Source organism: Oryzias latipes, chromosome 19 (assembly GCF_002234675.1).
Source record: "Oryzias latipes chromosome 19, ASM223467v1".
Classification (NCBI taxonomy): Eukaryota; Metazoa; Chordata; class Actinopteri; order Beloniformes; family Adrianichthyidae; genus Oryzias; species Oryzias latipes.
Genome location: NC_019877.2, coordinates 284,287 through 564,201, shown reverse-complemented (window position 1 = coordinate 564,201; position 279,915 = coordinate 284,287). Strand labels below are relative to the sequence as shown.

Sequence of the window (279,915 nt, the reverse complement as noted above, 5' to 3'; positions counted from 1 at the left end):
AACAGGTCTGGATCTGCAACATCCTCCTGGAACTAACAGGTCTGGATCTGCAACATCCACCTGGAACTAACAAGTCTGGACCTGCAACATCCACCTGGAAATAACAGGTCTGGATCTGCAACATCCTCCTGGAACTAACAGGTCTGGATCTGCAACATCCTCCTGGAACTAACAAGTCTGGACCTGCAACATCCACCTGGAAATAACAGGTCTGGATCTGCAACATCCTCCTGGAACTAACAGGTCTGGACCTGCCTTTCATTCTGAGGTCTGTACTCTTCACTTCTGATAAGTGTTTTCGTTTGTGAATGATGGCATTACTTATTTCATTTATAGGCCTATTGGTCTTTTGGGATCTTGGGATGAGCCGTTTTTTCTGGGCCTATAGCAGGGGAACTGAAAATCCCCCTGATCTATTTGCTACCAGTTCACATGCTCTGTAGCTTTTCTGAGTTCAGAACAGTCACTGACTCTGTTGGATTCTGGTATAAACTTGATGCCAGCTTTGCACAGAGACCTGACAAACTTCAGTGCATCCTTGCTCTGTATAATGATGTCACTTGTTCACTCAGTGGAGGACTCTGTCTTACTCCTCCATGTCAAAGAACTGATTCAAAACTGATTTTTCCACTGATTGGTCTGTTTTTGAACAGCTCAGGAATAAGTGTCCTTCTGTTATAAAAAAGGCCAAATCAGAATAATCTTTAGTCCGTCACTAATGAGAACCTTAACTACCCACAGAAATTCTGGAAAGTGATCAAGTCTATCTCTGGGTCTGAAATGACTCAACCCCTTCCTCAAGCATTTTTTATCATCAGGTTCCTGGTTTGGTTCTGCAGGAATGTCCTCAACAAACTCTTGCACAGAATCCCCCATGTTTTCTGGGAACCCATTTAACTTTGTATCTTTTACTGTGCATGAAGTGCATGATGCTTTAAAGGCATTGGATCACAGAAAACCTCCTGCCAGACTCAATGGAGCCTTACTTTTTGAAACTGGCAGCAGATTTTATTGCAGAACCACTTACAATTCTTTTTAGTCTTTCAATCAAAACTAAGGAAATTCCATCGTTTTGGAAATCAGCTTTTGTTTTGCCTTTATTAAAAATGAGATGATCCATCCGTGCTGATATCAAATGTATGTGTTTATCCAAAATTCTGGAATCTATAGTCTGTGACCAGTTGAAAGAGTTCTTTTACTCTAACAAGATTGTTTCTAAATTTCGATTGGGTTTTAGAAAAAAGCCCAGTACCAACAACCACTACTATAAAGGTGATAAATGACATCATTATGACACTTGATCATAATCTGTACTGTGCATCACTTATAATAGATTTGTCTAAAGTTTATGACACCATTGACCTTGCTGTTTTAAAAAGCAGATTACCCAGCTTTAGATTGTCAGAGCGTGCAGTTACAGGGTTCTTAGTTTCAACATTTTTTATTGTTATTTTGAGAAAAACAAACAGAAACAGTAGAAGAAAAAATAAAATAAATAAAAAACATTTCCAGCACAACAAATTCACAGCACGGAGGCAACACATCAGCTAGTTACATAGAATTAGTACATTACATAGTTTATGTCATGGGGAACCTAGTCATCATTAGTTCAATCAGAGGACAACATTTGGACTGCCTTTATAAAGAATGTTGACTAGATCACCAGGAAGATGATCAAGCAGAGGCCTCCATAATTTATAAAAAGCATCAGAGTTGCCCTTTAAGAGGGCACTGAGGCGTTCCATAGGAAGAACTTTGAATGCCTCTCTGTACCACTGTGTGACAGAAGGAGGTTGTCCCTGAATCCACTGCAGCAGTATGCATCGTCTCACCAGGTGTAAAAGCTTCTGTAATAAAACCATCTCCTGACCAGATAGAGGTGGTCTCTCCACTGACACGCCAAGAAGAAATAACGCTGGGTTCAGAGGGATTGTTTTGTGAAAAATACAACTGACTTCTGTTACAATCTTTTTCCAGAATCTGTTAAAGGGTTCTTAAATTACCTGAATAACAGGACCCAATGCTTTAAACATGAAGGTCTCTGTTCTATAATTGTTACTGTCCACAGGGGGGTGCCACAGGGCTCAGTTCTGGGCTCTATATATTTTGTACATGGTAAATGGTGTATACTTGTATAGCACTTTCTGCCCTCTTTCAAAGGCCCAAAGCGCTTTACAGTCACAAACCCATTCACCCATCTACACACACATTCACACACTGATGGCGGCTGTGCTGCCAAACACTGGCACCAACCTCCCACCAGAGGCAAGGTGGGGTTCAGTGTCTTGGCCAAGGACACTTCGAGACATGGGCGCGAAAGGCAGGAATCAAACCTGCAATCTTGCAATCATGGGTCTACCGCCCTACCGCTGCACCATGGCCGCCCACATCAATGCCATGGGTCAAAACGTCTCTGATGCTAATCTGCATTTTTATGCTGTTGACACAGTTATTTACTGTTATGGATGAACTCTTGCTCAGGCGATTGAAACCCAGCAGAAAGCTGTTGTTGCTGTCCAGCATTCACTTATTTGGGTAAAATTAGTTCTCAATGCTGACAAGACTAAGCAAATGTTGTTTTCAAACTAAAAGAAGGTCCCTGGAACATTTCCAATGGTGTCCACCTTAGATGAAAAAGTCATAGAGTTGGTTCATGTGATGTGAACGGCCTCCCTGCTCTGAACCGGAGCTGCGTTCTCTTGTTGGACCTCGTCATGGTTTGTCCGTGAACAGACACCATGTTTGACCCCAAAGGTGTTCAGGTCATTACACGTGGCTCCAGGAGTCATGGTCTACTTTGGAACTGATGAAAGAGGAACCTCTGGATTTGTTATTGCACAACATAAGACAGTGAGGAGTGTGAACAAGATTTTGTTTAGGTCCCTCTGTGTGGGGGGGGTGGAAGTCTCAAAGTGGGTGTAGAATGCATTTAGGTCATGCTACTGATGGTACTGGAGCTGCTGCTGTAGTCCGTGATGTGCTGCAAAACACAGGATTTACTATCAGACAAGTTGAAGAGAACATCACAATGTCACACTGGTCTGCAGTTGGTCCAGAACGCAGCAGCATGACTGGTAACTGAAACATCCAGAATGCATCACTCCAGGACTCATTTTACTAACTTCCTGTTCATTTCAGAATTCAATAGAAACTTTTTCTGTTTTTTTAAGCTCTTCATGGTGTCACCCCAGTTCATTTGTAACTGTCTGCAGCAATTCTAGAGTTTGAAGGTCTGCTAATCAAGATCTGCTGCATGTGCTGAGGTCACGACAGAAAGACTGGGATGACCTGCATTTCCATCACCGACCTTCAGTTCTGGAATAACATTCCTGCAGAACTCTGCCTGATATCTGACCTTACCAGCTTAAATGTCAATTTAAAACTTTCCTTTTTAGAATGGCTTTCAGTATTCAGTAGTTGGTGATTTTTTTACTTTTTAGTATTTGTTATATTGTGTTTTTATCTGTCTTTTTTTGCTGACAGCTTTTTGTCATTTCCATATTTTAATTTTGTTTTAATTTGCCTATTTTTAAAATTTCTTCTCCCTTTTATTGTGAAGCACTTTGGTGCATCTAAAGCAGTTTTAGAGTGCTAGAAAAATTAATCTATATTCATTCAAAAGATTAAATGATATTTGGTTACAACACAAGTATCTTTCAGGTTCAATCCATCCATCCATCCATCCATCCATCCATCCATCCATCCATCCATCCATCCATCCATCCATCTTCCTCCACTCATCCAGGACAGGGTCGTGGGAGCAGACTTTCCTCGCCTCGGCCATTTCCTCCATCCCTTCTAGGGGCTTCCTCCGGTGACGGCAGTGGGGGCCGTGTAACAGAATCTTGATGACACGTACATACAGATAAGTTTGTGAGACATACATGAAGTCATCTGTGTTTGAGATTCACATGTTTCTTTGGTTTTTGCTCTCACACAACCCTCTGCATGTATCCAGACTTGGGACCGGCACAAGAGAGCACTGGGTGGTGCCCCCTTGTGGTTGCATTACTCATTCATTCTCTCATTCATCCATTATTTAAAGCTTAAATGGCGTAAACTGATATAGCGCATTACAGTCACAGACCCATTCACTCATTCACACTCTGATGGCGCTGCTGAACACTGGCGCCAACCGTCCACCAGAGGCGAGGTGTCTTCAGTGTCTCGCCCAAGGACACTTCAACATATGGGAATGGAACCTGCAATTTTCCAATCAGTGGTCGACATAAAAGTAAAAACAAAATTTTGTTTTTTTAAAGGTGAACCTGAGCACCTGGAGAAAACCTAAACAGATTCAACATAAAAATAAAAAAGTTCATTTAATTTTTTTTTTATTGAAATTACTTAAACATTTATTTAAAAAAGTATTTTTTTGAAAAGGGCGAACCTGAGCACCAGGAGAAAACCCCACCAGAAAAAAACTAAATTCTCTCATTCATTCATTCATTCTTTGATTTATGTATTCCATCCCCTGGATTTTATAGCTGCAGCGTTTTTGTCATAGATTTTCAATGAACCTTTTGTCCTTTCCAGGTTTAGGGATGAGAGATATATGGCTTCTTTCATTCTTGGTGTTAAGGCTTCATTGAGAATAATTTTTGAGCTAAGTCTTCCAAAGATATATCAGAATCGCAGGTTTCTTTGAACTGAAAGTCCATTTTAGGGATACGTGTTTTCATCTGATGAATAAATTGTGTTGAATTAGTTGGTAGATAATCTGAGGAAAAAATTTTAAATAGTTTGTGATTTCTTCTCCATTTACAAGTAATTCGTTAGTGGATTTCTTTTCTTGTCTTATTTCTCCAAAATGAAGAAAGATTAGGTACTTTTTTCGCCCTCATCTATCTGAATTGCGCTCTTATATAAGCTCCATGGGTTTTTTTCTTGTATACATTCTCTGAATGAGTTTGTGAGGACAAAAGGGATTCTTTATCAGCATCAGACATAGACTGATTACCCTAATAATCATTTCATTTATAAAGTAAATTACTTTCAAAATACTGCTGTGTTTTCTTCTTTTGGTTTTACTAAACACAATGGAAAATTTTCTAACTTTAAATGTAAAATATTCCCATCTGCTCGTGTAAATGCCAACTGTTCGTCACTGCGGCCATCCAGCCGCCAGGAGGCGCTGTGTCCCTTTCCGCTTCCGATTTAGACCACCACTTCCGGTGTCGGTGCAGCCAGCACGCGTGCGCCACCGATCTGCACCTTTTATCGTTTTGCCGAAACCGGACCGGATTTGGAACCACCTGGAGGACCGGACCTGCAGCAGCCATGGGGCCGGTGAGTGTTGGGTCGAGTCGGAACCAAATCTCGGTGTGGACTGCTGTGTTGTCGGTCCCGGAGTCTTCCCGGTTCCGGCGCCGCCGCGTAACGGTTCGAAATAAAACCAAATTCAAAACGGCACGAGCGCCCTGATTCAACGCAGCGGATCAATACCGACAAGTTTGATCTCCGAATGATCGGTTATTGCAGAAAAATCAATTTATTATTTATGGAAATGCTTTATTGATCCACGGCAGTGGGGAAAACATAATAATGAACCTGTATTTGTTTTTGTTTTTTAAATAGTAAATAAACGTTTGCTTAATTAGTATTATAAGAATTATAATAAGCCTTATTGAGTTCCAAGAAGTGATTTAAACGCAAAGTGTATATTAAAAATATGAAAAATTATTGTTTTGAAAAAAAAAAAAAAATCAAGTCCGTTTGTGAATCAGATCCGTACTTCCGGGATATTTTGGTTCCGGGGCTCTTCCTACATCCAGCAGGTGTTCAGCAGATACCTGAGCTACTAAACCTTTAAAAATAAAAATAAAATTTTTCTTGTTTTTGTAAATATGTGCTCCTTTATTCAATTTAGCTGCAGCTTTAACTGGAATGTTAAAAGAGAAAATATCCTGAAATGATCATTAAAAGAAACAAAGACAAAGTCTGGCCCTGAATGGAACAAATTATTATTTCATATGTCTGTTTGGGATTTTTACTGAAGCTCTTCGGATCTGAAACATTCAGTTGTATTGTCCCCCCCCCCAAAGCCTCGCTCAAAGAAACGCCGCCCGACATTTCGGCGCCTGTTGAAGACGAGCGGTGTGAAGCTGGAGAACAAGATGAAGAACCGGGAAATGAAGCAGCAGAACGTCGCCAAGAAGCAGCGCAAAGAGCAGAAGAGGCTGCGGCAGGCGGTGAAGGGCGTGTCCATCCAGACGCCCCGCCCCTTGGAGACGTACAGGAAGAGACCTGGTGAGTCTGCCGGCCGAGGGCATCAGCTTTTTGTCAATATGTTACTACGAGTGTTTAGTAGATATTGATGTACAATCAATAAAACATGACAACAAAGAAACGATTTTTATGTCTTTAACGTCACACTCAAACGCTTTTCTGTTAACTCCTGGTTGACTCCAGGGGGGTATTCCAGAAAGCAGGTTATGCTAGCTCCCACGATAAGTTTGAGGCTAAGGAAGTTGATAACCTCAGCTTTTGGTTCCAGAAATGGAGGTATGTTTTATGGTAGGTCAAGTTACCATGGCAACTCATGCTCTGAACATAACCTGGTCTGGAGCAGGTTTAGTTGAAGCTTAGTTTGTTTTCAGAGAGGTGAAGCAGCATGGCGTGTCCATTTGAAGATGATTTAGTGGATGAAAAAGCTCAGATAATACTTTTTCCACCATGAGAGGGTGATAAGACCACATATGGATGTTGGAAAGAGAAACTTTATACTTTGATCTAACTTAATTATTTGCTTCAGTTAAGATAAATCATTTTTTTGTTAGGTCACCTTAAAAATAACACGTAGTTTTCAGACAATTATTTTCCTTTCGTTCAAATTAATTCAATTAAGTAGGTGTAACTTTGGTGCTGCCGTTAGATCGGCACCGCAAGGGATTGTGGGATACCATTCCCTTTGCCTGTCTGGATGGATTTGGGTTTAAGTGTGGGTTTTTTACAAAATGTGTTTAGTTGTATAACTGTTTTACTGTGTTTCACCGTGTTTGGCCGAGCTATTTTGTCCTACTATGCTTACGTCTCTGCACCATGAGTGAGAGTAAAGGAGAGGATGATGAGTTTATATAGCACCCCTACCGCCTAAACATGTTATGACAGTTGCGGAAAGTTCTTTAATGAATTTTTGCACTCCATGTATTTTTTTCCGTTCTTTTTATTGTTATAAAAATGAGCATATCTGCCGGCTCAAACTTAGACATATGAAAGTTCAAGAAATATAAGTAATTAAGATGGAAAAAAGATTATTTTTCAGCCGTGTTACTTTTTTGATGGACTTGTAATTTTTTCCGCCGTCATTAAAATCTCAGACTCCGTCTCATTTAAGTACAGCGCTTTCTTTTTTTTTCTCCACGCGTTTCCATGGTGACTCCAGAAATCGGCGATCTATTGAGAATGTCTTTATGTACTTGACATGCACGTGCATTAACCCAGGGTTACCAAGTCGAGCGTAATTACGCCAACTCATATCCGGTCTTTGGGAACCGACATACCCAGAGTAAGCAAGTTCAGGCGGATTTCAGCCAGAGTTCAGGCTTAAAGTCACGCTAGTTTAAACATGCTTCCTGGAATACCCCCCAGCTGTTCACAAAACATAAACATCAATGTTGTTTTGGATCAACAACAAATCCTGAAAATATTCTGCAGAGATCGATGACGGTAAATTAAGACACAGCAAAACCTGGATAGAAATATTATTGTTAGGAACTGCAAGACTTTTTTACAAACCGTATTACAAAGTAACACTTAGTCTTTAGAGTATTTTTCTAAAATGTCTGTGAATTACCACATACCTGGGGTCCTACGTGAGGATCTGCACATTCGTCATTGCTGAGCTCCATAATATTAGAATTGATGAAGAACTCTTATTGATGTCAGAAAAATGTCAAGTTAATTTATCTGAAAACAATTCTCAGAGAAACGAATAATCATTGGAAACTAACGGCAATCAGCGCAAAAAGGAGAAACAGGTTGACCTTATTGGAAGACAAAACTTCTTATTTATTATATATATATATATAACAGAATATATATATATATATATATATATATATATATATATATATATATATATAACAGAATATATTATATATATATATATAACAGAATATATTATATATATATATATATATATATATATATTCTGTTTTCAAATAGACAAAATGACAGAAAAACAAAACAAACAGTTCAGGTGACCTTTTGACCCTTACAAAACAGAATGAGATAAGAAAAGTAAATATTTCATTTCCAGTTACATTCTATTCATTATGTATTAACAGGCCGTCCAAATATGGCATAAAGAAACAAAAAACCACAAAGTTTCCTTTTGGACACATTGAACAGAAGACAAACACGTCATTCTCCATCTATCCTCATTTAGCTAAATAACTGTGACTTTCTGGAAGTGAAACCTTCTCATTGTAGTCAGAGGCTGACCCCAGTTTCATCTCCATTCATCAGATCCACAACCGTCAGAACACTTCACTTCCACACATCCACACGGCGCCCGTCCTGTCTCGGTCACGTTACTTTTTCTTAAAGTGACACACGCTCCGACGCGGGTGGAAACACGCATGCGTCCCGTCAGCATCACAAGAATTTGACCTCAAAGATCCTAAATATGAGTCAACAGTCCAACTTCCACTTTTGGATTTCCTAAACATGAGATCAGGATTCTTCAGGATATGAAGGTCGTTCCAATAAATAAGCTCTTCAAGGGTCAAAGGTCACTCAGGGTCAGCTGGATTTGGAAAATCTGACGTCATCAGAGCTTTAACTTCTGCATCAAACCTTTATTTAATGAAATCTCCTGATCGCTGCTGATCAATACCTGCTGCACGCCCAAGACTCACCTGTTCTCACCTGTCTATCAGAGGAGGAAGAGGAGGATGAGGAGTTCCTGGAGAGCCTTCCCACTGACATGATGGAGGAAGACGACCTGCAGCAGATGACCGTCATGGCTCGCCAAGCGTCCTTCGTCACCAGAGACCTGTCGTCAAGGTAACGGCGAAACGCAACACGCCCCCACGAGGCCCGAGCGCTGACTGCGACTCACCTACGTTTGTTCTGTTGGTCGGGCGCCACCAGCGAGCCGGTGCACGGCGCCAAGAAGAGGAAGTCCGACGTGGTGCGTGGCTACGAGAAGGTTCCCAGGAAGATGGCGAGGACGGAGGAGAAGGAGGTCATCCACCTCCTGCCCATCAAAGACCGCAGCGGCGTGATCCCTCAGAGCGTGGAGAAAGGTGCCGCCCACATTCTGAGCCTCCGCCCCTCGTGGGGAACCAGCATGACCTTCTGATCTGTTCTGACTGCAGTTAGAAACCAGCCAGAGGAGGAAGAGGAGGAGGAAGAGGAGGCTGCAGACCAGCAACCGGAGCAGGAGGAGGAGGAAGAGGAGGAGGCTGGTAGGAACAGAGGAGGTGCAGGACGGAGCAGCTTTCCCCAGAATCCAGTTCTGACGTGCCGTCATGTGCTCTGCTGTCCAGAGGGGGCGGCGGTGAGCTGCATCTCACTGACGGCGGAAGAGAGGCGGCGGCTCCGAGAGCAGAAGCTGAACCAGAAGAAGAAGATCATCGCCGGTCTGGGAGCCGCCATCATCTCAGACCCTTTCTCCAACGTAAGTCAGCCGCCGCCCCAGAACCCACGCCCTGCTGCTGCGTGAAGGGGCAGGGCCTAACAGGGCGTCCTCTGTGGCAGATGAAGCGCGTGAAAGAGCTGCGGGGGATGATGATGGAGGTCGACCCCAGCGTGGCGGTGTCGGTCAGGAAGCTGGTCATGGTTTCTCTCATGGAGATATTCAAGGACATCACGCCGTCGTACCGGATCCGGCCCCTGACCGCCGCGGAGAAGGCCGTCAAGGTACCGGACCCGCCCCCACAGACTGTCCAGGCAGCTTTTCATTTCTCAGGTGTCCTTCCTGTCGGGACGCCAAAGGTTTTCCCTGTATGTTTGTTTGCAGGTGAAGAGGGAGACGCAGCTCCTGCGGGAGTTTGAGGAGGGTTTGGTGAGTCAGTACAAGTTCTACCTGGAGGATCTGGAGCAGATCATCAAAGGTGATCACCACACACACACACACACACACAACACAACCACACGCTCATGCACCACCACCCGACCAACCACCGCGCTCCTCCTCACCCCCCTCTGCCTCAGACTGGAAGCAGAAGAGGAGGAAGCGCAGCGGCGCCGTGGGCCTGCACTCCTACCGCGGCCTGGCTCAGGTGGCCGTGCGCTGCCTGTGCGAGCTGCTGGTCGCTCTGCCGCACTTCAACTTCCACAACAACATCATCGTGGTCATCGTGCCGCTTATGAACGAGCCGGCGAGGAAGGTGAGAGCGCCGCGCCTGATCTGCCGCCGCGCGGCTCAGCTGGCGTCCTGACGCGGTGCGCTCTGCCGCAGGTGTCGGAGCTGTGCTGCGACGCCATCGGGAGGCTTTTCCAGCAGGACAAAGTGGGCGGGGCCTCGTTGGCCACCGTACGAGTGATCTCCGGCCTCGTGAAGAGTCTCAACTACAACGTCAGACCCGAGGTAACGAGCCAGACGCGCGTCCACGCCCGCCGCCGCCGCCTTGTCGGCCAGCCTTAGACTCCTTCGTCTTCCTCACTCCAGGTGCTGCGGACCCTGCTGAGTCTGAGGATCAAGGAGGTGGAGGTGAAGAAGGACCTGGAGTCCACGGCGCCCAAGAAGAAGTTCATGACAAACAAAGAGAGGAAGAAGAACCTCTCCAGGATGCAGAGGAAGGTGAGCAAACGCAGAAGCAGTCGGACCGAAACCACGAGACAGGAGGAGGCAGATCTCACTGCTGCAGGAAGAAAATGTTTTTAGCTCTTATCGATCTAAACAAGCTAACAGAAGCTACAGCTTCATAGAATCTGTCTACAAAGCTGTTTGTTCATCACGTGACCAGCAGGGGGCAGTAAAAAACTCTGTGTTAACAGTGGAAGAAGGCGGAGGAGAAGCTGGAGAAGGAGCTGCTGGAGGCTGAAGCCACGGAGAGCAAACAGCAGAAGATCAAACTGGTGAGTTTGTCCATCAGAAGGTGATGATGAAACAGGAGAATAACCTTCCTCCTCCTCCTCCTCCTCCTCAGCACACGGAGACCCTGAACATCGTCTTCCTGGTTTACTTCCGGATTCTGAAGAAAGCTCAGAAATCTGTTCTCCTTCCTGCAGTCCTGGAGGGCCTGGCAAAGTACGGTTCACACAAACATAAACATGTAAACGCACAAACATGCAAACGCACACACACACACAAAAACACGCAAACATGAAAACGTACAAACACGCAAAATCACGGAGAGAAAAAAACATAAAACCACACAAACACGTGTCTACAAAAACGCACAGAAACACAAAACCTGGAATCACAAAAACACACAATCCCACAGGCAGAACTGTTAGAACTGGGATACTCACTGATGTTTCTCTATCAGCTTTGCTCACCTGATCAACATGGAGTTCTTCGATGACTTGCTGAATGTGCTGCAGACTCTCATCCAATCAGGGGTGAGTATAGATCAACTCCCCCTCCCTTCAGGATAACCTGCTGGAGTGATTAGGTGACTGGTGACTGGTGTCTGCAGGATCTGACCAATCGGGAGAGTCTCCACTGCATCCAGACCGTCTTCACCATCCTGTCAGGACAGGGTCAGTATGTGTGCCGGTCCAGGACCTCAGGTTTGACGCATGGAGACATCCTCTTCAGACCTCCATGTTGGATTGGAGGCGGTTCTGGTTCAGAGGATTGTCCTGACAATGAGGAAGATTGGAGTGGTCCTCTCGTGGTCACATGGCGTCTACTTCTCGCTTATTTCAGGCCAATTTATTTAAAGGTTGTACTACATTTTATTGTGAAAGGAGATGGTAGTCAGCTGGTTTCCTGTTGTAATTTGGTCACACAGAACCATAAAGTGGTGCCAGCACCAGGGCGCCTTTGCGTCTCGCTGCTGCCCTCTAGGTGGAGGTTGGTGGTACTGAGCTCACAAACAGACTGGGTCTACGTCACTGAAAGGTGTTTGTTTTTGTCAGGTGACGTCCTGAACATCGACCCGCTCAAGTTTTACTCTCAGGTGTACAAGATGCTCCCGCAGCTCAACGCAGGTCTGTCCACGCCTCCCCAACAAACCCGCCAATCAAAGCCCGTCGAGCTCATGCGGATTCTCTGCTGTGACTTAGGGGCGCACAACGATGATGTCATCATCGTGCTGCGGTGCCTGGACTCCATGCTGATTCGCCGCAGGAAGGCGGTGACCCTGCAGAGGGCCATGGCTTTCGTCAAGCGACTGAGCATGCTCAGTCTGCACGTCCTTCCCAACGCCAGCGTGGGAATCCTCGCCATGAACAGAGCTGTCATGCAGGTGCGTGTGCGTGTTTTTAACATGTCCGCCGTTTCCTGTGTTTCTGATCTTTTCGTTTGCGTCAGGCGTTCCCGAAGTGCGACTTCCTGTTGGACAACGAGGTTCAGGGCAGCGGCTTTTACCTGCCGGAGGTGGGCGAGCCGGAACACTGCAACGCCCAGAACACGGCGCTGTGGGAGCTGCACCTGGTGCAGGTACGCACATGTGCCACATACGTGCACACTTTGGCCGTCGGCCGTGTTCAGGAACCCTCTTCCATGTCTCTTCCATGTCTGCAGAGACATTACCACTCGGTGGTTCGGCGCTTCGCCGCCCATCTGACTCGTGGAGCGCCCAGCGACGGCTCAGCGGCGCTCAGCCCAGACCTGAGCCGCAGGTAGGACACGCCTCCTCCTTAAAAACGGAAAACAGTGAGAAGTCTGTGTCAGGAAGTCGGTGTCTCCTTTTTACTCACCTGTGCAGGTCTCCACCTGAGCTCTTTGAGGACTACAGCATAAAAGACATGACCTTTAACCCCCCGGTTTCTGCTCCCAACCCTAAGAAGAAGGTGGGGAAATGAAACGGACCCTTTCCGTCATGTTTCTGCTGCGGGATGTGACCGTGTGTTGTGTGTACGCGTGTTGTTGTGTGTTCTAAAGTGTTGCGCTGAAACGTTTCTCCTTCAGGACTCGTTTGTGGTCGGCGCGGCGCTGATGGATGACGAACTGCAGCGCCGGGTGGACGCTGCCCTGGCGGCTCCTGACGACGTACAGCTGGACTTTGCTGCCGCTTTAACGGACGCTCAGACACACTGACACACACCTCCACCTTCACACCCCCCCCCCTCCTCCAGCTGAAAACCATCAAGACATCAAAGGAACTTTCAAAATAAAAGCCTGGCTTCACATTTGTACAGCAGTGTTCCTGTAAAATATGCATTTTTAAAGACTTTTCCATCAGAACTTAAGTGTTTCTTTATGTTGTCTGTGTTTTAAACTAAATAAACCAAAAGCGGTGATTGTAATTTAAAAAAAGGTTTGTGTAAAGAGAGGTTTTGTGTGAAGTTGAAGGTTTTTCAATCTGGTTCCTGGGTGGAAACAAGTCAGAACTTCTTGAAGTGAAGTTTTTCCTCATCCTGCAGATCTGCTGAGTCTGTTAGACGGGAATCTGAAGGTCTGATCGGGTCCAACCGTTGATACTTTTACTGGTGGAGCTTTCGAAGAGCGTGTCTGTGCATGAGCAGCTGGAGCTTTTTTCTGAGGCCTCTCTACTGCTGGATCTACCCATAAGATAGGTCAAAGGTCATGAACGCTCCCAACAAGCCCCACCAGGTCATCTATGGTTTGAGGTAAACGTCAAATCTAGAAAGTTTCAGTGAGTCATGAACTAAATGCAGAAGAGCTCGTATGTTTATTTCCAATCAAATTTTATGACTAATTATCCTTTATGTCCTTGAACAGATAAAATGTCTGTTTTTCTGGTTTTTGTATCATTTCTGCTTTGATGGCTTGACGTCTCCTCTGGAGTCTTTCATCTCAAATGTGCTTCTTGAAGTTTTCCTGCTGCTTTTGTGTCTCTGATGAAGTTTAAAGTCGTTCCTGTCGGTTTCCTTCAGTTCTGAGGAACAAGCTCCCTCCTCAGATTCGTGGGGTTTAGCTGCTGTTCCTGCACGAGCCACACGATGGCGGTGTCGGCTGTGTTGAGAGTCCTGAGGTGAGGGGCAGAACCTCTTAGCCTTACAGAGCCCAAATGAGTGGTTCTGATTCTGATATGGCAGTTTTCTGTGGAAAAAACTGCAACACAGTAAAGAAAAAATGCACTACAAACACTTGCAGCTTAATGTGGTTTAAAGGCTTTCATTCAAACCTCCAGAAAAGCGAAGAATCAGCGGGAGTTCATCAACCGTCTCGCTGGAGCGTTTGACCTTCTGGTCATGACAGCACCGAGTCCAAAACAGACTTTTTACACGGTTGGAAAAGGCGCCATGGTGGACTGTGGTCAGAATGTGGCGCTCCATAATGAACGACAGGCCATCAAAGTCAGGATGCAAAACAATCTTTTCCTGTTTCACTAATTTGTTTCGTCTTTCTTCAGAATAACGGAGCTGACAGGTTTGTCTAGCCGCCCACACCTATGAGAGGGGAATCAAACCTTCTGAGGCCGGCGGGGATCTCGGAGAGTAACTTTCTAAAATTAACCCATTAAGTCATTTTTTTACTATTATTCTCAATGCTTTAGGGCAGTAAAACTCCTCATTACAGAGTTTATAGGCTTTTCTCAGACAGACATGAACATTTTCACACTTTTTCTCTCAAAGTTCAAGCATTCATAGAAAAATAAGGCAGGGATTATAAAATGACAACATTCTGTATAGACATGGCACGGAGGAGGTCAACAGCCAATCAGGACACAGAACACGAGAAAAGAACAAAAACATGAAAATTGCTGGTAAAAAGAATCTGCATGACAGTGAAAGGTGAACCACAACATAGCGAGGGACCACTTAAAAGTCGTTATACTAACGATGAAACTCCTGTCTTACTTTTATCCAATAGACAGTTAAATAATAACTAAAATTAATCTAATAAAGTCATAATTTAAAATAATAATAAAAAAATGATTGAATCGTTGAGAGACCAATTTTGACTCTTTACACCACTTTGTAAAGTCATTGATAATAATCTTTCTTATTTTGAAGGAACCTAATAAAGATGGAGTCATCTGCATAAAAATGATCATTTTATCCTCGTATCACGGCTTTACGAAAACAAGTGACTCCTTATGGAATAATGGGAGGGATTTAGCATCTATATTTAGGTTCCTAAAGCGCAACAACATCCCAAAATAATCTAAGTTAACAATGACGTCACATTAACGGCTCCCCTTTTTTCCTGTTGGTTCACTTTTTCAGAACCTCATTAACGTGCCGATCCACTGGTTCGACTGGAAATTTAGGAGTAATCGAGTGTAATCTGATTACTCTTGCAGGGACCAAAATCTTGCGGTGGTTTTGTGACTGCACCTTTTATCGTTTTATTGTTACTCCCAAAAGGTCTAGGAATTTAGAGGTGTGTGTGTGTGAATCTCTCAAATCCTATCAACAACCCTGTGTGGCTACTACGGTAACTCTATGACTAAATAAACGTTATTTTCAATCCTGCTAAGCTTCTACTTCAATAATAATAAACTTTCCATGATTATAATAAACTTTAATAAACTGTTGTTCTTTTTGTTTTTGCACTTATTCGTTGATTTACTTGTGTTATTGTGCTGAAAGGACAGTTTTAATGAAAGACGATGCTGCAGATGTAAATAAGAGCAGATGGTAGAATCCGGCGTAAACGGGTTATTATTATTAATATTAATATTATTATTATTTTGGGCTTGAGGGTTTTTCCGTTTGGTTCCATGAAGCGGCTCCATGGCAGCGGGAGAGGAAACCTTCCTGCTGCTGCAGCTGTGATGACAGCTGGAGACGTTTCTGCAGCTTCAGGGGTCTGGATCAGCCGACCTGGTGGTCCTCAGACACCCACCCCCCACCCCCCACCCCCCACCCCACCCCAGCTGAATGCTGAGGGTCTCGGTGGTTGAAATCAGCTGCAGTTTTGGGACTAATTTTCTAGTCTTTGAGGGGAGACAAAAGCAGGAAGTAGTTATCTCACAACTGTTTGGACTTGCCAGAGACTTTCCATTTTGCAGCATTGTGGAAAAGCCTTATTTGGGTGTGGGCGTGGCTTCAGACTGTATATAAGCAGTGCCGGCGCCGGAGCAGGCAGCATTTACAGAGAGCAGAGCGCCGGCTCAGAAACACTGACAGAGAAATCATGTTGCTGCAACCCATCTGGGATTTGATGCTGAGCCAAAGCAGCGTGATGCACTCGCCCTTCTTCCCCCTCATCTTCTCCCTGCTGGTCTACCTGACCTTCTGCCTGCCCTTCCTGCTGCTGGACCTGCTGGCCTCCAGGTGCGCCTTGGTGCGGAGCTTCAAGCTGCAGCCGCAGAGCTCCGTCAGCTGGACCGCTGTGCGGAGCTGCCTCGCTCTGACGCTCTACAACCACCTGGTCTTCATCTTCCCGCTCACCGTGCTGCACTGGTACCTGAGGCCGGAGCACCTGCCGGAGGAGGCCCCCCCCCTGCCCCGCCTGCTGGCTCAGGTGCTGGTCTGCCTTCTCCTCTTTGACTTCCAGAGCTTCGTGTGGCATCTGCTGCACCACAAAGTGCCCTGGCTGTACCGCAACTTCCACAAGGTGTGTACTCCGATGATGATGATGAAGATGATGATGATACGTCTCTGGTATTTGCTCCGTGTCCTAACCTCTCATCCTCCTCCTACAGGTGCATCACACCTACACATCCACCTCCGCCCTCACCGCCGAGTACTCCAGTGCCTGGGAGACCCTCAGCCTCGGCCTCTTCGCCGCCGTCAGCCCGGAGCTCCTGGGCTGCCACCCACTCACCAAGCTGACCTTCTTCACGCTCAACATCTGGCTGTCGGTGGAGGACCACTGCGGCTACGACCTGCCCTGGTCCACCCACCGCCTGGTGCCGTTCGGCCTGTACGGCGGCGCGCCCCACCACGACCTCCATCACCTCAAGTCCAAGTTCAACTTCGCCCCCTACTTCACCCACTGGGACCGGCTGGCCGGGACGCTGTACCTCCAGGACTGATGCTGAGCGCACGTTCATGGACTTCTTCATAACTTATTCACATCTTTTATATTAAAAGGGCAACACAGTTGTAGCTGCAGGCAGAGAATTTATTTATTTTTTTATTTATTTTTTAAGAGTCAAGGCCTTTAAACGTTTGCTACTGTTCACATTTGCACTGAAGTCAGAACCACTGACACGACGACCTGTAGAACCTCAAGGGAGCAGAACGTGTGATGAAGTTTTCAATGTGGGAGGAGCTTCAGGACGGGGGAGGCTGAGCTGCTGAGGATGGAAGAGGAAAGTGATCAGGGATTAAAACGCTGGAGAGGAAGAGGAGGAGGGCTGAGATTTTCCGTTTAAATGCAAGACATTTGTCGATCCGAGTGTTGTTGAGTGGGATTTTTGGAGTTTTATAAGCATGAGCTTCTTCCGTTCCCCTTTCAAATCCCATTTTCAAAGTGGTGTTAATTTTGATTTGAAATAAATCTTGTACTACTACTACAGAAAATGTGAAAGCTTGTTTGTACTGTGAAAAACGGCTGAATAAACAGAACAAAAACGTATCTTCAGTGGTTTTTATTTGATGATGACTTTTCCTGACAAATCCGAACGCGTCTCCATGGAGTCCCAAACTGTTCATAATTAAATAAAAAAAAATGACCTCATGCAATCACACAATCAACCAATAAATCTCTCATACATATATAAAAAGACCAGGAACTGAGCCCTGTGGAACTCCACTTAAGAGTGGATGAAAAAAAGGACCAGATCCTCTTCACAGCTGAACCTGCTGAGTGATGAAGATTAAGAAGTAGTCAAGATGTTTAACAGTCTTTACATGCTGACATAATCCAAAGGACCTGGAGGCCCTTTTGATGAACATGAAGGTCCTGTGTGGGGTTTTCTGCTTTTGGACTCCAGTTCTTGTTGTTCTTAACTTTGTGACTGTCTGGAAAATGATGATGGGGTCAGAAAGATCACCTGGCCTCACCTGTCTGGGAGACGGTTCCTTGTTAGGATGAGACTCCGCCTCTTCCACACAGGAAAAAAGAAAACACACTTTAAGTCAAATTTGTTTTCTAACACAAAATAAACAAGAACCACATGGACAATATTCTTTCCCTGTTATTCTACTGGCAGATATGAATTCTTCTGAGGTTTTTCTTTTCTTCACGGCTCTCTGTGCACACAGAGATGGAAAAAAGGCTTTTAGATTTGCTGCAGGTCAAAAATGAACTCCAGGAAGAGTTTAACTTGAAAGAGTTGATCTCCCTCTTTCAAAAAACTTTTAAATGATTGTGAGACAAAGCTTTCAAACTGTAAATGCTTTATTTAAGACTGTCTTTTATGATGGAGTGTGAGTGTAAATGAGGGTTGTGTGTTATTGTTGTGCTGCTGCCTCTTGAACAAGACGCTCTTGAGTATTTTATCCTGGTTAAATAATAGCTGAATAGAAATATTTTTAAAGTCATACATTCCCTTCTTGATAAGATTCGGCCGGGTTGCTGCCCCGTCTGCCCCCAGCTCTGGGGGGGGGGGGGGGGGGGTTGCCGGGGGTCCTGCCTTTGCTGGAGCATTTATTGTGATGAAAATACACACTAAGAAGCACTCATTCATTCAACCCACCTGCTTGTTCACTTTTGCATAAATATGGGCATGGATGCTGTTTATATACCTGTCTTCAAGAATGCTGGTTATGCAGATCTAGTGTGTTGTTGTCTTTCTGCAGAAGTTTATTTCAGTCGCTGAGAAACGCCTTCTACCCATGAATATCCTTCAAACCTGTAATTATCTGAGTGCAGACTATTAGTTGGAATGTGTTTGTGAAAACTAAGTCATGCCATGTACTTAAAATAACTATGACTTTGTAGTATCGATACCCCCCCGTCTCCCTCCCCCGTCTCCCTCCCCATCTCTCACATCCCACTCTCCCTCTTCTTTCTTTCGTCCGGCTGAACAAGGAATGCATGTAAACATGATTCTAATAAATGAGGAATGAAGATCCACAAACCGCTGTCGTAACAGGAAAGTCTGTCCAACACAAGAGGCCTTCAGCTCTGACGGGACAAGTTAAAATAAGAAACAATTATCTACTGACAATAAAAAGACATTTTATTTTTAGCGACCTTAAAGAAACGCATTTGACACTTTTAATCATAAAATTCATTTAAAAACTAAGTAAAAAGGGCATCTGAGGGATTTCTCTTCAACACATAGGAAGTTATGTCTATAATAGACACCAGTATAAATGACACTAAATAACAATGATGTAATATTATATGTGGGGTTCCTCAGGGGTCAGTTCTTGGTCCAAAATGATTCAGTCTCTACATAAATGATAGTCAGCATGTCTAAAAGACGAAAATGTCTCATATTTGCAGATGACACCATTTTTTTCTGTTCAGGTGATCATTTCCAACAAAAGATACTCCAGAGATGAAAAAAATATCTAAATAAACGATCAATAATCTCCTATTTCATTATATTTAGCAACAGAGATACAAAAACGAATATGTCATTTTGAAGTGATGGTATTACTATCAAAATAGTAACAGAAAGTAACTTTGGGGTATTATTATTGAACAAATATTTTAGTATTTAAGAAAAAGAAAGAAACAAAGAAATTTGTGGGGAAAGTGACAAAATTATTGAAGCAAATGAAAAGATTAGATTTCATGAAAGGATTAATAATCGACAGGATCTGAACGAGTATTAGAAGTTTATTTAAGTTTATGCTGTTTTTAATTTAAATGCTTTATCTTCATTGAAAAACATTTTAAATTCATTTGTTTAGATCATTTTCAGTTTCTCAGTCCTACTAAATGTAAAGCCTGTTAATTAACCAAACATCAGTTTTATCTTCATATTTTGGTCTTGAATAAAACTTTTTTTTTCCATGGTTTACAGCAGGATCCATCTCTCTTTTTTTATCGTTTTTGGTTTTTTTAAGAAAAACTAATCGGTCTGGGGAGACAAACAAACTTCAGAAAACAGAATCAAGTTAAAAATTGTAAAATAAAATGTGGAGAGTTAATAATGTGGGCTTGCTGTGCAACCATTTACAAAAACCTTTAATCTCATCAATTTACTTCCAAACCTCAGAAATCCACATTTAGGACCGGATATTCAGACATTTAAGAAGTTTAGCTCGCTCTGTCTTTGGCTTTTGGTCAAACAACCAAATCTGAACAAAAAGGATCTTAATTGCACAGATTATAATAATCCAGGTGAGTCCAATAACACGTCAGGATGAGTTGAAGAAAGAATGTGAAAGTCAAAGAACAAAAACAAATGTAAACTAGATCACCGCAGTAAATAAATAGATGCTTCTCTTCAAGAACAGGTTTGATTTTTATTCAGCTTTAAGTTCCCACAGCGGCGCTCACGTTTCTGCATGAAGATCAACAATAATAATAATGGAGGAAATGAAGTGAATAGGAAACCTGTTAACACGCCTTTCATATGAAAAGCTCTCATTTCATGCATCAAATAACTATTATGAATGAACTCAGCAGGGGTGGGATTATATAAGCTTGCTTCTTCCCACTCCTTTTCAAGTAAGAAATCAAACTCTACTTATACCTCAGTTAATGATCACTGTATTTAATGAGCATATATGATTTAAGTGACATTTTTGTTTTGTTTTCTGTCTTTTTAATCTATGCATTTCATCATTGCTGTAATGAGTTTGATAAATATGTGTAAATTCTTTATTGCTTTGACTACAATGCTTGAAATAAATCAATAAAATCAAAAAATCAAATCAAAAATTATTGTTGCTCTGCAGTGACAGGAGCCGCAGAGCCGTCTGACCTGAAAGTCCAAACTTAAAATAAAATCTTTCCTAATTGCTTGAACTGAAACTACAGCAGACGGTGTCAGGAGCTGGAGGTTTGGGCCCCGAAATGCAGGAGACCCGGCCTGGTGACGGGAAATAAAACATTTAATGACCAAACTGAAACATGACAAAACTATGGGGAGAAACAAAAAGGTGATACAGAAACCAAGACTATTCAAGGGGCTGAGGGTTATGAACTGAACTGAAGACAGATGTGGATCATGAACCTGAATGGTGTAGCCAAATTACAGTTAGACAAAAGATGTGCAGTCCTGACTTGGAAATGCTGTGCATCTCGTTACACCCTTTTTATTTACCAAGGGAGTTCAGCAATATTATAGTGTGTGCGGTCTACATCCCCCCGAGTGCGAACACATCAGTGGCACCAGTCAGTTGGCAGACTGTGTGTATAGACGTCTTCAGCACACTCCAGGGGCCCCAGTGTTCTTAATGGGGGACTTTAACCAAGCGAGGCTCGAGCATCCTTTACCGGGGTTTCATCAGTATGTTAAATGTGCCACACGTAATGAGAAGGTCCTTGACGAATGCTATGGGAACATTAAAAATGCCTTCAAAGCCAAATCCCTCCCTCCCCTGGCGAACTCTGACCACACAACCATTCATCTTCTACCCACCTACAAAACTGTTCTAAAATCTTCAAAACCTGTCAAGAAATCTGTGACCACATGGACAGAAGATAGTGTACAGACTCTGAGAGGTTGTTCTTCCTGCACTGACTGGAGTGTTTTTCATGACCTGGAATTGAATGAATCAACTGAAACCATCACTGATTATATTCATTTCTGCATTGATGGTTTTGTTCCAAAAAAAGTTGTCAAACATTTCCCTAACAACAAACCTTATGTAACAAAGGAAGTAAAAAGCTGCATAAATCTAAAAAAGATTGCTTTTAATAACAACAATAAAATTGGATTAAAGACAGCTCAAAAGGATTTGGACATTGCTATAAAAAAAGCTAAAAACAAACATCGTCTTGACATTGAGAACAGCTTCAATGCCAAAAACACTAAACACCTATGGGACACAATGAAAAAAGAGACAAACATGTATTCTGTCAAATCACAACCAACAACTACGAATAGTGCAGACAAAGCAAATGAATTAAACAAATTCTTTTTGTGGTTTGATTCACATAACGCGGGCCACATGGCTGACTTTGATATTCTTAATCCGGGTGAATGCAGTCCAATACTGAGCTTATAAATCGTGACTTGGTAATCAATACTTTTAGAAAAGTGCCAAATAAAAAATCAGCAGGTCCAGACGGTTTAACATCATTCCTGTATAGGAACAGTTCTGAAGAGCTGTCAGAAGCTTGGGCTCCAGTGTTCCAAAAGTCAATTCAGAGCTGTGAGGTTCCTGCTCTGTGGAAACACTCCGTCATAATTCCAAAAATCAGCAGTCCACAGTCTGGAAATGACTTTAGAACTATCGCATTGACATGTATAGCAATGAAGTGTTTTGAAAAATCATGGTGTCAATGGTGTCACCATTCTTGGATAACTTGCAATTTGCATACAAACAGGGCAGCAGCACTGCTGACGCTGTGATCAGTGCATCTCACCTCATCCTAAAGCACTTAGAGGCACCTGACACTTATGCTAGAGTCTTATTTGCAGACTTTAGTTCTGCCTTTGACACTGCTCAACCAGCGATGCTGGTCGCTGGTTGGTCTGGCTGGTTGGTCGCTGTTGGAAATGAAGGTAAATCCAAACATGGTTAAATGTTTTTTTCACTCCTGACTGACAGAACACAACAAGTAAAGCTCAATGGCACATTTTCAAAAAGGTTAAGTTGTAATACTGGGATACCACAGGGGGCAGTGAGTTCACCTTTGCTCTTTACACTAACAGCTGCCAAAGCAGCCACACCCAAAACAAAATTATAAAGTTCTCTGACGACACAATTATTATCAGTCTCCTTTCCGTTGCAGATAACCCTCCAATTTACTTTGATGAGGTCAAACACTTTAATAAATGGTGCGAGGATCATAGTTTGCTCTTGAACACAACAAAAACCAAAGAAATCATATTTGACCCAAACGGTGTCACCTCACATAGACCTTTGGCCATTGGAAGCAGTCAGATTGAAGCAGTAAACTCCATAAAATATTTGGGTGTCTGGATTGATAACCAACTGAAATGGACTGTTCATGTAGATTATCTTTGTGGAAAACTCGCCCAAAGGCTCCACTTTTTGAGAAGGCTGAGGCTGTTTGGTGTCAGCTCTAAGATACTGGTCACATTTTACAATGCAGTCCTGGAAAGTCTGGCTAGGTACGCAATGGCAGCATGGTTTGGGGCACTTAGTGTCAAAGATAAAAATAAACTTTGCAAGCAACTAAACGTGGCCCTCAAGATCTGTGGCTGTAGGGATCATCAAACATTGCAAGTCACATATGAGGAAACAACACTTAAGCTTGCTAGGAAAATAATAAATGACCCCGGTCACTTTCTGTTCCCAGAATTTGAGCTTTTACCTTTAGGCAGATGTTTTAGAGCATTCAAATACAAAACAGTTGGATTCAGATCTTCATTTATTCCAGCAGCAGTTACCCTGCTGTACAAGAACTGATTAGCTGAATTTGCAGAGGGAAATCTTTGTAGAGCAGCCGCCTTAGAAATAACTAAATTATTCTTCCCACTTGTTGTAAGGAGCTTAAGTATTAATTATGTTGGACTCCAGTCCTAGTTTTAATAGTTGTTGTCTTTTATGGAGAGTTTTGTGTGAGAATAGTTACTGGATTTTACAAAAAATAACTTTTAGCAATGTGGTTTTAAGGGATCGTATTGAACATTTTACAAATTTTTTACTTTTTTCTATTTGTGTTCCTGACTGTGGGGGTCGGGCCTGGGTCGTAAATCTGTATACTCTGTTTTTATCTATTTAGCATGTAATCGCTTCATGCTCTTTAATCATGTATGTGATGTGTGAATGTTGAAGTATGTGGTAACAGTTTGCAGCTCTGTGGCCTAGAACAAATTTCCTCTTTGAGGACAATAAAGTTTACCTTTGAGTGAGTGACAAAAGAAAACCACTGAATCTTTACAGACGGATGGAGGAACCACCGTTCCAACAGGTGGAGCTGCTTGAGGGCGAGAAGAAGAAACCAAGACACAGAAACCATTTCTGTTAGGTTTCCTTTACGAGTGAAAGTCTGACTTGTGCCAGCAGGGAACCCCTTTCTCCTTTGGGAAACCCCTCAGAGCTAAAAATAAACCCGTTCAAGCTAAAAAAGCTTCAAACTCCCACCAACTCAACCCGCCGCGTGCGAACGCCTCTCCTGCTGGAACCTGTTTCTACGTCAGACGAGTTAGTGACGTGGCTGTGGATCAGTTCAGGCACGAGCCGCTGGGTAAACGTGGCAGAGGTATGCGGAGGAAGCCGGTGACATCATACAGGGAAGCCTTCCAAAGAAAAGTCATTTAAATCCGGAACATCTGGAGCAGAAATGTTCACTGAACGGATTTGTACAAACAAACCAACTGCACTGCGGTTCTGCTGCAAACTTTATTTGTGAAGCACTTTTCCTCCACGTGCAACACAAGCGAAGAAAGCTTTTGAATTTAAAAACAAAACACCAACAAAACATATATTTATTACCATTTTTGCTTTAATCACAAAAAACAATCAAATAATCACATGTTAATAATTGATGAACCCATCAGCTGTCTTTTCCACTCAGCCTTTGTGATGCTTGGGAGGCTAAAAACACAAAAGATCCTCACAGCATCAGACATTCATGATGAAGATCCTCTTTTGCTTTCTGAGGATGAGTCAGGACTTCACCTTCACATCTCTGATGCTGATGAAGCAACTAGGATGAACAGCGCAACATTTCAAGAAGAAAAGAGAAATCCAGATGACTCAAGACTTTCCTAATGTTTCTAACGAAGGTTCTCCATTTTGTCCCAGAAGCTGCTGTGATGCTGCAGCTCGGGCTGTGGGGGGGGATTTGGATTTCCTCACGTTCCTCACAGATGTTGCAGCGTTTGTCCCCCCCCCCCCCCCCCACCGTCCTCTCTGACCCTCAGAGGTCACAGCAGCAGACGTTCCTTGTTCTTCCACTCAGACGGACCTTTTTCTCCTTTCCATTCGTTTGTTCTTTGTTTGTGTAAATGTCGGAGAAGCCGAACCGGATCAGATGATTGGCTGCAGAGCCTCAGGTTTGTGTTTGTGGACACTCCCTCTCCCGCTGGCATCCGCTCTCTCCTGCTGTGCTGACAGCTCCTTGGCAGACGTCCTGCTCCTCATGACGCCGTCACAGAGTGATTCAGCTTTTTGGGGAGGTGAACAAACTCCTCCGATGTTCTTTGGGCGCACACCTTTTTCGGTGCAGACGTGTTGTTGTGCACTCACCGCACGATTGGCCAATAAAGCCTCAACGCCGTTTGCTCCGACCACTCTATCTCTCCAGACTGATGCTTTTGTCCCGCCCACATGTTAGTCAAAGACTGAAGAGAATTATGGGAAATGTAGCAGCATTGTCACCCGGACCAAACACTACACGTTGTCTCTTTCTGCATTTCAAATGGAAGCAGACCTGAAGTTGGAGGTCAACCCTAAAGGTCATCCCAACCCAGAGGTCAGGGGAGGTCACAGTCTTTCCCTTTGGATGCAAAACCTAAAGGAGCATCCAGGATCTTGATTCTGTAGATGCAGCAAACAGAGGAGATGTCCTGCTGGACGCCACGTTAGAGAAAAGCCACAAACCCCCAAAACCCCAGAATCTTTTTTCTGAGTGAGTTTGATTCCAGCTTTCAGGAAACGTCATCAGCTTTGGCTCCAGAACTTATTTGCCAGCATCCCCGGCTGAAACCTTTGATAGACACAGAGTATGTGCCACGCTTGGCCCAGAAGCCCCCCCCCCCGTTACTGTGGATACGGATCCAGACGGTGAGATAAATCCAAGCGGGGACGGCTGATGGAGACACTGATAGAAGTCCCAAACATGTCACTGTCTCAGTTCCAAATGTGAACCGTTGGGAACCGCATACAGGCCCAAAACAAACAAACAATGATTGACAATCAGTTCATCTGACTTCTCTAGAAAACAGACATCCATGAGTTTATCTGTGGCAAAAGGTTGATGAGTTCTAAAGTCCAATGGAGTACGGTGAGAATGACCTCCTGTAGAGTTTGGTAATGCTGGTTTGGATGCCAGCAGCTGGATGACTGACAGCTGATGATCCCTGAGACGTGGGAGGACTTTGAGTCACACGGTCCAGCTTTCAGTTTCCCTTTTTTTTGTCAGCTTTTCTTCTAAAGCAGATTTTACTTTTTAAATATCGGCAGGAGGAAACGTCAGAGTTACTTTAATTAAGAAAGACTGTTTTCATTGATGGTTCAGTGATCCCAGCAGGGTCCCAGCAGGACGAGCGTTTCATGACGCCACCTGTCCAATCAGGAGTTCATACGGGTCTCCAGGCAGAAGGTTCTACCCAGCGGCTTCTGGGAAACTCTCAGCAGGAGCTCAGCCTCAGTTGAGCGAGCAGATTGAATGAATTATCTTTATTTATGTAAACCGCCATGCGGGTACCACAGAGCGTGGCAACCATTCTCTGTTTGGTTGCATGGTGGTGATGATCAGGAATGGAATTTTCACATGAAACTGCAAACGTACGTTTTTGGATTTCCTTGGTAATGGAGGTTTTTCGTTAACCCCGCCCACATTTCTAAAAGGTTCGTATCACTTTTGCGAGCTCACCTCGCTAACGCCAGTCAAAATCTACAAACTTTAAAACCGGTTTTATTTCCAGAGCGGCTTCGCAGTGATGCTCAAGGAGCTATGAGGCGATGGATCGGGGGTGTCCTTAATATTCCCAAAATTTGTTTTACCGGGTACAAGGTGCGGGAAACTCTGGTGACTTTATATGTAGCGGGGGGTCAAATCATAGCCCTACAAGGGGCAGGAGGAAATAATTGTTCACTGTTGTTTAAATTTTTATGTCATCGCAGAGCAGACGACCCCTGATGACCCCTGAAAACACGCCCACAGGAAGCACCCCCACATGTCTGCACAAGTGCAAACGCGTCTGCAGGTTCATGCAGACGTGTAGCTTTGCTACTATTTGCTGCTTGACGGTACAAAATTACTGAAAAACCAGAAGAAAAGCGCTAAAGCAGAGCTGGCTAACGGCAGGATGCAGCTCGGCTCTGCAGCGTTGGAATGTGTGGAATTCTTTCCCCCCGGGGGGCTAAATGAGTGAGCGGGGGACTGGAGTCTGAACAAAGATGGAGACTTCTGCTAAACAGTTGTTGTGCAACGTCTGCATGGCAGTGGCTTCTGTTCACACCCAGTTCCCAGCAGGCATGTTCTGATGATCAGGTCATTGTGCAACCACCTTCATCCTGCAGCCTCACATCTTCTCACCGCTGGATCACACATGTGGAATCCAGAGGTTAGGAAAGATCCAGCAGAGTTCTGTTCCAACCTGCTGCAGGTCCAAAGCTGGGAACTCTGCCTGAAGGAAGAGGAACAAGGCTTTCAGATTTAAAACCAAAAAAGCCTGATCTAATCTGATCCACTATTTTGAACTGATCAGATCCGATCTGAAATACGTTTTGTTTGATCTAATCTAGTCTAATCTGATCTGATCTGATCTGATCTGATCTAGACTTTTTTTAACCAATTAGTTCAGATCAGATCTGATTTGATTTAGGTCTGATTACATGTAGACTAAACTGATCTGATCTAATCTAATTTGATTTTATCTATTTGAATCTAGAAAAGTTTATCTGATTTGAGTTTTTTAGACTAATTTGATTTAGTTTGATCTATTCAAGACTGATCTGATCTGATCTGATCCGGTTCAAAAACGGATCTAATCTGATCCAATCTGGTCTGGTTTGATTTGATCTGGTCTGGTATGGTCTGGTCTGGTCAGGTCTGGTCAGGTCTGGTTTGATCTGATCTGGTTTGATCTGGTCTGGTCTGGTCTGGTCTGGTCTGATCTGGTTTGATCTGATCTGATCTGATCTGATCTGATCTGATCTGGTCAGGCCTGGTTTGATCTGATCTGATCAGGCCTGGTTTGATCTGATCTGATCTGATCTGGTTTGCCTCAAAGGTAAAAAGCTTGAGGGATCTAAAGCTGAAGTCGGATCACGCCGACACCTGTTTTAAATGTTTGGTTCCTGCTGTTAGAACGCAGTCTTGGTTCTTCTGTGAGGTCACAACGGTTGAGTTTTAAGGGTCTGTTTGCAAATCCATTTTTTCAGCTTTTAAGTGTTTTATAATGTTTAGTCCTCAGTAAAAAAAACGACGTGGTATTTTGATCCGTTTTTACGCATTCCTTCCTCTTCCTCTAAAATCCTGCTCTCTGAGCACCAGCCCCTCCCAACACACATGCGGGTTCTCATATTGTGACATCACAAATGGAAGAACAGCCCCTTCCAGGAAGAGTCTGCACTGCCAGCCCCGCCCCCAGGCTAACAGACACGCCCACTTTCTCAGTGGAGCTAGCGGTGATCTGCTAAACGCTGCATTTTATATGAACAATATTAACGTCCATCTCTGCAAAAGTTCTGATGTTGTTTGTTTTCTTGGGCGAGACGCCGATACGTCGTCCAGGCCGACTCTAGGATGATGTCATGAAATGGGCGACGCCCACAAGAAAAGAAATTCGTTAAAAATCAGATAAATGTGATTTTCTGGATTTTTTTTCTCATTCTGTCTCTCCCAGCTGAGATTTACCAATGATGAAAATCAAAGGCCTCCTTCGTCTTTTTAAGGGGGAAACTTGCACAACGGTTGGCTGACTGAATACTTTTCGCCCCACTGTACACAGATATTGTTTACTCTAAAAGGAATATCATGGTGAACAGACCCTTCAGACTCGTGCAGGTTTCAGATGAGATCACGGTTCTGTGGATCCAAACACGGCAGCAGCCTGGTGGATCCACCAGAAGTTCAGTTGAGTTAGAGTGTTAAGAAAAGCTCCTGCAGAACCTCCAGAGCGGTTCCGGGACAATCAGCTGACATGAAAACTCGGACAGGAAGCTGTGAGTCAGCCCTGTTTACAGGCAGGGGAAGGGAAAGTCTGAGGAAAGTCCAAGAGTCCGTCACAGGAAGCCAACCTCCACTACCCACAACCACCTCCTCAGCGGGACCCATCAGAGACTGGACCTGGTCCAAGCTGAGCTCCGGACCAGAACTTCCCGGGCTCCGTCTGGGAAATGAAAAGGTTCAGGATCTTTACCGCGAGGTCAGTGCTGAAACTACAGCGCCTCTGAGTGTGGGGAGTTCATTGGACCTGCAGCGCTGACCCATGTCCACCTGCGTGGTCATGACTCGCCCTGGTCACATGGTCCCCTAAACGCCTGGATTACCCCCCCCCCCTCAGCAGGACCTCAGGCTCGGCTGGTTGCACCTGATTTCCTGAACTTTCCATCCATCCATTTTCTCAGCCTGTGGTCCCAAGTCTTCCGGTTGCTGGGGCCTATCCCAGTTGCTGTGGGTGAAGGCAGCGTATGACCTGGAAGGTTCTTCAGTCTACCACAAGGACAGAAAACCAGTTTTTGGACTGTTACTGGAAACTGGAGTTAACCTGCACAAGAATGAGGAGAACATGCAACGTCATTGGGATTTGAACCAGAGCCCTCTCACTGTGAGGCTAACCACTACACCACCATGCAGCTCCAGAACTGTGCTGGAGTTCTTCACCAAAATGCTGAGGGATGTGAATGTTGGAAGGGCCGACAGAGTGGCATGAGGGTGTAGTGGTCAGCACTCTCACCTCATAGTGAGTAGGTCCTTGTTGGAATCCTGGCTGGGTTCTGTCTGTGTGGGTTTCCTCCAAGTCCAGAAGAAAAGCTGGAATTTCAGAGGAGTGGCTGATTGAGGGGTTGTTTGCATGTGTGTGTGTGTGCGTGTACAACATGTGTGTGTGTGTGTGTGTGTGTGTGTGGGTGTGTGTGGGAGCTTCACACTGGGAGAAACATCCTGCTTGACTCGTGTCCAGATTCTGCACAATAGCCAAAAAAGATTTCTTGGAAACTCCAGAAACTTTCGTTTCTTTCTTAGTCATCTCAGGAAGACGACGTTCTGACCGAGTCTTTGATCTCTGATTAGACCTAAATCGGTACGTTAATAGAAAAACATTCATAAAAATACAGACATTTTATGTTTTTTTAAATTTTATTTACTTGCACTTATTTACCTCTGCAGAATTCTTTACAAATATAATCTCTTAAAAATGTTTTCTGTTCAGATTCTAGATTTTGGACAAAAACGGAGCCGATTTCTTTTTAAACTTTGATAAAAAAAAATCTCCCGATAACATTCAGTAAATGCAGATTTTCCTGAAAAGCTGCTGTGATGATCAGAGAATCCTCACAAACAGACGGGTAAATGTTCTCAAAAGTGCTCTGCATTCCTAGATTTATCGGACTGTTTTATTTGCAGGCCAGCTGTTTGTCTAGTTTTTCATCACGAGTTAAACTTTAAACCCAAAAGGGGACGGGCTCTGACTCTGCTGGATTCTGTCAGGGAGAAAACACTCTGATGAAACATCCTAATGATTCCCATCCGTCTTTAATGACTTCAGGGAAATTCCCGAGGATCTTCATGACTGCCGCATGGTCTGCAAAGATCACGACTTTCATCAGGATTCACATCCAGTTTGGTAAAATCTTGGCTTTTAGTGAAAAAAGGTTGAAGACTATAGAAATCCATGCTTTGGCATTTTAATATAACCTGAAGGTATATTTGTTTACTTGTTGGCAGAAAATTCAGAGATTTTAGAGAAAAGGATTACTTTGGCAGGTTTTGGTTGTAAGAACTTGTTAAAATGTTGTTTCTCTTCTTGTAGACAAAAGACAAATGGGGCAAAATGCAAGAAATTATGTCATCTTACACAAAAAAACATTTTGAGCTGCCAAACAATAATTTTTTTGCTCTTATTTTTCAGATTTAAGAAAAGTGATTATGTGAATCTCCTTTTTGGGTTGACATTAATATCTCTGGGGACAGAATATCCTAACACGTTCAGGCGATGCTTCACACGCAGAGTGCTCTCTGCTGCCACAAACCATTGACTTTCACGTAGTGGTCAGTCTGTGTAACTACAATCACATCCCATTGAATTTCAGCGGAGACATCTCAGACCAGCGCATCCTTCTGAGGGACAGAAGAAGAGAAGATGAAATGATGATTGAAGTTCAGAACATTTTCCTTCAACTAAAGCAAAGTTTAAACAAAAATGCAAATATTTTTTAAAATGTTGATGAAGTATAACATGTGTGTGGTACCTGAAAACCTATTTTTCCTGGAAAAAATGTCTGTACATGTCATAACCAAGACTTTACAGCTACCATAGTAACCAGGAAGGTCTTGATAAAACAGGAAAAATCAGTTTTTAAGTCATACGGGTGAAACCAAACAGAAACCGAAAGGTCTTTGAATAATAAAATGAGAAAATTTGAGTGGAAATATGTTCAAAGCTTTGAAATCTGATGTCAGTGTAATGACGTCACTTTCTTTACATGATGTTGATGTGATCTACAGTAATGTGTGTGTAACTTCACGAAAGAGCTTGTGTTTTAAAACCATATGTATTTTTTTCTGTTTCGTTACTTCATGTCTTTGTTCTATAAAAACTCTTTTGATGTCTGTATAAAAAGAAAATGGAAGTAAATTTTGGTTTGAACTAGTGGAGAATCGTATTAGTTCTGACGTTTCTTTGAGAAGATCTCAGCAGATCTCTGGCAGCATCAAACCATCAAACTGAGGAGAATCTGATCCTGCAGGGATGCAGCACCACCTTCAGGCAGGAGTGCACAACAGCAGCCTCTGCATGGTCTTCTAAATAAAGAAGTTAATAGTTAGAGTGAGGGAGCCGTGATCGAAGCTTTTAGTTTTATTATTTCAAGTTTCATGATGAAAGAATGAACTGAAAGCAGCTGAGCTCCACGTTCAGTTGATGGACAAACGGTTTGGTGGCCGGATTCTTTGGCTGGTTTCTGAGCTCCTGCATCTGCTGAACTTTCTTGTTGTTTGTGGTTGCTTTTCTGAGGCTGAAATTGTTATTTTTTTTCTGTGTTCAACATCATTCAAAGATTGAGAAGTTTGAGTTATTGAACCCTCAGGTGAAAGACAGCAGAGCACCCATCCAACACATTGGTGGTGGTAGTGTAATGGTATGGGGCTGCTTTTCTGCTTCAGGGTAATCTCAGTCCTTTGATTCCTGTTGCACAATCAGTTTCAATCTGCCAGCTCCAACTATATGAAATGAACTCATTTGCCATTTTTTCGGAATGCCGCCATGTTTGAACCAGAGGTTACCAGTCGTCAGCTGTGATTGGTCTGAGTCGGTCTGGGGGCCATCAGGCTCCACCTACTTTCATTGAGGCTTCTGGTTGGTTAATTTAAAACTCGAACTCAGAAAAAATATCATGAAAAAATTAGGATTATATCAAGAACGCGTCAAAAAAGATATTATAGCAAGAATTTGAGTTTCTTGGAGCCGGGCTTCCTGTTTGGAACGCCAGGGTGGAGGGGCCACTCAGTCCAGTTCTCAGGTACAGTCAATGGGTTAAAAAGTGATTAATGATTTTTTTTAAACTCAAACTATTCTGTAAAGAAAGCACAACAAAGAAAGATCACAAACATGGAGGCAACTGTTGGAGTTTTTAGGTTTTCTGACTGTTTCTTTAGTGCAGGTTGTTGTTGATCATGATGTTTAAGTCGCAAATCAGGATTTAAACTCAAAGAAAGACATTTTCATCCTGAGAAAATTCCTGTTTTCATTATCTCTCTGTTATTTGTTTTTATTTAAATAAAAGTGGGAGGAGTTTATTTAAGGAGAAACATGTGATTCTCTTCATAGGAACAATTAATGCAAAAAACAAATAGACACTTAAGATGTAGTATGTGACGGAGTAGGGCCACCATAAAAGAAAATGAATAAGTAAATCAGAATAAAGTCATACAATTATTAGATCATTTTACAAGGAAAAAGTCCAGATTTTTTAAAAGGTGCTTTTTTAATGAAAATAAAGTTGTACATTTACAAAGTAAGTAAACGAGATTCCTGAGCAGTTTGACGTCCATATGATTTCTCTGCTACATAAATTGAAGAGGAAATGTTCGATTGTCTTTGTTGATGATTATTGACTTTAGTAGGAAGTCCTCCCACCAGCCAGTGATCATTGATGGAGGGGGAATCGAGGTGGTTGACTCCTACAAATACTTGGGTGTGCACCTTGACCACAAACTGGACTGGTCGGAGCAGGCTCATGCTCTGTATAAGAAAGGGCAGAGTAGACTGTTCTTTCTGAGAAAGCTGAGGTCCTTTGATGTATGTACTGACATGTTGCTCCTCTTTTATCAGTCGGTTGTGGCGAGTGCTGTCTTCCATGGGGTTGTCTGCTGGGGTGGCAGTATGACCACGAGGGATTGCACTCGATTGGACAAACTGATTAAGAGATGTGCATCTGTGATCGGGAGGAGGGTGGACTCTCTGGGATCTGTGCTGCAGAAGAGAATGAGGGCTTTGACTCAGAGCATCCTGGACAATCCCAGACATCCTTTGCACAACACGATGTCAGGTCAGAGGAGCACACGGAGTAATAGACTCCTTTCACTGCGCTGCAGGACAGAGCGCTTTAAGAACTCATTTGTCCCTACAGCTATCAGGCTGTTTAATGAACCTGCCTGATATGAACTGATATTATTTTGTGAACTGTCTTTTTACTGTTGTTTGTTGTGTGTGGTTGTGTGTTTTTCTACCGGACACCTGAATTTCTCCTTTGGGAGATTAATAAAGTTTATATCTATCTATCTTGAAACATTTTAAAAGCTAAAAAGGACATTTTATTTTAAAAAAACAGATTTCCTCGTAAAATTGCTATTTTTTGAATTATTAATTTACAATTTTGTCTCTTTCTTTTTCGTTGATACTCCATCGTAGTAACGTGTAAAAGAATGTTTTCAAATAAATATAATATAAAACATAAAAAAACAAAATGAAAGTTTAAATGAAATTCCTACACCTGACAGTTCTTCAAGTGTCCAGCAGGGGGAGCAAGAGGCCTCAGGCCAGACCTGTTTGCCAAATCACAGCAGAACCTCCTGTTTCTCCCGCTGTTTACATAAAAATCTCTCTCTCCCACACACATACACACATGCATACACACTCACAAACACAGTCACATTCCTGGACTTACTGTGTGTTGACGTTAAACAGCCAGTCAGACTTAAAGTCAGGCTTTGTAAAGAGTCCAGAGGTTTGCCCATTTTCGGTCAAAGTCAAGACCAAGTATGTGTGTGTGCGTCTGTGTGTGTATGTGTGTGTCTGTGGATGTGTGTGTGTCTGTGCACTTGTGTTTCTGTGCACGTGTGTCTGTGTGTGTGTGTGTCTGTGCACGTGTGTGTCTGTTCATGTCCATGTGTGTGTAACAGAAAAGCAGGTGGGCTGACTTGTCTCCCCCAGGTTTTTGTGCGTCCTTTAAAAGCAACAGTAACACAATAAGAAGCAAAAGGATCTCCAGAATGTTCTGGATCAGCAGAAGTTCTGGTTCCGGCGTCTGAGGCGCTGTCGGACGTCTGCAGCCGGCCTTGGTGTGGCGCCGCCACGGCTTTGACCTGACTGATGTTGAACTCATGTGTGTTCTTCTGTCTGTTGTGAGTCGGGTTGTGCATCACTGACAGCTTGTTGGATCATCCCAACCACCCTCCACGATTCAACGTAGAACTATTTCTACAGGAAATACAGACCGGACCTGCTCCCAGGGTTCTGCTGTCTTTAAAAGGATCAACAGTTTTTCAGGAAACGTTGTCTCCGCCCGTTTATCTGAGTTTCTGCCCTCATGATGCTCTTTGGGGATTTCTAAAGATGTTCCGTTTCACGTTCTGGTAAATAAAAGTTAATATTTTGTATTAGTGGATGCTGGCTGAACATCCCAGAGTGAATTTTAAATCCTTATTTGGAGAAAAAACAGGAATTCTGTGCAGAAATGTCCTTTTTGTAGAGTCCTGCTATAATCAGTGTATGAAATTCCCAGAGAAGCTCCTGTTTTCCTGATCTGTTGGCTTTGATTCTACAACCGTTGAGCTTCAGTTTGTTCTCTTGAACTCACGTGGTCATCAGGTGATCGGCTCCTCGCCGCTCTGTAATCGGATCAATGAAAAACACTCAGAACCAGAACCTGACCTCCTCAGGAATCAGAGGGGGAGGGGGCTTTCAGTCTTGCGGTTTGATTGGTTCTCACCTGCAGATGTCTGTGACATCACAGACCCAGGTGAGAACAGACCAATGAAGGCGGGGGTGTTTGGATCAAAGCGGTTTTTGACGTTTCATCAAGAACGCGTCTGGAAGTGGGCGTGTCGGGTCAAAGCGTCGACCTGTTACAGGTGTGAGCTGATTGCAGACAGCTGGTGGACCCCCTACTGAAGGAGACGAGAGGAGGGTCAGAACCGGGTCAGGTTCTGGTCCAGACCGTCGTGTGTACAGATGGGCTCTTTCTGTGGTGTTGAATGTGATGAAGGATGTGGTGGAAGACGAGGCAATCGATGTATAACTAAACAAGGAGAAGCACTTCAGGCCACGCCCAAGAGGAAGAGGAGGAAGGAGGAGGAAGATGCCAAGCCTGCCTCAGTTTACCAACCAGCTGCCTTATTAGGAGCCACAGATGGAGATCTCACTGCTGTCGTTGTTTTCTATTTATCACTTCAGACCGGCCGTTTTCTGTCGTGGCTCCTCTGCAGAGGAGCAGCGAGGGGGCGGAGCCTGTACGGCAGGAAGTGTGCCTTTCGCTGTAGTGGAGCTTCCTTTAAAGGACAGGCTCTGACTCAGTGACCCTGCGGGGAGACATTTGTCCACATTCCTGCTGCAGGAGTTCTACGGTACTACGTTTCCCAGAATCCCCAGCACATGAGGGGAAGCAGGTGATGTCTGATCCCTGACTGGTTTAACCTCTTTGCTCATGTTCAGACCCACTTTGCTGCATGAGACTGACAGACAGTAGTGGTCACATGATCTCTGCAGGTCACATGACCTCAAAACACCAGAGGTTAGAATCCCGCTCAGAACTGACCTGTTCTGACCTGAACTGAAGTTCTGAGGATCTTCAACGTCCGGTTAGACGACTCTGCAGACTTCCTTCACAGCGATCTTCATCCAGGCTCCTTTCTTTCAGTTCACTACATTACCCAGAATTCCTGTTTAACAGCCGGCTTCTCTGTCCACTTTAAAGATCAGATGTGATCAGATATCCAGCAAACGTTAGTCAGGGGCCTTCCTTTTCCTCCTTCCTTTTCCTCCTTCCTCTTCCTTTTCCTCCTTCCTTCCTTTTCCTTTGTGTTTTTTTGGAATTTAGGAGGAAGTGCTAACAGGAAAATAAACCTTTCAAATATTACTCACACCTAAGATTAGCACAAGTTAACTGTGAATATCACTGAAGTAGGCATTTTCCAAAAGTTTGTATGCTCTTTCTGTAAGTGGGCGGAGTCAACTCTGACAGAAGTAATGATGGATTGGTTTATAAGTATCGTTTTTTTTTGTTTTTCTTTGATCTTATTTGAGTTTTTTTTAATCATTTTTCTAAGAGGTTTAGCTAGGTGTGTCAGGAGATGTGTGTTTGTGTGGGTGTGCGTGTGTGTGTGTTCAGAACGGTCTGGAAATGTCCTCAGATGGGAATTGCCGTGTGCATCGTGTAAACAGATGGAGTCACGGTTCTGGTGGATCCAGTGTTTATCTGTGCTGCACATCCATATCAGGGAGTGAGAGGAACCGCTTGAGGGGGCGGGTCTCCACGGTTGTTGATAAATGGCGGCGAGGAGGTTCTGCCCTTTTAGAACAAGCAGCAGGAAATGAAATAAAACCGACAGCAGACGAGTCCTCAGACATAAACACGCAGGCGCTCTTCAGGTCTTCAGAGAACTTCAGCAGAACTTTAGTTCAAAGAGCCAAAGCACGACAGAGGAATCTGATGCTGTGTGATGCATCTGAAACAACAGCAGCCAATCAGAAACCTCCCTCTGTTTGGGGTCCTAAAGTTGATCTAAAGGACTGAAGAAGAAGACGTTGAGCTCCAGCAAATGCTGTGAAACAATTGCAGACATAAAAAACACATTTGAACACGTTTTACTCAGTTTAAGCTCTTTCTACGTTCATCTCAGCACCGTTTCTCAGAGAAAAGCGCCGACACGACCACACTGGAGAGAAAGTCCTGAAAGCTAAGATTCTCCTGGTTCTCACATGTAGAAACGACCACTTTCTGTTCAAAAAGAACATGCTAACTGTTCAGTTCTTCAATAAAGCTGGTTTGAAACCAACAAGGTGGAGCCAACACACTTCCACGTGTTACCACTAGGTGAAAGTTACATATTCCATCACATCCTGATTATAACTGTACAACATGAACAGGGTTACACTCTAACTCCACCCTCTGGATTCATTTGTATTAAATAAATAATTGTTTGATTTTATTTGTTAAATAAAAATAAAAAAGGGGCCTTGGCTGTCAGGTTAATAGATAACATGTTAAAAAGGGACGGGATATCAGCATTAAAGTGACTGTATATGAGAACTGGACTTAGTGACTCCTCCCCCTGGCGTTCCAAACAGGAAGTGGTTCCAAGAAGCCAAACCCCCACAGACTTCCACAGAGAAACAAACAGCTGTTAGTCATTCTATTGGTAAGAAGAACCGTTCTGGATCTGTTACCTTTTTTTAACACGATCTTAATAATCCTCTTTTTTCAACTTATTCTAGTTATAAACTGACCAATTAAATGCCTCAATAAAAAAAAGGGGAAGCCTGCCCCCCCCCTTTGTGTAGCCTCCTTCAAAGTGGTCGTGTGTTTCCTTCCAACAAGTTCACTCCTGATGAGTGAGAGTGGTCGCCATAGAAACCCAGACCGACTCGGATCAAGCACTGTTCCTGACGACATCTGGCGCCACCTTGGCGGCGTCCGTATTCCTAAAAAACGGCGACTCAATTGACGTAATTTGGTTGGAAGAAAACGATTTTTTTAAGGATGAAGTCACATTCACTCAGTCCAGGTCTCTGATACAGTCGATCCCTCGTAGCTAAATTTGTCTTTAAATGGGCCTCAAACAAACCAACAGATCACATGACCACGGTGGTCTTAGCGTTCAGTCTTTGGTAGAAACGTCCCTGCAGCTCACAACAAAAGATGAGCAGAGAGACGTTTCATTCGAATTAAACGTTTTATCACAAATAGAAGTTTGGATCAAATTAAACTTCAATAAACTTTCTTCTGTGTCTGAATTCTGCTCAGCTCAACCCGTTGTGATCGTTAATGAGATTTTTTCCAGCTGCATGAATCTAAACCTGAACTTTTTCAAGTTGAAAATAAAATCTTCAGCTATATTTTTTAAATCTGTTCTTTAATTGAACACATTCACCTCAGATTTAAGTGAGACAAAGAAGACAGAAATCTTGTTGTTCAAAGTGGATTTTAAAAAAATGTCTTTGACTTGTTTCAACGGTCTGAGCGCTTGCTGGGGCTCAAAAAGAGCGTCTGACCTTCAGAAGCTCCAGAAATAAAGCGACAGATCTGAAAGCAGGGCGGTCAGCGCTGCTGAGGGCCTCAGAAAGGATCTGAGCGTGATCCCATCGGAGCTGTGACTCGTTTGGCTCGTTCGATGGGCGTAAATCAGTCAGCAACAGCACAGCTGAGAATGGTGACATCGTCTGTGCCTCCAGAACCACTGATCCAGATGATCTACTGCAGAGCAGGACCGTTAGACCCGTCTGCAGGTCCAAACAGCTTTAGACCTCAAACCTACAACCAGGTTTGTGAATGTGATGATTCCAAAAGCGGGGAGGTTTCCTCAGAACACACAGCTGTAAAGCACGGCGGCAGAGGATTGATGATGTGGGCTTGTTCTGCTGAGGACTAAGAGTCAAAGTGCACGTCAGGATGACGTGAAGACAAAGTCGACGTGACTCTCCATCAAAGGCTGACTCCAGGTCAGAAGCAGCAGCATCTCATCTCCATGGAAACCCAAATCCTGGTGATTTTTTTTCTTTTTTCTGCTTTTTCCAGAAAATGTTCCATCGGTTTGATGAAAAAATAGGAATTTTTAGAAGCTTCAACACACAAAACTTAGATGTACTTGGATACTTTTCCGAGTAACTAAGTACTCCTCTTGCATTGTTGTCTCCCTCACTGGAATGCAGTGAATGATGGGAGAAAGGGCAGCGGCGCCTCGGACTCCCTGATTGGCTGCGTTCCTCCGGGCCAGCCCTATAAGGAATGAAGCTGAGGAGACGGAGGGGAGGAAGAGGACGGCCTGGCCATGTTTGGATGGAGGGACGGATGGAGGGGTGGAGGCCTGATAAAGTCGCCTGCAGCTCCACATCCCCTCACTTCTGTCCTGCCCCCCCCACATCACCCATCAGACCCCGCACTGCCACGGTAAGAGCCCCTCCACCTCCCTCTGCACCTCCTTCTGTCATCTCTGGTCTTTTCAGAGGTGAAGTTCTCCTCTGCACCTCCTCCCTGCTTCTTTGACAGTCCACAGCATCTCTGTTATCTCTCTACGTCCATCCTCTTCCATCTTTAATCCTTTTTTTCCCTTCTGAACCACCATCATCTCCCTTCTTTTACCTCCCAAGTCCTCCTTCATCTCACATCCGAGGTGGACTCGTGTTTTCAAACTTTGACGGTGAATTTTCTCCTGTTTCTGCTGGGATCCTCCAGCAGCTGCTGCCCTGAGCTGTGACTGACAGGCTCAGGACCTCAGGTGACTTTTGCTCAGCAGGAATTTAAAAAGTTTTAACTTAATTTATTTATGGTAACGCAGGGTTTGAAAATGTTGTTTGTGTGTCATCATTATTGACAAATTTCACATTTTCATAGGAACAAATGACTTTATTCCTGCAAGGAAAAGCAAACGTATGATTTGTTTTGTTCAAGTATTATTAATCTCAGTTATAAATCAGATCTACTCACCACAATATAAAATCACACCAAATTACATGAAACCATATTTTTATTTGAATGTTTCACTTCAGATTGAAAAGTTTCTGAGAAGATGGAAATGCAGAGCAGAAATAGATGATCTATGATTACATTTTTATCTTCTGGAAACGATTGAATCTGCATTTTTTAATTTCCTTATTTTGGGTTTTTACATTTTTCCCATATTTGATCATGTTAAAGGAACAAATCCAGAAGTCTGCTGGTTAAATCATGATAGTGCAGGCATCGGATGTGTTGAAATGTGAGTGGAAGTAAAGCGCTGTGCTGACTAGCGCCTCCTGTTGTTAGAAGCTTTTGGGACTTCAGCCTCTCAGCTTCCTTCTGCTTCTAATGACCTCCATGTGACCTTTAGGAGGACAGGACGATGAATCTGCTTTATCAATAAAAACAGCTTAAAAGAACAGACAGTTGCTCTGTTTGGGAGATGAAGGAGCTTTTTGGAGCAGAACCAGACCCGCTCCAAGTTCAGGTTAGGTTTTCAGCTGCAGCAGAAACGGAGCAGATGGGCCAGACTCAACCCAAAGCACATCAGAAACATCCCAGTCCAAACGCTCATGACTAAATATGGAGTGAAGTCATTGGCAGGGGGAGGAAGATGAGGAGAGACGAGGAAGGACAGATGGAGGGGGCGAAGGAGGTAGAGTAACCAGAGGGGGAGAGAGCACGCCAAACACAGGCAGGAGTCGGCTTCATGTCCTAAATAGGAAGTTTTCCCACAGGTCATTTAAAGCTGGGCCGTGCACACGAGTGTGCACGGCCCAGCTTCATGCTTCTCCTCCTTTCGCTCTTTATTGTCTCTGATGCTCTGCTGCTTCTGTCTCCGAGGGGATTTTCAGAATAAAGCTCACCTTTCCTCTGATTGACATCATTCCGTTCATCACGACATCGGGAAAACCAGTTTGATTCCCATGGTGGTCTTCTGGACGTCTCAAAAGCGCGTCACATCTCTGAAGACCTGTGGCTGCCGCCCCAAAATCCTGACACTCACCTGTAGAGTCACAGCTTCCCACCTGAACTTCCTCCACCAGGCCTACACTGCTGTCCAGATATTATGGTCTGTGGAGCAAACTCTTTAGCTCTGCGATGCTGGAATGAAACATTGATCTCTGAACAGAGAGTTTCAACAGGAAACACTAACCTCCTCAAAGAATCCTCAAAGTACCCTATGACGTTTCTTCTTCTACTTCTGTTCCCACTTTTGGGATTTTTTGGGGGGGGGGTGAAAATGGAACTTTTTCTCTGGAAACGTCCTGCTAAAAGAACAATTTTTATTAAATATTCACAAAAGATTATTATTCCCTTATTTTCAAAGAGAAAACTTGGACACAGTCGGAAGGTTTTTGTCAAATTTTTGAAACAGTTTCCCTGACCGGACCCGTTTTATATCCAGAAGGACTTTACATTTAACTCAATGTTTGTAGAAAAAAGAAAAAAGCTCAAAGACATTTATGCAGTAAACCAAAACTGATCGATTCTGAGGATTTTACTTAGAATCACTTTTGATACCCAGAGCCTCTAGCAGGGAGCAATGCCTACCTAGAACAGTGTATAATTGTATTTGAAAACATTTAATTGTGATCAAATGTGCCCCCTGCAGTGTGATTTGCTGCCGTAGGTCGTTGCTCATCCACAGCGCCCCCTGCAGTCATGTGTGACGATGAGGAAAGCACTGCCCTGGTCTGCGATAATGGGTCTGGACTCTGTAAGGCGGGGTTTGCCGGAGACGACGCCCCCAGGGCTGTGTTCCCCTCAATCGTGGGCCGTCCCAGGCACCAGGTGATGACCGACTAGTCCACACTGTGGATGTTTGTCCCCCACTGCCAGCATTGAGTTGACAGGCGTTTTTGTGTGTCAGGGAGTGATGGTGGGCATGGGGCAGAAGGACAGCTACGTCGGGGATGAGGCTCAGAGCAAAAGAGGAATCCTCACTCTGAAGTACCCCATTGAGCATGGCATCATAACCAACTGGGACGACATGGAAAAGGTCAGGGTCCCCTCCCATCCCTGTACTCATTTACACACACTTGTGTGACTGATGACCATGTGCTTTGACCAGATTTGGCATCACTCCTTCTATAATGAGCTGAGAGTGGCTCCAGAAGAACACCCCACCCTGCTGACAGAGGCACCACTCAACCCAAAAGCCAACAGGGAGAAGATGACCCAGGTAACCAAGACACCCAACCGGCTGTCAAACCTGAATAGAATATTTACCAATAATTCGAAATAATAATTGATTTGTCCTGATCATAGATAAAGAATGTTGAATGTATAGAACAGAAAATTTTTCAATTAAGTTCATAGTGTCTACAAGTTTAAGAACACAGTATAGAACAGAAAGTCTAGCAGAACTCAGAGGAAATTCACTGGTTCATAGTTTGTAGATGATGAACCGAATCATCGTCCAACCAGATCCTCTTTTAGTTCAATGCAAACCATCAAATCAATGACAGCCAGCATCAGTGAGCTGCATTAATGGTTTAATTTCCTGCACTTGTGTTCAGATCATGTTTGAGACCTTCAATGTTCCTGCCATGTATGTGGCCATCCAGGCCGTTCTGTCGCTGTACGCCTCTGGACGGACTACAGGTTGGTCACCAAAACGGCATCTTTATGACCTGGACAGCTGCTGAGACCTAGAAAAGTGGGTCAGAAAGTTCTAACAAGGTCACAGGGTCCACAATATATTAACAACTGTGTTTGAAACACCCCCACTACCTCTAGACATGGTTTAACGAACTGTTTAGTGTACTGATGTGATGTGTTGTTGCATTACCATTGGAACAACACATCATCAGTAGGGTAAAACTAACCTGTCTTACGACGGTCTAATCCCAGGTCACATTCCTTATTACTGGCATACTGGCGAACTGTAAAATGTCCTGTGATTGTTCCAGAACTATAGAGGGGCAGCATTGAGATTTGGCAAACATTAATCCAGTTTGAGGGATTATAGTGCTTAAAGATTTGTGAAAGCACTTATGAGCTTGATGAAGAAGAGTTCTACAGGTCTACCTCACAGTGCACTTCAAGAACCGTTAGTTAAAAGTTAAAAACATGCATTGATCCATCTATCCTTCAGGTATCGTCCTGGACTCAGGTGATGGTGTTACACACAATGTGCCAATCTATGAAGGGTACGCTCTGCCTCATGCCATCATGAGGTTGGACCTGGCAGGCCGCGACCTCACCGACTACCTCATGAAGATCCTGACTGAGCGAGGATACAGCTTTGTCACTACAGGTCCGACGCAAGTAGGGCTGGGTACACCTCCTGGTACATTCAGGGACCATGTCTGTGACCTTGTTTGCAAATGTTTACAGCTGAGAGGGAGATTGTCCGTGACATCAAGGAAAAGCTGTGCTACGTGGCCCTTGACTTTGAGAACGAGATGGGCACGGCAGCCACTTCGTCCTCCCTTGAGAAAAGCTATGAGCTTCCTGACGGACAGGTCATTACCATTGGCAACGAGAGATTTCGCTGTCCCGAGACGCTCTTCCAACCTTCCTTCATCGGTTTGTTAAACTATCTATCAGTCCATCTGTTCATGTGTTCATATGTTTCCGTTTACTTGTCACTTATATATCCAATTTTCTACATTTGCCTGCAACATTTGTCTACAACAGTTCTAGTTTTGTTCAGTCAAAAACTTGGTTGCAATTCAACTTCCAGGTTTAAGGGTCATTGGGTTAAGCAAAACATCAAACCAACATTAACCCAAAAATTTTTAAGAAACATATAAGTTTTGAATGCTCTGTAAAATAACTTCACAGTAAACGTCTTAGTCAGGAAATCTAATCCATCTGTTGAACAGAAGAACAGTCATAATGGGCACATAAGGAAGGCTTACCTTCAGACTGGAATGATGGTTCTGCCTGCAGGTATGGAGTCCGCTGGAATCCATGAGACGACCTACAACAGTATCATGAAATGTGACATTGACATCCGCAAAGATCTATACGCCAACAACGTCCTGTCAGGAGGAACCACCATGTACCCAGGAATCGCCGACCGCATGCAAAAGGAGATCACTGCGCTAGCGCCCAGCACCATGAAGATCAAGGTAGCCCAATCCTCAAGAATTGGTAGTTTTCCCAATAAATAAAGAAGATCTGTAAAGGTCTGTTTCATTTAAGGTTTCATTTGAAGAGGAAAAATAATCATTTGGTTTTTGTAGTGAGGATCAAGTACATTCTTGAATTTATCCCAAAATCTCCAAAGTAAATGTTTAAACCCCATCCCCCAGATCATCGCACCTCCAGAGAGGAAGTATTCCGTTTGGATCGGCGGCTCCATCTTGGCGTCTCTCTCCACCTTCCAGCAGATGTGGATCAGCAAGCAGGAGTATGATGAAGCTGGACCCTCCATTGTCCATCGCAAGTGCTTCTAAAGGACCTTTGGATCTGCAGCACCCCCTTCAGTTTGCACCGCATAAAAATGATTTTAACCTGCATTGGTCCCTAATAAGAAATCCCCAAAAACTAGCCACAGGGTTAACATCATCAGGAAGTTTAAGGTGTTAGATGCCCCCTCCTGGCTAAATGTTGAATACCTTCAAGTGTTTTTGGTGGACTGAACCTGCAAATGTCCAGAACCTAATTGGTGATTTCCCAAACATCATCCCTCTAAGCTCACCTCAAAACTGTGAATGTGCTGCTTGTCCTCCACCTCTTTGCCTACCCTCTGCTCCACCTGTGCCCCTCCCCCACCCTGTTGAAAGAGTCTCCTGTCAAAAAGTGTGTCTTTATTTTTGACAAATAAAGCTTGAATATCCCCCCCCCCCCCCCCCCATCATTCTTCGCTCTGCATGAAGAGGATATCACAGCGCACACGCAGGTGTCCCTGAGTTTGGACTGTAGGCAGGCAGGTGAGCTGGAGGCGTGGCCTGGAGATCTAGCAGAATGCTGTGTGATGTCGACAACGTGGATTTGACAGAATAAAGAGCTCTTGTCCCAAATGAAGAGTTGTACTTTTCCTCAGTTGTCAAACCTTCTGGTGCAACCTTTTAGTTTTACCTTTTTTCCTTTACAATTTTCAGTCTTGCATTTAGGTTCAAAAACAGAAAGGATTGTGGGAGAATAGCTAGACTAGGCAGCTGACAGATGAATACGAACATGAAGAAATCTGAAATTCTGGAGATCCACAGGATCTCCTGAAGTCTTAGCTCCAAATGTCCTTACAGGTGGATGCAGGCTGTCTCCTGGTGATAAGTGGTCGAACCTGTTTGGGACACACAGGTGACCCAAAGGAAATTCAAGGTTCTAGGCCACTCGGAAAACCCATAGAGAGAAAATGTTCATGTGGATTTTTGTTCTACAAGCAAGCTGCTACAGGTTGTTGTGAACACTTCTGTTCACGTGATACGTGCGCGCTCCTGGCGTGCAGCCTGAAGTCTGATTTCCACCAGCCCATCCGCGGTGCGTCTCCATTGCGTTGAAACAAAAATATTACATTATTACATCGTCTTTGTCACATCTGCGTCTGACATCCGCCAGTTCTATTTTTCTGTTGGTCGATTTTGCAGCAAAAGGCTGGACAACCGGAACCATGTCCGCGTTTCAAAATAACAATTTCCGTTGTTTTTCAAAATATAACGTATTATATTTAATGTAACATTACCAGCATTGCACTGTTGTTCATTTTCACCATGGATGATGAAAGCCTCATTTATGACGCAGAACACACATTTTACAAGGACTCAAGGAGAGGGTTTAGGCCTGATTTCTTACTTTTTGGATGTTGATGACACTGAGGTGGCGGGACAAACCACTCCTTCAGCAGCCTGGGGGAAGGGGTGACGGACCAGAGATGCAACAGAGAGAATGTAAACTAACTGACAGTCGTGTTGTGTGAGGAGCTCGTCTCACAAGGGTACGTACCGCAGATAGACCAGTCTAAATCAGGCCTGACCATAAGAAATGAGGAAAATCAGTAAGGAGCCAGTACGACACTGAACGACAGCATCACCCATTCATCATCAGTGAGTGTAACTTCCATTAACCTTTTGAATACTTCACAAGAAAATGGCACATTCTAAAAAAGAACAAAGTATAATCTAAAACATATAAATATGTACAATTAAGGTACAAAGTGAACAATGGATGTGTGCAAATATGCAAAATATGAAATGTGCAAATCTAAAGATGGCCGTAATTGTGTGCAGAGTGATGTGTACACTACAGGTTAAAACTTGTCCAAACACGCAAACGTTCTTAGCAGGTTCCCTCCAGAAATTAGCAAACCCGAGTTAAAACAGAGCCAGTAAAGAAGAACCTGAAGTTTGCAGCAACAGTTGGGTTTTATTTCAAAAACAGCAGCTTAGATGCAAACAGCTGAACACAAGAACATCAAACCAAGATCGCTGGCATCCATCAAAAAAAACTCAACCTTCACATCAAGCATCTGGTCTGACAATAGAGGCAGCAGTCGGATGAAAACCTGGTCAGAGCAGGCTCCGCCCCCTGCTGACCAGCAGGCTTTACGTTTATGTAAACAGAATATAAATAAAAGCCAACGCAGTTTAACATACACACACATTTTATGAATAAAAACGTCTGCAGAGTATTTCACTGTTAGTAAACCAAACACATGAAAAGACTTCATCATAATGGAATTCAACAAAATCACTTTTTATTCACAAATCAGAGAAACACAATCTGTTCGGAAACCCAAAACCCTGAACTTGGGTACTCTGGGAAATCTGCTCATGGATGTCACAGAGTTTGAAGATCCAAAGTCAACAGGAATCTTCTGATCTGTTCAGCAGCTTCAACAAGTTTCACAGCAAAGAAAACTGACTTCAAAGTAAACGGATGCAAAGTACCTCATGTTTCACAGCAAACAAAACTGAGCTTCACAGAATATCTGATCACGTTCCACTGGAAATGAAAGCAGTTTGACTGTACATTAACCTGAGCTTTGGTGTGTACATTAAATGAAATGTTCCTGCAATTAAACTGAGCTTCACTGAGGAAAATTTTTCACCTAAAATTTAGCAATTTTACATTGAAATAAACATTTTTACAGTAATTAAAAACAAGTTCACTGCAAAATTGAGCTCAAAATCACCCAAAATGTTCAACTGCATAATAATTAGATTTTTTTTAAACTGTTTTGTCTGTAAAACAACAAAACTGAGATTTTTTTTTAAAATTCAGCTGGAACTTTTTTTCAGCAGAACAACCCTTTCACAGTAAAAGCTTCTGTCCCACACAATCAGAGGCGGACGGGTTGTTCTTCAAAAGCCCTCTGAGCAAACGTTTCCTCACCTTTGAGTGTCGGGTGCTAAACAAACACAGCATCACCCGATCATCAAAAATCCCAAACTGCTTTCTTTCTTTTTTATAAATGGTCAATTCAACAGTTTATTCTGTGCGAAGCGGTACGGAGTGTTTTAACTGAGACGGTTGTTTACACAGAATGATTCAGCGTTTCTGCAGATGTTGCTGGATGAGGCATATGACATTTTAAACCCTCTTTTCATTGAAGACACTTCAGAAAAGTTACTGCTTTTGATCAGTTTAAAAAAGTTTCAAGTTTTCTTCAAAGGAATGTAATAAAACGCGACGCCAGGTCAAAGTTCACTGGGCTCAGAAACATTCATCTAAGAAGGCACTCTGTCTCTTCTAGGTCCATGAACACAGCGTGAACAGGAGGAAACACTCAACACTGACACTTCCTGTAAACATTAGAAACACAGACGCACACTCAGACAGGCAGCAGCTTCACAGTTTTCTCTGAAGAGAAGAGCCCAGATGTCCTGCAGCCTGTCACCTGAGGTCCAGCAGGCTGAGTTTGGAGTCTCTGAGAACCACGTGTTTACACACCTGGGGAGGAAAGGGGGTGGAGTTACAGGTGAGGCAGACTAAGTGGGACAATGTACGGTGGCCCAAAGGGTCACAACACAACACATTAACTTTACACACAACACATTAACTTTACACACAACACATTAACTTTAAACACAACACATTAACTCACAACACAACACAATAACTCACAACACAACACATTAACCCACAACACAATAACTCACAACACAACACATTAACTCACAACACAACACAATAACTCACAACACAACACATTAACTCACAACACAACACAATAACTCACAACACAACACATTAACTCACAACACAACACAATAACTCACAACACAATAACTCACCTCACAACACTTTAACTCACAACGGAAGTAAAGCAGCAATGGAAGTGCCTTGTATTTTTTTTTTTTTTTCATTTCCACTGGGCTGAGTGGCTAACTGCCTAACAGAAAGTAACGTCACAGTGAGCTGTTTTGTATGTTGCAATTTTTCAATTAAAAAAAAAAACTATTACATCAACATTTTTTTTTTGGTTGTTTGTTTTGATAAAACATGAAGAACAAATAAAAATTTAGCAAAAAAATAAAAAAAAATTCTACAAGAGAAGCTAGCAGCAGCGTTGCCAGATTGGGCGGTTTTGGGTGTAAATTTGTGGTCAAAAATGCATAATTTGGGCGGTTTTAAGGTCGGTTCAGCTGGTTCTTTCCCACTCATGAATATATAATAGCGGCCTACGTTAGGCCGTGTGGCTTTTGGAGTTCTACTGAAGCTCCGTGAACGGCAGAGCTTAATGGACCGGGCTCTGTCATCTAACCTGTTGTTGGGGGAGTGCAACGCCCCGCCTCTTAGAAATTGTGTTCATTAAAGCCTGACAATGCGATCTCTCCACATTTGTCGTGTCAAGTGTTGGGGACCGCGTGCGTGTGTGGGTGGGTGGGGGGTGTTGGGGACCAAGTGAGTGTGAGAGGAGCGGAGCACGTGCAGCGACAGAGAGGGGTGTGGTGCAGCGCGGAGGAGTGTGCGTTAACATTGTGTAGCTTCTCTTGTAGAAGAAACATGCTCCCTCCACAGCTCACTGTGACGTTGATTTCAGAATAAAAGCAATTCCATTGCAGCTTTACTTCCGTTGTGAGTTATTGTGTTGTGTTGTGAGTTATTGTGTTGTGTTGTGAGTTAATGTGTTGTGTTGTGAGTTATTGTGTTGTGTTGTGAGTTATTGTGTTGTGTTGTGAGTTAATGTGTTGTGTTGTGAGTTAATGTGTTGTGTTGTGAGTTATTGTGTTGTGTTGTGAGTTAATGTGTTGTGTTGTGAGTTATTGTGTTGTGTTGTGAGTTAATGTGTTGTGTTGTGAGTTAATGTGTTGTGAGTTATTGTGTTGTGTTGTGAGTTAATGTGTTGTGTTGTGAGTTAATGTGTTGTGTGTAAAGTTAATGTGTTGTGTGTAAAGTTAATGTGTTGTGTGTTAAGTTAATGTGTTGTGTGTAAAGTTAATGTGTTGTGTTGTGACCCTTCTGGGCCACCGTAACAATGGGAACATAGAGAGATCAACATCAGGATATATTAAATCTCATCTCCAATCATCTTTAGATCTCACTTCAAAGTGTTTCCAGTGGTCTTTTCAATATGGTGATGCCGTTTTTAACCTAAATCTAAAAACCTGTCTTGCTTTCTAGGACATAGTTTCTGCAGAGCCGCAGGAGTTCATCATCGGCGCAGAGTAACCCCTGCTAACCACTGCCAACAGAATTATAATGTTTAGCAATGAGCTGAAGTCCATGCTTGTGTTTTTTCTAGACAGTAGGACGTTTCTGCTTGGGAATTTTCAGCAAATCATTCCAAAAAAGCCTGAGAACATTCTGTAGGGAAAATGCCTCAATTGTAGAAATATAGTTAGGAGAACCATCAGGTGCAGCTCAGTGTTTGGACAGGTGAGTGCAGACCCTGACGTCAGCCGGAGGGACAACAGAATGAAGTAACTTCGATTGGAGTCACAGGTAACGTAGCATCATCAGCTCTTCTGTAACATTCTGACAGCACTATTGCAGTTTTATGACCACTGGATTACAAGCTGCACCAGAAAAAGCCAGATCCTCTATATGGCGGATGACAGAGACAGTTGGAGAATGATAGCTGATCTATAGGGTCTTCATCGCCTTAAAGAAAATGAGGAACGGTTTGGCTGAAATAAATGCATCCATCCATTTTCTGAACCTGCTGAAGCCCCTTTTGGGGTCATAGGGTTGCTGGAGCCTATCCCCATCTGTTGGGGGAAGGTGGGGTATATCCTGGGACACACATTCACACCTAGTAATTCAAAATCTTCAATTAACCTACACAGCATGTTTTTAGACTTTAGACTCTTGGAGTAAACCAGACGCCTGGAGAAAACATATACATTATAAGGCCATTATAAGGCCAAAGTGCTCACCACAGCGCCACCGTGCAGCCCTGACTAGAATAATTCAATCTCTGTTCTTACCGTGAAGAGAGGAGGCTCCTTGGAGTGAGGATGAAAACCTTTGAGTCTGCAGCCGGAAACCTCAGACATGCCGGCGCTGGTCAGCCTGAACATGCCCACACTGCGACAGAAGCAAAGCATCAGGGCAGAAGGCATGATGGGAAAGAAAGTCTGTAGAGTGTGTGCTGGACGCACTCGTTGTGCTTCGGGGCGCAGACAATGGCAATGGCCTCTGGCAGCATCAGCTGATACGAGCAGTGAGTGTGGAGGTCGACGCTGGAGAGGAAGGCCGTCTGTGTGGGATGGGTCTGAAAGCATACAGGTCATAGGTCATGTGACACAGATGGGTCAGGGTTGAGAGCTAGCTGTGGTTGGATGGCATAACGCCTGACATCGCTGATGCAGCTAAATGTTGCTGGAGAGTGAGACCTCTGTTTACTTCTCCTATCTGTTGCTAGACCACAAACTCTGTTGCCATGGTAAAATAGGCTCATGTAAATAAGGCTGGGGGGTAATGAGAACAGGGGAGGTCATTTTTGTGTCTCTGTGAATCCCGTGTGTTGAAGAGGGTGAAGGGACATACACATTCTCGCCTATGTGTGTTCAGGTGCGGCATCGTGGGGACACCGCAGTTTCATCGAGATTTTTTATTTTACTAAAATTTAAATAAAGTGAGCAAACAACATGACACTGTTTCGATATCTGGATTTGATCTTGTAAACGCCTTTGTAAACTACAGGAATGAAATGATGTCATTTTCATGCAATAAAGCAGAAAAAAATTGCTTAAATACTTAAATATAAAAGAATTATGTTCTATTGACTTAAATTTAAGGCTAAAATGAACAGCAAACAAACTTTTGGATAAGAAATATGAAATTATTTTAATTAAAAATTAGAGGTTTTGTTAAAACATTTCTATAAACCCCAAAAATACTTTAATAGGTTATTTTTCTATAATCTTCGCTGTTTTTCTAAACATGAAAATGAGTAGCCCAGTAATTTATACTGTCTTAATAGTTTAATGAGTTTATGGGTCAGTCTCAGCGCTGAACAGACCAGACAATGAAGCTCTGTCTATTTCCGCACAACTTGTTTTAGAAATCATGAAATCCACTAAACCTTGTTCCCCCCCAAAAATAATTAAACTAAACCTAAAATGTTCAGTTGGAGCATAGTGTAAATATGTGAACACACTTGTTTAAAACATTAAGATAATGCTTTATACATACATGGATCCAACCCAGAGTCAGCAGTTTCTGTTGGTCCTGGAAGCTGAAAAGCTCCTCCACGTTCTCCATGTCGCAAAAATCTGGACCGGCCGACTGTTTTGGAACCACAACATGAGTCAGCACAAACTCATTGTGGGTCTGAGAGCCAGGGATGATCACAGTGGGGAAAATAAAGAGAGAAGGCCAGTTTGTCATCAATAGCACTAGAAAATTCAGATGACAGTCCTAATGCTTTGGGTCATCCTCTCACCAGCCGCCCACAGAGGACGCCGCAGGTCTCTATTCCCCTGGCTGTGTTGGAGTCGGCAAGCTGGAGGAAACGGAACGTCAAATCTCTGGGAATCACCACCCGCCTCAGACCCTCCACCCTCTGACCTGCACACATGAACCAAACATACCCAGAAACATGAATGAAGACAGAAAAAAGAGGTTGGACTGTTATGCTGTTTTTCAAAAGTTCATATTCCAGTTGGAACCTGTGGTAACAGCAGTGGTAACATCTGTGGAAATTGCAGTGGTGACGCCCGTGGTAACGCTCATGGTAACGCCTGTGGTAAATGGAGTGGTAACGCCTGTGGTAACGCTCGTGGTAATGCCCGTGTTAACACCTGTGGTAACTGCAGTGGTAACTCTTGTGGTAATGGCAGTGGTAACGCCTGTGGTAATGGCTGTGGTAATGGCAGTGGTAACGCTCGTGGTAATGCCCGTGTTAACACCTGTGGTAACTGCAGTGGTAACTCTTGTGGTAATGGCAGTGGTAACGCCTGTGGTAACGCTCGTGGTAACGCCTGTGGTAATGGCAGTGGTAACACCTTTGGTAACATCTGTGCAAACGGCAGTGGTGACTCCCGAGGTAACGTAAGTGGTAATGCCTGTTGTACCAGCAGAGGTAATGCCTGTGGTTATTATCATAATTTTCGCAGAACATCAGAGTTGGAGTTGGACCTTCAGTGAAGAACCTTTACTGGTGCTTTGTTTGATGGAGGATTGTAAACACTACTGCAAGATTCCCCAGATTTGCACCCCTTTAACATTTTACGCCAAGACTGTTTGAGCTGTAAGAACATCCGCTAGTATTGGTTAGCGACGGCACAGTGTGAACACTGTATGCTAAAAGCACATTCTTGAATGGGCATCACATGTCCAGTGTGAACGTAACAAAACAGTTGTCTATCATGAGGTGTTCTTCTGCCTCACCATGAATGCTCGCCAGTGTGGCGGCTGGTTGACTGACAGGAGCAGGGTGTCTGTTCCTATTTAGGTCTGCCCCCTGTGGTTTTAGGCGCCTCTTGATTGGTTGATGGGACAGACAGGATCCGTCTGTGACTTCAGGCACTTTGGCTGCCATCTGCAGGGGAGACGTGTCACTGTCACAGCTCAGAGACCACGCAGCTCACTGAAAGCTGAATAGACGTACCTTTTGCTCCGCCTCCTCTTCTTTCTTATTGGCCAGCTCCTGGCGCTTCAGCTGGTCCTCAAAGTATCGAAACTGTTCCGACTCAATCTGCATGCGTCGGAGGGCGGCAACTCGCTGTTTCTCCTCCTCCAGCATAAGGACACGCCTCCTGTCCTCATCCAGCAGGGAGAGCTGCTGCAACTGCTGGCCACATCCATCCACCACCACCGATGGGCTCTAAGGACAAAACAGAGCTCTGCGAAAACAGACTCTGCCACCAGCCTCTGATCTGGAGGGCAGATCCCTCCAAAAGGTCCCCTGAGGGCCCACAGCTTCCAAAGTGTTACAAAAAAGAACTAAGACATTGGAGGATCCAATATGATCCAACATGATCCAACGATGTTCTCACTGACATGAAGACATGCCCATGTACTCACCACATGAAGGCCGTTCCATTGGATGATGCCCATGCCGTACCCTCAATTAATATGTGGTAATCTATGCTGACTGATCAATATTTAGTGCTGCAGCTTGTGCTCTACAGTCGCAGCTATGAGAACTCAGATAAAACCTTCAATAGATCTGATGCTTAATCTGATTAACAGATAAACTCTCTGCCAATCAAAAACAGGAAGCCTTCACGTGCACACTCACATACACACCAGTGCACAGAGACTCACACACTCACCTGCGCTCTGAGATACTCGCCATGTTCCCAGCTGTATTTCTCCTGCAGACGTTTCTTCAGTTCATCTTTACGAGGAAACGCTTCCTCCTGGAGTTTCTGTAGACAAATAAATTAGCATGAAAAACCAGAACGATCTGCTCAGAACCAGACCTGCACCTGATTGGAAGGATAAGAAAACACCTATCCCCCCCCCCCCCCCTCTCTAATATCCCTCTCTAATATCCCTCTCTCTTCCTCCCTACTTTCCTTTTCCGTCCGGTCCAACACAAAAGATTTTCAAATATGATTAAAATGAATAAAGTCTGGTCTCGATTACAAAAGGGGTTTATTCAGACGTACCTCTGATTTTCTCAGAAGATTTATAACCTCTGTTTTTAAAATAAAATATATCCAACACAAGAGGCCTTCAGTTCTCATCTGTTTGCCCAGCTGTTGGACAGGACAAGATAAAGAAAAAAAAAAAGAAAAAAAAAGCTGAGGGTCCAAAAAGGTTTTTCTTTTTAACTTGAATCTTCTTCTAATAAAGGAAACATCAAAAATGTTCCTTTTTTGCTTCTAAGATTCTAATCTGACAACGAATCCAGAATCATAAACAACTCAAAAGAGGTAATTTCTGCCCTGAAAGATGATTTCTGTTATTTTGATCTTTGTGGGGATTCAAATCTTTAAAGAATAAATAAGGGTAGCGGTAACTTGTCCATCTCTTAATATTTGCTAGTTTTCAAATAAAGAATAAATGAAAATCATTGGGCCAAGAGGTCTTAGCAAAAACTGTATCAGAGAACTGGACCAAAAAAATAGTGGACTGAAAATAGTTTCCTGCCGGCTCCAACCAAATGAAATCAATTCAGTTGCCATTTTTTTGCGATACAGACGCCGCCATGTTGGAGCCAGACATTGTCAAGTCGGTCTGACTTAATGTTTCTATGGTAATCAGTTTTGCCAATCAGGGGTGTTGGAAGGCCACATCCCTACAACTTGAAAGTAGGCTACTAAAAATCTGTCAAACATTTTGAACATTGGAAGTGGGGACCAGCAGCCTCCACCTACTTTTATTGAGGCATCTGATTGTCCTCCAGAGAAAATATGAAAAAAAGAGGATTATCAAGAAGCTTTTAAAAAAATGGTATCAGAACAAGAATGGTTCTTCTGACCTAAAGAATGACTGATTAATAGCTATTTATTTCTCTATAGAAGTCTATGTTTTTTTAATATATATTGATTTTGGCTTCTTGGAGGCAGCGGGTACTTCCTGTGTGGAATGCCAAGGGGAGGGGCCACTCAGTCAAGTTCTCAGATACAGTTCATGGTTTTGCAGACAGAAAACAGGTTGGGGAGGGGGCTTTCACCTTCATGATGAACTGCTTTTCAGGGATGGCTGAACACTGCTGGTAGTCTTTGTGGCTGGGCAGCTTCTCTACAAAAAGTCTGACACAAAAAGTCATGAACCTACAGTGATGGAGTTAAAAGCATAAAGCAGAACCCTCCCCTTCCGCCTCAGTGATGCTGAAACCCTTACGTGATGAACTTGTTGTAAAGAACATATGCGTTCTCCAGGCTGCCCTCCTCCAAGTAAACCGCCGCCATTTGCTCCATTTCCATCCCTGAGCGGAAGTATCGCCGGGGCGCTATGTCCTCGTTTATCTCTACACAGCGTCCCATCTTTGTTAGCGCTCGAACGCGCTCCACCGCAGTCAGCGACACGTCAGTGTAGTCTGGCTCAGCTGCCAGCTTCTTCTGAGAAGAGGAAACCGGTTTAATTTGTTCACAAGACGACAGGGAAGACGAAGATGGTCACAGACAAGGTTGTTTGTGTTTCAAATGAAATGTGATTGAAAAACTTCAACTTCAATTTGCTCTCCAACTTAACCCTCTAACACCAGAATGTACCCTCAAATATTGACGTTCTTTGTTCTACCGTAATTCTTCAACCCCCTGCACAATTAACATGATTGCAGCGTACTCTGACAAAGAGAAAAGCATGCTTTACACTGACTTACAACACTTTACTTTTTCTCTGCAGCAGTCTCAGCTGATTTATGCTGATTGTGTAAACGGTCGAAAAGTTCCGGTGGGTCAAGGAGCGTATGTCATTTAGGTACGATATCTCCGGTGTGGCCCTTTGATGATTGGTTAATCAAAAAATTACCAGCTCTAGAACATCGTCACAGGACATGTTCCAACATCTGACAGTTGGCACAAGGATCAAAACAGAACACACAGTATGTGATGTACAGCAGTTAAATTACATGGTTAAAAACAAGACATGGAGAGAAAAAAAACATTTTTCTCAACAATCAAGTTTTGTTCACCCAGGGTGATGTGCGGAAATTTACAAGCAAGAAAATCCCAAGGAACAAATCAAATATAATGAGGAGAAGAAAAGTAAAACATCCAATATGGGTTAAATCAAACCATAGAGAAGGTGAGTCCTGATTGCTTTGGATGTCAGCTTTAACTGTACGTGTGCTGGCCACCGTTCTATTAAGAGAAACAGCACATTTGGCTTTTTGACCATTTTTGGAGAAACAGGGGTTCAGTTATGTCAATATGGCAATGACCCCACAGTTGAAAACTGTATTTGAAACTAAATCTAAAAACAAAATCAAGAACCACCAAGCCTTTTGTTAGTGAGTTGGTTTCAAAATCATTATTTAATAATCTCAGCATAATCTGAAACTAAGATAAAGCAGATGTTGATGTTTACCTGCTGATTCTGTTTCTTCAGATTTTGAGGAGGTCCCCAAATATGACCAAAAAACAACATGACCTCATAAGTGCAACAACGCCAGAACACACTAACACACACACACGGGGAACACTTACCAGAGTGTTTAAGCTGAATCCTTGATCCATGGTGTGTGCATGAGTGTGCATGTGTGTGTCACTGGCCAGCCCACAGCTCTCTTGTCCATCTGCTAACTCCCATGATGCTTCACTGCTGGGTAGACAAGAAAAACAAGCTGTGAACTCAGAAACAGGCGGCACATAGGTGCAATCCTTGTTTAACAGCCAGTTTGGGTGTTTCATCATCATCATCATCATCGTCGTTATGCCTGCTCGTCCTTCAGCTGGGTTCACAGTTACCACGGCGACCAGAAGCTAACAGTCCAGTGAGTCATCCAGTTTATACCGAGACGAGAAGAAACACAGAAGAGGAGCGGGGCGAGCTCCCACTCCCACCCAGATTCAGAGGCCAAAAAAACCCAGATTAAAAACAAAAGCAGCTGATTCATTCCGTCACCAGCCGTCTGCTGTGCCCGGCTGGGATGGAGTCACCATGGCAACAGGTGTCCAAGGGCGGGAAAGCAGAAGATCCTGCAGCATCCAGCAAAATCCTCCTGTCCCCGTGATGCCAAAGGTTGATGAGTTTTATCATATTTATTATTTCCCTTTATGCACTTTTAAGTTATGTAAAAAGTTAATATAAACAGATGTAATTGAAACTTGTGCTTATTTTAACACATGAAAGTGCTGCAGAAATGGGGAAACTGCAGGTAAAAATGAGCAGATGGGCTCAGGACTTGTTCTGAGTGAGTCGTCCAGGTTCCTCCGGTTCTGAGTTCCGGTTAGTCCAGTTGAGAATGACTGAAGCACAATTTACAACCACGGGTCCCAGGCGTGGCTTCAACCACTGTGAGAGGTCCTGCTGCTGACGGAGAACAGTTGTACTCATTCTGAAGAAGGACAAGACTTTTGTTTATTTATGCAAACTCTGGATTTAAGATATTTATATAAATACAAACAAACATCTTTGTGGAGCAGAAACTGATGGGATCTGAAGAACCACCTCAGCCTGAACATCTGCAGGCACCTCTGAGGAGGTCAGCATGAAGAGCCCGAGCACATCTCCTCAGAACTCAGAGTCCTATGTACCTGAGAGCAGCCGGGGTTCTGCTCACTCATGAACAGAACCCGAAGAACCTTGACAGTTCTGCTGAGTGGAGTGCAGAGATTCATCAGACTGACTGAGGGAGTCACTGGTCCAAACGGGTCCAATGTCCAAACGGACAACAACCGGGGAGGTTCTCCTTTAACGATCCATGAAAGGTTCGGTTCTTCACTCCGTTCATTTATCATCAGAACCGACGGTCCCCTTCCCATCCGGGTTATTCCGGACTCACATCATGCGCCGGCAGACTCGACACTCACCTGCTGTTTGTCCCGGTTCGGTTCGGAGGCTGCTGGCATCCTGCGTCCTCACGTGCAGCCCCCGCGGGTCGTGATCTCGGTCCCGGACCCGGTCACGCGGGTCGCGTTCAGGTGGAAAATGGCTGAAAGCGGCTTCAAACTGCTGATGGTGGCTGCAAAGATCGTCTCCGTGTGCAGACATATGGCTCTGACTGAAACCGCGGAACTTTAGCGCACATGCGCACTCGGGCTTTAACAAAGCTCGTATATTTCAAAGAAGAATCACTCTGACTGAAATATGTTTCCTGTTCGTTTTTTAGGTTTCTACCTTTGCGTGTTTTTTTTTTTTTTTTGGAAAATATTTTTTCGTCGTTCGTTGTATTTTCGTCTAATAGTTATGGATGTGTCATAATGGTTAAACACCAGCAACCTTCAGGTTCAGGTTTTCCAGGAAGCAGATTTTCTTCGTGTTCTGGTTCAGATCAGACTGGACTCATCAGAACTGACAGTCTGTCAGGACCTTCAGATGTGAACCGATTCCCTGATAGAATCATAGACAAACCTTCACCGAGGCTTTCAGCAGTCTGCAGAACAGAATCCAGCTGTTTATGCAGCTGATGATGTGATGCTGCAGACAAAAATGTCACGTGACAACCCTCGCTTTTAAACCACCTTTATTCAAAACCTGAAATAACTCTGAACAAAGTGAATTATTCACTTTTTATTGTTGCTTATGATGAATTTTTTGGGTTCTATTTTAGATTTCAGGAGATTTGATTGCTAATAAAACCTTCATTAAACCTACGCAATTTTCAAAAAAAAATTTTTCTTTTCTTTTAAAGTAAATTTTACGTTGATTATTTCTATGATGTATTGCGATTTTAATGCATTTTTCTGTTTTGTGAAGCACTTTGAATTACTTTGTGTACGAATTGTGCTATACAAATAAACTTGCCTTGCCTACGTTTTTTTTATCTTCATGTGACTCTACTAAATGTTTGGACGTTTGACTCACCTGTGCAGATGTGCACGTAAATGCCTCGAGCGCTTCCGGTTAAAGCAGCTCGGTTACATTACTCACATGAAGTAAAATGAAAGATTAAAATGATTGAAGGCAGACGCCTTGAGACGCAGTGCGTCACTGTGTTGTGAGTGAGATGACACACACACACACACAGGTGTGTCTACAAAATAAAAGTTCTTGTTAATGTACACATAAAACTGAAAGTCCCGTGGTTACATTTTGTATACTTATATATCTATATGAATTATGGATTTGTTTACATACATACACGTTATTCATTTATTAGACTAAATAAACAAGATAAAAAAATATTTGGTTTTAAGGGGGGGAGGCGGCTTTTATTTTAAGAGGCGTCACCGGAAGTTTCCCTCCTGATGACTGCAGTGTTGAGGTATCCAGGTGTGTTCTCGCCGTCATGGGTCTGGTCTACTCGGAGGTAAGAGATTTTTGGGGTTTTAAACGTAGAGAGTTTTTATTCTGAAAGGAACTTCCGTTCCACGCTGGGACACCTGTTGCTCCGCTTTAAGTCAATGAGGAACCGCGGGAAAATGCGGCATCATTTCCTCTCAAAATTGCCGCAAAACCTCCGCAGGAAGGTCACGGTTCCGTTAAGCTCCTCTCCCACAGTCGGATCCTCTGAAGATCCTCTGTGGGTTCGGAACCAGGAGTCCAATTGAGGTCCGGTCCAGACCTTTCCTCTTAGAATAAAGGACCCATTGAAGGCAGCCGGGTTCGTCTCGGTTCTGTTCCGGTCTAAGGGCGTCTGGGTCCACGGACTGGACTGGCCTTTTTTCTGGTTGGAGGTTTGACCGGAACTCTGAGTTCTGCAGAACATTCGTCTTTGTGCGGTTCCGTAGAAGAACCAAGCAGCTGCTGATCAGATGGATCTGCTGGTTTTGGACTCGTAACTATGGAAGCATTTCTGTAGCATAATTCAAAATAAAAGTCAAAAGCAGAAATGCTTTTTCATTTTCAAAATAAAGCTGCAAAACTAAAATGAAACATCATCCTGTGACTTAAGATGATAATGGAATCTGACATTTCCTCTTCAAAAAGTTCTCTAGTAAATGTGAAGCAACGTTCAACTAGAAATGTCTAATTTGACAATTAAATGGATGAAGAGAAATGATTTTTCATTTTCACAATAACTGCATTAAAAGACACAAAACAAAAGTAGAAATCCATCCTTCAAAATGCTTTTTCCTTTTCTTCTTCAGCATCGCTCATTTTCACGATTCTGTTTGTCATCATTCCACACACAGAGTTTGCAGAAACGTCCACAGCTGAGACCAGATGTTGTTTCTCACTGACATGACAGAGAAAAGAAGCAGCAACAATAAAAAAAGATGAGTGGAATAGAATAAAATAAAATGCATTCAGTGTGAAAGTGACTATGTACGTTTTACAGTAGTCTTGTTTGGGGGGGGTTGTTAGAGTCTGTCTCCATGTATTGTTTCTTCGGGTAGTGGTGGTGGTGGTGGGGGGGGGGGGGGGTTGGGGGGTAATCCTTGGATCTTATAGCAGAGTGGAGTTTGTCAGAGCATGAATCCATGAGGAGGACAGACCGTTTTAGCATCCTGCTGGATCTGCAGCTGATGCTCCTGAACCTGAACAGATGAGGGAGGACAGTCCATGAGGGGGGGGGCTGGGGGTCCCTGATGGAGGCAGGACTGCTCGTATGACTCCTCCAGGATCAGGAGAGGCACCAACCATCCTGCTGAGCCGTTGTTTGTCCTTATCCCTGCAGCTACAAACCAGGATGTGAAGCGCTGAGTCAGGTTGTTCTCCATGGTAGAAGGTGATGAGGTGTTGGAACTCCAGCCTTCCTGAGTCTCCGGAGGGGATGGAGACGCTTTCCTGATGACCATTGTGGAGCTGGTGGAGGAGGACAGGTCGTTAGTGAGGTGCCCCCCCAGGAACCTGCCGACCTTCTCCACAGCAGCACCGTTTATGGTCAGATGAGTGTTTTGGTGATTGGCAGATGTCCTGAAGTCTCTTTAGTTTTCTCCACGTTGATCTGGAGGTTATGGGATGTCCACCACCCTGCTAGCTGCTCCACCTCCATTCTGTAAGCAGACACGTCATTGTTGCTTATGAGACCGATCACTGTCGTGTCGTCTGCAAACTTGACAATGTGGTTGGTGCTGTATTGAGCTGTGCAGTCATGAGCAGACTGAACAGCAGTGGGCTCAGGACGCACCCCTGTGGTGTCCCGTGCTCACTGAGATGGGCCTGGATGTGTGTCTGCCGATCTGGACTGTCTGCAGCCGGTCTGTCAGGAAGCTGAGTGTCCAGTTGCAGGTTGCCGTGTTGCCTAGTAGCCTCAGCTTCTCCACCAGCTGCTGTGGGATGATGGTGTAAACAGCCGAGCTGAAGGCGATGAAGAGGACTCTAGCGTAGGAGTTCCTCCTCTCCAGATGTGACAGTGTGAGGTGGAGAGTGGTGGAGATGGCATCTTCTGTGGTCCGATTTGCTCTGCATGCAAACTGTAAAGGGTCCATAGTTATTGGAAGACTGTTCTTAATGTGCTTTAGGACCAAGCGCTCCAGACATTTGGTCACAATGGGTGTGAGGGCCACGGGGCGAAAGCCTGGGTGGAGTTGTTACCTTCAAACCGGGCGTAGAAGTGGTTCAGCTGTGGTTGAGGGGGAACGTGCAGGTCTGCAGACGTCAGTGGGTGAAGGGGCGGGGCATCACGTGCTTGACCAATCACAGTGTGAGGGGTCAGGTTGGTTCTGATGAACCCAGATAGAGATCATCTCAGAACCAAGCGGCTGACTGTGTGTGTTCTTGGTGGTTGAACATCTTCCTCCTGAAGGTCTTCTGGATCCACAGCTGCACGCTCAAAAAGGTTCTGTTCAGTTCATCCAAATTCTATAAAACTGTCCCAAAAACCAGAACCTCAGATGGAAATGAAGGACTTGGAATGCTTCCTGAGGTCTTCTGATCTGAACCTGGTCCAGGTGAAGAGCAGAGTGTCATCAGCATAACGGCGGTATTGTTTGTCCTCCTCCTCAGCCGGCGTGTCAGGCGGCTTACGATGGAGATCTTCATCGGCTCTATAACGTCCTGAAAACGGACCCGACCAAGCTGAACGTGCAGGACCCGGAGTCTGGAGAAACGCCACTCGTGGCCGCCTGTCGGGGCCGGAGGATTAAGGTGGTCCAATACCTGCTGGACCTCAAAGCCGACGTTCACCTGACCAGCAAGGTGGGTTTTCCTGATGATGTCAGAGCGTCGACGCGGTTTAACGGCGTGCGTCCGTCTGCTCCTCAGAAACGGAGAACGTGTCTCCACTACACGTCCAGGATAACCTTCACTCTGCTGGACTACCTGATGATCGCCATCCTGATGCCCATCCTGCTGGGATACCTCATCATGGTACGGCGAGCAGTCGGACCGCAGACGCGCCCGGACGGTTCTGGAGATGTTCTGCTCAGCCGCTCCTGTTCTGTTCTGTGTTGCAGAAGCAGAAGCAGAAGCAGAGCGTGGAGCTGATGCAGGCCGTGCTGAGCAGCGGCGTGAGCGTCAACGCCACCGACTACGTGAGTACAACGGAGGAGAGGCGGCGCAGAGCTGCTCCCGGCCCGCCGTGAAGAACGTTTCTGCATCTCGGTGTGTTGCAGAAGGGAAACACGGCGCTGCACTACGCCTGTCAGAGGAAGAGCCACCACCTGGTTCCTCTGCTGCTGCAGCAGAACGCCAAGACCAACATCAGAAATGCGGTGCGTACGTCTGCAGCTCCGCCACGCCGCTCTTCTTAATTCTTAATTTAAAATTAGTGGTTAAGAAAAATGAAATAAAAATAAAAATGACAAGAAATTACCTCTAAGATGCTCTGCCAGAGAGTTGATTTGCCTGATGGAACGAGGAAGAAAGATGTCTTCAGTCTTTCTGTGGAGCAGCGCTGGGACAGCAGTCTGTAGCTGAATGTCCTCCTGCTGCTGGTGAAGGCCTCATGTGGGGATGTGAGGGATTCCTCCTCATGATGGAACTGAACCTGCTCAGAGTTTCTGCTCTGCCACCTCCTCCACCAGATCCAGCTTCAGTCCCTCCACAGAGCTTCACCTCTTGATGATCCTGTAGAGCTGCAGATGTTCCTCTTTCTGGTATTGGACCAGCAGCACAGCAGCATAGAGGAGACACTCTCCACCAGCCACTGATCAAACATCTGCAGCAGTTTTGTGCAGATGTTAAAGGAGCGCAGCCTCCAGAGAAAGTACAGCCTGGACTGGCTCTGGAAGATACTAGAATAAAGAAAGAGAAACAGGAAAACAATGGGTTGAAGGATGTATTCCATTCAACCCATTAATAAATAGAAATACAAAACAGTTGGAAAAATGAAATAAAGTCAAACATTAAACGTTAAATTGTCAGAATAAAATCAAACTTCTAAAAGTGGAGCTCAGCGTCGTGTCTTCTGGAACTTTAAAGGTTTGCAGCTTTTAATCCCGAAGAGTCGAAGTTTTTTACTTAATACTCTAAAAGTGGAAAAAGTACTGACAGGAAACCCTGCAGAAGATCAGAAACGGTGGACAAATGTTGGGAGAACATCTCCAGAATCTGGATGTCCCTCAGAAGAAATGACAGAACAGGAAGACAGGGCAGGTTTGACACAGATCCAGATGTTTCTCCGTGTGGAGGGTGGAGCTGACGTTTGGGCAGAAGGTGGAGGAGAACCTTCCTGAAAGAGGAAGAGCTGTGGACTTCTGATGAAGATCTGCCACCACTGTGAAACCAGCGGAGAAGGTTTGGAACTTTAGAGGCTGAGATCTTCTGTCTCTGATCCAAACAGGATGGAGAAACTCCGCTGGACATCGCCCTGCGGCTCAAGTTCACCAAGATCTCCAACATGCTGAGGAAGGCGGCGTGACGAAGGCGGCTGGCGATGAAGATGAGGATGCTTGATGTGCGAGGGGCGGAAACATCTGCCCGTCTGTCGTCTTCAGCTGCCTGGAGCTCCAGCTTCAGGAGCAGAAACGACCTTCTGGACCTTCACAAACCCGGAACGATCAGGTTCTGCTGGTACCAGCTCCTGGCAGGTCTCTCCTCGGATCATCTGATTGGCTAAAGTCAGATTTTAATTGACAAATGGTTTCAACCAATCAGATGATCTTAAGTGTCTGTTACTCTGAACCTCCAGATGGTTCTGTTTGTGTTTGGGTCAGAACCAGTTACATGGAGACTCCACCCTCCCTCTGGTTGTGGAACCAGTAGTCCGGTTCTTTGGTCGACCCAGGTTCCTAAACGAATTCATACTCTGATCCAAAAGCTGCCCGCTCCACCACAGCAAGAACAGAGCTCTGGTTCCGGACAGACAGGTGGATCCAAACCCCTGCAGGTCACATGACTCCATGGTTCAGTCGCTAATCTGGACTTTCAAACTAAAACTAAACGTTACCGACTCTGTTCGAAGATTTGATCAGATGTTTCTGTCTTCTAGAGTCTCCATCTTGTTGGATCGACTTCTGTTCTTCTGCTTTTATTCACTGCTGTAGGATCGGACCTTTAAAGTCCAGAACCTCACACTGAACAGGAAGTGTTCTTTAAATAAATGTTGGTTGTTTTTGACATTTTTGGTTCTTGTGGTGGTTTTTCTGAAGGTGCTGCAGAAAAGCTGCAGGTCTCTGCTGGTTCATCGGCTGGTTTCACCTGTGAGGAAAGACCTGCTGAAGGTGGCTTCGTGTCTGAGCTCCACATGAGAAGGACGGCAGATGAACGAAGCTTCTCCTAAACAAAGCTTTGTTTTTAAACTGAAAAGTCGGGAGAATCTGAAGCAAAGAACAGCTTCACTGGTGCTCTTATTGTGAAATGCAGCACGGGTTAAGAATGGATTTGAAGATTCTTTTAATGGTTTATAAATGTTTTAATGGGCCTTCTTATTTACCTGATCTACTTTCACGTATGAGCCCTCGTGGACCCTGAGGTCCTCCGGTTCTGGCCTCTCAGTCGTCCCTAAGGTGAGGACCAAAACCTCTGGTGAGGTTTCGTTCTGCCGTCACGGTCCTCGCCTGTGGAACGGTCTGCTGGAGAACCTCAGGGCTGTAGAGACTCAAGAACCACCTTTATAATCTGTCTTTTAGTTGATCTTATCTGCTTATTTATTCTAATAGTTTCATGTATTTAATCTTATTCTCAATTTGATGTTTTTATATACATTTTATGTCTTTAATTTTAGCACCTTATCATAATTTTAGCTCCAGTGTTTCTTGTGGGGATCTTTTCCTCCAGGGCTTGCCGGCTCGGTCGGTGGTTGTTGCCGCGGTTGTTGCCCCTGCTGGGGCAGCTGGAGTTTAACTCTGCAGCCTCACGGCTGTGAAGTGGACCCCTCTGCCGTCCCGGTCTGGGTGGGCGCCGTGGCGATGCTCCTACAGCTGGTATGAATGGATCCCCAAATACTGTTTCCTCACAGCAGAGCCACGCCTTAAATAGACTTTAGTAGGAACTATCACAAGTGTTCATTGAGTGTGGGGTCATGGGTCACATCAGGAGGGGAGTGGTCCGGGGGATGGGTGGGTTTTTATTGTAATATTGTGTTTTTTTTGTTGTTTTACACTTCCAGTTGCATAATCTACGAGAAGCGCTTCACTTCCTCTTAACGCTTTCATGGACGACCCGATTTCTCAGCATCATGACTTTAAAACTCTGAAGCTTCCACGAGGACAGGAAGCAGAACTCTAGGAGGTCATCTGGATCCCAATCATCTAGGAGGTCATCTGGTCATAAAACCGCCGTTTATTCACCAAAAGGAGCAAAACTGAAGACTTTTCCAGAAGATTCCCAACATGAGACCTTCTGACAAACCTCTGACTGAGGCGAAGACCAACAAACCAAACGGAAGACAGGAACTCTTTTTTAGACCCTCAACAGTCCTTAAAGTGACGCACGCAACAGGTTTGCTGATGATGATGATAATGATGTTTCCCAGGAGGATGAAGAATCTCTGGAACATAAACTGAAGAGTGTGACCGCCAACAGTCTGGACCAGAACCCAGCAGAACATTTATGGTCAAATAGAACAAAATGTCTCAGGACCAGAGTCCAGCCTGCAGAGACCGTCCATGAAGACGATTGATCTTCATCACTGAGGTGATCCAACCTTCTGGAATGAAATCCCCAAAAGTGTTTGGTTCTTCAACAGATATTCAGAATGTCTGTGATTAGATTTAGGCACAGCGGTTAAAAACGTGTCGTCCAGCTGCAGAAACATCTGAAGGAAGGAGGCGGAGACTGAATATGGGGGATTCCAGAGTCTTCCTCCTGCTGGACTCTGCAGGGCCTGGAAAGAAACAGCAGCTCGTCTCTACAGATGCTTCTGAAGCAGCTTCAGGATGGACGGGAACATCTGCTCCGGAGCATCCAGACCCCAGATAAAGTCCAGATGTTCCCAGTGTTGGATGTGCTGATGGTAGACCAGGTTGGAGACCTGCAGCAGGACAAAACCAGGACTTTGTTTTCACACAACACGACAGTTTGCGTCCAACTATAAAGAGGGTATCATCTGAGGCTTTTATTGTGAAGGGTAGAGATAAGGGGTGCGTCACTCCGACTGACCTGAGTAAGAAGAACCGCGACGTCTTTGGGATCTGCGAGGGTGTCTTGTCCACCGGAGAACAGAGCGGTGGGAACCTTCATGTCCTTGACGTGGTACTCAGGGGGGGTGGACTGAAGGATGGACATGGAAGAAAGAGGGGGGGTGTCCATGAACACCAGATCTGTGACCTGATGCCCTTAAAACCCTGATGTGAACTGGATCCTTTTACATCCTGATGTAAACCGGATCCTATGAGACCCTGATCTGAACTGGATCCTTTTAGATCCTGATGTGAACTGGATCCTATTAGATCCTGGTGTAAACCGAATCCTATAAGATCCTGGTGTAAACTGGATCCTATAAGACCCTGATGTGAACCGGATCCTATTAGATCCTGATGTGAACTGGATCCTATTACATCCTGATGTGAACTGGATCCTTTTAGATCCTGATGTAAACCGGATCCTATGAGACCCTGATGTGAACTGGATCATTTTAGATCCTGATGTGAACTGTATCCTATTAGATCCTGGTGTAAACCGGATCCTATAAGATCCTGGTGTAAACCGGATCCTATAAGACCCTGATGTGAACCGGATCCTATTAGATCCTGATGTGAACTGGATCCTATTACATCCTGATGTGAACTGGATCCTTTTAGATCCTGATGTAAACCGGATCCTATGAGACCCTGATGTGAACTGGATCATTTTAGATCCTGATGTGAACTGTATCCTATTAGATCCTGGTGTAAACCGGATCCTATAAGATCCTGGTGTAAACCGGATCCTATAAGACCCTGATGTGAACCGGATCCTATTAGATCCTGATGTGAACTGGATCCTATTACATCCTGATGTGAACTGGATCCTTTTAGATCCTGATGTAAACCGGATCCTATGAGACCCTGATGTGAACTGGATCATTTTAGATCCTTATGTGAACTGGATCATTTTAGATCCTGATGTGAACTGTATCCTATTAGATCCTGGTATAAACCAGATCCTATAAGATCCTGATGTGAACTGGATCCTATAAGATCCTGATGTGAACCGGATCCTATTAGATCCTGATGTGAACTGTATCCTATTAGATCCTGGTGTAAACCGGATCCTATAAGACCCTGATGTGAACCGGATCCTATTAGATCCTGATGTGAACTGGATCCTATTACATCCTGATGTGAACTGGATCCTTTTAGATCCTGATGTAAACCGGATCCTATGAGACCCTGATGTGAACTGGATCTTTTTAGATCCTGATGTGAACTGGATCCTATTAGATCCTGGTGTAAACCGGATCCTATAAGATCCTGGTGTAAACCGGATCCTATAAGACCCTGATGTGAACCGGATCCTATTAGATCCTGATGTGAACTGGATCCTATTACATCCTGATGTGAACTGGATCCTTTTAGATCCTGATGTAAACCGGATCCTATGAGACCCTGATGTGAACTGGATCATTTTAGATCTTGATGTGAACTGTATCCTATTAGATCCTGGTGTAAACCGGATCCTATAAGATCCTGGTGTAAACCGGATCCTATAAGACCCTGATGTGAACCGGATCCTATTAGATCCTGATGTGAACTGGATCCTATTACATCCTGATGTGAACTGGATCCTTTTAGATCCTGATGTAAACCGGATCCTATGAGACCCTGATGTGAACTGGATCATTTTAGATCCTTATGTGAACTGGATCATTTTAGATCCTGATGTGAACTGTATCCTATTAGATCCTGGTATAAACCAGATCCTATAAGATCCTGATGTGAACTGGATCCTATAAGATCCTGATGTGAACCGGATCCTATTAGATCCTGATGTGAACTGTATCCTATTAGATCCTGGTGTAAACCGGATCCTATAAGACCCTGATGTGAACCGGATCCTATTAGATCCTGATGTGAACTGGATCCTATTACATCCTGATGTGAACTGGATCCTTTTAGATCCTGATGTAAACCGGATCCTATGAGACCCTGATGTGAACTGGATCTTTTTAGATCCTGATGTGAACTGGATCCTATTAGATCCTGGTATAAACCGGATCCTATAAGATCCTGATGTGAACTGGATCCTATAAGATCCTGATGTGAACCGGATCCTTTTAGATCTTGATGTGAACTGGATCATATAAGATCCTGGTGTGAACTGGACCTTGTTGGGTTCAGACCTACCTGGTTGTAATGCTTCATATTTCCAGCAGGTCCAAAGTCAAAGCCCATCAGCTTCCCTCCATGAACCGCCTGTAAACCAAAGACGGTAAACGGTTTAAGCGTCGCATCTGTATGCAGTAGAATTCAGTATTATGCAATAATATCCAGTATTATGCAATAATATCCAGTATTATGCGATAATATCCAGTATTATGCAGTATTAGAGTTAATATTCTAGCATTATGAAGTAATACTATTATATCTGTAGCAAAAGCCGGTCTCGTACCTGGGCCCAGTGGACCATGTTCTGGACCGATGTCCCGGCAGGGCAGTGGGTCGTGTAGACCGGAGTCCGAGTCTGAAACGCCAGAATTCAGAGATTTGATTGCAGAAATGCAGCTTTGTGGATTTGATAGAAACCCAGAACCAGAACAGAACCAAACTCTGATCCTGGATCAGGCCCACAAACCATGTTCAGGTTTTTCTCGTCAAAGCCGCAGAGAACAAAGAAGATGTTCCCGCAGAGCTCGCTGAGTAGACGCTTGCCACAGATGTGCTCCGCCATCCACTTGATGTAGTCGCTCTGAGGCAGGAAGTCCCGCTTACCAAACAGGTCCTGCAGGGGGCGACAGTCGTATTACCTCTATAGGCCTACAGGGGGTTCAGTCTGATCCTTGTTAAAACAGAGAGCTGCAGGCGGTCATGTGACTCTTACCCAGATGAGGGCGTCAGGCAGGACGGACAGTTTGGTCATCGGACTGTTGGTGAACGCCACAGTCGCTACGGGAGCCAAACCGAAGAAAAGCTTGACCTTACTGGCCAGTTCTGGCAGCGCCGAGAATGCCATGAATGCTGGGAAACAAGCAATAAAATGTACGGAGGCCTGTTGGTGCCAAGAAACAAGGGACTGTTTCAAAAATGAAAGCACAGAAGATTTACCGATGGTTGTTCCCTGAGAGTGTCCGATGTAGAAGATCTGGTCCTGGGCCGTCACATTCAGGACGTGGTTTATGACGGCGGGAAGATCCTTCAGAGCCATCTCATCATAACTGAAGAGAAGGGTCGACACCTGAGAGGTCACCTGAAACTCTTCTCAGAGAGGATGTCACGGATCGTACCTGAACTTCCAGAAGTCCTCCTGGTCTGGTGTGAGGGTCCGGTGCCTCTTGGACCAGGTGTTTCCCCGGCTGTTTCCGATCCACACATCGTAACCGGCGTCGGCCAGAACGAAGCCCAGACTGGAGCTCGGAGGGTTGGTGACCCAGTTACTGCCCGCCGCCAGAAGGCCGTGCTGCAGGAGGACCGCCGGCTTCGGACCTGCCAGGAACCAGGAAAATGTCAGACCTGTTAGAACCAGGTCTTCCTAGATCAGTGAGAACCTGATCTAGTGGAAAGAACCACTTCAGCAAACCGGGTCAGTAAAGGAAGTGAAAGTTTAGGAAATGTTCTCTTTGGGGAAGTGCAGTCAGATGTCAGGACTGAACTTCCTGTTTCTGTTGTGACACTGACCTGCGGTGCGTTTAAGTCCACTCGGGATCCTGTTGACGCTCAAAATGTACCCGTCCTCCGTCACGACCTCGTGCTCCTCTGCCGGATAACCCCACCTCCTGATGATCTCTGACTGGACCACACAAACACATGGCAGCAAACGGTAAAGCCCAAGACGAACACAGGCAGGAAGTACCCCAACTCCAGCTCACCCCCCACCCCGGAGACCTGCCAGCTCACTGAAACAGAAACATCCCATAATTTCAGCAGGGTCCCAACTCTGTGATGACCTTTCACCTGCAGCGTCACCGAACAAACAGCTCTTCAGGTCAGAGTCCGCTTTTAATGTGAAAGGGTGCAGGAAGTGCAGGTGTGTGGACCTGTTCAGGTCGTGGTGTGTCCCACAAACCCAAAGTGTGTGTGTGTGTGGGTGTGTGTGTGGGTGGGTGTGTGTGTGTGTGTGTGAACTCACAATGTTCATGTTCACTTCAGGGTCCAGTTTCTGCGTCCGTTCATCAGAGCATCGTTGAGTGGACGCACATGATGAGCTCCTGTGGACCAGAGCACAGAGAAGCAGCACACACGCCAACACACACGCCATGGTCTGACACACGCACGCACACACACCAACACACACATTAAGATGCTGCCTTCAAGGCTCCCCATCATAACTGGTTCTTCAAGTCAAGACTGAGCAGCTGACGATGATGATGATGATGATGAAGAGGAACCCCCGCGGCGCGCTGAAGACGTTTGCGTCACCGACAGTTCAACGACTTTTACCGGTTTTCATAGATCAGGCAGCTGATCTCTTCCTGCGGCTTCTCGGCCTGATTTGATCGGAAAATGTGGTCACGTGACTGTTTTTTTAACATCATTGATCTCTCCAAGCTCCCTTTACTGCCTGATTCTTTTTGCAGACTGTTTCCCTGTTTTCCCTTCACGCCTGTTGGTTTATAATCAGTCGTCGGCAGAAATGTTTCTGTCTTTCTGTTTGCAGACTGTTACAATAATCTAAAGTATTTCCACTTCTTGCCCCCCCTCCCTTCTCCAGTCCGCTTCCAGACTGTCTTCCAAGTTTGCAGCCTGTTTTTCTTCCCAAACTCTCTCCGTCCTGTCGGTTCCGACCCAAACGCGGTAATTACGCGCTAACAAAGCAGCTTCCGTTCAGGTAAAGTTCGCCTCTCACCTGCTCTCCTGCGAGTCCCCTGCTGGACTGTGATCACGTGACCCCCGGGTCTCCCGCAGCGGCGGGGGCGGTTACGTCAGGGAGCTCTGATTGGTTGGATAAGCGATCTGTGATTAAGGTGGAGGGTTTTACTTTCTACTTCCTGTTTGGCCGGAAGTATGATGATGGATTTTCATCAAAAAAGAGTACGAACTTTTTATTATTATTATTATTATTATTTTTATTATTATTATTATTGGGGACACAGTAACAACAGTCAAAAGGACGCATGAGTTGGAAAATAAAGTCATGTATTCAAAATAAAACAAAAATAAAGCAATATGTACAAATCAAATTAGTCATTATTTGTGAAGTACTTTTCATTTATTGTAACAATAATTTCTACTCTAACAGATTTCTGAAAAAGAATGGAAACATATTTTTCTTTCTTAAATCCCCTTCCCCTGAAGCTACAACATAGGAAGTTTGCAAAACTCCTTTTTGGATCAGAAACACGTCTTTGTGATCCAACTTATGGCATTAAAATGATTTCAGCCGGATTTATTGAATTACAAAATAAAAAAATGAGAAAATAACAACTCATAACAGGTTAGGTTTCATTCCTTTAGCTCATCACAGCTCTATATTTCCTCTTCGGCACATCTGTACATTTGACAAACTGTAGAAACCGGAAAACTGAACTTTTTTGTTTCAATTAACATTGTGAGGCGTGTGTGTGTTTTTACCCTGCAGCAAATACCACGTTTCTTTCAAAAAAATAAAGCATATTAATATTGTAATCAATGTTTATGTATGCTTAAAAAGAACAAAAAAAACGTGTTTTTAATCATTGAGTTGACCTTAAAAATACATAGACAAACATTTTTCCTTATAATCTTTATTTAGGTAGGAAATGTGAGAAGCACATTCATTTGAACAACTTTAATAAGTTCCATTAAGTGAAGTTAATAAGCACTTCAACTTTGAATTTACATAATTTCTACCTTGCAGCTTTTATTGTGAAATTTTAGAGCGGAAGTGGCACGGCAAGTCCGCAGGTTTTAACGCAGGAATAGTTTTTGTGTGTCCGTCTGTGGTTTTCTATTTTATAACCCGGATCCACCGTTAACTCCTGCAATTCTGGACCCGAACAACCAGCGGACCGGAGCCGCTTCGGTTCCGAAAATGGCCCGCGTGCTAATAGTTGGCGCGGGTCTGACTGGCAGCTTGTGCGCATGTCTGTTACGGAGAGAGCTGCAGAACAAGGTCCGGGTCGTGGTTTGGGACAAGGCTAGAGGCGCAGGTAAACTAAACCTCATTCAAAAATGGTCCAATTTAAGATTCTCCAGGTTCCAGCAGGAACGGGTCGAAGGTTTGAACAGAAACTTAAGCGGCTTTCAGGAGAGACGACTTTTCTCTGAAATTCGGCTTCATAATTAAATAAATTAAGTCAATCTGAACTGAGATTTACAACAAAAACCAGAACTGCTTCAGCTGGACAGGTTTGTGTCTTCAGGTGTAAAAATAGTCCAAATAAAACAATGAAAGACACTAAAAACACTTTAAAAACAGTAGTCTAACAGCTCGAATTCTGCTTAAACATATATTTTGTTTCTTATTCTCCTTTTCTGATTGTTAAATTAAGTTTAATTTGATCTACCAGACTGGAGGTCATCGCTTCTTTGGTGAACCAGAATGTATTTTGGGTGTCAGGCCATTTTAGAATAAGCATTTATTCTGAAATTTTGTTTAGTTTTAGTCAAACTTTCGGCCTTTTCTAAATTTTTTTGACTGAAATGTGTCTCACAAATAAATCTAATGTATTAGCATCAGAAACAGTTTATTCTTTATTTTCATGTCTTATTTTTACACAATAACTTCAATTTTTTTTTTGGACAGCAGTTCTGCACACATTTTAAGTGTGTATACAAATATTTGTATTGTAAGGAAAACCCTTTTCCTGCTTTAATTTCTTCTCTTGCGTGTTTTCTGCTGACGTCACACGGTCCAGCATGGAGAATCCTTCCAGCTGAACATGGGTCGATCAGGATCCATGAGTTTATTTTTACATGTTTTAACTTCTAAAGTCTTGGTTTAGAAAAACTGTTTTCATTTGATTTGAACAAACAGAAAACTTGTTTTGTGTCAAAATGGACAGAAAAGCTGTTTTAAAGGTATTTTACTGAGGCCTTATATGGATTTTTAAAGCTACAAACAGAAGTAAATCTGCAGCTGAGCTTCCTCGTCCTCACCTCAGTGTAGAAGAAGCTCCTAGAACGTCTTTCATGCTCAGATTTGTGTCTGAGGTTCCTCTCTGCTTCCTGCCTGATTCCCGTTCTAGTGTTCAGGTGAGTTCTGCACCTGTTTGTCTTCAGGCGGCAGGATGTCCACCAGTCGTCCTCCCCCTGACGCCTCGTCTCACTCGGCTGACCTGGGAGCTCAGTACATCACTGCCACGCCGGCCTACGCTCAGTCCCACCACAGGTGTGCCTCACCTGTCTCATCTTTTTCACACTGACGGATGGGCTTTTGTTGTGAAACTCAGACTTGTGTGTTCAGTTTCTACACAGAGCTGCTGTCTGCAGGCGTCCTGCAGCCTCTCGACTGTCCCATCGAAGGTCTGCGGCAGAGAGATGGCAGTCAGGACTACGTGCCGCCGCGCGGCATGAGCAGCCTGGTCAAGCACTTTCTGTCTCAGTCAGGTAGCCACGCCCACCTGTCCTCCACCTGCGTTAACGCAGACTTGTTCCATCTGCTGCTCTCTCTCTCTCTCTCTCTCTCTCTCTCTCGTCAGGAGCCGAGGTGTTCCTGGAGCATCACGTGACGGCTCTGCACCGCCGTGGTGCATCATGGGAGGTGGAGAGAAAAGCGGGAGGCAGTGAAACGTTTGACGCCGTCGTCCTGACGATGCCTGTGCCGCAGATCCTGCAGCTGCAGGGAGACCTGGGAAACCGTGAGTCAGAACAGAATGAGGGTGGAGCCAACCGGAGGTCATGTGACCTCTGAAGGCCGTAAACACATGACCTCTGTGAGAGGACAGGCGTCTCACAGAGGTCATGTGACTTCTGAGGACTGTCCTCTCACAGACTTCATACAGACAGTTTCCATAGTTGATTTCCACAACCTGGAATGTTTTTCTTATCCTAAAAAATAATCCTACTTTTATTTTGAAGTGCCTTTCAGATCATTCAGACACAGCATGGATAAAAATAAATCACAAAATAAAAGCAATGTTTGTTTTGAGTTTAGAGAAAGTGGCGGGTAGGAGAAGCAGACAGATGAAGGGAGGATGAGGAGTGAATGATGCTCCTCCTGGGGGAGGATGAAGAGCGGGGGGGGGGGGGGGGGTCAGTGAGTGTGTTCCGCCACAGGGTGGCAGCAGCTGTGAAGTCCTCACCTGCACAAATGTGTTTAAGCGATGACATCATCAAGACAGCTTGGTGCTGATACAAACCCAAGGAGAACAGAAGATCAGACAGACTGTGGGGCTTTTATTTTGGCAAGCACTTCCTGCTGAGAGATTTCAAACAAAGAAGCCTGTGATGTCACCTCCCTGAGTTCTGATTGGCTGGTTTCTTCTCCTTGAAGGAGCAGTGTGCAAGTCTGCATGTGTGTGTCTCTGGATCGCGATGATGTCACCGTGGTTTCGTTTGATTGGCTGGTGAAGGACAGCGCCCACTTCCTGTGGCGCACGCAGACACACAGCATCTGTCTGCCTGGCTCCAGTTTTATTAGCAGAAGGTGTGCACGTGTGTGAGAGTGCACGCTTATTCAAATAAAAAAAATAAAAAAACAGTGAAATTCATTTGAAGATGCTTTTCAAAGAGGATAGCGGACATTTTTCACCTGTTCAGAGTTCAGGTGTGTTGGGCTCAGCTGTGGTTAACTGTTAACCAGTTACCTTGTTCATCACTAGTTAGGCTTTAAAGATCCACCAGGCCGCAGCTGATATGATGAGTGTAAGATCCTCCATTTCCCATAATGCAGCAGGGCAGCGCCTCACATCCTGACCTGTGTCTCAGTGCTCTCCGTCCAGCAGAGGCAGCAGCTGGACGGCGTCAGGTTCTCGTCCCGGTTCGCGCTGGCGCTCTTCTTCTCCCCGGGCGCCGTCTTTAGCTTCGGCTGGGCCGCCAAGTACGTCTCGGATAACGCCTGCATCCGCTACATCGCCGTGGACAACCGGAAACGCGGCGCAGGTCAGTCTGCGCACCTGGCACCCTCACCTGTCCGTCTCTGGCTGACCTTCCTGATCCCGTTCAGATAACTCGGGTTGTGGCCCCTCCCTCGTCGTCCACACCAGCGTTCCATTTGGCGAGAAGCACCTGGAGCGAGACAAAGAGGACGTCCAGCCAATCATCTTGCAGGAGCTCCACAGGCTCCTCCCTGATTTGCCTCAGCCAGTCAGCATCAAGTGTCAGAAGTGGCGGTACTCCCAGGTGAGTCTTGCACCTGCGCACCTGCGTTCTGAGGGCGATTGGCGTCACATCTGTCCGCCCCCCCTGCAGGTGCTGACCTCGGTCCCCGACTGTCCGGGTCACATGACTGTCCTGGAGCAGCCGCTGCTCGTCTGCGGCGGCGACGCCTTCTGTCACTCCAACTTTGACGGCTGTGTGGACTCGGCACTGAGCGTGCTCAGTGTGCTGAAGGGCTCGCTGGCTAACAGCTGAGCCCCGCCCCCATCTGCCAGCAGCCAATCAGACTGTTGTCTGAGAGTGGCTCTGATGTTTGTTTCCTCTAAATAAAAGCCGTGTTTTCTGTCTTTAAGCTTTCCTGGTCTTTAAGGCACACCTGGACAGGTGAACCTGCCACATGGCTAACAAGCCCCAAAACACGCAGCCTGGTTCCTGGTTCAGTTCCTCCCTGTAGTTTCCTTCCTCTCACCTGTCCAGGTAGAATTTCCTGCATCCTCACCGCATTCCCCTTCTGTTTTTGTTGACTTCCTGTCCAACCCCTCCTCGCCGTTGTTGGCGTATGGCGCGTTTGGTTTCCTTCCATGTCTTCTGGGTTTGATGGTTTTTGGCCCGCCCCCTCTCCGGCCCCTGAGCACGGTGGTCCGGTCTTTGGTCCGTCCCGTCTCCCTGCAGGTTCTGACCCGCCCGGTTCCCGTCTGCAGACGGAGCACGTCCGCCATCCGTCCGGCGGGCTGGTTGAAGATGCGGCAGGGCGCCGTCCGCGGCTTTCTGATCTTTTTTTAGCAGCAGATGAAGCAGAACAGGTTCTGGCCGCCGCCCACGAGTCTCCGAGCGTGACCTCGTTTCTGCTCGCCGTTCTCCAGGCGTTTGCTGCGACAAAGCCAACTCCTCTTCCTCAGACTCTTCTTCACCTTCGCCGCTGGTGTCGGTTAGGATTAAGCTGGTGTCCTCAGACTTCGGGGGAACAGGAAGGTGGTTTACTACAGTCGTTTACAAAATAAAAGCTCAAACGTTTGGCTAGTGAAAGCCGGTTTCCTTCTTCCCACCTGATCCAGGTGTTCAGAGACTTTTGGTCAGTTCAGCTTTGAAAACATTTCCACGACAATCAGCAGTTTATAAATAGTTTATTCACCTTTACAGTGTTTTTATTTCATTATAAAACAAGAATAGGCAGAATAAAAGAATGTGGGAGGGGTCAGTTTAACATGTTTCCATGGCGACAGGTAGTCAAGTATCAGGACGTTTCTGTTTGCAGAGTTTAAAACCAAAACCAGGTTAAATAGACTAAGAACCACATCGGTGCCAGTCTGGATTCAGAACCAAGTGGTGCGTTTTTAACCAGGTTCTGTTGGACTGGAGCAGAACCAGCAGAGGAACGTCTGTGGACTAGCTGGAAGAAGGTTGTAAAGGGGTGGGGCTCACAGCAGGGGGCGTGGCTAGCACGGTTCTGCATTCTGACCGACGTTGACGTACCAACAAGAAGAAGGTTCTGTTAGACCCTGAACCACTGATCCAGTTTGAGTCCGTTTGTCAGCTGACTTTTCTGAGGAGTGAAGGAACCGGGCCCAAAGAACAGAACCAAATTAAAAAAAGAAGCTAATAAAAATCTAACTGAACTTTGGGTCAGGTGGTTCAGTGGCAAGATGGACATAGAACCTGCTTGACCCAGAACAGAACCAGAGCTAACATCAGATGTTCTGTGTCCACACCTGACATGTTCAGAAGAACCAGAACGGGTCATCTAAACCGTTTGGATCCATGGAAAACCCAAATGCTGTTCAGCCCAACAGGAGGAACCAGAACTGTCCGGCTCCTTAAAGTTCTGACCCACTTCTAAAGAGATGCTTGTTTTTTTTCAGGTCGAACGCCGTCAAAGCTCAGAATTTTTGGTTCTGCTCACTTGTTCTGATCCGATCAAACCGAGGTTCACTCAAGTCTCAGACTGATCCAATCACAACTGGGTCCTGGGAGTACTTTTGTGATCGGCTCTGGTCCAAATCCTGCGTTGGGTGGAACAGAACCAACAGGACTCGGGCCGGGCCGACAATGAAGCTACAGAGAAGAACTGGACAAGCAGAGAGAGCACCACGGGTGGACGACAGCTCCAGAACCAGATAACTAAGCACCTACGGGTCAGCGCCACAGGCCCAGAACCAGACAGAACCCCTTCCTCCACTTGAGTCTGTGCTCGCAATGGCTGGGATGACCGCAGTTAGTTTAGCACCAGATGAGGAGGAAAATGGGTCATCAGAACCATAAGACCCAAAGGCAAATGGTCAAAGAAGCTCTGGTTATAAAGGCGGGTCAGAACCATCTTAGTTGGAGTCGGACTTATTGGTTTGGTTCAGAACATCGACTCTGTAATCATCAGAGCTCAGACCCAGAACCGGACCAGAGTATCTAATGAAAATAAGCTTCAGTGACTTGGTTCTGGTTCTGACAAACTTGGGCGGGATGGTCAGTTTGCAGACAGAATTAGCGAGGTTCTGCCCAGAGCTGATTGAGAGGCAGCTTAAGTCCGCCTAAAGCGTGACCCAAACGGGCCTGATAATCATCTTAGCTTATGGATCCACCAGAGTGATTGGGAGCACTGGGCCGGGTTCTGGCCCGGCGCGTTAACACGGCACCAGGACTCTGAGCCGACTGGCCATCAGAGCGCTCCGTCTGGGAGGGAGTCTTGGCTCAAGTGTGGACCCGCGGGTCCGTCGTGTAGCTTAATGATCTGAGAAAGTCCAACGGAACCAGCTCTGCTTTCTGCGAGCTGATTGGATGTTTGTGTGCAGAAGAAGACCAGAACAAACTCAACCAATATCCAGAACCTAAAATCTGGATTAAAGGCTCGGGCTGCGGTCCAGGCTGAGACGTAACCCGAATCCAGAGTCCAGAACTCTTGGTCAGAACTGGACTTTAACCCTCAGCTTCTTCTCTGGAGACTAAGATGATCAAACTACGATTGGCTGACGCTGAAGAGATGTGGGTCAGCAGAACCAAACCCGGGCCAGTGCAGGTCAAAGGGAAACTGACGTGGATCTGAGCGGGCAAGAGTCCAGACGGATCAGGGGGAGGGGCCGGGTTCCGTCACAAGTCCTCGTCCTCTAAGTTTGATTCAGCTTTGGCTCCGCCCCCTGATGAAATCTGTCACCTGTCACTTCTGCCCTGCCCCGCCCACTCGCCTCCCTATTGCCCATCATGATTGTCCAGCTGTGGTCATGGGAGGTGGGTGCAGGTGGGGGTAAGTTCTGACCCAGTCCAGGTTCTTGACTGCCAGAACATCCTGGTATTTACACGCTGTAGGAGTCTGGCGCCGTCACACTTTGGTGATCTGTTCGTGGTCGTCCTCCTCGGGGTCGTTCTCAGTGTCCGAGTCCGTGGTGTCGGAGTAGCGGTAGTGGTCGGGCTCGTTGTCGCTGACGTCCGGCGTCCCCGACGAGCTGCTGGCGTCACAGTTGGTCCCGTCCTTCACCGTCCTGCTGAAGAACAGCCTCACCTGCAGGAGACGCGATGGATCAAGACCTGAGAACTGCTGGAAGCAGAACCTGTGAGCTACAAGCGACCCCCAACCGGTTACCGGATCTCAGCGGCGACCCGGTTCTCTGGGAGGAGACGGGAGAGCCTACCTTGAAGTTTGGAGAGAAGTTCTTGTTGGCCTTGTCCTTGTTGGCCTTGTCCAGCTCGTTCTTGGTCAGAGTGAGGACCAGGAAGTCCTTGTCGTTGGCGTCTCCCGGGTTCTGGTAGGTTCTGTCAGACACGTCCGAATTGGGCGCCGCGCTGCCGTTCTCCAGCTTGTAGGAGGCCTCCTCTGGGCCCGGGATGAAGAAGGTGTTGATCCAGAAGTGGAACATCTTTTCCTGAAAGAAGGACAGAGACAGACGTCGGTTCTCACTTCTGGATCCATTTCCGCTCGGTGGAACCGCCTGTTCTCCTCAAGAACCCCGTGTGGTTCTGCAGAAGCCCAGTCCACAGAGGTGGAACACGGCCTCAGAGATGGTTCCTTTTCAAAGCCTCATCAGCGGTGAGCTTCATCCAGGATCATGGTGGAAGATAAAATACCCACAATGCCTCACGGGGGCGGAGTTATGACCAGATCAGGAAGTGTTCTGTCACATGGGAACCCTCACCTTCTTCATGACTTTGTTCTGCTTGTGGAAGAACTCCACCTTGATGTCTCCGCAGACGGGGAGCGGCTGGGGGAACTCGAACAGCAGGAGCTTGTCTTCTCGCCGGGTGTGGGCGGGGTTAGAGGTGTGGATCTTCACCTTCAGCTGGTACACCACGAACTGAGGATCTGCACACAGAACAGGGAGACGGTGGATCCTCGGCCCGCAGCGGCACGGGCGTGGAGCGGCGGGCCGGACCCGGACTCACTGCAGGTTCCCACGGTGAACATGGGGACGGTCTCGAACATCATCTTGTGGAAGAGCAGAGCCACGGGTTTGTACTGCAGCCGGTTCTTCAGCAGGTAGTTGTAGTACACAACGTAGCGGCGCTGGCTGGGGATGGTCACGCCCTGAACACACAGACCGGGTCAGACGAGAGCCACAACGGGTCCGGCTCAGCGGTTCTGACATTTGTGGGAAACTACCAAACCACAGCATGTTCCCAGGGCATTCTGGGTAAAGGAGTTCATCTAAAAGCTAAGCATCAGCCGATCCCTCTGATCACATGATCAGCGGCTGCAGGAAATGCAGTTTAGGAAAACGAGGAGCAGAAACTTCAGTTCATTTCCAGTCAAATTCACTTTTTCCTCTCATTCTGAGACAAAAACTTCACGTTATTTTAAAAGAAGAATTCATCGTTTTCAGGAAAAAGTTCAATTTGTGAATAAAAGTCGTCATTTATTTGTCTAAAGCAGGAATCGATCTGCAGCCGTGAGACGGTAAATCCAGACGCTGCTGCATGCAGACGGCAGGAGGCGAGGAAGAGGAACAGCTTCAGAACCACCAGTGGAAAACACCGGAACCACAGTCTGGACCTCGGACCGGAGAGGATACGTATGCTGGTTTTAAGAACCGCACCGCCAGCGCCGCACGAGCCACCCTCACCTTCTTGTCGCGGGTTCGGACCTCTCCGTAGAAGTCCAGCGCCTCCTGCGCCTCCCGGAACTTGCCCCGGTGCAGCAGGTAGGCGCAGATCATGACGCCGGTGCGACCCTTCCCCGCCTTGCAGTGGATGGCGGCCACGTGATGCTCGTTCTCGCTCAGCCACTGGTCCAGGTCCTCGCAGAAAGGCTTGATGAGCTCCAGCTGGGGCGGGTTGTGGTCCTCAAAGGGGTACTGGGCCACTGAAAGAGACGCAGTTGCCCCGTTAGAGTCCAGGGGGAGGCGGGGTAAGGGCGAAAGGCTGGGGGGGGGGCTTACCTCGACAGTTGAACTTTGTGGTGTCGTAGTGTCGCTCCGCACATCTGTGAGCAGAAAGACAGGAGGAGTAAACGGAGGAGCTTTGCTCCTTTCTCCTGTGCAGATTTAGAGGCGGAGCTTAAAAATGACAAAATAAACTCCCCTAAAAAAAATAAAAAAACCTCTTTTAGTTTGTTAAATCTGTGAATTTCTGCTCTTTAAGGTCATATCTTCTGTTCCACAAATTGGTTTTGGGATGAAGACTTGAAAAAGAAACATTCCACCAAAACACATTTCTGACATCCTGTTCTTCATCATCCTCATCCTCTGGACCTCTAGCTGACCATGAAACCACCTGACAGGTGAGCTGCAGGACTTACAGGTTGTAGATCTTGTAGTGATTTTTGTGCTTCGAGTCCAAAAACCTGAAAACAAGAAATCAGGTTTGAGATGAAGACCTGTAGAACCTCCTCCTCCTCATCATCATCATCATCGTCATGACCGCAGCTGAAAGTTCTGCACTGCTGTCGTCTCAGTGCGGACGACCTGCATCACATGACGCCATCTGCATGTGTGAAGCAGCAGCTGCTGCTGCAAAACAGCAGGTCATGTGACGTGTCATCTTACCGAACCACGTCGTCGATGTTGTTCCTGTAGACGCCCTCCAGGCGCTCGGCGGGGAAGCCCATGGCGATGATGTTGGGGTAAATGTCTGACAGGCAAAGTTCAGGATCTGTAGGAAACGCCTTCAACGCCACACGGACTGAGCGGGCCGCTGAAGCGCCGCCCCGCTGCCCCGTGTTGGAGGCACCGACTCTCAGAACCGTCGATGGTCATCTTAACGGCCATCAGGCCCAGAAATGACTAAACCGGACACAGAAGCCCGGAGGAGCCCGTTCTGGCTCCAAAGAAACCTCACGGCGAGCCTCAACGGCGAGAAGAACAAACCAACAACAGAGTCCAGAGAAGCAGAAACTGCACGTCTCCCACTCTCCACCAGCTTTCAAAGGTCTGTGCTCCGCTGTTTGGGTCGGGTCGGGCCGAGCAGCTTTCTGCAGACCAGAACCCGACACCATCTTCCGCTGCAGCAAGAAAAAACCTCAACAATCAGCTGAGAACTCTTCTAGAACCTTCTAAGATCCTCAGATGAATACAGAGAACCCAGGATGACGGTCCAGAACATCACCCCACAGAAACTGGAGTTTCTACCAGAACCAGTGTGATGGAACCGGTCCAAAATGAAACCACACTGGACTGGACCTCCACACCACCTGAACTGAATCCTCCTTAAACTCGGAACCACTGCAGAGTTGAGCTAAAAAAACAGTAAATGTTAATTCCTGTATGCAAATAAGCACAGAAAAGTATTTCACAGTCAGAAACGGATAAACGTGCATTAAAACACAGGACTCGGACCCTCGGACACCTGCCCCGCTGATGATGTGGCCTCCCGCTGAGCACCTGGACCGGAGCATCAGCAGCCGGGAAAACTCCCGGTTCTCTGACGCGGGCTCTCACGCACCGCGGAGCGGCCGCAGAGACCCTCGTTTCGGCCCAAACATCCCCGCGGAAACGTCCGGCTGCAGCGGCCCCGCGGCCCGCCGGAGCTCAGGCTCGGTCCGACGCAGCGGCGGAACCAGACGTCTAAAAACGCAGCTTTCCCGAACGGCGCTTTGTGCTAAACAGCAGCGAAAAGGATACAAGTGAGGTCCAGGTCGAAGCCGTCCTCCTGGAACCGCCTCTTATTTCTGCTCACGATCTCCTTGATTAGATTGGCGGCCATTGTTGGTCCCGAACTCCCGGTGGGTCCGTCGGCTGAGCACTAGGAGGCCGTGAGCTCCTCCGGATCCTCCGCCGTCTGCTCGCCGGGGGGAAACGCTAACGGAGCAGCTAGCTTACAACTAGCGAGTCGACAGCCTTTCGAGCCCCAGACGTTTATAAAAAAATACGGGGGGAAATCATTCTGATGGGCGGTTCGAAGAACCGAACTGAGTCCAAAAGCAGAAGGGGGAGGGGGGGTCCCCGCTGCCCGTCCACCGCGGGCGCCTCCCTCCGTTCTCGGCTTCGGCCAGATGCTAGCCGGCCTGCAATTTCTCGCCGAGCCTGCTTTTCTGGGTCAGAAGAAAATCTCGGGGCTTTCTACGTGCTTCTACCGCGGGCCCGGACATCCAGGTCCATCGCCTGGAAGCAAAACCATCCGCTGGTCGATTTCCGATCCAAAAAGCCAGAGCTCCTGACGTCGGACGGTCAGACTGTTCCTGGTGTAGAAGCCGTGATTGGACACTGCATCTCGGAGGGACAAGAAAAAACTCCCCGAGCGGAGCGACTGAGAGAGACAGTGCGCATGCGTCACAGCGCACATCCGGTATCCTTAAAAAATAATAGTCCTACCTTTAAATGAGAGGAAACCGACTATCTCAAAAAAGATTTTTAGGACCGGGGGGGGACCTTTTACGCAGGGAAATAGCACATATGCGTCGTAATAAATACAAGAAAGAAAGTAAGAAAAGAAAAGTACTCCCTTAGAGTAATTTTACTGGACCAATCGTTTCACTTCAATTGAATTATAATGATATTAAAACAATACTAAATGGGTAGCATCTATTTAAAATCGCATAATAATTTATTGTGACACGGAATAAGTAAAAGTAGACAACTATTAAAGGTAAAAAAACAGATTTATGTTTCTACTTTTAAAAAAAAGACAGCAGGTGAAGTCGCTATTTGAAATAACAGCACACTTTTCTGCAAAAATTTGCGAAAATAAGTCTTTACTCTTCATCATTTTCTCCACTAATGAGTTTCCTTTACTCCTCTGGTCACAGCAGCTCCTCTCACAGGCCTGAGGGGAGCTGACAAACGGGAGGTGAAGAGGAAAACCCAGAGCTGCAGCGACACCCGCAGGGAGACTGTGGTACTGCAGGAACACGTTGAACACATTCTTGGCTTGTGACACCTGATCACACGTGTTCAACTCCGCTCGTCTTTGTGACGTCACACAAGTGGCATGTCACAAGTGTCATTCAGTGTCCTTTGTTGAAAACATAATGTTGACTTTTCAAATGTAATCCTAATCATTTAGGATATCGGTAACAGGACCGGATGAAATGGCGATGAACAATGAATGATGTAAAACTGAAGTCTAACCCGGTTTCTGGTTTTTGGAGTCTTGTTGGATTGAGGTGCTTCAGGATGTCAGAAAGCGACAGATAAATGGATGTGAAAGAGGAAGAGGATGGTCTGCAGCGAGGAAGGTGAGCCAGTTTACATTTCATCCATTAGAGGTTGATATCTGCAGCCGCAGACTGAGAGAAGGAGAATATCCAACAAGCTCTTTAAGATAAGATTGATCTAAAATTGCTCTAAAAAGCTTTTTTGGCAGTAAAATTGTTTTCTAAAGTCCTTTTCATTCAGCAAACAGCCAACAAAGAGGACTTTACCGTGCAAAATAAAACACGTTAAGAACAAAAATAATATTTTAATTAATTTAAAGAATTTAGGGACCATAAGGAATCATAGTCTTCAAATCTTAAATGATCAATTTTACAGTTTTGCATCTCTAAAACATTTTTTTATTATTTCACCGTAATCCGCCACGCCGCCAGGTGGCGCTCAGCGCCGCGAGCGTTTTCTGAACGAGGAGAAGAAGTAGACCGGCCGGTTACGACAGAAGCTGAACAGACGTACAGGTGAGCTCCGCGTTTCCGAACCGAAACCACCCTTCCACTCTCATTCTCAGCAGACTGGACCGGAACCTGTCACTAGAATGTTCCCCGTGGAATATTTGCCACGTTTGTCCTAATTATGACGCCCAAAAATCACCAGAACCCGAAGGTCAAGCTAAGCTAATGCTAAAGAAGCTAGTAATACCGGGTTCCTTCCGGTTTCATCATTGAAGGACTGAGAGGTTCCCGGGCTGCGCACGAGCTCTCAAAGGGTGAAAACAAGCTGTGAGAAGCGATGAATAATCTTATTATTAATTCACTAAAATGTCTGTCAAACTAAAAGAGATGGTCCACAGATCTGACATCAAGCATGCCGGGAAACATCCATGTTTGCTCCTTTTTCATGGTCATCCCGACCAGCAGCTTTTATTTTGAAGAATCGAGGACATTAGCACATTGAAATTAATAGTTTTTTTCTCATCAGTGGAACAGCTGATATGCTCTGGTTCTGACCGGAAGGTCAACCTCAGAACTGGACTCAGACGCGTCTGTGCCTCTGTCTCCTCACCTGAAGGTTCTCCTCCACATCTGAAGATGGTGCTGAGGGAGGTCCCCACTGAGAACATCACCCGTCCGCTGGGCAGGAACGAGGTCATCGGCCTGCTCTTCCGCCTCACCATATTTGGAGCCGTCACCTACTTCACCATCAAGTGGATGGTGGACGCCATCGACCCCACCAGGAAGCAGAAGGTGGAGGCCAAGAAACAGGTAGAGGGGCGGAGCTTTGGCGTGACCGTCTTCCGGCGCAGATGCAGAACCTCTAGAACTGATGTGTGTCCGACAGGCAGAGAAACTGATGGACAAGATCGGCGTGAAGAACGTGAAACTGTCGGAGTACGAGATGAGCATCGCCGCTCACCTGGTGGACCCGCTCAGCATGCAGGTAAGTTCTCGTCACGTCACGCTGCAGGTGAGCTGGCGCCTGCTCTGACCTTTGACCCGCCAGCAGATCACCTGGAGGGACATCGCCGGTCTGGACGAGGTGATCACAGAACTGAAGGAGACGGTGATCTTACCTGTTCAAAAGAGACACCTGTTCCAGGGGTCCAGGCTCCTGCAGCCCCCCAAAGGTCAGAGGTCACCTTCCTGGTCTGTGTGTCCAGTCTTGACCCTAACCACCTGGTCTTCGCGGTCGCAGGCGTGCTCCTCTACGGGCCGCCCGGATGTGGCAAAACGCTGATTGCCAAGGCAACGGCCAAGGAGGCGGGGTTTCGCTTCATCAACCTGCAGCCGAGCACGCTGACGGACAAGTGGTACGGCGAGTCACAGAAGCTGGCGGCTGCCGTCTTCTCATTGGCTGTCAAGCTGCAGCCGTCCATCATCTTCATCGACGAGATCGGTGAGGAAGACGAGCAGAACATCATCCATGGGTTTTTTAGCTGCAAGCCTGAGAATCCCCCCAAACTGTCCCACACACTCACGTGCACACTCACGTGCACACACCCACTCCTTCCATCAATCATGAATAAAACCCCAGGATGTTTTAACTCCTCCCCCTGGGGCAAGAGCTCTCCTCGTACCCGCGGAGAGAAAGGCATCATCCAATAACCGGACCGCCTCCGGCCACTGGATGCACCTGGAAGTTCTGTCCGTTAAGGTTAAGAACAGAACCAGGACCGGCTCTGACCTACTGGCGGTAAAACAAACCAAACTGGGTTCTGGTGGTGCAGAGACAGAATGCCTCCACATCCTGGAGCTCCGTCTCCTTCAGTCGACCCTGACTGTGTGAAGCGGATCAGTTTCTGTTTTTCACCTTTTAAACGCGTCACAAACACGTTCAGTGGAGGAAAGGGTTCGATTCCGTCCCCTCAGAGCGTTCAGCCTGCAGGCGTCACTGTGGGAATGTTTGTGTTTGAACAGACTCCTTCCTGAGGAGCCGCTCCAGCTCGGACCACGAGGCCACGGCCATGATGAAGGCCCAGTTCATGAGTCTGTGGGACGGGCTGGACACGGACCACTACTGCCAGGTACGCGCCCGCCATGGGTTTGTGCGCCTGTGGCGGCAGCTTTGTGAGCTCTGTGTGTGTGTGTGTGTGTCAGGTGATCATCATGGGGGCCACCAACCGTCCCCAGGACCTGGACTCGGCCATCCTGCGGCGGATGCCGACCCGCTTTCACATCAACCAGCCCGTACGTATCCCCCGCCTGCGGCGCGTCCGCTGGACCGGTACCGGTTCTGACTGCGTTTGTTCCTGCAGAGCGCGAAGCAGCGGGAGAAGATCCTGGAGCTGATCCTGCAGGACGAGGGCGTGAGTTCACCTGCACACACACAAACCACCAGCCCGGTCCAGGACGCCACCTTTTGGCTTTTTCCCATCATGCACAGCATTTGTTCTTCATCCTGATGAAGTTTCTGATGAGGAACCGCTTTTGTTTACGCCGTTTTATGTCATATTACTCCTCCACCCCACCCCCGCTCTCAGGTGGACTCTCAGGTCAACCTTCTGGATGTCGCCAAGGAGACGGACGGTTTCTCAGGAAGTGACCTCAGAGAAATGTGTCGCGACGCCGCGCTGCTGTGCGTCCGAGACTTCGTCCACAACCAGAGCGAGAGGTCAGGCCAAGCACGCACGTGCACTCACCCACGTGCACACTCACCCACACACACATTCAGAGGTTTCTGTGTCTACATTGAAATTGTTAGCAGGTGCACAGCAGACACAAATACCCCCCAGTTGATTTTTGTCATAGAACAGCCCCTCCCTCAGCGGTTCCTGTCGAACAGTTCTGCAGAACCCCCTCCCTCAGTGGTCCCTGACTCTCATTGGCTGCTGTCGTCCCGCAGTGAGGACTACATCCGACCCATCCAGCAGAGCGACCTGCAGAAGGCCATCGAGAAGATGAAGAGGTCCAAGTCTGCGGGGGTTCAGGGCATGCTGCTGCACGCCGCTCTGGACTGAGGTCACATGACCAGCTCCGCCCACCGCCGCCTCCACGATGTAAATAAGTCAAGCATGTGCCACTGCTTCCTGTTTGTGCAAAGACGACTTCCTGTGAAGTCGTTTCACCCCAGGGGAACAAACTGACCGTCCTGCTGCTGAGACCTCCGTTACCCATGATCCTCCGCTGCAGTAGGGACACCCCAGCCCTGAAGATCACCTTAAACTGTCGGCCTCATCAATAAATTGATGGATTGACCAGAGGTGGACTGGATGAACATCAGAACTCTGGATTAGTCCTGATCCAAACAGGTCAACGTTAAAAACTGTAGAATTGATCCAAATCCAGCTGAAGGCAGAAACCCTGGAAGGAGAAAAGCTCCACCTTTGAAGAGTTGGTCCTATTTAAGTTTGGTTTTCTGTAAAAAGTGTAAATCTTTTACTCAGTGTTTACACTGTAAATAAACATGTAAACAAGTTTGCCAGCCGCTGATTCTGCAAAGATCATCAGTTATTGACGGAGGAAACAAACCAATGTTTGTTTTAATGTGAAACTTGACAAAACGGAAAGAATCAAGTAAAGCTTTAATTTGAAAATGATTTTGGCACAAAGTTACCCTGATGAGAGAAGCCGGCGGTTCCATCGAATCCTGGATAAAGAATAAACCAACAATAAAAGAATAAATTACCCTTAAAGCTCTAAGAATGAACCCAGAAATCAAACCCGCGGTGTGAAGGTCGGTCAGCAGAACACAGGACCACGGCGCCGTTTGGCTCGTCGGTTCCTTCACACCAAACATTGATCCCTGCGATAAAGGCTTTTACTTTGAAAGTGTTCTTCCTGTCCTGCCCGGTTCAGGACGGAGCAGCATGACACCCTGAGAGTCGCCGCTGAACTCAGATGTTGGCGTTGCTTCAGCGTGGGGGGCGGAGCCTGATCAGAGCTGAACACCTGGTCAGCAGGTTCTTTGGCGTCAGAGCTCGGTGCTGGGCCCGCGCCCGCCGGCTCTCCCCTCGCACTCCGTGTGAAAGTCGCAGCCGTCCAGCAGGTGGCGGTAGGCGGCCCGGACGTCGCGGTACAGCGGCGCGTCCTCCGGCAGGTCGGGGAACCTCAGCGGCGTCTCGTTCAGCAGCATCTGCAGGCGCGGCCCGCGCTGGCAGTCGTAAAGAACGAAGAGCAGGTTGGCGGCGTACGGGACGATGCGGCTGGTCCGGAAGGTTCTGCCTGTGAAAACAGGGCGGGTCAGTGAGGATTCCCAGGTTCTGATCCAGAAAGCTCCAGCAGATTCTGCTGAGCCTGGATCAGATTTCAATTCTTCATCACGGACACTCCTGTAACCGTCGTTCCGCTTACCATGCTGTGATTGGTAGTTGCTGGCAGTGGGCGGAGTCTCGTCCTTATACAACCCCAGCAGAGAAAGAAGGGGAAGCAGCGTCTCGGCGTGTCCCACCAGGATGGAGGCCGGTTCTGGAGCCGCTTCTGTGGACCTGAGAACACCAACAGAGACTCATTCTGACCTCAGACCCACCTGGAGGGACTCGGACCCACCTGGAGGACCTCAGGCCCACCTGGAGGACCTCAGGCCCACCTGGAGGACCTCAGGCCCACCTGCGAGGACGGCCCGCCTTGTCCAGCGTCCTGAAGACATGGTGGAAGAGAGGACAGCTGGCCAGGCTGCTGATGGCGTGACCGTGAGAGCGCTTCCAGTACTGCTTCAGGTCCGACTTGTACTCCAGAACCTGCAGGAGGACCAGAACCGCTGACGTCTCACTTTTCTGCGACTGATGATGTCGAGATGAACCAATTCCTCTTATTCGATCAAATGTTTCCAGAGATTATGTTTTAGCTTTTTCTTTTCATTTGCAAAAATTTCTAGGCTGATTTTTAAAAAGGAGAAAGGTCGCGACCTCCCCAGCAGGGCCAGAGAAGGTGAACGCACCTTGGCGTCAGTCTCGCTGAACAGGAAGCACCACGGCGAGTGGAGGGACTTGATGGACAGCTCGTACGAGCACAAGAAGAAGGCCGCCTCCAGCAGGTCTGCAGACGCCACAATGACAAAAACTCAGTACCAGAGGTAAAAGCACCACGCTCTGACACGCCTGCGTCTGCTCAGAAATGCATGCTGGGAGTTGTAGTCTGACCTGGTGTGAGTCGATGGAACGGGAGTCCCAACATCTCGGCAATCCTCCTCCTCACGGCCTCCATCTGCTCCCCGTGTTTGAACTTCTCCACCTCCAGCAGCGCCGTCCGGTTGTTCTCCACACCCTCCACGAAACCACGGCAACGCTCAAAGAAGCGCATCAGCTCGTCCTCCACCCGGTGGCTGTAGGCCGGAGTCTCACCTACCAACACGTCAAACGTCAGAGGAACGGCCCGACACGCTAACTGCATCTCCCAGAATGCCCCTCGGCCTCACCGCTGGGACCCCAGTGCTGCCACAGCCCCTCCTGAAACGCCTCCACGCTGCTCACACAGCGATGCTTGGAGCTGCTCACGAAGCTCACCCTCCTCTTCCTCACGTTCTCCTCCGACAGCAGAGACGGAAACAAGGAGGCCAGACGCCGCGCCAGCTGCTGGAGCTCCTCCCTGCCCTTCGTCACCAGCTGACCTGGGGAGTAGGAGGAGTCAGCCATCATCATCACATCATCACCTGAGGCAGACCTGATCATCCGCGTGAACATCCGGAGACCATAAACGGTTTCCTATCAGAAGTAAAACGTTAAATAGGAACAACATTGAAAATTAAAAGGATTTGATTCAGAAATATAACTCGGTTAAAATGTATAAATGTTCCGTTTTTGTAAACGTTTCTCTGGTTTAGTAAAAGAATCATTTGAGTTTCAATAGAAACCTCTGACCTGAGGGACTAGATTCACCACTGCGGAGTCTCACCATCCATGTCCTCGGTGTACCACGTCTCCCAGCGGCTCTGGAGGTCCAGCAGCCAGCCGCCCGGGGCTCGGGAAGCCTCGGTCCGGACCAGTTCGCTCAGCCTGTTGATCCTGCGGACGTTCTTCACGGTCGGGTACCGGCTGCCGTGCCGTATGACGGCGGTCAGATGGACCGGAGAGCAGCGCTCGGTCGGCGGGGGCTTCAGGACGGACGCGTTTACCGCCAGAACGTCGCGCAGGAGGTGCCGGTTCACCTCCTCGTAGCGGGTCTTGGTTCCGAAGTAGACGGCGATGTTCGGGACGTTGGCAGCCGCCGCAGAGCAGCAGCACAGACGGGCCAGGACCAGGCTCAGACCCGCCAACAGACGCCGCTGCCCAGGCGCAGACACGCGGAACATGCCGGCTGCTACAACGAAGAGCCGGGAGTGATTTACGTGCCGGAGTTCCGGGTTCAGGTGAACTCCGAGCTTCCCGCCCTTCAGCAGCCGAACAGAACCGGTCCAGGAGACCTCACCTCCGCCATCGTTTACGTCAATAAATCAAAAGAATTATAGCAAAAGACGCCCGGTGGTCCAGCAGGTTCCGGTTTGGATCGTCTGAAGATATCCCTCCGCGCTTTCACCTTTATTACCTTCACAATAAAAGCCTCACCTGTTAGTTTCCTGTAAAATAAAAGCTTTGGTTATAGTGAAGGTTTTGGACAAACTAAAGATGAATAAATCACATCTGTTGCATGAATTCTGAGCAGTAAAGATCCAGAAGATGTAAACAAGGATGAAGAAGATGAAGGTGAAGCCTTCCTCCTGAACCCCTACAGAACAAAGCAGGAGTGGAAGCTGGAGCAGCCCCAAAAACATCTCAAGTACCCCTAATGCCAACACACCGGCCATTGTGATTATTTAAAGACTGTAGTTGATAGAAGTAGATAAAAAAAGTTCAAGTCACGCCTCAACAAAAAGTAGTACTACAAGTATACTTTGTCCATGCTGAAAGTGAGACAGATTACTTTTTATTCACTATATTGTAAACCTTAAATCTTCCAATTTAGTATAAAGAAGTATTCAGTTAGTATTCGTCCTACACGACACATACATGGAGGTGTACTATACTTATACTCAAGTATACGTAATAAATAAACTTTTAGTGTAGCACTTTTTGCTAAGTGATCTGTTTGAAGATGAAGATGAAGATCATCAGGCTGTTTTTCTGTGGTTTAGGAAGAACAGACGTCTCACTCTGTTGTTTTTCTCTTCACTTTATTCATGCAACTCTCACCACAGGAACAACGGTTACCATGGAAACCCACCCCATGCTCCTCCACGTGGGTGAGTGCGTGGTCACCGTGCACGCAGGACTTTTTTTTTTCTTTTTCTTCAGTTCAAGGTTTCAATGCATCTGAGAGGACGGAGACACGACCAGAAACGGATCAGAACGCAGCCGCCATGTTGGTGAACCCGCCAGCTAACTCCACCATCAAGAGATGTCGGTTCCATTCCGATGCAGTGGACAAGCTAACTGGAAACTGAGTTGGGCTAAACTCTAATAGATAACCTGAGTTAATTCTACCAATGCTAACACAGTTAACCCGCGCTAAGCCGAGCTAACCCGCTAGAGTGGAATTAGTCTAGATGTGAGAAAAAGACGACGTGACCTTCAGTGACCTTTTCCTCCTCTGTTATTCGGCCTTCGTCTTCAGAGTTAGACACTAACATGGCTGCTGTGAGCTGCACAAACACCAAAAACCACAATCTATGAACGACAACACCCGCTGACGGTACCAAAGATGGACGTTGTCACGGCGACCAAAGAACTGAGGACCAATCCGCCGTTTCAGTTCAGAGTCTTTTGACTCTTCAGAGGCTCATTTTTGCTGGGGAGGCCAAAGGGTTAATACTAGTGTGTGTGTGTGTGTGGGGGGGGTCACAGCTTAGTGAAGCCGACTGTAAAGAGATTCAAAACAGAAACAGATGCCGAATGTGTTGCTTTGGTTTAAACAACACCCAGCTCAACAATTATACATTTAAAACCATAATTTTTATCAAAATGTTTAAAAAAAATCTACAACATTTTAGTTTAGAGAGATTCTAAATTATTTCTGCAAAGCGGAGTGCAAAGAGAAACTCCATGAGCTCCACACAATAGTGGGTGTTACGCATTTGCAAACGTGAAAGTTAGCCGCTTCTCTTTTCTCTTTAAATTTCAGTTGAAATTTACATTTAAGGCAAATCAAAAGTCATCCGCTAACATTTATCCATATCTGCCGCATTATGAATTTACATAGGAAGCCACGCCCCCTCCTTAACCTTTAGACACGCTAGTTCAGCTTAAACACGCCACAGTCAAATGGTCACGCCACTGTTTTCAGTAACTACATGGTGCAACTAGTGGTCATGTGGGGAACTGCACCTCCAGGCGGCGTCTTCTTCGCCACACCCATCTTTGATACAGTGACGCTAACGACGACGCTAACACTGTTTCTTTATACAAGCAGGATACAAAAAGTGTAAAAAATACAAAATGATCATGAATACTTTACAAATCATTGAAAAACTAAAAGTCTCGGCCTGGCGGTGGGATGGTGCTGTGACATCACAGGGCGGATCCCGTCGCTGGAGGCTGTGTTGGTGGTTACCGCCTGATTTCAGTCATAGACGGTTAAGGATGCCAAACAGCGCCCCCAGTGTGTCGGAATCAGTTAGTGCACTTTAAACCGAATCACCGTGTCAGTAAAAGTGAAAGCCCTTCACCGCGTTGGCCAGCACACCACTGAGGATGTGCAGTGACCCGCAGCATGTTAGCATGATAAGAGCAGACGGCAGCTTGATGTAGCACACCTCTGGGGGCGGAGTCAAACCGCTGCATAAGAGGCTTTGATAGGTCCGTCTATCTGTTAGCACCATTCACCGTCAGAGGACATAAGGTCTAAGGACGATCGAATCGGAGTGAAATTCAGCAGAATTCTGGAACTAAGAGCACATTTGATCTAAAAACAGCTGAAAATATCCAGAAAAAAAACAGCAGCAGTTCAAAAGTACCCAGTAAAGCCAGTATGGGGGGTGTACTGGTGCTACACGACCGGCCTACAGCTCTGCTACTGTTAGAGAATCTAAGGAAGTGAAGACTATGGTCTGTAGAGATTAGCAGGTGAAGAAGGATGAAGCTTCAGGGTCAGACGTTGATGCATTCCAGAAAACATTCATAACATTCAGAGTCAACCTTTAAAAGAAAGGGTTCTACCATGAACACCAACAGAACCTTCGGATCAGCACATCTCCGTTCAGAAGCTGAGTTTGTGCTTGTCTGCTATGAAACGACATGATGGGAGCGTATCAAAGGCAAATGGTTGACGTGGCAACAACGGGAGGGAGGAGGGTGAAAGTCGTGGAATTCTGGTCCGGCACAAACCGCAGTTACTCATCAATTGATCAATTTTCAAACGGTACGTCACTGTCCAATCCGAGTTTTCTGCCATGTCCATGGCCATGCGTTTTGTAGGAGGAGCCTGAAAACGCTCTTAAAGACCTGCGCAGCGACACGTGAGTTTTAAATATACGCGCGTTTACTTCGGTATTTCAATGGAAGTGGAACGCGCCTTGCAGAGCTCGGCGTGAACATCGCGTGATGACATTAGAATAAAAGAACCAGACGCAAGAACACTAGAATTGCTGTGTTCGTGGGTTTGAATCTGTACGGATGTTCCTACAGCCGGACATCGTAAATCTCTAAGGGGTTCTTCTGGTTCTGTATGTTTGGCTCCACACAGTTGTAGATGTTAGTGACCGATGCTGTCCGACTGCAGAACACGTTATCGTTTGGGATTAGAAGCGGGTTTTGAGGGCTCCTTCCCTTCAGATGAGCTGCCGCTTCAGAGAGGGAGCCAGAACTCTCCTGTTAGGAGGTGTCAGCTGGAGGACAGAAACGAGTACAGACCTCTGAAGGATGATGGGAAATTAAGACTAAAGTGAATGAAGGACCAGGATGAAGAACTCGTCGATCAGAAAGTGGTCGTCGGACTGAGACGATTTCGTTTTTCCCATTTTAAGATAATGATGTAATGTTGGATCGTCCTCCAGGGGGCGCCACGATCCTCTGAGCGGAGCGGCGCGGTATGTGGTCGTCAATCTGAGATCCTGGGCATAATCAGAAGAGGAGAACGTGGACGATCAAAGGCAAACGTCACGGCGATGGGTGGATCTAAACCGGCAGACGCCGTACCTGCCAGGGTGAATCCGGACTGGTGGAGGTTTCGGAGGCCTGCCTGGGTCTTAGGACAGGGAGGCCCCCTGCTGGTTGGAGTTGGGGGTACAGATTTCATCATGCTGGTGACATCATGGACTGGACCATCGTAGCTTCCGCGGGGGACGCCGCGGGTCTCCGCCATCTGATGAGGAGGAGAGTGATCACGGAGAAACAGAAGCACCAGCGGATGGGAGGACCCAGCCTGAGGGTTGTCAGCCGTTCTGCCTACAGCGTACCTTACTGCGGGCCTTGATCCTCTTGTAGACGGCGTCAGGGAAAGCCTTTCTTGGAACAAAGCGTCCAGAACCTTCAGTCACGTTCAGCTGACCGTTTTCCAGAACCACGCGTCCGCCGCTGATCACCACTGCCGGAACTCCTCGAAACTCCAAACCCTCCAGGATGTTGACCTCCAGAGTCTGTGGACAGAGATCAGACCAGGAGCAGCTGGAAGGGGACCTCAGATCCGCTCTGCTCTTTAATCAACTGCTGAGATTCTCCACCACTCGGATGTAGAAGACCGTGTGAAACTTTAGTCAAATACACTTGATGTGTGGTCCAAACTGACACACGGAAGCACCAAATGTTGCCCTTTCAACAATTAATGCCCCATGGAGGACGAGGGATGGTTGGAGAGGACCACTTTGTTACCCATGATGAACCGGATCCCAGTGATTATTTTCTCCTAAATGTATTGAATTTCTATTGTCTAACACAAAATAGCGAAAAAAATTCCAAGTGTCTTTTGCTTTAGCTAAGAAAAGTTCGTTGAGGTTTTAAACGTCGGTCCTCACTATTCTTTTGTGCAGCAGACGTCTTACCAGGTTGTGAGTCTTTGCAGAAACGGTTCGCGTCTCCTTCGGGTTCCAGACGACGATATCGGCATCGGATCCTACAGCGATGCGTCCTAAAGGCACAGGACAGACGTCTGAGGACGGCGTTCCACCAAACCCTCACAAGCACGAGTTCACAGAAGTAAAAGCAGAGGCTGCTTCAGTCCACCGGGACCCCCAGCCGGTACCTTTGCGAGGGTACATGTTGAAGAGCTTTGCAGCATTGGTGCTCGTCACGGCCACAAACTCGTTCTCGTCCATTTTCCCAGAAAACTGAAAAGACAAACAGACAGAATGAATGTTCCGTTGTTTTTGTGGCTCTGTCACTGCAGCCTGAAGGCGCTCCGTTCACACCGTCAATGAGGACCTACCACCGCTCTGTCCCAAACCACCGCCATCCTCTCCTCAATGCCGTTGGTTCCTTCAGGGATCAGGGTGAAGTCGTCCTTGCCGACGGCCTTCTGCGCCGTGGAGAAGCTGGCCTGAGCGCTGGAGGTCACCTGGAGGTCTCCGCTGCAAGGCGGACAGCCAGCAGTCAGACTCTGCTGGGAGCGGCTGAAGGAGGCGCAAAGACTCACCAGGCCAGCAGGGAGGTCAGATACTGCGGGGTTGAAGGGTCCGGATTAAGGGGCGGGCTCATGACGAGGGCGGCCGCCGTGGCCCAGTCCTTGGACCAATAATGGGAGCCGTCTGTAGCAAGACTGGCCGTGATTGGCTCCCCGTACACAACCATACCTGTGGACAGGAACCATCATCTTCAGGGGCCTTCTCATTGGGGTAGAAGACGAGGAAGAGAGGGGTGTCACCTTTTTTCCTGGCCTTGGCGATCACGTCGGCGGCGGATTTGCTCATCACCTTGGTGATGTAGAGCGGACAGTTGGCCTGTTTGGCGACAGTGATGGCGCGGTACACGGCCTCAGTCTCCACCTGAAACACACATCAAACACAGCTTTGGCAACGTGAAGACCGCTCCACAACAAGACCGCCCTTCAGGTCTGTACCTCTTCAGGATGAGACAAGGCGTGTCCTTCCGGACCGGTGATACCAAGACTGAGGACTTTCCTCTGCTCCTGAAACATGAGAGGAGCAGATGGAGGAACCAGAGAACGCAAGTCCGCCACCAAAACCGGAGTCCTTGCGTGTCCAAGCCTCTGTTGGATTGGTCAGTCTGCATTACCTCATCAATGATGTCACCGTTTTCCGCATGGACCTGTGCAATGGCACCAAGATCCCGAAGGACCCCGAACGCCTCATAGAGCTGCAAAACAGGAACCAGACGAGATGAAACTCCAGCTACAGCTACAACAAACAGCATGAACACAACCAACCTGAGAGTCGGAGCTCTGGTATTTGTCCTTGTAGGCCATGAAGAAGAGGAAGGAGTTCACACCTGGAACGAAGAGCAGCAGTCAGTACGCTCACCCGGAGCTTCCCGCGGGTTTGAATCCGTTTTTCTGGAGCTGAAGCAGCTTCAAACGTCATGACTCCTCATGACAGACAGTGACAGCAATCAGACGTTTGCTTTGGCGGGAAACTCAATAAAAACAAGGATAAACTCGTCTCTTTGATCTCTGTGTGCACGTCCAGAAAACGAAGTGTGATTTAAAACTGAGTAATCTACCCGGCAACCAGGTCATCAGAGTTAGATGTTCAGAGCTTTTATTTCTCTGTTGATTTCAGGTTTCTTTAAGATTTCTGGACGTTTGACATCAAACTAGAGGTTCTGGACTTTTCCAGTTCAGTTTTCATACTTTCATTTCTACAGGAAATGCAATTTTTCTACTTTTATGGGATGCTGGTGGTATGTAAGGCCTGCGTCCCGTGCATGTGTGTGGCGGGTCGCCCTGCACGGGTTCTGGGTGTTTTTGGGTTGTCTGGGTCTGCAGAGGAGACCGGAGCGGCTGCATCTTCAGGGGGGCACAGCTGCACGTGACCACCTTAAGGGACGTCATGGAGATGGATCGTACCATTGTCGTGTGTGTTTTAAGCGCATCATTAGGTGTGCATAATGATTATGGTAGTTCCACATGTATGACGTACAGGTGATGCTGTGCTACGGCGTCCTTACGCCACGCTGTAGTCGTTTGGGAGGACCGGCTCCCTACTGACCGCATAATGCTGCACGTATAGGGTGTGCAGGTAAGTGGACGTCCACACAAACTACACACTGATTGGCTGCAGCGAGGAGCGTGCACGTGTCACGTGAACAGGACTGACGGCTCCTCGTGCAGTGTGCAGGATTTGAAGGGGTTACATCATGTCAAATCCGTGCGACACGCCTGCGCTTTGACCTGAAGGTGAGAAAGTCGGTTGGGAGGTGATTTTTGGACGGCAGCATTTCTGAGCAGCAGATCCTCGTCTCGTCTGTCATCTTCCTAAAATCAGTGAAACTCTGACTGCAGGCCGTCTGAGCTGGAGTCCGGTTCTGTGCGACAGGAGGGAACCTTTGTCTTTGACCAGCGTCTCCAGCTCCTCGGAGAGCCCGTCGTGCCAGCGGGCGATGTCCAGGTGCAGGGAGAAGTCGCAGCACGCCGTCTGCTCCGCCGTCTCCTTCATCTGATCGAACACAGCCAGTAAGCTGCTTCCCGGCTCCACCAGCACGTGGTCCACTGCGGAGACGAGCGCTGGTCAGCGATCCCGCCGTCACGCGGACGCGTGGCGACGGGCGGATGACCACTCACTGATGGTGGTGGTTCCTCCGGAGAGCGCCGCCCTGGTTCCCTGGTAGAAGCCGTCCACCGGGCTCATCCCCTTCTGCGGGGTGTGCAGGTTGGTGTTGGCGTCGATTCCTCCGGGGATGACCAGCTGACCGTAGGCGTCCACCGTCTTCACGCCAGGCGGGACGATCAGATTCTCCCCGATCTGCCTGCGAGGCACAAAGAGAAGCTCAGACACTCCAGCCGACGCCCCGATGACGGCAGGAGGCCACGCCTACTTGATGGTCCCGTCCTCCACGAAGACGTCGGCGTAGAACGACTGGTCGTCGTTGACGATCTTCCCTCCCTTGATGATCAGACGGTCGCCCTGGAAACAGACGGAGGATTCTGGGTCAATCAGGAGCAGAACCCGCTCAAAGGCTGTGGAGGTGGAGGAGAACCCTGCAGGGTTCTGGTTCTCTGCATCAGCTGCTCTGATGAATGCAGTAGAGGTCCAGTTCAGTGGACCAGAACCAGATGCTCCAAAAACCCAGTTCACGTGAAGTCAAAGAGCTTCTGACCTGCTGAGCAGCAAATGTTTCAACTATAGTCACTTTATCCTGATTTTTTCCCCTGTATCGTGTTTAAGCTCTCGGTACCGCAGTCAGAACCAGGCCTGGTTCTGGTGTTGCTACAGGAGCAGAGGATGCTAGGTTCCTCCAAACTGACACGCCCCAGGACCAGTCTGCAGTTCTGACAGCAGCGGATCCGGATCAGCTGATCCAGAATTATGGTTGCAGGTTTAAAATCAAACACATTGATTATTATCACTGATTAAACTTCAGACCAGTTCTGGAGCGGTTCTGGACGGGTATGTATGAGAACCTCTGAATAAAGTTGGATTCTGTTTTTATTGAATCGGTTTAACCTCCATCTTTGGAACTGGACTAAAACGGGATTCGGTTCGACACCGAAGTCTGACTCAGACACTGAGGTGAAGGTTCGGTTCGGGTACTCTGAAGTTCTGCCGGCTCCACCTGATCCGCGGCTGACCCAGATTCCGCTGACTGAGCGTCCCTGAACGCAGCACGCAGTGGACCGGATCACCCCTGCAGAACCTTCTTTCCCCCTCAGACCCGCGCAGCTGCCGCCCTGCACGGATCGGTTCGGCCCGTTTCCGGCGAGGCGGCAGACGGACGGGCGGAGCTGCAGCATCCCGGCACGCGGCCGCTCCTCCCAGTCCCGGTCCGGTTCGACTTACCGCGGGGCGGGAGCTGCTCTTCTTGGGCGGGAAGGACATCCTGATCGATCTGTATCAGTGGATTGATGCGGTCACGCGCGCGCGATCAGCTATTGTTCCTGTCACCTTTCCACGTCACGCAGCTGAAAACGCGCACGCACTCCACTTCCGGGGTGGAGCTTCAGAATAAAGCTGAGGATGCTGATCCGTGGATGCTGAGGAGGAGAAGCGGAACCTCCCAGGCTGAGGATGAGATGAAGCTCTCGATTCACCGAGCTCCTCCTCTTCCTCCTCCAGAAAAGATCAAATCATGGATTTTATTTTCAAAGGATCCAGGAAATGACCTTTTCCTCCCTATGTGGGAGGAGCTAAGCTCCAGCCCCTCCTTCTCACCTGTGACCTGATGCTTTGGGAGTTCTGAAGCGATCCGGATCAGACCCTCACACCCACCAAACCCCTCCCACCTGCAACCGGACCCGCACCCCCTGAGAGGCCAAGCAGCCAAAACGCTCAGAACCAGAATGTCTCTGGAGGGGGCCTTCCTCACTTCCTCCCCGGAGACCCCTCCTCCTCCTCTTCTTCTCATCCACAGCTGCAGCCGGAGGCGTCGTCCGGACCGAGCCTCTGGTTCTGTTGGTGGTCTCAACCTGTTCCTTCCTTCAGAGGAGGAGTCAACGTTTCTGAAGACCCCCCACCACCCTGAAGGCCCCCACGGCCCCAAAGGCCCCGCCTCCTCCAAACACTCTGCATCGCATGTCACCGAATAAGGGATGAGACAGAGCCGCCCCTCATGGTTCTGATCCATGTTTCATTTCCTCTACCGGTCCACCGGTTCAGTCTGGAGCTTCCGGATCTTCTCTGACCTCCTCTGCTCCTCACAGCTCCCCTCCTCTTCCTCCTGCTGACGTCTAACGACGGTTCTTCCAGATTTTGGAAAGAATCAGGTTGAAGCGAGAAGATCGATGAAGATGTGAGGAGTAAAAAGGGGAGGTGGACAGAGAGGAGGAGTTGAAACGACATGAGGGAGAGGACAAAGACGAGGAGGATCCAGCTCCACTCTGGAGATGAAGAGGAGGTGAGGCAGGAGGTGGGAGCTTCTCCTGCCTCACCTGCATGGAGACACACAGTTAGAAAAGCCTCTTACTCCTGCGTCTCTCCTGCCGTGGTTTTCTCGGGCGTGTCCGGAGGGAAACACCACTGTGCCTCCTCCTCCTCCCCCCCCTGCTCCTCGCCCCGCGTCTCCTCCATCGGGGACCTCCGTCCGGCTCCGGGTGGCTCGGCGGCGCTGCGTTTGAGGACTGAACGACTCAAAGTTCAGCGTCTTGTTCTCGAACGCCCCCTCCACGTTGCAGAACATCCCTCCATACTTGATCCGAGGCCGGGGGGAGTCGGAACCGAGCCGGGACAGGAGGGAGGAGCAGTCGTCCTCCTGGCAGAACCTTTTCTCAGACATCCTGAAATGATGGGAGCAGACCAGAAATGATGGCTGGAGACCTCAGGCGGCGAATGAAGGAGGAGGAGGAGGGAAACAAGGACATACAGGGGGGGGTTTAAATGAAGCTGGAGAGGAGGAAGAGGGAGGACCAAACAACCAGAGGAAGAGGCCAGGAGCTGTCACATCCCATCTCTGCTGGAGGCCTCAGACCTCGTTAGAGCTCAGAGGAGGCGACTCCACGGCGTCCAGACATGAAGGATGCCCCGCCCTCCCCGAAAAACAGCTGAGCGGGGGAGTCTACTGCCGCTGACACGGAAAAAAACAGGAGGAACGCGATCCGGAACCGCAGAAACCAACAAGCGTCCCAGAAATGAGACTCACAGGTCAGTGAACATCCCTCCACTCCTGTCAGACCTCCTCAGCGTGAAGAAGGAGAAACCATCTTCACCTTCCTCCCTCCATGCAGGAGGTTCTGGACCGAGGTTCCTGCAGCGTCAACGTTTTTGGGTCAGAGCCCGACTTAGTCTCAGTTCAGAACTTTGAATTTTTTGGTTTACTGTAACCAGGAAGGATTTTCCTGAAGATCCAAGCTTCCTTTTTCTGGAAGTTCTGCTGGTGTCATAAGGTTCTGCTCATGTCAGGAAGTTCTGCTCATGTCAGGAAGTTCTGCTGGTGTCAGAAGGTTCTGCTGGTGTCATAAGGTTCTGCTCATGTCAGAAGGTTCTGCTCATGTCAGGAAGTTCTGCTCATGTCAGAAGGTTCTGCTGGTGTCAGAAGGTTCTGCTGGTGCTGCATTGACTGACTTGACTTCAGCTTCGCTCCCCTGTAGCCTCTATGGCAGGGGTCGGGAACCTTTTTGGCCAAGAGAGCCATAAACGCCACATATTTTGAAATGTAATTTCGAAAGAGCCATACAATAATGTAGTGTCCCTTTCCCACACTGAGGCACGGAGACTTAACCTCTTTTAAGGTTCTTTATTCGGGTTACTGCAGACCGCGACAAACGCCGAACAATTAATTCAGCAACTCCTGAATCTCTCCCGCCGAGACGAGAGCGCGTCTCCCAACTTTATATTCCCCTGCTCCCGCTGCAGCCCTCCCCTTTCCCTTATTCGGCCCATAGCTGAACCCCATTGGTCCAAACTACCTAACAACAGGCTGAGCGACAGAACTGAGAGCCAATCAGCTCTCTGCTTGATGCGGTCAATGAACTCCAGAACTTTTAACGCGGCCCAACAGCCACCCAACTCAGTCCGCGACAATATGTTTAAAACTAAAATACAAGTGAATGTGTGCATTTGATGTAATTTCAACCTTTTTAAAGTACAATAAGTCTGTGGATTCTTTTTAATAACATTGTTATGCTGTTTCTAATAAATGATGAGTATTTCTCGTGGTAGTTTTGCTGATGGTCTAGTCTGGTTTACGTGGTGAGTTTCTGCTTCATGCAGGCGTTGAGACTTTAAACGTGATCTTAGGTTGGTATGAATGTTTTGTAGATGTGAGACAGACTGCTCACATGCGGACCTGGAGCCAAACACACACTCACACGCTGCAGTGAGTGACAGGCAGTGGGTTTTACCTATTTACAATCCCTGCGCGATTCACCTGCTGCCTGTCCCCACAACACCTCAGCCCCACCCTCTGCTTTCTCCCTCACACATCCCGTCCCCGCATCTGCGCGCTCTTTCTCAGAGACGGGAGCGCGCAGTTTTAGGCACGGCAATTCACAGGTTTCCGGGTGGTACAAACTCTGTGAATTAATAGACAATTTTAAACTTATACTAGTGCTGGCGCAGATTTGTCTCTCTAAGCACCGCTACTACTGCGCGCCTCTGCCATCGCATCGCGCACGAGAAGGACTGGTCTAATGAAGAAAAAAAATTTGAATTAAAGATTTGTCTGCGAGCCACATGTGACCATCAAAAGAGCCATATATGGCTCGCGAGCCTTAGGTTCCCGACCCCTGCTCTATGGAGACAAACCTATAAGATCCTCCGTTTCCAGGGGAACCTGAAGGCACCGTGAGCCCAGGTGAAGCTCGTTGGTCTGATGTCAGACTTTAAATTCAGCTGCAGACAGACAGGAAGTTCTGCTCAAAGCTCCTTCACTCAGGCTGCTCTGAAGATGCTGCTCCACGGGGCTTTCAGGTGACTAGTTGGCTTTTATTTTGGTAGGATGTGCTTTTATTTTAGTGTTTGATGTTTCTTTGTGGAACCAGGATCTTGGTCGTCTTCGTGCTCTTCAGCTGTGCTGGGAGTTCTCTGAGGAAAGGTGAGTTTTGTTTTTTCCTGCAGCGTTTCTCTCTTGCTGCTTAAATGTGCTTCAGTATCAGAAGGTCATTCCAGGTCAGCGCGGTTCAGCTCCACTCTACGACCCGCGGCCCGGCTACTCTGGCGGGGATCCTGGTTCTGTTGGGTCCAGCTCCATGAGTGCTGGTGGAAAGTCTCCTGATGGCAGCGGGCGGGACGCTGAGGCCGGCCGCATCATCGCCAACGCGTGGCGTCTCCGTCCCGGCCGCCCCTTCCCACGCTTGGCCTGGACCTCTGCCCACGTGCCTCTGGGCATGGTGGGGGAGCGCCCCCTCTACCCTTCGTCCTATGTGGCCAAGTCCAACAACGGCTACCAGCGTGCGAGGGACTCCAGCTCCGACGCCAAATACTCCCAGGATACCTTTGGGCACATTCCTCTGCCTGCGCCTCATGAGCGTCCTGGATTCAAGGACCGCAAGATTTAAGGTCAAAGGTCAAAGGACCCGGAGGAGCAAACGAGCGCTGCAGGATCGGGATTTGGGGATCAGTGAATCTGAGACAAGTTTCAGTTGTGTCCTGCTGCGGTTCATCTCAGGTAGACTCTGGAGTGCGTTCAGCTGTTTCTCCTTCAACTCCTTTTGCTGCTCTGTGATTTGTCAGCCCGGTGGATCAATAAAGTTTGATTCAAACATCGTTGGTGTGAATCCTGTGTTTCTATCATGTAAATGCGGTTTGTGCCTCTGAGCAGAAACCAGATGCTGAAGCAGTGGAATTCTAACCATCAACCACTTTGACAGCAGAGGAAAGTTTCACCTTCAGTTATCTGAGGTGAACATCTAAACCTACATAACCTCACCTTGGTGGGGGTCATCAGCATGGTGGGGGTCTTCAACGCTAAAGGAAACCTTTTGTTCAGTTTCTTAAATGCAGTGAGCTGCGAACGACTCCTGTCTTTGTAGCCTCTAATGTATTAGATTTCAAATGTTTACAGTAATTTAGTGTTATCCATATAGACTCATTTCATTTTACAGCAGCACTTCAAAGTTCCTTTAAAAATAAAATACATACTGTATTGAGTAAAATCATCCAGCTGCAGCAGATTTACTCACATTAACCCCTAGTGCTATCTTAGATGACCCCCCCCCCTTACATTGCCGTGTTCTCCCTATGATAAAGGTGGAAAGATTTCATGTAATCCATGGACACCAGTGAAGATCACAAATCATTGAAGAAAAAAGGTTCAGAGCTCTGTCTAGTGGGTCTGGATGACCCAACTCCCAATGTCAAAGTGCCTAGGATAGCACAAGGGATACAAAGCAAAAGAAACCTGACTTTTCTATTTTTAGTACGCCATCTTTTTTTAAAATCTAAATACTTGACTTTTCCCTCTGAACAGCAACTACACACTGTTGTGCAGCAAAACCTGAGAATATATATATTAAGCTTTGACTGTAAATGAAGACTTTTACCATAAGTTTCTGTTATCTAAATGAGAACTTTACAACTAACCAAACACAAAGCCGTCTTTCCCTGAACATTTTCCTCAAAGCCAAAGGGCCACAATGGAGGACGAGGAGCCACCAGCGGCCCCGGAGCCTCAGGTTGATGCTCCACTCTTTATGTTTTGGTTTTCTTCATTTTAAAGCTGCTGGAACTGAAGAACGTTTGCATTGTTCAGCTTAGTGTTCAGGAACAAATCAGACGGCTGCATCCTCTTTCCTCTGGGATTTCTGAACATTCCTGATGAAAACTCAAACCTCAGATGTGTTTTAGTTCGATTCCTCGTCTCTTAGCGACAGAATCCTTTTGACCGTAAACAGACTCTGGTAACAGTTGAACTTTCGAGCTGAAGCTGAGAAAAAACCTGATAGTCTTTATCCGGCATGACGGAAACCCGCTTTGACGCCTCCTACCCCATGGACGACCACGCCTTAGAGCGCTTCTACCAGCTTTTTGTGGAAAACGTGAGAACGGAGCGCCTGCACTTCCTGTGGCTGCCGGCTGACATGACTGTGTCTTTTGGACCCAGACGGTTCTGTGGGTTTGGTGGTCGGACATCCAAACTGAGGCCTGTAGAGTCTGAGATGCTCCCACTGAGGAGCCCAGAAGGTCCTTTGTGGTTGGAGTGTTGCTGGTTGTGAGTCTGCGTGAGCAGGGGGAGGCTCTGACGGGCTTGTGCTTCTGGTTCTGATCCGTCTTCTGGACTCAGAGGTTCTGTGGAGGCTGCAGACAGAAGCTCTGGAGAGGATGTTGCTAAAGAGTCCGTGGAGCGGTCTCACTCACAGATCTGTGTCTGCAGGCCGGTCCAAAGGTGAAGGAGGAAGAGGAGAAAGAGGAGGAGCGCCGCGAAGGTCAGCCGCAGGTCCCGGGTCAGAACAAAACGGGTGAGCATCAGTGAAGCCGGTTCCTCAAAGATCCAGAACATCTGGTTCTGTAGCTGAACGTTCCTGCTTGATGAAGCAAATCTCAGATATAAAGATCATGGAGCAAACGCTAAATTCACTTCTGTTAATTATACATTTAAATGTTTGGAATAATTTCCCTTTAATGGAGGAAACTTTGGAAAAATCTGACTCTATAAGGCATTTAAGGAGATATTTGAGTGAGAAAACGTCATTTCAGAAACAGACTCTGAGGATTTGAAAGAAAAAGGTTGTGATAAATGTGTTGCTGTTAGTTTCTACACAGATGGAAAAAATCTGCTGCATGTGCGTCTGTTTTGAATGGTTTTAATATTTCCTGTCCGTTTTCTTCATGAAGACACGCTCTTACTTTGAAAGGACGCTGCTTTGAAAACCACCTGGTGAAAAAGTCATGTGACCGTCTGCGTGACATGAAGGCAGTATTTTGGTGGATGTCTTTATGATTCTTCCTCCTGGGGGGGTCAGTGGGACGTTTCCTGTCTCTGTGTGTTGGGGGGGGGGGGGGGGGGGGTGATGAAGACATTTCTTCATCTTTCATTGATGGTTGCATGAAGGCGTCAGCAGTCAAACCCAACCTGCGTCTTCACTTCTTTGTGTTTTTAAGGAGGCTGCAACCCCCACCGCCCACCCAATCCTGAAAGGGGGCCGCGCCCGGCCGGGATGACCTCTGATTCGCCTGGAAACAACAGCTCCGACGAGCTGCCCCCCCTCCAGATAAAGTGGGTCAGCATGTCCTGCAGCTCGGCTGCCACTCTGCCCTGACGCGGTTCTGTTCTGCAGGAACGTGGTGTCGGTGGTGGATCTGGGCTGCAGACTGGACCTGGGAGCCATTGGTAAAGCCTTGTGGAACACCCAGTACAACCCTAAGGTACCAGAACCCACCGCCGGCCTGCTGGCCCGCCCTCCAGGCCCCGCCCTCCAGGCCCCGCCCTCAACTCGTTGTTGTGCTTCAGACCTACACAGGCCTCATCATGCGGATCCGGAAACCCAGAACCACCGCCAACATTTACAGTACGGGGAAGATGATCTGCACCGCAGCCTGCAGGTGTGTGCCGGTCCAGTTCCAGAACTGTGGACATCACCGCAGGAAGTCTCATCTTTTTCCCCCCACACAGCATCGAGGAGTCCCGCCAAGCGGCGAGGAGACACGCCCGGATCCTGCAGAAGGCCGGGTTCCCCGTCCGCTTCCTGAACTTCCGTGTCATCAACTGCGTCTGCATGGTCAAAACTTTCTGCCTGAACCTGGAAGGGCTGACCCGGTCCAACCCGCAGGGCTTCAGGTCTGACTTCACCCCCTCCAGCGGCGCCACAGCTTTCAAAGAACCCGGCTCCTCACACCCTCAGGTTCTGCAGAACCTGAGGGTGTGAGGAGGTTCTTTTCTCATAGCAACAAAATAATGTATCAGATAGGCACCAGTTTGTTCATGGACCGTCCTCTCACTGCACTCCAGTTAGCTACGGAGTCCCACAGGGCCCAGTTCCAGGACCCATGCTGTTTATAATTGACATGCTGCCCCGGCTGAGGTGAGCTCTGATTCACCTGGAAACACACCATCCCATAGTAAGGTGGGTCCGCATGCCCTGCAGCGCGGCTGCCTCTTCTGGAGGTCAAAGGTCAACAAAACGTCGTTGTGGAGTTAAGCTGGTGGAACGTTTGTGAAATTTAGTGAAAGTCGCTCAAATTTTGTTCTCACAAACTTTTGTGTGAAAACGTAAAAATCAACACGTTTCACACTTTGACTTGCCGTAGGTCATCCCATAATAGTTTCAAAACTTCCTCTGGACACGCGTGTTTTGGCGTCTTAGTGGATTTACGCTGTGATGTCATCACGGTTTGTGTGGATGTTGGCGTGTTTGTTACGCTCCACAGGTCCGTGGGTCCAGCAGGGCTGCGGGTCAGAACTGTTCTGGACTCCGCCCCTCTTCAAACATCTGCCCTCACTGTCGCTCGTTCCTCTGCTTCCTCTCTGATTCGTCTTCTTCTTCCTCAGTTTTGAACCCGAGTTGAATCCTGCGGTTTTCCTCAGGAAGAGTCCTGGCGGCTTTGCCTCCATCCATCGGAATGGGACCGTCATCATAATGGGTAACGGAGCGACGCTCGTCTGCACTGTGGGAATCAAACCTGCAGCCCCTCCACCTAAACACAATTCTAATATTTACACATTTTAGTCAAAGTTTCATCTATTTTTTCCAGTTGTTTTTACCAGAAGTGTAACGATTAATCCATGAATGGATTGATTTTCATCGATCCAACCGGGTGGATCTGTCTGCTAACGGGATCCTATTTACTCTCTAAATAAAATGTATTAATATTATTATTACTTACTAAACAGATAGTTTTAAAGAATATTCTGCTTCTTCAGTGATATAAACCCATCAATCCCATTCATCTGGATGTTCTGAACTTTTCATTGGGATTTCTGAGGGATTGTTCAGTTTTGAAGCTTTCAGCTGCTTTTCTGGATTCATCTCAGATCTTATTGTCCTGACTTTAACAAATCTATGAAAGTCTAACCGCTGTTTTTGTTTCTCTGTTCAGGATTGTCTTCTCCTAAAGCATGCAAAGAACTTCTACAGCTGATGTACCCAGTCCTGAAAGTCTTCCGGCAGGACAAATGGGATCTTTTGAGTCCCACTTAATAAAGTTTTTAGATAAATCATTGACCTTTATTGTTCCAAAGCGGCGTAAACATCGGCCTCATCAAGTAAGAGTTCACCAAAATCTTCTTGAAAGTAAATTCATGCATTTTTGTAATTGTTTTATTTTTATAACTTTAAAATCCATTTAATCGTTTAGGATGAAATTCTTTTTTCTATCTTAAATGTCCTAAATATGAGTTTGACTAAACATAACCTTGTGAAATAACCAGAAACAAAATCATTCTTTGATATTTTGTCAGCAGAAACGACGGATCCGTCAGTAAATGTAAGCATTAAAAAAAAACATATTTATCCAGTAGATATCAAATAATATTAGGTCTAAAAATGTAAACGTTTGAGTTATGGTTCTGGATGGTGTGAGACCATCAACAGACCACTAGAGGGCAGCAGGCGGTTGATCAGAACCTAACAATGTGCATTAGGTTCAATTCAGATCCCATTATGGATCCAGATCATCCAGTCTTCCCACGTGACACACATCACATCAACATGAAGGGACTCCAGTTAAAACCAAACATAAACCAAACATTTACAAAGTAAAGTTTGTATTGAAAGAAACACAAGAAGTGTGTTTATCCGGGGATATTAGGACCACTCTGGAAAAGCAACCCATCCATCCGTCATCCATCCATCCATCCATCCATCCATCCATCCATCCATCATACATCCATCCATCCGTCATCCATCCATCCGTCATCCATCCATCTTTCCATCCATTCATCTGAACATCCATCCATCCATCCGTCATCCATCCATCCATCCATCCATCCATCCATCCATCCATCCATCATACATCCATCCATCCGTCATCCATCCATCCGTCATCCATCCATCTTTCCATCCATTCATCTGAACATCCATCCATCCATCCGTCATCCATCCATCCATCTTTCCATCCGTCATCCATCCATCCATCCGTCATCCATCCATCCATCCATCCATCCATCCGTCATCCATCCATCCATCCGTCATCCATCCATCCATCCGTCCATCCATCCATCCATGCTTCCATCCATCCATCCATCCATCCATCATCCATCCATCCATCCGTCATCCATCCATCCACCCATCCATCCATTCATCTGAACATCCATCCATCATCCATCCATAATCCATCCATCCATCTTTCATCCATCCATCCATCCATCCATCCGTCATCCATCCATCCATCCGTCATCCATCCATCCATCCGTCCATCCATCCATCCATGCTTCCATCCATCCATCCATCCATCCATCATCCATCCATCCATCCATCCGTCATCCATCCATCCATCCATCCATCCGTCATCCATCATCCATCCATCCATCCATCCGTCATCCATCCATCCATCCATCCATCCATCCATCCATCATACATCCATCCATCCGTCATCCATCCATCCGTCATCCATCCATCCATCTTTCCATCCATTCATCTGAACATCCATCCATCCATCCGTCATCCATCCATCCATCCATCCATCTTTCCATCCGTCATCCATCCATCCATCCGTCATCCATCCATCCATCCATCCATCCGTCCATCCATCCATCCATGCTTCCATCCATCCATCCATCATCCATCCATCCATCCGTCATCCATCCATCCACCCATCCATCTATTCATCTGAACATCCATCCATCATCCATCCATAATCCATCCATCCATCTTTCATCCATCCATCCATCCATCCATCCGTCATCCATCCATCCATCCGTCCATCCATCCATCCATGCTTCCATCCATCCATCCATCCATCCATCATCCATCCATCCATCCGTCATCCATCCATCCATCCATCCATCCGTCATCCATCCATCCATCCGTCATCCATCCATCCATCCGTCCATCCATCCATCCATGCTTCCATCCATCCATCCATCCATCCATCATCCATCCATCCATCCGTCATCCATCCATCCATCCATCCATCCATCATACATCCATCCATCCGTCATCCATCCATCCGTCATCCATCCATCCATCTTTCCATCCATTCATCTGAACATCCATCCATCCATCCGTCATCCATCCATCCATCCATCCATCTTTCCATCCGTCATCCATCCATCCATCCGTCATCCATCCATCCATCCATCCATCCGTCATCCATCCATCCATCCGTCATCCATCCATCCATCCGTCCATCCATCCATCCATGCTTCCATCCATCCATCCATCCATCCGTCATCCATCCATCCACCCATCCATCCATTCATCTGAACATCCATCCATCATCCATCCATAATCCATCCATCCATCTTTCATCCATCCATCCATCCATCCATCCGTCATCCATCCATCCATCCGTCCATCCATCCATCCATGCTTCCATCCATCCATCCATCCATCCATCATCCATCCATCCATCCGTCATCCATCCATCCATCCATCCATCCATCCATCATACATCCATCCATCCGTCATCCATCCATCCGTCATCCATCCATCCATCCATCCGTCATCCATCCATCCACCCATCCATCCATTCATCTGAACATCCATCCATCCATCCAGGAGCCAACATAAAAGCATGAATAAAACCCTTATTTAAAAGTTAGATTAAACAAAACTCTCATTCCTAGAATTAAATCATTTAAGATTAGAAGAAAACAGATCAGCAATCATTGTTATTTTCTATCATGTTTTTGTTTGAAAGGAACAACCGGAAATAACACCGGAAGTAACTGCAATAGCAATGATTTGATCAATTTGGTTCGGCCGTTTTGACCACTAGATGGCCAATATTATGAAAGGTTCCGTGAAGTTTGCATCACAAATAAACAACTAACGGAATATGAGCTAAATCTGATGATTAGAAAGCAAACACATCGTTTCGCGCAGACGGGTTTGTTCGCTCCGGGCCACCGTCCTTCCTGCTGTGGGTGTGGACGATGACAAAGTACCCGGAGGATGAAGGCTGAGCAGCTGGAAATAGTTTCATGTTGACCGGGTTTCGGGTTCCTCCGCGGCTGGGAGCTGGAATGCTGTGTCAGGATGGGAAATCTGTTCGGAAAGAAGAAGCAGTCCCGCGTGACGGAGCAGGACAAAGCCATTTTGGTAGGAGCTAGCTAGCAGGTCCGGCTAATGCTAGCAGCCGAACCCAAACGGAAATCTGAGCCGGAACAGAACTGCGCTGAATTCTGTTAGTCATACTGGGTGCAGACAAAAACAAACATCACAGTTTCAGGAATCAGGATTTATTAAATGAGATAAATAACGTATTTTTTTTTATCATAAACCCAGATTAGAGGCGTCCAGATTCGGACTGTCTGCTTTCTTTACGTGTTCGCGGTTCGGTGGAGTTTCCGGCCGCTGAAGCTGGTCCCTGAGGGGGACAGTGGAGGCGGGGGGTGTCGGTCTGATCCAGGTCCGGGCTGGCACCGAACTCGGTCCTTGTAGTGACATCTCGGATTTGCTTTCACCCTTGAACCTTCACTTACTAGTCACTGCGTTGCGGGGACTTCTGGGAAATGAAGTAATTTCGAAAATAAACTGTTTCCATTCGTTTCAGCACAACTGCGTTTATTTGGACAGTTTAAACCATGTTTTTCATAAATTTACTAATAGATCTCAGATTTTGGTGCGTTTTTTTTGTAGTTCTAATGTAAACATCATTGATTTGATCTGTAAACTTGTCTTGTTGGTTATTTCTGGGGGGGTGGGGTGTTTTTTCTTGGCGGGAGGGTCCGCCGGTCCTCCAGCTTCTCACACTTCCACGTTTCTCCTCAGCAACTGAAGCAGCAGCGAGATAAGCTGAGGCAGTACCAGAAGAAGATCCGCCTGCATCTGGACAGGGAGCGGCGGCTGGCCAAGACGCTGCTCCAGGACGGCAAGAAGGAGTAAGAACCGGTTCTGCGGCATGGCTGAACACGGACAAACCGGTGTGGGAGCAGATTTCAGCTGTTTTCCTTCTCTTGACCTCAACAGGAAAGCTCTCCTCCTGCTGAAGAAGAAGCGGTACCAGGACCAGCTCCTGGAAAAGACGGAGAACCAGATCAGCAACCTGGAGCGGATGGTGAGTACCGGCGGCGGCGTGGCGCCGTTGTTTGAAGAGGAATGCTGACCCGCCTCCTTCCTGCTGCCTTACAGGTCCAGGATCTGGAGTTCGCTCAGATAGAGAAGAAGGTTCTGGAAGGGTTGAAGGTCGGAAACGAGTGTCTGAAGAAGATGCACGAGGTGAGCGGCGCCACGCGGCGGCCAGGTGAGCTGCAGGTTCTGACGCAGAGCGCTGATCAGCTGTTCCTCGCTGCAGGTGATGTCCATCGAAGAGGTGGAGCGGATCATGGATGAAACCCAGGACGCTGTGGAGTACCAGCGGGTAAGGCCTCCGGGTTTGGACCTGAGGGTCGGGTCCGAGTGTCCCGCCTTTTAACCTCTGTGGTCTGTGCAGCAAATCGACGAGATGCTCGCCGGCGCGCTGACTCAGGAGGACGAGGACGCCGTTCTGGCTGAGCTGGAGGCCATCACTCAGGTGGGTTCTGGAGGAAACGCTCCAGCCAGACCCGCAGGTGGCGCTCTGGTCTTCACATGGGTTCTGATCCGTTCCTCTCAGGGAGACGTGGAGCTTCCAGACGTTCCTGCGGAGCAGCTGCCTGAAGCTCCCGAGCGGAAAGGAGGTCAGCGATTCTCTGAGAAACTTTTCTGGGAACTTCCTGTCGGAACCAGCTGGAAGGTTTTTGGTTCTGGACGGGAACAGAACCAGCAAATGGACTTCATGGAGAAAAACTCACCAACATTTAGACGCAGCGAAAATGAAATTTGGGCAAAGTCGGCCATCCCGAAAAAATCAACGGGGCCAAAATCTCAAAAGAAGTTTGAAAATCCCCTCAGAATTTAAAACACACACATCAAGGACATCCAGAGGAAGGTTTGACATTATTATGGGATGGCCACAGGTCCCGAAGGTCTTTTGTGGGCAAATTTGTAGATTTTTCACATTTTCCCTCAATAGGGTAAAAGAAAATGTTTCTTTCAGGAAGATTGACAGGTGTGTGTACAACCACTACCATGGTTTTGACCTTTGACCTTTTCCACTGAGCATCACCTTTAGTACAACCTACAGATTACCGTCTATCGCCTCCCAGAGCAGCTTCAAGATGTTGGAAATGAGGTTTTGTGGGTTTTGAACGGCGTTTGCGTGCCAAGCTCGCTCGTGTAAGTGGCGTGCAGATTTTTTAGTGTTTTATAAATGTTTATAAAAATCAGCAATTGTTTCTTTTTAATCTCAATTAAAAAGAAACAATTTTAAAAACAAAAAAAGTCTAGATTGGACGGTAAACGGACCAAATCTTGACGGAAATCGTTTTCTGTAACAATAAAAACGTGAGCGGTAAAGACCTGCGGCCCACATCGCTCCACCTCCACCGCCGTGCTTGACCACTGACAGGACTCCCGTCCTCACGTGACACGTCTGTCTGTTTCAGAGCGGGAGCGTCCGAGGAAGAAGGCGGAGCCAGAGATGCTGGCCATGTAGGAGCGCCGCCGACCTCCTCCTCTGCTCTGCCGGTGACCCTCACAGGAGCTCCTGGGTCTCCTCTGACGACCCCAGGGAGGTCAAAGGGTCACCTCACTCAAACGTACACAGTTTCCTCTGATAGATGATTGGTGACCTGAAATGGATGCTTTGAATTCCACGTTGGAGGACAAAGTGAGGAAAGTTTTCTGCAGCTCCTCCTCCTGAAACTTTCCCGTAACCACGACACATCTGGTGACCTCCTTTCCTCCAGATTCTCTAATCCCGTCTCTGCTGGATTAGCTAAGAGTGTGAGCTCAGCTCCGATGCTCAGACAGCAGCGGGTAATCTTCTAAAGGTGTTAACGCCCATCAGAACACCTCACCTGTCTGCTGCAGAGGCCCCGCCCCCTCCACAGACTCCATCAAACTGACCTGAACATCCAAACACTCCACACATCTGTTTGCTTTTTACAATAAAACTATTTTTTAGTTCTTGGCTGTTGCTGTTCGTCACTCCAACACTAGGTGGCAGCAAAGCCTCAGCTTGGGTTCCACTTCCACCCCGAAGAGATTTTCTGCAGCAGAGGATCCATGTTTCCTGCAGGAACGGCCGTGAAGATGAAAAGGTTTGATCCTCTGGATGTGAAAAGATGTGAGAGGAGCCCGGTAATAAAAGCTCCATTCAGGAGGAACCGTTTAAGCGTCGACCGGTTCATTCATGCTGACGAAGCTGAAAGATGAATAAACCTGTCAGAAGATCATGGAACAGATTACAGCTCATCACTGAGGAGATGTTTCTGTTATTTCTCCAAAACAAGAGGCTGGTTTCTCCCACGCTTTTGATGGAGTCAAAGTGAGAAAAGACATTCTCTGCTTTGAAAATATTAGTTTATCGTTTAAAACATGAAAGTCCGAAAGATCCAGAGATGTTTGATCCTTGCTGCAGCTGAGTTGGGCGCCTCCTGCTGGCTCCTGGAGGCGCTGCAGCCTCCATCGGTGCGGCTCTGTAGATGAATCACGGCGGCCCCTGAGCTGCTGTGTGGGAGTGGGCAGACAACAACCTGCTGCCATATGAATCACACGCAGAACGCGAGTGGGCCCAACACAAAGGGCAGATCTGAAGCTGCTGGAGGCTCGCGGCAGGTATGTAGGTGTGTGTTTGTGTGCCTGAAGATTCACTCAACGTGAAACCCAAACGAGGCCCAGAGAGGCAACAACAGCCTCTGGATCAGAACCAATGCCTGGAAAAAACACGGAACGTTTTCAGTTTGAGGCGGGAACAAAGACAGTGGGGGGTGGAGGGGGGGTCAGCACAAAGCCTGCATGTTTCACTGAAACCGGTTCCAGAGATTCAGATTCAACCCAAGGGAAATTCTGAACCAAAACAAGAAAGTGAAATCAGAGAAACCAGTTCAAGACCCTTGTAAGTGAGGACTGGACTGAGTAACTCCGCCCCCCTGGCGTTCCAGAGAGGAAGTCCCCACAAAATGCTACAAACGTCTATGGAGAACTCAACAGCTGTTAGTCAGTCGTATCGGTCAGAAGAACCGTTCTGGATGTGACACTTGTTTTAAAACATCTTGATAATCCTCATTTTTCTGTCATTCCAGTTATAAACTGACCAATCAGATTCCTCAATAAAGGTGGGCGGAGCCAGCCGGCCCCCATGTCGACGTTCAAGAGGTTTGACAGATTTTGCGTAGCCCGCTTTCAGTGGTAGGGGTGTGGCCTTCCAACAAGCTCCCTCCTGATTGGTGAGAGTGGTTGCCATAGAAACGTCTACCAATCATTGGCTGTGTCCAAATTGGAGGGTGGCGTTCTTCCTGGGTCGCTTACGTCACAGCGCCGCGACAATCGCCGTCCAAATTCAATGACTCCTTTAAATGCGGCCTTCTGCATTTGTCTGGTGCTTCCTTCTTTGCTCTCCATATCCCAAGATGCATTGCGAACGAACCTGGAGATTTGCTGACAGCAACGGCGGACTGTGAAGCGGGACCCGGAGTCTGAAATAATTGCACCTTTTTATAACTGTTGGATCTGATAAGCCAGGAACATTTGTAGCTCCATGCCGGGTTCACTTCTCCTCTCTGTTGGGGACTCATGGTTGCTAAGCAACAGGACATTCGCCGATGTAGCGGCTGGAATTATCTAAAGGCTAGACTCGTCCAAACTCACAGCCGTTGACATCTGACCTACCTGCTCAACTAAGGACTTGGCCAAAGTTGCCCGGGAAGGCCGTCGTGGCCACTGAAGGACGCCGCCCTTGAATTTGGACACACCCACTGCTTACTGACGCCGTCTGGCTCCAACATGGCGGCGTCTGTACGCCGGAAAACATGTCAACTAATCTGACTTCATTGGGTTAGAGCCGGAATCACCGCCGCCTCCTTCTCGGCCTTTAACCAGGTGTTTCCGTTTGGCTCAGACGCGATGAGCTGATCCATCCGGAAATCTGACGGTGATTCATAGAAGATCTGAAGAGAAAACTCACCAAACTAGATCCAGGATCCAGGCCTGGAGGGCCGCTGTCACCGAAGCTCCTCGTTGGCTAAACACACCCCATCCCAGTGGAAGTTCTGGAAAAGGAGGCCGGCCCTCGAGGCTAAAGGAAGGCTGAGGACGTTCCTGCAGCCTCCAGAGAAGCGCAGACCAGGAAGAGTCCAGGAACACCAGGAGGATCGTCCAGGAGGTCCTGAAAGCAGAAAATGATGGAGAGAAGGTCAGAGGTCATGATCCAACGGTCAGAACCACATGGAGAAGTTCATAAACTAACGGAAAGACGTTTTCTGTTTCCCCCTGAACTAAATGAAGAGACTTGAATGGATGAAACATTTAAAACGTCTTTTTCTAATTTATGAGGAATTTAGATTCTAGTTTCAGTGAACGAACAAACGTTTCCACATCATAGATCTGCTGGAAGAGCAGAATGTTTGTAGAATAGAGGAGACTAGAATGTTTCTAGATTAGGATAGAGTAGAACAGACATCTGATAGCGACCACATCAGAGCAAAAACTCCACATATTCAGCATCAACATGTCTGTTTCTTCACATGTGGTTGAAGTAACAAATGCAAATTCAACAAATAGGAGAATAAAAGCCATTATTGTCAATAGGAAGGAAAAAGAACGATATGAAAGTAACCAAAACATAAACGCATAAATAAAACACGCTGCTGTGGAACGTCCTCCTCCTCGCCGTGACCTTCTGCTCGCCGCTGCAGGATCATCCAGAAATTCCTGTTCTGTTCATGTTTGGGCCTCACAGAACCGGTTTTGATGGATCAGAACCATCATTTGGATCATTTTAAAGCTTTCTGCATCTAACGAGGATCTGACGGCGTTCTGTACGTTTCCTGATGTTTTCTGCTTTTTTTAAATATTTCTCTCAGACTTTCCCAAATTCTTTTCCAGTAAAAGACCGTTAAGGCTGTAACCCTTGTGTTATCCTATGACCCCCCCCCCCCTTCCATTGACGTGTCCCCCCCACCATGACAAAGGTGGACAAAGGTGGAAAGATTTCATGTCATCCATGGACACCAGTGAAGATCACAAATCATTGAAGAAAAAAAGGTTCAGAGCTCTGTCTAGTGGGTCTAGATGACCCACCTCCCACCGTTAAAGTGCCTAGGATAGAACAAGGGTCACCTTGTCTCCAGAAGCAGACACAGATGTTTCCACAGCTGGATCTCTGCTGGCCTTCCACTGCCTCTGCTGTTTCATTCAGAGGCTTTCAGATCGTGACGCGTGGGATAACTCCGCCCACCACCCGGCTCTCAAATCCAACTCCATCCCACTCATCCCAACCGGAGCCCACTCAGCCGCTCCGGCGCCACGCTAAATGTGGAAGCAGAACTGCTGAGGTCATCAAACCCACCAGCTCGGACCGGCCGCCCATGACTCAGAGGAGAGCAGATCTTCTGATGTTTGAAGACGGTGCTGCGTTTATGGACACTCTGTCAGGAGCAGAAATATCAACGTCCCAAATTCAGGTTGAAAGCAGAAGATCACCTGGATATTTTTAGAAACTGTGAAGCAAAATGTTCCAAAAAAAGTCTGAAAACTTTGGCCTCATTTGTTTTTTTTTTTCATGTTGAATCGTTTTTCATTTGAAGTTGAAGTGAAAAAGAGAAATCTTTTTTTTCTTAATGTCTCCAGAATTCAATCTGGGGGTTTTAATGACAGACGCTCCACATTAAGATGGAATAAATCAACATTTTCAACCATTAATTAACCATTAGTTAAATGCTAAACAGTCATAGTTTAGTTGTTTTCCTTTAAACCTCTGGGCTGTAACTGAACACAACTATAAAAATAGGAAAAAAAGTCAAATAAGAAACAACTTTAGATTCAAATGGGATTAAACCTGTTTTTTATTTTCGTTTACAAAAACTCCTGATTCTGCGTTTTTGTCTCCAATCATTAGCAACTGAAGTTTAAGAGATTTTGGAGACATGCTTTTATTTTGAAAAACCAACTGTCCTGGACTTCCTAAATATTCTGACCCCTCAAAAGTACCTTTTCAGAAAAGTTTGAGACACTTATTTAAATAAAGAAGCTCAAAGGTTTTTAGGCGAGCAGAGGAACTTCAAATGTTTTTTGTTCTGCAGGAGGAAAACGTCTGACTCTGGTCGAACTCAGACGTTTGGAGATTAAACGGCGGGAAAGTTAGAGAATCCTTCAGACGCCTGAACTTCCTTTTTGTTTGCTAAATGAGTTTCATTCATTCTGATGTGGGAGCGTCTGGCTCCTCCAGGAGGCCCCTGTTCACCTTTTCTTTTATAAATGTTCAAATCTTCAGGGTTCTTCTCAGTAATGAGGTTTATTCTCACAAATTCATTCTACAATTAAAATGAAAACGTTTACGTTTGTCTTGAAAATGTGGATTTAGTGCGACTCTCACAATCTGGAGTTTGAGAGGATTTGATGGTGACAAACATTAAAAACATTAAACTCTTTAAAAACTAAAAACAAGAAGCTTTAGCTAAAAAAACACTTCAAGTTTTACCACTCCAGTATAGGATTATTATTTAGAGACATGTTTTAGACCAGACAACCATCATTTGAACACATCAGTACCTCTTTCAGGAAGTGCACTAGAAAGAGCCTTCGCCGTTTTGTATCGCTGTCTGAATCTGTGTCTGAATTCCCGCCATAACCCCCACCTACTAAAATCTATACGGTGTGCTACTATGTGGAGCCCTGAATGTTAAAAGTCATTCAGACTTGACGCTCACTCCTGTTTTTTATTAACGGTGGATATGACGTCATTTCACAAAGTTAAAATCTAATAGATATGAGCGTTTTACTACAGTTATTTATGATCCACTGTTTTCTGAGGATAAAAACATTGGTTTATTATAAAAATACATTTAAATACTTTTTGCTTTTGGCAAAAACTGTTCCGACGCAATGCATTGTGGTCCATATTCGCCGTTCTAGTGAGCATTGATGCACACTGGTTTTCACAGAGACTTCTGGGAAATTTCCAGCGCTCTGGATTTTGGATTTGTAGATTTGAAGAGCACTAAATGTTGAGTAGAGAAGGAATTCAGACACAGTTTTAAAGTTAAAGTTCAGGACACGACAACGTATGGAGTCCTATACTGTTCATAATTAAATAAATAAATATGGCCTCATACAAATACACAATAAACCAATAAATCTCTCAAATACATAAAAAGATCATGAAATTGTGAAAAACCTGCACACAGATTTTAAATTAGCCATTATATTATTCAATATATTTCATTTTGCTTTAAAAACCTGTTCATTGTTTTAAAACAGCATTTCAAAATATTCATTTTTAATCATGTGGAATATTATTATAATTCTGTCTTTTTTCAGAAGCTCGTATTTCAAAATCAATATTTTCCAAAGTAGCTTTGTTTTATTTCATGTTGCTGTTTTTCACAATGGCTGATTTATTTCATGAAGAGCTTTTTCAGCAGAATGGGTCTATCTGTCAATCAGTGAAAGTGGGCGGGGTCTAAACGCTCATTGGCTGATCCATGTAAATCGACTCTTATTCCTCGATACCCGCTCAGCGGTGTGCCAGTCAGAGAGATGACATGTTTTAGTGATATCCGTGCGGCTTTGCTGACATTAGAGATCAAATAGAGACAAACAATCTGTCTGCTGCAGAAGATGCAAACATGGACGACTCTGTTTTTGTAGTTTGAGGGTTTGTGTGGACCAAACCACAGAGGAGCTCCGGTCGTTGAAACACTCCTCATTCTTACGCCATTCACTCAGAGCTCACATCGTGCCTGATGTCGGCTCACAGGAGGTGAGCTGGCGGACCAACAGTCAGACCAGGAGCTGCGCAAAGCGGAAGAAGCCTGCTGAGGCCTCCTGAACCTTATGATATTTTTCTATTGTCATTGAGACAATGATTATAATCAGGTCCTCTGATTTTATTTTTCCCTCCCGGGAATATGTTGAACCTTTCCTGCGATGACGTTTCTGACCGTGGTCGGAAAACGCAGCGGAGATCCGGGATTGATTGAGCAATTCTGCAGCCAGGGCTTACTCCAAGAATCAGACTCTGCACTTTGGAGGAAACCTTTTTTTATTATTACTTTTCCGGGCGACAGGGCAACAGACCCTTAACTTGAGCTCACACATACACTCTCGCGCTGCCTGGGCGCTCTGATTTACACGTAATTTAAGACGTAGTTTGACTGCGCTGAGCTGAAGCAGAAACTCTCTGGGCTGATCTCATGAACTCAAACTTGGAAACATTGTTATCATGTGAAACTATTCAAAATAAATAAACCTGATCTTTTAACACTCCATGTACATTGTGCATCCATGCATTGTTACTGAGATAATCACAGACAACCGCTCCATGTGGCTATCAGGCTAAAAACATTAGCTGGTAGCTCCTCCCACACGCGGCATGGTGCATTCATGGAACTCCAGTTCATAGAAATTTTGTGGAACTCCAACAGCCACCCAGCCTAACTTAGACCACTACTAGAAGATGATAACCGCTTAACCGACCACAAAATCACCTGAATTATACACACTCGCCCAAAGCCACTTTTATCCGCAAATTTAGAACAAAAACTGCCCAATTTCGTGTAACACTGTGGATGTGTTGAGGTGCAGACTCCCCCTAGTGTTGAGGAGTGTGCATTGCGCCGTCACGTTTGCTGAAGCATCTTCGATCGATGTAGTCAGGGTGCTGCTGCTCATGTCTGAGTAAAGGAGTAGCCAATCACAAAAGTGTCTCCGCCTTGTCTAGTTTGATTGACAGACAGACTCATTCTCCTGAAAAAGCTCTTCATGAAATAAATACGCCATTGTGAAAAACAGCAACATGAAATAAAAACAAAGCTACTTTGGAAAATATTGATTTTGAAATCCAAGGTTCTGAAAAAAGACGTAGAATTATAATAATATTCCACATGAATAAAATTAATATTTTAAAATGCTGTTTTAAAATAATGAACAGGTTTTTAAAGCAAAATGAAATATATTGAATAATATAATGGCTAATTTAACATCGGTGTTATAAGAGATTTATTGGTTGATTGTGTATTTGCATAAGGTCATATTTATTTATTTAATTAAACATTTATTTATTTAATTATGAACAGTATAGGACTCCATAACAACGTGCCGCACTACACTGTTTTCCTGCAATTAGCGTTAGAATTGGAATTCAGACACAACCTAATTAGTTTTACTTTCACCGAATTTGCTTGCTTCTGTTATTAAAAAAATGTTGTTTTTTTTGCAAAAAAATAATTGTAAAAAAATACTTGAACCATACATTTTATTACTTTTTTTTATTTAAATTTTTTTTTCACTCCAGATAATTCCTCTTCAGGTTAGTAACTTTACTGTTTTCAGATCCTAAAGTTGAATCATCTTTGGTGACTGTTTGTTTTCCAGAAATGTGTTTTCATCCGTTCAGCCGCTGCTGCCGCCAGTGGCGCTTTCTCCCACCGTCCGTGAAGGCGGCGCCGCCCCTCTCCCGTGAGTCCGCCTCTCAGCCTCCACGGCGGGGCTGGCGGACCGGCTGACTGGCTGGCTGGCGGGCTGCGTGGGGATCCGGTGTGGGCGCAGCGGAGGAGCCTCCTATATAAGCCGGGATCCCGCGAACGGAGCGTCTCTGCACGCGGCGCCGGAAGCGGCTTCTCTCCTCCCGCCTCACTTTGGAGAAACCCGTCCGAACCTCATCCAGAGGAAACCTCCGTCTATGGTTCTGAGCAGCGAAACGGCAAAGATGTCCCGAACCGACGAGGTGCACCGTATAACGGAGAACGTGTACAAGGTGAGCGGGAAACACCTGCCGATTCCCGGGAGGCAACGGGACCGGTTCTGGACGCTGTTAGACAGCGGTTCTGGAGCAGGTGTAGCAGCTGCTTTGGGTCACGTGTCCTGCCGGTTCTGTTTGAGCGGAGACGGCCCTTCATCATGTCCAAAGTCCGAACCGAACGGCAGCTGCTCAGAGAAGTTTCCCTCCGTGACTGACCGGGGGAGACCCGCGCGCACGCGGGCTCCACAGATGGAGGAGAGCCCGCACGCACGCACGCGGGCTCCGCGGAGGAGACCCGCACGCACGCGGGCTCCGCGGAGGAGACCCGCACGCGCGCGGGCAGACGCGCACGCGGGTCTGCAGACAGAGGGGCTCCGTGGAGCAGACCTGCCGAGCCTCCGCGGAACCTCCTGCATTCAGAGGTTCTCCTCCTGGATGGAGGAGGTTCTGGTCGGTTCGGCGGGGGGTTTGACTCCAGGAGGAACTGGTTTGGTTTCTGAGACCGTTTCACTCAGAAAATCCAGCATGAATTCAGTTCCTGTTCTGTTGGAGCTCAATCTTTATTTTCTGTCTGTGGATTCGTTAGAATCCATTTGTTTGGCTCCTCTGCTCCTCTGGACCTCACGGGTCAGAATTTTCCTGCTCCGGGTTTGGGTTTTACGTCAGAATCCTCCCTAAAATTCAAATGTCCTGCAGCGACAAGAACACGTAAACCCAACAATTCTGACTTAAACCAACATGGCTGCCATAGCGGCGGGAAAACTTTTGGGCTACTTTTAATGTCTTTAAAATTCTTTGGTTCCTGTTGATGTTTTTTTTTATCATCTTTAATTTATTCTGTTTTATTTCTTCACTTTGAACAATTATCAGAGGATTTAAAGTCATTTAGCATCGTTAGCATAGTTAGTCTCACAGCTATTTCATTCTTTTATTTTTGGATTTCATGACACTGTTCTAATTTTAGGGAGGGAGGGGTGAGGCACAAATATGGGGGGGGTCTTAGTGACAGCTTGGAAATGGGGCTTGAAACCGCCGCCATGCAGGGATGCGCCGCCGCGCTGACTTCCTGTCATCTGCAGGCTGCTTCATTATGGCTCCAACCCCCGCCTGGCTGCTGGAGGCGGGAGACCGCCGCTCACCGGCGTGGCGTTTACCGCCGCAGTGGTGTGAAGGCGCTCACAGATCGCTTTAGTCACTGAAGCATGGAGGATGAGGAGGGAGGAAGAGGAGGGAGGAAGAGGCGTCTGTCTGTTCTCTGCAGTCAGGAGGTTGACGCAGCAAATATCAGCTGTTAAACGGAGACGCATCATAGATGAAGGACCGACCCACTCAATACAGCCAACCATCTGTGCCTTATTCTACAGATGTGGCGTCCACCACAGTGGACGACCGATAAGTGTCGCTCCTTCGTCTGGTCCGGTTAGCTTTCACACGCGCCACTTTCAGAACCGAACCAGACTGGACCGAACCAGTCAAGTGATGTACAGTAGCTCTGATGTGAGCAGAGCCTTCAGAGGGTGTAGATGGAGCGCACACCTGTAGCTGCACGCCCGTAGCCGCGCGCCTGTAGCCGCACGCCCGTAGCCGTACACCTTTAACCCAGTTTAACGGATTCTGACGCAGAGAAAAGCAGCTCTGCTCAGTCAAACTTTGGACTGAGGAGTTTACGCCGTAAACGCAGAGATCAGACGCTTTCCTTTGCTTCAGAATCCAAATGACGCCTAATTCAGTAAACGGTCTAACCGCTATGGTGGCTCAAAGGTCACGTGTCGGTTTGCCGTTGCTGGCGACATCTCAGGTGTTAAAACTGATTTAGCTGCATTCTCAAACGTGGCCACTAGATGTCAGTAAGTTTTGGCAGATTTGACTTTGCTTGTGCTCAGAAATATAAAGCGGAGAGTGAATCTTGGATGAGGTTCAGGATGCGACGACGTCGACACGAGCGTTGTTGGGAAAGCTGGCGGGGATGGAGGGCAGAGCATCTGGTGGACTCTGAAGCTTCAGTTCAGCCGTCGTTCAAAATGAGGCTCTGAAACACTTTTGTCCAGACTTTCCCTGAAGCAGCCTGAATGCATCACGATACGTTTATAGCGTCAGAATTTTGGTTTTTAATTTTGATAAAAAAAAGTTTTTTAAATTGAACAGACAGAGCTTAAAATTGAAGAAGTGGGGTTCTGGTTCTGACCGGACTTGAACTGATTTGCTCCGGGTTGGTTGATGGTTCTGTTGGGTTGTAACGCTTCTGTGTTTGGGTTTGAGCGTCGCAGCAGAAACATCTCAGATCTTCTCTGCTTCTGCTGCAGTCTCAAGCTCCAAACTTTCACTGGAACCGGACCGGCCTTCAGAACCGGCGGACTGGTTCTGGTTTTGAGCGGTTATGTTTCCTTTGGAGCTGCGTGTTATGATTGATTATTAACGTATTTCTGGATCCGATTACGGAGCTGGGGCCCCTCTCCTCAGCCGTCTGAACTGGAACCGGAACTGGACCGGCATTCTCCGGCAGCCGGAACCCTCACTCAGACTTGGGTCCACATGGATCTCCTCTGCTGGTTTTTGTTCTCTGAGAGCAGCTGGATGGTTCTGGTTGGATCTGTGGCTGTGGAGGGATTTGTGTGCTGTGAGTAATACTGCTGAACACTTTATCCCCACACGAGGACAGTCTGTCTCTCCCCCCCCCCCCTCATTATGTGGAGCTGAGAAGCGCGGCGTCTTCAAGCAGACCGCCACATCCCTCCGCCCCGCGGCTGGAGGACAGATGTAGGAGGGGGAGCCCTGCGGGTGGACGGGGAGGTTCCAGCAGCTGACGAGGCCCGATCAGCTGGGAGCTGCTGCAGGAGCCCGTCAGCTGCTGCAGGAGCCGACAGCTGCTGCAGGAGCCCGTCAGCTGCTGCAGGAGCCGTCAGCTGCTGCAGGAGCCCGTCAGCTGCTGCAGGAGCCCGTCAGCTGCTGCAGGAGCCGACAGCTGCTGCAGGAGCCGTCAGCTGCTGCAGGAGCCCCTCAGCTGCTGCAGGAGCCCGTCAGCTGCTGCAGGAGCCCCTCAGCTGCTGCAGGAGCCCCTCAGCTGCTGCAGGAGCCCGTCAGCTGCTGCAGGAGCCCGTCAGCTGCTGCAGGAGCCCCTCAGCTCCTGCAGGAGCCCGTCAGCTGCTGCAGGAGCCCCTCAGCTCCTGCAGGAGCCCCTCAGCTGCTGCAGGAGCCCCTCAGCTGCTGCAGGAGCCCCTCAGCTCCTGCAGGAGCCCGTCAGCTCCTGCAGGAGCCCCTCAGCTGCTGCAGGAGCCCCTCAGCTGCTGCAGGAGCCCCTCAGCTCCTGCAGGAGCCCCTCAGCTGCTGCAGGAGCCCCTCAGCTGCTGCAGGAGCCCCTCAGCTCCTGCAGGAGCCCCTCAGCTGCTGCAGGAGCCGTCAGCTGCTGCAGGAGCCCGTCAGCTGCTGCAGGAGCCGACAGCTGCTGCAGGAGCCGTCAGCTGCTGCAGGAGCCCGTCAGCTGCTGCAGGAGCCGTCAGCTGCTGCAGCAGCTGTCGGCTCCTGCAGGAGCCGTCAGCTGCTGCAGGAGCCCGTCAGCTGCTGCAGGAGCCGACAGCTGCTGCAGCAGCTGACGGCTCCTGATGCAGCTGACGGGCTCCTGCAGGAGCCGTCAGCTGCTGCAGGAGCCGTCAGCTGCTGCAGCAGCTCGCCCCTGATCTCGGGGCCTCAGCAGCGTCACTCTGTCGCTCTGGCTGTTATGTGAGGGGAGGCAGTGATGCCCATGATGCAATGCTCCCTCAAACGGGGAACATTTATCTGGATCTTCGTGCTGAAAAAGCTGGTCCTCCTGCAGCTCGTTTGCATGTTTTGCATAACCGCTGCTCGCCGCATGGATGGACTCTAACATGAAACCAACGGTGCAGGAGACGTTCAGGTGCTGGAGGTTTAAACCGGAAAGTTCCACGACGCAATGGAAAAACCCCAATATTTGAACATTTCTGTCCTATGAAGGAACAGAATTGACGCTGGCAGTGTGCAAACATTTGATTGTTTTTATCCAGCGATTAGTGAATTGACCAACGGTAATCCCCCCCCTCGTGCTGCGCCTGAACGGCTTTAATCCGGCAGATGAAAGGCGTCAGTGTTCAAGACTTTTATGTTTCTCCTCAAACTTTCTGCACACGTGACTTTTTTCAGACAAAAGAAAAGCATCCCTGCACTTCTCCAAATGACCACTATGGGCCGGATTCAAAAGTTCATGTTGGTATTTTTGCTAATATTTGAATCTGACATTTATAATATAGATTCTACAGGAACATTAGGGTGTCTTCATATAACTTGACTGCTTGTAAACGTGTTTAAAAGCATTTTTTAAACGGCTAACGTTTATAAACAGAAGGAAAACCACAAAAGCTTAATTTTTATTCCTAAAAATTATGAATCCATTTAAAACCAGTGCTTTTATTTTGAAAGAAAAAACTTTTTTTAGGAATTCATCATCATTATAATGGTGCTCTTTGGTTTAAAACTAAAACAAAAATGTTTGCTTCATATTATATTAGTATATATTGTACTATTTAGCATTTACATGAATTAATCTGGAAACGAAGCCTCTGAAGCCTCTGAAGCCTCTGAAGCCGGAACAAATGAGTTTAGAATAAAAGGTTTTTCAAACGTTTTCGCAAATCTATGTTTAAATTTTAGTCGACCGTTCAATCTTAGCTTGAAGGTGTCGCTCTCCTCGCCTTTTTAGGAAATTTTATTCTGAAAAGCATTGAAAGGATGGAGGCACCGTCAGCGGGACGCGTTGGAGCCGTGGTGCTGCATGACTGCCGCCATCTGCATGTGCAGATATCAGATGGGGGGTTCAACTGGCAGCAAACGTTCGGCTGCGTCTTCGCATCGCTCAGATTTAGATGGGGGGGGGGGGGGGGGGGGGGGCGCGCTGTGGTGACGTTCTCTCCAGCATCGCCGTGCTGTCGGCCAAACATGAAATGGAAGTGGGCTGCCCTGTCATGATAGAGGGAGGGGGGGGGATTCCAGTACACCCATATATGGTGCCGGAAGGCCCCCCCCCTCTATCTGGCTCTTAATGCTGCGTCTGACAAATGGGGGGGGGGGCTGCCTCTCACAAAGGCGCATGTACAGGAAAGAGCAGACAGAGAAAATGGAGGCTGCGGCGTTCCCGGACAGAACAGGGAGAACCAGAACAATGAGCCACGGCAGCTTCTGCACATGCTCAGAACACTGATGCTCTCCACACTCGGCTCCGGTTCTGCAGGTTCTTCTGGATGCTGGGGAGTCTGCGGTGTCAGCCGGACTGCAGGCGTCTGCCGAACTGCAGGCGTCTGCCGGACTGCAGGCGTCTGCCGGACTGCAGGCGTCTGCCGGACTGCAGGCGTCTGCCGGACTGTGTCATAAACTCTCGACAGGAGCAGAAGCAACGATTCTCTTTGCTAGAAGCTCCAGAATCAGACCGATCTAAAACCCAAACCCAAAGCCTGCAGACCTATTAAATGAAAAATGTGTTTTTAAATAAAAAAAGAGTTTTTAGCTGAACTTTTTCAAATCTGTTTCTGTTCATAAATCACAGAAGATAAAAACCCAAACTTCCGACTGTTTTAGGGTTTATACAGAAATAGCTTCTGGAGAAAACAGCAGGAACCTCCAGCAGGTCCAGACTGTGTCAACCGTCTGTTCCAACGGTTTGGGTCGGAGAGAACCAGAACAAACAAACATAGGAACATCTGCTGTTGATACTGTGAGACAACAGTTCTGTTTATCATTAGCTGATGGGAATCTTTGAGTCTCAGTCAGAGAAAAGGTCTCCGTTACTTCTAGGCTCAGACACATGGACCCGTATGGGGGTTGAACCGTAAGGTGCTGCAGGTTTCTGGTTGTCCGGGTCCCAACAGTCTCTACAGAGGACGGGTACGTCATTTGTGCTTGTGGTCAGACTTCACATGCCTGACGCTGTCTAGAAGTTGGACCAGTGCTGAGGGTCCAGGAACCGCAGGTCTGAACGTTCCCTCACATGCCGTTAATTGAACGAGCGCTAAGATAAGTTACTGAGCGTAAAGCTCTGACTGCGCCGCTCGCTGGGTTTACGATCAGGGTTCAGGGGTGTGTTTGTCACTTGGGGGCAGTAACCTTTCTGGTTGTGTGGCTTTAATGGAAAAAAAAGCAGCGGATGCAACGTGGATTAAAACATTAACAAACGTCCCAAGACCAAGGTACAAAGTGCAGCAGGTTTTGTTTGGCTGCAAGTTTTTCTCATGACTCTCTTAGGTAAAAATACATGTATACTTTAGTTAGCCTGGGACAGAACTACTACTATACTCAAAATACTGGTGTTAGCATGTGGTTAACACATGCTAGCAATGGTTGCGTCCCTAACCCATCAGTTTCCAGACCGTCATGTCGGACACACCACAGACCGGGTGGAACACAGAACACGCGTGTGTTTTAGTACACAGATGTCACCAGGGGTTCCTCTGGATTCACACGGTCTTTGGTTGAACAGACAGTCCGGAGTCAGCAGCTAGCTGGGTTGAATGGAGGCTCTATTACAGGAACATGTTGGCTCTGCTTTGCCTCTAAATGAGTTTTTGTTTGTTACTTTTAGAACCAAGCTGGCGTCACGTAAATGAAAAACCACTTTATGTCTGGAGAGCGTTCAGCACAAAATAGAACCTCAAAGTCTGGCGTCCTCTGCCTGCTTCTCTGAGTTGAGGTTATTTTAGAGACATAACAGAAAGGACTTTGTTTTTCTTGGCGCGGTCCCGCCCCTCTTGACGGGTGGGCGGACCTCCTTTCGCTGGTTAATCTGCTTGGCAGCGAGGGGCGCAGCACGTCCTAATGGTTCCACGCGGCCGCCTGGCGTTCCAGTAATTTACGCCCCGACATGAGGTGCGCCTGCTGCAGCCTGGGCGGGTTCTGAGTCACCTCCAAACGGCGTGCGCTCTCACACACGTGAGGCGTCATCTGCACGCCTGACGCAGAGCCAGCTGGGTCACAATGTTCTGAAAGCTGCTTGTTCTTTATTTGGTGCCTGAAGTGTTTGTCTTCTGGTCGACAATGGTTCTGTTGGTGACGGCTGGTCTTCCAGGGTTTCTTCTTCATTTGCCTCCTCTCTACCTGTCCTCTCTTTCTCTTTGGTTAGATTTGGGTAAGAAGAACTTCTTCTTCTTCTTTTCTTCTCCATAAACCCATCAGCACATTTCAAACCCCACTTTAGGGGATTCAAAGGTTGAATTTCTTAAGTTTGAGCTTTTCTGTTATTAAAAACGCTGGCGTTTCAGAGCCTGATGAGGCGTGACGGCTCGATAACCTTTGTCCCGTGGCGGGACGCGGTGTCCGTGTGCCGCCATGTTCTGATGGGATGTTTAGTTCAGTCCCCTTTGGACCCACAGGTTCTCCGTGTGAAGACAGGCGTCAAACGTCTCTGTGGTTTGATGCTGCATGGAAACCATCAGTATCACGAAGACGGAATGGGATTTATTCCATTCCTGGAGTTTCTAACGGCGGGAAACGCGTCCATCAGAGTTTCCATCTGATTGCTTTGATGCATTAAAAATGCGTCCCTGAAACAATGAGAGGCGGAGACGTCGATCTTTAAATCCTCTTAGCTTCTCAAACTCAAACGGGCCTTTCACTCAGTGGAATGCTAATCAGCATCCGACCTCCATAATGATCCGATTGGGATTTTAATTCACGTGAGAGAAAACTCCTGACTTTGGCTCCTTCTCAGATGACCACGGTTTGGACCAGAGGAACCTCACTCCGGACCCCCAGAAGACGACGCTGAGACTTTAACCCTGATTAAAGAAGGAAACTCTATTTGTTGTACATGGAGGTCTAAGGAGGAGCCTTCATCATTGACAACTCAGTCTGATTGATTAAAGGTTGATTCATTTGTTAATTTTTCATTCAAAATCAGTGTTTAAAAAAAATATAGACAACAAACCTGAACTCAAAGATGAAGCAGGGTGGTGACGGTGGGACAAGCAGGTGACCCAAAACCCCTAAAACATCTGCTCCAAAAACCCGTTTTCTGCTTTACATCCGCGTCTAAAACTAGACGGTTCAGTCAAAGCTTTGGGTTAAAGTCTGCTCTGAGTTAACAGGAAGTCATAACTTCCTTTGGGTCCACATAGATTCCTCTCCAGCTAATGGTTCATAACCACGTTTAGTCAAAGAAAAGTCAAAGACCAACATGGAAACTCTGAAGATTGTTGTTTCTTCTTCTTGTACTAAATATCTGCTCTGGAGGATGACGGTCAGGCCTCAGTCACATGCACCTGTGCGGGCGTGGCAGGTTTCTGGGTTGTCCGGGTCCGTGGAGGGTGGTAGAGAGGAGCGGCAGGTTTGGACTGAGATTCTTTTGGTCAGACTCAGAAATCTGGACCTCGGGACAGTTGGGCTGTGCTCTAGCTCGCCGTCGCCTGTTGGATCACCTAAACCGCCGAACCAGCGCCGCCCAGAAACTCGTCTGACAGAAAAACCTGCACCAACAGTTTTTTGTGTCGTCAGGCTCTCGCTGTTTGTTGTCTGTCATCTTGATGCCAAGCGGTGCAGCGCCAGGATCCAGAGTTGGACCACGTCCACAGACGTGTTTGAATTCCTCGCCACATGGAGTTAGACGAGCCCGGAGCGAGTTCTGGGTATAAATAGTGAGCCGATGCAGATGAAGGGTTTTCATTCAGAAGCTCATTGTGTCGTGACTGCAGATCTGCCCTCAAAGACCGTCACTGAGCAGCATATGTAGCTTGGCGCCGCCGCCTCAGTCAGCGTGCAGCCCGTTACCCCCCCCCCCCCCCCCCCCCCCCGGGTCGATCCGTCCTGATTCTAGCGTTTTTTCGCTGGACATTAGCCGGCATCCTGCACAGCGTCTGTCGGACTTGGACGCCCTCGCTCCACCTTTCCTCCATCCCTTCTTCTTCCTCCTTTTAGTTGATCCTAAAGCTTCATTTGGGTTTGAATATGAAGACTGTCTTCAGTCATGTGACGTGGAGGTCAGACGTGGCGGCTCACCCCTGACCTTCTGCTACAGAGCGGTCAAAGTCGGTCAGTTTCTGAGTGAAGTGCTCAGAGCTGGACTTCAGTGATACTAGTCACTAAGATGTAGTGAAGGTGGATCCTGTGGAGCAGGGCTGATCATTCCTGGTCCTGGAGATCTACCACCCTGCCTGTTTTCCAGCTCTCCCTGCACTGCTTACTGAGGATTACCTGGACCAGGTGTGTTCATTCAGTCAGAATCTGGAAACATCTGATTGAGCCAATCAGCAGCTAGCAGGGCTTGGAGATCTGGAAAACAGGCAGGTTGGTAGATCTCCAGGACCAGGATAGAGCAGCCCTGCTGTAGAGGATCTGTTAGAGAAACCCGTCTCAGATGTCTGGTTAGAACCTTCTGATGGTTTCTGTGTTGCTGCAGAGCTGAACCTGAATCGTAGAGCGTCTACAGTTGCTGTGGTTTCATTTTCAGCTCGTTAGGAATCTGCAAACCTTGTGGAACTTGGACGACTGAAAACAAAGTTCTGATCCAACTCTGTGTCTCACCGCACAACCGTCATGGATTTGAACGAAGACAGGCGGTTTCAACTTGTTCAGACACTGCAGCTTTCTGCCCTCAGGGGGGCGCTCTACTCTGAATGTCCTGAGTAGTAATTGAAGCCGTTTGGTCTTTTGAAGTGGGTTTATGACGGTCCGGTCTTTAGAAAATGGGGATCAAACCCTCAGATTTTATCTGCTGCTCCTTTCTGGATGCTGTGGCTGACTGTGTGTGTGTGTGTGTGTGTGGGCGTGCATGTGAGTGAGTGTGCTCGTGCCCCAGTAAAGAGTGGTGGTGATCAGCGGAGCTCCCGTTCAGTCTCCTTCCTCCTGGTGGATTAACCACATCTGCGGTTCTCCTCCTTCCAGTCCATCATGGAGCAGTTCAACCCGTGTCTGAGGAACTTCATCGCCATGGCCAAGAGCTACGAGAAGGCGCTCAACAGTGAGTACAGCCGCCGCCGCCGCCTCTTTGTCCTCCTGACACACAGATGTCTGTGCTTCAGACTAAAGTGACGACCATGAAGATCAGATTTTTTACTGCCGTTGTTTGGTGTGTGATTGTGTGTCATCACCCTCCCCCCCCCCCAAAAAAAAAGTCTGATGTTGACCCGTGTTGTGATCCTGTTCACGTGAAACAGAAGCTCAAGGTTAAACTCTGAACCGGTTTGGTCTGAAGTGGATCAGGAGACGAAGGGAAGTGGAGCATCGGGAAAATCCGATTAGGCCCGGCCCCCCCTGGGGCTGAGGAAAGGGGGTCGGTATCCAGGACAAGACGGAGTGAGATGAAAACAGGAACAGCTGTGTGCAGAGATGATCTGCAGCTGCAGTGCTGCTCCTGCCTGGAGCTGCTCCTGCCTGGAGCTGCTCCTCCCTGGAGCTGCTCCTCCCTGGAGCTGCTCCTCCCTGGAGCTGCTCCTCCCTGGAGCTGCTCCTGCCTGGAGCTGCTCCTGCCTGGAGCTGCTCCTGCCTGGAGCTGCTCCTCCCTGGAGCTGCTCCTGCCTGGAGCTGCTCCTCCCCTTCAGCTCCTTCATGGAGGCCTCGCCGCTCCGCTTCCTGCTCAGAACCGGCCTCTCCTCTGCCGGTTCCAGGGGAGATTCAGCAGGACTTCAAAGCAGGTAGCCCCCCCCCTCTGTGGGAAAGGTGAGGCTAAAAATAGGCCTGTGAGTGCAGAATGAGGATTACACTCCATCAGTGTCGGGTCGCAGAGCAAACACATTACAGTTGGTAAAAACATCTGAGCCGCCTCGGTTCTGGAACCAGCAGATGGGGGATGGGGGGGGGGGGGAACCAAAGATTAGTGGGTTTGATCAGTGTCCCCTGGGCTGTGTTTACACGTCTACTCCAGGTTTAAATCAGCAGTTTTCTGTCTCAAAACCTAAAATGTCACATTTTTTTAACATTTGAAGCGTTGGACCTGTCCGATGGTAAAGAACGCCACATTTCCAGATTCACCTCTTTATTGATGGAGGTGGAAAACAAGCTAGCATTAGCTTAGCCTGGTTCCTCTGTAACCAAATGTCAAATGGGTACAAAGCCAAACGTCCTTTAGAAGAGTCCAGATCATCTTCCATACCTCTTCGTTTCTTCATAGTCGCAGTTTTTCAAAAGTCCAGACTTTGACGTCAAAAGTCCCTCTCCGATCATCCTTTGATCTATTCCAAAGTGTTCCCGGTGGTCTTTAAATGACGATTTAGCTGTTTTGAGGCCAAATGTAGGAGTAAGTCTTCCCCCACGTCCTGTCATCTGTTGTTAACTCTCTCCCGCTAGCTTACAGCCCCTCACACACCCAACCTAACATTAGCGGTGCAATATAAATGGCAGCAATATCTGAGCTATCCAGCCGTCCAGTTCTGATCCAGATTCCAGCTCAGAGGAGGAAAACAAAGACGTTCATGGATCTGTTTGTCTGCATCAGAATGGGGCGGAGCTTATGGCTCGCCCAGCGTACGATCTTCATCATTTTTTCATCTGCTCCTGATTCACAAGCATTTGAATACAGAAATATTTAGAAAGGAAACTCTATAAACTGCATCAGAAGATGATAAAAAGCATTTTCATCAGACACATGAACACCATTGCATGTAGAGCTGCACAACATCCAGGTGAGGAACTCACCAAGGACCTACACAACATAAAGGGATGTTTGCCGCCATCACAACAGTCTGTGTGTGTCTGAAGGACTGAGACCATTCAGAACTCCAAGTCTTCATCCTGAAGCTCAGGAGCTCTGATGGCGTCCACAGTCCTGTATCTCTGCTTGGTAATCTGTACTCATGCTAATGTTAGCACTAGCACGGGTCTTTCAGCTGTCGTTTTAAGGCTAGCTGTGGTTAGCATGTGTGTTAGCATCTTTGAGCTCCTTTAATTTAGTCTTTTTATGCTTTTGAGAATGTTTAACCTAACCACAAAAACAAACATGGATTGATTTAATCATGATTGATCTAATCACGGATCACGTTTTGTCGGGTGTTTCCGTTGATTTTATTTAGGCTTTCTTCATGTTTCCTGTTGATGTTCAGGTTGACATTTGCTTCTCTTTATTCTTCTGGGGCTATTTTTAGTCAGGCCTTCTCTTCTCTGCCTTTTTCTTGCTCCTCCCCTTCCATCTGGCAGACTGTCTTGCTCTTCCTCACCTGGACCTGCTCTTCTTCCTCCATCTCCTCTCGTCTTCAGCCGCTGCTTCACCTTCTGCCTCACCCACGTCTTAATATCTCAGAAGGCTCCTCCGGGGCTTTGAAGGAATCTGAGCGTTTTTCATTTCCAGAACAATAGGTTGTGTAGCGGCAGTGTTGGCGTGAAGGGACTCGGAATGGATTTCCATTGTTCCCCGCGTGGGCAGATGAAAGCTTCGTCATGTTGGTACTCGGCTTCCTGTGACAGCCTGGCGCTCATCGGCCTGACAGCTCTGTTATGCGCTCGCCGCTCATCCATATGTATCTGTCGGACGGACAAGTGTCCGCCGCCGGACTTGGCGCCGCTTTGTTTCTGCTGCTCGGTCTCAGACGCTGCTTTGGGGTCTCCGTCAGGAGACTGTAACTGCTGAAGGGATCACAGGTAGAGGGGAACCAGCAGAACATCTTCAGAACCTCTCCATGGGACGTTGCTCCTGATAGTCTCACAGATTATTTATTATTATATTGTATTTATCACACAATGGGATAAATACAATATGTCAATGCTCGCCATTGATATTGCCAGTACCATTGTTTATTCGAACCCTGGATTCCTGCGTGGCGGCTCTCTGCCTTACCAACCGAGCTACCCAGCTGCTATAACAGATTAGCTTTGACTGAAGGGGGAGAGTGATGTTCAGGTGTTCTGCGTCCTTTCCCCCCTTAAAGAGTCCCCACAAACGCAGAACCTTGCAGAACATTGGTGGTTGGTTGACCAGCAGATAGAAAGTTATCTCTGGCTGTCAGAAGTACTCCTTGAAAATCTGCCGCTTCCCGCTTCCTGCTGTCGCCCCCATAGAGCTTTTTCTTTCCCGCTTGGCCGCCATCGCCGCCTTTTGCCTCCTCCCTCCCTCACCTGACCTCGCTTCTGAAGGGACTGCTGGGGGCTGTCGGGGGGGATGGTTGCAGAGCTGAAGAAGACCTGATCTGACGCCCAATGCTTCCATGTTTCCAGGTGTCACATTCGCGGCAAAGGGCTACTTCGACGCTCTGGTGCGGATGGGCGAGATGGCCAGCGAAAGCCAAGGCTCTAAGGATCTTGGTGAGTCCTTGTAGTGGCAGTAGCCCCCGTTGGGGTGGTGGGGGGTTCGATGAGCGTTTGAGCAGAAGCAGCTGATCGTCTGGATCTGTGTAGGTCTTTGACGTTTGACAGATAAAAAGGTGATGAAGACTCGTCGGCGAGTCTGTTGTTTGGTTTTCGGTTTGAACGGCTCCGGTTTGGATGATTCAGTGACGGCAGGTTTTCATGCAGGAAATGGTGTGAAGCCCAGCGCCGGGGAGGGGGCGGGGCTGCATTTGTTCTGGATCGCTGCAGTTTCTCCTGAAAAGATGGCAGGACCCAGAGAGGAAGAGGAGGGAGGCGAGTGAGAGGATGCTGAAGGGACATTCATTATTCACACGGCCGTCTCCATCTGAAGCTTCAACGTTTTAGCAGAAGCCCCCCCCCGTCCGTCCGTCTTTCGGGGTCGTTTATTTCCATCGTTTGGTCTCTTTGCGCTCTCGTTTCCTCTTCTGCACGAGTTCTCCTCCATCTCTCGGACAGTTTAACCATGACTCAGCAGATCTCCGTCCGCCCGGGGTCCGCCGTCTGTCGGCTACCAGCAGCTCTGAAGAGGATCTCAGTTTGTGTGGTTGGGACTCCGAAAGTTTTTCGGGGAACGTGTTGCATAATTAAGATTTTGTGCGTTTCCAATGAAATGTAGGAAAGAGGCGGATTCCCACAATGCATCTGCAGAAAACGAAAGCCCGTAAGAAGCTCCATAGAGGAAACGGACAGAAGTGTGGCCTAAAAACTCCAGACCGGATTAGTTCATAGCGTGAAGTTGAGTTAATTTCAGTGGGGGAGCGGCGGGGGCAGGTTTTCTGCTCTGCTGGACTTCCTTCGACCTTGGACTGTCTGAGTCCGGCTCCATGCTGGAGCTGTAAATGGGTCATCTGCACCGAAGCGTTTGTTGGTCTGCAGGGATGAAGGTGTTTGCCTCCCTTCTGCACTAAGAGGTTTATCCGGCCTCGTGCACGCTCAGCACGGCGACCAGCTCAGCCGCTGTTTTACACGCCGTTACGCACGCAGACAGCTGAACAATGAGACGGTCGTCCAAAACTCAGTTCCTCATATGATCCAAAATGCTAAATCTCTGCTAAAACCAAATGAATTTTTAACCAAACCGAAACTAAACACCGGAAAAATTCTGAAAATGATTAAAGCAGCTCCAGAAACTGTTTTATGATATTTGAAGAGAACCAGAAAAAAAAGAGTTCTAAGTTCAAAGAAATAAACAGAATCAAAGTACCAAAAATGACAATAAAAACAGGAAAACGTGTGAAACAGAATTAACCGCTTGATGCCAGCAAACCACGTCTGCTCCAAACACCCTCAGAGTCCAACACCCATCTTCATCTGATCCATTTTTGAAAGCGTTCCCAGTGGTCTTCTTACAGACCCTCACACCCCAACCTCTAACAAAAACAGCAGCAACATCAGAGCTGTACAGTTCTGATCCAGATTCCAGCCCAGACCAGGAAAACAAAGACGTTCATGGATCTGTCTGAGAGCGGATGATCAGAACTGGAAATCCTCTGGCACGGCTGAATCCTCTCCCTAAAAGCAAAAGTCAGACTCACTCGTACTCGTATACGTTTGTAAGTTATGGACCCTCAAGGACACCCGGAGACTGAGGCTCATGAAATAAGATGCTGCCAACACAAGGACCACATCACCACCTCCATCCACAAGACAAAGGGAACGACACACGACTAGATCAAACAGCAGGAGAAGAGGCAGGAAGACAGCATCCAAGAACGGACGGGTTTTACCGACTGGCAGCTCAATGCAGAAGGTAGGAAACCGTCAGAAACCATAAATGGAGAAATGGATGCATCAGAATGGAGCGGAGCAGGGAGACTCATTTCAGTTGCTGCGTCACAAGAAAGGACATTTTTTCATCTGCTCCCTTTTTGAAGAAAGAAATACTCAAATGGTTTTAATCTGAAATTATTGTTTATCATCAGAAAACTGCTTTAAGAGCATGTTAAAAACACCAAAACACCTTTTTCCTCAGAATGGGTTTTTAATTTAACCCCTACATAAAACAAAATTATGAATAAACTTTCTTTTTTTTTCTTAAGATGGAAATAAATGTTGGCATCAAGAGTCCAAATGGCTGCAGAGTTCTCATCATCATGTCACAGTTTTATTTGTAAATGTATTTGAACACAGTAGGTTTATGTATTTAGTACAATCAACAAAGAAACTGCTGACAGAAAATTCTCTCTCTGATTGAAAGAAAAACAATTTTCTCTAACGTGCAAATCACAAAAGTGAAAAATTAAATAAAAAATAGTAACAACAGAACTTAAATAACAAAGTTAGTCCTGAAAAAGCAGCTTTAAGCTTAAGCCGGGTCAGTTTAAAGAAAAGGAGAAATTGTGCTTTAAAGGTTTATTTGAAACCTGTGACATCTGGAAAAGATGAAGGAAAAACAGGAAAAATAGTTTTCACTGGGAGTCACTGAAGGTTTATCAGAAAATGTCAACGACCCAGAGAACAGAAACATTAAGAATAAAAGAATGATTGCAGAAATGGTTTTCAGGAGCCAAACATTGTTCTGCTCAAAGAGAAACCAGGAAGAGCCTGATTCTGCAGAACCACTTAAACTGCACCTCCTGAGGGGGGCGCTGTGGAGGAGGCCAGGACAATCCAGCACAGGAGGAGGAGTGGATGCCTCCACGTGTCATCGTCTTTTGTTGCTGTGGGTGTTGGACCAGCGGCTCTGCAGCAGCACCGCCTGTGTCGAGACGCTGCAGCATCTCCTACTCCCCCCACCCACACACACTGCAGCTTCATGCGTGTCTGCGGACGCCCCCACGCTGATGTGGGAGCGCAGGCAGCCCTGGGAGAGCACGCCGACTCTGCTCCGGTTGCTAAAAATAGCCCGAGCGCATCGCCTCGACTGGAGTCGCTCTGGAGGAGACGGCGCTCGATCCGCAGCCCAAACATGGAGTGTCGGTGACGTCACGATGGCAGACGAGGACTCTGCCTCCCCAGCTCCATATTTGGAAATCAGGAAGCTCCTGCAGTTCCGGTTCCCCTCAGCCCGTAAAAGGACTCAGCGTTCAGGAGCAGCTTTGAATCACAGAACCGCGAAGAGATGAATCGGGCCGAATGAGATCACCAAAAACCTCAAACTGAAAGCTTAACGAAGCACAGAAGCAGCTCAAATGTCTCTGAGGGCTCCTGTTCTTTAAATGGGACTCTGGCAGGATCATTCAGATCCATTTGGACTCGGTTCTGATCATCAGACTCCATGGATGTGGTGTCAGCTCTGCTGCAAAACATCTCAATGCAGATCAAAGGCAGGGCTGATTCTCTGCCTCCTTATTTAAGGTGGAATGTTGGTTCTGCTGTTACTGCCGGTTCTGACCGTCTCAGGAATCTGGATCAAGCAGTGATGAGGGGGGGTCTTCTCATCTTCCTCATGCCTGCTGCTGTCATCCTGCTCCAGGTTGGACCTCCACCTGACTCTGACTCCTCCCCTGAGCTTCGACCTGATCTGAATTCATGGCGAGACGGTTCTGCGTGCGGCGGAACCTGCAGACCTTTCTCATGCAGAGGCCCCCTTCCCCACAGATCTTGTTGTGGATGGGAGGGGCTCACTTTGAAAAGGCTTGATCTGACAGTCGTCTGCTGGGTCACAGAGGCTAAAGACGTAGCTCCTCCCTCCTCCGGGGTTCAGGCACAGGAGCGTTAAGGTTATGAACTCCTTTTTAGAAAAACGTTGAGCAGTTTGTGACACAGCATCAGAGCTGAGCTGCTGGGTTAGTTTTCCTTTGAGTAACTAGAGTAACTAAAGTAACTAAAGTAAGTGTATCTGCTGCTCGTCAGCTTCGGTCCGTACTCCACCGTCTTTGTCCTTGCGTCTGCTCCGGCGCCGGCCTGGACAAACAGACAGTTATGAGGGCCCCCCCCCCCCGCCAAATGGGCCTGAAGGCCCGCCAACCTCCAGCCGATCGGTGACACTAACGGGTTTGGGATGGAGCTGCAGGGAGGAGCTGAGTGGGAGACGTCCCCCCGACGGAGGGTCAGGAGGCACAGCCTGAAAATCCCTCCACGTTTGAACGCATCACTTCCTGCTTTGTGGCCTCAACACTGTGGCAGCTCTGACGCGGGTCTGCCGCTTCTGTGTTCAGGACACGATGGCGGCTGGCCCGTTCCCTCTGGCTCCAGGTGGAACCACAGAGCTGCGTTCGTTGACATGAAAAAATGGGATGTTTCGGCTCAAAGCTGTCAGTCAGGAGGCTTTGAGGAGGCCGGGTCTCCTCCTGCTCCCTCCAGCGCAGCTTTCCTGGGATTGGACGGTTCTCTCTGCAGAGAAACCAGAGGCGCTCCATCACAGGGACATCAGCTGCAGCTCCCCCCTCCCATGAAGCCAGATGTTTGGGCCGTCCTTGTCCCGCTGAATAATGAGCTTGTTCTCCCCCCGAAAGTCGGATCTGCTCAAACTTTTTCTTTATCCTCTTTTCTGCTCACGTTTGTAATCCTGTGAGCCGCAGTTTCAGGCTTCATGGATGTGACCCTCTGAGGTGTGGAACGTTTAACCACAGCGCCACATTGACAGTCAGAGAGCTGCAGGGAAAACCCTTTTCCTGATCAGTTTGATCGTTAAACCTGGAAAAATCCGTGACAGTCCTGAAGGTCTCAAACATCCTTCAACCCAGATCTGAACCTGAACACGAGTGGAGCCGACCGAAAACTGGACCAAGATGATCCTCCATCGGTCCGTTTCAGAAACACACCTGCAGTTCTGTCCTGATTCTGAGGCTCAAACTGGAAGTTTATTGTATTTAGAAACGATCATCTCTCTAAGCAGGGGTCTCCAAATCCAGGCCTGGAGGGCCGCTGTCCTGCTGCTTCCGCCTTATTTCCTGCTGATTACCTGGACCAGGTGTTTAGCCAATAAGGAGCTTCAATGGCAGGTTGGTTGGAGGACATGTTGGGAACTGGCCCACGAGGCCTGGATTTGGTCTAAATTCTTCTTTCTTCAGAACATGCGGACCATTCTGAGTAAAACCCGCTAATGAGAGGTATTCTTCTCTGTGGCTCCCCCTGCTGGTCTCCTCTGAATTACAGCAGCAGGAATTGGGTCAACGTGGAGCTCCTCGTTCACAAAGCAGTGATTGTTCCTTTCTGGTTTATGTGTGCCCCCCCCCCCGTCCAGGTATTTTAAAACCTCATTTCAGGGTTTGGCTGCTGCTGGATGTGGAGGGGGGGACGTTAAACCTTATGGGAGGGGGGGGCTTAGTTCAGGAGAAACTCTGAACACAGACTTCACCTCCTTTATCCGTCCTCCCACTTCAGAGGAGCGTTTCTCCTGCTGTCCTCCTCGGTCTCGTTCGGATCCTTAGAAGTGTCTGATGCGTTCACCATCACCAGAACCGTACGGTCAAAGCAAAGTTCTGCAGAACTCCGCATATCTGCTGATCAATTCCTCATTCCGATCAACTCGATCCGGTTCTGACAAACAGAATAAAACTGTTTTGGATCTGAGGTCAACGTGAAATAAGGTCTTCTGGTTGTCTGGTGTTTTTTTTTATATGGGGGGGGGGGGGGGGGGGTTGTATGTTCTCCGTGGTGTCAACCATCACGCCTCACATATGTATCTGTGACATCCGTGTTCCTGTGGCGGGTTCAGAGTCCAGCTCCTCCAAAGTGCAGCACTGCCACCTCTCCTAAATCCCCTCCTCGCCGTCTGCATGACCACAGCGTTTCTTTAAGCTTGCTAATCTCGTCCCAGCGGTGGCTCCGCCCCCTTCAGGCCAAGTCAGCAGATATTTGGGGGCAGACGAGGTTTTGAGGCAGGTTAGTGGAGCAGCAGACTCACCTGCAGGTTCCTTCAGTCAGTGTTGGGTCTGATGTTCTGGTCTGGTCTCCATGACTCCATCCTTAAAGCGTAGAAGAAGTGAAGCTTCATGGAAATAATTTGTCAGGATTGTTTAAGTTCTGAAGTTGAAGCTGAAAATAGAATTAAATATGAAACCAGTTTGAAAAATGTTCAGCTTCACCTGTTTCTCCAGATTTTTGAGACATTTTCTGCTTTTTCACTTTTTTTTAGATCCGTTATCAAAGTTTGTTTGTCCTCGGGGGATCCGGCCGCGGTTCCTCTTTGGGGGGATCCGGCCGCGGTTCCTCTTTGGGGGGGATCCGGCCGCGGTTCCTCTTTGGGGGGATCCGGCCGCGGTTCCTCTTTGGGGGGGATCCGGCCGCGGTTCCTCTTTGGGGGGGATCCGGCCGCGGTTCCTCTTTGGGGGGATCCGGCCGCGGTTCCTCTTTGGGGGGGATCCGGCCGCGGTTCCTCTTTGGGGGATCCGGCCGCGGTTCCTCTTTGGGGGGGATCCGGCCGCGGTTCCTCTTTGGGGGGATCCGGCCGCGGTTCCTCTTTGGGGGGATCCGGCCGCGGTTCCTCTTTGGGGGGGATCCGGCCGCGGTTCCTCTTTGGGGGGATCCGGCCGCGGTTCCTCTTTGGGGGGATCCGGCCGCGGTTCCTCTTTGGGGGGATCCGGCCGCGGTTCCTCTTTGGGGGGATGCGGCCGCGGTTCCTCTTTGGGGGGATCCGGCCGCGGTTCCTCTTTGGGGGCTCCGGCCGCGGTTCCGCTTTGGGGGGGCTCCGGCCGCGGTTCCTCTTTGGGGGGATCCGGCCGCGGTTCCTCTTTGGGGGGGATCCGGCCGCGGTTCCTCTTTGGGGGGGATCCGGCCGCGGTTCCTCTTTGGGGGGGATCCGGCCGCGGTTCCTCTTTGGGGGGGATCCGGCCGCGGTTCCTCTTTGGGGGGGGTCCGGCCGCGGTTCCTCTTTGGGGGATCCGGCCGCGGTTCCTCTTTGGGGGGGGTCCGGCCGCGGTTCCTCTTTGGGGGATCCGGCCGCGGTTCCTCTTTGGGGGGGGTCCGGCCGCGGTTCCTCTCTGGGGGGGGTCCGGCCGCGGTTCCTCTCTGGGGGGGATCCGGCCGCGGTTCCTCTCTGGGGGATCCGGTGTGGGTTCTGGACTTGTGGATGATGGTTTCTTTGGTTCTCTTCAGTCTTCTCAGCTAAATTGGATCTTTCTGTCTTTGTTTTGATGCATAATCAGAAGAGGCAGCATGTAGGTATCTAAACCCCCCACCCACCGGCTGCATGAGTCATCTTTTACTTTCTTGAGTTTCTGCTTTGTTTTCTTTGCCCCCCCCCCCTCCATGTTGCACATGTGCAGCAGAACAGGAGAACATTCCATCCTTTGCAGAAGTTAGATTTCTGGATGGGCTCCTTCATCCGTTCACGCGCCTCCTCCTCCTCACCGCTCTGTGTGTCTGCATGGGTTTGTGCACGGTTTGTGTAGACAGACTTCTTGCTGCCCCCCTCCCTCGGTGTTCATCTCTTTTCTTTGTCTCTGCAGGGGACGTTCTCTTCCAGATGGCTGAGGTGCACAGACAGATCCAGATCCAGCTGGAAGAGATGGTGAGTGAAATAGGGAGGGGGGGGGGGGGGGGGGGGGGGTTTGCAGGTTAGAATTCCTGAACCAAAAATGAAAAACCACAAGAAGGTCACATGATCCAAACGGACCAAGAAGGAGGTTTTGGTTTAGTCCGAGTCCTGAAAGTGACCATGGAGGAGTCGGGAGGGAGACAAACAGAAGCAGCTTTGTTATTGGAGGAGGAGGAGGAGGAGCAGAGTCTTCACTTCTGTTTCAGGATTGAATCTGGATCACGTCAAACTTTCCTGAACAGGTTTTTTCATTTTCCCTTCAGCTGAAATCGTTCCACAACGAGCTGCTGACGGAGCTGGAGAAGAAGGTGGAGCTGGACGCCCGCTACCTGAACGTAAGAGTCTGAGGGAGAAACGGAGAAGCTCCAACATTCTGCCGGCAGAACTGAATGTCTGTACTGCCCCCCCCCCACCAGGCGGCGCTCAAGAAGTACCAGACGGAGCACAAGAGCAAAGGGGAGAGTCTGGAGAAGAGCCAGGCGGAGCTGAAGAAGCTGCGCCGGAAGAGCCAGGGCAGCAAACACCCGTCCAAGTACGGAGACAAGGAGATGCAGGTGGGTGTCGGCTCTGCCGCCTGTAGGGGCCACAGGCAGGGCGGGGCCAGGGGCCCCGTGTGGTTTGCTCCATTACTGACGGGAAACGCAGAAGGGGGCGGGGCCTCTGACTGTGGTGCCCTTCGTGTTAAGGCTTCAGGCCAAAACCCACTTCATGCAGCCAGAGTCGTAACAGTTTCTTAGTCGTTGTGTTTTTCCGACAAAAAATGTCAAACTTCTAATAAAAAAATATATGAAACGCAAAAAAACTGTCAGAGTAGAACATCCGTCCTCCGACGCCAAACATCCAACTTCAACAAGTAAACTAAGATTCTTCTTTTAACTTTTCCTTCTTTGCAGCAACACATTCTAAGATCAAAACAATCAAATAAAACTGATATTAAAACTAAATAAATGGAAACTTTTGTCCACAAACATGGAGGCTAAATTGTAAACTGACAAAGAAAATGGAGGAGAGTCTCTCAGGTTCATCTCCATAACTGAATCTTTTGAAAAGTCGTAAAAATGTGAATCTTCTCAGGAAAAGGACATGAAAATGAAGTTTCACTAAAGAAAACCTCAAACCCAACAGAACAGCTTCTTCATCCAGAAATCCTGTTTGTATTTAATAACACTCCATGCCGCCGCCCCCCTCCCCATCGGTCTCTGTCCTCCTGAAGATGGAGGCGGCGAGCTCCTCCTTTCATGTCCGCAGAAATGCAATAAAGAGAACTGGCGTGAAGCTGCAGGTCTCTTCATCTTCAGATGTTTCCAGGAGCTTTGCTCTGATCTCTGCTTTCATCCGCTGACAGCTTCCAGGGAATTCTGGACTTCAGTTTCCTTGAAGGCAGTGATTGACTGAAGATCTGAGCTGGCTCCATGTCAGCGAGATGCATGAAGGATGGAGGCAGAGTCAGCTTCTGTGGTTCCGTCTTCAGCCAAACTCAGGGAAACTAAGAAACGAGTTCTTCAGTTCTTCCTGTGGAGCTTTTTCTGAAATGTTTAGTTTAAGAAAAACTTTGTTCAAGTTGATCTCTGGAGGGCGCCATCGTCTGAAACCAGAGACAGTTTTCTTGTTTTATATTTGGATGACGTGGACATTCTGGTGCCATGGAAGCTTTACGGTTGCCATGGTGACACTTTAACTCATCACGAAGCTCCGACGTTAATGGGAGTCAAGCTCCGTCATTTCAATTATTGCAACTCTTTATACAATTGTGTAAACTGTTGAAATTTTACAACATTTCATGGAAAATTTAAAGGGTTCAGGAGGGGCGTGGTCATGATTCACAACAGAACCAATAAATGTAATGAATTCTGGTGAGATCTGGAAATGATAGAGTTCATCTTCTCACCAAAATGAGTTCCTCCCCCCAGAATCCTGCAAATCCCAACTCCACAACAGATCCTAACTCCATAACTCCGCCCCCTTAGTCACGTTTATGTGTGCATGAGATAATCTTCTGGATTTGTTTTGGTTCTGAGTTCTTCACTCTTTCTAAACTGAAGTGGAGGGGATGAGGAGAACGTGTTCTATGTCGCGGCGCTGCAATCCTCCCAGAAGTCTTTGCTGCCTTGAGAGGGGCAGACTAATGATGGAGTCCAGTGCTTTTAGTGCAGCGACAAGATTAGAAATCACTCAGATGTTTCTACATGGAAGGATCCAGACGTTTGAGGGAAGGAAGGCCTGATCCGGATCCGGACTGTCGCTCCTGGTGTTGCTTCATGTGTGACAGTGAAAACGCTGCGGCGTGAAGAGACTTCACTTCCTTTAACGGGTCATTTGAGGCCGTTTCTGTGGAGCAGCGAAATCTGGTTTCAGGTGGGACTTCAGCTGAATCCCTCAGGCTAAAACCTGTTTGTTCATCAGCGCTGACGACTGAAGCTGCTTCTGATGAACTCCTGCCGTCACAGACTTAAGGATCCAAAGATGTTTCTAGAAAACTGTTGGTCTGACTGTCCATCTTCTCTTCTTCCAGTACGTGGAGGCCATCAGCAACAAGCAGAGCGAGCTGGACAACTACATCGCAGAGGGCTACAAGAACGCTCTGTCCGAGGAGAGGAGGCGGTACTGCTTCCTGGTGGACCGCCAGTGCGCCGTGGCCAAAACCAGCAGCAGCTTCCACAGCAAGGTGACAGACGGGTTCTGCTCTGGCAGACGGGTTCTGCTCTGGCAGACGGGTTCTGCTCTGGCAGACGGGTTCTGCTCTGGCAGACGGGTTCTGCTCTGGCAGACGGGTTCTGCTCTGGCAGACGGGTTCTGCTCTGGCTGTCTTCTGACAAAGATGCTGTAGACCACAGCCTGTTCCAGCTGTTTAGGATCCAGAAAAAACCTTGAAAGAAAAACCTGCTAGCAGCTGAAGCAGTTATGGTTGAAGATCAGACACTTCCTGTTTGGATTCTTCACACCATCCGGAACATCTCAGGTCTGACAGTCCTCTCTGAGAGGATGGGGGGGGTGTCCTGAGATAATGACCCACTTCTGCGAGAACACTCGGTTGGACTCGACGCGTGGGCCGGAGGTGTCTGACTGACGGGGTGACAGACGGAAGCTGATGAAGCTGAGTCTCGGTTCAGGAGCAGCAGAGCTGCCAAAAGCGCTTCTTTTTACAGATGCAGCGTCAGCGTTTGGAGGAGTGACGAGCCGTTTCCGCTCCCGAAAACGCTCAGATGTTCAGAAAACCGTCATCAGGAGAAACGAATGCTGCTCCTCTCAGGAGTAACTCCTTCTTCAGGACTCTACGTTCGAGCTGCACAGATCATTTCTGCTTTTAGCAGGTCTCTGTTCCTGCTCCTCCTGATTATTGTGAGGAGGACGCCTCCCACACCTGAACACCTGAAGCTGCAGCCCCCGCACGCTCAGCACGTCCAGACGACCTCGGCGCCGCGCCTGTCCTCTGCAGCCGTCTGTTATTCACCGCATGCAAATGAAGCGTTTGCATAACTGCACTTCTGGATAATTCATGCACAGGAAGTGAGGCGGAAGCGAGAACTTCCAGTCCACTCCGGGCCAGCAGAACACAGCCCCCCCCTCCCCCTCTCAGTTTTGATCCTTTTTTTATTAGGAATATTTGATTTATTTTCTGAATAATTAGACTTCTAAGGTAGAGCAAATACTTAAAGCTCCCCCCAACATGTCCAGAAATACGAGCATCTTCTCAAACATTGTACATGTTCTCTTTCATTCATCCAGAATATCTTTCTGTGTTTATCTTGTTGGGATATTTATAGTTTAGAGGTTTTTTGAAATTTCCAGCTTTTATTTTGACATCCTCGTTTCCTGTTTCCAGAGTAACGCATGGATTCATGCTTTGAAACATATTTACCCTTTTAGGATGAGTTAACCTTTTGACCGCCTTAATCTCCTCTGGTGGGTGTGTGCTGCCGCAGTCACAGAAGCCTGAGGTCAAAGGTCACGTCTGGGTGACATGTCCACATAAAAAGCTTCTCTTTTCCAGGGAAAGGAGCTGCTGTCCCAGAAAGTCCCGCTGTGGACGCAGGCGTGCGCCGAACCCAACAGACTGCCGGACCGCGCCATGTTCCTGGCTCAGCAGATGAGCGGCTCCATGCCCCCGGGGCCCCATCATCACCCCGGCATCCCCGATCCCAGCTCCGGCGCCAAGCCCCTGCCAGTGCCGCCAGAGCTGGCCGCTCTCAGGGCGAGCGGCGCCATGGGGCAGCAGGTCAGTTCCTCCGTTATCAAACTGAACCAGCAAATAAGGGATCCGTGTCTCCAGACTTTATTTGACTTTTCTGGGTTTTTGTAGCTGAAAGGAAAATGCATTTCATCATATTTGACGGAATATTACCTGAAAATATTTTTGACATATCTATTATTGCTGTAGAGTTCAAAGTGGGCGGAGTTAATGGAATCGTGAAGTGTGTTCAGTAAACCAAACTTTTATTGGAAACAAACTTATTAAAATATAAAAGACCTCAAGTTCAATGGAATATAAAATTTCTTCCATACGAAGTTTTAAAACTTACAGTGATTTGCAATAAAAAAATCCTTAAGAAAATCAATATATATATATTATTCAGGTTAATAGGTAACAGGTTAGCAAAGGGTTAGCAAAGGGTTAGCAGCGCCAGCATCCACAACTCCGCCCCCTTTATTTATCAGGCCTGCAAGAGTACCTGCTAACAAAATCCTTTTATTTTGAAAGTGTCAATGCAGAAGAAGAAAGCGTCTGCTTCCTGTCTTCATTGCAGAGGCTGATGGGAGGTGTGGATGGGGGGGCGATGAACGGGGCTGCAGGGGGGGAGGACTACCAGCAGTGGATGGAGGCCAAAGTGGCGCAGGGCAAGACCTCGCCACAAACGCAGCGGCACGGGGCCGAGGTCTACTCCAACACCCTGCCGGTGCGCAAGGTCGCCCCCACCAAGGGCAAGGCCCCGCTGAGTAAGAGCGCCAACATGCACATGTCACACACAGCTGGGGGGGTTCGGTAAGTTTCAGACTTTTTTCCTCATCCTCAGTGGAGACCCGGACGCTGCCGCGCTCCAGCTCCATGGCTGCGGGTCTGGAGAGGAACGGTAGGACTCGGGTTCAGGCCATCTTCTCCCACGCCGCCGGAGACAACGGCACGCTGCTGAGCTTCGCGGAGGGCGACATCGTGACCCTGCTGGTGCCCGAAGCCCGGGACGGCTGGCATTACGGCGAGAACGAGAAGACAAGGCTGTGAGTGCGGCTTTGGACATTTCTGATGTTTCCTCTGACGTGGTCTGATCAGTGACGCCTCCACCCTCAGGCGCGGCTGGTTCCCCTTCTCCTACACCCGCCTGATCTCTGAGGCCGATGGAGACACCATGAAGCAGCTTCGAGTGCACAAGTGGGTGAAGTTTCCCTGTGACCACATCTGCTGCCAGAGCAGAAAGCTCCGCCTACGGTGGCGGTGGGAGGCGTGTTTGTGATTCCTCCTGTTCTGTTTCCAGCCTCCACCTCGGGAAAAGCAGCAGCACCGGGAACCTTCTGGACCGAGAAGACATGGCTCTCCCCGCCCCTGATTACGGCCTCCACCCTCGTTTGGCTGCACAGAGCACCGCCACGCTTCACAGCAGGCCGCAGCGCCCTTACAGCATGGCGGTGCCGGGCTTCTCGCAGGTGAGGGCGCCGCCGACAAACGTCTAGTGTCCTCCATGATTGGTCAACTGTTAGAAGAGGCAGACGGCGGTCCTCTGCTGCCCCCTGCTGGCTGTGGTGATCGCTGCAGCAGTTTTCTCATCTTTTTCTTTTTCCTTCCAGCAGGGGACAGAAGAGTACGAGCCACGCTTCCCCACAAGGTAAGACTTCTTATCAGGGGGAGGGGCTTCTGAGTTCTTGACCAATAAGGTTCTTTGGTGAACAGGAAGAGTTTCAGAGTCATCTCAGCAGAACATCTTTTTCTGTTTTCCTTTCATCGTGATGTCCAGGATTATGTTCTCCTGTGGTTCTACAGGAGAACCACAGGAGAACATAATGATGTTCAAGATTATGTATGATTATGTTCTCCTGTGGTTCTACGGGGCCGAGGAGCCCACTCCTCATACTTGTTTAACAATGACAATAATGAACAAAACTCCGCCTTCTGTGTTCAAATTTGAAGCTAAAATTGTTCTAGTTAAGTTTGAGAAAACAGTCGATCGTGTGATCTAATTACAGGCTAACTTGACTCATCACAGAGGGTGAACTCGGAACATTTTCCTGCGCTCAGCACAAGGGGGCGCAATTTATCCGTTAGTTTTGTTTTATTTTACTGTTCGTCCTTTTATGATTTCATTGGTGGCTTTCACACTCTCCCATCATGCATCTTCCACCTGCTAACACCCCCCTCCCTGCTTCTAACGCTTCACCTGCAGTTGAGGGTCAGACTGGGCGGAGCTTTTGGGGGGCGGGGTCATGTTTGTCCTGGTTGTTTGCTGCTGTTTTGTCCTGCACTCGCCCACCTGGAAGCCTCTCCTGTCTGTCCACAGCTCCACAGAGGGAAAGTTGATCTCCACAGTGTGAGGACAGACTAACACCTTCAGCGTGATAGGACACCCCCCACCCACCCCCCCTGCTTATGGCAATAACATCACCTGATCAATGCATGGAAGACACAGTGGGCTTTTCCTCCACCTCCTCCCTCACTGCTGCCCTCTGCTGGTAACCTAGCAACGCCTCTGAAGCGGCGTGGACTCTGCCAACGTTTGTCTGAACTAACAAGGGGGGGGGGGGGTTCTGCAGGAAATCTGCCCGTCTTTCATGCATGTTCACTTCTACTGGAGGTCAAAGGTCTTGCTGATTCTCTCACATGTCCGAGGACAACAGGTGTGTGAAAAAACGTTTGAATCCCAAGGAGGATTTTTCAAATGTGAAGACTTGGACTGAACGGACCTTTTGACGCTGCGAGGTTCTGTGATCTCTGAGCTGAGGGGCTGCGAGGGTCTTTATGTGAATGTTTACTGTACATGCGTGTGTTCTGCAGTGTCTAGATGAGCGGCTCATTACGTCACGTATGTTTCTGCCTGCGAGAAGCTGACATGGCTTCAGACATAAATGTTTTTTTTAAAAAAGGTTTGTCTTTCATCCACGAAAGGTGACAGTTGCTCATGGGTGCACACTGGGGGGGGGGGTCAAAGGTCAGCTCCAAAAACCCCACCCCACAGTCATGAACTCTTTATCAAACTGTTAATTGTCAACAGACAAGTTCAGGCCAAATAAATCTGAGATTATTCAAATCTAATTCAAGAAGCTGCATTTCCAGAAGAAAATGCAGGTAAGATGCTATATTGCTGGATGAAAATGAAACTTAGAGGGTAATAATTGGCAACAAATAAAAAAAGAAATGATCAAAGTAGACCATAAATAAAGTGAAAATAGCACAATAACAAAAAATGTCATGCCACTACGACACCAACCAGATACAATGGCACGACATATAGTCAATATAATCCAGGTCCAAGTATTTGAGGGACCAAAAGTCACAGCTGGAAAAAGCTGAAAGAGCTGAACATTTGAATAGTTGAATGGTAAAAATAGCTGAAACATTGTAGGAGATAAGCGGCACAAAAATGGCAGAAGATACTAGAATAAAGAGAGAGAAACAGGAAAAGAATGGATTGAACGATTTATAGCATTCAACCAATAACATTGTTTGAGCTGCAACTTTTTGGTGCGATCCCTCATACTGAGCATGCTCAGTGGAAGATGTTTGAGTCACCTAAACATCTACACCCACGTCTCAAACAATCAGCAAATGTAAAGGAAAACAGCATAAATGCATCAGCGTCCAGGTATGAATGTTCATTCTGACTTTAGAAGCTAAACTAAGAGGTTTTATAGTATCTGATAAATCCGGTGCTGTTCCTCTTCAGAAGGAGAAGAGGCTTTTTTCATTTCATGTCTTTCCTTTCTTCAAGCGGCTTCAGTTTCCCAGCTGATATTCAGCCTTTAGCTCCGCCCCTAGCCCCTCCTCCATGATGAGGCACCCCCATTGTGCTTCCACATCTGCAGCCTATGATGAGCAGCTCAGACGTTGCACATCTGCTGTCGATCTATTTAACTGAAATGATGGAGTAATGGCAGCTTCAGACCTTCTGCAGTGCCCTCCTCAGCCTCTAGGGGGCGACAGTTTCCTGTTCTAAGCTCTTTAGTCCTAAAAGTTTGTCTTTTAATTTAAAAGGCAATGTTTCAAAAAAGCCTAATTTTTTGTTATTCTGACTGAAGAGGCTGGCTTCTGTCTGACTTTGGTTTCAAACATCTTCACCAAAAAAACTGACAACTTCCTGCTCTGCAGAAACCGATGTCCGATCAGTTTCAAAAACTCTGACAAAAATGACCCAGATTTGATTCCTGGGCATTTTTCATTCGGCACATCTTCGTCCCCCGTCTGTCTGCTGCCTCTTCCTCCTCAGCTTTGCCAACCCAACCTTTTTGTCCTTCCTCTCTTGTTGTAATGGGTCTTCAGAGAGAAAAGTCGAGTGAAAACGTCTGGAAGCTGCTCCCGTTTCGTCTTTCTTCACTAACACACTCTGAAGCTCGGCGTTACCGAAGCGGCGCCCGCCGTTGAGCTTTAGCTGAAGGGGTCCGTGTAAAAAGTGAGGAGAACTTCTGGATGTGCATGCTTTGAGGGCACACGGGTTTGATGGATGACTTCAAATGTATGAAGACTTTTTACTTTAAATATCAAATAAATTTATTCCAATGGACCTTTTTCCTGTCGTTTCATTCAAACTGTGAGCAGTTGGACTTTCTTCACCTTATGTCACGTTTGCACAACAGAACCCAAAGTAGGCGCAGAATGTTCTGAATTCACGCCGGCTCCCTCGCTGCTGCTCTTCCTCACTGCTGCTCTTCCTCCTGCTCATTAACCTGCACTTCCTCGGTCATGTAAGCAGTCACGGCTTCAGCAGCAGCCCCCTGCCCGCCACTCACCCACCTATGGAGTGGAATTTATGCCACCACGTTGCAGACAAAACTGTCTAGGTGGCAAATGAAAATATGGAATATTTGCTTTCAAATACTTTTTCTTTACTTTCAATTTTTTTTAAGCTTTCAAAATTTTCAAAATTGGATTTATGGCAATTTGATTGGTTAGAATCTGGACCAATCAGCAGGCTGTCTGATATCAGCTTTGTCACGTTAAAAGGAAAATTATGAGAGCAAGATAGGAAAAAAGCGAGATGAGACGACGCATGCCAAAGCATTTGTGTTGCAAACGCAAAAATCAAATGTAATGCAAACAGAAAAACTTAAAAGAAAATATTTGAAAGCAACAGAAATTAAGTTTTTTTGAAAACAAATATTTAATATTTTTATTGGAGACAGTTTCGTGTGCAACGTGGTGGCATAAATATCACTCTGTACCAACCTCGCCACCCCCCACCACTCACATTTATGAGCACGCCGTTGTCTGAACGTCTGCCGTCATGACGCAACACTTTGATCTCCGTCAGGTCATTTCAGCTCTGAGTTGTTACAGCAGATCAGGATCCAGCAGGTGGAGGTTCCTCAAATAAAATCCATTACAGGCTCAGATAATGAACAATAAAAATTCAAGACAAACCCATTTCAAAAGGAAGGATGATGGTGTCTTCAGTAAGTCTCTGGCTACGTTGACACTGCAGGGCTTAATGCTCAATTCTGATTTTTTGAAAAAAGGCCGTTGACATTTCTCACTAAATTTGAACTTTTGTGATCTCCTGTGACTGTGAAATGACCCAGAAGTGACCCGCATGCACAGAAGAGTCCTCAACGGTGAACGACGTCACTGTTGTTTGTGGAAGTAGCTAACGTTAGCAATGGATGTCAACAACAGTGTTGTCAACAGCGGAGCTCTTTTTGCATTATTACATTAATTTTCACAAAGGAGCAGCACAATAACAATCTTCTCATTTTAAGAAGGCATTGGAGCCAGGATCGTCTGGTCCCACTGGTGTGGAATGGGGATGTGTATGTGCTGGGGCCGTGCGAGCGTGTGTGTAAGAGAGAGGAGAGAGCGCATGCAGCGCAGGAGGGAGTGAGAGGGGGGGCAGTGGGGGGCGCATTCATGTTGTGTGTTACGGAGGAAGGAGAACGGTAATAAAAGAAGGCTTCCCCCAGAATAAATGCAATTAACCCGCTCTGGACAATCTGAGGGTCCAAACGGGGAAGTGAACCCCGGAGGAGGATCCGCCTTCTGTCCCCAGCGCTTCTGACCACGGTCGGAAAGGGAAAAAAGTCATTGTGGGGAAGGTTCAACACCACGCTCGGCCATTTCACTGGAAATGTTTTCAAAAACCGCCCGGTTGCGATTAGAGCCCTGGAGTTTGGCCTGAATAGAGCTGTCACCCCAAATATTAGTGAGCAGTGACCTGGCTTCCCTTCCACTGACTGGTCTCAGCAGCATCGTCCACCATGGTTGATGTCTATGTTCTAGTTCCCTTCAACACAGAATGATGACGTTTGTAGCGTATCGATGACGGGTCGGATAAATGCGGCCTGGCCAGTCAGACGGAGGTCGCATTTCAAAAGATCGGATACGAATCGGATTCTGGACCACATACCCACGTGGCCTGGGTCACATTTGAAAAGATGGGATCTGTGTCGTTCAGACTGTCATGAAAAGATCAGATGACGATCGCATAGGGGCAAAAAATCGGAATTGGATCGTTTAGGCCTGCAGGGTGAACGTAGCCTTTGTCTGTTCTACTGTGTTACTTTTTTTAGTAAAATTATATTAAATTAAATAGAAATTAAAGTATTTTTTGTTAACAGTTTTATTTTCAAATTTTATTAATCAGCTTTTTCATTCACAGTATCCTGTTACAGTATTGTTGGGCTCATATTTATAGATATGGACCAGAAACAAAAACAAAAAATTTTGTTATACATAAACAGGTAACAGGTAGAAAGTAGAATATAACTAAGAAATAAGCAAGAACAGACAAAAAGAAAACCAAATTTGTTAACAGTTTAACAGATTGATTTCAATCTGAAGTGCATCCACTAGAGGGCGCAATCCATCTGTTCCAAGGAGTCTGAAAGGTTAAACCACGAGAATGACAAACAGAACTTTCACTGTGGATCAGTCCTGTCCTGCATTCAGAACCGACACCGGTCCTCCAAAAGGACGAAGGCAGATTCATCATTAATGACACACAGACACAGTCACAAGAAGACAAAGATCAACTCAGACGGCCCGCAAACAAACATCAGAACCCATAAATGAACAAACACGCCGCACAAAGACTCACAAATGTGGCGCCTCAGACAAACCAAGAAGAAAAACAAAACTTTAGCTAAATTAGGGGCCAGTTTAGCTCGTGCTGGTTTGCGGCGCCTTCCATCCGTGAAACCCGGGTTCGACTCCAGGCTGCTCCCTGTTCCCTTCTCTACCTCTGCCGTTTCCAAGCCCGGTTAGAGAAGGTTGCGTCAGGAAGGGCATCCGGCGTAAAACATTGCCAAATTTACCATGCGACTTGTTCGCTGTGGCGACCCCTGATGGGAGAAGCCGAAAGTGGAAGAAGAAGCTAAATCTGTGCAAATGACTTGAAGAACCAACAAAGCAGCAGGATACAAACCCCATTAAAAAAAAACACGGAGGAAACCATGCATGGTCATGTGACCGTTCTGAGGGAACGGCCTAAACATGTCACGGGTTAAAAAACCCTGAAACAGATAATCCCATAACTACTGTGGTTCTTCTGGATCCAACTGAATGCTATTTTTATTTAAACTTGTTCTAGAAACAGAACCATGACCTAGGCGTCAGCTCACTCACGTGGTTACTGGACTTCCAAACATGTCCAGCTGGATAATCACTGTTCGTCCACCATCACCACAAACACCGGTGTACCACAAGGCTGTGTAATGAGTCCCTTCCTCACCCGCGACTGCAAACGGTTCCAACACCGTCTTTGAGGTGATTGGCCGTCTCTGGGAGGGCGTGGACCGCATGGCTGACTGCTGCGACACCAACAACCTGCTACTCAACACTGAGAAAACCAAGGAGCTCATGGTAGACATCCGGAGGAGCGCTGAGCCGCTCACACCCATCCACGCCACATGCTGCCAGCATGCAGACTCTCCCCCCTCCTGCCCTCTGGGAGCCCCCCCCCCCAACAAAAACCAGCAGGTTTTTAGCTTCTTCTTGTCCACAGCTGTCACACGTCTGACCTCTGAACCACAGGACACTCAACACAAACCCAAAACATAAAAGATAAATACAAAAATGGAATAAATAGAAAATGTAATTTTTGAAAAAAAAAAGTAAAATAATAAATGAATAAACGAATAAATAAATAAATTAATAAATATATAAAATAAAAAACATTAAAACATGACAGGAAAACTCAGTGTGTAACCTTTAGTTTTTCTTAGAGAAAAACCAGGATGGAGCCGCAATCACTATTTATTTATCGTACAGAGCTCTTTGAGTTCATGCATCTGTGGAAAACATCGAGCTAACAATAACCTAAAGTGAACAAAACATGCAATGACAGACAAAAATGATAAAATAATCCTTCATGTGCAGAGTAGAATTCCAGTTATTAAGAGTAATAGATTTATTAAATGACCTAAACTTTCAGCAAAGAAGCTCATTTTCAGCATCTGCTAGTTTCTTTTCCCTGATGATTTTCTGCTCGTATTTCCACCCGTCACGTTCTGGCATCAGGTTGTCAAAGTCTAGTTTCAACAATGATCATTTCCTGTTTCTGTCACTTCATGCTCGAGCTCGATGTGTTTGCGCATGCGTGCTGCTGACGTGCGTTAAAATGATTGAGCGGTACCTGGCTACTTCCTCTAAGCGAGATTCAAAGACGAACAGTTCCACCAAAGTATCGATCTATACCAATACTAACGTTGGTTTTGATATTTCAATCCTTTTCTGGGGTTTGGCCTGAACCGATCGCAAGAACCACGTAGCCGTTTTTGCTAACCTAGCTTAGCCCTGCCGAACGCCGGAGAAATCTTTGTTTGTCCAAAAAAAAAAAACACCCCCCCCCTCCGCCTGACCCGTCCTCATCGCAGAAACTTCCAGAACCACAACGAAACGGAAACATCCTCACATTCACACTTAAATGATCAAAAACGTCAGGAAACACGGAGTTACTCACACTACTGTTAGCTTCCGGCTCTTTCATCCCGCGTGCCACTGCGCCTCTGCTGATCACGTGACCTGAACACGCAAATCTGTTTACGGTTTTAATATTAAAAATGCAAAAACTTCCCTGCATTAAATAAACGTCTTTATGTTCATATTTTTTAAATAAATCAGAATCAAAACTCTCACAAAGTAGAAAATATGAAAAGTTTACTGCAGTCAATAAAAAATGTTTTTCAAGATGATTATTTTCCTGTTTTTGAAAAGATGTTGCTGTTTATCAAAATGTTTTTTTTTGTGATTTTTAAAATATTTTCCTCAGTGTTGTTTTTGTGACAATTTATGAGCTACACATGTAAAATAAATAAATAAATAAATTACAATCTGATCAATAATAAAAAAAAATGGACTAAAAGCCCCTACATGTCCCAGTCCAGGATAAACAGTTCCGTATGTTTGTAACAAAAAATTAATTACAACTGGAGTTATTAGTTACATAGGCTCCGCCTCCTGGGTGTGAAGCTGTTGACACAGGCGAATTACACCAAAAAATCCAAAACACACCAAAACATCCCGGACATTTGATTTTTCTCTACAACTCACCAAGAATCCTCAAAACTGCACCACAGACTCTCATTCAAATTCAAATTCATTTATATAGCGCTTTTCATGCTTCATAGCATCTCAAAGTGCTTACCAAAGGAAAAAAATAAATAAAATAAAACAAATAAGATAAAAAAATATATATATTAGTTAAAATAATAAACAAAGTAAAAAGAATGTAATAATAATAAAAATAAAAATAAATGCAAATAATAAAATAAATGAATTAATAAAAACACACAAAAACCCAACACATACACATCCCTCCTTTAAAATAAAAACAAATAAAATTAGCTGTTAAAATTTTATAAAATCAAATAAAAACATGTGGACAAGTAAAACTATGTAAAAGCTTTACTAAAAAGATGTGTCTTAAGTTTTTTCTTAAAAACCTCCACAGTGGCTGAAGCCCTCACGTCCTCAGGCTGTTCCACAGGCGAGGTCCACAGTGTTGAAAGGAGGCCTCGCCGTGGGTTTTAGTTCTGACCTTTGGGACCACTAGCAGACCTGCACCTGTGGACCTGAGGGCTCTGGGAGGGTCATAGACTAAAAGTAAATCTGATAAATAGTAGTAAATAGTAGTAATACAGATTCCACTAAAACAGGATTACTCGTTAAACCACAATTGTCAGAAAAATATCAATAAACCACAAAAACTATCTTAAAAACAACAAAGAAAATGATCTTGACCATAAAGGGTTTGAAAAATAGACAAAACATCTCACAATAAATAATGTTGAAATTCTAATAATAAACCTCAAACATTTTTTTATTTAATGCAAGAACCTTAATTAATTAGAATGAAGAATATAAAACTGTAGGCAAGACCCGGTATTTCTTTAGCCTTGGCTTAGATGCGGTTCTTCCTCTGATCATGTCCACCTGCTGAGATCTAAGCAGAACCTTCCATCCATCATCCATCCGGATCTGGGTTCTCCTTCATCTCCTCAGGTGATGTCGGTGTGTTTTCTCCTGATTGTTGAGGACTGTCTCTGTTTTCAGCTCACGGAACGGTCGTGGCCGTTTTTGAGCCACCAAAAGTTGTCGTAAGTGAAACTTGGATCTTCTTGGTCTCCGTGTGGTTCCGCTCATCCTTCATCCCAGCTTCTTGTGACTGTCTCACTGGCTTGGGGGGGTTTGAGGGGCCGCTTTCGGGTCATTTTCATTCCAGTTTGTGTGACTGCACACGTGTCGTCGGCTGACCGTGGCTTCATGCAACCGTTGTTCCAGCAGGGCCTGCATGCTTCATCAGATCTGTCCTCTCATCCAGCAGTCTTTCATCCTCCTCTTCCTCCCTGCAGAAACCCACCAGGCGAGCCCGCAGTGGGGGCTCCAGCCAGGCCCCCCCTCTCTGACGATGAAGAAGAGGAGGAGGTCCAGCAGTCAGACGACGCTCACTATGACTTCTTGGAGAAAACGTCCACCACCGCAGACGCGCCCGTCTCCAGCTTCTAGAATGACTGAAGGTTTCAGCCTAAAGAAACATTCATCTGAATTCAATCAAATCAAATCTGATCCATAAATGAAAGCATCAAAAATCACGAAGGATCATTTTCAGACGTGGTTCTACTAGTCATGTCTGCATGAAGTGTCTTTACTATAAACACTTCATGTAGACCAGACTCCTGTTTTCTTGAGGTTTCAAACAAACCCGCTGCAGTTGAATTTCACTGTTTCTGAAGTTTAAATCTACATTTTTAGCAGGTTTTTCACATTTGTTTCCTGCAGCAGAACGCTTCAGTTCTTCACGTTTAAATGAAAAAAGCGTCTGATGAAGCCAAACGGGGCGACTTTTTATGGAGGTTTTTCTCCATCAGATTCGGAATTTATTGAACCTTTGAATTTTCTTCCTGAATTTTTTTTAAAACCCTTGATTTTCAAACAGCAAAATCTCAGGCCCCAAAATATTGTTTTCTATGTTTCAGTGTTTTTAATTTCCAGACTCAACATTTTGATTGATGGCCCAGAAAGACGTGACTTCTATCGTCTCACTAGAACAGCTGGTCCATCTGAGAACATCCAGCCAATCAAAATGTTGAGTCTCAAAATTAAAAACACGGAAATGTATAAGATAGAAATTAATATTTCGGGGCATAAAATGTTGCTGTTTGAAAATCAAGGGTTTAAAAAAAATTCAGAAAGAAAAAGCAAAGAGTTAAAAATTCAGAATCTGATGGAACAGAAAAACTTCCGTGACTTTTCCAAAATTTCTGTGCTGAAAACCTGTTTTTCCCCTTTTTTATGAATAGATGTTTGTTTGTTTTTCTGTGCAAAGTTCAGCCTGCTGGTCTCTGGCTGCAGAAGACAAAGATTCACATCAAATTTATAAAACATTTACTTGTAAATAAGGAAATTTAAAACATTACATGTTCAGAAACTATTCAAACTGTGAGGCTTGTGATTATTCCTTTAAGTGTTTGAAATGTAATGTAGAAACATGAAATGAAACTAAAAACAAGCATCTGATCATTTTCATCAAAGCACAAAAATGCAGCATTTATACAAGTAATACCAATAAAGAGGAGACAAACCAATAATCAATATTACTACTAATAATGGCAGACATGTGTTTACTGATTAGTAGATGTGGTTGAAGATGAATCAAAGCTACAAAAAAAGACGTTTTCAGTTGATTTCAGAAAGTTTCTTTAATTTTAGATAAAAATGTTTGAATCCCGTACATCAAATGTGTTTATGACTGAAATACAATGGAAATCAGAGGATCTCTAGGTATTAATGAAGGATTTTCTCTCATCACTGTTTTTTCTTCAGAAAATGTGAGATTTCTGTGAACGTTGCAGATAAAAGCTGAATCTGTAGAGTTTGATGAACACGAATCAGAACGTTGTGATTTCATGTCGAACATACGGACGGAATAAATCTGATCTTCATCCAGACTGCAGCGTCTTCTCTGAACTTTTACTGGAACTCCACCAGCAAAGCACCCAGTCTGTTGTGGAAACCAGAGTTTATTCAGATTTGATAGACGATACAGAAATGATCAACGTGAACGGCTCAGTGTGGGGGGGCGAGCACACAGAACCTTCTCCTGCACAGTTTTTCCACAATCATTCCAAGTCCAAAGCAGCCGTCACCCTCTTCCTCCTCCTCCTCCTCAGGCCAACAATACTGTCCTGAAACGCAACGCCACGTCTCTTTGGCAACAAAAACCCCACATCCTTCCCTCCCAGGTACCCGAGTACTCCAGGAAAGTACTTTTGTGGAGATATACAAAAATATTATGGACAGCCATCAAGAAATTTCTAACTAAACAGAGACAGAAAATTCCAGTTCTGGAAGGCAAACACTTGAACGCCACACTTTGAAGTTTCCCTGCAGCTCCGAGCATCAAACTCCACTTACTCATGAAGCTAAAAAGCTGTCAATCACACCCAAATGTTTTATTTTTTATTCATCTTCAACAGAAAAAAATCAAACTGAACAGATGTTTGGGTCAGTTCAGAACTGGAGTAAACTTTTGCTTCCAGTTAAAAATCCTGAAACGTTTGCTAAACCAAAAACCGGAGCACTTTTTTCAGCCAAGTATGACGACTACCAGTAAAGAAAAGTAAATATATGAGGAAAAAAGTCATAAAATTATGAGGAAAAAGTCAAGATTTGATAAGAATAAAATCATAAATTTATAATTTCATTGTTTGAATTTTTACAAGTAAAAAGTCTTGCTATTTTAAAAAGAGAAAGTTGTACATTTAATAAAACACTAAAGCAGATTTATTGAAATTCTTCATTCATCCATTCGATTTCTCTAAATGTCTGAAACAGACGTTAATCAGGAAATGTCGATCATCTTCGTTGAAACATTTTAAAGGCTTAATACAACATTTTATTCAAAAAAGTGACTTTTTTCTTGTAAAATTACAACTTTTTGGAGCATAAATTTACATCTTTATTCCAGTTTGTTGATTTTATTCTCATAATTTTGTGAATATTCTTTCAAAATTTAAATTGTCAACTGTTTCTCTTAATTTTTAGACTTTATTCTGGAAACGTTTATTGCAACTTTTTTTCCCTCATAATTGTACAACTTTATTCTTGTCAATTTTTCATTTTCTTTTAAGTTCATAACTTTCTTGTTTTAACTTTTGTCTCATAATTATTGCCATTTTTTTTGGTAAATTCTTAATTTTCTTTTTTTTCTTCTTTTTATTTGTCTAAGTTCCAGAATAGTAGTAGGTTTAGGGGCCGTCATCTGGACTTAGTTTTTAAAGTTGGAAGACGTTTCACCTCTTATCCAATTCAAATTGACAAAGCCTCTTGGATAAGAAGTGAAACGTCTTCAACTTTAAAACCTGAGTCCAGATGACGGCCCCTAAACCTACTACTATGATGGAATCAACCTGGATGAATGAGAGTCTTTATAGACATAAGTTCATTTTACAACTTTATTGTTGTAAAAGTTTGGATTTGGAAAATGGTTTATGTCAATTTTAAGTTTTCCCTTAATTTGAAACTTTATTCTCCTAAATGTAGTTTTTTTTCCTTTTATGGCGGCCCAGCACTCCGTCGTAGTTCAGGGCAAAAACATTTTACAAAAACAATAGACTTTCCAGAAAGGAGCTTTTCATCTGAAATATATTGCATTTTACTCTGCATTTGTCTAAAGGGCAACAATAAATAATAAAATATATTTGGATCGGCTTTATGTCTATAAATATTTCCTCTTGGCATTTTTTTCCTGTTAGCATGCTAGCATTAGCATGTTTAAACTCCATTCCCCACGCCTGTTAGCATGCAGATGCTAAACGAGATAAGCAACAATCCAGCCTGATGCTAAATGTAGCATGCTAATGCTATTTCCAAAGCTAAGTTTGGACCGCAGAGTGGCCTCATGTTTGTGTCTGGACTGCAGACATCAGACGTTTCGCTCCATTCAGGGTCATGAGGTCACTTTGACAGATCACTGAAGCAAGGCATACCTTTCACCAAACAGGTTTGTTTTCAGAGTCACCTCTAAAGATGGAAGGAGCCTCAAATCCTCCACAGCCTTCAGCTCAGATTTGACTGAGCTTGATGACTTTGAGAAAAAAGTTGGAAGATTTTTAACCGACAATATTGAGGCTCCGCCCCCTCCCTCTTTGCTCTAAAACCTGGTCCTTAGTTTCTTTCTACCTATTTAAAGAAAGCAGGTTCATCTCAGACGAGTCACAGGGTTTTTTCCTATCATCCCGACCAGAACCTGAAGCGGATCTCCAGATGTTTGATTTGCTCCGTCAGGCTGCTTACTGACATTTCTCCTTCATGTTTTGGTGACAACACAAACGGACAAATTCTCAACCAAACCGACTTTTTCTGCGCTTGTGGCCGTGAAACCTGTTTCAGACGACTTTTGCATCAATGTGATGAAGTACCGGTATTGGTCCAAAAACAGCTGCATCCAACGATCTCCTCTGGCCTGTCTGCAGTTCTTCTACAGGGCAGAACACGTGACAGTTTGAGGGACTGATCTGAAGAGTTGAAGCCAAGCATGCACTGCTCTCAGAAGGTTCAGATGGGAAATAAGAAACAATATTCCTGATGCAACAAAGCAAAACCTCATAAGTCATTGAGCTGTTGAGCCGACCAGCTGGAAAGGAAACAGACGTTTGCTAACAGTCTCCATGTTTTCCACCTGGGCCAGTCAATATTAACTATTCATATGTCAAACTTCTACAATTTATTACATTATACACGTAAAATATTTCCTGAAAGGTAAAAAGTCTGTGATTCTGTACAGTTTTTTTAAAGCACTGATCTTCTGTTGACAAACATTTGTGACCCCCCCCCCTCCCGTTCTGCAGGAAAAAGTAGAAGGCGGTAAACATGATGTTTGCTCGTTCATTTCCTGTTTGATCCAAAAAATAAGTCTCTTCTGGTCTCGTCATTTTATCAATAAATACTAGTCCTCTGTGGATTTACTATGTGGATTCTCTTTCTGCTGTAGAACGGAGCGTTCAGAGGCACCGGCTCGTTTCTGGTATCCGAACAGTCATGCTGAAGTCAAGCTCTCCACTTCCTGTTCACTCTTTGTCTCCATCCTCACTGCTTCCTGCAAAACAAAGCAGTAATACCGTTTTAAACATGAAAAGCATCATATATGCAGATGACACTCCGATGTAAACCAGTTATTCTGTCATGCTCAAACACTGAAAACACTGATCAGAAAAAACACTGCGTGTGTCATTGGTGTTTAAAGAAAAGCTCCAAGCTGAAGCTGAAACCAACCTCCAGCTGACTCCACATCCGAGTCAGAGATGTGGGTAATGGAGAAGCGTGAGAAACGGGACACACTGGACGGAGACACCGTGAAGCGGGACAACTGCACGGGCGGTTTTGGGTCTGGGGTTTTGGTGAAGGACTGCGGTGGGGGGGAGTCATTGACGGTGGAGGATGTCGGCAGAGGGTGGAGGGTAAAATCATCATCCCACTCAAAGCCTCCGCCTGACAGAAAAACGGTGAGAACCGGCCGATGTTTCAGAAACCTTTACAGTGAAAGTGAAAAAGTACTCACTCTCCTCGGAGATGTTTCCGTCTGAGGAGTCATCAGAGGCGTTCAGCTTCTCCTGGGTTTGTCCTCCAGAGCTTTGGTCCTCCGTCCCTGAAGTGAGGATGTGCTCAGTCAGCTCTTTCGTCGGGCTCTCCTGGTGGTTCCACAGTAGAAAGGTTGAGTTTGAGCAAAGAAAGAAGCATATAAAAGATGCTAACGGACAGAAACTCTTCATTTTTTCCAAAGTCTTCGGTCTCACTCAAGATCAGTCAATTTATCCATAAAGTCAGAAGAAAAATAAGTGTTTGGAAACCATCAGTGTGGGGCTGCATTTACTGCACAAGAAGAGAAAAAAAAAAGAAAAACAAAAGGTTGCAGTTTTCCCAAAGACCACTAGAGGAAGGTTTCACAATACGACAAAACTCCTTTGTGGTGTTTGCCTCTTGCTTGAACATTTTTTGCTGGAATATTCATGTAATACATGAATCATTGGCTCAAGCTGAAACTATATGACATACAACATGGAAATATTTGGAATGTGGGCGTGGTCAACAAAAACAAACGTCCTTTGCCAAGGTGATGCAAAAATATACTTAGCAAGTTCTTCTAAAAATGACATAGACCTGTAAATAAACCAAGGTGAGCAAAAAGTAAAATGTTGCAATGAAGATAAAACTAACAGAAAAGCCGTTGGTGGGGGTGGGTAGCGTCTGCGATGCAAAGCCACTTACAACTTTAATTTGTCATTGTACATTCCTATTTTCTCTACTCCCCACTACTTATATATTTGTTCCAACCTGTGTGAGATTGTATACTTATTCCACCAAAAAAAAAAGAAAATAGCACAAAGGCTCTGTACTGCCTGATGCCAAATACATGGAATACAAGCTTTGTTTCTAATGACAAATGTAGTTAAAGTAGTGTGCTCTCACCTGGTCAAACAGGTAGACGGTAACGTTGTCAAAGAAGGTCACTGTTTTCGTCTTGCGCGCCAGCTCCTCCTCCAGGTTGTCTGCTGTCAGCGGCGTTGGCTTCCTGAGGAGGCTGCGCAGCCGGGCCTCGCTGCAGTCGCTCACCACGATGGGCACCCTATGGCACTCGTCCTCGCTGTCCTCCCCCCCACTCTGCTCCTGCACGCTGTACGTTCGTAGCTCCTCGTCCGACTCGTCGCTGTCTTCCGTGTCTCCGTCCTCCTCGTCAGCCTCTTCTCCTTCAGCCGGACACGTTCTTCCCTCTGTTGCAGGAGGAGTGGACGGTGGCGGCGTTGATGAACAGAGGAACCGTCTGGCATGTGCCGTGTGCTGCAAGGCCACCTCGTCTTTGGGCAGGACGTGGGGGTGTTCACCGGATGTCCCCGACGGCCTGTTTTGACTTGATTTCACGGGTGTCTCCTCGTTTGTTTCTGAAGCTTGAATGGATGTTTTATGCTCCTCTTTCTTTCTGTCATCAGCTTTAAAAGCAGTAGAACAGTCTCCGTTCAGGGCGCCGATGGCTTCCTCCATGGCTCCAACGACCTCTGCTGCCCAGTCTCCCATGGACGAGGTCTCCTCGTGGGACGGCCATTCATCCAGTAATCCCTCTGCTGAGGAGTCAGAGAGCCCCTGAGGGGACCCCTCTTCTTCATGCCGGGGGTTTTCCTCGAACAGTTGTTCCCGGATCTCTGGAGAAGAGGATTCTGCTTGGAGCTTCAGGTCAACATCGACTTTGGGTTCCTCCTCTTTTATTTGCCCCCCCTCTTTCTCGCTGTCATTCTGTTCACTCACCTCTTCCTCCTCTCTACTTTGTCTATCATTCTCGTAATCTGAGAAGTAGGCAGAGTCTCGGTATGGAGTCTTATCGCTTAGTGGTTGAAGAGCGCCTGAGGCTTTCAAATCGTCATCGTCGTTGAATAAAGCGTCTTCTGGGTCATGCCCCTCTTCATCCTCCTCCAGACTGGTTTCAAGGGCTGGCTTTCCCTGAGATGAAGGCCATTGTTCATGGGACTCTTTTGGGACGAACTCAGGACTCTCGTTATTCTCGGTGTCATAGCCGCTGTCCATGGCTTTAGGTGAACTAGAGGGACGAGAGGATGCAGGGCTGAGACCTTCACAAGAGCCAGCAACAGACAGCAGGTCCATGGAGTCCATGGAGTCTGGAGTTCCGATTTGCTTCTGCAGGGACTTGATGGCAGGAGAAGAATTCAGCTCTGAGCATTCGTCGACAAAGATGCCGGAAGTGACATCCGTGATTTCATCCGTGGTGTCATCTTCATCGCTGCAGTCCAGGATGTCAGCAAGGCTTACAGTTGAGCCCCGCCGCTCCATGCCGCTGTCCGCACTAGGACTGATCTCTGACTGAGGATCCATAAGGGCCACCATCACATGCATGTTGTCTGGAGGAGGTGGAGTAGCTTTGGTCATGGTCAGGGCCACCTCCTCTAGTCTAGGCTCTGGTGGTTTCTGCATTATCTTTTCTTTGATTGGTCCATCCCTATTCTCTTTGAGCGGTGTTTTATCAGCTGAGAGATCAGCGTATTGCTCTTCACTGTCCTCCGGCTTCTTTGGGGCAGGTTTAGACACAATGGGACCTCCAGGAGCCGGTGACAGATTGATCAGCTCTTCGTTGTTTGGGATGTCCGTGGCTTTATCAGTAAGGTAGCTGCTGTGACTGTAGCTGGGACAAAAGCTGTTGTTTCTCACCAACAGGCCAGTGAGAGGGTCTACAAACTGAGGGTGGCAGCAATCTCTAGACTCTGGCTGAGTGTCCACTTCACGGCACAAGTAGATGTAGGCGTTACAGTTGTCAGATGGTACCATGGGGTTGGTCAGACTCAGGCAGGCACTGTTGTCTTTCACCTGATGCGGCTCAAGGTAGTCGATGGGTTTTGGCAGAGAGTGGAAGACCAGGTTGTGGTCCTCCGGCCAGGAGTCTTCGATGTCCGTACTTGGCATGGTGTAGTGGAAGTCGGCATAGGCGTCCTGTCTGCAGCTGTGACTGGCTCGCCTGTGGTGACTCGCACTGGAGTGGCGGTGCTTCGAAGGCCAAGTGTTACAGCTGTGTCTCTCGATGAAGATGTCATCCTCGTCCTCCTCTGAGTCACTCTCCCTGTGTCCAATGAAGAGAGCCCCCTGGGTCTCCATGTTGATGCTAACAGAGTGGCTGTTGTGCCCGGTGTGGCTGGGCATGGTCTTCCTCAGAGAGCCCATCATGTCGTAGTAGCCCCCCGTCACGGTCTTTCCCAGGATAGACGTCTGACTTGTGTCCAAGTAGGAATCTCTGTAAGTCCGTTGGCGTGAGCTGACAGGTGAGGACTCCATCTCACCCAGAGCCTGACGGAGACTTCTGGACCCCCAACTTTCCTGATGATGCTCATTTCCAAGCAGATAGTGGTCTACTCCTAAAGGCGGTGAGGGCTCATAGTAGTAGCCCCCATCTTGGTTTTTGTAGGACACATAGTGACTGGACTCCCAGGGTTGTAGGGGGCTGCTGTCGGACACTTGTCCTAAAAGTGGCTCCATGGTCAGGGAGATGGCTGGACTTGAGTCGTTGGAGTCGTACAGATCGGTTTTGTGGACCTCTGAAGACCAGTATGGACCCATGTTTTCTGTCTGCAAGGGGCAGGTCATGCACTCACCTGACTCTGCACTGCCAGTCATGAAGCTCCCGGCACTGCCTGGATAGTCTGGACTGTAAGAACCCATGGTATATTCCGGATCAATGTTGCAGTCTACCGGCTCCTCAATGCGGATGTAATATTCACTGCTCACAGAGGGGCTGTGAGCGCTGAGGACCGGGAGCACACTTGGAGCATGGATGTGTTTGGCTTGATAGTAAGAAGGAGAAATTCCACGGTTAAGGCTCTCCAGAGGACAGCCTCCAACTATGCCCCCTGGTGGGTAGAATGCCTCCTGACAGTGCCGACTTGCCAGGCTCAAAGAACTGGAGGAGTGGGAGGCTATGAACGGCTGCTCTGCTCGAGCTTGTTCCCATTTGTACTCAAAGTTCAGGCCTTGGCTGGTCTCTGTGACTGTCAGGACGTCGTCTCCTGACTCGGAGTGGTACCCGTCACCCGACACAAACTGCTCCAGCAGAGGAAAGGAGGAGGAGTTTGACACACAGTGTTCTCGGCTCATTGCAGAGGTGCTTCTGCTGCATCCAGTATTGGGGCGCATGGAGTTCCAGCGTCTCTCAAAGTCTTCCTCGGCCTCGTTGGCCCCCTTGGCACACAGGTAGCTGAGCAGCAAGTGCACTTCCTCTGCATTTGGTCTCTGATCAGGCTGAAGCCAGCAGAACTGCATCACCTCATACCTGGGGGGCCAAAGAACGAGACACTCAAAAGGTGCAGATTTATTTTACAATAGGACACCTGAAAGATCACAATCATTAAAGTTACCCGGGTTAGGTTTGTCAGACTATGTGTTTCTTCTCAGATGTCAGCGTGTGACTCACCAGCGCTCGGCTAGCGGTACTTTGAGCAGCGGTTTGGGCAGGCGCAGCTGCTGGTCCCTCACCACGTAGGTCAGCACCTGTCTGTCCGAGTAGTGTCTGTAAGGCTGGTTTCCCAGTTCAAACATCTCCCAGAGGGTCACGCCAAGAGACCTGGACATACCATCAAAAATGGACGAGTATGCGTCAATCAACAACGATGCAAACATTTGACTCAACGGTGGCCTCTAGCATGTAACGATGGTACTGCAGCACCGTTTCCAATTAGCAGCATGCTTTGCTCCTTTATGAATGCTGGTTAACACTGTTTATGTTAAAATGAGCGGACGAGATCACTCCACAACTGTATGTGTTTTTCTGTTCAAACACCGTCTGATGAGATGTTTGCCAACATTGGTTTAATGTTAGCCAGACTAATCTGACTGAGAAAAACAGAATTGTTCGCATTTATACAAAGAAAAGGCCTTCAAAGCTCAGATCAAAACATTTCCTCTGTCTACATGATTGGCGTGTGGCCCGTGTACCAGATGTTGCTCTGTTGGTTCTGATCAGCCACCAGCAGGTTTCCATGAACCTCGTCCAGCAGCTCTGGAGCGATCCATCGCAGCGGAACAAACACTTGATCCGATGTCACAAAGTAATCGTCCTGAGGAAACATTTATGGTTAAATATGAACGTAGAGTCAAACGTTCTAGAAAAGCTCATCAGGTCTACCTTGTACTTGCTGTGTGCCAGACCATAATCTCCAATCTTCACAGAGACGTCAGCAGTCAGCAGGCAGTTCCTGAGGGCCAGGTCGCTGATGAAGCAGATACAAACCAGTCAGCACCTCCTCACTGTTTGCAGAGCATGTTTATGGGATGTAGATGCAACAACAGACTGACTTCAGACTAAACTAACTCCTGTGTCTTTGGTGGACCTGGAACGGAGGCGTGGCCACCGCCTGCAACAAAATCACTGATGCTGGAGTCTGTGAGCCGCACTCGGGCAGCACCAGGATATTGTTTCAGGAAGTGGCCGTGAAGTTCCCGGGTTCCCGCCTCACCTGCTGCAGTGATGTTGGCGTGTGAGCAGCTACCTGTGGGTGAAGTTGTGTTTGTGCAGATGCAGGAGTCCCGCCGCGATGTCGCACGCCATCCGCTGCAGGATCAGCGGCTCCGGGGCCATGCTCTCGTTTGCCCTGCAGCTCCGGAGGTAACCCTTCACGTCGCCCTGGAAACCAGAGGACAGGAGTGAAAGCTACCACCTCTGACCACTAGAGGGCAGTGTTTGCCAGGACTTCATGAAAGAGCAGCAGGTCCTCTGATCTCTAGCATCAGTTTGAAGACAAACGGTGTCATCGGACCATCTGAGCCGGTCTGTCTCCCAGCAGAGCCTCCATGTCCGATCGGCTTTAACACGGAGGATCTCACTCATAGTGGCTAAGCTGCTTCTCCCCCATCTTTTTAGAGGAACTGAATGCTGAACTTAAAAACTCCTCCAGCTCCAAAGAAGAAGCTCAGACTGGATTCTGAAAAAATGGTTTCATATCGTCTCCTCCTCCTCTTTTCTCCGTTCTTCAATAAGATGCAGGAAGACTAAAGGAGTTCATTAAATGTTTTATGGTTCCCATTGTTATATTTCTGAGCTGGTCTCAGTGCAGGTCCAGATCTAGGCCGTTAGAAGCAGCAGACCCCTGACCTCCATCCCTCTGTGTGACTTTAGTAAAGAAACAAATGGTTTCCAGTTTGACCATTGAAACAACAGAGTTTTAACCTTTTTCTGAAAATGATCTCAAATCTGATTCTATGAATGTGAACAAAAAACTCTCAACTGATTCAAACCTCAAAGGGGAAAGTATTCCGATTAATTTATGGACAAAACTTCCTTAAAGGCAAAAAGTAATTGTAGTTGTTCCACTAAAAAAGATTTTTTTTTTTGGTCTGTGATGTTCACACTAACTGTCAGAGACAAAACTGAAAAAAGAATTCAGGAAATCCCATCATTTGATTTAGAATGAATGAATTTGTTGAATGGAGCAGAAAAGAAGGATTTGCACCTGCAAACAACAAAGACCAGCTTCTTCTTCTTTAAGAAGTTCTTCTCTCCTCCACTGGTTACCTGGACAGAGACACCTGTCCACAGCCTGAACAGTCAGACTGTAACTTCTCCACTACAACAAAAACCAAAGAGCTGTCTAAGGACACCAGGGTCAGATTGGGATGAACCAATCTACAACAAACCAACAGTTTGGAGAGAAGAGCTCAACCATCTGAGCAGTTCTTAGAAACGAAAGACCTCACCTGCTGGAACAAATGATCCGTGAGGAAACAGACCAGAACTACACGGTGGAACTGATCAATGACCGGATAAAAGCTGGAACCACAGCAGCAAAGGTTACTATGGTAACGCATATCAATCATGGATTCAAACCCTGCAGAGCTCCAAAGGTCCTCTTGCTTAAGCCAGCTCACCTCCAGACCGTCTAAAGTTCTCCGGAAACAACCCAGATGATCCAGAGGAGGATATGGAGAAGGATCGGCTGTGATCAAATCGAACTCTTTGATATAAACTCCACTCACCATGTTTGGAGGAGGAAGAAGGCTGAGCTGCATCCCAAGAACACCATGCCCATTGTGAAGCATGGGGGTGGAATCATCATGGTTTGGGGAAGTTTTTCTGCAAAGGGGGCAGGACGACTGATCTATGTGAAGAAGAGGATGAACGGATCCATGGATGGAGAGATTTTTGACAGAAATCTCCTCCCATCAGTGAGAACACAGAGAATGGATCTCCCAGCAGGACAATGATCCCAAACACATCGCCATGACAACGAAGAAGCGGCTACATCAAAAACATTTCAAGGTTCTGGAGTGTTTTAGCCAGAATCTGGACCAACAGAGAATCTGCAGAGGGAGTCAAGAGTCCCAAAACATGCCAGCCCTGGAGCAGATCTGCATGGTGGAATGGACCAAACCTGCTGAAGGAGACCTTTGACCTTTGACACCAGCGTAACTTTACAAAGCATCGAGGTTAACTTTTGTTATATTTTCTGCTCCATCAACTGTATAAATCATTTAAAAACCATCACTGGGATTTTCTGGATTCTTTTTTCAAATATTCTGTCTCACAGTTGAAGTTGACTGACTGGAGTGGGCGTGGCCAAAGAGGGGCCATGAGTCAGTGGTTGAGTTGGGATGTGAGTGGAAGCTCACCAGTGGGCAGAACTCCATCACCAGCAGATATGGCGTCACCTCAGTGCACTGGGCCAAACACTGCAGCAGCGCCGGGTGCTGGAGGGCGCTGTGGAGCGGACGACCGGGTTTTTACACAAAACCAGAAAACACAGGAGGCTGAAATCTGAACCGTCTATGAAAACTTCCCAGCTCAGGTTTTTACACCAAAAAATATAATCCAGGTTTTCCTTGATTTTCTTTAGCTCTAAAAGTCAAATCTGCATCTGTGAGTTTTGCAGTGTCATCTGGTTAAAGTCACGAAAAGTGTACCGATACGGCTGAGCTTCATCCAGGAAGTGCATCTGATCGTGCACGCCGGCACTGGCTTTCAGCTCCTTCACCACCACCTGAGTGGTGGTCGGGCCGGAGGTCACCTCCCCCAGCAGAACCTGTAGAGAACACACAACGTCTGCTCTGGATCCACTCCATGGTTCCTGCTGGTTCTGCCCGGTTCCAGACCCAAAGTCCCAGGTGGACTCACCTTCCCGAACCAGCCATGTCCGATCTCCTTCAGGTACAGCAGACTGTGGCGGCCCACGTCTGCGGACTTCAGGAGCTGAACTGGAGACGAGAACAGAGCGGGAAGGAGGTTAGCGACCAGATTCACGTCTGAAATGATCAAAGTCTGAAAGAAACAACAGGATTTGGAGCAAAATAAAGTTAATTAAATAGAAAAACAACAGAAGAAAAGCAAGAAAACAACAGTCAAAGATAAGAAAGATGCTTTAGATTATTATTATTTTTATCAGTCTTCATTCAAAATTCATGTTCAACAAGTTAAAAGGTCATAAAATGTATGAAAATTGTAAAACAGAATAAAATATTTAATTGTTAGGTTTCCTAGTGATTTAAATATAAATACATTTGTGAGTAAGAACTAGAAGAATATGAAGTAAAAGTTTAAAAGCATCTCTGCAGGAACCAGAAGCACAAAAATCCACCATTTGGTTTTTAACCTCTGAGACAAATGAGACCAAAACCTCAGAAACTCAGATTTTTGCTCAAAACACCTTTTCCTGCAATAAATACCTAAAGACGGAAATCATCTCTGAGAACAAGACGATTGTGAAAAATAAAACTTACAATTTTTTACCTTTCTAAGCCCCAAACATCCATTCACCTCCGTCACCCTCAGACCTTCAGACCTCCAGACCTCCAGACCTTCAGACCTCCAGACCTCCAGACCTCCAGACCTTCAGACCTCCAGACCTTCAGACCTTCAGACCTCAAGACCTTCAGACCTCCAGACCTTCAGACCTCCAGACCTTCAGACCTCCAGACCTTCAGACCTTCAGACCTCCAGACCCTCAGACCTTCAGACCTCCAGACCCTCAGACCTTCAGACCCTCAGACCTTCAGACCTCCAGACCCTCAGACCTTCAGACCCTCAGACCCTCAGACCTTCAGACCTTCAGACCTTCAGACCTTCAGACCTCCAGACCCTCAGACCTTCAGACCTTCAGACCTCCAGACCTTCAGACCTTCAGACCTCCAGACCCTCAGACCTTCAGACCTCCAGACCCTCAGACCTTCAGACCCTCAGACCTTCAGACCTCCAGACCCTCAGACCCTCAGACCCTCAGACCTTCTGACCCTCAGACCTTCAGACCCTCAGACCCTCAGACCCTCAGACCCTCAGACCCTCAGACCTTCAGACCTCCAGACCCTCAGACCCTCAGACCCTCAGACCTTCAGACCTCCAGACCCTCAGACCTTCAGACCCTCAGACCCTCAGACCTTCAGACCCTCAGACCCTCAGACCTTCAGACCTCCAGACCCTCAGACCTTCAGACCCTCAGACCCTCAGACCTTCAGACCTTCAGACCTTCAGACCTTCAGACCTCCAGACCCTCAGACCTTCAGACCCTCAGACCTTCAGACCTCCAGACCCTCAGACCTCCAGACCTTCAGACCTCCAGACCTTCAGACCTTCAGACCTCCAGACCCTCAGACCTTCAGACCTCCAGACCCTCAGACCTCCAGACCCTCAGACCTTCAGACCTCCAGACCCTCAGACCTTCAGACCCTCAGACCCTCAGACCTTCAGACCCTCAGACCTTCAGACCCTCAGAACCTCAGACCTTCAGACCCTCAGACCCTCAGACCCTCAGACCTTCAGACCTCCAGACCCTCAGACCTTCAGACCCTCAGACCCTCAGACCTTCAGACCTTCAGACCTTCAGACCTTCAGACCTTCAGACCCTCAGACCTTCAGACCCTCAGACCCTCAGACCCTCAGACCTTCAGACCTCCAGACCCTCAGACCTTCAGACCCTCAGACCCTCAGCTGTTGGAGGCGTTTCGTTTGAAGAGGATCTAACCTCCGGAGGACAGAACCGGCGTCCACCAGCGTCTGTCCTCCTCCCCCCACGGCGTGCTCCCATCCCGACTCCTCCCTGCTCGAGCCCCCCCCCCCCGCCCTCCACATCTCCTGCAGCGACACTCTGATTCCAGCTGCACCCCAGCAGACAGGCAGCTCTTTGTGCCCCCCCCCCCCCCCCCCCCCTCCACACAGTCCAGTCCCTGTGAGGAGAAGATGCTGGACGCCTCGTCCTTCTGTCAGACTGGTCATTCCTCACCCCCCCACACACATTGTCCGGCCCGAGGCAGAATGGAGCGCATTGTCCGGCAGCGTGGGCCGGCACGGCACCAGTTTGGACCGGTTGGTCTGAACACACTGAACCCATTCTCTCCCCCACCCCCCACCCCTCCAGAGACATGACACAGGGACAAACAGTGGCGGGTTCCACCCACACTGCCGTGCTCAGCCCCCATTCTCATGCCGAACAATGACACTGGGGGGGGGGGGGGGCAGCCAGAACATCGGTTCTGGAGCCGAAAACCCAAACAGGGAGAGAACGTCAGCAGAAAGACGAGACTGAAGCTCCAAGAAAACAAACAAAAAGAAAGTATTTTCACTTTCAAACTACAGAAAATCTGTATGAAAGGAGGGGCGGGGGGGGGGGGGGGTTGCCTGTCGTTGCCCTCGACCCCAAAACTCCTCAGGTCCACCCCTGCATCGGAAAAAAGTCTCTTTTTTATCTGTTTAAGTGTTTGAAGAACGTAAATAAACAGTTTATCATCTATTCTGAGGCGTATTTAAGAACCGGATGGAGACGAAGAGCAGAAAGATTTCTCTGGTTTGGACTCAGAACCTCAGAACCTAGAACAGCAGCAAAAGTCATTCAGTCACTTTTCCAAAGGAGACCAAAGCTCTGCAAACGGGACAAACGCTGCTTTCATGATGATAAATGCTGCAGAGCGTCTCTGAGGTCAGAGCTTTGGCCCCGCCCCCATCATGAAAAGTCGAATATTTGATCGGTGCTAAACTTTCCTCACCTTCGCTGCTTTCTGCCAAACAGAACCAGAACTAAAAACAATTAATACAAGTTTGCTCAAAAACAAAAACGGCAGAAAAATGATTCAATATTAGTCGGTTTCTGTTTTTAAACCGTTTAAAATGTGTTTTTTATTCTTCAGGGTCACATAAAGCAGCAGGAACTCATTTATTCAGAAGCTAAAGGCTTTTTTTCCTTTCCTGGTTTTTGTTAATCTCTTGTTTTAATGAGCAGAACATCTCTACGTGGTTTAGATCTTCGTCCAGGTTTCCACAGATGGACTCTGGGATTTTAAGACGTTCATATTTAATCCTCAGTTTGCTTTCAGCAATAGTTTCAGATCCTAAAGGTTTTATTCATATCATATTTGTTGCTGATTGAAGGACTGACTGAGAACGTCTCAGCAGACGAGGAGCAGATGTGGAGATGGGGGGTGGGGGGGGTTGGACAGGAACCTGGGATGATGGGAGCAGTCGGGAACGAAGCAGCTGAGATGTTTCCTGTTGGGTCCGGAGCCTGGAAGGCGTTTGGGCTTTTGTGAGAGAACAGCTGCATCAGGGCGGCTCCTCAGAACCGGGCCTCAACAGGTCCCACTGGACACCCCACCCACCCACAGGAGCCCCCGCCCGAGCACGGCGGGACGGAGGCAGGAACGCCGAGCTGAGACCCAAATGGATGACTGGTTTCTGCACTTGAGTTGAATCTTCTCTGTTTAATTTTAAAGCTTCGAACTGAACTGATGAAAAAAAAGAGTAAAAATGCAGTGAAGGAAAAAAGTTTCAGGTCTGAGTGTTCTAGAAAGGCCTGTGACAGGCTGACGACCTCCAAGGTGAACTCCGCCTTCACCCACGAGCAACCGGGACTCACTCTGGCAACCCAGTGACCCCAAAAGATTACAGCGGTTAAGAAAATAGAGGGAAGGATGGAAGGATGGATGGATGGATGGATGGATGGATTGTTCTTGACAGATCTATTAGTCAGTTTTTAACTTTTCCCTGTAAAGTTTGTCCCGCCCATTTTTTTGCCATTTAACTGTCATAATTACAAGTTCATGTTCAGATCATTGACCGTATGTGAGAACTGGACTGAGAGACCCCGCCCACCGGCGTTCCAAACAGGAAGTGCCTGCAGATCTCATCAACTTTTATAGAAGAAGAAACAGCTGAGTCATTCCATTGGTCAGAATAAACATTCTGACTCTGATTCCTGTCCATCAGGTGCCTCAGTAAAAGTAGGTGGAGCCTGCTGGCCCCCCATCTCCAACAGTCAAAACCTTTGACAGATTTTGTGTAGCCCGCTTTCAAGCTCACTCCTGATTGGTGGGAGTGGTTGCTATAGAAACTCAGACCAACATCGTAAAGAAATGGTGACTGAATTGACTGGATTTGGTTTGATCCGGAATAAACCATTTTCTAGGGGCGATGTGATCTTTTCTGACCGTACCGTTTATTGACTTTGTGAGCTTTGAGAGGAGAAACGCTTCCAGCCGACTTTTCTAGAGACAAAGATCTTTGGATCGAACGTGATCCACAGAGTCAGGATTAACCCCAAAAGAGTGACCTCAGGAAGGTCAGAGGTCAAGTTCACAGCTGAGATTGTGTCTGGTCTTTAAGTGAAGAAGGTGGATACCAACTATAACTGTTAGATGAGTAAAGTAATGCCCACAAACATTGAAAAAAATGCTGTTGCTATGGAAACAGCTTTGAGGGGCGGAGTTTGGGTTTATTTTTGCAGTTTTGCATCGTTTTGTCATCATTTCTGTTCTGAAGTTTGGATCCAGAACTTTTGTCATCTTTGCAGACAAATAACCGGCTTTATTTTTCTCTCCAGAAACATGGATATCTCCCGGATGATGTCAGTGGGCGGAGCCTCCCTGAAGTAATAGATCTGTGGACGCCACTGCTGCTCTGCCACATGTTAGCCATTAATCACTGACGGCTCCGCCTGTTTTCCTGGAGGTAAAGACTCCTTTGTCTCAACCAGCGGTGAACAGATTTGGCTTTTAAACTTGTTTTGTGGTTTTTTGGCGTCTCACATCAAACGCCGGAAGTGAACATCTGCTTTTTGAAGTCCATCGAACACACAACAAACGCCACTGTTCCACAGAGCAGGCAGAGACGGCGGGGCTGTGGAGGAGCGGCCTGCTCTCTGGGGTTTCGTGCTCCCGCATGCCTAGCATACCAGCAGACGGCGGCGTGGGCCAGCAGCCTGGACGCCGTTACGCAACCGGCAGATGTTTGTGGGAAAAAGCTGAGGGGTTCATCCTGCAGGGACCTGCAGCAAGGCATTGTGGGAGAGGTGGAGGCCCTGCTGACCAGCAGCAGGGTGGAGCAGACTCCAGGGAGCTGCAGCGCTCACACGCTGGAATCAGCTTGTCTGAGTCAGAATCTGGCATTCTGCAGAAAGGGCTTTGGTTCAGCGGACGACCCGAGACTCGAACCGCAGCAGAAGGAAACCTTTCATCCCATTTTTAACCATTTTGTCCTCCGATGCCGTCTCAGCACAACAATGTGAATGCAAAATCAAAACCCTCACGAGGAAAAAGTTTCCTTTTTCACCAAGGCAACCATTTTTAAAGTGCCCCGCCCACAACGTTAGCCGTTAGCCTGAAGTCTTGTGCAGTTCAAATGAAGAGCAGTGAGAAATGTTTGATTTCAGTTAGTGACAGAAATCTGTCAATCAAAGAAATCAAAGCGTCGTTACGTTTAGAAAAGTCCAGCAGAAACTAGAGGAGAGGCTCGGTTTCTCTGCTGCAATGCCTGGTTTGGCCAGCAGGCGGCACTCTCCATAAAACTCAAAGGTTGTGTCTGTCCTTGTGTCCGAATTCCTTCCCTACTCGCTTCATAATTCACTATCTAGTGCGAAAAAGCAGTGTGCATCGATGCTCACTAGATCGGCCCAAAAAAGTATTTAAATGTATTCTTTTTAATAAACCAACAACGTTTTTATCTTCATAAAACAGTGGACTAATAAATAATCGTCTCAAAACTCTCATATCTATTAGATTTTAACTTTGTGAAATCGATGACGTCATATCCGCCGTTTAAAATAAAAATAGTGAGCTTTAAGTCTGAATTGCTTTTACATGGTGCTTCACTATATCGTCTTTTAGTATTTAGGGGTTTTGGCCGGTATTCGGACACAGTCTGTGATTATTGTATGGCTTCACCTGCCTTCATCACTGTAGCTTCTTCTCGTTGCTGTTGCCATGGCAACATTATGGGGCGGAGTCACGGAAGTGAAACTTTTCATAAATTCTTTTTTTTTTTTTTTTTAATGATCACACAGTAGTAATTTGGTACTGTAATCTAGTAAATAACAATTAATGTAACAAGTCAGTAAATAACAAAACCTAGCGTGGACTCACCGGACCGCGCCGGCTGTTTGGCCGTCGGCAGGGAAACCTCGGTGAGGGGGAGGATGTAGACGTCCGGACCGCCCTGGGAGGCCGGCGAGGCCAAGGTGGACAGGTCTGCGTGGTATTCGTCGCCATCCGCATTTTTGAACTCCTGCAGCACAAAACGCAGAACTCTGAGTCGTGAGAGAAGCTAGCTGAGGCTAACGCTAGGACCTGGAGGGGAACCATCAGACCGGGTTCACAAACTCTAGATGATCATTTCCCCCAAAAAAAAACTCTGTTAGAAGAAGAAAAAAAGATTCTTACTAGATGCGAAAGAATAAATTCTATAAAAACCATTTTTAAAGAATTGGAAATGTATTTGGATCGGTTTACATTTCAGTGCTATTCATGTTCATCATTGAACTGTTGCTTTTTGGCTCCATTTCTTTATGAGACATTTATGAATCACATTTTGAGATTTTTGGAAGTCAAATATATTTGAATGAAGTTGATCTGATTTCAGATCTGCTGCTGAGATTCCAGCTGTGTCCCTAACCTGCATACTTTCCTCTTATTGGCAAAAATGCAGGGAGTCACCATGGCAACACACGACCCAACAATCATTAACGAGCAGAAGATTTCACGCTTTGGTTCTGTTTCTGGTCAAAACCTGAAAGTCAAAGAATTCCATCAGAATCTGCAGACTAAAACCGAAAGGACAGAAGCGGCTTCTGGTGGAGTTTTAAGGTGGTATTTCTGGAGGGTTCCACGTCTGTCGGAACCGGTTCCGGCTTTTGGGTCGTGTCTGTAAACGAAGCGCCTCCAGAATCCAGAGATTAGCGGCTTTAGGTTTGTTTGTTTCGACTCGCCTCAGCTTATCCGCTCAGATGTCGTCTGGAATCAGGCGGGAACAGAAGAGCTGCAGCAGCCAAACCCTCCTGAATGACCCCCCCCCACAAGAAACGGGTTGGGTTTGGTGGAAACATGGAAATGAGTACTGATCACCTGGATCAGGTGTTCTACCGGGCCCTTTAGAACTGGACCAGAACCGATCTGGACATCCCACAATGGGGGCCACAAGTCAGAAAATAAGTCTCTCTGCTGGAAATATGTGACACCCCCCCCACAGCCTAGAGCAACACACACGCACACACACAAACAGACACACACACACTTTCATCCTAATGCGCCCCCCCCCCCTCTCTCCTCGGTAACACCCTTGTTGTCCGGTTTCCCTACAACCCCTGAACGCATCTTTTCATTGGTTTGAAATTAAGATAAAGCTTAAACTTCAAAATCCTCCTTAAAATCGTCATGACCCCCCCCACCCTTACCTTCACTCAGGGCTCATAACTGACCCCCCCCCCCCTTTCAGGTGTGAGGGGGGCAGCTGGAGGAAGAGTCCGGATCCTTCATCCTCCTGCAGACGCTCACAGAAAGGAGGAGGTCTGCAGCTGACCAGAGTCTCCCCAGGATGGAGGGACGGGGGGAGGGAAAGGGGGTCAGGAGGAAGTGGGAGGAGCTTAACCTTGGGTCACCAAGGGAGGGAGAGGACTGAATCTGAGCTGAGAGCGAAAAACACTGGTTTCCTTTTTCTTGGGGGGGGTCACATACTACTGGTGTGACATCAGCGCTCCTCATCCTCCCGTTTCCCAGAGGAGAGCATCTGTGGGTGACCTTTGACCCCGTGGTCTGAACGGACTTGTGGAGGGATCTTGATCTAGAACGGCCGTGTTCAGTCAAAGAACTGTGTTCAGAATGACAGAACGTAAGAACCCCCCCCCCCACCAGTGTTAGAAAACATCACATCGCTGCTGTTTCAGGCAGAGGTGGATTCTGGGAAACCTCCGCCTTATCGTAGGCGTGTCGGTCAGGTGACTCTGTAACTTCTGGAAGGACATCGGATTTTTCTGTCTGTCCGGCGTAAAAAACCAACAACCTTTTCGTCAGAGAGTCACGTGATGATGTCACTTCCCTGACCTCCAAACACGCCTGTCGGCGGCGAGATACAAACTTCACGTCCCACTTCGCTTTGCTCCATTCATCCAGGGCGGAAGCCGTTTTAGGGTGGAGGCCGTTTTAGGGTGGAGGCGGGTTTAGGGTGGAGGCGGGTTTAGGGTGGAGGCGGGTTTAGGGTGGAGGCGGGATCAAAGCTTCAACAGTCCATCACATTTGGTGAAGTTCCTTTTTTAACTGTAGTGAATGGGCGTTTCGGTTTCATTGCAGTGAAGATGAAATGCGTTTCAGGAGCATCAGGTTCTCCCCTCAACTCCTCGTGTCGGACTCGACACGAGGAGTTGAGGGGACTTTAACAGTCCCCCCCCCCCCCCCCCCAAAAAAAAGAGGAAACCGTCGACTCTGCGTTTTAGCTTAGCAGAGGCCTCTTCTCTTCTCTTCTCTTCTCTTCTCTTCTCTTCTCTTCTCTTCTCTTCTCTTCTCTTCTCTTCTCTTCTCTTCTCTTCTCTTCTCTTCTCTTCTCTTCTCTTCTCTTCTCTTCTCTTCTCTTCTCTTCTCTTCACTTCACTTCCTCTGATGTTCTTCATTCCAGATGAGGCCCCGGGGGGCCGGATGTGCTGCGGACTCTCAGGCTGACCCTTCCTCACGCCCTCTCGCCCCCACCCCCACCCCAGTGCTGCCTCCAGGCTCCTCAGCGTCCAGCTGGTCCCTTCAGCCAGAAACGCACAGCAGACGTGTGAAACGTCCGTTTCCGCTCTGATCTGAAGGAGGTTTCCAAGAAAAATGGATTTACCCCACCAGCTGTGTGTGTGTGTGTGTGTGTGGGGGGGGGGGGGGGTCGCAGGGGAGATGTTTTTTCCTCAGAACATGTTTAAATAAAACTCAAACTTCCTACAAACACTGCGGGTGAAGAAGAATCCAAGAAGTTTGTGAAGGGATCAGAAGATTTGAGCTTTTATTGTGAAATTTCCTTTAGTAATTTTCTCAGAAACAATTATTAAAAGTTTTCCTGAATTATTGTTGGTAAAAATAAAAGTCTGCTCATATTTTAAAGTAAAAGGATCTATTTAAACATTTATTTTAATAGTATGTTGGTGAAAAGAAATCTTTTTGCTAACACAAAGACAAATGATGGGCGTGGCTTAACCTCCAAGAGAGTTAGCATTGTTTACCTGCAAGATTGTGGGCGTGGTTAAATGCCAAAAGGATGGGCGGGGTTTGACCCCACCAATAGGGTAGACATGGTTGAGCTAACAATATGGAGGGCGTGGTTTAATCTGATCTATTGTAGGCGTGGTTTAACCTCCAAGGATCTTTCAGTATGTCAACGATTCCAACTCACATTGCCAGGACAATGGCAACAGGAAACGTCTACGTGAAAAGTATTTCACTTAAACAAGGTTCTGAAGCGTTCCAGACCCACCATGATGGAGCCCCGCCTCCACCATGATGGAGCCCGGCCTCCACCATAATGGAGCCCCGCCTCCACCATAATGGAGCCCCGCCTCCACCATGATGGAGCCCCGCCTCCACCATAATGGAGCCCCGCCTCCACCATAATGGAGCCCCGCCTCCACCATGATGGAGCCCCGCCTCCACCATGATGGAGCCCGGCCTCCACCATAATGGAGCCCCGCCTCCACCATAATGGAGCCCCGCCTCCACCATGATGGAGCCCCGCCTCCACCATAATGGAGCCCCGCCTCCACCATAATGGAGCCCCGCCTCCACCATGATGGAGCCCCGCCTCCACCATAATGGAGCCCCGCCTCCACCATAATGGAGCCCCGCCTCCACCATGATGGAGCCCCGCTTCCACCATAATGGAGCCCCGCCTCCACCATGATGGAGCCCCGCCTCCACCATGATGGAGCCCCTTGCTCAGAGGCAGCTGCTGTGGGGAAAGGACGCAGAAACGCACCTTGAAGCCCATCCTCCTCCTCTTGCAGCAGAGGCAGGCCAGCATGAGGAAGACGAAGGTGAAGAGGCCCGAGAAGGAAATGGCCACCACGGCCAGGGAGGAGGACCAGGACAGCTCGCTCAGCGGAGCGCCATCTGCAGGACAGAGACAGCAACACCACATGAAGCTCGAAGAAAAACTGTTTCTGTCCAGGAAGATCCAGAGCAGGTCTGGTTTTCTGTCGGGCTGCAGAACTTCTGCTTTTAGGAGGAAAGAAATGCTTCTGATGGTGTCAATGTTTAGAAAAAGACTATTTTAAGATACTTTGAAGATGTTTTCCTGAAGCTGGAGCTTCAGCTGCTGAACGACGATCTACCCGGAGTCCAGGCTGTTTTCATTTTGACGTTCATTCAACCAGGAAGTTTCTTTTTCAGCCTGGGGGCCTCAGCAGTCCTCCATGGGGGCCACACACACACACACACACACACACACACACACACAACTTCAGAGAACCATTCCACTTATTCATCACAAACTCCTTCTGCCTCCCAGATGAAGCGGTTACCACGGAAACGGGTTAGACAGACAGAACTCCAGCTCCACCGTAAATCTGTCACATGACAGCATCTGCAGCCCCCCCCCCCCCCCCACACACACACACACACCCAGCGTCCACCTCTGCCCCACACTGGGACGTCCTTTAGCTGCTCGACAGGACTGAGAGGGGGCGCCATTGATCTGACAGGAAGAACGCCATGATGAAGGGAAGTCTGCTGCTAGATGTCAGAGGAGGGGGGGGCTGGGATGGGATGGAGGTCGCGGTGGTGGTGGCTGGGGGGGGTTATTATATTGGTCAACAAAGATTTAGAACTGCAGTGCGTGAAAATTCAGATTTAATAAACCCCCCCCCCATGTCTGGGGAGTCATTGCTGATTCTGTCAGAGTCCTGGTTTATGCCCCCCCCCCATGAAAATTTAAAGAGATACCAGCAAAAGAAGAGAGAAGCTCCGACTTTGAGTCAGAATGTGGAGAAAAATCAGAGCAGAGAAGATTTTTGTCCAAAGAAAAACAGATTTTTTCCACAAATTCTGTTTGTTTCTGCGACTAAATGAGAAAAATCCACAGAAAATATGACGTCCGCCATCTTTGCCCGTGATGCCCCCCCAACACACACACACAACAACAAGAGGGTTTAACCCACTGGGGTCTGCGCCTCTGCTGTCATCACGCCTCAAACAGAACATTCAAGTGGATCCGACTAGAATCCTGACCGTCACGCCGCCGTTCAAGACGCCGTCAGACCTGTGAACGGCGTTTTCTTCTGACGCCGTTCATGACGTTCATGTTCAGTCGCCGGTTATCTCCGACAAAACAAGGTGAAAAACAGGAACAAAGTTCAAACGTTCATTCAGGACCCAGACTCATGAATGACGAGCAGGAAATATGTTCAGAGCCCAACAACAGTCGGCTGAAGCTTTTGAAGCTTTTGAAGCTTTGATGCTTTTAAATTGGTAGAGAGTAAAAAAAATAATAAAGTAATTAAATAAAAGGCGGAATCTGCTTTGAAACAAACCGAAGGTTTCTTCTGAACTATTTTATTTCAAAGTTGAATCATTTTTTAAGTGAATGTAGTGTTCTTAACCTTTCGGTTGCTAAGCAACCACTGTCTCTAAAATGATCAAAGTACCTACAGGCTAGAGAAACCTAAAAGCATGACGTCACTCTTCCCAGATGCTGCAGGGACTTCTGGTTTGGAGATCTGAGCATTGCTGACCTGCAGCGCCGCCTCCTGGAGGCCCGGCAGAACCTCCACTGTCAGAACAAACGGGTTCTGCTGCTGCAGAGCAAACTTCTCTCTCCTGTTCTCGTCATCGATTCCACTCTGGAGGCTAAAATTGGCTGCAGCGTCTGAGCGGTGGAGGAGGGCGGAGCTTAAGACCCAAACTCCAGGGAGGACGTCCAGTCATCATGAGGACATCTGCAGCTTCTGACAGAGACACCCCCCCCAGTCCTGTCTGCTGTTCTCAGCATTCTGCTCCACCTGCCTCCACCTCCTCCGCGGTTTCTCCAGACTTTTTTCCTTCACTGCAGCAGATTTGTCTGCAGCAACCAGCATCTCCATGCGGTCCACCTGCTTCCATGTGAGGACTCCAGCAGGAAGGACCCTCATTGTTTCTGATGCGCCAGGAGATGAGACTCAGACTCTCAGAGGGGGGGCTGTTCCTCTGGAGAGGGACTGATCTTCACCTCAGGGCCTCAGAAGACTTAGCTGGTGCTGCTGACCCCCCCCCCCCCCCTGCAGTCAGAACCCCCCCTACATTCACTCCCATCATTTCTGCTCACTGAAGTTTTATTTTTAGCCGTTTCTGCTGCTGAAAAATGCAGAGATCTTTCACAATAAAAGATTTTTTTTAAAAGTTTCTTCCATAAACCAAAGAGGCGGGGCAGAGCTCCTCTGATTAGGCTCCTCCCCCCAAGTCCATCGTCCCCATCCAGAAAAACAAAACAATAAGGACGAAGTCACGGACACATACACAAAAATATGACAACCCTGAACAAAAACTCTCACAACAACTGCACACATGATGCTTCTGTGCACAAACTTCAGAAAGACTCGACTATCATCACTGACAGAAGCTCACGCACGTTTGGTTCAGCAGCACCTGAAGGTAAACGCCAAGGAGGCTTTACAAGACAAACACCACGACCTGCTGGTTTCCATGGTAACCGCTTCAACAGATGCTGCTGGGCTGAGAACGACTTCCATTCTCCAACAGTTTCATAAATGAAGGGCTGCATCTGCCTCCATCTCCTTCCTGACGTCTTTTCCCAGCATTCCTTTCTTTTCATATTTTCACCCCCCCTCTTTGATGTGTTTTGTAAATATGAGGTTTTCCTGAACCCACAGAGGAAACTGTTGGACTCCTCGTCTGCTACGGCGTGGATCAGCTTCCTGTTCTCCTTCAGGCCCCGCGGATCCGGCTGCTGCGGCTGGAGGCTCGGCGCAGACGCACGGCATTGTGGGTCTTTAAAGTGTTGATGTGCAGCGAGGCACGAAGATGCAGGAGAAAGAGACTCCTCTTCCTCATCCCTGCACGTGCTCAGACATCACATCTCAGGGAGCATTACATAACAAACACCTCCCATGAAGATGGGGGGGGGGGGGTGTCACAGTTTATAATCATATTTCAGTGTTTTTTTTGTTTTGCTTTTCCTCCACCTTTACATCCTCCTCTTCCTCCACCCTTCCTATAATCAGTTCCTCTTTCCTTCTTTTGTCTTCTTTTCTTTGGTTGATTATTTTTCCTCTTTTCTTTTCTTTTGTTTCTTCTTCTCTTCTCTTCATCGTGGATTTCTCTTTCTGCTCATTCCTGCATTTCTTTTTCTTGAACAACCGTGATCTTCACTATCTTGAGTTTTTTCTATTCCTTCCTCGTGTTTTTGTCTTTTCTATCTTCGGCTATGGAGGAATCCTGAGCCGGTGGTTCGTGTTCAGAGTTCAGAGGTCAGAGTTCAGAGTTCAGAGGTCAGAGGAGGCGTTCAGTGGAAACCTGCAGCTGAGAATAGCAGAAGTGACCTCCTCTATTGCTTTTCCTCCTCTGCAGAGCCTCCTGAAGATCTGAGGAGCAGAAACTGGGAGACCGTCTGCAGAACCGCCTGCAGGACCGTCTGCAGAACCGCCTGCAGGACCGTCTGCAGAACCATCAGCAGGACCGTCTGCAGAACAGTCTGCAGGACCATCAGCAGGACCGTCTGCAGAACAGTCTGCAGGACCGTCTGCAGAACCGCCTGCAGGACCGTCTGCAGAACCGCCTGCAGGACCGTCTGCAGAACCATCAGCAGGACCGTCTGCAGAACCGCCTGCAGAACCATCAGCAGGACCGTCTGCAGGACCGTCTGCAGAGACACTCGAGGAGAAGAAAGAATCAAAGAAGTTGATCAGATCTGAGGAGCTGAGCTCCGACCTCCTTAACGTCCGCTGTGATTATGCGGATCACAGCCGGCGGATGTGCTCTAAAGTGCCCCCCCTGCTGTGTGCTGGTTCTGGAGAGCGGTTGCCATGGAGACGCCTGTAGTACATCAGGCCTCCTCGCCTCTGAGTGGCTGCGTGTGAAAGAGATTTCTCCTGGAGAACATTGTGTTTTTGAAGTCATTTTCACCAGAAGTCCGCCGGAGGTTTTACCAAGAAAAAACAGTAAGTGACCTTCAAACCAACGAGGCGGCGGCAGAAAGAGAACATCAACGCTTCTGCAGAAGGTCACGTTAGGACTCAACATCTCCATTATCCGAGCTTGAAGGGCCAGACCTTTGCTGAGGAGATTCCCCCCATCCGAAGCAGAAAAAAATCCCTCATGGATTCAGCAGGTGATGCTGAAAACCAGAGACGAGTCGGTTCTACCAGAGAAACGCCATGGAAGATGACCAGCAAATGCAGAGGCGTGTCTCTGCCAGAGGAGCATCCGTGTTTCCTTCCATGGAAAGGAGAAAAACCAGAAAAACACAACCTCCTGGGCTGAAGTCCAGAGGAGCTGCAGAAAAGAGACAGACGGACCTGAACTGTGGAGGGACCGGTGTTTACTGGCCCTCACACCGATGCTCTGCTGGTCTGAGATCTGAGATCTGAGCCCCAAAAGGTGCTCCTCCCGTCCAGCAGGTGGCAGTCTATCCTTTCTTCAACAACATTTTTTTGCATTGCAGTTAAGTTGTGGTTTTTATGTTGAAACATCATCTGATCAACACCAGAGTTGTCTGCATAGATAGGGGGGGGGGTTGCTGCAGACAAACTGGCGTCCGGACATCAGTAGCCGGAAGCGGAAACTCGCTGCTCCGTTCCGACCTTCAGACTTCCAGACTATGATGTCCGGGCGCCATCTTGTTTCTGTCTTCTCATCTGGACCTCCTCTTCCTCACTTCACTGAGGTTGAAGGCCGAACAATGACAGCAGACAAACCGACCGGACTCTGGGCCCAAACCAACCCGGGTCGGTTTCTCTGCCATCTGCCAAACAGAGCAGTATGCTCTTACTGTGAAAGAGCTGCCTCTGCTGGAGCATCTTCCTGTTTAAACAGAATTTTCTCTCCATGGGGGGGCTGAAGAGGATCAGAGGGAACTTCTTGGGTTTGACTCACTTTGGTTTCCTGTTGGTCAGAACTGGACCAGCCGCACAGATTTTCTATTCATTTCCCTTAAAATAGGCAGAGATTTCAAAATGATGAAAACTTCAAAATATAAATGAATATGAACTTAGCTGCATGAGTGGATCTTTATATCTGTTGCTGATTTCAGAACAATTTCACTTTAAAAAGTCAAATTTCAGTATAAAAATGATCAAAAATATGAATATTTTGAATTTTTAGCTTCTCATTTATCCAAATTTTTACTAAAGAATTCTAAATAAAAGATTAGAAAAAAATCTATGAAACCCGAATAATGTTTTTAGACTTTCTTTAGTTTCTGGACGCTGCATTCCATCACATTGACGTCTTTAGTGGTTAATTTAAAAAAACTCAATGAGCTCATCAGCCTTTGATATTTTCATGACTCAGCAAAATAAATGATGAATGTTGGAAATTCTCAGATATTCTCCAAAGCGAAAGCAGCTTCACTCTTCTGGTCTTTCATCACGTTGCCACGGTAACCACATTCATTTCATGCTCCCCGGAAAAATGGAAATGTAACTTGAGCCTGAAGACGGAGACGCCGCTGCAGGTGGATGAGACGCCGCACATGACGGACCATCGGACTGCAGAGCTGAAAGCAGGCCAAGGAGCAGCGATGACATCACCGATGACATCACCGATGACATCACCCACAGACATTTCTGTGCTATGCTTTCAATCATTCATGTCCCCCTTTTATCTTTTTTTTATCTCAGTTTTAACTATTTATAAAGGCTTTGATATATTAATGGAACTCAGCAGGATTGTTTCATGCAGCCGGCCCGGTTCTGACCCGGTTCAGCTCCAAGACATCGGCGCTGAACTTCATGAAGAAAACGCTGCAAAGGTTTGAGGTGAGGTTCTCCTTAACGCAGAACCGCAGAGAACAGAGTCGTCTTCACATGGAAGGAAAGTCTGTGACCTCAGAACAGAAACTGGAGCAACCCCCCCCCAACCCCCCAGCAAAGGTACCACCAGCACCAATGGCCTGTTTCAGACCCCCCGTGTATGAGCCCATACGTGCACGTGTGCAGCACAATGGAGCCAATAGACAGAACCCTCTGATTGCTCAACATGCTCCTCAATGCAGCGGCGTGATGATGCAGCTGGTTGCTATGGTGACCATCCATCGAGCACGTGCTCATCTCTCCGCTGATGCGTGTGGCAGCGTGTGAAAGTGTGTGGAGGGTCAGCAGTGGTAAGGTCAGTCAGCGAGCATGCCACCCCCCCCTACCCCAAAAGACAACTCAGTCTGAGTCCAGTTCTGGTTTGACTGGTTGACTGGTTCTGGTTTGAACACAAAAAGAATCAAACTACTTTGCAGCAACAAACATTTAACTCAGACTCCAGTCCAGCCAGAGGCCTCAATCCTGGTAGGCCCGGACAGCTGCCTCTGTCCCAGCTGCCCCTCTGTCCCCGCTGCCCCTCTGTCCCAGCTGCCCCTCTGTCCCCGCTGCCCCTCTGTCCCCGCTGCCCCTCTGTCCCCGCTGCCCCTCTGTCCCCGCTGCCCCTCTGTCCCCGCTGCCCCTCTGTCCCAGCTGCCCCTCTGTCCCAGCTGCCCCTCTGTCCCAGCTGCCCCTCTGTCCCAGCTGCCCCTCTGTCCCCGCTGCCCCTCTGTCCCAGCTGCCCCTCTGCCCCTGCTGCCCCTCTGTCCCAGCTGCCCCTCTGTCCCCGCTGCCCCTCTGTCCCAGCTGCCCCTCTGTCCCAGCTGCCCCTCTGTCCCTGCTGCCCCTCTGTCCCAGCTGCCCCTCTGTCCCCGCTGCCCCTCTGTCCCCGCTGCCCCTCTGTCCCAGCTGCCCCTCTGTCCCCGCTGCCCCTCTGTCCCAGCTGCCCCTCTGTCCCAGCTGCCCCTCTGTCCCCGCTGCCCCTCTGTCCCAGCTGCCCCTCTGTCCCAGGACCAGCTCAGACGATGAAGCAGTGGTCCGGGGGTTCTCTGGCAGAGCCGTGCTCCTTTAATGTCAAGCAGGAAATGTTTTTCCTGCTGCTAATCACAGAGAAAATGTCTGTGAGACGGTTTTATTCTGAGAACAAACAGTTTTTTCTAAAACTGACGAGTAAAGAAATTGTTCATGAGAACGTAGCAGGTAGAATCTATTAGAACTAAATCGTGGCCCTCTTCCAGCTCCAGATGTTTATTATGCATCCTGATGACAACTTTCCCACAGTAATGGCAGCACAGTCCCATCATGCTTTGCAGTGACATGTTTCTCATGGAGGGTTAGGATTCATTTCATAGAAGATGCATTAACTAACTTTCAAAATTGCAGGACCGTAACCATGACGACACAAACAACAGGATCTGACGGCGTCCAAAAGCAGTTTGGTGAAAGTGACGGTTCAGATCCATCCAGCCGTCTGGTACTGATCCAGATTCCAGCTCAGACCAGGAAAACAAAGACGCTCACGGGTCTGTTGGTCTGACACATCAGAAAGACACAACTACGATCTTCTTTTACTCTGCTTCTCATTCACAACAATTTGTAGAGAACAAATGTTTAGATAAACATAATCAGAAACACAAAATGATCAACGTACTGAAGTGCTGCTTCCACAGCGGCAGCAGAATCATCATCCTCATCATCATCATCAGCAGCAGCAAACATTTAAGCTTTCATGACATTTCTAGAGGCTCATTTTCATAAAGTTGGATCCGTCTGAGATCTTCTGCTTTTGTCCTTCAGACGATGTGATGTTGACAGTGAACCTGGTGTTTGTGTAGCGTTGTGTGTTTGATCAAACACACGTTGTTGAGTTTCCTCTAAACACACACGACGTCACATGTAGAAACACCTCAAATTCATCAAATGACAGAAAGAAAATCTGAGTTTTTTTCTGCTTCAGTCCAGAATCCGAACCAGCAGCTGCTTTACCCCCCCCCCCCCCCCCCACAGCTCTGTGGTGTGTTTAACTAACAACACAATCATCAGACCAAACAGGACTTCCATGGGGGGGGGGGGCTCGTGCAGCAGAAATCTGAACAGCAGACCGGTGTCACACTCCACCATCCATCCCATCAGGAGGAGGCGGACATAAACTTGCTCAAGGGCACCACAGCAGCAGCAGGGGCAGACCTGCAGGCTGAAGGAGGCGTTCAGGGGAGCCTCAGCATGTGGTAAATCCCAGCTCCAGCAGTCGTCTGGAAGGTTTGATCCAAATTCCTAACAGCTTTTCTGGAGAATCACTAAAGTTCTAAACGTCCATCAAACGGTTTCAGGCTTATTCAGTACTCGAGTACTTTATTCATCTGTTTCTTAGTTACTCCTCCCACATCCCAGGACTACTTTGTACTCGAGTATTTTTTCTTTGAAGCAGTTTTGGCGGCTGCTTTCTCTCCTGAACATCAAATCCGGTTTGGTTTCTTTCACTTTCTGTCTGCAGCTGAGGCATCGCCGTCACTGAGGACGACATGTTCCTCTGGGATTACCACAGGAATCCCAGTTCCTTCAGCGCTCACAGCGTCTGAATCTTGAACCTCGTGAACAAAGGCGGGGAAGCAGAAGGAAGGCGAGATCTCAGATGGTCGCTGGAATCCCATAATCCAACATCTCACCCGCTCTTCAGTTACACCACAACCCAAACTCTGCCTCCTCACTGCTTGTCGTTTCCATGGAAACGGCCCCTTCTAACTCATAGAACGTTTAATTTCACTCAGAATCCCGAGAAGCCTCTGTTCCCCCAACTCCCACCATCAACCTCATCAGCTGTGGTCCAGCGTCTGCACTGCAGGAGACCCGCCCTCTAGTTTTTCTGAACGCTCCCCCGGGTCAGTGAAGGCATCTCAGAGACAACTGATGGAGGCTCGTTATGTTCTGATTACTGATCCCGGTTCTATCGACCCGAACGCTGCAGAACTCCAGGTTCTTTTCAATGGTAAAATGATTGATTCTGGTTCTGGTTCTGGTTCTTTGGAGCTTTTGTTTTTGTATCCTTCACTGAAAACCTGAAAACGTTGATTTTACTTCAGATATTTGCATCAATTTTAAAAAACTTTTTTATGGTAAAAATAAAATACTAACTTTCATGAGGACATAATTCATGTAGAAGATGAAAAATATATTTGAAAGTTTTTGCTTAATAATCAACATCAGAAAAACACGATTAAAACAACAATGAGATGTTTCAGGAAATTGCCCTTAGAATTTCTGTTTGATTTCTTTCTTTTCAACATTTGGTGTTAATGTTCCTGCTACGTTTCTGTGTCTGAGCGAACACAGAAACTGGCTGAAGCTCCTCCCACCATGGCGAGCAACATCAGGGGTTCACTCTCAGGTCTTATCTATATTTCAACTGAAACGCCAGATCTGAATTATCATGGAGCTATTAAATGAATCAATCTGGACCTGCACCCCCATCCGGTTTGTACAGGCGGGGCGCAGGTGTCCGGCCCTTCCCAGCTGACTCAGAACTGGTGCGGATCAGAGGAATCCCGCAAAACAAGGCACAGCGAGGGGGCGTGGTGCTGACCGTGGTGCTGACCATGGAGATTACTACAGAGCTGACCTTCGTGCTTATCACAGAGCTGACCTTGGTGCTGACCACAGAGCTGACCATGGTGCTGACCACAGAGCTGACCTTGGTGCTGACCACAGAGCTGACCTTGGTGCTGACCATGCTGCTGACCACAGAGCTGACCATGGTGCTGACCATGGTGTTGACCACAGAGTCTACCTTGGTGCTGACCACAGTGCTGACCACAGAGCTGACCTTGGTGCTGACCACAGAGCTGACCTTGGTGCTGACCACAGAGCTGACCTTGGTGCTGACCATGGTGCTGACCACAGAGCTGACCTTGGTGCTGACCATGGTGCTGACCACAGAGCTGACCATGGTGCTGACCACAGAGCTGACCTTGGTGCTGACCATGGTGCTGACCATGGTGCTGACCACAGAGCTGACCATGGTGCTGACCTTGGTGCTGACCTTGGTGCTGACCATGGTGTTGACCACAGAGTTGACCTTGGTGCTGACCACAGTGCTGACCACAGAGCTGACCTTGGTGCTGACCACAGAGCTGACCTTGGTGCTGACCACAGAGCTGACCATGGTGCTGACCACAGTGCTGACCTTGGTGTTGACCACAGAGTTGACCTTGGTGCTGACCACAGTGCTGACCACAGAGCTGACCATGGTGTTGACCACAGAACTGACCTTGGTGCTGACCTTGGTGCTGACCACAGAGCTGACCTTGGTGCTGACCACAGAGCTGACCTTGGTGCTGAAGTGATGGGATTTCTGCTGATGCTGCACACCGGCTGCATGCGCTGCGTTCAAGAAGGCGTGACGAGCGTGCATTCAGCTGGTTCACACCGGACCAGCGTCAGACAAACGCAAAAATATATTTTGAAAGCAAAAAAAAGTTTTTCAAAGCAAATATTAAATATTTTCATTTGCAACTTAAAAGGTTTTGTGCGCAAAGTGGTGACAAATTTTACTTCATAGAACATTGGACAGACAATAAGCGCGGACCCCCAGATGTTTATCTTAGGGACCGTCAATTAATGAACAAGTGCATGATAAGGCGAAGATTTTAGATCAACTTTAGACTAAAGGCTTTGTAAAAAGAAATTAATTAAAATAAAACATTTCCCCATGTTGTGTTGAAACAATCTTATAATTTTGCAATCATACATGACGGACAGCTTGCAGATAGCTTGGCTCATCTTCCTCATCCTCAGGTCTCAATCTTTGTCACAATACTGACAAAGATGACAGCAGCAATCTCTGGCAAACATCTGGAGGATGTAAAAACACAAAAGTCGTTCTGATTTCATGGTTTTCTTCAGTCAAATATCACTCTTGACCAATGGGATGCATTTGGACCTTTTGGGTCACATGGTTCAGTAGCTGATGAAAAAAACTGGACAGAATTCATATGCAAACCTCTAAAATTTTAAAATTCGTATAAAATATTCTGCATCTCTGATTACATAACGAAGTGGTGTGTCTGGTGTTGCTATGTCGGCGCCATAATTCGGAATATATTTGGTCACATGGTTTGGGAGCTATAGAAGGAGATACCAGAATATTAAATTCAATCCATTTTTCTTATAAAAATAAATCAGATCTTTTGAACACAACTTGAGGAAATGTTTCATGGTGTTTTTATTTATATTTTATTACACTTTTTACACCACAAAGGGTCCTTCGTCTCCGCATTTGACCCATCCCCTTGGTGGAGGCGGTAGCGTTAAGGGTCTTGCCTAAGGATTCCCACTGGGTGATGTTAATTGCTCGCTATTGATATAGTAATTGCCCCCAGCTCATTCCCCTCCGGGAATCGAACCCTGGTTTCCTGCATGATAGCTTCCCACCTTACCAACCGAGCTAAGAGACATAGCTGTGGTTGTCTGGCAGGGATCCGGTCTGTACACCCCCAGCTGAATGTGAATGGCTGAGACCGCCCAGAGGCGTTCTTGACGCGCCCGGCGTGTACGCGCCTTGGGAAGTGCGGGCACGCGTTCAGAGCCGCGTGAACTGCATCATTCTCCACCAAATATTTGGAACAGCTTGAAGTGCCGTCGGCAGAAACACGCATCAGCATGGATCTAGAAAGACTGACATGTCACGCGTGGAAAAGGCCTTTTGATTTTCAGTTTAGGATCTTTTTTATGTCTTAAATGTATTTTTATTGGTAACATGTTTGTATTTTTGGGATTTCTTCTGCGTGTGGATCAAGCGTTTCGCTCTTGAGGTCCATCGGCAGAAGAAAAGGTTTCTGGACCAAAAGCGACAGTCAGAGTTCAGCTCCACAGATCATCTGCAGGTGGAGGTTCCAGAATGAGCTCTAAGGGGGCGGAGCTTCATCACGCTGATGTTTCCGCCGCAGGTCTGAGAAACCAGAGGAGAAGCTGCAGTTTGGACTTCCGGTGTGTCTGATCCTCCATCAGTGATGGACGTTTGGATCAGAAACATCTGGAAGGAACCGGAATGTGAAACCATGACGAAACTCCCACAATCCTCCTCTTTATATGTACCTGCCCCCCTCCCCCTTTCACCCCCATACCCTAACTCAGACTGAGGTCTTCTCCAGATCAGCTGAGCGCGCTCAAGTGAGTTTTTGTGCGGTTTTTTTTTGGGGGGGGGGTTTGAGGCACGCGCGGGACGGGGGCTCACCTGGGCTGAAATGGGAGCTGAGGGCGAAGCCGGGGCTGAACAGAACCGAGGCCATGGTGACCAGCGGAACCAGCATCTTCACGTCTGGTGCCGCAGAACCGAGAGGCGCGCGAACCGGGAGAGTCTTGACAGGTGCAGCCTCAACCCCCCCGCCGGAACCGGGGCCGCATGACGCTTCGATCCATCAGTCCGGTTCAGATGCTGACCGTTACCGCGGACCGGAGCTCCCGGTCTGCAGGAGATGATGAAGATGATGAAGAGGAGGCGGAGAACACCCCCGTTCCAGCGGTGGTCAGGGTCCGGCTCGGTTCCTCTGTGGTCGGGTTCTGGTCCCGTCTTCCGGTACCGGTGGTGCGGAGTGGCACCTGAAAAAAAGAGACGTGCGGGGGGGCTCAGCCGAGCGGGGGCGCCGCCGGAGCTGTCCGCGGTGCTGACGGGAAGAGCGCCATCTTGGTCCGTAATGCGCATCAGCGGAGTTTCTGGAGCATTTTTGCGCCGTTTCTGCGGGTGGGGGCCGGAGAGGGAGGACGGGCTTCTTCACAACAGAGATGCGGGGGGGGGGGGGGGGGGGGGGGGGCACTATTTTTGCAGTCAAAGGAGGAGGAGGAGGCTGGAGCCTGCAGCCTCCTCTGGCTCTGAGACATGTGAGGAGCTGTGATGTAACACAGATGACTGCCCCCCCCCCCCCCCCCACCCAAAATCCTACTGTTCAACCATGCTGTATGCCCCCCCACACACACACACATCTATGTCTCCTCCCATCAGGCTGCAGAAACCAACTTTTCCTTGCTTCGGTCTCCTCATGTTCCTGACAGAAAGAGAGCTGCTGAAAGAACGGAGGAGGTGAAGAAGCAGAGAGGAGGTGATGAAGCTGGGAGCAGAGCCACTCCTCCAGCTCTTCCATCACTTTTGATGCTCCATCATGTTTTATTGAAACACTCAGAGAGCGCTGAGGCCGTGCCGGGAATACAAAAAAATTATTTATGAAGCTCAGTTCAAACTGTTCCTTTCCATAAGAACGATCTGGAGATCATCAGATCTTCAAATGATCAGATGATCTTCAGATGATCAGCCCCATCCAAAGCCTGAAAACACAAACCCCTTAGAAACATTCCTTCCTGACGGCTCCTATTAGAGGCACCAACACTGAAACCAAACGCAGAAAACGCCTCTGTGGTTCCAACCGTGACCTCTGACCAGCCAAGGAACCAAAAATGGACCATTAATCTGCTGTTGATTCGGAAGGAATCAACATTTCTTCTTCATTTTTCTTTTTCCAAACCAGTCATGGCGTTCCGCAGGGTTCTATGCTCGGCCCACTTCTTTGAACTAAATGAGCTAAATGACCCAGAAGAGCAGAAAGACTTTGGATTTCACTACAAACAAACCAGATTATCGCCGCAGATCCTTTGGTTGCTGAACCGGGTTTAGAACCCGTTCAAACTGAAGAACTTTCGTTTTTATTTAGCTCAGAGATTTAAAAAGTTACAAACTTTTGTCCATTTTTCCAGAACGAGTGAATGTTTGTTTGAATGTGAAGCAGAAAATAAACAGAATTAGTTTTTAGGAAGTTCAGACCTTCATGAGATCCAGAGGTTTGAGGGCAGAGGAAGCTCCTCCTGGATGGATCAGGAAGCCCCGCCCTCTTTCCTTCCATCCTCCATGTTTCAGGAAGCTGCAGTGGGTTCCACCATAGAGGCGTCTGCAGGAGAACGTTTGTCTGAGGTGAAGGTTCTCCTCCCTGTTCTGCTCCATCCCATCCTTTCAGAGAGCTTCACGAGTGCGTTGGCCGTTTCCCCGGAAACAGAGTAAAGATTCAGCAGAACCAGGAAATGATGTGGAGCTGGAGATGAAAGCCTCGGTTCTTCTGTGGCTCCAGCTCAGAGGTGAGAAGCTCCTGGGTTCTGCTTCAAAGATGTTCTTCGTTCAGACAGACTCCAAAACAAAAGGAAATGAAGGAACTTCCCTAAAAGTTATTTAAAAACTGGACCTGAAGCTTCAAGCTCCTCCTCTTTTTCAGATCAACAGGAGCTGAAGGTGGAGAACGTGGATCCATGAACTGGGAGAACGTCCCTCTGCTGGTGGAACCAGGATTTACTCCACGCATGTGGAGCTGGAGCAGATGCAGACGCTGCTGTTTGCAGACTGATGACCCCCATCTGTTCATTCAGGGATCCTCCTGAAGCCCCGCCCCCTCCCTGTGGGACTCGTTATGCGTGTTCATGTTTGCTGAGAGTCTCTGCGGTTCCTCACAGAGGAAGAACCGCTGCAGGTTCTTCAGGAAAAACTGTTTCTATTCTATCCAACTTTTTTCACTTTCAAACAATAAAATGTTTTTAGATTGTAAACATTTGTTTTTTTCAGGCTCCGCCCCCCTGCTCTACAGCTGAACTCGGCCTCTTCTTGACCTTTGTAGTGACCCTTGTGATGTGTTCGCTGGCAGCTGGGAACTTTGTCCTTCAAACTAAACTTGTCATTTTTTCAAATATTGATATATTTTGATTTTGTCAAACGACCTGCAGCTTCTGCTTCATTTTGAGATCAGATGTGACTGAAAGTTTCCATCAGAAGCGTCGTGTGTTTAGGTTCTGGTGTTCGGACCTTCATTCCTGCTCCAGAACAGACTTTAAATCAAAGATCTTCATCATCCGTCTCCTCTTCTGCTGCCGTTCTCCGGATCTCTGAGGAGTCGAGGATCTCATCCGTCCTGTTTTAGGGTGTTCTTTGTTCATTCTCTCAATGACACCATGTTGACTTGGACACGACTGTCGAAAAGACGAGTTGGTTGCCAGGGTGTCAGGTTACCATGGTAACCATCCATCATAAGTGGCAGGGTTAGTCATCCTGCTGATCCCGGAGCCGCAGGCCGTGTCGGATCTTCACACGTTTTCTCAGACGCTGACCTTAAGATCATCAGAACCTGGGGGTCAGAGTCTGGAACCGGCCTCCTGATGATGCCGGACGGGATCGAACCGCGTTCCAGTCCAGACCAGAGTCTTTTAGCAGAAAACCTTTTGGCTTCACAGGGATTTTGTTATATTCCATGTAAGTTGTGTTTCTTTGTTTTTTGACCCATTTGAGTTCCCTGGTGTGAATAAATCACCTCTCCCACAGGATGCACCGAGGGCGGGGGTTCGGAGCGCCCCCTGCTGGGCTGAACTGGAAACAAACCGTAAAGGGAAAAAAAATGATAAAGGTGAAAGTTAAGGAAAACGAGTCGAGCGCGTCAGGTTTGATGGTTTTGTTGTTTGACACATTTCACTGAAAGTCTGTATTATTTCCTCTGTTAATGTTTTTACATTTAAAGTGAGAAACGACTGTTGTTGCAGAAATTCTTCATTCGGTTGTCAAAGGTTTTTACTAAATCTCTTTAGTTCAACCTGTGCGCCTCCTTTAAACTGTCTGTTAAATCATAAAGTCCTAATTTGTGAATTTTCTAAAAATATTTTTTATTTAACTGATTTTTAATCTTTGATCTTTTTTTGCTTTCAGAATAAAAAGAAGACTCTTCAGTGAGTGAATGAAACCTGAATTTAAACTAAATATTAGAACGTGAAACATTTTCCCACAAATTTCTGAAAGAAAACCAAATTTACTTTCAGCCATTTTTATGTTTCTAGAATTTTCTGGGAAAAAAGTGACATATTTTTGATTGCAGATTTAAATTCTCTGCATTTTGGGACTAAATAAGTTAGTGTTGATGAAACGACTAAAAGAAGAACAGGAACATTTTTAAAGATCAAAATGACTATTTTCTTTAAAAAAAACGATGTCAAATCCTCATTTTAGATCAAAGTCTCCAGACAAATTAAAATAAGGACTACAAAAGTCTTAAAGACTACAAAACCCAGAAATGACGTTTTGCAGCCTCACTCTTTGGTTCTGACTCGGTTCTGAGGTTTTCTTGCAGATCTGTCAGGTGTCATGAAGGGATTTAAAGAACTTCAGCAAGAAACACAGGAAGACCCAAAAGAACATGTGGGTCAGAACCAGAACCATGTCCACAAACATGAAGGTCATTTACCACAGCAGGTCTGATCAGAAAAGTTCTGTTCTGGCCTGTAAATCCACAGCAATAATCCAGAACCTCAGACGGTCCGGCTCCAGAACCTCCGGTTGTTTTGAACACTCGGTTCTTCGGTGCAGTTCTGACTATGTTCTTCATGTCAAACAGGAAGTCGTTGTTTGATGTTCAGCTATAAACCTTTAGCAGCAAAGTCGTCCGCAGTCCAAGACCGACCCGGTTAGCTTTTCCCGTCCCTCTCAGTCCTCACCTGCAGAAGTTCTCCAGGCGGTTTGAAGGAGCTGCAGGTTCCTCTGGAGGAGCCGGAGTTGCATCTTCTTCTCCAGATGGTTCCACTCCCAAGTCGTTCATGTCATCAGAGCTGTGATCTGAGCTTCAGCCTGTTTCCATGGCGACCTGCTGACTCCAGACTCACCATGAGGATGGAGCCCCTCCATCCAGGAATCCTCAGCGCCGCCTGGAGAGCTGTTGTTCTGAGAGCACGCCGGCGCTCCGACAGGTCACTTCCAGACGAGGGTTTGAGCTCAGGTCTCTAAAGAACAGAGATGCTGCAGAAGAACCCGGTGGTCCAAATAAACAAGTTCCTCTGGTGAAAAGAATTAAGGTAGAAAGCATGTGGAGATCTGCCCAGAGACTGGGTTTAGAAAAAACTGCATCTACAGGAAAACAGCGCTCCCCCTGGTGGTAGAGTTAGGAGCTACACCCACATTTCCTGCTAAGATTTGATATGTTTCATAATCTGGATCCTTCACCGAGCAGAAAACTTTACTCAGAATTTATGAAAATATTTTTCTTTCGTTTTGTTAATAAAAAAATATTTTTCTTGATTTAAGCTGCAGCTTCACTTCAGCTAAAACAGTCAGAACTCTGGAATCAGCCAGAAGAAAATTATATTTCAGATTCATTTCAACTACAAAGTAATGCACGTAAATAATACTTTGGCATTTCTCATACTGGACTTGGCCATACTCAGTTACTGAATGTGCATGAAAGTAACATGAATACATCTTAGTGCACGTGTACAGTGGGACAGCGTCCCGTCACGGTCAGGTTTGAGAGCCGGATCCAAAACTCAAAGTAAAGTCTGGATTTTGGGAAGCAGCGGTTTGGGTTCCGGCTTCGGTAAACCGGACAGTTATTGCTCCGTTCAGACCATCGGAACGTTTTCAGACTTCATTCTGAACCTAAACGAGGTTCTTTTGAGAACAGAAACTGGTTTTATGTCAGTCGTCTTCAGATGTGATTCAGTCGATCCTTGATAATAAAACTACAGTTCAAGGCGGACTCAAAGTCCCAGAAGGCCGCTGGGTGGTGTCATCATCCGGGTTCAGCCCAGGTGGAAGCGCACGTGTCGGTTCAAACTGCCCTGCTGCGTGAACTCCTGCCCGCAGACGCCGCAGCCGAAGGGTTTCTCCCCCGTGTGCACCGTTATGTGCGAGTTCAGGTGAGTTTTGCGTGTGAAGCGTTTGCCGCAGAAGTCGCAGCTGTACGGCTTCTCGCCGGTGTGGACGGCCATGTGCGTCGCCAGGTGCGTCTTCCGGTTGAACCTCTTGCCGCAGACCTCGCAGCCGAAGGGCTTCTCCTCGGCGTGGACCGTCATGTGAGTCCGCAGGTGCGTCTTGCGTTTGTAGCTTTTGCCGCAGACGTCGCAGCCGTACGGTTTCTCCCCCGTGTGGACGGTCATGTGCGCGCGCAGGCTGGTCTTACGGTTGAACCTCTTGCCGCAGACGTCGCAGCCGAAAGGCCGCTCCCCCTTGTGGACGATCATGTGCGTCTTCAGGTTGTTCTGGTGCCGCGCCCTCTTGCCGCAGATGTCGCAGACGAAGGGCTTCTCTCCGGTGTGGATGCGCATGTGCGTCTTCAGGTTGTGCTGGTGCTTGAAGCGTTTGCCGCACACCTCGCAGCCGAACGGCTCCTCCCCCGTGTGGATGCGCATGTGGATCTTCAGGTTGTGCTCGTGTTTGAAGCTTTTGCCGCAGCTCTGGCAGCCGAAGGGTTTCTCCTCGGAGTGGACCCTCATGTGGGACCTCAGGCTGAAGTGGTCCCTGAAGGTTTTCCCGCAGTCGTCGCAGGCGAACTTCTTCTTGCCGGTGTGGACTCTGGACTGCGGCTCGGCGCTCGGCCGCAGCTCGGGCCGTTTGGCGTTGAGCGCACAGCCGGCCGGGCTTTTCTCGGTGTTGCGCCGCATGTGTCTCTTCAGGGACTGTTTGTACAGAAACTGTTTTCCGCACTCAGAGCAGCTGAACGGCTTCGGCGCCGATGGAATGTTCAGGCCGCTCTCGGGCGGCAGGCAGACGCCGCTGTCGTCTTCACCTGCAGGTCGAGCGTCTGCCATCTGTCTGTGCCATTCACCTTCATCGCTGTCTTCATCTTCCTCGCTGGCTTCAGTCGGAGTGGAGTCCGTGGGGGTGTTTGTGCTCAAACGGCTCGGGTTCCTCACCAGCTCCAGCTTCCCAAAGTCTCCTCCATCGCACTCGGTTTTTATCCACTTCATGGAGCTGCCGGCTGCAGGCTCCGCCTCCCTGCAGACCGCACCTCTACTTTGAGGAAAATGGGAGGTGTGGGGCTCCTCCTCCTCCTCCTCACTCTTCACTGTGACGACGGTGAAGGGGAGGCGGCTGTAGTCGAGCGGTCCGTGCAGCGGCTCTGCCGGTGGGCTGGTCCATGGTTCCTCCTCTTCCTCCTCCTCTTCCTCCTCCACCTTGATGTGGAGCGGCTCCGGGAACTGCTGCCCCACACTGGAGGTCCAGGGAACCTCCTCCTTGATCTTCACTTGATGGACATCTGCGGGAAACAGAACGTCCCGATGAGTCATCGGAAGTCACAAACATTAAGGCTTAAAAAAACTCCAACGAAAACATAAATCTGTTTTTTTATGAGAAAAATAAACATTAAAATCGCTCCATTTATAGACAAATAAAAGACGATTTAATGAAATCCCGAATCAAAGCTTTGTGTTTGTTTAGAAGGACGATGCCGAAGACGTTCAAGAGGAATGTGAAGATCAGCTGTTTGAAGAAACTTCCAGAAAAATAAGTTTTTAGATTCAAAATAAGAAAAAAATAAATCATACAGACATTTTTTCAGAATGTAAATCAGAGGCTTTGGAAAAAAGATACAAATAAAAGTTTACCACAGGGCTCCGAGTTCGGTCCCATACTTTCACCTCCATTTTTCCACAAAGTTCTGCTTTTACGCTGATGATCCTCGGATATCAAACAATGATTTATGAATGTCTGAGTGATCTGAAGTCTGGACTGACAGGAAGCGGTACAGTCCGGTACGCCGTGGCGGCTGGAAGGAGATCAGCCATGTGGCCGGTCTTTTTTTTTTTTTTAAACTTGTTCTGTCTAACAGCTGAGCAAACAGATTAGAGCTGAAGGCTTTTTGTGTTGGACAGGTTTTACTATCACAAAAAGAGGTTATATAGCTTGGAGAAACTAGAGTGTAGCTTTGTATAAACCCCTTTTTGTCGTATTATTTTTTTTTTATTTGTTACATTTAGTGTGTGTGGGGAGGGAGAGGGGAAGAATGTGAGGGGAGGGTGGAAGAGAGTAAAAGGAAGAAAGGTGAAAAGGTGGGGGATACAAGCACTGATTTGAATAAGTTATTATTTTAAGCTGTAACAATTATACCAGATCTGCTGGAAAGACGAATGTTACATCAAAGGTGAAAATCTGACACTAAGATGAGCGAAAAAAAATCTGTCCATCAATACACTGTAGGTAAGGAGGAGGGATGAAGCAGACAGGGAGCAGTGTGGCAGTGTGCACGTGCACGTGGGGGTGGAGATACATGCATGCTGCCGACGTGAACCGTGTGTTCATAAAGGGAGCCAGATCCTACCCAGCCAGACCAGCCAGACCAGGAAAGGGGAGGAGAGCCCCCCAGGCCAGAAGCCCCCCCAGCATCCGGACCCAGGCAGCCCGGGAGGGGAGGAGGAGGGGACCGCCCACCCCACCAGCCAGGCACAGAGAGGCACAAGCGAACCCAGTGTCCGGCCCCCAGGCCACAAGACAGGAGCGCTTAGCCGTACAAGGCGGCAGCCATGGGGGCCACTGGGCGCCGGACACCGAGACAAAGGCCAAGGACGAAGCCAGGGCCCCCGGAACCCATGAGCCAGCCACCACCCGACCGGCGCCCCGTCTCCGCAAGCCAGCCCAGGCACGCGACCTTAGCAACCCAGGGATCGCCACACACCCAGAGCAACAGCCACCCCCCTAAAACCCTACGCACTACAACCCCCCCCTCCCCGCCATAATATCTGAGCCCCCCTCCCCAACCCTCTCAGTGCCCTCCCCTCTCTGTGATGGGGAGGGGGAAAGCCCCAGAGGGTCCCAGCGAGCCAGCCCCCAGGTCCGTCCTACCCATGCACTCACACACACATACTCACAATCATCTGGTTACCCTCCCTACCCCCGCCGCCACGCAGTAACCCCCCCCCCAGCCGGCCGACCCCCAGCGCCGTATCCCCGACCCTTCCCGCAGCCGACAGGATACCCATAAGCCCGGCCGCCCTGAGAGGACCAGGCGGGTGAAGACCGGCCGCCCCCCCCCCCCCCCCCCCCCCCGACCCCACCCATGTATGGAGGTGTGGGAGTGCTGTGTGTGTGCTGCAGGTAAAATAGGAGGTCACCAGTGTGGGGGGCTCCACTCCGGGGTCCCTCTGTGAGTGGTGTGTATTTGCTGTGTGTGTGCTGCTAGCATGCAGTGTGTGTGTCTACAGAGGAAGTTAAAATTGTGGGGGGGGGGCAGCGAAAGGTGAGCATGGATGTTTCACCGTGCCCCCCTCCACCAGACCCTCTCCACAAGGCCCTAGATCAGGGGTCACCAACCTTTTTGAGACCGAGGGCTATTTCATGGGCAGTAAGTGGTATAAAGGGCGCCACTAAAAACTTCCTCAAAAATGACACTCACATAAGTTAGCGGACAATCATATCTGTCTGTTTATTTTGAACACCCCCACCACCAGCCAAACAGCATTAACCTCAATTCTGCTCACAGCTCCCTCACTTATGGTGAGCGATTTAACACACCAAGATTCCCCACTTCCCATGAGTCTTAGAAGCTGAAGGCGCGGCTAACCCCCAGATCACCACAATATATTGATTTGCTATATGAGCAGTGCTATTTTTGGAGCATTCCCGTTAAATGATATTTAGCCTTCCAATCATTTTTTTACATTCTGGCTTTAACTGAGACAGTGATCTTTGTGTCTTTTGTGGAAATGATGTAGAAACTGTGGAACATCTTTTCTTTGAATGTTTGCATGTAAAAAAGTTTTGGTCTTCTTTTCATAATTGGCTTAAAGCCAAAAATATCATCATTAACCCTTTAAATTGGAATATAATTAAAATTTGATTACAATTAATTGACAAAAATCTGGACTTTCTGATTAATGTACTGATTGTAATTTCAAAGCATTTTATTCATACTTGTAAATTCTTAAAGGTAAAACCTCACATTAATGGATGACTCAACCGTCTCAACCTAATCTCTAAATCTTTATATTACATGAATCATAAGAACGCCCAGACATTGTGTAATTTATTTGATCTATTTAAACTTTTGTAATAGACCCTTACTTTATTATATTTTAAGTTATATTTGTTTTTTTTTGTCTACCTTTATCTCAGAATTGATATTGTTGTCATTGATAGACATGCCGTGGTTGTTTGTTGAATACAGTGATCCCTCGCTATAACACGGTTTACTTTTCACGGTTTCGCTACTTCACGGATTTGGATTGTGCATTGTGTTCTGCATTCTGATTGGCTAAAAAGTCACTCAGCGAGTAGCTCAAGAATGGGACCCTTTGATGAGCCGTTCATTACAGTTCTCCAACATAATCGATGGGGGCATGTCGGTGTATAAGGATCTTATAGCAAAGAAGAAAAAAGAGCGACAACAACTGCCTATCACTATGTTCCTCTCCCGAACAAACACACCTGCAGCTGCACCGCGGGCTTCAAAAGGAAAAAACGCTGCAGAGGATGCAGCGGCTCAGTATGAAGAGCAGTGAAAAAGAAGACCGGAGTCACTATCTGTCCCACTGTACTTTTTTATTTTTTTCATAACCATTTTAAATTTTCTTCCGTTTAATCCACTCGGGTTGCGGTGGGCGGGGCTAATCTCCGCAATTTAAAGCCTTCTGTTCTTATCGATGATTGAAATTATTATTTGACAGCACTCTACAGAAGTTATTTGTTGAAAAAACGTTTCTAAAGTACTTTTATTTGTTAAAAAAACAATTGATTTAGCCTGTTAAATGGTTTGTTCTTTCTTTTCAATGTATAATAGTGTATTTCATTGTATAATAATTGTAAAAAAAATAAAGGTTTCTACTTCATGGGTTTTGCTTATCACGGGTTCTATTTGGAACGTAACCCCTGCGATAATCAAGGGATCACTGTATTTGCTTCAATTAAAAAAAATAATAATTTGGGTGCATTCCCTGCGGGCGCCACAAGGGGTGCTCGCGGGCGCACAGGGTTGGTGACCCCTGCCCTAGATGAATCAGAGTGTCTAATATGCAAGTAAAAAGCGGGGAGGAGGGCGGGTGCCAACGAGAACCCAGAGAGGGGCATCCCCAGTGAGCCCCGTGGTGGCCGGTCTTTTGAGTTACTTAAGTTCAGATCAGGTCCTTTTCTTCATTTATTAAGGTTTTTAGTACAATAACTGATTAAAGTATTTTTCAATAAAGCCCCGTCTTCATATTTTATTAACAGTCAAGATTTAATCTCAGATTGGCAGGTGCTGACTCTCAGCTGGAAACAGTCACAATTTGAGGAGACGAGGAGAAACATCTCATCTGCAAAGAGCAAATTTAGAGATTCAGTCACCAAACTCCTCCATCTGAGAAGTTCTATCCACAAACTGACAGCTGTAAAAGTCACCAGGAGGCAAACCAGACTCGTCAGGTAAGGAACTTACATCCAGAACGAGTCCAGAACAACTCTAGAGAGACTCTAGAGCACATGTGTCAAACTCAAGGCCCGGGGGCCAAATGTGGCCCTCCATGTCCTTTCATGTGGCCCGCGAGAGCATAAAAGCTTTTAAGTAATAATAAAAAATTGGTGTGTATTTATTCATATCTAGGGGGAATCAGACTTGAAGTATCGGATTGGGCAACTATACATTAGAACTTAAACACTGTCCATATAACCTAACCTGACAGAATCAAATGTAAAAGGATTTATGCTAGAATAACAAGCAAACACATGTTTCTATGTAACAGTAACTGTCACTTTAAAAAGTTATAACAAATAGACAAATGAGTAATTTAACATTAAGGAGTAGTTACATTTATTTTCATTACATTTAGTTACATGTATAAGTTATATCTGGCCCTTTGAGGACAGACACTATGCTGATGTGGCCCTCGGTTAAAATGAGTTTGACACCCCTGCTCTAGAGTGACTCCAGAACAACTTTAGAGAGACTCCAGAGCAAGTCCAGAACTAGTCCAGAACAGGTACATAGGAAACTTTAGAACGAGTCCAGAGCAACTGCAAAACGGATCCAGAACGAGTCCAGAGAGAGTCCAGAACGAGTCCAGAGCGACTCCAGAGCGACTCCAGAACGAGTCCAGAGCGACTCCAGAACAAGTCCAGAGAGACTCCAAAACGAGTCCAGAGAGACTCCAAAACGAGTCCAGAGAGACTCCAAAACGAGTCCAGAGAGACTCCAAAACGAGTCCAGAGAGACTCCAAAACGAGTCCAGAGAGACTCCAAAACGAGTCCAGAGAGACTCCAAAACGAGTCCAGAGAGACTCCAGAACGAGTCCAGAGAGACACCAAAACGAGTCCAGAGAGACTCCAGAACGAGTCCAGAGAGACTCCAGAACGAGTCCAGAGAGACTCCAAAACGAGTCCAGAGCGACTCCAAAACGAGTCCAGAGAGACTCCAAAACGAGTCCAGAGCGACTCCAAAACGAGTCCAGAGAGACACCAGAACGAGTCCAGAGAGACACCAGAACGAGTCCAGAGCAACTCCAAAACGAGTCCAGAGAGACTCCAAAACGAGTCCAGAGAGACTCCAGAACGAGTCCAGAGAGACTCCAAAACGAGTCCAGAGCAACTTCAAAACGAGTCCAGAGAGACTCCAAAACGAGTCCAGAGAGACTCCAGAACGAGTCCAGAGAGACTCCAAAACGAGTCCAGAGTGAATCCAGGACAACTCTAGAGCGACTCCAGACTGACTCCAGAACAAGTCCAGTGCGACTTCAGAAAGAGTCCAGAATGACTCCAGAAAAAGTCCAGAGCGACCCTAGAGCAACTCCAGAACTAGGGTCGGCAGTGGCACAGGTGGAAGAGCAATGGCCGAAGGGTCGGCAGTTCGATCCCCGCTCCCCCCCAACCAGCCGTCGTGTCTGTGGGCAAAACATTTCCCCCTCCCAGTCTCCAGTGTGGCTCCACTGGTGTGTGAATGTGCATGAATGATCCTGGTGATGGTCAGAGGGGCCGTAGGCGCAAACGGGCAGGCACGCCTCTGTTAGTCTGCCCCAGGGCAGCTGTGGCTACAACAGTAGCTTATATCACCAAGTATGAATGAGGAGTGAATGAATAATGGACACACTTTAAGCGCTTTGAGCAACAAGAAAAAGCGCAGATGAATCTAATCCATTATTATTATTATTAGAATTAGTCCATGAGCATCCACTCATTCACAGACATTTCACTTTGAAATGAAACAAAACCTTGGTACTGACGAGCAGGTGGGTCTATCAGTGACGTCATTTATGATTGACAGAAACCTGAATCAGATGAATAATCTGAACCTGTCATCCTAATCTGTGTTGAAATCTCCTTTATCTCTGTTTACATTTCAGTGGAATAGAGCGGAACTCCAGCAGGCCGAAAACCTGCAGATTTCACACCTGTTCTCCTCCCACCTGCATAAGGACAGGTGTGCACGCGGCTTTCCACGCGCCCTCAGATCCACTCGGGTCTTTCCGCCAGCAGAAACGAAGTTAACTCGGTTCGGAGAAGCGGCAGCTCTGGCCGCTACAAGCTAACAGTTAGCGGGGTTTTCGGCGGAGAAACTCCGAACTAACGGCGGCGGCGGCGGCATCTCACCGGCGGGTCCTGCTGCACCGGCGCTCTGCGGCGGGTTCACGCCGGGGCGCGGAGCCCCCCGCTGCTCCCGTAGGGCCAGACTCTCGGCGCCACGCCGCCGCGGGAACTCCACTTCGTTCATGGCGCGCGGCCTCGTCTTCTCCCAGGCGGGTCAGGCCGAACCGATCCCCGCTGACCGCCGAGCTGCGCAGCCGAGGGCGGTCCCGTCACACCGGGTCCATGGCTGAAGTGCAGGAGCTGGATACGCCGACAGGCCCCCGGACTTTCTTTGTACTGACGTCCGCTGCACTTTTGATCAGGCATCTGAGCGAACACCCCGTTTATGGTCGCCATAGCAACCGTCGTTTATTCCCCCTAAAAGTTGAGCAGAAAGCCCGAATTTAGTGAAAAATAAATAAATACATGAATAATTATTTATTTTTGGATTAATAATATATATATTTTTTTTTACAAAAGCGAAAAAGTATTTTTGAAATAAATGTAAAAAGACTAAAAAACTTTCACATTTATTTCTTTTAGCCAAACATTTCAAGTGTTTTGGGGTCTGAATCATAATTTCAAATAAAGTTTAGTTGATCTGAAGATGATGTCATTTTGTCATGAAGATGGAATACTTGTCCAGTGACTGATTGAAAGATTCTTTGGACCCACCAGAACCAGAACCACCAGCTCATATTTGGGGTCAAAGGTCAAGAGTCTCGATATTTGCAATTTTCAGGAATAAATGAATAAAAATCTCAGTTGTATGGCAAATATCTACAGAATTATGACTGAACTGTTTACTTTTATTGAAAAGTTGAAGCTTCTCCAGAACTTTTCATTTCCGCCTGCAGATTCAGGACGACGTATGCTGCACATCTGCTCACACATGCACTAGTGATCCACCAGGAGGCGGAGCTTCTGGGTGTTTCCCTGCAGTCCATGCATACATGACAGCTGTCCCTGAATCCCTGCAGCCGCACAGAACTGGTGAAGAAAACTTGTTTTATCAAAAAGATCAAACCACGGTGCTACTCGGTTTTGTCTGACGAACTTAGGTTTCAAGGGGGCAACAACATGGAGTGTACTCCTGAGGGCTTGTAAGGCATCATTAACAAAGTGGTCATTTATACTAGGACTGATACTATGGGAGCTGGTCTCAGAGTATTTTCTCAGAATATCACTAAGTACTGGCTGAACTGTGTGTTTAAACTCAGACACAGAACGGTCAGTTAAGGTTCTTCTAAGCTGTTTCTTATTCACTGGGACAGAAGGATGTTCCAGTGTAAACTGGAAGGTAATCATAAAGTGATCAAAAATGATGGGGTTAAGAGGAAGGACACTCAGCTGGCTGATCTCTATCCCATGGGTTAGAACAAGGTCCAGGGTGTGCTTATGACAGTGAGTGGGTTCATTCACACTTTGGGTGAAACCAACATCATCTAATAAAGCTGCAAAAGCCTTTCCTAGGCAGTCACTGGGGTCATCAACATGAATATTAAAATCCCCTAATATTATAGTTTGATCAGAATCTAAGACAATAGTCGATAGGAAGTCGGAAAACTCAGTTAAAAATTCTGAATATGGGCCGGGGGGGCGATAAATAATTATGAGTAAAACAGGTTTTGGAGTTTTCCTGTTTGGGTGACTTAAAGACAATATGATGTTTTCAAATGAATTCTAAGCATTTTTAACTTTAGGGCTGAGAAGTAAGCTAGACTGTGATATTACTGCCAAACCACCTCCTTTTCCTGAAATCCTGGATTTCTGATAGTTAGCATAAGTGGGGGGGGTTGCTTCATTCAATCTAACATAGTCATCCTGATGGAGCCAAGTTTCTGTTAAGGCTAAAAGACTGAGGTTTTTATCAGTAATTAACTCATTGACTAAGAGGGACTTGGAGGAAATGGATCGAATGTTTAATAAACCGCATTTAATGACATCATAATTCTGCTTGTGAGAACTGCTGTCTGTCACTTTAAGGTTTCTATGACGCGCTCCTTTCATTTGTCTTTCAGCACATAAGCTAAAGCTAGGACCTGCTTGACTTTCCCTGCATGGGTTTTGCACCGGCACTAACCCTAAGGGAGGCTCAGAGGAGCGTTTTACACTGCTGCTCTGCGCCCGGGTCTCGTCTCTGGATTGTCAGGTTAACAGACTAAGGCTAGCAGAAATGTTTCTAGAAAGAAGAGCGGCACCGTCCCGGGTGGGATGGACGCCGTCTCTCCGCATGAGACCGGGCTTCCCCCAAAACGCACTCCAGTTATCCACAAAACCAACGCCGTTTTCTGGGCACCATCTAGAAAAGCCATGATGATGATGAAATGACGATTTATCGTATTTCGGGCAGATACTCGCTGCAGTGTTTTACAGGTAAATACTCTAGGGCGGTTCAGTTAATTAACTCACCTGCTCAGCGTCCTATTTAAGCCAGGTGCGGAGTTGTTCATTCTTTCTTACCTTCAGCGCTCATTCTTCGCCCCACCCTCCTCCCCGGCTTCCACCTGTGGGCTCCGTAAAGGGGGGTTTTGTTACCCGAAAAGTTTTATGGAAATTTTATGGAATTTTATGGAAGTTTTATGGAATTGAACGGAGCCTTATGCCAAACGAAAATATGTGAATGCCAACTTAAAGAATGTGGAAAAATGTCAAATAAATATTTCTTACTGCAAGAGTTGTCTGACTGAAATGATGAAAAGCGGCTGTACATTTCATCACTGACTAAGTTCGGCAGGGGGCCAGAGAAAATTACAGTGTCGGACATCGTCTTAGCCAGTTTACACACCGAAGTTACGTTTAACTTAACCACCTCTGACTGTCTCCGTCGGGCATCATTACCGCCTGCGTGAATCACGACTCGACGGAACCTGGACTTACTCTGAGCTAACATCCTAAGGTTCCCCTCGATGTCACCAACTCTGGCCCCACGGATAACACCTGACTGTAGCCGCTGGGAGCTCCACGTTTCTAACTTCAGAAGAGCCGATAACCAGAGTTGAGTGTTCAGCGGGTGTGTCGCAGAGGGGGGAGAACCTATTACTAACGTGGAGTCTCGGGTGCTCTAAGATTTTGCGTTTAGCACTATGTTTCCTCCCAACCGGTACAAACCCCTGACTGTCTCCCGGCTGTTGGGAGGGCGCTGGGGTGCTAGCTAAGTTAGCCCTGGTAGCGCGGCCCGCGCTACGAGTAACGATCTGGCTAGCCGGCTTAGCTTCCACTGCGCGGAGCCGCGCCTCTAACTGCTCCAGCCTGGCCTCCAAGTCTAACACAAGACTACACTTAACACACCTACCCCTATCTTCACTAAAGGAGGCAGGATCATCACTAAACATATGGCACATGGGGCAGGAGAGAGGAGGAGAGGCGGAAGGAGTGGTGGTGGCCATGCTAGGTTTTAAGCTAAGGCTAGCGGTGTTTAGGTAAAGAGAAGTGGTTTATTTAGCAAAATGAGAAAGTGAACAGCAAGCGGTTTAACAGTAGTGTATTCGCTAATAAAAGGTACTAGATGTGAATATTAACCCAGATAACCCTTAGAGTAAGCAATAGTAGTAAGGCTAATGCCAAACAAGAGGACAGCAGTCACACAGCTAGCACTGGAAAAGCTCACCCGGAAATGACGTCACAGGAAACCGATGATGATTGGAAAGGAGAAAGGAAGCAGAGATCACATCACTCCTGTGTTAGTTTCGCTCCATTGGCTCCCAGTTGATTCCAGAATCAAGTTCAAGATCCTCCTGTTAACCTATAAGGCCTTACATGGAATGGCCCCGTCCTATATTAAGGACCTCATAGTCCCTTACCAACCAATCAGAACACTTCGCTCGCAAAATGCAGGACTGCTTGTGGTTCCTAGAATTAGTAAAAGTACGGTTGGAGGTAGAGCGTTTAGCCACCAAGCCCCTGTCTTATGGAATAAACTCCCAGCTCATGTAAGAGAGGCCGATTCAGTTTCTACATTCAAAGCTAGACTGAAAACATTCCTCTGTGGACAGGCTTATTGTCAGACTAGTTAGTATTCAGAGATTATTTAACTTAATGTTAATTTGTTTAAATTAAACTTAATAATAACTATTTCTTTTAAAAGGCTGCTAGAAGTTGAAGCTGGGGTAACTATGGTGCACTGGGGTTCTGTCCTCTTTTCTTTACTACTTCTACCCTTCCTCTCCTCTATTCTTGATCATAATTTACCATTTAGTTCTCCATGCCTCTGTTTGGTGCAGTGCGATTCATGTATTGTCCCTCTTTTCCTCTCCCCTCCTGGAGAGTGGGAGTGCTTCCAGACTCCAGTTGGCTCATCCGTGCTCCTGTTCCTGACCGAGTACCTCGTCTTTGCTCCTGCTCCTACACCTGGCTGTGGTTCCTGTCTCCGGCTCGACTCTGGCTCGTCTCTGCTCTGTACCTGACCGAGTACCTCGTCTCTGCTCCTGCTCCTACACCTGGCTGTGGTTCCTGTCTCCGGCTCGACTCGCGCCTTTGACTGTCCCGATAACCACGGCTGGATGAAGCTCGTCTGCTGGACTTTTATATATGTAGTTGTAGATTTAGATAAGTTAATTCTTCTCTAAGATTTCTGGTAAATCGCCTGTCCGTCCTGGGGGAGGATCCCTCCTTCATGTGGGCACCCCTGAGGTTTCTTCGTTTTTTCCGGAATCCGGTTTTTTTGGGAGTTTTTCCTTACCGCGAAGGGGGGTCTAAGGGCAGGGATGCCAGTATAGCTTAGTCAGTTTGTTAGTTCATTTTAGTATTTTTCTATTGAACTCTTTGTATTCGTGATCCTTTTGATTTCATGTTTTACTTCGAAGCCCATCGAGACGACTGTTGTTGTGATTTTGGGCTGTACAAATAAAATTGAATTGAATTGAAAATTGAATTGAAAAAGTATAAACTAAAACTAAACTACATTTGACCAGAGTTACTGCAGAATGTACAGATGAGTTAAAGCGACGCCTTAAGGATGGAAATTCTGCAGACGGATCTATTTCAGTGGATACAAACATCTCAACAGATTATCAGTTTTTAAAAGTATATCATGATATTTAGGTTAATCAGGAAGTCAAAGTCTGAGGAACATTTCTGTCCTGAGTGAGAAGTTTATCCATCTTTCTCTGTAGTTTATGTTCCTGAAGGATTCTTCATGAAGGTAGTTTTAAAATTCTTACTTTGAGTTGAAGCCTAAAACTTTATCATCTAAATTTAAAAAAAGATTTTTTTTGACAGAATTATTTTTCTTTTTATTACATTTCAGTTCAATTTCTAGTATCTGCTGTTGAAATTGCTCACTCCAGGGGCCTCATTTCTAAAACTTTGCGTAGGATTTGCGTCAGAAGTGGCGTACGGATGAAACATAGGACGTGCGTACGCACAGAAATATTCGGATTTATTAAACCGTGCGCACGCACATCCTACGCATCTTTCCCTTAATAAATCACAACCAATTCTAAATGCAGCGCAGCTTTTGCGGCTTCATGACACGCCCATAGTTGCCCATAAATAGTCCGTGAAACGCCCACAAATGAATATTCATTGATTTCGAAACCATGGCAAACACAGAGAGGAAAGGAAAAAACGGAACTTCACTCAATGTGAAGTAGAAGTTATCGTTGGCGAGGTGGAAAAGAGGAGAAAAGTGTTGTTTGGAGGGCACAGTGTGGGCATTACTAATGCCAAAAAGGCACGTGAGCGGCAAACGGTGGCAGACGCCGTTAATGCTGTAGCCTCAAAACCTCGGACCGTGGCCGAAATAAAAAAGAAATGGTCGGACATCAAAGTCGAGGCAAAAAAAGTCTAGCGCTGCATCGCCAGTGTGTTTGCCACGGGGGGAGGGGGGGCACAGGAGCTGACCCCTCTTGATGAGAGACTGGCGGCAATTATTGGGGAATCCCTTTTAAGTGGAGTGGTGACTGAGGCGCAGGGGGACACCGACGCGCCAGATGCACCGGGTGACACACCCCCAAAAGCCCGCAGAGGTCCAAAAGGACAGCTGGAGGAAGTCTGAACCGGCTCATAAGCCACTCGTCCTCGTTTGCCAACAAGTCTCCTTGCTGTCTAAAGATGCGTTCACTCCCAATTCTTCCATTTGCCACATCTTCTAAGATCAGCCATTGTGCGTCATTACGCATTGTGATGGGACATTTTATTTCCCTCCATTTAATTACATCTGACAAGCTACAGATGTCGGTAATAATCCACGTGGAAATGGGAAATTGATCAGCAAATGTAATTTCTTGTTGCTTTCTGAATGGTTGAGACATACGCCATACATTGTTTTATGAAAAATAAAACAAACTAAAGGCATATGCATGAATACCATAATTCTGTAGCTTATGAAGAAATGTTTTACTATGAAAACAACTTTCCCCAGTGGACAATTAATATGTCTGTCCGTTCGTCCGCACCTATAACTGCTCCGCCAGACGGACACATTAACGAGAATATCAGTTTTGTACATTATTTCGTTCTGTTAACTATATTATTTATGAGGATGAATTGCACAACATGCCAATATTGCAGAACATATTTCACTTTTCTTTTTGCAAATAAGTGTTCCTTTGAATTTCTGTTGTAATTTGTTTGATTTTTTTGTTTGTTTCACTGCTGATCGATCAAACGGGTGTTGGTGTAGCTGTTAATTGTAAGACTTTCTTTGTGAAGTCTTCATGTTATTTCTGAGAGGCAGTATTGTCATTTTCACTTTCACGTGTTTCTTCCATCTGCCGACGGTGTCGCCGTTTCTCATTTCACCCGTTTTTGTGCGTACGCCTGGGTCAGAGCTTGCGTGAAGGACCGCACATTTTCCTGTCAAGTTTGCTTTTTATAAATATCAACTATTGCGTAGAGAGTGGCGTACGCCTTCTTTTGTGCGTACGTAACGTTTATAAATGAGGCCCCAGATCTCCATGTGAAGGAGGCAGAGACCAACACTGACCTCTGCTGTTCGGTTTGTGTCATTACATTTTGTGTCTGCAGCTCTGATTTCTTCACGTGATTCTTCTCAAGAAGTGAGAAGTGAGGAGAAGTGTCCCGACATTAAGATATAAAAATATATCTTGTTCCCACAGGTTATTATGTCGTTCGCACGAAATACTATTCCGTTCCCTCGAAATGATTAACTCGTGCGAATGCAATAATTATGTCGTGCGAACGCAATAATTAATCCGTTCGAACGCAATAATTATTCACGTCATAAGTCATACACGCGGATATGCTCTCTGTACGCCGGCAAAAGCCGCTTTCAGCGGTAACTTCCGTGTCTCTGTGACCCATATTTGTTCAAAAAAGGAACATGAAAAACAAAAATGATCACTTTATTACCGTCTCAATGAATATAAGAAAAATATCAAAAGATTTATGATAACTAGGCTGCTTTGTCATACGATAGCTCCTGCTAGGCTACTACTAGCGCCGCCGCAGAGCTCTTTGATGTATGCCGGCATTTGGGCAACTGGCTGGTCTGTTGTCAGACAGCTGATATGGTAGTTTAGGGTCGAACAGGAATAATAATATTCAGGACTTGTCTTTTATTAACTTTAACAGTCAGTTGCTTTACATTCGAAGGCCATTAGGCTACATGCTAACTGACTAGCCGATCATTGATCCTGTTATTAATTTACGTCATAGATTTACAGCAGATACCTTCACATTTCTGTCTGTGTGTGTCTCATTACATTGCATTGAAGACACGGAGGATGTTTAGAGAACAGATTTATTTATTTTAAAAAGCACAAAAGCATCCATCGTATTCACGTTCATTCACATGGTGATATGGTACGCCCTCCGGTCATCTTGCTGCAAAAGCCGCTTCCAGCCGCTACTTTCGTGTCTCTGTGAGCATTCAATAGGGTTAAAAATAATAGCAAGAATGGTCGATCTGTTATTGTCTCGATGAAAATCTGAAAAATATGATATTAAGCTGGCTGCTTCGCCAAAAGCACTTACCTTTAGCTCGTAGCATAACAACAATAGCACTACGTCACGTTTCCCAGCGTGCTTTGCTGCCAATCACTGGCCAATCATTGGTCTTGTTGTTAGACCTTGGTCACAGGGACACGGTGATTGGCCATTGATTGGCAGCAAAGCATGCTGGGAAACGTGACGTACTGCTATTGTTGTTATGCTACGAGCTAAAGGTAAGTGCTTTTGGCGAAGCAGCCAGCTTAATATCATATTTTTCAGATTGCATCACAGCAACGCCATCGTGAAGTCTACTGGTGACACCACAGTGACGGGGCTCATCTCTGACGGGGAAGAATCTGCCCACAGAGATGAGGTGGAACGGCTGTCTATATGGTGTTCAACCAGCAACCTCCTCCTCAACAGCAGAGACCAAAGAAATGATCATAGACTACAGGAAAAAGAAGATGGACACACTGCCACTCTTCATCAGCGGGGGGGGGGCAGACGTCCACTTCCATCCATCCATCCATCCATCCATCCATCCATCTATCTATCTGGGAGATCTCAGAGTAGAGCCGCTTCTCCTCCACATCCAGAGGAGCCAGTCGCTCTGGCATCTGGTCTGAATGCCTCCATGGGGAGGTGTTTTGGGCATGTCCCACTGGACGGAGGCCCTGGGGAAGACCCAGGACACGCTGGAGAGAGTCCGTCTCAAGTGATCCGTCTTGGTCGTTATTACACACAGAGGCACTAGAGTTCCTTGCTCTGCTGTTTAATGTGTTACTTCTTTCTGCAGACTTTACACCGCATCAACATCGTAGAACAAAAACCAAAGTCATGATTAACTATAACACATGCATTGCACACCTTCACACAAATAATGCACAAAAGAAAAAACAAACATACCACTTTGGCTGCTAAAATCAACCGGATGGATGATGAATGGATGGATGGATGGAGGAAAAATGGATGGATGGATAAATGGATGGATAGATGGATGGATGATGGATGGATAGATGGATGGATTGATGATGAATGGATGGGTGGATGGATGGATGGAAGGATGATGAATGGATGGGTGGATGGATGATGGATGGATGGATGGATGATGAATGGATGGGTGGATGGGTGGATGGATGGATGGATGAAAAAGGGATAGATGGATGGATGAATGAATGGATGATGAATGGATGGATGGATGATGGATGGATGGATGGGTGGATGGATGGATGGATGGATGGATGATGAATGGATGGATGGATGAATGAATGGATGATGAATGGATGGATGGATGGATGATGGATGGATGGATGGATGGATGGATGGATGGATGATGAATGGATGGATGGATGAATGGATGATGAATGGATGGATGGATGGATGGATGGATGGATGGATGGATGGATGATGGATGGATATATGGATGGATGGATGGATGGATGGATGATGAATGGATGGATGGATGGATGGATGGATGGATGGATGGATGCATGGATGGATGGATATATGGATGGATGGAACATCTGCAAAAAAACCTGAAAAGTAAAAAAGATACTTGTGTTGTAACCAAATATCATTTAATTTTGTGAATGAATGAAGCTTTATTTCTACTCTCCAATTCCTTTAGGTGCACCAAAGTGCTTAACAATAAAAGACAGAAGACATTTTAAAAATAAGTAAATTAAGAATAAAAAAAAACAATAAAATTACAAAAGGCAGTCAGCAATAAAAGACAGATAAAAACACAATAAAACAAATAAAAGAAAGTGAAATCCCACCAACCACTGAGCACTAAAAGCCACGAAAAGCTTTAAAAACAAGCAGAAAAAGTTTCTATAGAATTCTGAAATGAACAGGAAGTCAGTAAAGTGAACAGAGTCCAGAATGATGAGTTCTGGATGTTCCAGTTACCAGTCATGCTGCTGCGTTCTGGACTGACTGCAGACCAGTGTGACATTGTGATGTTCTCTTCTACTTGGCTGATAGTAAATCCTATCTTTTTGATAGGTGTAGTTGATTTTTCACAATGTTTCATGAGAACATTTGGAAGAAATCAGAGTGGCTCCAAAATGTCCCATGTTTTCCAATGAACTTCTTTCCAACCTTCAGGGCATCAGAAACATTTTGAAAACCAGTTTCTGTTGTTTTTCTGAAGAACAAACTTTTTTTCACATTTCAACGTGATTCTGTTTTACTGTTGTGCAATGCAAAGAAACAGACGTTGCTGTTTCATCAGTTCCACAGAAGACCAAACGTCTATCCCGAACACAGATTACAGTCCTGTGACGTCAGGAAGTCTTTGTCATCACGTTGGAATAAACCAACTGACAGAAAAGTTTAAAAACACAAAGATTTAATCTTTTTTCTTCTAAAATGGGGTTTAAAGTCTCAAAAGAGTCTACTTTATGTCTCTGGAATCATTAGGAATCATCAGTGAGATCCTGCTGGACTGAAGAGAGTTGAAGTGAACAGATTTGAAACATTTGAACAAGTTTAGTGATTCAACTTTCACTAATGAAGCCTCAAGCAGCAACAGAACTTGGTTTGACAGAAATCCTACTTCAGCAAATGTTAAAAAAACATTCTTATGTCCTGAAATGAAATAGAACTTTTAAAGTTGTGCTTTTAAAAAAAAGCTTCATTGACTTTTTCAGCATCAAAAATATTCCTCCAATTTGTCTTTAAGGTCTTTTGGGACGTCGTCATCATCTGTATGAAATGGACTCTTTCGGACGGATTCATCCTTTTAGTTTATTGAATGAACTTCAACATTTGATTGAAGACCAGAAAACACAGTTTTTAAGAAGAAAACATCTAAACATGGATTCAGGGATTCTTTTCAACTAAAAACAGAAATGACAAAAATAGCTTTATTAAAGCTTCACTTAAACAGAATATCCATCCATCTTCTTCCTCTCATCCAGGACTGGGTCACGGGGACAGCGGTCTAAGCAAATATCCACAGACTTCCCTCACCCCAGCCACTTCCTCCAGCTCCTCCGGGGGGACCCCGAGACGTACCCAGGCCAGTCCAGAGATGTAGTTTCTCCAGCGTGTCTTGGGTCTTCCCTGGAGCCTCCGCCAAGCGGGACATACCTGGGACACCTCTCCAGGAAGGCGTCCAGAAGGAATCCGGACTCGATGTCCTAGCCGCCTCAACTGGCTCCTCTGGAAACTTTTCTACTCTGAGCTCTCTCCGGGTGACGAAACTCCTCTCCCCTTATCTCTAAGGGAGCGTCCAGCCACCCTATGGAGGAAGCTCATTTCAGCCGCTTGTGTTCTGGACCTGGTTCTTTGGGTCATGACCCAGAGCTCATGTATCGGAAGGAAGATCGACCGGTAAATTGAGAGCTTTGCTTTTTGGCTCAGCTCTCTCTTCGCCATAATGGACCAGTACAATGACCACATAACTACCGACGCTGCCCCGATCCGCCTGTCAATCTCACGCTCTGATATTCCCTTACTCGTGAACAAGACCCCAAGATATTGAAACTCCTCCACCTGGGGCAGGGAGACTCCACCCACCCAGACATGGCAAACTACCTTTAGAAAAAAATCATACGAGGATCAAACGGCTGACATTAGGTTGGTCCGAGAGTGGACAATGAAAGAAATGTAATGAAAAGGGATGGAATAAATGACTGGATGACTGAACGAGTAAATGAATGAATAGAGTCGGGTCTCCCTCCACCTGCAGCCTGGGCTCTGGATCTCAATCCCTCCAGACGGGTTGGATTTTCCACATTCTGGAGTTGCTGCAGGTGTGAGGGAGCTGTCTGTGTGGTCTTACTCTCCAGCCCCCAGTTCAACCATGTGGACTTTAATGCCCATGTGGGGAACAACAGTGGCGGCCAGAAAGATGTGATGTGAACGGCCTCCCTGCTCTGAACCGGAGCTGCGTTCTCTTGTTGGACCTCGCCATGGTTTGTCCGTGAACAGACACCATGTTTGACCCCAAAGGTGTTCAGGTCATTACAGGTGGCTCCAGGAGTCATGGTCTACTTTGGAACTGATGAAAGAGGAACATCTGGATACGATATTGCACAACATAAGACAGTGAGGAGTCTGAACAAGATTTAGTTTTACTGAGAAAAACAGAAACTGGTTTTAAAGAACGGACCTGATATCTTGACGAGATGGAACAAAGTTCTCTGTGAGCCCCGCCCACTTTGAGTCTGATTTAAGGATGAGACTCAGCCTCAACCAGCAGAACTTCAGCTTCAGCTGCTCTGGTGAGTTTTCTTGATGTCATGCTTTCATTCATTTGATTTTTTCATCAAACGTTCTTCTAGAATGTCTCCATTTCTTTCAAATGATGCTGTGGTCTTTGTCCTGTTTTAGTTCTTTAGAAAGTTCTTGGTTTTTGTGTATTTTCTACAGACAAATGTTAGGATCTTGGTGTGTTTTAGGCTATGAGTTGGTTAAGATTGTTGGATTTTCTAATCTTTTTCAGTCTGGTCCTGCTCCAGACCGTCTTCAGAGGAAACAACTTCTCCCAGAAGTCTAAGGGAAGAAACTTTTGCTCCTTTTGCAACAAGCTCAGGTTTGTCAAATGGATCAAGTTTGAAAAAGTCATTTGGTTCTGCTGTGTTTTTATAATGAACAAAGCAAAATATCTGCTTCTTTATCTTCATTAACTGTCATTCTAAAAGAAGACATTTTTTTTCTATTTTAGACGTTTCAAGTCAACGACAACATGCCGTACGTAGCACCTATTGCCATTGTTGGTGGACATGGAGGATACCCGTTCAGTTTTAATGGTGTAGATACTGGAGCTCTGCTTAAAAAGCTGGATGCGTGGGTTGGACAAGGTCTAGTGAGAGGTATACAGATCCTGATGACTGACGGTATTCAAAAGACATATGGAACAGCCGGGGTAGACGGTGATAATCATTACTCTTTCACTTTTGAGGATGGAGAATATTTTTCCACCCTTACTCTTTGGCCCAACAGTACTGGAGATCGCCTGCTTGCCATTATATTCACAACATCCAAGGGCCGATATTGTGAGATCTGTGTAACGATTGAAAAGCCTTCGGTTACGGAAAAAGAAATAGATGTTGGCTCTGGAATGTGTGTTGGAGTTCAGGGCAGGTCAGGAAATGAAATTAATGCATTTGGGTTCCTGTTCATCAAAGTTACTAAGTGAACCGGTTCTAGAGGGCTAGATGGTGAAACAACAACCTGTGTGGGTTCAGCTTCTTGATGAGAACAGAAATAAATGTGTCTGACAGAAATGATTTCACCTTCTAGCCTCCAGACAAAGACAACAGCTAATGATATCTGCTGTCATGAAAAGGGTTTGGTTCTTTGAAACAATCAGATGACATCTTTGAACAGATGTGTTCATGCTGCATCTGTGGCTGATGGGGACAATCACCTCTTTGATGGTTTTTCTTTTCTCTTTGATTTCTTCATCTGGTTTGTGGTTTTTTCTTTGGACTTTTACTGCAGTTTTCTGAATGTTTCCATCAGATTTTTGGATTTGCTGTCATTTTTCCTGCTGTACTGAGAAACTCCTGATGATTTTCCTGTTATTGTCACTGGAATCCAATGTTTCTGTTGTCCTCATCATCTCTTCTGGAAATGGCATTCTATCAGTAAATCTTGTTGGTGTGGACGCTGGAAAAAGCCCTTCAGTTCATGTCAAATCACTGTTTGTGCTCATCTAGTTTGTATGATTTGGAAAATAAAAACCTCAACCAAACCAGGAGTGCTATGAATTCTTAGACTGAACACAAATACATGTTGAAACATTTCTACCAGTTTGGGAGCATCCCTAAAGATGTAGGGGGTTTAAGCCCCTCCCACAAGGAAGGTGACGGCAACACCAATGTCACGTCTGGATGATGCCGATGCCGACCAATCACAGGAGGCGGCAGCTCAACAGCTCCAGAACAATAAGGAGGTCAACAGAGACGTCTTTCAAGAAAAACCTCTTTGACTTTAGCTTTGCCTTCACACACAACCAAAAACACACTAGTACACACACACACACACACACACACTAGTACACCCACACACACACTAGTACACGCACACACACAGTAGTACACACACACACACACTGTGTGTCTGGGAAATTTGAAGCTGGGAGCAAAGTGAGGTCCAAACGCAGCGTTCTGAGCGCTCCACCGACCCCAGAATCCTGAGAACTTGATGATCAGAACACGTCAACCTGTTGAGCTTCTCAACAGTCAAATATAGCAGAAAAGAAAAAACAAACAAAAAACTTTCAAAGCAACAATTGGTGAAACATGAGGAACCCAAAGCAGAAATAAAGACAAGACAAAGAAGAGATCAGACCAAGTAAATATGAAAGTTTAATGTTAATGTGGCCCGCCAGTTTGTATGAATGACACGTTTTTCAGTGTTGTGCGTGGAGCTGATGAACCAACCAATCACAGTGGAGTATATGAGTCTTGGGGGTGTGACATTGACCAGGGTTGAAAGCAGGAGAACATTTAAGGCAGGACACCTGACAGCCCCCCCCTCACCAGACCACATTTTTATTTTTATTTTTAATTTTTATTTTATTTATTTTTTAACTTGTTCTGTCCAACAGCTGGGCAGACGGATGAGAGCTGAGGGCCTCTTGTGTTGGACATATTTTACTTTAACAAGAGGGGTTATTAATCTTCTGACAAACCAGAGGTATGTCTGAATAAACCCCTTTTGTAATTGAGGCCAAACTTTATTAATTTCAATCGTGTTTGAAAATCTTTGGTGTTGGACCAGACGGAAAAGGAAAGAAGGGAAGAAGAGAGAGGGATGTTAGAGGGGGGGGGGTGTAAGAGGGTGATAATAGGAGGGGAAGGGGGATAAGACCATGAAGCAGCACAAAGCAACAAGTTTACTGGTTGTTTATCATTACGGTACGGTTCAAATGTAGTACAAAAAGGGCGGGGCCTGTTCGCACACACTCAAATGTTATCAACACACCTGCTAGCTGCAAAAAATGTCCACATGTCAACATGTCCACAAAACAGATAGTGTTCACACACGCATACTTATGCCTTAAAACCAACTAGTGTGAAATATTTCATTCATTCTATCACGCAAACTATTAATGCAAAGGTGAGCTAACACCTGTGCTCAGGTGAGTGTTTATGTTCTTCTAAAATGGATGGTGGAATGTGAAAAGAAGGAAGGAGAGTGCCCAGCCATCCCCACACCAAGACCCCCGCCGCAGCAGCAGCGGCAGCCGGAACCCCCCAACGCCACACGGGAACAGGCAGGGGACAACCTTCCCCCGGGCGACCAAATCCGCCACCCAGGCCAGGGCCAGCATGACCGCCGCGAGGCCCCCAGAGCCAGAGAGCAGGGAGGCATGGGGGGAAAGAGAGCGGCGCCCCAGCCCAACCAGGAGAGCAGCACCCCCGCCGCGCCGGGAGAGCCCAACGCAGGGCCCCACCGGAGAAAGGCGCCCACAGCCCCAGCCGAGCATCCCATCACCACCCAGGAGTTCCGGGCATCCCCCTGCACCAACCCCAGGTACGAGCCATGACCCCCCAAGGGAGACCCGCTCCGCACTCCAGGCAGCCACCCACCCGGCCCACGGTTGGTCCAGGGAGGAGCAAGGCAGGGGCCCGCCGCCCCCGCCCAGGAGGGGGGAACCCCGGGGAAAAAAGGGGGCCCACAAGGGGTGTTGTAAACATGGCCCGACCAGGCTCGGCCACAGTTGGAAATTTGGCGGGGCCCAGCGCTCAGGGGCAAGGACCAGAACCCACCCCCCAGGGACCAGACACCCCCGGCTCAGATGTAATGTGAACCCCCCCACCGCGCGGAGAGAGCACCGCCAGGCCCAGGAAACAGCACCCAAGGGACACGGCCGCCGTTGCCAAGGGCCCCGTACCCCCCACCAGGGAAGGGGTAGGGGACAGATGGTCCTAGGTCCCACCTTCCTTGCAAAATGTGTGTCCGTGTGTTTGAGAGGGTGTGTGTGTGCATGTGTGTGTGTTTGTGTTGGGATGTATTGTATTGAGGGGGGAAGGGTGGGTGTACTAAGGGGGGGGTGCAGTTAAAATTGGTGGGTAGGGCACTAAGGGGACATCTACTGATTACTCACAGTGATGTGAGTAATCTTTTTGTTTATAAGGATGTCTGGGTTGTTCATGATGGGTGTCATTTTGCACGGTTGAATTGATGATTTTGATATTTTAAGAAATTCCCACCAGGCTGTTAAAGTGGTGTTAATATTAATACTTTTGAAACAATCCTGTTTTTTAACTGTTTGGCTAATAAATGGAAGATCTGACAGGTTGATCTTTCCACATAACGCCTGTTCCAAGTCTAACCATGAGTTGGTTTCTGGATTATTTTTTAACCATTTTAAGATGTATTGTAATCTATTTGCAAGAAAGTATTTGTGGAAGTTAGGTAATTCTAATCCTCCACAGCTTTTTGCAGATTTTAAAGTTTTTAGACTAATTCTTGCAGGTTTATTGTTCCATAAAAAGCTTGATATGGATGAGTCTAATGTTTTGAACCATTTTATTGGCAGTTGTGTGGGAATCATTGATTCATTTGCAGAGTTTAAATATGTGTAAGAATCCTTGCATTAACAGAAACTAAAAATGTCGCAGACAGAGAGCCAGAGTGCATCATACATCCTCTGCACTAAGCCTCAGTACCGGCTCCCCCAGGGTTGTGTACTGAGTCCTCTGCTCTGCTGTACACATACGACTGCACACCTGCATCACAGCAACGCCATCGTGAAGTCTACTGGTGACACCACAGTGACGGGGCTCATCTCTGACGGGGAAGAATCTGCCCACAGAGATGAGGTGGAACGGCTGTCTATATGGTGTTCAACCAGCAACCTCCTCCTCAACAGCAGAGACCAAAGAAATGATCATAGACTACAGGAAAAAGAAGATGGACACACTGCCACTCTTCATCAGCGGGGGGGGGGGCAGACTTCCACTTCTATCCATCCATCCATCGATCCATCCATCGATCGATCGATCCGTCCCACTGAGGAGGAGGCGGAGGCCCTGGGGAAGACCCAGGACACGCTGGAGAGAGTCCGTCTCAAGTGATCCGTCTTGGTCGTTGTTACACACAGAGGCACTAGAGTTCCTTGCTCTGCTGTTTAATGTGTTATTTCTTTCTGCAGACTTTACACCGCATCAACATCGTAGAACAAAAACCAAAGTCATGATTAACTATAACACATGCATTGCACACCTTCACACAAATAATGCACAAAAGAAAAAACAAACATACCACTTTGGCTGCTAAAATCAACCGGATGGATGATGAATGGATGGATGGATGGAGGAAAAATGGATGGATGGATAAATGGATGGATAGATGGATGGATGATGGATGGATAGATGGACGAATGGATGGATGTATGGATGATGAATGGATGGATGGAAGGATGATAATAATAATAATAATAATACATTTTATTTATAAGGCGCCTTTCTGGGCACTCAAGTTTGCCGCACAGCATGTATACAGTATAAAATACAATAAACACTTAAAACAACAACAACAATTTAAATAAATACAAAATTAAATAAAAATATATAAAAATGTGAAAAGTTTAATGTTAAAGTGAAGAGGCCATTTGGAAAAGATGAGTTTTTAGCTTTGATTTGAAATGTGGGAGTGTGTCAGTGTTGCGGAGGTCAGGGGGGAGTGAGTTCCAAAGCCAGGGAGCAGAGCAACTGAATGCCCGGCTCCCCATGGTGACAAGACGGGCAGAAGGGACAGAAAACTGGATAGAGGAAGAGGAGCGGAGGGAGCGAGCAGGTATGGAGATATGAAGGAGGTCAGAGAGATACGGAGGTGCAAGGTTGTGAAAGGCTTTGAATGTGTAGAGAAGATTTTGTATTGAATGCGGAATGGGATGGGTAGCCAGTGAAGCTGTTGAAGAATAGGTGTGATATGGTTGATGGAGGGAGTGCGTGTGATGATACGAGCTGCTGAATTCTGAACCATTTGAAGTTTATGGAGGGTTTTTTGTGGGAGACCAAATAGAAGAGAGTTACAATAGTCCAGGCGGGAAGTAACAAGACTACGTACCAGTACAGCAGTGGACTGAGTAGTGAGGGAGGGACGTAGACGTTGGATGTTGCGTAGATGGAAGTAAGCTGATCTGGTGACGCAGACCGGGTGATGGATGATGGATGAAGAATGGATAGATGGATGGATGGATGGATGGATGGATGGATGATGGATGGATGGATGATGAATGGATGGATGGATGGATGGATGGATGCAAGGATGGGTGGATGGATGGATGGATGGATGGATGATGAATGGATGGATGGATGGATATATGGATGGATGGATGGATGGATGGATGGATGGATGATGAATGGATGGATGGATGGATGGATGATGGATGGAAGGATGGATGGATGGATGGATGGATGGATGGATGATGAATGGATGAATGGATGGATGATGGATGGATGATGGATGATGGATGATGGATGGATGGATGGATGGATGATGGATGGATGGATGGATGCAAGGATGGGTGGATGGATGGATGATGGATGGATGGATGAAAAAGGGATAGATGGATGGATGGATGATGGATGGATGGATGGAGGATGAATGGATGGATGGATGGATGGATGGATGATGGATGGAAGGATGGATGGATGGATGGATGGATGATGAATGGATGGATGGATGATGAATGGATGAATGGATGGATGAAAAAGGGATAGATGGATGGATGGATGATGGATGGATGGATGGAGGATGAATGGATGGATGGATGGATGGATGGATGGATGGATGGATGGATGATGGATGGATGGATGGATGATGAATGGATGGATGGATGGATGGATGATGGATGGATGGATGGATGGATGGATGATGAATGGATGGATGGATGGATGGATGGATGGATGCAAGGATGGGTGGATGGATGGATGGATGGATGGATGGATGGATGATGAATGGATGGATGGATGGATATATGGATGGATGGATGGATGGATGGATGGATGATGGATGGAAGGATGGATGGATGGATGGATGGATGTATGGATGGATGATGAATGGATGGATGGATGGATGATGAACGGATGAATGGATGGATGAAAAAGGGATAGATGGATGGATGGATGCATGGATGGGTGGATGGATGAATGGATGGATGATGGATGGATGGATGGATGATGAATGGATGGGTGGATGGATGGATGGATGGATGGATGGATGATGGATGGATGGATGGATGGATGGATGGATGATGAATGGATGGATGGATGGATGAATGATGGATGGATGGATGGATGATGAATGGATGGGTGGATGGGTGGATGGGTGGATGGATGGATGGATGGATGATGAATGGATGGATGGATGGATGGATGATGGATGGAAGGATGGATGGATGGATGGATGTATGGATGGATGATGAATGGATGGATGGATGGATGATGAATGGATGGGTGGATGGATGGATGGATGGATGGATGGATGAAAAAGGGATAGATGGATGGATGGATGCATGGATGGGTGGATGGATGGATGGATGGATGGATGATGAATGGATGGATGGATGAATGAATGGATGATGAATGGATGGATGGATGGATGGATGGATGATGGATGGATGGATGGATGGATGGATGGATGGATGGATGATGGATGGATGGATGGATGGATGAATGAATGGATGATGAATGGATGGATGGATGGATGGATGGATGGATGGATGGATGGATGGATGGATGGATGATGAATGGATGGATGGATATATGGATGGATGGATGGATGGATGGATGATGGATGGATGGATGGATGGATGGATGGATGGATGGATGGATGCATGGATGGATAGATATATGGATGGATGGAACATCTGCAAAAAACCTGAAAAGTAAAAAAGATACTTGTGTTGTAACCAAATATCATTTAATTTTGTGAATGAATGAAGCTTTATTTCTACTCTCCAATTCCTTTAGGTGCACCAAAGTGCTTAACAATAAAAGACAGAAGACATTTTAAAAATAAGTAAATTAAGAATAAAAAAAAACAATAAAATTACAAAAGGCAGTCAGCAATAAAAGACAGATAAAAACACAATAAAACAAATAAAAGAAAGTGAAATCCCACCAACTACTGAGCACTAAAAGCCACGAAAAGCTTTAAAAACAAGCAGAAAAAGTTTCTATAGAATTCTGAAATGAACAGGAAGTCAGTAAAGTGAACAGAGTCCAGAATGATGAGTTCTGGATGTTCCAGTTACCAGTCATGCTGCTGCGTTCTGGACTGACTGCAGACCAGTGTGACATTGTGATGTTCTCTTCTACTTGGCTGATAGTAAATCCTATCTTTTTGATAGGTGTAGTTGATTTTTCACAATGTTTCATGAGAACATTTGGAAGAAATCAGAGTGGCTCCAAAATGTCCCATGTTTTCCAATGAACTTCTTTCCAACCTTCAGGGCATCAGAAACATTTTGAAAACCAGTTTCTGTTGTTTTTCTGAAGAACAAACTTTTTTTCACATTTCAACGTGATTCTGTTTTACTGTTGTGCAATGCAAAGAAACAGACGTTGCTGTTTCATCAGTTCCACAGAAGACCAAACGTCTATCCCGAACACAGATTACAGTCCTGTGACGTCAGGAAGTCTTTGTCATCACGTTGGAATAAACCAACTGACAGAAAAGTTTAAAAACACAAAGATTTAATCTTTTTTCTTCTAAAATGGGGTTTAAAGTCTCAAAAGAGTCTACTTTATGTCTCTGGAATCATTAGGAATCATCAGTGAGATCCTGCTGGACTGAAGAGAGTTGAAGTGAACAGATTTGAAACATTTGAACAAGTTTAGTGATTCAACTTTCACTAATGAAGCCTCAAGCAGCAACAGAACTTGGTTTGACAGAAATCCTACTTCAGCAAATGTTAAAAAAACATTCTTATGTCCTGAAATGAAATAGTGACTCGTCGCATTTCGGGCAGACACTCTGCAGAATTACAGGTTACTCCCCTAGGGCGGATCAGTCAATTAACTCACCTGTTTAGCGTCCTATTTAAGTCAGGTGTACAATTGTTCATTCTCTCTTACCTTCAGCGCTCATTCTTTGCAGTTCCCTGTGCTCGCTGTTCTCTTTTCACTGTCCCACCGGTCCTTGTCGGATCTTGTCGGATCTTCATCCTTTTCGCTGCAGCGCTGCGTTCCTCTTCGCCGATTCTTCGTTTTCACCGTTCTCCTTCTGCGTCATGGTGTTCTCCCCCGTTCTTCTGTTTGTTGGTTCCCCCCTTCTTACGGGGGGGGGGACATCCGTCTCCCCGCGTCTGCCCCTGTGTTTCGGCTTCCGGCTCGTGGCGCGTCTTCGGAGCCGCGGGTCTTGTGTCGCGTGTCGCGTGTCTGCGTGTCGCGTTGCGTGTCTACGGAGCGGTGTCCTGCCACAGTCGGGTTGTCTGTGGCGATCGATCGGGAGTTGTCTCAGCGTTTTTGGGTGCCGTAGTCGCCGGAATGTTTGGTGAGCGGCGTGCGTTAGCCTCGGCTTCTGTGCTGTGTTTTCTTCCGGGGTTTTTTCCTGTTTTTCGCTGTCATCTGTGACGTCACGCTCCTAAGGACCCTGGGACTTGCAGTTCTCAATAAGGCACAGTGCGTTTTTAAACTCTGGTCCGGTTTCTGCTGTCTGGGCCATTATTCAGTGGCGGCTCTTTGTTTTGCTTTCTTTTAAGTTGTGTACAATTGCTAGTTGACCTGTATTTGGATTGGTTGGTTTATGGATAGGTCTCTTTTGTGAGAGGGAGAGAGAAGGAAATGTGAAGTGTGTCCCCCTGGCTTTCGACTTAACTAAATTCTGCCCCGTTGTGTGTGCGTCTGTCAGTTTGCGCGTGGCCCTGTCTTCTCACGCACACTGGTGTTTTTTTTTTTTTTGGCATTCTGGTTGTGTGTTCTTTGGTTGTTTAGGGATTTGTCGTTAGGGGGGGGGATTCATGATGGGCTTTTCCCAGGGGCCGTTTTCTGTTTTGGATCGGCACTAAGGTGACACTCGGACGTTCAGGTTTTTATTTTTTATTTTTTTTTATTTTTTTTTTAACTTGTCCTGTCCAACAGCTAGGCAGGCAGATGAGAGCTGAGGGCCTCTTGTGTTGGACATATTTTACTTTAACAAGAGGGGTTATTAATCTTCAGACAAACCAAAGGTATGTCTGAATAAACCCCTTTTGTAATTGAGGCCAAACTTTATTAATTTCAATCATGTTTGAAAATCTTTGGTGTTGGACCGGACGTAAAAGGAAAGAAGGGAAGAAGAGAGAGGGATGTTAGAGAGAGGGGGGGGGGTAGTGAGAGGGGGGGGGTAAAACAATGAAGCAGCATAGAGAAGACAGGTTTACTGGTTGTTTATCATTACGGTACGGTTCAAATGTAGTACAAAAAGGGCGGGGCCTGTCCACACACACACTCAAATGTTGTCAACACACCTGTTAGCTGCAAAAATGTCCACATGTCGACATGTACACAAAACAGATAGTGTTCACGAACGCATACCTATGCCTTCAAACCAACTAGTGTGAAATCTTTCATTCATTCAATCATGCAAACTATTGGTGCAAAGGTGAGCTAACACCTGTGCTCAGGTGAGTGTTTATGTTCTTCTAAAATGGATGGTGGAATGTGAAAAGAAGGAGGAGGAGCGCCCAGCCACCCCCACACCCAGACCCCCGCCGCAGCAGCAGCGGCAGCCGGAATTCCCCCAACGCCACACGGGAACAGGCAGGGAACAACCGCCCCCCGGGCGACCAAGACCGCCACCCAGGCCAGGGCCAGCAGGACCGCCGCGAGGCCCCCAGAGCCAGAGAGCAGGGAGGGGGGAACCCCGGGGAAAAAAGGGTGGCCCACAAGGGGTGTTATAAATATGGCCCGACCAGGCTCGGCCACTGTTGGAAGTTTGGCGGGGCCCAGCGCTCAGGGGCAAGGACCAGGACCCACCCCCCAGGGACACGAACACCCCCGGCTCAGGTGTAATCTGAACCCCCCCACCGTGCGGAGAGAGTACCGCCGGGCCCAGGGAGCCGGCACCCAGGGGACACGGCCGCCGTCGCCAAGGGGCCCGCACCCCCCACCAGGGAAGGGGTAGGGGACAGATGGACCCAGGTCCCACCTTCCTTGCAAAATGTGTGTGCGTGTATGTGTGTTTGAGAGGGTGTGTGTGTGCATGTGTGTGTGTTTATGTTGGAATGTATATATTGAAGGGGGAGGGGTGTGTGTACTAAGGGGGGTGCAGTTAATATTGGCGAGTAGGGCACTAAGGGGACATCTCCTGATTACTCACAGTGATGTCCCCTCACCCTCCCCACCAAGGGGCCCTAAATGTCTAAGGTGCGGTTAAAATTGGCGGGTAGGGTGCCAGGAGGACATCTGCTGCTTGTTTGCAGTGATGTCCAAGCACCCCCCCTACCAAGGACCCTACATGTCTAAGGTGCAAATAAAACCGAAAGAGGGGGGGCCCACTCCATACGGCAACCATAGGAGGGGGGCCACTGCCAAGTAGCCCCCCCCCAAGGCGTTCGGACGTTCAGGTTTGACGCGATTGTGCTGGAACTGTCGCGCCTCGGTTCCTCTGCTTTGAATTTGGCATCGGCGGCTTTTTCCTTGTGTTCCTTCTGGTTTTCGTTTGCGCTCGGCTGACTGTGCCTTCTCTATAAGCTGTTCTGTCAGACACTCGTTTTGGATTTCGGTTCCGCTTTATTCAAGGAAGACGGATGGGTCTCCGCCGTCCGGATTTGTTTCTGCTCAGATCTTGGTTTATGATGCGCGCCTCTCTGTCCCTATGTAATCTTTCGCGTTATGCTGCACGTCGTTCATCCCGTCTTTGGAGTATCCGGACGTCCTTGGTTAATTCATTTCAGTGGTCTGTGCTTTGTTTTCCACCTATTCCAGAACCTCTATTATCAGATGCAGGAATCAAATCCGGCCGAGCCGCACTCCGTTGCTACGTGCGATGTTGACCTTCCTCATCTACAATCTCCTTGGTCCTCGGTTATACTTCCCAGTGCCTGCTCCTCGGTGACCTTCCGAAGGTGCGTCCCTTTGGAACTTTTGAAGGTTACTTCTCTACCACTGGTGTACATAAAATTTGGTGTTAAGCTTTCGTGCAGGTTCTGTATTTCACTGTCAATTCTCTGTTAGAATTTGTGATTCTGGTGGTTTCTATTGTGCGTTGACTCCACAATGGGACTTTTCCTTAACTCCTACCGAATTTCACTTCTCAGAATTGTTCTTTTAAAAGCAGTGTTATTCCATTTATCTCAAGCATTTTAAAACTGATCAGTTTCTGGGTTATTTATATGTTCTTTGCCAAGACTAATACTGGTTTTGTCTTTATCTATGCATCGCATCCTGAGCCTGCGAACGCCTACTCCCCGGTCAGCTGCTCCATTTCTGGCGATTGTCACCCCTGCATTCCCTGATCTGGTGCTGCAACGATGACTGCTCAACGTACCTATTGCTGCACTGAAAGTGAAGGGGTGGTGGACCTCCTCTGCGTTCCAAGGATACTTCTGTTTTGAATCAGTCTATGTCAGCGGCAGAATGAGTGTGAAATTCTTGGATTATGAATGTTGAAAGAAAATTATTTGTCAGGTGGAAGCCTAAAAAAAATTAAGGATGTTCTGGGTTTGTATTGGTATGCGATGGAGCTACACAATTGGTTCGTAAGTTCATTTATATGTTAGTGTATCAATGACGCATAGTAATACTAGCCGTTGAGCTCGTTCCTAATATTTAGATGGAACTCGATTACATGGAGGTTTGAGGGCGTTTAATTGGTATGCCAAATGGAAGAAAACTTTGTGGCCGTTAAGCTCGTTGTGGTATTGTCGTCGGAAGTTTGTAATAATGGAAGTTACTAAGCCTGCGTGAGTAGCATGCATAATGGTTGTTATGGCGTCGAGCCCGTCATAGTGTGATGGCAGCTTAGAATAATGGATGTTACTGAGCTTGTGTGAATATTATGCCAGATGAAATGTTTATGGCCGTTAACCCCGTCATAGTATGTGATGGGAGCTTCAAATATGGGGTTATTTCAGCATGGCATAAGATGTCATCGGGAGCATTGTATTGGATGTAAGTTTGTGTCATCTTAGGGTCGTTCATGGCGGCTGAAATTATAGTTCCGCACAGCGTTTTGCGGACGTGGGCTTTACGTTCTAAGATCAGGTATGAGTACTTCTTATGTCGGCTCCCATTTCATTTCTTTCCCTCTCTCTTTTAGGTAGTATGCTCCCCTGGTAAACGGGAGCGGCCCAACGGTCAATGGTGCCGTGGTAAACACATAGCAGATACACTAGATAGCATGTTCCCTTCGTAGAGTGGTTATCGAACGGGAGCGGCCCAAACGGTCAATGGTGCCGGGTAAACACATAGCAGATACGCTAGATAGCATGTTCCCTTCGTAGAGTGGTTCTCGAATGGGAGCGGCCCAAACGGTCAATGGTGCCGGGTAAACACATAGCAGATACACTAGATAGCATGTTCCCTTCGTAGAGTGGTTATAGAACGGGAGCGGCCCAAACGGTCAATGGTGCCGGGTAAACACATAGCAGATACACTAGATAGCATGTTCCCTTCGTAGAGTGGTTCTCGAATGGGAGCGGCCCAAACGGTCAATGAAGCCGGGTAAACACATAGCAGATACACTAGATAGCATGTTCCCTTCGTAGAGTGGTTCTCGAACGGGAGCGGCCCAAACGGTCAATGGTGCCGGGTAAACACATAGCAGATACACTAGATAGAATGTTCCCTTCGTAGAGTGGTTCTCGAAGGGATCGGCCAAACGGTCAATGGTGCCGGGTAAACACATAGCAGTCATACCGGAAAATGAAATGAAGTGAAAATGGAATGCCGCCGAAACACACCTCATCTTATTTACACACTGATTATACATTCACATTTTCTTCTTCTGGATGATCTTGGTGTTGGGGGTTTTGTTACCCTAAAGCGTAAGGAAAATAATTATCTTAAGAGAAGTCCTTCCTCAAGTGGAAGCCGCGAATGATGAGTATAAAATGCATGGTGTTTAAATTGAATCAGGTTGTGTAATCTCGTTTGCTCCCCTCCAGTCTTCTCTCTCTCTCTTCAGATAGTATGTTCCCCTGGTGAACGGGAGCGGGCCAAACGGTCAATGGTGCCGTGGTAAACACATAGCAGATACACTAGATAGCATGTTCCCTTCGTAGAGTGCTTCTCGAACGGGAGCGGCCCAAACGGTCAATGGCGCCGGGTAAACACATAGCAGATACACTAGATAGCATGTTCCCTTCGTAGAGTGCTTCTCGAACGGGAGCGGCCCAAACGGTCAATGGCGCCGGGTAAACACATAGCAGTCATACCGGAAAATGAAATGAAGTGAAAATGGAATGCCGCCGAAACACACCTCATCTTATTTACACACTGATTATACATTCACATTTTCTTCTTCTGGATGATCTTGGTGTTGGGGGTTTTTGTTACCCGAAAGTGTAAGGAAAAAGAATTATCTCAAGGAATTGAACGGAGCCTTATGCCAAAACGAAGTTGTGAATCTAATTGTGAATGCCAACCAAAAGATGTGAAAATCTAAAGATGTTGTGAAATAAATATTCTTCTGCAAGAGTTGTCTGACTGAAATAGAACTTTTAAAGTTGTGCTTTTAAAAAAAAGCTTCATTGACTTTTTCAGCATCAAAAATATTCCTCCAATTTGTCTTTAAGGTCTTTAGGGACGTCGTCATCATCTGTATGAAATTGACTCTTTCGGACGGATTCATCCTTTTAGTTTATTGAATGAACTTCAACATTTGATTGAGGACCAGAAAACACGGTTTTTAAGAAGAAAACATCTAAACATGGATTCAGGGATTCTTTTCAACTAAAAAAAGAAACAACTCTATTGCAGAAATGACAACAATAAATTTATTGAAGCTTTACTAAACTTAAACTTTACTAAAACATATACTAGATAGTAAAAAGCCACCAACTACTGAGCACTGAAAGCCATTTTAAAATGGTAAGTTTTAAATTGACTTTTAAAGCTGGTAAGGTCAGTTATCAGGCACAGTTCTGCAGGAATGTTATTCTAGAACTGAGGGTCGGTGATGGAAAAGCAGGTCCCCCCAGTCTTTCTGTCGTGACCTAGGCACATGCAGCAAATTTAGATTTGCAGACCTTCAAACTCTAGAATGGCTGCAGACAGTTACAAGTAAACTGGGGTGAGGCCATGAAGAGCTCAAAATGTTAATTTCCAATGCGCAAATCAGTGGAAAGTTTTACCAATCCAACATCTGTAGGGCCCTGAGCCCACAATGGAGGTGACATTCAGTCAATTAAGGCGGCGGTCCCCAACCTTTTTAGCGCCACAGACCGGTTATGACGTCACACAAAGTTTTCACGGTCTTTAAGACGTAGGCGGAGAACTATTTTAACAACGCTACGCTGAGGAACAGAGTCCAGAGTGGTGCATTCTGGATGTTCCAGTTACCAGTGGTGCTGCTGCGTTCTGGACTGACTGCAGACCAGTGTGACATTGTGATGTTCTCTTCTACTTGGCTGATAGTAAATCCTGTCTTTTTGATAGTTCTGGTTCATTTTTCACGATGTTTCATGAAAACATTTGGAAGAAATCAGAGCGGCTCCAAAATGTCTCACGTTTTCCCACAAACCTCTTTCCGACCTTCAGGGCATCAGAAACATTTTGAAAACCAGTTTCTGTTGTTTTTCTGAAGAACAAACTCTTTTTCACGTTTCAACGTGATTCTGTTTTAATGTTGTGCAATGAAAACATATCCGACTCTCTTATTAGCTCCAAAGAAGACCAAAGGTCTTTCAACCCAAACTACAGTCCTGTGATGTCAGGGGGGGTTCAAGAAGAGAGGTCCTTTCTGATTCACCTTTTTCCAGTTTCCTTCCTTGTTCTCCTTAATAAAGTCACCTGTTTGCAGGAATGTGAGTGACCCACCTGGAGGAGAAACCATTCCATGTTGGTCTGGGGGGGATGAACAGACACCCGTCCATTTTTGGAACATATTGTATCCCTGACGGGGTCACGGGGCTGCTGGAGCCTAACCCGCCCCTAAACAGGTCATTTTTAGAAGAACCGCAAGAAGAGACTAGTTTGTGTCTCATAGGACGGAGTATATGTGCAGACGTGGAAAGACAGAATCATCTCTATTGCAGAAATGACAACAACAGGTTTATCAAAGGTTTCTGTGTTATTTTGTTACAGATCATTTGTGATAAGAACTTTTGGAGAACTGCATGAAGCTAAATGCTTCTTATTTCTGATTGAAGCACTAAAATGTTTTATTTTTACCTTCTGGTTAACAAGCAAAGTTTCTGACTGAGAGTTTTTGGAGTTTCAGTGGAAGTCTTTGTCATAACTTAAGAGGTGACCAACTGACAGAAACCTTTAAAACACAAAGATTCCTTGTCTTTTCTTCTAAAATGGGGTTTAAGGTCTGAAAAGAGTCTACTTTGTGTCTCTGGAATCATTAGGAATCATCAGTGAGATCCTGCTGACTTTCAATGACACATCTCAGTGCTGCTATGGTGTCTGTCCAGACAGAAAGGCTGCTACGCCACCAATGAGACCGACGAAGACCACAACCATGTCCAGATATAAAAAAAAAAATTAAAGTTGTGCTTTTTTAAAAAAAGTTTTATTAACTTTTTTCAATCCATCCATCCATCTTCCTCCGCTTATCCGGGACCGGGTCGCGGGGGCAGCAGACTGAGCAGAGATGTCCAGACTTCCCTCGCCCCGGCCACTTCCTCCAGCTTCTCTGGGGGGACCCCGAAGTGTCCCCAGACCAGCCGAGAAACGTAGTCTCTCCAGCGTGTCCTCCTTCGGAGGAAGCTCATTTATTCTGGACCTTGTTCTTTGGGTCATGAACCAGAGCTAATGACCATTGGTGAGTATTGGAATGAAGACCGACCAGTAAATTGAGAGCTTTGCTTTTTGGCTCAGCTCTCTCTTCACCACAACGGACCAATACAGCAACCGCATAACTACAGACGCCGCTCCGATCCGCCTGTCAATCTCACGCTCCGGTCTTCCCTCACTCGTGAACAAGACCCCAAGGTAATTAAACTCCTCCACCTGGGGCAGGGACACTCCACCCACCCAGAGATGGCAGACTACCTTTCTCCGGTCGAGAACCTCAGATTTAGCGGGGCTGACCCTCATCCCAGCCACTTCACACTCGGCTGCAAACCGCCCCAATGCACGCTGGAGGTCCCGGCTCGATGAAGCCAACAGGACAACATCATCTGCAAAAAGCAGAGAGGAAATCCTGTGCTCCCCAAACCAGACCCCCTTCCGGCCCCTGCGCCTAGAAATTCTGTCCATAAAAACTATGAACAGAACCGGTGATAAAGGGCAGCCCTGCCGGAGCCCAACATGGACTGGGAACAGGTCTGAGTTATCACTCGAGCTCTCAAACTCCCCCACCACGTTAAGGTGGCGGTTCACGGGGGAGTTATTGACTTTTTTTTTAAACATGAAAAATATCCCATTTTTCTCAAGGCAAGATGAACCCAGATGCTGTAACCCAGAAGGAAGACAGGTAAGTGTTTTGGCGAGAATGGATTTATTGTTTCTCCAGAGATGTAGATGGTTGGAGCTGGAAGTGGTCGGACTAAGTCGTGGCTTGTGGCGTGGCTGGAGGGCTTAGTGTGAGCCGTGAGATCTTCAGGCTTCTTGGGAAAGTTGAATGGAAGGTCCACGCTGACGTCACTCGTGAGAGGTTGGTTTTCCTGAGACAGGAGAATAGGATTAGAACGAGAACGAGAACAAGGCAAGAGCAACCAGAGCATAACTTAGACCAGGGTTAGTCACCATAAGGGGTAACAAACTGGCGATGAATTGTGGCGTTGGGTCTCCTTTTGAGCAGCAGCAGAAGATGAGCTGAGTGACGACAGCTGGTGGCAATCAGGAGGAGAAGAGCTGGCAGAGCTGGAGGGGGGAGGAGTCTGACAGGAACCGTGACAGTACCCCCCCTCAACGACCGCCTCCAGGTGGTCCGGGACGCCGATCCGGGTGAGCCCGATAGAAGGCGGAGAAGAAGGTCCGGTCCAGGATAAGGGAACGGGAGACCCAGGAGCGTTCCTCTGGACCATAGCCCTCCCAATCCACGAGGAACTGGTGGCCGCGACCCCAGCGGCAGACGTCTAAAATCCGACTGATCGTATAAGCAGGGGCGCCATCAATGACCCGAGCGGGTGGAGGGGAAGCGGAAGGCGGGCAAAGCACGCTGTTAACAACAGGCTTGATTTGTGAAATGTGAAATGAAGGGTGGACCTTGAGAGCAGCAGGGAGCCGGAGGCAGACACAGGAGGGGTTGATGACCTTGTCAATGGTGTAGGGTCCAATGAAACGAGGGGGTTCTTTGGGTCGTGACCCAGACCTCATGACCAAAGGGTGAGTATTGGAGGGAAGATCGACCGATAAATTGAGAGCTTTGCTTTTTGGCTCAGCTCTCTCTTCGCCATAATGGACCAGTACAATGACCACATAACTACCGACGCTGCCCCGATCCGCCTGTCAATCTCACGCTCTGATATTCCCTTACTCGTGAACAAGACCCCAAGATATTGAAACTCCTCCACCTGGGGCAGGGAGACTCCACCCACCCAGACATGGCAAACTACCTTTAGAAAAAAATCATACGAGGATCAAACGGCTGACATTAGGTTGGTCCGAGAGTGGACAATGAAAGAAATGTAATGAAAAGGGATGGAATAAATGACTGGATGACTGAACGAGTAAATGAATGAATAGAGTCGGGTCTCCCTCCACCTGCAGCCTGGGCTCTGGATCTCAATCCCTCCAGACGGGTTGGATTTTCCACATTCTGGAGTTGCTGCAGGTGTGAGGGAGCTGTCTGTGTGGTCTTACTCTCCAGCCCCCAGTTCAACCATGTGGACTTTAATGCCCATGTGGGGAACAACAGTGGCGGCCAGAAAGATGTGATGTGAACGGCCTCCCTGCTCTGAACCGGAGCTGCGTTCTCTTGTTGGACCTCGCCATGGTTTGTCCGTGAACAGACACCATGTTTGACCCCAAAGGTGTTCAGGTCATTACAGGTGGCTCCAGGAGTCATGGTCTACTTTGGAACTGATGAAAGAGGAACATCTGGATACGATATTGCACAACATAAGACAGTGAGGAGTCTGAACAAGATTTAGTTTTACTGAGAAAAACAGAAACTGGTTTTAAAGAACGGACCTGATATCTTGACGAGATGGAACAAAGTTCTATGTGAGCCCCGCCCACTTTGAGTCTGATTTAAGGATGAGACTCAGCCTCAACCAGCAGAACTTCAGCTTCAGCTGCTCTGGTGAGTTTTCTTGATGTCCTGCTTTCATTCATTTGATGTTTTCATCAAACATTCTTCTAGAATGTCCCCATTTCTTTCAAATGATGCTGTGGTCTTTGTCCTGTTTTAGTTCTTTAGAAAGTTCTTGGTTTTTGTGTATTTTCTACAGACAAATGTTAGGATCTTGGTGTGTTTTAGGCTATGAGTTTGTTAAGATTGTTGGATTTTCTAATCTTTTTCAGTCTGGTCCTGCTCCAGACCGTCTTCAGAGGAAACAACTTCTCCCAGAAGTCTGAGGGAAGAAACTTTTCCTCCTTTTGCAACAAGCTCAGGTTTGTCAAATGGATCAAGTTTGAAAAAGTCATTTGGTTCTGCTGTGTTTTTATAATGAACAAAGCAAAATATCTGCTTCTTTATCTTCATTAACTGTCATTCTAAAAGAAGACATTTTTTTTCTATTTTAGACGTTTCAAGTCAACGACAACATGCCGTACGTAGCACCTATTGCCATTGTTGGTGGACATGGAGGATACCCGTTCAGTTTTAATGGTGTAGATACTGGAGCTCTGCTTAAAAAGCTGGATGTGTGGGTCGGACCAGAACTAGTGAGAGGTATACAGATCCTGATGACTGACGGTATTCAAAAGACATATGGAACAGCCGGGGTAGACGGTGATAATCATTACTCTTTCACTTTTGAGGATGGAGAATATTTTTCCACCCTCACTCTTTGGCCCAACTATGCTGGAGATCGCCTGGGTGGCATTAAATTCACAACATCAAATGACCGTAGTTTTGAGGCCTGTATCACGAGTGGAAAACCTTCACCAATGGCAACAGAAGCAGATGTTGGCTCTGGAATCTGTGTTGGAGTTCAGGGCAGGTCAGGAACTGAAATTAATGCATTTGGGTTCATTTTCATCAAAGTTTCTAAGTAAACCGGTTCTAGAGGGCTAGATGGTGAAACAACAACCTGTGTGGGTTCAGCTTCTTGATGAGGACAGAAATCAATGTGTCTGACAGAAATGATTTCACCTTCTAGCCTCCAGACAAAGACAACAGCTAATGATATCTGCTGTCATGAAAAGGGTTTGGTTCTTTGAAACAATCAGATGACATCTTTGAACAGATGTGTTCATGCTGCATCTGTGGCTGATGGGGACAATCACCTCTTTGATGGTTTTTCTTTGATTTCTTCATCTGGTTTGTGGTTTTTTCTTTGGACTTTTACTGCAGTTTTCTGAATGTTTCCATCAGATTTTTGGATTTGCTGTCATTTTTCCTGCTGTACTGAGAAACTCCTGATGATTTTCCTGTTATTGTCACTGGAATCCAATGTTTCTGTTGTCATCATCTCTTCTGGAAATGGCATTCTATCAGTAAATCTTGTTGGTGTGGACGCTGGAAAAAGCCCTTCAGTTCATGTCAAATCACTGTTTGTGCTCATCTAGTCTGTATGATTTGGAAAATAAAAACCTCAACCAAATCAGGAGTGCTATGAATTCTTAGACTGAACACAAATACATGTTGAAACATTTCTACCAGTTTGTGAGCATCCCTAAAGATGTAGGGGGTTAAGCCCCTCCCACAAGGAAGGTGACGGCAACACCAATGTCACGTCTGGATGATGCAGATGCCGACCAATCACAAGAGACGGCAGCTCAACAGGTTTACAACAATAAGGAGGTCAACAGAGACGCCTTTCAAGAAAGACCTCTTTGACTTTAGCTTTGCCTTCACACACAACAACACAAGTATACACACACAAGGACACGCACACATTACACACACACACATTAAACACACACACCACTAGTACACACATACACCAGTATACACACACACACACACGCACGCACAATAGCCGCGGTTACATGGGCAGAATATCTTGATGGGATCAATGGTGGGGTTAAAATTCACCCGTGCACATGGGATCAGAAAACCTCTTTCCGATTAGAACAAACGTTCCCATGGCTCACACTTTCGGTCAGAATGAATCATTTGGGCATGCGCAGTAGTGTTGAAAAGGACTGAGCGACATTTATTTCTGCTTCCCCAAACTCGCTGCGTGAGATGGCGGCTCTCCTGAGTCCTGCAGCCGCTACCCCCGGGGCGGCGGGACGGCCCGCAGTCTGAATTCTCCCACACACAACAAAAACAAAACAAAAACGCACATGTAACAAAGCATACTCCCCCTCTCAGACACGAAGTTATTAATCCAGCTCCTCTGTTCACTCGGGTACCAGTGAGCGTCGGGGGGCACGAAGTGCTCCTGCCCCGCATCTCCCTTGTGAGGGGTGATAGAGAGGGGAGAGCCAGCGGGGCGAGAACGGAGCGGCGCTTTTCACGGGGCGTCCGCAGAGCAGCTGGTCGGTCCCGTATGAGCTCCAAGGCTTTCTCTCAGTGAAACGCCGTCTATGCGTGACGTAACCCAGAGCAGTAGAGACACACGATCGGAATGACCGTTTACATGCTCCACGATCGGATAAACGATCGGTATAACCCAGCTATCTCCATCGGAAAGAAATTCTGATCCGAACGAGTCTGACCGGGGCAGAGTATTCCAAACGGCGCGTTTACATGACGCATTTTTTTTCCGATCAGGCGTTCATTCTGATTACTTTTGCCCATGGAAACGCGGCTAGTAACACACACACACTAGTATACACACACACATACGTCTTCATATCAAAAACTTATGATCAGTTCATTTTTTTTATACTTTTTTAACTCTTAAACTGCATTTTTTCAACATTTTCTCTAAAGTCTGAATCTTTTGGTATTTTTTTTATAAAACAGTTCAAACATGTAGAGATGTTTAGACTTCAGAGAAACACAAATTAGGTTTCAATCTGAACTGATATTTCAAACTGTGGACATTTATAGTTTTTTTTTACAATTGTTTATCCTCTAAAATACTCCAAGGTTGAAAACACCGCCACAGATCAGCACAACATCACACACGGTGATTTGAGGAACAAATCAAACATTTCAACACTTTACACCAGGGGTGGGTAACCTTTTTGGTTGGTCGGTAAGAAACCGGGAGCCAATGAAGAGCTTTGAGGATAGGGGAGATGTGATCTCTTCTCTTGGTGCGGGTCAAGATCCTCGCAGTAGAGTTCTGGATCAGCTGCAGGCGAGACAGCTGTTTAAGTTACAGTAGTCTAGCCGTGTATAAACAAAGGCACGAATAAGAAGTTCTAGATCTTCATATGACACCATTTTCCGTAGTTAAGAAATGTTCCTCAACTGGAAGAAACAGTTCCTGATCAGCTGCTTGGAGTGCTGCTCCAGCGACAGAACTTTGTCAAAAATTACCCCCAAATTTCTAAGGCTGGGTTTGACAGCCTGGCCAAGAGAACCCAAGTGCTGCTTAATCCCTGGTATAGCATCATCAGGGGCAACAACTAAGGTTTCTGTTTTCTCTGAGTTTAGCTGCAGAGAGTTTTTACAGAGCCGTTGTTTCATCTGCATCAAGCAGTTCATCAGAGAATCCAGCTTGTGTGACTCGGAGGGCTTAAAAGAGCAATATAGCTGGATATCATCAGCAAAGAGATGGTAGGAAACATCACTGAAATCCTGAATGATCTTCCCAAGGGGGATCATGTATTGGAGAAACAGAACAGGGCCTAGAACAGAGCCCTGGGGAACCCCACACAGTAAGTCTGCTGACTGAGACATTATGTGGTTGGCCATGACACTGAAATTCCGACCGGATAAGTAAGAGGAAAACCAGTGGAGAACTGACCCTGACAAACCAATCAGGTCCCTCAATCTGTCCAATAAGATCTGGTGGTCAGTAAAGGCTGATGAAAGATCTAGTAAGACAAGGACCGTGTGTCTGCCAGAATCAGCAGACATCAAAATATCACTGGACACCTTCAGCAGGGCTGTCTCTGTGGAGTTATGTTTACGAAAACCTGACTGAAAAGTGTCATAGATGCTCCTTTTATCCAAGAACTCTGACAATTGTTCAGCTACCACCTTTTCCAGAATCTTTGAGATAAATGGAAGCTTTGAGATGAGTCTGTTATTCTGGAAGACTGATGGGTCCAGATTGGACTTTTTCAGCAGAGGCTCCACTATGGCATGTTTGAATGCGTTTGGAAAAACACCAGTGGAAAGTGAAAGGTTGATCATTTCAGGGACACTTTGGCCGATGGTATCAAGGACCTTTAAGAAGAGTTTGGAAGGAATGACATCAGATGGACAAGCAGAAGGTTTCAACTTGGTCAAAAGAGCAGATATGTCCTCCAGAGTGACAGGTCTAAAAGTTGACCATTTGTGTGACTGGACACAAAGGGTACTGGGGCTGCAGGACTACCAATAGAATTTATAGTGTCAAACAAAACTTCTGGGCTTTTCTCATTCGAGGATATTAGCTGGTGGAAGTGGTCAGATCTGGCGTCTTTCACCATCTCGTTGTATGAGGACACCAGATCCCTAAGATGCAGCCTGTGGACCATGAGATTGGTGAATTTCAAAAGACGCTCAGTTTGATGACACTGTCTCTTTACATTTTGGATGGCTTCATTAATCCAGGGACACACTTTTTTCTTTGATAAATTGGATTTGACAGTAGCCACCTGATCTAGGATGGTGACACAGTGATCACTAAAACTATCAGATTGTCAACATCAGAACATTCCTTAAATAAGTGGGGGTCAAACAGCACTGAAAAACGTCCATCAGTGTTGGCGGTGATGATGCGCCTTTGAGACAGTATGCCTGAAGAAACAGGTTCAGGAGTGACGTTTAGCTCAAGGAAGACACCACTATGATCACTCATGTGTACATCCTCCACACAATGATTAGTAATGCTCAGGCCAAGAGACAAAACTAAGTCCAAAGTGTTGCACTTTTGATGGGTGGGGTCAGAGACGTGCTGCTCAAAATTTAAAGTTTTAGTCAAAAATAAAAATTCCATTGGATGAACAGTCATTTCCATGAAGGTTAAAATCCCCAGTATTATAACCGGCTGCAGTGTGTGGTAAGTGACGGGCAGCGTCACCTGGCTGCCTGCGCCCACTACCCCTTCCCCTTTTCCTTAACACAAGCGGCTCCTTCCCAAAGACAGGAGCAGCTGCAGGGACGGCAGTTCACAGATTTCAGGCTGCTACAAACTCTGTGATATAACAGATAATAGGAAACCAATAGTGGCACAGATTTTGTTTTTCTCAAAGCACCGCTACTACTGCGCCCCCCTGGTATCGCATCGCACCTGAGAAGGACTGGTCTAATTAAACTTTTTTTTCATAATTAAAGAGTTGTCTGCGAGCCAGATGTGAACATCAAAAGAGCCAGATATGACTCTCAAGCAATGGGTTCCCCACCGCTGGACTAGACACAGACGAGGTCATTCTAAAGCATCCAGCAAGTGTGGAAGCACACATGTGCTAATGTGAAAATCAGCACTCAGAGTCAAACTGTGTGAACTTCATGCAGTCATTTTTATTTTTCTCATTGATTTCATCTTATATTTTTTAACCAAATATTTCAAAAAATATATAAAATAAAAATATTTTGAAATAAAGTTTCGTTGATCTGAATATAATGTCATCCTGTCATGAAAGTGGAATACTTGTCCAGCAACTGATTGAAAGATTCTTTGGACCCGCCAGAACCAGAACCACCTGCTCAAGTTTGGGGTCAAAGGTCAAGAGTCTTGATATTTGCAATTTTCAGGAATAACTGAATAAAAATCTCAGTTTTAGAATCAGAATCAGAAATACACCGCAGCGCCAGATGCACCGGGTGACACGCGTGTTCCTCCGAGTGCTCCTCTGTAACGCCGGGCCCAAAAGCCCACAGAGGTCCAACAGGACGGCTGGAGGAAGTGGGAACCGGCTCATAAGCCACTCGTATAGCTCGCCAGCAAGTCTTCTTGCTGTCTAAAGATGCGTTCACTCCGAATTCTTCCATTTGCCACATCTTCTAAGAGCGCCAGATCAGCCATTGTGCGTCATTACGCATTGTGATGGGGCATTTTATTTCCCTCCATTTAATTACATCTGACAAGCTACAGATGTCGGTAATAATCCACGTGGAAATGGGAAATTGATCAGCAAATGTAATTTCTTGTTGCTTTCTGAATGGTTGAGACATACGCCATAGATTGTTTTATCAAAAATAAAACAAACTAAAGGCATATGCATGAATACCATAATTCTATAGCTTATGAAGAAATGTTTTGCTATGAAAACAACTTTCCCCAGTGGAGAATTAGTACGTCTGTCCGTTCGTCCGCACGCCCGCACCTATATCTGCTCCGCCAGACGGACACATTAACGAGAATATCAGTTTTGTACATTATTTCGGTCTGTTAACTATATTATTTATGAGGATGAATTGCACAACATGCCAATATTGCAGAACATTTTTCACTTTTCTTTTTGCAAATAAGTGTTCATTTGAATTTCTGTTGTAATTTGTTTGATTTTTTTGTTTGTTTCACTGCTGATCGATCAAACGGGTGTTGGTGTAGCTGTTAATTGTCAGACTTGCTTTGTGAAGTCTTCATGTTATTTCTGAGAGGCAGTATCGTCATTTTCACTTTCACGTGTTTCTTCCATCTGCCGACGGTGTCGCCGTTTCTCATTTCACCCGTTTTTGTGCGTACGCCTGGGTCAGAGCGTGCGTGAAGGACCGCACATTTTCCCCTCAAGTTTGCTTTTTATAAATATCAACTATTGCGTAGAGAGTGGCGTACGCCTTCTTTTGTGCGTACGCAACGTTTATAAATGAGGCCCCTGATTATGAGGGTAAAAATGTGTCAAAAAGAACGCACTTGTAGATTTGATTTGAGAACTTGTAATATAGAATCTGAATACTTGTGCATCAAAAATCTGCATCTGTGTGTAAAAATCTTCTGCTGTGAACTGACAAATTTCCAATTGCATGTGTTCATTTAGAGTTACAACTTCAAATCTGTGATTCCAACTGCTCAAATGTGCTTCTGCGTGTGCTCGAATCTGCTGCCGCAAATCACAGGTGCGCTACAACTGCGCTCTGACTTCTGACACATTCCTTGCGAGAAACTTGGGTCAAAAGTGATCTGTGTCCGATAATGGGACTAGGGGGGGAGGGAGGGTAAGAGGAGGCGGAGTCAACCAATCAGAGTGCAGGATTCGGAGAACTTGGTCAAGTTAGAAAGACCTTCACAGATTCACACTTCCTGCCTCAATAACTCTTCTGATAAACGTTCAAATGTGACAGCAAGTCTCTCAATCATTTTGTATGAACACAGAGAGTGAAATAAAAATGCATTTCTACAGAAAAACTTAGTTTTCTCCTGCATTTTAATGAGAAATGATCTCTTCGTGCTTTAAATGCAGACATGCAGCGACGGCTGCGAACGGACAGGATCAGGAAGATGATTGTAGCAGGACAACAGGGCCAGGGCTATGAGCAGCTTTATTATAAATCATATGGATAAACATTTGAAAAAAATATATTAGATTAGATAAATGCGTTCTCCGCGACGTTCCAGGCGACAGCGCGGCTGTGGCGGACTCAGCCCGCTGAGCAATGGCTGGCCGCTGACTGAGCGAGGGCGTAGCGTGTCGCTGGTACGCGACACCGCGGCCAGACGCCGAGCTCCGCGGAGGAAAGAAGAAACGAGGATCCCTCTGACCGACGGCGGAGCACACCTGTCGCTCGCGGGTGCTCCGCGCTTGTCCAGTGGGATCCTCGGCCTCTCCTTCCTCCGCGGAGCTCGGCAGCTGGCAGCGGTGTCACACCGCGCTATATGCCCTCGAGCTCCGCGGAGGAAATAAGAAGCAAGGATCCCGCTGACAGACGGCGAGGTCTACGCCCTCGCTCAGCGGAGTAAAGAAGAAGCGAGGAATCCGCCACAGCCGCGCGCCGCCGCGCCGGAACGCGGACTCAGCCCGCTGAGCGCTGGGTATGCGCGAGCGACAGGTGTGCTCCGTGGTATGTTTTGAAACGGATAAATTAGTTTTCACAAATGGCCTGTAGTAACCAGCGAAACCAAGGAAAGAACGTAGCTCCTTCAGGGTTTTGGGTATAGGCAACTGTATGTCATGATTGTAAGGAAAAAAATATAAATTTAAGGTCCTAACAGAATTTGTGGAAACCTACTTTCAAACTTCAGGCCTATAAGTCAATGGGTTTCAAACATAAAGTGCACTTTTAATCATTATTGGCATTAGTATTACTTAATTTAGTAGTAATCAGACGAGGAAAAACAATGAATGAAATGAATGACTGAATTCCAAACTAAAATGGCCGACCAGGCACAAGTACAAATAACAAACAAGTTGAAAAGTCCAAAACGGACACAAAACTGAAATATGTCCAGTTTCTACAGAAAAAGATTGATCAGAAATCTGTATGTGGCCACACTAGCATGGCATTTCTGTGAGGCAGTGAGCCTTGGCAGGACTGTTTTACAGCTGTGTGTGACTGGATCGCAAAGACTCACAGAAGAGTAGTTTTTTCAAGGGTCTGGTCCAGCGAGATGTTACACCAAAGTGTGATTTAAAGTTTAAATAGAAGACAGCTAAGAGCTGCAGCCAGCCACAGCAGATCAGCAACAGCCAGAGCTTGGTTGACAGGAAATGGCTATTTGACCCGGATGTTAATATAGGGAACTGGCCCCACCAAAATAAGAGCACCCAGATGTTCCAAACCTGTTGATGTTAGTGGGGCCCTGATCCAGGTTACACAGATGTCTGTCAACTGTACTTGCCCATTCTTAAAAATAATGGAAGCAGCCCCCTGACGCCCTTACTTAACTGTCTGGGGGACGTCAGAGTTTGGTTGGCCCAGAACTTTTTAAAACTTCTTCATCTTTCTCTTTGGGCTTTTCCCATCAGGGGTCGTCACAGCGAATCATCGTTTTCCACCTCACTCTGTCATGGACATCTTCTACCCTAACATTAGCCAACTTCATGTCCTCTGTTGAGACATCCATGTATCTCCTCTTTGGCCGTCCTCTTGCCCTCCTGCCAGGCAGCTCCATCTCCAACATCCTTCTACCAATAAATCCACTGTCCCTCCTCTGAACATGTCCAAACCATCTCAGTCTGGCTTCTCTGACTTTGTCGCTAACACAGGCAACATGAGCCGTCCCTCTGATGTACTCGTTCCTTATCCTGTCTAACCTGGTCACTCCTAAGGAGAACCTCAACATCTTCATCTCCGCTACCTCCATCTCAGCCTCTTGTCTCTGTCTCACTGCTACCGTCTCTAACCCATAGAGCAGAGCTGGTCTCACCACTGTCTTGTACACCTTTCCTTTGAGTCTTGCTGACACTCTTCTGTCACACAACACTCCTGACACTTTCCTCCAACCGCTCCAACCTGCCTGCACTCGCCTCTTCACCTCTTTTCCACACTCCCCATCACACTGAACTGTTGACCTCAAGTACTTAAACTCCTGCACCTTCTTCACCTCAGCCCCCTGTAACCTAACGCTTCTACCTTGATCCCTCTCCTTCAGACACATGTATTCTGTCTTACTACGACTGACCTTCATGCCTCTTCTTTCCAGAGCAAACCTCCACCTCTCTAGCTGTTCCTCCACCTGCTCTCTACTCTCACTGCAAATTACGATGTCATCCGCAAACATCATTGTCCAGGGAGATTCCTGTCTTAACTCGTCTGTCAGCCTGTCCATCAGCATAGCAAACAAAAGGGGACTCAAAGCTGATCCTTGGTGTAGTCCCACCTCCACCTTGAACTCCTCTGTCTGACCTACAGCACATCTCACCACCGTCATACTTCTCTTATACATGTCCTGAACTACTCTGACATACTTCTCTGCCACTCCAGACGACCTCATACAGTACCACAGCTCCTCCCTCGGCACCCTGTCATACGCCTTCTCTAAATCTACGAACACACAATGCAGCTCCTTCTGACCATCTCTGGACTTTTCCATCAACATTCTCAAAGCAAAAATGGCATCAGTGGTGCTCTTACGGGGCATGAAACCATACTGCTGCTCACAAATCTCCACCTTCTTCCTAAGCCTGGCTTCCACTACTCTTTCCCACAGCTTCATTGTGTGGCTCATCAACTTTATTCCTCTATAGTTGCTGCAGTTCTGCGTGTCACCCTTGTTCTTAAAGATCGGAACCAGAACGCTTCTCCTCCATTCCTCAGGCATCTTCTCACTCTCTAAAATCCTATCGAACAACCTCGTTAGAAATTCCACTGCTGTCTCTCCTAAGCACTTCCATACCTCCACAGGTACGTCATCAGGACCAACGGCCTTTCCGCTCTTCATCCTTTTCAGAGCCTTCCTAACCTCATCCTTTCCAATCTCTGCTACTTCCTGCTCCACAACAACCACATCTTCCTCCCTTCTTTCCCTGTCATTTTCCACGTTCATCAGCTCCTCAAAATACTCCTTCCATCTTTTCTGTACACTCTCCTGGGTTGTTAGCACCTTTCCATCTCTGTCCTTAATCACCCTTATCTGTTGCACGTCCTTCCCATCTCTGTCTCTCTGTCTGGCTAGCCTGTACAAGTCCTTCTCTCCTTCCTTTGTGTCTAACCTGTCATATAGCTCATCGTAAGCTTTCTGTTTGGCCTTTGCCACCTCTCTTTTCACTCTACGCTGCGCTTCCTTGTACTCCTGTCTACCTTCCTCAGTCTTTTCTACATCCCACTTCTTTTTAGCCAACCTCTTCCTCTGGACGCATTCCTGTACTTCCTCATTCCACCACCAAGTGTCTTTACTTCCTCATTCCACCACCAAGTGTCTTTACCGTCTTTCCTCTTTCCAGATGACACATCTAGCACCTTCCTACCTGTTTCCCTTATAATCTCTGCTGTAGTTTCCCAGTCATCTGGAAGCTCATCCTGACCACCCAGGACCTGTCTCAACTTCTGCCTAAATTCCTCACAAGTTTCTTCATTCTGTAGCTTCCACCACTTGGTCTTCTTTTCTGTTTTCCCTCTCTTCTTCTTCCTGACCTCCAGAGTCATCTTACACACCACCATGCGGTGCTGTCTGGCTACACTCTCTCCTACCACCACTTTGCAGTCATAAACCTCTCTCAAATGACCTCGTCTACATAGGATGTAGTCCACCTGGGTACTCCTACCTCCACTTCTGTATGTCACTCTATGTTCCTCTCTCATCTGGAAGTAAGTGTTGACTACAGCCATTTCCATCCTCTTTGCAAAGTCCACCACCATCTGTCCCTCCAGATTCCTTTCCTTCACACCAAACCTGCCCATCACCTCCTCATCACCTCTGTTGCCCTCACCAACATGCCCATTAAAGTCTGCTCCAATAACAACTCTCTCTCCTCTGGGAAAACTCTCTATGACCTCATCCAACTCACTCCAGAATCTCTCCTTCACTTCTAACTCACAGCCAACCTGTGGCGCATACCCACTGACTACATTCACCATCACCCCTTCAATTTCTAACTTTAGGCTCATCATCCTGTCTGAGACTCTTTTCACCTCAAGAACACTGTTTACAAACTCCCCCTTCAGAATCACTCCTACCCCATTTCTCTTCCTATCAACACCATGATAGAAAAGTTTGTATCCTCCTCCAATACTACGTGCCTTGCTGCCCTTCCACCTTGTCTCCTGCACACACAGTACGTCTACCTTCCTTCTCTCCATCATGTCTGCCAGCTCTCTGCCTTTCCCTGTCATTGTGCCAACGTTAAGAGTCCCTATTCTCAAACCTATGTTCCTGCCTTTTCCCTTCTCTCTGTGGCCACGGACCCTTCTGCCCCCCCTCTTTCTTCGACCAACAGTAGTCAAATTTCCACCGACACCCTGTAGGTTAACAGCATCGGTGGCGGTCGTTGTTAACCTGGGCCTCGACCGATCCGGTATGTCTAAAGTGTTGTGGATGATTCGCATGGTTATTTTGGCAATTTTTACGCCGGATGCCCTTCCTGACGCAACCCTCTCTATTTATCCGGGCTTGGGACCGGCACAGAAGTAACTGGCTTGCAACCCCTGTGGCTAGATTCCAGAACTTTTTAAAACTTAATGAGGAAAAAACAGAGGTCATGATATTTGGACCCAAAGCCAATCTTGGACTTGGAGCCCGTTCAGCATCACGTGACGCCCACAATCACCAACCTTGGCGTCATCAAGGACAGTGATTTTAAATTTCATAAATGGCGTTTTAAAATCATGATTTTATCATTTGTGGCTTTTATCTAAAGTTAAACCCTTTTTAACTTTTAATATTTCAGAGCAGGTCGTGCACGCTTTTATGGTAAATGGTAAATGGCGTATACTTATACAGCGCCTTTCCTCCTACAAGGACAAAGCGCTGTACAGTCACGGACCCATTCACCCAGTCACACACACTGTTGAGTCTTTTGGTCTCCCCCAGCTCCTGTCTGACTCGATAGACCATGTTTTCCAAAGGACATGGAAACAACTCAATCACACATCTACTTTGCTTTGCCTTTGTATTTATTTCGGCAGGTAGCTCTCTGATTTTAGATGAAGGTGATAGGTTGAAAACCTTAAAGACATAAATCAGAATTTCCATTTAACATTTCAAAACTTAACATGTCAAACGTCAAAATGCTCATGACATTCAAATTATAACCAATAACCAGCATTCAACATAAAATAGATTCTTAATTCAATATAGTCCATACCAGTCGTGTCTTTGGCTTTGTTTCTGGAGTTGGAATGGAATCAGACCAAACAAAGATGCAGGTGTAAGTTTTTCCATTTGTCATTTGAATCTGCAATCCATACAATATCTCTAACAGCCACGTTCCTTGTTTTGGTGTGCCATTTGCTCCTAATAAAGAGGTTTGATCCAGCAAGTTGGCTCCATTTCTTCCAGAATCTGTTCACTTCTACTTGGATAACATTCAGTCTTTTGAATGGATAGCTTGCAAAGTCAAAACTGCAGGAGTCACCCTTAGGACCAGCTCTTCCCAGCAGTAAGGTGTTTGGTGTTATGTAGCTTATACAGTCTTCTTGAGTTTGAGTTCTTACATCTATGGGTCTTTCATTAGTTAAATTGGCTGCCATGTAGAGGAAGGTTTGGAATTCTCCCCAAGTAAATATGCCATCCCCACCTAGATTGTGCAGGGCTCTTTTCAGCACCCGGACAGCTGCTTCTGCTGCTCCGCTTCTGTGGGGTGAGTCGGCATGGTGTATCTTCCAACTCCAATCGGTCCCATGCAGCGCAGCTTCATTTTGGATATCTGACCTTTCCAATCGATCCAAGAACGCATACAGGTGTTCAAGAGTTGGTTTTGCTCCTACGAAGTTGCTTCCAGGATCTGACCAGAGTTTTCTTGGGTGACCTCGGATGGCAGTGAATCTCTTGTATGCCAACAGAAAACATTCAGTTGACTGATCGCTTACGACATCAGCATGAACAGCTCTGGAAGCCATACATGAAAAGACGATCCCCCACACCTTAAGTCGCACCCTTTTCCTTACTTCATCTTTCACTTCATAGGGCCCAAACAAATCAACTGTGGTAAACTCAAAGGGTTGAGCTGGACGTGTTCTCTCAGGAGGAAGGTCAGCCATGATTTGCTGACATTTTTTGGCTTTATTCTTTCTGCACTCCACACAGCTATCAACCACCTTTTTAGCTAGTCTTCTGCCTTTAACAACCCAGGCCTTTTTCCTCATTCTCATGAGTGTTCCAGCAATGTCTTCATGGTTTGCTTTGTGTGCTTCTCAGGCGAGGAGTGTTGACACCCAGGAGTTATATGGCAAAAGGGGCACTGCTGTTTTGTCCTCATCAAAGCTTTGGATTCTTCCACCACAAACGTGAAGTCCCGTTTCCTCATCCTTGCACACAACAAGTCTGTTCAGAGTGGTATCTTCAAATTTCACCCCTTCCTGTGCAGCGTGGAACGCATCCCTGAGAGCATCTTGGTATTCTTCCACAGTGAGTGTGAGTTTTTTAATTGCATTTCCTAATTCTTCTTTTGAAAGGACAACTTTGATTTGTCTCCTTGTTGGGTTCTTCAGTTTTTGCTTCCATATTTCAACAGCTTTCCAAAGCCAAGCAATAATCCTGACTAATCGCATCAAACTGCTGATTTTGGTCACATCTATGAGTTTTTTCACTGCTGATCCAGCTGAAGGTCTGCGAACATGAACAATCTCCACTTTGGACTCACAAGATGCCTTTTTTGGACTACTTTGAACCATATTGTCGAGTGCATTTGTCTTGATTTTTGCCTGAGCTCTTGTGATGGCAGAAGAGTAAGCTTTTCATAGGAGTTTGTTAACTCCTTCTTTGGAACTGGCAGCAATTTCTTTGCTGGACTTTATTGGCCATTCTGCCATGGGTTTCCTCTAAAATGGTGGTCTCCTTTGCCAGTCAGACTCCTCATGGAGGTTTTCAGGTCCAGTACCTCTCGTTATGCAGTCTGCAACATTGAAGTCTCCTGGTATCCACCACCAATCTTCTATGGGTCCGATCTTTTGAATTTCACCAATCCTGTTAGCAAAAAGGTTTGGTACCCATAACTGTCTCTCTGAATGGCTCCAAGAACAGTTTGACTGTCCACTAGGTGATACCAGCAGTCTATTTTCATGCAGCTGTGCTTTTCGACGTACAGTCTTAGTCGAGATGCAAAGACAGCTCCACACATTTCAGCTTTGACTGCATCTCCTTTTTGGTTAAGTGGAGTAAGCTTTGCCTTTGACTCAACCAGTCTAACTTGAACGCCTTTGATTGTTTCCCACTTGAAGTAAACCACAGCACCATAGCTTTTGTCACTTCCGTCAGAAAACGTTATTCCGCAGGGATTTCCAACCCAGTCTACTGGTGTGAGGCTCCTGGGGAAAGTGATGTGACTGAGACGTATATAATCTTCAAAAAGCTGCATTGCTTCTTCTCTCAGGTGGTCAGAAAGGGGGTTGTCCCAGGTGTCTTTGGTCTTAGCTCCACCTCCTACTTCTTGGAAGGCTTTCCTAACAAGAATCACCCCTTTTTGTTTTGTAGGTGTGGCTAAACCAATTGGGTCATACAGACTTGCGACCTGGCTCAGTAACTCCCTTCTTGTTAAGGGGTTTGGAGTTTTTCTCCTTACTTCCTCTTCCAGAAGATCTTGTTCAACTCTTATTTTGTATTTTCTTTTTGAGAAATTGACTGCAGTCATTACATACAGTTTATCTTCTTTCACCAGGTAGCCAACTCCAAGAGCTTTATTTTCCTCCATTTTCATCTGATTGGGTAGTATGAGGACTTTGTTTTCATTTGCTGGAGTGAGAGGATCTGAAGTTTCAGTGTGCCTCCCACTTTGGCCAGATCGGATCCATGGTATTTGGAAAAACCCTCTTGCTTTCAGAATCTCTTCAACTCCCTTTATGTTTTCATTCAAGCTCTCCAAGTTGTTGCTGGACGTCAAAATGTCATCAACGTAGCTGTCTTCTTCAACAATCTGTCGTTCCTCTTCTAGGTTGATGAAAATTTGAAGATTTGCTGTTTCTCGCATAGCCAGTTGAGCAATACATCCAGCTGGTCGATCACCCATGTTCACTCTGGTGATGGCGTATTCACTGATTTCCTGTTGTTCGTCATCCCTCCAGAGGAAACGGTGAAGATGCATCTCTTTTTCTTCCAACCATACAGAGTTATACATCTTCTTGATGTCACCCAGAGCTGCGTGCACTCCTCTTCTGAACCGTATTAAAACTGCACGTATGGGATTTAGAACATCAGGTCCTTTCAACAGGAGGTCGTTCATGCTCAGCCCATTGAACTTTTGGCTACTATTCCAGACAAGACGCACAGGAGTAGACATGGAATTTGGCTTTGGTGCAATTAGATGGCTCACATACCATATTGGTCCTTTCCAGCTGTTCAAGTCTTTCTGTGTGAGTTGTTTTGCCGCTCCCCTCTTCACCATGTCATGGACTTGGGCAGCGTAAGTCATCTTCCACTCAGGTTGCCTGTTTAGTTGCTTTTCTGTTTTCAGAAATGTTTGCACCACTCCTTTCCTGTTGTTTGGAAGAGATGATGGATCTACAATCCAGGGATACGTTGCATCCCAGTCAAGGTTATTATAGTTAACGAAAACGAACGAAAAAACTAAAACTAGAACTGAAAAAACATTTTCGTTAACTGAAATAAAAATAAAAACGAGAGTTTAAAAAAAACGAAAACTAACTAAAACTGTTTGTTGTGTGTATAAAACTAACTGAAACTAACTAATATTAACCCCAAAAAATACTTCGTTTTCGTCTTTGTTAATACATAAGTCTTTTGGGTTGAAATAAAGTTTATTTACTTACCCCTGCTAGTTTTACTGTGTATCTGAACTAGAGGGCTGCATTGGGATTGGGTCCCGCCGGGTCCCGCGGGACCCAACCCAAATCTCGCCAGATTGGGCGGTTTGAAGTGTGCTGCGGGCGGGAGCGGGCGGCAGAAAAAAACCCCACGGGATCAGTGCTGGCATGACTATCTCATGAATATATATTAGCGGACTACTTTAGGCTGTGCGGCTGTTGGATTCTTATGTACTGAAGCTCCGTGAAAGCACCAGGTAGAGACGCCCAACGGCCCCTGTCATCTAATCTGTTGTTGGGGGTGTGCAACGCCCCGCCCCGCCTCTTACTAAGAGCGTGCTTCAGGCCGTCTGTCTGCGCGCGCACACACGCACACTTTTAACCGAACAGGATTTGTGAAAATATATTTAATAATTAAGTTGCAAATTACACAAAAGAGGAATGCATGAAAAGATGAGGCTGGAGGAGGGACATGAAGACATGAATCTCTTTAATAATATCAATACAAATACGTGTTTTTTTCCTGCGGGACGGGAGACGATACAAAATCAATTCATCTCTATTACTGTGCGGGACTAAATTCTATGAGTTTTGCGGGTGCGGGCGGGAGTGGGCGGGAGTGTAACGCATACGTTGCGGGAGCGGGCGGGATTGGTCAGAAATTCAGCGGGCGCGGGATGAAGAAAATAGTCCCGCGCAGGGCTTTAATCTGAACCTTACGGCATCACGTAGTCTGTGACGTCACATGATGTCTGTCAGACACTGCCGGCTAGCGTGGTCATAGACATTTACATGAGCGTGATGGCTGTATTAAAAGTTGGGAGAAAGCGGGAGAGTCCTATTTGGGACTTTTTTGAATATAACAGCGTCGAAAACAAAAGTAAGTGCCTTGTAGTCGAAGCACGAGACAAAATTTGTGGAACGCTCCTCAAAGGGAAAAACCCTACGAATCTAAAAGTACATTTAAAAAGCGCACACAACAACGCAAATCAACAGTACCTAGACAAGCTAGCCTGTTGCCCGCCCTCCCCAAAAAAGAAGCGAGAGCAGATAACGTAATGCTGTTATCGGCTGTTGTATTTTAATTTAAGGATGGTTGTCCTTGTGTCCTCTGAATAATAAGTGTTTCAAAATGTATCTTTGAGTTTTTATTATACAATACTTATTCTGGTGATTTTGAATCATGCACCTGAGAAATATCCTAATTTACAAAAAATAAAAGAAAAAACTAAAACTAACACTAAAACTAATAAAAACTAAACTAAAACGAAGCAATTTCAAAAAATAAAAACTAATAAAAACTAGTAAAGCAGCCTCTAAAAACTAATTAAAACTAAATAAATTTAAAAACAAAAATTCAAAAGGAAATAAAAACTAAAACTAATAAAAAATCCGAAACTATTATAACCTTGATCCCAGTGTGGTGAGTCGCTATGTGAGTCTGATGAGACATAGGTGAGGCCTTGCTCTATAATTTCAAGTCCTTTTTCCTACACCAATGACATTTCTTTACCTCCTGGCTGACACTTGCCACACCGACAACCTCCACACTTTGGATCACAAGCAGCTCCAATACTCTCTGTTGTGAAGGCTCAGCCCATTGTTACGGAGCCCGTCTCCTGACATTAAGATATAAAAATATATCTTGTTCCCACAGATTAATATCTTGCTCCCACAGGTTATTATGTCGTTCGCACGAAATACTATTCCGTTCCCACAAGATACTATTCCGTTCCCACAAGATACTATTGCGTTCCCTCAAAATACTATTCCATTCCCTCGAAATGATTAACTCGTTCGAACGCAATAATTAATCCGTTCGAACGCAATAATTATTCACGTCATAAGTCATTCACGCGGATATTCTCTCTGTACGCCGGCAAAAGCCGCTTTCAGCGGTAACTTCCGTGTCTCTGTGACCCATATTCGTTCAAAAAAGGAACATGAAAAACAAAAATGATCACTTTATTACTGTCTCAATGAATATAAGAAAAATATCAAAAGATTTATGATAACTACTAGGCTGCTTTGTCATACGATAGCTCCTGCTAGGCTACTACTAGCTCCGCCGCAGAGCTCTTTGATGTATGCCGGCATTTGGGCAACTGGCTGGTCTGTTGTCAGACAGCTGATATTGTAGTTTAGGGTCGAATAGGAATAATAATATTCCGGACTTGTCTTTTATTAACTTTAGCAGTCAGTTGCTTTACATTCGAAGGCTATTAGGCTACATGCTAACTGACTAGCCGATCATTGATCCTGTTATTCATTTACGTCATAGATTTACAGCAGATACCTTCACATTTCTGTCTGTGTGTGTCTCATTACATTGCATTGAAGACACGGAGGATGTTTAGAGAACAGATTTATTTATTTCAAAAAGCACAGAAGCATCCATCGTATTCACGTTCATTCACATGATGATGATCTGGTACGCCCTCAGTCATCTTGCTGCAAAAGCCGCTTCCTGCCGCTACTTCTGTGTCTCTGCAATCACTGACCAATCATTGGTCTTGTTCTTAGACCTTGGTCACAGGGACACGGTGATTGGCCAGTGATTGACAGCAAAGCACGCTGGGAAACGGGACGTACTGCTATTGTTGTTATGCTACAAGCTAAAGGTAAGTGCTTTAGGCGAAGCATCCAGCTTAATATGATGTTTTTCAGATTTTCATCGAGAAAATAACAGATCGACCATTCTTGCTTTTATTTTTATCCCTATTGAATGCTCACAGAGACACGGAAGTAGCGGCAGGAAGCGGCTTTTGCAGCAAGATGACTGAGGGCGTACCAGATCACCATGTGAATGAACGTGAATACGATGGATGCTTTTGTGCTTTGTGCAGAAATGTGAAGGTATCTGCTGTAAATCTATGACGTAAATTATTAACAGGAAATGATCGGCTAGTCAGTTAGCATGTAGCCTAATAGCCTTCGAATGTAAAGATACTGACTGCTAAAGTTAATAAAAGACAAGTCCTGAATATTATTATTCCTATTCGACCCTAAACTACAATATCAGCTGTCTGACAACAGACCAGCCAGTTGCCCAAATGCCGGCATACATCAGAGAGCTCTGCGGCGTAGCTAGTAGCCTAGCAGGAGCTATCGTTTGACAAAGCAGCCTAGTTATCATAAATCTTTTGATATTTTTCTTATATTCATTGAGACGGTAATAAAGTGATCATTTTTGTTTTTCATGTTCCTTTTTTTGAACGAATATGGGTCACAGAGACACGGAAGTTACCGCTGAAAGCGGCTTTTTTGCCGGCGTACAGAGAGCATATCCGCGTGAATGACTTATGACGTGAATAATTATTGCGTTCGAACGGATTACCGTAATTTCCGGACTACAAGCCGCTACTTTTTTCCTGCGCTTACAGCCTTGCGGCTTATTCAGTGACGCGGCTAATTTATGGATTTAATTGGCGGCCGCCATGAACGTACTTTCGAACTCAGTGAATAGTTTGTATTCTTTATCTAACACCAAGCACAAGGCATTTATATTCAACACACCTCTTAGCAGCCAAACAGCATGGACTTGACTTCAGATCTTAGACACTTCAGTCATGGTTCAACAAAACGAAACCCGCATGCCCAGCCGCATCCCAGAATCCTTTGGGGCCATTAGACCCAACGTGCACGTGATCGCCGCTACATTATGATGAAGCTTTCAAGTTAAAAGCAATCGTTAAAAGCAGCGTAAAAAAGTCCACCGTCACCAACGGGTTTGGAAAAGCCGGTTTGCTGCGTGACGGAGAGAACAGCGCATGGAGTGAATTTACACTCCATTTACGGTTTCTAAGGAAACCGTAAAAGCGGAATTTTGCTTTGAAAAACTCACAGCCTCCGTGTGAGCTGGAGACATCTCCTCCTGCTGATTGAGCTGCGGGGCCGATGGCAGTCTGATTGCTCCCACACGTAACAACGCACCCGCCCCTCATACACAAAACGTACAGTAGTCCGATTGCTTTGCACAGAAACGATTTGCTCCATCCACCGGTGCAACGGGGACGAAGTGCTCCTCCTCGAAGCTGCCCTGGCCAGATGTGTCGGAGTAGATAGGAAGGGGAGACAAGGAGCGCGCGGGGCGGGAGCGGAGCGCAGAGGCTTCTGAATTCTGACGCACGCGCCTCACTGAGGCGCTCGTATCACGCTGAGGCGCGCGCTTTTCAGTCGCCGCTGCTGTATTTTACCGTTGTGTTTTCTAACCAGTCCTGTTACTCCCATAACGCTGCTGCGACACAAGCGGAAGGAGAGCTTTTCCCGTTCACCCCTCCATGCACTGCTGCTACTTGCTAATTCTTAAACACGTACAACAGAATGGCGAGCCGGGCATTGGCCCCGCCTTTAGCCCCTAAGACTCATGGGAAATGTGGAATCGCGGATGTAAATTTCCTCATTATAACTGAGGGATGTAATGTTGATTATATGGTTACTGTTTGTAATTTTATGTTAGATACCTAGATTGTCAATAAGTAAAAAAAAAAAATGAAATAAAAACACCATAACTGAGGGACTTGTGAACAGAATATAGGTCCATGCTGTTTGACAGATGTCGATACACTCAAATACGTGACCCAGAGGCAAAACTGGCACCACCCACAATGTGCTAATAAATGCACTCACTCTGGGATGCTGGGCGTGATCTGTCAGGATGACAATATCGGCTAACACATGCGCGGCTTGTACTCTGACGCGGCTTGTGTATGTATAAAAGCAGTCAAACACGTGAATATGGGTGGGTGCGGCTTGTAATCGGGTGCGCTTTGTAGTCCGGAATTTACGGTAATTATTGCGTTCGAACGACATAATTATTGCGTTCGCACGAGTTAATCATTTCGAGGGAATGGAATAGTATTTTGAGGGAACGCAATAGTATCTTGTGGGAACGGAATAGTATCTTGTGGGAACGGAATAGTATTTCGTGCGAACGACATAATAACCTGTGGGAATAAGATATTAATCTGTGGGAACAAGATATATTTTTATATCTTAATGTCAGGACACGGGCTCCGTACATTGTTGATGACATCACAGGAATTGATGCCGAGTTCCTTTTCTTCTTCGGTGGTTTTCTGGTTTTGTTGAGCTAGTTCCTGTTTCCATGTGCTCTGGACCAGCAGCAGAGAGAGAGAGACTTAAGTTGCCAAAAAAAACCTTGTCTAAGACCACAGTTCATTCCAGTTGCTGTATTTCAATATTAAGTAACTGAGAAAACGTAAGTGTTTGAATCCTTTGTTTTATATGCTTCGCTCGTTTTATTCGTGCAGTTATTTTTCTCGGCCGCTAGGTGTCACTGTTGTAACTGTTTCTATGAGGTTTAAAGCAAATCTGATTATATATTTATATATTTTGCCTATTCTGGAGGTTGCCAATTTACCTATCATTTTGCCTATTTGGAGTTTATTTCATAATGACATACTGAGTCAGTTTTCCATGTTTTATGTAATTTATTTATTTACAGCAGGGCTATTTGTGTTATTTATTTAGTGATGAGAGGATTTTGTTGTTTACAGACTAAATTGGAATATTCAGCAAAGGAATAAATGCAGAACGTCTGACAAGTGGAGTCATCTCTCCTTTTTCCTCCTCCCTGTGTCCTGACCGACACCCCATCTTGTTTACGGTTAAACTCCTAACCCGAATCCGCAATACAGTCCTCCATCCTCACAGTCCTCCCCAACACTCTCCCAAGTCCACCAGTCCAGGAAGTTACTCGCAGCAACCGCACACCTATGCTGGGAAGATACATTTGAACCGCAGACTTCATTATATTTAGCAGCAACTGTTCTCATAGAACGAGCAAAATGTGTTTCAGACCTGTGAGCTGAGACATCAACATTTTCAAACAGACAGGTCTATCAGAGTCCCAATTTTCTGACCTTGGCAGTGACTTCCAACAACATCAGGATGACAGGCAGCTCTTCAACTTTGACCTCACTTTCTTCATGAAAGTTAGTTTTGTCTTTTGTGACTGCAGCAACTTTTGAAAAAGCTCTTTTAAATTGTTCTGCCAGTTCAGGTGAAAGTCCGGCAATTAACTGTTCTTGCTCTTGTGTGAAAGTTGGTCTTTTCTTGATTTCTTTTCTACCTTTTGCAGTTTCGCTGGGTTCTTCTCCAATTGGGCAAAGAAAGAAATGATGGTTTGAAGAACCATATTTCCTACAGTCCCTTTTTCTGCATATGTAATTGGTTGTCAGACATTCTTCATCCTCAGAGTGACACCCTAAACATTTTCGGCATGCTCCCAGTTTCTTCACTGCATTTGATTTTTCTGAAGGGTCTAGTGCTTTAAACTGTTTGCAGCTGATCTTCTCCCTGTGTTTTCCATCCCCACAAACGACACATCCACCATCCTTTCTGGAAGAGCGGGTGGAAGCATGCTTTTTATCCAGTCTCTGGTCTGACTTCTCTGACACTCCAAGCTGCTCCAACCTCTCAAAGATGTCTTCTTGAGTTTTCAGGAACCCGAGAAGACTGTCAAAATGGCTGTCTGGGGTGACTCTGTTTGCAGGGTTAAGGCCCGTACACACCGGGACGAATATTCGCCAGGCGTTATTCGCCAGCGTTTTTCGCCACGTTTTTTGTGTTCACACCCAGGCGATTTTCGCTGACGATGAGTGGAGTGAACATGCAATTTCATTCTCTGACATTAGATGGCGCTTAATGTAAAACAGAAATACTCCTGTACACAAGGTGGCGCTGCGCAACTTTACGCTTCTTAAAGTCGCTTTTCACTCAGAAGAAGAGAGCAAGTATTTACGCGCTTGTCAGAATCAAACAAAGAAAACATGAATATTTCAAGCACCAGTAGCTCCAACTGGTACTTGGTTCGGGGATATTTTAGAATGTCCGTCATTATTTCTTCGCGGCAGTGTAGACGCTACTTGGCGTCTATCTTCTTCGCTGGTATGTGTGTTCAGCAAGGCAGTTTTGTGTTTTACTGTAACTTCAGAAGCTCCAGACACGTGTGCAAAAGCGCCGTTCTCATTGGTCGAAAAAAAAAAACGAACCCGAGGCGTTTTTTTTTTTGACGCTTTAACGCGTGGCGTTTTTTCGCGTCGGTGTGCACACTCTCGTTGGTGCCCTTTGTTTTGTCACGAGGCGTTAAACGTCGGCGAAAATCGCCGGCGAAATTCGTCCCGGTGTGAACAGGCCTTTAACCATAAAGACGAGCCAGTCTTTTTTCACAGCATCCGGTAGTTTACTTTCAATGGTTTTAATCACAAGTGGATTCTTCAGGGCTCCTGAATTTCCGAGTTCAGTGAGGTCATCAAGAGCTTTTTCCACGGTCTGGATTAAATCAATGACTTTTCTGGGTTGATTAGCTTTCACGATTGGCATCTTCTCTAGATCTTCAATTATTTCCAGAGCAATGGTTGTTTTGTTGCCGAATCTGTTCTCAAGCACTCTGAAGATGTCCTCTGCTGTGTTGTAAATTGACAGGCGATGTTGATGGCAGATTTTCTCATCTATGCTGTCCAATAACTGGAGCCTTTTTACTTCTGGGGAACCAGTTGGTTCTCCTTGTTTCTGTAGACTATCCCAGTCTTTCTTCCAGCGATGAAAACTTCTTTTACAACCAGAAAATTTAGGCAAATTAGTCGGCCTTAATTTAATGGTCGGCGTCGTTTGCACATTCACCAAACTTGCTGCAGCAGCTACTGCTTGAGACGCACGGTTCTCTTCTGCAACGATTTGTGCTGTGATGAACTCAGACTTTCTTGCTTCAAGACCATTGATCATAGTTTTTAACCTTTTTACTCTGGCTTCAAAACCCCCTTTTTCTGCTATTGGTATCCACAGCTCCCAAGATGTTAAACTCTGAATTGAACCTTGGACAAGTTTCTGCACAATTGTGAACTGTGCTACATATCCAGCTTTGTTCATAGAAGTTACAGGGATGGCAGCAACATCATCACATGCTTTTTCAGCTTCTTGAACAGCAACACTCATTTCCTCAAAACCGTATCTTGACCAGAGGTTCAGTTGAACAACACTTTTCACACTGTCAAACCTTGAATCACATTCATTGATTGTTTTTTCTAAATCTTCTTCTTGTTGCTTATAAAGTTCCACTTCTTCTGTGTCTTTGCCACTAATTTCCAACTCTGCAAGTAGACCAGCTCTGTAATCATCATTTGCTTCACTTACATTTCTTGCCTCCATTGTGAGTCTTTTGAACTCCTCTTTTAGTTCATTTTCTCCCATACTTCGGGCCCTTCTGCTCAGGTAGTTGGCTTGTTTAGTGAAAGCATTTCTTGCCACGCTTCTTTCTCGCTTCAGTTGTTTTAATGTTCTTCCAAGATCTTCTTCAGCCATCTTTGTAGATTATGATTTGTTCTTGTGAACTTGCTTATTTACCACGTCGACAGGTGATTTCTCTGACTTTACCAGCTTTAGTTTCACCGTCACACGTTGGTTTTCAACTGTTGAGTCTTTTGGTCTCCCCCAGCTCCTGTCTGACTCGATAGACCATGTTTTCCAAAGGACATGGAAACAACTCAATCACACATCTACTTTGCTTTGCCTTTGTATTTATTTCGGCAGGTAGCTCTCTGATTTTAGATGAAGGTGATAGGTTGAAAAACTTAAAAGACAAACCAGAATTTCCATTTAACATTTCAAAACTTAACATGTCAAACATCAAAATGCTCACGACATTCAAATTATAACCAATAACCAGCATTCAACATAAAATAGATTCTTAATTCAATATAGTCCATACCAGTTGTGTCTTTGGCTTTGGTTCTGGAGTTGGAATGGAATCAGACCAAACAAAGATGCAGGTGTGATTTTTTCCAGTGATGAATGAGTTGAGTTAGGTGTGTTTGATGTTGACATTGGCATATCTGGCCCAGGTGGAGACTGTAGGTTTGGCCCGGGTGGAGACATTCCCAATAGCTATGATGTTTAACATGACACACACATTCACACACTGGTGGCCGCTCCGCTGCCGAACACAGGCGCCCGCCTACCACCAGAGGCAAGGTGGGGGTTCAGTGTCTTGCCCAAGGACACTTCGACTCATGGGCGTGCAAGGCGGGAATTGAACCTGCAATCTTACGATCATGGGTCGACCGCCCTACCGCTGCACCACGGCCGCCACCTGACCCTTTATCTGTTTACGACTGGACTACTGCAACGCCCTTTACACTGGGGTTTCCCAAAAGGCACTTTCCCGGTTGCAGTTAGTCCAGAACTCTGCTGCACGACTTTAACAGGAACCAAAAAATACAAACACATCACACCTATTCTTGCGTCTTTGCCTTGGCTTCCTGTTAATTTTAGGATTAATTTTAAAATTGTTTTGTTTGTTTTTAAAGCTCCACATGGACTGGCTCCAAAATACATCTCTGACCTCCTTCAGATTTATAAACCAGCTCGTGTTCTGAGGTCAGAGGTCAGCTCCAGCTTGTGGAGCCCATGATGAGGCTCAAATCCAGGGGAGACAGAGCGTTCTCTGTTGTTGGCCCTAAGCTGTGGAACGCTCTGCCATTGCATGTCAGAACAGTCCCCTCTGTGGAGTGTTTTAAATCCCGTCTTAAAACACATTTTTACTCTCTAGCTTTTTACACTGCGTGAGTTGTGTGGCCCTCTGTGCGTTTATCAGTGTGTTTTTTTTATCTTGTTTTTTGTATTCATTTTTCTGGTGTACTTTGTTTTTAATTTGTTTGGTAATCTTTTGTTTTTTTGGTCACTGTACATCACTTTGGAAACTGCCTGTTTGAGAAATGTGCTACATAATTAAAGTGAATTGGATTGGATTGGACAAAAAAGGTTCCAGAACAGTTTTTTTCCAACCGCCATAAACATATTAAACCAGGATCTGGGGCCTCATTTCTAAAACCTTGCGTAGGATTTGCGTCAGAAGTGGCGTACGGATGAAACATAGGATGTGCGTACGCACAGAAATATTCGGATTATAAAACCGTGCACACGCACATCCTACGCATCTTTCCCTTAATAAATCACAACCGATTCTAAATGCTGCGCAGCTTTAGCGGCTTCATGACACGCCCATAGTTGCCCATAAATAGTCCGTGAAACGCCCACAAATGAATATTCATTGATTGCGAAACCATGGCAAACACAGAGAGGAAATGAAAAAAACGTGACTTCACTCAATGTGAAGTAGAAGTTATCGTTGGCGAGGTGGAAAAGAGGAGAAAAGTGTTGTTTGGAGGGCACAGTGTGAGCATTACTAATGCCAAAAAGGCACGTGAGCGGCAAACGGTGGCAGACGCCGTAAATGCTGCAGCCTCACAACCTCGGACGTGGCCGAAATAAAAAAGAAATGGTCGGACATCAAAGTCGAGGTAATAAAACGTCTGGCGCTGCATCGCCAGAGTGTCTCTGCCACGGGGGGGGGGGCACCGGAGCTGACCCCTCTTGATGAGAGACTGGCAGCAATAACTGGGGAATCCCTTTTAAGTGGAGTGGTGACTGAGGCGGAGAGGCAACACCGACGCCCCAGATGCACCGGGTGACACCCCCCCAAAAGCCCGCAGAGGTCCAACAGGACGGCTGGAGGAAGTGGGAACCGGCTCATAAGCCACTCGTCCTCGTTTGCCAGCACGTCTTCTTGCTGTCTAAAGATGCGTTCACTCCGAATTCTTCCATTTGCCACATCTTCTAAGAGCGCAAGATCAGCCATTGTGCGTCATTACGCATTGTGATGGAGCATTTTATTTCCCTCCATTTAATTACATCTGACAAGCTACAGATGTTGGTAATAATCCACGTGGAAATGGGAAATTGATCAGCAAATGTAATTTCTTGTTGCTTTCTGAATGGTAGAGACATACGCCAAATTACTTTGTGTATGAATTGTGCAATACAAATATAAAATAATAAAATACGCCATACATTGTTTTATCAAAAATAAAACAAACTAAAGGCATATGCATGAATACCATAATTCCATAGCTTATGAAGAAATGTTTTACTGTGAAAACAACTTTCCCCAGTGGACAATTAGTACATCTGTCCGTCCGTCCGTCTGTCTGTCTATTACAAATAGAAGCACTTTTTATGTTGTTTTATGTCCTATTTATTATTTTAGTAGTAAGGTGTTTACATTTTTTAATGGATGAATGCTGCACTGACACTTTTTATTTCATTGTATCTATGACAATGACAAATAAAGATCCATCCATCCATCAGAGAGATCTTGGAGTAGAAAACTCTCTCCTCCACATCCAGAGGAGCCAGTTCAGGTTGCTCTGGCATCTGGTCTGTGTTACAGGCATGTCCCACTGGGCGGAGGCCCTGGGGAAGACCCAGGACACACCGGAGAGACTCCGTCTCAAGTGAGCCGGCTTGGTCGTTATTACACACAGAGGCAGTAGAGTTCCTTGCACTGCTATTTAATGTGGTATTGCTTTGTTCAGATTTACACCACATCAACATAGTAGAGCTAGCAAATTGGCTGATAGTAAATCCTGTCTTTTTGATAGTTCTAGAGTTCTAGAGATATAGATGATTTTTCACAATGTTTCATGAGAAGATTTGGAAGAAATCAGAGCTGTCACGTTTTCTCACGAACCTCTTTCCAACCTTCAGGCCATCCGAAACATTTTCAAAACCAGTTTCTGTTGTTTTTCTGAAGAACCAAGACTTTTTCACGTTTCAGCGTGATTCTGTTTTAATGTTGTGCAATGCAAAGATGACAGACGTTGCTGTTTCATCAGTTCCACAGAAGACCAAACGTCTATCACAAACACAGACTACAGTCCTGTGACGTCAGGAAGTCTTTGTCATCACCTTGGAATGCAGCAACTGACAGAAACCTTTAAAAAATTGTTTTTTCTTCTAAAATGGGGTTTAAGGTCTGAAAAGAGTCTACTTTGTGTCTCTGGAATCATTAGGAATCATCAGTGAGATCCTGCTGACTGTCAATAACACATCACAGTGCTGCTATGGTGTCTGTCCAGACAGAAAGGCTGCTATGCCACCAATGAGACCGACGAAGACGAGGACGACGACCACAACCAGTCTGTGGATTCAGACCCTTCAGTCCCAGAAGCCCCTGGAAGCTGAAGATGAGGCCTGAAAGGAGAGGAAGACGTGGGAAACCAGATCCAGGACTGAAGAGAGTTGAAACATTTGAACAAGTTTAGTGATTCAGCTTTCACTAATGAAGCATCAAGTAGCAACATAAGTTGGTTTGACAGAAATCCCACTTCAGTAATTGATCAAAAAAACTTTTAGGTCCTAAAATAAAAAAGATCTTAAAAAGTTGTGATGAAGGTGATGAAGCTCCTCCCCCTGTCTCTAAGGGTTCGTCCAGCCAACCTATGGAGGAAGCTCATTTCAACTGCTTGTATTCTGGACCTGGTTCTGTGGGTCATGACCCATAGCTCATGACTATAGGTGAGAATTGGAAAAAAGATCAATCAGTAAATTGAATGAATGAATGAATGGATTAATGGAGTCGGGGTCTCCACCTGCAGCCTGGGCTCTGGAACTCAATCCCTCCAGACGGGTTGGATTTTCCACATTCTGGAGTTGCTGAAGGTGTGAGGCAGCTGTCTGGTGGGGGCTTACTCTCCAGCCCCCATTTCAATCATGTGGACTTTAATGCCCATGGGGGGAACAACAGTGGCGGCCAGAAGGACGTGATGTGAACGGCCTCCCTGCTCTGAACCGGAGCTGCGTTCTCTTGTTGGACCTCGTCATGGTTTGTCCGTGAACAGACACCATGTTTGACCCCAAAGGTGTTCAGGTCATTACACGTGGCTCCAGGAGTCATGGTCTACTTTGGAACTGATGAAAGAGGAACCTCTGGATTTGATATTGCACAACATAAGACAGTGAGGAGTCTGAGAAAGATTTAGTTTTACTGACAAAAACAGAAACTGGTTTTAAAGAATGAACCTGATATCTTGACGGTTGTAAAGAGGCTTATGAAAAAAACTAACTCCGCTCCATCCAATATGGGATGAAATGTTCTTGGCTGTCATGAGATGAAGGCGTTCCCTACAGACATGGAACAAAGTTCTATGTGAGCCCCGCCCACTTTGAGTCTGATTTAAGGATGAGACTCAGCCTCAACCAGCAGAACTTCAGCTTCAGCTGCTCTGGTGAGTTTTCTTGATGTCCTGCTTTCATTCATTTGATTTTTTCATCAAACATTCTTCTAGAATGTCTCCATTTCTTTCAAATGATGCTGTGGTCTTTGTCCTGTTTTAGTTCTTTAGAAAGTTCTTGGTTTTTGTGTATTTTCTACAGACAAATGTCAGGATCTTGGTGTGTTTTAGGCTATGAGTTGGTTAAGATTGTTGGATTTTCTAATCTTTTTCAGTCTGGTCCTGCTCCAGACCGTCTTCAGAGGAAACAACTTCTCCCAGAAGTCTAAGGGAAGAAACTTTTGCTCCTTTTGCAACAAGCTCAGGTTTGTCAAATGGATCAAGTTTGAAAAAGTCATTTGGTTCTGCTGTGTTTTTATAATGAACAAAGCAAAATATCTGCTTCTTTATTTTCATTAACTGTCATTCTAAAAAAGACATTTTTTTCTGTTTTAGACATTTAGCTTCAAGTCAACGACAACATGTCATACCTAGCACCAGTCAAGGTTGTTGGTGGAGAAGGAGGAACCCCGTTCAGTTATAATGTTGCAGACACTGGAGGTCATCTTAAACGGCTTGATGTGTGGGTCGGACCAGACCATGTGACATGTATAATGGTCGAGATGACTGACGGCGTTTCAAAGATATTTGGGACCGCAAGCAACTGCGGTGATTCAATGACGTCTTTCACTTTTGAGGATAAAGAATATTTTTCCTCCCTCACTCTTTGGCCCAACAGTACTGGAAATCGCCTGGGTGGCATTAAATTCACAACAACGAAGGGCCAAAATTTTGAGGTTGGCGCAACGAGTGGACAGCCGCCGACTGAAGTAGATGTTGGCTCTGGAATATGTTTTGGAGTTAAGGGCAGGTCAACAGATGACACTGAACTTAATGCATTTGGGTTCCTGTTCATCAAATTTTCTGCATGAACCCGTTCTAGAGGGCTAGAACAGATTTTTGGATTTGCTGTCATTTTTCCTGCTGTACTGAGAAACTCCTGATGATTTTCCTGTTATTGTCACTGGAATCCAATGTTTCTGTTGTCCTCATCATCTCTTCTGGAAATGGCATTCTATCAGTAAATCTTGTTGGTGTGGACGCTGGAAAAAGCCCTTCAGTTCATGTCAAATCACTGTTTGTGCTCATCTAGTCTGTATGATTTGGAAAATAAAAACCTCAACCAAATCAGGAGTGCTATGAATTCTTAGACTGAACACAAATACATGTTGAAACATTTCTACCAGTTTGGGAGCATCCCTAAAGATGTAGGGGGTTAAGCCCCTCCCACAAGGAAGGTGACGGCAACACCAATGTCACGTCTGGATGATGCAGATGCCGACCAATCACAAGAGACGGCAGCTCAACAGGTTTACAACAATAAGGAGGTCAACAGAGAAGTCTTTCAAGAAAGACCTCTTTGACTTTAGCTTTACACACACAACTACACACATAGTACACACATACTATTACACGCACAAACTAGCACACACATACACAACCATCTCTAATCTAATGATCAGTTCATTTTGTCTTTTTTTATTCATTTCTAACTCTTAAACTGCATTTTTCCAACATTTTCTCCAAAGTCTGAATCTTCTGGTATTTTCTTCGTTGCACAACATTATAAAACAGTTTAAACATGTAGAGATGCTTATACTGGCAGGGTGAAACCAAATATTGCACAAGTCGCTACTGCTTCAGTCGTTTGGTTTACCACCAGATCAAGTTCAAAATCCTCCCGCTAAGCTATGATGCCTTACATGGTATGGCCATGACTCATTGGTTTTTTTCTTCTAAAATGGGGTTTAAGGTCTGAAAAGAGACTCCTTTACGTCTCTGCCCCCACCCCCCACCCCCAGGATCAAAGGTGATGATGCACATGACATCTCTCATTTCTACCAATTTACACAAAGAACCATGAACAAATCAGGAAAATTGACCAAACTTGTTGCTTCTGAAACCAAACCTTCAGAGGTTCAGAAGGATTTGTCTGCCCTGAAAAGAGAACAAGACCTTTTACTGGAGAAACTCTTCGTCAGAAACGAGCAATGATCTCAACTGAAGAAGAGCAGAATTGAGACTGAGGAGAGCTGTGTTTTGCACTGGGAGCTGCTGCAAGACATGGAAGTGGCCTTGGAGGAAGAGCGCCGACTCAGAAAGACGCGTGAAAAAGAACTGCAAAAGTGTGAGCAGTTGGTCCAGGCAAAGGCTAAAAAAGTCCAGCAGGACCTGGAGGAACAGGCCAACCTGGCACATCAACTCAGCACAAAACTGCAGCTGAAGATCAAACTGGCAGAAAAACTGGAGTCCCAGGCGGCGGAGCTTTCTGAAGTCACAACAACGCTGCAAGCATTCGTCCCACCTGTGGAGTCTGCAGACGCTGCACAGTCTGGACAGCTGGGTTCTGGACAACAAGCGGTTCCAGAGCCTTCCAAAATTGCAAGAAGCAGAAGAACAAGAAAGCCAAAGCACTCAGAGGAACTAGAAAGCTGTGAACCGGTCAGCCCACCTCTGGATGACCAGGTTGACATGAATCTGGATCAAACTAAAATGGAGGAAACTGACTCAGCAGAGACAGGGACCTTTCCTGAAGAGACTGAAGCCAAAGGAGGCATCAGCCCAAACTGAAGAGTCAAAGCGGGCCTCAGAACAACAACCCACTGCAGATCCTCCCAAAAGACGCAAGAGACCTGTGGAGATGGACACCACAGAATCTCCTCCTTCTAAACAAGTGAGGGTTTGCAAACCAGTCCCCATAAGGACACGTCTGGCCAGACGCATAGCGGAAGTCAACGCAAGACTTAGTCAGAGGACATCAGACAAAACTGGCTTAGGACTTCCATGGACCTTCACTGATAGTGAGCCTGAAACTGAAGCTTCACTTCCAAATCCAGTCAGCATAACCACACCTCCTACCGACCCAGAGAGTGAGCCAGAATTAGATGCTTCTCCTTCACAAACATTGGAGAACATCTCTGAGGAGGTTCCAGTCCAAATGAACACTGAACCATCCAACAATGAGAGGGAGGAAGTGGAAAGTTGGGACATTTCTGATGAAGCAGTCGTGTTCCAACTTCTGGGAGAAGAAACCAACTGTTCCAGCCAATCAGAGCCCCCCAAAAAGCCAAAGGTCTCCCTCTGGAGAAGGTTCAAAAAGGTTCTGACACCAGCAAGATGGAGGAAGTACAAGAGTGAGACTCCTGTGGTCGTCCCGGATCAAAGCTGTCCAGAGATTTCAGAGGCAGCTGAAGATCTGCTTCAGAGTCCATCTGTGGACGATCAAGACAGAGACTCAACGCTTGACTCTCAGTCTGCTGAGTCTGGATTGGCTGAAGAGGAAATGTCTGAAGACAAAGAAAAGTCTGATGACGAAGAGGAGGAAACTTCAGCTGATGAAGAAGACGAAGAAATATCCGATTATGAAGACGAGGAGGAAATATTAGATGATGAAGATGAAACGTCAACTGATGACTATGTCAAGTGTTCTGATCAATCTGAATACACAAGTGGACAGAAGATTTCCTTGTGGAGAAGATTTAAAAAGGTGCTCACTCCAGCGAGCAAACGCCAGTTTAGAAGAAGATTAAAGAACTAAGACTTGAACTAAACCAAAGTCGGGTTTTCTCCTGGTGCTCAGGTTCATCCTTAAAACAATCCTTTGAGGATAAAAGGGATGATATTAGATTGATCCCAGAGTGGGAAGATAGAAAAAAATAATGAAAGGGATAGATATGAATAAATGAATGAATGGATGAATGAATAATGGGGTGACTGTGGTGCAGTGGTAGGGCGGTCGACCCCTGATCAGAAGATTGCATGTTTGATTCCTAATGCAGAGGGTTGTGTGAGAGCAAAACCCAAAGAAACATGTGAATCACAAACACAGAAGACTTCATGTATGTCTCACAAACTTCTCTGTATGTACGGGTCATCAAGATTCTGTTACACGGCCCCCACTGCCGTCACCGGGGCCCTGCTCTGGAGCTGAGCACCTGGTGGGCGGGACTCTTCCCACCCCCTGGTTGGTTCCAGCCCAATGACATGGGACCCCTCCCTCACTGGCCGACCACCTGCAGGAGCGCTCAAACGGCGCCATTGCAATGGGGTTTGGGTAGCAGCTGAAGGTGAGTCCCTGGTGGTCCAAACTACGGTCATGGAATGTTTATTTATTCATTTGTTTAACAGGGACAGTGAACATTAATAGCATCACTGCAATGCGCCAGAATTAGCCCAAAGGCCATTTTTCATCCGTAGTCCCCGGACAGGTGGTAAATGTTGCTTTTGGAACTTGAAAGAGCAGGTCTCCGGGGGGATGGAGCCTGAGCTGGTGCAGGAGGTTGAAAGGTTCCGGCTAGATATAGTTGGATCCACTCCACACACTGTCTGGGCTCTGAAACTCAGTCCCTCAGGACAGGTTAGACTGTCTCCCTTTCTGGAGTTGCTCCTGGTGAGAGCAGGTGGGTTAGTGTGGGCTAACTCCTGAACCCCCAGCGCAGCCCCCAAGTGTTGGAGTTCACCCTGGTTGACGGCAGGTCATGTTCCTTTGCCTTTCGGTGGGGGACAGGTCTTGGGCTGTGGTTTGTCCCAAACGGGCATCACGTTCAAACACACCAGTGTCCATAAACATTTGGTACAACGCCACCATCGGCAGGAGATCGATGAGCAACTTTGTTCTGACGACATTCGATCGTGTGTCTTGGACAGTCAAGCATTGAGGAGGGGCAGAGATGTCCACTACCGGGTGGTGAGTTGGATTCCCTGGTGGGGAAGGAGGCTGGAAAGACCCGGCAAACTGTCTGGTTAGCTGGAATCATCTGGCTGAGCCCTCCATCTGGGAGGTCTTCAACTCCCAAATCCGGGAAAACTTCAAGCAGGTACCAAGGAAGGCTGGGGATTTTAAATCCAAGTGGACCACATTCTTCTCGTCTATTGTCTCCGCTGCTGTTCGTGGCTGTGTCTGCAAGCTCTCTTAATCCTGTTGTGGTGGGAACCCCCAAAGCCAGTGGTGGATCCCGGGAGTAAAGGCCCGTACACACCGGGACGAATTTCGCCCACGATATTCGCCGACGTTTAACGCCTCGTGACTAAACAAAGGGCACCAATGTGAGTGTGCACACCGACGCGAAAAAACGCCACGCGTCAAAGCGTCACTTTTTAAAAAACGCCTCGGGTTCGTTTTTTTGGTTTGACGCGCCGCGTCGAAAACTAGATAGACAACTTCATTTATCCATTTGGGAGGTTCCCGCATGGAAATTGACAGAGCACCTGACAATTGACAAAACTATACGACCAATGAGAATGGCGCTTTCGCACACGTGTCTGGAGCTTCTGAAGTTACAGTAAAACACAACTTGGGGGCGCTCAAACACAAAACTGCCTTTCTGAGCACATATACCAGCGAAGAAGGTATATGATAGACGCCAAGTAGCGTCTACACTGCCGCGAAGAAATAATGACGGACATTCTAAAATATCCCTGAACCAAGCACCAGTTGGAGCTACTGGTGCTTGAAATATTCATGTTTTCTTTGTATTATTCTGACAAGCGTGTAAATACTCGCTCTCTTCTTCTGAGCGAAAAGCGACTTTAAGAAGCGTAAAGTTGCGCAGCGCCACCTTGTGTACAGGAGTATTTCTATTTTACATTAAGCGCCATCTAATGTCAGGGAATGAAATTGCATGTTCGCTCAGCTCATCGTCAGCGAAAATCGCCTGGGTGTGAACACAAAAAACGTGGCGAAAAACGCTGGCGAATAACGCCTGGCGAATATTTGTCCCAGTGTGTACGGGCCTTTAGGTATAAAAAGGAGCACTTCTAGCAGGCCTGGCTGGCTGCTAGGACTCCTAAGGTGGCTGATGGGTACCGGCAGTCGTAGTGAGCTGCAGCTGAGGCTGCTTTGCTAGCAAAGACTCAGTCCTGGGAGGAGTTTGGGTGAGGCCAAAGAGAAGTACTATCGCCGGACCTCAGAGAGATGATGGCAAATCATCCAGGTCCAGGCAAACTACGCCTTTTTCTGCACAGGTGGAAAAAAAAAGATGAATGTTTAGAGGGAGCACAGCAGCAGACACTTTCAGACGAATTAAATTTCAATCCTTTAAGGGTTTTAAATAGAACGATTCTTTCCGAAAGCTGTAAAGTTCTGGAGGTTCTTCAGGGACCTGTAGATATTTCAACATCCACAAATTCCAGAAGTCATTACGCTTTTCTTTTTTCTTTGTCTGGTTGAAACAAACCCCAAAAATCTCATTACAAACAAAAAAAAACAAAAAAAACACAAACAACAAATTTCTAGGATCTGCTGTTGAAACTGCTCAGACCTGATCTCCATGTGAATGAGGCAGAGACCAACACTGACCTCTGCTGTTCGGTTTGTGTCATTACAGTTTGTGTCTGCAGCTCTGATTTCTTCACGTGATTCTTCTCAAGAAATAACAAAAATGAAAATCTAAAGCTGCGTTTTCTACACTGTACATTAACAAAACATGTCTTAATCATGAATAAATATTCTCTAAGTGAATATAGACTTTGCCTTTTTGAAACAAAGGATCGTTTTTCTGTTCTTGGTTGAACCAAACCTGAACTCCAAGTTGGTACATTTTAAATGTTCATGTCCAGAAAGGCTGGTGAGCGTATTCCAGGAAACTGTGAGTCCATCACATGTTTAAGGAGAGCAGAGAATCAGTCATTCAGCAGAAACGTCAGCTGAACATGAACCGTTTGAAACACCAAACACAGTAAAGTAGAAGCAACAACTGATGCATTTATTTCACCAAACTCCACAGTTTTAATACAAACACTGAAATAAAGGATTATTTCATCAATTAGGCAGAAATCTAACAGAAAAACAGCAGAAACGCAAAAAATGACATAGTAGCTCAATCTTTCTGTGTGCATTATGGGTGTTTTTCAGATGATGAAGATGATGAAGACCACGTCTAAAGGTCCCTAAACTGCAGGCAGCTCTTCAAAGGGTTAAACGTCTCATTTAAATGAAACATTTTGATGATTAACCTCTGCTGGAAAAACAACTTATAAGTCTATCCAATCAACGTGATGATGCCCCGCCCACTTTTTCTCTAAAGGAAAACATTTTGGGATGGCAGCGTGTGAAGAAGGTCACAACAGGAGAGACTGAAACCTTGTCTGCTTCTGCAAACGGAGGCCAGGAGAGTCTGCGCAGTCTGCAGCGGCTGCAGTCAGATCAGTGGATGGAGTAGTTCTCGCCAGCGGCGCCGGAAACTGAGGACTCCAGAAATTCAACTCAGTCAGCTGTTTTTCCACTGGAAACTACAATGAAGAACCACTTTAGTTTGTGAAGAGAAGTTCATCTGGGACGAAGTTTCTGAACTTTAGTTGGATGATTCACCAAGTGAAAACATGAAGGAGCTTCCTGCAGATCTGACTGAGGGTTAAGCTGCAGCTGGATTTTTCTCCTTGTTGGGTGAAACCAAAGCTCTTATGGACAACAGCCTGTCATGAGACGCACACAATTAAGATTAACCTTCCTAATCCCTGTAGTGAGATCCAGTAATGAAGCAGCTGGACCTGCAGTGACTCTTCAGGAAGCAGAGCTGAAGCTTCATCAGAGTCTGCACTAAAGCATCTGTGTGGAACAGAGTCACAGAAACAGAGGAGGACCATGTTTTGCAGAACTAAAACAATGTAATCAGAGACACCCCCCAACTTCCTTTAATCCATTTATCTTAAAGTAAAAATAAATGATCATCTGTTTTCTCAAACTCACTGACGGTCAGAGCAGAACAGAACAACACAGCCGGTTTGGCAGAAACCCTCTGGGATTTCTCCTCTTTCATTTCTGCAGTCAGATGCTTCCGTAGCTCTGCTTCCCAGAGATTCCTCTTTCCAGAGTTTAAGTCCTACATCAGAGTTTTAGACATTTAGTTCTTTTTAGATCTTTAAACTGCTCAGATCTTTAGACGTTTGGAGGTTGACAGTTGAGGAGAGTTTTAGTTCTATCAGGAAGAATGTTTGGATTTGTCATTGAGGCTTTAATGAACAGGACAAAGCATGTTCAGAAAATGGATGTTATTCATGGACAGATTCTGTCACAGCTTTTTCCATTTATCCAGGACCGGGTCGTGGAGGCAGCAGTCCAAGCAGAAATATCCAGACTTCCCTCACCCCTGCCACTTCCTCCAGCTCCTCTAAGGGGACCCTGAGATGTTCCCAGGCCAACCCAGAGATGTAGTCTCTCCAACATGTCCTGGGTCTTCCCTGGGGCCTCCGCCCAGTGGGACAAGCCTGGAACACCTCTCCAGGGAGGTGTCCAGGAGGCATCCAGACTAGATGTCCTAGCCACCTCAACTGGTTCCTCTGGTAGTTCTTCTGTGGGTGACGAAACTCCTCTCCCCTTATCTCTAAGGGAGCGTCCAGCCGCCCTATGGAGGAGGCTCATTTCAGCCGCTTGTTTTCTGGACCTGGTTGTTTGGGTCATGACCCAGAGCTCATGACCAGGTGAGTATTGGAACGAAGATCAACCAGTAAATTGAGAGCTTTACTTTTTGGCTCAGCTCTCTCTTCACCACAACGGACCGATACAATGACCACATAACTACGGACGCTGCTCTATTCCGCCTGTCATCTCACGCTCTGGTCTTCCCTCACTCGTGAACAAGACCCCCAGATATTTAAACTCCTCCACCTGGGGCAGGAACACTCCACCCACCCAGACATGGCAAACTACCTTTTGATAGAAATTTATTTGAGGATAAAACAGAGGACTTTAGGTTAGTCCAAGAGTCGACAAAGAAAAAAATTTAATAATTGTAGTCAGGGTCTCCACCCACATTCTGGGCTCTGGATCTCAGTCCCTCCAGACGGGTTGGATTTTCCACATTCTGGAGTTGCTGAAGGTGTGATGCAGCTGTCTGGTGGTCTTACTCTCCAGCCCCCAGCTCAACCGTGTGGATGTAACGCTTTAAAGGTTATGGGACTAGGCGCAAGTTGCAATACTCAGAATTTGTCTCAGGGAGCCCAAAGTGTGTAAATGAAAAGACAGCGATGAAAGTAAAATGCAATCGATTGTATTAATAGAACAAAACATTTAATACAAAAAAAAAGGGAACTAGGATGTGGGTCTGAGTCCTATTGAGTGGTTTCCAAAAGTCTATTGGTGGTTATGTAGTTGAGGTTTGCTGCAGCTGATGAGTCGTTATTGAAGGTGGTAGTATCAGGATCTCAGGATCATGTAGTTGGGTAGCTCACCATCAAGTTGCAGATCAAAGACAATACACAAAAAAAAACCTGACCGATGAAAGGGTCAGAAAAAAAAAAAACAGAAATCAAGAATTGAACAAAAGCAAACCAGTCATTTCACTGCGTGTACTGAAATGGATCAGAATAGCCATCATCATTGTAGAAAGCAAAACAGGAGAAACAATGAACAGCTGTTACAAGTGGAATTCAAAGTGTGTACACAAGTCAAACAACTCAATGTCAAGCTTCAATGTAAGTGGATCAAAGTTTTAAATCAAAATGTACTCTGAAGTTAGAAATTAGCTTCATCCCAACATTAGTCAAAAGCAGAGTAATTACACAACAAATGAAACATTCAAATTTTCAAATGTTGCGCAACATGCTTGTTTAATCCATTAAATTCAAACACAGTGGCCATTTTGGCGTCATGGAAATAGAAGTAACTAAAACAGTTCAAAGTGTTCAATTACCACAACAAAAATGCTTTGGCTTGAATTCAGTACAGTAAAACAATTAAACCAGAACCATCAAAAAAACAAAGTCTCAAAGGTGAGTGTAGCGTTAGCCTAGCTCTGCGACTACGATAAAGCTTTCTGCCAATTGTTTTCCGTGTCGCAGCCGCAAAGACTCACCGGTGAACAGGTCACTTTGGGGTTAGTCAGTGTTCAAATAAAGTTTCCAATTATGGTTGTGTCAAGAAAGGTATCAGGCCAGTGTGGCCACAGCAACAGCTGAGAGCAGCAAGCAGGAAGTGCACCAGCTGACCTGGAGCTTATATCCACATTGACCCTTTCAAAATAAGGGCGGGGCCAGGTGTTCACACTTCTGAGTTTTACAATGCCTGAGATAAAGGGAATAAAGGTGCCTTTAAAGAACAAATCTGAGTAAGTGAAATCAAGTAGTGAGTTTAAAGAGAAGGTTCTATTTGTGGATTCATCACACCATAGAAAACCATCAGAAGCACAGATTCCAACAGAGAATCGACAGTGAAATACGGAACCTGCACATAATCTTAACACCAAAAAATGTGATATGCACCAATGGTAAGAGAAAAGTAACCTTTTGTCATTTCCAGAGGGACGCACCTTAAGAAGGCCATCGAGGAGCAGGTGGATAGAAGGGTATCCAAGGACCAAGGAGATTCGTAGATGAGGAAGGTCGCCATCCCACATGGACTGCAGCTCGGCTGGATTTTATGTTTGTACTTGATACCATCGGTTCTCAACTAGGCAGACAACAAAAGCACAGACTAATGAAATATCAATTGGCAAAGGGGTGTCTGGATACTGCAAAGGAAGAACAATTTGAGATCCATGAGGGATCATAGGTTTTGATAGTATTTAATCTGGCTGAACCTCATGCATTTAGAGGCGGAGAACAAGTCTCTAAATGGAGATACTCTTAGTGTCATCTGCTTGAAGGCAGGGCAGACTGAGGATTGGCTTGTGGACACAAACATTTTTAACTCTTGGAACCGAAGCTAGAGAGTGTCTACTGCCAGGGATAACATTTCTCTTAGTATAAAGTTATTTAAACACTAAACCAAGTCAACCGACGATGCATTTAAACTATTTATCATCGCACTTCTTGAAACCATCATTAATAATCTCCATGGCTGAATTCTCTCAGAACACCATGATCTGTTAATGGACCATTAGACCTCTGGATTTGGGTTCAACATCCTAAATTTCTGGCGGCCGGACATTCATAAACCACTCTTCATAAAATTCCCCCAAAAACCAATGGAGGGAGACCAAATCATTCATCGCCACAACAAAACACCACTCCAAGCATGGAGAAGGAGAGACCAGAAACGCCAGAAATCCCTTTTTTCATACATTTGAAAACACGATGTGCGGCACGGATACAAGGTATGACATAGTGGGCAAAGAAGCTTGCATAAGGAACCGTCCAGATTTATGGCAGAAAATAAATCCAGACGGGTGCAGGACCATACGTCTTCCTCGGACAAAGTGGAAACCTGGGTTTGAAAATGAGTCGCGACCATAGAGAAGCAGTGACCGGGATAAAGGAGGAAGATCGACCACCGAGAAATCATCAAGACGCAAAACGAAGGGGAGCCCATAGGATTAAAAAAATTCCAGCACAGGGCTTCTGATAAATGTAGTCTAAAACATGAGGACCGTTACGACAGCCGAAAGGTAAACAGACAAATAATATGTTGGGCGCCACCTGATGCCAAAAGATTCTACTGGGAGGGATAGAGAGGCAGAACAGTGAGAACATCAGCAATATCCACCTTCTCCAGCCATGCACTGCGTCTGGTGGAATAAATCATGGAGATGGCATCATCAGCAGAAGTGCAAAACAAAAAAAAAACGGAAGGATCACGAGAAATAAGGCTGCCGATGACCAGAATGGATGAATAACAAAATATCTGTTAGGTTGAGAAACAGGGCCGCGTACAAAGCTGACACGTTCACAAAGTTGACTAATGTTAAGTCCCCGAAGGCTAGGACTGGACTCCCCGGGGCACACAGAGCAGGGTGGCTGTCCACCCCCCAGCTGGCCCCAAGGGAGGAAGGGTGGAGCAGAACCAGACGCTGAGCATGTGGTGGTGACAACACGAGGATCGCTGTTTCTGGAGCAAGCGAATTAAAATGAGGAAAGGAGCCACAGATGCTGGATAAAGAGACCAATGACAAGTAAAATGTCCACAGATGAGAGACAGGTCCAACGACAGACAAATCCAAAATAAGACTATGTTCAGAATTATATTAATTCACTTAAACCAAAACTTAAAGATAATGAGGTCTCTGGCACAAACAGAAGCAGGATGGCAACAGAAGACAAGACTGGATGGCAAAAACTGAATTAACATGGCTGACATTGACTTCCTCTCACGAATTCAAAAATAGCCTTCGAAATAAAAGTCTGAAATAAACATGACTTCAGAATAAAGAAAAATCTAATTAAATAGAGGCAAACAAACCGGGGGCAGAACAGTGTACGCTGGAAAAAGCCGTTCAGTTCATGTCAAATCACTGTTTGTGCTCATCTAGTCTGTATGATTTGGAAAATAAAAACCTCAACCAAATCAGGAGTGCTATGAATTCTTAGACTGAACACAAATACATGTTGAAACATTTCTACCAGATGTAGGGGGTTAAGCTCCCCCCCCCCACAACGAAGGTGACGGCAACACCAATGTCATGTCTGGATGATGCAGATGCCAACCAATCACAAGAGACGGCAGCTCAACAGCTCCAGAACAATAAAGAGGTCATTTACAGTTTTTTACAATTGTTTACCCTCTAAAATAAAAAGTCTCTACACAATTTTCAAATTTCTACTCCAAGGAGGAAAACACGCCACAGATTAGAACAACATTACACACAATGTCTGCATCAGTCTTTTTTTACAACATCACACACGGTGATTTGAGAAACTAATCCAACATTTCAAGAACTTATACTCAGATGGATTGTGAGGTTTCCTCCTGGTCATTCTAAAGCATCCAGCAGGTGTGGAAGCACACATGTGCTAATGTGAAAATCAGCACTCAGAGTCAACTGGATGTACTTCATGCAGTCGTTTTTATTGGTCTACAGATATGATTTGTCTCATTGATTTCATTTTTTTGATAAATGTAACTGATTACAGTAAGGAATACTGCATTTCTTGAATTGAAATGTTCATTCTGCAGCGTCAGTGTTGTGCTGTGCACGGTAAGTTTATAGTTTTTGTAGTATTTGTGTTCTTGTAAAATATTGTGGGTTTGTCATTTTTTGGTTTTGTAATTGAAATGATCCCTGTCCCTGAGCCCGTGTGGAGGGTTGGGAGCTACTGGCAGATGTAGTCGGGGTCACTTCCACCCGCGGCTTGGACTCTGGAATTCAATCCCTCCAGACGGGTTGGATTGTCCACCATTCTGGAGTGGATCAAGGTGTCAAACAGCCGTCTGGTGTGGGAAGAATTAAACTCAGAATCCAACCAAAAGTGTCATTTGACGACACCCCCTAATGAACTTTTTCTATTTGTCTTGAATTGTTACCTCCTTCTTGTGTTCTTAATAAAAGCAGCATGAGGAGAGGCAGACCTTGGAGAAGAGAAGCATGGTAGACCTGTCTGTCACTCTTGCTACCTCTCCCTTTTGCATGAGAAACTTGATTCTTGTTGTGGTTTGTTGTTTATAATTGTGTTTTTCTTTAATGTCTAGATGCATTTATTTGACAGTTATCAATTGATCACATTGACTTTTCCAGAGAGAGAGGGGAGAGT

At 46.5% G+C, this 279,915-nt stretch overlaps 17 protein-coding genes, 2 long non-coding RNA genes and 1 other non-coding gene across 42 annotated transcripts; 12 read left to right on the top strand and 8 right to left on the bottom strand.

The window, feature by feature from the left end:
- The first annotated feature begins 5,153 nt into the window (after nt 1-5,153).
- On the top strand, nt 5,154-13,306 carry noc3l (NOC3 like DNA replication regulator). Its single transcript, XM_011492971.3, has 21 exons — nt 5,154-5,289; nt 6,045-6,249; nt 8,883-9,009; nt 9,097-9,251; nt 9,324-9,413; nt 9,495-9,625; nt 9,706-9,867; nt 9,968-10,061; nt 10,162-10,337; nt 10,409-10,537; nt 10,619-10,750; nt 10,948-11,028; nt 11,100-11,200; nt 11,442-11,514; nt 11,592-11,655; nt 12,037-12,108; nt 12,184-12,365; nt 12,431-12,559; nt 12,644-12,741; nt 12,828-12,912; nt 13,031-13,306. The coding sequence occupies exons 1-21, from the start codon at nt 5,281-5,283 to the stop codon at nt 13,157-13,159; spliced, it is 2,424 nt and encodes an 807-aa protein (XP_011491273.1). The 5' UTR covers nt 5,154-5,280; the 3' UTR covers nt 13,160-13,306.
- Nucleotides 13,307-13,485: 179 nt separating this feature from the next.
- ch25h (cholesterol 25-hydroxylase) lies at nt 13,486-17,557 on the top strand. Its single transcript, XM_004084664.4, has 2 exons — nt 13,486-16,591; nt 16,680-17,557. Exons 1-2 carry the CDS (start codon nt 16,169-16,171, stop codon nt 17,010-17,012), a joined length of 756 nt encoding a protein of 251 aa, XP_004084712.1. The 5' UTR covers nt 13,486-16,168; the 3' UTR covers nt 17,013-17,557.
- A 21,554-nt stretch (nt 17,558-39,111) lies between these two features.
- Nucleotides 39,112-44,769, top strand: acta2 (actin, alpha 2, smooth muscle, aorta). 2 transcript variants are annotated; one of them, XM_004084659.4, is made up of 9 exons: nt 39,112-39,240; nt 41,405-41,583; nt 41,663-41,791; nt 41,864-41,974; nt 42,312-42,396; nt 42,890-43,051; nt 43,132-43,323; nt 43,690-43,871; nt 44,055-44,769. In XM_004084659.4, exons 2-9 carry the CDS (start codon nt 41,455-41,457, stop codon nt 44,196-44,198), a joined length of 1,134 nt encoding a protein of 377 aa, XP_004084707.1. In that variant the 5' UTR covers nt 39,112-39,240; nt 41,405-41,454; the 3' UTR covers nt 44,199-44,769. The 2 variants fall into 2 exon arrangements, with proteins under 2 accessions (XP_004084707.1, XP_011491274.1); XM_011492972.2 differs by lacking the exon at nt 39,112-39,240 and adding an exon at nt 39,285-39,568.
- A 1,315-nt stretch (nt 44,770-46,084) lies between these two features.
- On the bottom strand, nt 46,085-58,372 carry stambpl1 (STAM binding protein like 1). 3 transcript variants are annotated; one of them, XM_020700098.2, is made up of 12 exons: nt 57,561-58,372; nt 56,235-56,349; nt 54,928-55,142; nt 54,758-54,836; nt 53,409-53,504; nt 52,742-52,957; nt 52,522-52,672; nt 51,575-51,699; nt 51,325-51,462; nt 50,289-50,401; nt 50,115-50,214; nt 46,085-47,634 (listed from the first exon to the last, which is right to left on the bottom strand). In XM_020700098.2, the coding sequence occupies exons 2-12, from the start codon at nt 56,283-56,285 to the stop codon at nt 47,578-47,580; spliced, it is 1,341 nt and encodes a 446-aa protein (XP_020555757.1). In that variant the 5' UTR covers nt 56,286-56,349; nt 57,561-58,372; the 3' UTR covers nt 46,085-47,577. The 3 variants fall into 3 exon arrangements, with proteins under 3 accessions (XP_020555757.1, XP_011491275.2, XP_020555756.1); XM_011492973.3 differs by having other exon boundaries at nt 54,928-55,145; nt 57,561-58,371; XM_020700097.2 differs by having other exon boundaries at nt 54,928-55,145; nt 56,235-56,346; nt 57,561-58,371.
- Nucleotides 58,373-58,900: 528 nt separating this feature from the next.
- On the top strand, nt 58,901-64,136 carry ankrd22 (ankyrin repeat domain 22). Of its 2 annotated transcripts, none has more exons than XM_011492975.2 (6): nt 58,901-58,999; nt 61,582-61,773; nt 61,840-61,944; nt 62,037-62,108; nt 62,190-62,288; nt 63,359-64,136. In XM_011492975.2, exons 1-6 carry the CDS (start codon nt 58,979-58,981, stop codon nt 63,434-63,436), a joined length of 567 nt encoding a protein of 188 aa, XP_011491277.1. In that variant the 5' UTR covers nt 58,901-58,978; the 3' UTR covers nt 63,437-64,136. The 2 variants fall into 2 exon arrangements, with proteins under 2 accessions (XP_011491277.1, XP_004084709.1); XM_004084661.3 differs by having other exon boundaries at nt 62,031-62,108.
- A 1,134-nt stretch (nt 64,137-65,270) lies between these two features.
- On the bottom strand, nt 65,271-71,051 carry LOC101156001 (lysosomal acid lipase/cholesteryl ester hydrolase-like). Its single transcript, XM_023949311.1, has 11 exons — nt 70,939-71,051; nt 70,222-70,353; nt 69,771-69,882; nt 69,380-69,578; nt 69,201-69,310; nt 68,977-69,113; nt 68,731-68,877; nt 68,548-68,619; nt 68,283-68,351; nt 66,118-66,228; nt 65,271-65,989 (listed from the first exon to the last, which is right to left on the bottom strand). Exons 2-11 carry the CDS (start codon nt 70,348-70,350, stop codon nt 65,867-65,869), a joined length of 1,209 nt encoding a protein of 402 aa, XP_023805079.1. The 5' UTR covers nt 70,351-70,353; nt 70,939-71,051; the 3' UTR covers nt 65,271-65,866.
- Nucleotides 71,052-71,946: 895 nt separating this feature from the next.
- On the top strand, nt 71,947-75,676 carry rnls (renalase, FAD dependent amine oxidase). Of its 2 annotated transcripts, none has more exons than XM_004086775.4 (7): nt 71,947-72,220; nt 73,293-73,401; nt 73,477-73,619; nt 73,712-73,870; nt 74,940-75,113; nt 75,178-75,353; nt 75,423-75,676. In XM_004086775.4, exons 1-7 carry the CDS (start codon nt 72,103-72,105, stop codon nt 75,582-75,584), a joined length of 1,041 nt encoding a protein of 346 aa, XP_004086823.1. In that variant the 5' UTR covers nt 71,947-72,102; the 3' UTR covers nt 75,585-75,676. The 2 variants fall into 2 exon arrangements, with proteins under 2 accessions (XP_004086823.1, XP_020557635.1); XM_020701976.2 differs by having other exon boundaries at nt 73,259-73,401.
- A 760-nt stretch (nt 75,677-76,436) lies between these two features.
- LOC101173689 (phosphatidylinositol 3,4,5-trisphosphate 3-phosphatase and dual-specificity protein phosphatase PTEN) lies at nt 76,437-83,019 on the bottom strand. The gene is made up of 9 exons (XM_011473456.3): nt 82,367-83,019; nt 81,293-81,377; nt 81,046-81,090; nt 80,687-80,730; nt 80,372-80,610; nt 79,695-79,836; nt 79,448-79,614; nt 78,947-79,177; nt 76,437-78,816 (listed from the first exon to the last, which is right to left on the bottom strand). The coding sequence occupies exons 1-9, from the start codon at nt 82,446-82,448 to the stop codon at nt 78,637-78,639; spliced, it is 1,215 nt and encodes a 404-aa protein (XP_011471758.2). The 5' UTR covers nt 82,449-83,019; the 3' UTR covers nt 76,437-78,636.
- Nucleotides 83,020-83,900: 881 nt separating this feature from the next.
- Nucleotides 83,901-87,757, top strand: atad1 (ATPase family, AAA domain containing 1). Of its 3 annotated transcripts, none has more exons than XM_011473457.2 (11): nt 83,901-83,919; nt 84,271-84,354; nt 84,905-85,098; nt 85,175-85,273; nt 85,337-85,460; nt 85,529-85,729; nt 86,251-86,357; nt 86,431-86,520; nt 86,589-86,639; nt 86,814-86,944; nt 87,176-87,757. In XM_011473457.2, exons 3-11 carry the CDS (start codon nt 84,925-84,927, stop codon nt 87,288-87,290), a joined length of 1,092 nt encoding a protein of 363 aa, XP_011471759.1. In that variant the 5' UTR covers nt 83,901-83,919; nt 84,271-84,354; nt 84,905-84,924; the 3' UTR covers nt 87,291-87,757. The 3 variants fall into 3 exon arrangements, with proteins under 3 accessions (XP_011471759.1, XP_004086826.1, XP_011471760.1); XM_004086778.3 differs by having other exon boundaries at nt 85,340-85,460; nt 87,176-87,709; XM_011473458.3 differs by lacking the exons at nt 83,901-83,919; nt 84,271-84,354 and adding an exon at nt 84,417-84,615 and having other exon boundaries at nt 87,176-87,709.
- A 78-nt stretch (nt 87,758-87,835) lies between these two features.
- Nucleotides 87,836-90,786, bottom strand: LOC101174333 (multiple inositol polyphosphate phosphatase 1-like). Its single transcript, XM_004086779.3, has 7 exons — nt 90,163-90,786; nt 89,687-89,878; nt 89,412-89,612; nt 89,210-89,307; nt 88,879-89,009; nt 88,624-88,757; nt 87,836-88,494 (listed from the first exon to the last, which is right to left on the bottom strand). The coding sequence occupies exons 1-7, from the start codon at nt 90,557-90,559 to the stop codon at nt 88,244-88,246; spliced, it is 1,404 nt and encodes a 467-aa protein (XP_004086827.1). The 5' UTR covers nt 90,560-90,786; the 3' UTR covers nt 87,836-88,243.
- Nucleotides 90,787-91,400: 614 nt separating this feature from the next.
- Nucleotides 91,401-100,584, bottom strand: LOC101156240 (dihydropyrimidinase-related protein 2). Of its 2 annotated transcripts, none has more exons than XM_020701975.1 (15): nt 100,251-100,584; nt 98,166-98,254; nt 97,912-98,096; nt 97,675-97,839; nt 96,559-96,620; nt 96,408-96,488; nt 96,232-96,300; nt 96,037-96,157; nt 95,809-95,965; nt 95,602-95,743; nt 95,419-95,503; nt 95,219-95,304; nt 94,637-94,816; nt 94,377-94,542; nt 91,401-94,291 (listed from the first exon to the last, which is right to left on the bottom strand). In XM_020701975.1, exons 1-15 carry the CDS (start codon nt 100,557-100,559, stop codon nt 94,200-94,202), a joined length of 1,989 nt encoding a protein of 662 aa, XP_020557634.1. In that variant the 5' UTR covers nt 100,560-100,584; the 3' UTR covers nt 91,401-94,199. The 2 variants fall into 2 exon arrangements, with proteins under 2 accessions (XP_020557634.1, XP_023805058.1); XM_023949290.1 differs by lacking the exon at nt 100,251-100,584 and adding an exon at nt 99,128-99,266.
- A 1,979-nt stretch (nt 100,585-102,563) lies between these two features.
- Nucleotides 102,564-103,486, top strand: LOC101156480. The gene is made up of 3 exons (XM_004086791.4): nt 102,564-102,691; nt 102,763-102,815; nt 102,890-103,486. The coding sequence occupies exons 1-3, from the start codon at nt 102,594-102,596 to the stop codon at nt 103,276-103,278; spliced, it is 540 nt and encodes a 179-aa protein (XP_004086839.1). The 5' UTR covers nt 102,564-102,593; the 3' UTR covers nt 103,279-103,486.
- Nucleotides 103,487-104,587: 1,101 nt separating this feature from the next.
- LOC101174576 (TATA-box-binding protein) lies at nt 104,588-107,873 on the top strand. Its single transcript, XM_011473471.3, has 8 exons — nt 104,588-104,757; nt 105,093-105,177; nt 105,821-105,935; nt 105,997-106,084; nt 106,170-106,261; nt 106,332-106,496; nt 107,208-107,299; nt 107,756-107,873. Exons 1-8 carry the CDS (start codon nt 104,677-104,679, stop codon nt 107,854-107,856), a joined length of 819 nt encoding a protein of 272 aa, XP_011471773.3. The 5' UTR covers nt 104,588-104,676; the 3' UTR covers nt 107,857-107,873.
- Nucleotides 107,874-110,583: 2,710 nt separating this feature from the next.
- On the top strand, nt 110,584-113,812 carry chmp6 (charged multivesicular body protein 6). The gene is made up of 8 exons (XM_004086781.4): nt 110,584-110,919; nt 111,592-111,701; nt 111,790-111,877; nt 111,952-112,038; nt 112,115-112,180; nt 112,253-112,333; nt 112,415-112,478; nt 113,286-113,812. Exons 1-8 carry the CDS (start codon nt 110,857-110,859, stop codon nt 113,333-113,335), a joined length of 609 nt encoding a protein of 202 aa, XP_004086829.1. The 5' UTR covers nt 110,584-110,856; the 3' UTR covers nt 113,336-113,812.
- Nucleotides 113,813-121,257: 7,445 nt separating this feature from the next.
- Nucleotides 121,258-158,852, top strand: LOC101156725 (brain-specific angiogenesis inhibitor 1-associated protein 2). Of its 13 annotated transcripts, none has more exons than XM_023949303.1 (16): nt 121,260-121,597; nt 131,459-131,534; nt 134,720-134,806; nt 141,883-141,894; nt 142,186-142,247; nt 142,538-142,609; nt 142,691-142,828; nt 144,787-144,939; nt 146,266-146,490; nt 147,020-147,209; nt 147,287-147,488; nt 147,559-147,639; nt 147,743-147,911; nt 148,056-148,090; nt 156,958-157,001; nt 157,257-157,373. In XM_023949303.1, exons 1-15 carry the CDS (start codon nt 121,523-121,525, stop codon nt 156,983-156,985), a joined length of 1,605 nt encoding a protein of 534 aa, XP_023805071.1. In that variant the 5' UTR covers nt 121,260-121,522; the 3' UTR covers nt 156,986-157,001; nt 157,257-157,373. The 13 variants fall into 13 exon arrangements, with proteins under 13 accessions (XP_023805063.1, XP_023805071.1, XP_023805062.1 ...); XM_023949302.1 differs by having other exon boundaries at nt 121,261-121,597; nt 148,053-148,090; XM_023949295.1 differs by lacking the exon at nt 156,958-157,001 and having other exon boundaries at nt 121,258-121,597; nt 157,257-158,852.
- A 1,572-nt stretch (nt 158,853-160,424) lies between these two features.
- LOC101156962 (serine/threonine-protein kinase LMTK1) lies at nt 160,425-193,364 on the bottom strand. Of its 2 annotated transcripts, XM_011473462.3 has the most exons (14): nt 192,886-193,364; nt 180,635-180,768; nt 176,785-176,926; nt 170,561-170,640; nt 170,350-170,468; nt 170,059-170,146; nt 167,943-168,076; nt 167,579-167,663; nt 167,389-167,510; nt 166,868-167,017; nt 163,372-166,726; nt 162,464-162,593; nt 162,178-162,393; nt 160,425-162,001 (listed from the first exon to the last, which is right to left on the bottom strand). In XM_011473462.3, exons 1-14 carry the CDS (start codon nt 192,959-192,961, stop codon nt 161,973-161,975), a joined length of 4,860 nt encoding a protein of 1,619 aa, XP_011471764.1. In that variant the 5' UTR covers nt 192,962-193,364; the 3' UTR covers nt 160,425-161,972. The 2 variants fall into 2 exon arrangements, with proteins under 2 accessions (XP_011471764.1, XP_023805057.1); XM_023949289.1 differs by lacking the exons at nt 176,785-176,926; nt 180,635-180,768; nt 192,886-193,364 and adding an exon at nt 171,173-171,296.
- On the bottom strand, nt 167,792-167,892 carry mir338-3 (microRNA 338-3). Its single transcript, NR_107227.1, has one exon. It is a non-coding gene; the product is annotated as a microRNA 338-3 (primary transcript).
- Nucleotides 193,365-197,782: 4,418 nt separating the features above from the next.
- LOC101175064 (gastrula zinc finger protein XlCGF57.1-like) lies at nt 197,783-206,371 on the bottom strand. The gene is made up of 2 exons (XM_023949307.1): nt 205,988-206,371; nt 197,783-199,693 (listed from the first exon to the last, which is right to left on the bottom strand). Exons 1-2 carry the CDS (start codon nt 206,106-206,108, stop codon nt 198,237-198,239), a joined length of 1,578 nt encoding a protein of 525 aa, XP_023805075.1. The 5' UTR covers nt 206,109-206,371; the 3' UTR covers nt 197,783-198,236.
- Nucleotides 206,372-217,836: 11,465 nt separating this feature from the next.
- Nucleotides 217,837-218,560, top strand: LOC105358449. The gene is made up of 3 exons (XR_002872087.1): nt 217,837-218,091; nt 218,313-218,402; nt 218,535-218,560. It is a non-coding gene; the product is annotated as an uncharacterized LOC105358449 (long non-coding RNA).
- An 18,357-nt stretch (nt 218,561-236,917) lies between these two features.
- On the top strand, nt 236,918-267,642 carry LOC105358224. 2 transcript variants are annotated; one of them, XR_002872083.1, is made up of 3 exons: nt 236,918-237,172; nt 237,394-237,483; nt 266,911-267,642. It is a non-coding gene; the product is annotated as an uncharacterized LOC105358224 (long non-coding RNA). The 2 variants fall into 2 exon arrangements; XR_002872082.1 differs by lacking the exons at nt 236,918-237,172; nt 237,394-237,483 and adding exons at nt 265,027-266,469; nt 266,691-266,780.
- Nucleotides 267,643-279,915: the final 12,273 nt, after the last annotated feature.

Bases quoted from the DNA above. Each gene is read 5' to 3' on its own strand.
- noc3l (XM_011492971.3), top strand. The intron at 9,252-9,323 runs GTGCCGCCCACA...TTCTGACTGCAG, and splicing joins CCCTCAGAGCGTGGAGAAAG to TTAGAAACCAGCCAGAGGAG. The intron at 11,515-11,591 runs GTGAGTATAGAT...TGGTGTCTGCAG, and splicing joins AGACTCTCATCCAATCAGGG to GATCTGACCAATCGGGAGAG.
- ch25h (XM_004084664.4), top strand. From the start codon at position 16,169: ATGTTGCTGCAACCCATCTGGGATTTGATGCTGAGCCAAAGCAGCGTG. The intron at 16,592-16,679 runs GTGTGTACTCCG...CTCCTCCTACAG, and splicing joins TGTACCGCAACTTCCACAAG to GTGCATCACACCTACACATC.
- acta2 (XM_004084659.4), top strand. From the start codon at position 41,455: ATGTGTGACGATGAGGAAAGCACTGCCCTGGTCTGCGATAATGGGTCT. The intron at 42,397-42,889 runs GTTGGTCACCAA...TCTATCCTTCAG, and splicing joins CGCCTCTGGACGGACTACAG to GTATCGTCCTGGACTCAGGT. The intron at 43,052-43,131 runs GTCCGACGCAAG...AAATGTTTACAG, and splicing joins ATACAGCTTTGTCACTACAG to CTGAGAGGGAGATTGTCCGT.
- stambpl1 (XM_011492973.3), bottom strand. From the start codon at position 56,285: ATGCACACTCATGCACACACCATGGATCAAGGATTCAGCTTAAACACT. The intron at 55,146-56,234 runs GTAAGTGTTCCC...TCCTCTTCTCAG, and splicing joins GATTCAGCTTAAACACTCTG to AAGAAGCTGGCAGCTGAGCC. The intron at 52,673-52,741 runs GTACGTCTATTC...TCTCCCCTGCAG, and splicing joins AAGAGGAGGCGGAGCAAAAG to ATGGCAGCCAAAGTGCCTGA.
- ankrd22 (XM_004084661.3), top strand. From the start codon at position 58,979: ATGGGTCTGGTCTACTCGGAG. The intron at 59,000-61,581 runs GTAAGAGATTTT...CCTCCTCCTCAG, and splicing joins TGGGTCTGGTCTACTCGGAG to CCGGCGTGTCAGGCGGCTTA. The intron at 61,945-62,030 runs GTACGGCGAGCA...TCTGTGTTGCAG, and splicing joins TGCTGGGATACCTCATCATG to AAGCAGAAGCAGAAGCAGAG.
- LOC101156001 (XM_023949311.1), bottom strand. From the start codon at position 70,350: ATGGCGTGTGTGTTGGCGTGTGTGCTGCTTCTCTGTGCTCTGGTCCAC. The intron at 69,883-70,221 runs GTGAGTTCACAC...TGTGTGGTCCAG, and splicing joins CTGAAGTGAACATGAACATT to TCAGAGATCATCAGGAGGTG. The intron at 69,579-69,770 runs GTCAGTGTCACA...GGTTCCTGGCAG, and splicing joins TGGACTTAAACGCACCGCAG to GTCCGAAGCCGGCGGTCCTC.
- rnls (XM_004086775.4), top strand. From the start codon at position 72,103: ATGGCCCGCGTGCTAATAGTTGGCGCGGGTCTGACTGGCAGCTTGTGC. The intron at 72,221-73,292 runs GTAAACTAAACC...GTTTGTCTTCAG, and splicing joins GGACAAGGCTAGAGGCGCAG to GCGGCAGGATGTCCACCAGT. The intron at 73,620-73,711 runs GTAGCCACGCCC...CTCTCTCGTCAG, and splicing joins GCACTTTCTGTCTCAGTCAG to GAGCCGAGGTGTTCCTGGAG.
- LOC101173689 (XM_011473456.3), bottom strand. From the start codon at position 82,448: ATGGCCGCCAATCTAATCAAGGAGATCGTGAGCAGAAATAAGAGGCGG. The intron at 80,611-80,686 runs GTAAGCCCCCCC...CGTCTCTTTCAG, and splicing joins CACAAAGTTCAACTGTCGAG to TGGCCCAGTACCCCTTTGAG. The intron at 78,817-78,946 runs GTAGGCTCTCCC...CGTCTCCTGCAG, and splicing joins ACTTCTCTCCAAACTTCAAG to GTGAGGCTGTTCTTCAGCAG.
- atad1 (XM_011473457.2), top strand. From the start codon at position 84,925: ATGGTGCTGAGGGAGGTCCCCACTGAGAACATCACCCGTCCGCTGGGC. The intron at 85,730-86,250 runs GTGAGGAAGACG...GTGTTTGAACAG, and splicing joins CATCTTCATCGACGAGATCG to ACTCCTTCCTGAGGAGCCGC. The intron at 86,945-87,175 runs GTCAGGCCAAGC...GTCGTCCCGCAG, and splicing joins GTCCACAACCAGAGCGAGAG to TGAGGACTACATCCGACCCA.
- LOC101174333 (XM_004086779.3), bottom strand. From the start codon at position 90,559: ATGTTCCGCGTGTCTGCGCCTGGGCAGCGGCGTCTGTTGGCGGGTCTG. The intron at 89,010-89,209 runs GTGCGTTCACCT...GTCCTCCTGCAG, and splicing joins TCAGCGAGACTGACGCCAAG to GTTCTGGAGTACAAGTCGGA. The intron at 88,495-88,623 runs GTAAGCGGAACG...CTGTTTTCACAG, and splicing joins CAACTACCAATCACAGCATG to GCAGAACCTTCCGGACCAGC.
- LOC101156240 (XM_020701975.1), bottom strand. From the start codon at position 100,559: ATGTCTGAGAAAAGGTTCTGCCAGGAGGACGACTGCTCCTCCCTCCTG. The intron at 98,255-100,250 runs GTAAGAGGCTTT...GTCTGTTTCCAG, and splicing joins ACGGCAGGAGAGACGCAGGA to GGCGACCGTCTGATCATCAA. The intron at 95,966-96,036 runs GTGACACCCCTC...TCCTGTCCACAG, and splicing joins CGCCAAGGCCAGGAAAAAAG to GTATGGTTGTGTACGGGGAG.
- LOC101156480 (XM_004086791.4), top strand. From the start codon at position 102,594: ATGTCAGACTTTAAATTCAGCTGCAGACAGACAGGAAGTTCTGCTCAA. The intron at 102,692-102,762 runs GTGACTAGTTGG...TTGTGGAACCAG, and splicing joins CTGCTCCACGGGGCTTTCAG to GATCTTGGTCGTCTTCGTGC. The intron at 102,816-102,889 runs GTGAGTTTTGTT...AGGTCATTCCAG, and splicing joins TGGGAGTTCTCTGAGGAAAG to GTCAGCGCGGTTCAGCTCCA.
- LOC101174576 (XM_011473471.3), top strand. From the start codon at position 104,677: ATGACGGAAACCCGCTTTGACGCCTCCTACCCCATGGACGACCACGCC. The intron at 105,178-105,820 runs GTGAGCATCAGT...TGTGTTTTTAAG, and splicing joins CCCGGGTCAGAACAAAACGG to GAGGCTGCAACCCCCACCGC. The intron at 106,262-106,331 runs GTGTGTGCCGGT...CCCCCCACACAG, and splicing joins ATCTGCACCGCAGCCTGCAG to CATCGAGGAGTCCCGCCAAG.
- chmp6 (XM_004086781.4), top strand. From the start codon at position 110,857: ATGGGAAATCTGTTCGGAAAGAAGAAGCAGTCCCGCGTGACGGAGCAG. The intron at 112,039-112,114 runs GTGAGCGGCGCC...TCCTCGCTGCAG, and splicing joins GTCTGAAGAAGATGCACGAG to GTGATGTCCATCGAAGAGGT. The intron at 112,334-112,414 runs GTGGGTTCTGGA...CGTTCCTCTCAG, and splicing joins AGCTGGAGGCCATCACTCAG to GGAGACGTGGAGCTTCCAGA.
- LOC101156725 (XM_023949294.1), top strand. From the start codon at position 121,523: ATGGTTCTGAGCAGCGAAACGGCAAAGATGTCCCGAACCGACGAGGTG. The intron at 131,535-134,719 runs GTGAGTACAGCC...CCATGTTTCCAG, and splicing joins CTACGAGAAGGCGCTCAACA to GTGTCACATTCGCGGCAAAG. The intron at 147,640-147,742 runs GTGGGTGAAGTT...TTCTGTTTCCAG, and splicing joins AAGCAGCTTCGAGTGCACAA to CCTCCACCTCGGGAAAAGCA.
- LOC101156962 (XM_011473462.3), bottom strand. From the start codon at position 192,961: ATGCTGGTTCCGCTGGTCACCATGGCCTCGGTTCTGTTCAGCCCCGGC. The intron at 168,077-170,058 runs GTGAGCTTCCAC...TCTGGTTTCCAG, and splicing joins TGATGGAGTTCTGCCCACTG to GGCGACGTGAAGGGTTACCT. The intron at 162,594-163,371 runs GTGAGAGCACAC...TGGAACCACCAG, and splicing joins CCGTCTACCTGTTTGACCAG to GAGAGCCCGACGAAAGAGCT.
- LOC101175064 (XM_023949307.1), bottom strand. From the start codon at position 206,108: ATGAACGAAGTGGAGTTCCCGCGGCGGCGTGGCGCCGAGAGTCTGGCC. The intron at 199,694-205,987 runs GTGAGATGCCGC...TGTTTCCCGCAG, and splicing joins CGGTGCAGCAGGACCCGCCG to ATGTCCATCAAGTGAAGATC.